The following is a 288,358-nucleotide window of genomic DNA, read 5'->3' as shown; positions in this document are numbered from 1 at the left end:
GGTGGAATAATAGACAATCTGATAGGGTGGAATGATAGTCAGTCTGATAGGGTGGAATAATAGACAATCTGATAGGGTGGAATGATAGACCGTCTGATAGGGTGGAATGATAGAATTCTGATATGGTGGAATGATAGACAGTCTGATCGGGTGGAACGATAGACAGTCTGATAGGGTGGAATGATAGACAGTCTGATAGGGTGGAATGATAGACTGTCTTATAAGGTGGAATGATAGACAGTCTGATCGGGTGGAATGATAGACAGTCTTATATGGTGGCATGATTGACAGTCTGAGATGGTGGAATGATCGACTGTCTTTTCTGGTGGAATGATAGACAGTCTGATACGGTGGGGTGATAGACTGTCCAATTGGGTGGAATGATAGACAGTCTGATAGGGTGGAATGATAGAGAGTCTAATAGGGTGGAATAATAGACAGTCTAATAGGGTGGAATGATAGACAGTCTGATAGGGTGGAATGATAGACAGTCTGATAGGGTGGAATGATAGAGAGTCCAATAGGGAGTAATGATACACCTTCTGATAGTTTGGAATGATAGACAGTCTGATAGGTTGGAATGATAGACAGTCTGATAGGGTGGAATGATAGACATTCTGATAGGGTGGAATGATAGACCGTCTGATAGGGTGGAATGATAGACAGTCTGATAGGGTGGAATGATAGACCGTCTGATAGGGTGGAATGATAGACAGTCTGATAGGGTGGAATGATAGACAGTCTGATAGGGTGGAATGATAGACCGTCTGAGAGGGTGGAATGATAGACTGTCTGATAGGGTGGAATGATAGACAGTCTTATATGGTGGCATGATAGACAGTCTGAGATGGTGGAATGATAGGCCTTCTGGTAGGTTGGAATGATAGACAGTCTGATAGGGTGGAATGATAGACCGTCTGATAGGGTGGAATGATAGACCTTCTGATAGGTTGGAATGATCGACAGTCTGATGGGGTGGAATGATAGACAGTCTGATAGGGTGGAATAATAGACAGTCTGATAGGGTGGAATGATAGACCGTCTGATAGGGTGGAATGATAGACCTTCTGATAGGTTGGAATGATCGACAGTCTGATAGGGTGGAATGATAGAACTTCTGATAGGGTGGAATGATAGAACTTCTGATAGGTTGGAATGATAGACAGTCTGATAGGGTGGTATGATAGACAGTCTGATAGGGTGGAATGAAAGAGCGTCTAATAGGGTGGAATGATAGACAGTCTGATAGGGTGGAATGAAAGAGCGTCTAATAGGGTGGAATGATAGACAGTCTGATAGGGCGGAATGATAGACAGTTTGATTGGTTGGAATGATAGACAGTGTGACTTGGTGGAATCATAGAGAGTCCAATAGGGAGTAATGATAGACCTTCTGATAGGTTGGAATGATAGACAGTCCAATAGGGTGGAATGATAGAACTTCTGATAGGGTGGAATGATCGACAGTCTGATAGGGTGGAATGATAGACAGTCTGATAGGTTGGAATGATAGACAGTTTGATTTGTTGGAATGATAGACAGTGTGACTTGGTGGAATCATAGAGATTCCAATAGGGAGTAATGATAGACCTTCTGATAGGTTGGAATGATAGACAGTCCAATAGGGTGGAATGATAGAACTTCTGATAGGGTGGAATGATCGACAGTCTGATAGGGTGGAATGATAGACCGTCTAATAGGGAGGAATGATCGACAGTCTGATAGGGTGGAATGATAGACAGTCTGATAGGGTGGAATGATAGACCGTCTAATAGGGTGGAATGATAGACAGTCTGATAGGGTGGAATGATAGACAGTCTGATAGGGTGGAATGATAGACCGTCTAATAGGGAGGAATGATAGACAGTCTGATAGGGTGGAATGATAGACAGTCATATAGGGTGGAATGATAGAACTTCTGATAGGGTGGAATAATAGACAGTCTGATAGGGTGGAATGATAGACAATCTGATAGGGTGGAATGATAGACAGTCTTATTTGGTGGCATGATAGACAGTCTGAGATGGTGGAATGATAGACAGTCTGAAACAGTGGAGAGATAGACAGTACAAGAGGATGGAACAATTGACAGTCTGATTGGGTGTAATGATAGACAGTCTGATAGGTTGGAATGATAGAACTTCTGATAGGGTGGAATGATAGACAGTCTGATAGGGTGGAATGATAGACCGTCTGATAGGGTGGAATGATAGACCGTCTGATAGGGTGGAATGATAGACCTTCTGATAGGGTGGAATGATAGACAGTCTTCTAGGGTGGAATGATAGAACTTCTGATAGGCTGGAATGATAGACAGTCTGATAGGGTGGAATGATAGACAGTCTTATCGGGTGGAATGATAGAACTTCTGATAGGGTGGAATGATAGACAGTCTGATAGGGTGGAATGATAGACAGTCTTATCGGGTGGAATGATAGAACTTCTGATAGGGTGGAATGATAGACAGTCTGATAGGGTGGAATGATAGACAGTCTGATAGGGTGGAATGATAGACCGTTTGATTGGTTGGAATGATAGACAGTGTGACTTGGTGGAATCATAGAGAGTCCAATAGGGAGTAATGATAGACCTTCTGATAGGTTGGAATGATAGACAGTCCAATGGGGTGGAATGATAGAACTTCTGATAGGGTGGAATGATCGACAGTCTGATGGGGTGGAATGATAGACAGTCTGATAGGGTGGAATGATAGACCGTCTGATAGGGTGGAATGATAGACCTTCTGATAGGTTGGAATGATAGACAGTCATATCGGGTGGAATGATAGAACTTCTGATAGGGTGGAATAATAGACAGTCTGATAGGGTGGAATGATAGACAATCTGATAGGGTGGAATGATAGTCAGTCTGATAGGGTGGAATAATAGACAATCTGATAGGGTGGAATGATAGACAATCTGATAGGGTGGAATGATAGAATTCTGATAGGGTGGAATGATAGACAGTCTGATCGGGTGGAACGATAGACAGTCTTATAGGGTGGAATGATAGAACTTCTGATAGGGTGGAATAATAGACAGTCTGATAGGGTGGAATGATAGACAATCTGATGGGGTGGAATGATAGACAGTCTGATAGGGTGGAATAATAGACAATCTGATGGGGTGGAATGATAGACAGTCTGATAGGGTGGAATAATAGACAGTCTGATAGGGTGGAATGATAGAGAGTCGAATAGGGTGGAATGATAGACAGTCTAATAGGGTGGAATGATAGAACTTCTGATAGGGTGGAATGATAGACAGTCTGATAGGGTGGAATAATAGACAATCTGATGGGGTGGAATGATAGACAGTCTGATAGGGTGGAATAATAGACAGTCTGATAGGGTGGAATGATAGAGAGTCGAATAGGGTGGAATGATAGACAGTCTAATAGGGTGGAATGATAGAACTTCTGATAGGGTGGAATAATAGACAATCTGATGGGGTGGAATGATAGACAGTCTGATAGGGTGGAATAATAGACAGTCTGATAGGGTGGAATGATAGAGAGTCGAATAGGGTGGAATGATAGACAATCTGATGGGGTGGAATGATAGACAGTCTGATAGGGTGGAATAATAGACAGTCTGATAGGGTGGAATGATAGAGAGTCGAATAGGGTGGAATGATAGACAGTCTGATAGGGTGGAATGATAGACAATCTGATGGGGTGGAATGATAGACAGTCTGATAGGGTGGAATAATTGACAATCTGATAGGGTGGAATGATAGAGAGTCTAATAGGTTGGAATGATAGACAGTGTGACTTGGTGGAATCAGAGAGTCCAATAGGGAGTAATGATACACCTTCTGATAGTTTGGAATGATAGACAGTCTGATCGGGTGGAATGATAGACAGTCTGATAGGGTGGAATGATAGACCGTCTGATAGGGTGGAATGATAGACAGTCTGATAGGGTGGAATGATAGACAGTCTGATAGGGTGGAATGATAGACAGTCTGATAGGGTGGAATGATAGACTGTCTGACAGGGTGGAATGATAGACCGTCTAATAGGGTGGAATGATAGACAGTTTGATTGGTTGGAATGATAGACAGTGTGACTTGGTGGAATCATAGAGAGTCCAATAGGGAGTAATGATAGACCTTCTGATAGGTTGGAATTATAGACAGTCTAATAGGGTGGAATGATAGAATTTCTGATAGGGTGGAAGGATAGACCGTCTGATAGGGTGGAATGATAGACCGTCTGATAGGGTGGAATGATAGAACTGCTGATAGGGTGGAATAATAGACAGTCTGATAGGGTGGAATGGTAGTCAGTCTGATAGGGTGGAATAATAGACAATCTGATCGGGGGGAATGATAGACAGTCTTATTTGTTGGTATGATAGACAGTCTGAGATGGTGGAATGATAGACAGTCTGAAACAGTGGAGAGATAGACAGTACAAGAGGATGGAACAATTGACAGTCTGATTGGGTGTAATGATAGACAGTCTGATAGGGTGGAATGATAGACAGTCTGATAGGGTGGAATGATAGACAGTCTGATAGGGTGGAATGATAGAGAGTCCAATAGGGAGTAATGATACACCTTCTGATAGTTTGGAATGATAGACAGTCTGATAGGTTGGAATGATAGACAGTCTGATAGGGTGGAATAATAGACAATCTGATGGGGTGGAATGATAGACAGTCTGATAGGGAGGAATGATAGTCAGTCTGATAGGGTGGAATAATAGACAATCTGATGGGGTGGAATGATAGACAGTCTGATAGGGTGGAATGATAGTCAGTCTGATAGGGTGGAATAATAGACAATCTGATGGGGTGGAATGATAGACAGTCTGATAGGGTGGAATAATAGACAATCTGATGGGGTGGAATGATAGACAGTCTGATAGGGTGGAATGATAGACTGTCTTATAGGGTGGAATGATAGACAGTCTGATCGGGTGGAATGATAGACAGTCTTATATGGTGGCATGATAGACAGTCTGAGATGGTGGAATGATAGACTGTCTGATCGGGTGGAATGATAGGCCTTCTGGTAGGTTGGAATGATAGACTGTCCAATTGGGTGGAATGATAGACAGTCCGAAACAGTGGAGAGATAGACAGTACAAGAGGATGGAACAATTGACAGTCTGATTGGGTGTAATGATAGACAGTCTGATAGGGTGGAATGATAGACCGTCTGATAGGGTGAAATGATAGACCTTCTGATAGGTTGGAATGATCGACAGTCTGATGGGGTGGAATGATAGACAGTCTGATAGGGTGGAATAATAGACAATCTGATAGGGTGGAATGATAGACAGTCTGATAGGGTGGAATGATAGAATTCTGATAGGGTGGAATGATAGACAGTCTGATCGGGTGGAACGATAGACAGTCTTATAGGGTGGAATGATAGAACTTCTGATAGGGTGGAATAATAGACAGTCTGATAGGGTGGAATGATAGACAGTCTGATAGGGTGGAATGATAGAGAGTCTAATAGGGTGGAATAATAGACAGTCTAATAGGGTGGAATGATAGACAGTCTGATAGGGTGGAATGATAGAGAGTCGAATAGGGTGGAATGATAGACAGTCTAATAGTGTGGAATGATAGACAGTCTGATAGGGTGGAATAATAGACAATCTGATAGGGTGGAATAATAGACAATCTGATAGGGTGGAATGATAGTCAGTCTGATAGGGTGGAATAATAGACAATCTGATAGGGTGGAATGATAGACCGTCTGACAGGGTGGAATGATAGAATTCTGATATGGTGGAATGATAGACAGTCTGATCGGGTGGAACGATAGACAGTCTTATAGGGTGGAATGATAGAGAGTCTAATAGGGTGGAATAATAGACAGTCTAATAGGGTGGAATGATAGACAGTCTGATAGTGTGGAATGATAGACAGTCTGATAGGGTGGAATAATAGACTGTCTTATAGGGTGGAATGATAGACAGTCTGATAGGGTGGAATGATAGAACTTCTGATAGGGTGGAATGATAGACAGTCTGATAGGGTGGAATGATAGACAGTCTTATAGGGTGGAATGATAGAACTTCTGATAGGGTGGAATAATAGACAGTCTGATAGGGTGGAATGATAGACAGTCTGATAGGGTGGAATGATAGACTGTCTTATAGGGTGGAATGATAGACAGTCTGATAGGGTGGAATGATAGAACTTCTGATAGGGTGGAATGATAGACAGTCTGATAGGGTGGAATGATAGACAGTCTTATAGGGTGGAATGATAGAACTTCTGATAGGGTGGAATAATAGACAGTCTGATAGGGTGGAATGATAGACAGTCTGATAGGGTGGAATGATAGACTGTCTTATAGGGTGGAATGATAGACAGTCTGATCGGGTGGAATGATAGACAGTCTTATAGGGTGGAATGATAGAACTTCTGATATGGTGGAATGATAGACAGTCTGATAGGGTGGAATGATAGACAGTCTTATAGGGTGGAATGATAGAACTTCTGATAGGGTGGAATAATAGACAGTCTGATAGGGTGGAATGATAGACAGTCTGATAGGGTGGAATGATAGACTGTCTTATAGGGTGGAATGATAGACAGTCTGATCGGGTGGAATGATAGACAGTCTTATATGGTGGCATGATTGACAGTCTGAGATGGTGGAATGATCGACTGTCTTTTCTGGTGGAATGATAGACAGTCTGATACGGTGGGGTGATAGACTGTCCAATTGGGTGGAATGATAGACAGTCTGATAGGGTGGAATGATAGAGAGTCTAATAGGGTGGAATAATAGACAGTCTAATAGGGTGGAATGATAGACAGTCTGATAGGGTGGAATGATAGACAGTCTGATAGGGTGGAATGATAGAGAGTCCAATAGGGAGTAATGATACACCTTCTGATAGTTTGGAATGATAGACAGTCTGATAGGTTGGAATGATAGACAGTCTGATAGGGTGGAATGATAGACAGTCTGATAGGGTGGAATGATAGACCGTCTGATAGGGTGGAATGATAGACAGTCTGATAGGGTGGAATGATAGACAGTCTGATAGGGTGGAATGATAGACCGTCTGAGAGGGTGGAATGATAGACTGTCTGATAGGGTGGAATGATAGACAGTCTTATATGGTGGCATGATAGACAGTCTGAGATGGTGGAATGATAGGCCTTCTGGTAGGTTGGAATGATAGACAGTCTGATAGGGTGGAATGATAGACCGTCTGATAGGGTGGAATGATAGACCTTCTGATAGGTTGGAATGATCGACAGTCTGATGGGGTGGAATGATAGACAGTCTGATAGGGTGGAATAATAGACAGTCCGATAGGGTGGAATGATAGACCGTCTGATAGGGTGGAATGATAGACCTTCTGATAGGTTGGAATGATCGACAGTCTGATAGGGTGGAATAATAGACAGTCTGAGAGGGTGGAATGATAGACAGTCTGATAGGGTGGAATGATAGAACTTCTGATAGGGTGGAATGATAGAACTTCTGATAGGTTGGAATGATAGACAGTCTGATAGGGTGGTATGATAGACAGTCTGATAGGGTGGAATGAAAGAGCGTCTAATAGGGTGGAATGATAGACAGTCTGATAGGGTGGAATGAAATAGCGTCTAATAGGGTGGAATGATAGACAGTCTGATAGGGCGGAATGATAGACAGTTTGATTGGTTGGAATGATAGACAGTGTGACTTGGTGGAATCATAGAGAGTCCAATAGGGAGTAATGATAGACCTTCTGATAGGTTGGAATGATAGACAGTCCAATAGGGTGGAATGATAGAACTTCTGATAGGGTGGAATGATCGACAGTCTGATAGGGTGGAATGATAGACAGTCTGATAGGGTGGAATGATAGAACTTCTGATAGGGTGGAATGATAGACCGTCTAATAGGGTGGAATGATAGACAGTCTGATAGGGTGGAATGATAGACAGTCTGATAGGGTGGAATGATAGACCGTCTAATAGGGAGGAATGATAGACAGTCTGAAAGGGTGGAATGATAGACAGTCTTATTTGGTGGCATGATAGACAGTCTGAGAGGGTGGAATGATAGACCTTCTGGTAGGTTGGAATGATAGACAGTCTGATAGGGTGGAATAATAGACAGTCTGATACGGTGGGGTGATAGACAGTCTGATAGGGTGGAATGATAGAACTTCTGATAGGGTGGAATGATAGACCGTCTAATAGGGTGGAATGATAGACAGTCTGATAGGGTGGAATGATAGACAGTCTTATTTGGTGGCATGATAGACAGTCTGAGAGGGTGGAATGATAGACCTTCTGGTAGGTTGGAATGATAGACAGTCTGATAGGGTGGAATAATAGACAGTCTGTTACGGTGGGGTGATAGACTGTCCAACTGGGTGGAATGATAGACAGTCCGAAACAGTGGAAAGATAGACAGTACAAGAGGATGGAATAATTGACAGTCTGATTGGGTGTAATGATAGACAGTCTGATCGGATGGAATGATAGACAGTCTGATAGGGCGGAATGATAGACAGTCTGATAGGATGGAATGTTAGACAGTCTGATAGGGTGGAATGATAGACAGTCTGATAGGGTGGAATGATAGAGAGTCTGATAGGGTGGAATGATAGACAGTCTGATAGGGTGGAATGATAGAACTTCTGATAGGGTGGAATGATAGACACTCTGATAGGGTGGAATGATAGAGAGTCTGATAGGGTGGAATGATAGACAGTCTGATAGGATGGAATGATAGACAGTCTGATAGGGTGGAATGATAGAGAGTTTGATTGGTTGGAATGATAGACAGTGTGACTTGGTGGAATCATAGAGAGTCCAATAGGGAGTAATGATACACCTTCTGATAGTTTGGAATGATAGACAGTCTGATCGGGTGGAATGATAGACAGTCTGATAGGGTGGAATGATAGACCGTCTGATAGGGTGGAATGATAGACAGTCTGATAGGGTGGAATGATAGACAGTCTGATAGGGTGGAATGATAGACCGTCTGATAGGGTGGAATGATAGAACTTCTGATAGGGTGGAATAATAGACAGTCTGATAGGGTGGAATAATAGACAATCTGATCGGGTGGAATGATAGACAGTCTTATTTGGTGGCATGATAGACAGTCTGAGATGGTGGAGAGATAGACAGTACAAGAGGATGGAACAATTGACAGTCTGATTGGGTGTAATGATAGACAGTCTTCAAGGGTGGAATGATAGAACTTCTGATAGGGTGGAATGATAGACAGTCTGATAGGGTGGAATGATAGACCGTCTGATAGGGTGGAATGATAGACCGTCTGATAGGGTGGAATGATAGACCTTCTGATAGGGTGGAATGATAGACAGTCTTCTAGGGTGGAATGATAGAACTTCTGATAGGGTGGAATGATAGACAGTCTGATAGGGTGGAATGATAGACCGTCTGATAGGGTGGAATGATAGACCGTCTGATAGGGTGGAATGATAGACCTTCTGATAGGGTGGAATGATAGACAGTCTTCTAGGGTGGAATGATAGAACTTCTGATAGGCTGGAATGATAGACAGTCTGATAGGGTGGAATGATAGACAGTCTTATCGGGTGGAATGATAGAACTTCTGATAGGGTGGAATGATAGACAGTCTGATAGGGTGGAATGATAGACCGTCTGATAGGGTGGAATGATAGACCTTCTGATAGGTTGGAATGATAGACAGTCTTCTAGGGTGGAATGATAGAACTTCTGATAGGGTGGAATGATAGACAGTCTAATCGGGTGGAATGATAGACAGTCTGATAGGGTGGAATGATAGACCGTTTGATTGGTTGGAATGATAGACAGTGTGACTTGGTGGAATCATAGAGAGTCCAATAGGGAGTAATGATAGACCTTCTGATAGGTTGGAATGATAGACAGTCCAATGGGGTGGAATGATAGAACTTCTGATAGGGTGGAATGATCGACAGTCTGATAGGGTGGAATGATAGACAGTCTGATAGGGTGGAATGATAGACCGTCTGATAGGGTGGAATGATAGACAGTCATATCGGGTGGAATGATAGAACTTCTGATAGGGTGGAATAATAGACAATCTGATAGTGTGGAATGATAGTCAGTCTGATAGGGTGGAATGATAGAATTCTGATAGGGTGGAATGATAGACAGTCTAATCGGGTGGAATGATAGACAGTCTGATAGGGTGGAATGATAGACCGTTTGATTGGTTGGAATGATAGACAGTGTGACTTGGTGGAATCATAGAGAGTCCAATAGGGAGTAATGATAGACCTTCTGATAGGTTGGAATGATAGACAGTCCAATGGGGTGGAATGATAGAACTTCTGATAGGGTGGAATGATCGACAGTCTGATAGGGTGGAATGATAGACAGTCTGATAGGGTGGAATGATAGACCTTCTGATAGGTTGGAATGATAGACAGTCATATCGGGTGGAATGATAGAACTTCTGATAGGGTGGAATAATAGACAGTCTGATAGGGTGGAATGATAGACCTTCTGATAGGTTGGAATGATAGACAGTCATATTGGGTGGAATGATAGAACTTCTGATAGGGTGGAATGATAGACAATCTGATAGTGTGGAATGATAGTCAGTCTGATAGGGTGGAATAATAGACAATCTGATAGGGTGGAATGATAGAATTCTGATAGGGTGGAATGATAGAGAGTCGAATAGGGTGGAATGATAGAACTTCTGATAGGGTGGAATAATAGACAGTCTGATAGGGTGGAATGATAGACAATCTGATAGTGTGGAATGATAGACAGTCTGATAGGGTGGAATAATTGACAATCTGATAGGGTGGAATGATAGACAGTGTGACTTGGTGGAATCAGAGAGTCCAATAGGGAGTAATGATACACCTTCTGATAGTTTGGAATGATAGACAGTCTGATCGGGTGGAATGATAGACAGTCTGATAGGGTGGAATGATAGACCGTCTGATAGGGTGGAATGATAGACAGTCTGATAGGGTGGAATGATAGACAGTCTGATAGGGTGGAATGATAGACAGTCTGATAGGGTGGAATGATAGACTGTCTGACAGGGTGGAATGATAGACCGTCTAATAGGGTGGAATGATAGACAGTTTGATTGGTTGGAATGATAGACAGTGTGACTTGGTGGAATCATAGAGAGTCCAACAGGGAATAATGATAGACCTTCTGATAGGTTGGAATTATAGACAGTCTAATAGGGTGGAATGATAGAATTTCTGATAGGGTGGAAGGATAGACCGTCTGATAGGGTGGAATGATAGACCGTCTGATAGGGTGGAATGATAGAACTGCTGATAGGGTGGAATAATAGACAGTCTGATAGGGTGGAATGGTAGTCAGTCTGATAGGGTGGAATGATAGAACTGCTGATAGGGTGGAATAATAGACAATCTGATCGGGTGGAATGATAGACAGTCTTATTTGGTGGCATGATAGACAGTCTGAGATGGTGGAATGATAGACAGTCTGAAACAGTGGAGAGATAGACAGTACAAGAGGATGGAACAATTGACAGTCTGATTGGGTGTAATGATAGACTGTCTGATAGGGTGGAATGATAGACCGTCTGATAGGGTGGAATGAAAGACCGTCTGATAGGGTGGAATGATAGACTGTCATATCGGGTGGAATGATAGAACTTCTGATAGGTTGGAATGATAGACAATCTTCTAGGGTGGAATGATAGAACTTCTGATAGGGTGGAATGATAGACAGTCTGATAGGGTGGAATGATAGACCGTCTGATAGGGTGGAATGATAGACCTTCTGATAGGGTGGAATGATAGACCTTCTGATAGGTTGGAATGATAGACAGTCTTCTAGGGTGGAATGATAGAACTTCTGATAGGGTGGAATGATAGACAGTCTGATAGGGTGGAATGATAGACCGTCTGATAGGGTGGAATGATAGACCGTCTGATAGGGTGGAATGATAGACCTTCTGATAGGTTGGAATGATAGACAGTCTTCTAGGGTGGAACGATAGAACTTCTGATAGGGTGGAATGATAGACAGTCTGATAGGGTGGAATGATAGACCGTCTGATAGGGTGGAATGATAGACCTTCTGATAGGGTGGAATGATAGACCTTCTGATAGGTTGGAATGATAGACAGTCTTCTAGGGTGGAATGATAGAACTTCTGATAGGGTGGAATGATAGACAGTCTGATAGGGTGGAATGATAGACCGTCTGATAGGGTGGAATGATAGACCGTCTGATAGGGTGGAATGATAGACCGTCTGATAGGGTGGAATGATAGACCTTCTGATAGGTTGGAATGATAGACAGTCTTCTAGGGTGGAATGATAGAACTTCTGATAGGGTGGAATGATAGACAGTCTGATAGGGTGGAATGATAGAACTTCTGATAGGGTGGAATGATAGACAGTCTGATAGGGTGGAATGATAGACAGTCTTATCGGGTGGAATGATAGAACTTCTGATAGGGTGGAATGATAGACAGTCTGATAGGGTGGAATGATAGACCGTCTGATAGGGTGGAATGATAGACAGTCTTCTAGGGTGGAATGATAGAACTTCTGATAGGGTGGAATGATAGACAGTCTAATCGGGTGGAGTGATAGACAGGCTGATAGGGTGGAATGATAGACCGTTTGATTGGTTGGAATGATAGACAGTGTGACTTGGTGGAATCATAGAGAGTCCAATAGGGAGTAATGATAGACCTTCTGATAGGTTGGAATGATAGACAGTCCAATGGGGTGGAATGATAGAACTTCTGATAGGGTGGAATGATCGACAGTCTGATAGGGTGGAATGATAGACGGTCTGATTGGGTGGAATGATAGACCTTCTGATAGGTTGGAATGATAGACAGTCATATCGGGTGGAATGATAGACAGTCTTATAGGGTGGAATGATAGAACTTCTGATAGGGTGGAATAATAGAGAGTCTGATAGGGTGGAATGATAGTCAGTCTGATAGGGTGGAATAATAGACAATCTGATAGGGTGGAATGATAGACAATCTGATAGGGTGGAATGATAGACAGTCTGATCGGGTGGAACGATAGACAGTCTTATAGGGTGGAATGATAGAACTTCTGATAGGGTGGAATAATAGACAGTCTGATGGGGTGGAATGATAGTCAGTCTGATAGGGTGGAATAATAGACAATCTGATAGGGTGGAATGATAGACAGTCTGATCGGGTGGAACGATAGACAGTCTTATAGGGTGGAATGATAGTCAGTCTGATAGGGTGGAATAATAGACAATCTGATAGGGTGGAATGATAGACAGTCTGATCGGGTGGAACGATAGACAGTCTTATAGGGTGGAATGATAGAACTTCTGATAGGGTGGAATAATAGACAGTCTGATGGGGTGGAATGATAGACAGTCTGATAGGGTGCAATGATAGACAATCTGATAGGGTGGAATGATAGTCAGTCTGATAGGGTGGAATAATAGACAATCTGATAGGGTGGAATGATAGTCAGTCTGATAGGGTGGAATGATAGACAGTCTGATCGGGTGGAATAATAGACAGTCTTATAGGGTGGAATGATAGAACTTCTGATAGGGTGGAATAATAGAGAGTCTGATAGGGTGGAATGATAGTCAGTCTGATAGGGTGGAATAATAGACAATCTGATAGTGTGGAATGATAGTCAGTCTGATAGGGTGGAATAATAGACAATCTGATAGGGTGGAATGATAGACAGTCTGATAGGGTGGAATAATAGACAGTCTGATAGTGTGGAATGATAGTCAGTCTGATAGGGTGGAATAATAGACAATCTGATGGGGTGGAATGATAGACAGTCTGATAGGGTGGAATGATAGACAGTCTTATATGGTGGCATGATAGACAGTCTGAGATGGTGGAATGATAGACTGTCTTTTCTGGTGGAATGATAGACTGTCTGATCGGGTGTAATGATAGGCCTTCTGGTAGGTTGGAATTATAGACAGTCTAATAGGGTGGAATGATAGACAGTCTGATAGGGTGGAATGATAGACAGTCCGATAGGGTGGAATGATAGACCGTCTTATAGGGTGGAATAATAGACAGTCTGATAGGGTGGAATGATAGACAGTCTTATAGGGTGGAATGATAGACAATCTGATAGTGCGGAATGATAGTCAGTCTGATAGGGTGGAATAATAGACAATCTGATAGGGTGGAATGATAGAATTCTGATAGGGTGGAATGATAGACAGTCTGATCGGGTGGAACGATAGACAGTCTTATAGGGTGGAATGATAGAACTTCTGATAGGGTGGAATAATAGACAGTCTGATAGGGTGGAATGATAGAGAGTCGAATAGGGTGGAATGATAGACAGTCTAATAGTGTGGAATGATCGACAGTCTGATAGGGTGGAATAATAGACAATCTGATAGGGTGGAATAATAGACAATCTGATAGGGTGGAATGATAGTCAGTCTGATAGGGTGGAATAATAGACAATCTGATAGGGTGGAATGATAGACCGTCTGATAGGGTGGAATGATAGAATTCTGATATGGTGGAATGATAGACAGTCTGATCGGGTGGAATGATAGAACGTCTGATAGGGTGGAATGATAGAACGTCTGATAGGGTGGAATAATAGACAGTCTGATAGGGTGGAATGATAGACAGTCTGATAGGGTGGAATGATAGAACGTCTGATAGGGTGGAATAATAGACAGTCTGATAGGGTGGAATGATAGACAGTCTGATAGGGTGGAATGATAGACTGTCTTATAAGGTGGAATGATAGACAGTCTGATAGGATGGAATGATAGACAGTCTTATATGGTGGCATGAGTGACAGTCTGAGATGGTGGAATGATCGACTGTCTTTTCTGGTGGAATGATAGACAGTCTGATAGGGTGGAATGATAGACAGTCTGATAGGGTGGAATGATAGACAGTCTTATAGGGTGGAATGATAGAACTTCTGATAGGGTGGAATAATAGACAGTCTGATAGGGTGGAATGATAGACAGTCTGATAGGGTGGAATGATAGACTGTCTTATAGGGTGGAATGATAGACAGTCTGATCGGGTGGAATGATAGACAGTCTTATATGGTGGCATGATTGACAGTCTGAGATGGTGGAATGATCGACTGTCTTTTCTGGTGGAATGATAGACAGTCTGATACGGTGGGGTGATAGACTGTCCAATTGGGTGGAATGATAGACAGTCTGATAGGGTGGAATGATAGACCGTCTGATAGGGTGGAATGATAGACCGTCTGATAGGGTGGAATGATAGACCGTCTGATAGGGTGGAATGATAGACCTTCTGATAGGTTGGAATGATAGACAGTCTTCTAGGGTGGAATGATAGAACTTCTGATAGGGTGGAATGATAGACAGTCTGATAGGGTGGAATGATAGACCGTCTGATAGGGTGGAATGATAGACCTTCTGATAGGGTGGAATGATAGACCTTCTGATAGGTTGGAATGATAGACAGTCTTCTAGGGTGGAATGATAGAACTTCTGATAGGGTGGAATGATAGACAGTCTGATAGGGTGGAATGATAGACCGTCTGATAGGGTGGAATGATAGACCGTCTGATAGGGTGGAATGATAGACCGTCTGATAGGGTGGAATGATAGACCTTCTGATAGGTTGGAATGATAGACAGTCTTCTAGGGTGGAATGATAGAACTTCTGATAGGGTGGAATGATAGACAGTCTGATAGGGTGGAATGATAGAACTTCTGATAGGGTGGAATGATAGACAGTCTGATAGGGTGGAATGATAGACAGTCTTATCGGGTGGAATGATAGAACTTCTGATAGGGTGGAATGATAGACAGTCTGATAGGGTGGAATGATAGACCGTCTGATAGGGTGGAATGATAGACAGTCTTCTAGGGTGGAATGATAGAACTTCTGATAGGGTGGAATGATCGACAGTCTAATCGGGTGGAATGATAGACAGGCTGATAGGGTGGAATGATAGACCGTTTGATTGGTTGGAATGATAGACAGTGTGACTTGGTGGAATCATAGAGAGTCCAATAGGGAGTAATGATAGACCTTCTGATAGGTTGGAATGATAGACAGTCCAATGGGGTGGAATGATAGAACTTCTGATAGGGTGGAATGATCGACAGTCTGATAGGGTGGAATGATAGACAGTCTGATAGGGTGGAATAATAGACCTTCTGATAGGTTGGAATGATAGACAGTCATATCGGGTGGAATGATAGAACTTCTGATAGGGTGGAATAATAGAGAGTCTGATAGGGTGGAATGATAGTCAGTCTGATAGGGTGGAATAATAGACAATCTGATAGGGTGGAATGATAGACAGTCTGATCGGGTGGAACGATAGACAGTCTTATAGGGTGGAATGATAGAACTTCTGATAGGGTGGAATAATAGACAGTCTGATGGGGTGGAATGATAGACAGTCTGATAGGGTGGAATAATAGACAATCTGATAGGGTGGAATGATAGTCAGTCTGATAGGGTGGAATGATAGACAGTCTGATCGGGTGGAATAATAGACAGTCTTATAGGGTGGAATGATAGAACTTCTGATAGGGTGGAATAATAGAGAGTCTGATAGGGTGGAATGATAGACAATCTGATAGTGTGGAATGATAGACAGTCTGATAGGGTGGAATAATAGACAGTCTGATAGTGTGGAATGATAGACAATCTGATGGGGTGGAATGATAGACAGTCTGATAGGGTGGAATGATAGACAGTCTTATAGGGTGGAATGATAGAACTTCTGATAGGGTGGAATAATAGAGAGTCTGATAGGGTGGAATAATAGACAGTCTGATAGTGTGGAATGATAGTCAGTCTGATAGGGTGGAATAATAGACAATCTGATGGGGTGGAATGATAGACAGTCTGATAGGGTGGAATAATAGACAATCTGATGGGGTGGAATGATAGACAGTCTGATAGGGTGGAATAATAGACAGTCTGATAGGGTGGAATAATAGACAGTCTGATAGTGTGGAATGATAGACAGTCTGATAGGGTGGAATGATAGACAGTCTTATAGGGTGGAATTATAGAACTTCTGATAGGGTGGAATAATAGAGAGTCTGATAGGGTGGAATAATAGACAATCTGATAGTGTGGAATGATAGACAGTCTGATAGGGTGGAATAATAGACAGTCTGATAGTGTGGAATGATAGTCAGTCTGATAGGGTGGAATAATAGACAATCTGATGGGGTGGAATGATAGACAGTCTGATAGGGTGGAATGATAGACAGTCTTATATGGTGGCATGATAGACAGTCTGAGATGGTGGAATGATAGACTGTCTTTTCTGGTGGAATGATAGACTGTCTGATCGGGTGTAATGATAGGCCTTCTGGTAGGTTGGAATTATAGACAGTCTAATAGGGTGGAATGATAGACAGTCTGATAGGGTGGAATGATAGACCGTCTTATAGGGTGGAATAATAGACAGTCTGATAGGGTGGAATGATAGACAGTCTTATAGGGTGGAATGATAGACAATCTGATAGTGCGGAATGATAGTCAGTCTGATAGGGTGGAATAATAGACAATCTGATAGGGTGGAATGATAGAATTCTGATAGGGTGGAATGATAGACAGTCTTATAGGGTGGAATGATAGAACTTCTGATAGGGTGGAATGATAGAGAGTCTGATAGGGTGGAATGATGGACCGTCTGATAGGGTGGAATGATAGAATTCTGATATGGTGGAATGATAGACAGTCTGATCGGGTGGAACGATAGACAGTCTGATATGGTGGAATGATAGAGAGTCGAATAGGGTGGAATGATAGACAGTCTAATAGTGTGGAATGATCGACAGTCTGATAGGGTGGAATAATAGACAGTCTGATAGGGTGGAATGATAGAGAGTCGAATAGGGTGGAATGATAGACAGTCTAATAGTGTGGAATGATCGACAGTCTGATAGGGTGGAATAATAGACAATCTGATAGGGTGGAATAATAGACAATCTGATAGGGTGGAATGATAGTCAGTCTGATAGGGTGGAATAATAGACAATCTGATAGGGTGGAATGATGGACCGTCTGATAGGGTGGAATGAAAGAATTCTGATATGGTGGAATGATAGACAGTCTGATCGGGTGGAATGATAGACAGTCTTATATGGTGGCATGATTGACAGTCTGAGATGGTGGAATGATCGACTGTCTTTTCTGGTGGAATGATAGACAGTCTGATACGGTGGGGTGATAGACTGTCCAATTGGGTGGAATGATAGACAGTCTGATAGGGTGGAATGATAGAGAGTCTAATAGGGTGGAATAATAGACAGTCTAATAGGGTGGAATGATAGACAGTCTGATAGGGTGGAATGATAGACAGTCTGATAGGGTGGAATGATAGAGAGTCCAATAGGGAGTAATGATACACCTTCTGATAGTTTGGAATGATAGACAGTCTGATAGGGTGGATGATAGACAGTCTGATGGGGTGGAATGATAGACCGTCTGATAGGGTGGAATGATAGACAGTCTGATAGGGTCGAATGATAGACAGTCTGATAGGGTGGAATGATAGACCGTCTGAGAGGGTGGAATGATAGACTGTCTGATAGGGTGGAATGATAGACAGTCTGATAGGGTCGAATGATAGACAGTCTGATAGGGTGGAATGATAGACCGTCTGAGAGGGTGGAATGATAGACTGTCTGATAGGGTGGAATGATAGACAGTCTGATAGGGTGGAATGATAGAGAGTTTGATTGGTTGGAATGATAGACAGTGTGACTTGGTGGAATCATAGAGAGTCCAATAGGGAGTAATGATAGACCGTCTGATAGGTTGGAATTTTAGACAGTCTAATAGGGTGGAATGATAGAATTTCTGCTAGGGTGGAATGATCGACAGTCTGATAGGGTGGAATGATAGACAGTCTTATCGGGTGGAATGATAGACCGTCTGATCGGGTGGAATGATGGACAGTCTTATATGGTGGCATGATAGACAGTCTGAGATGGTGGAATGATAGGCCTTCTGGTAGGTTGGAATGATAGACAGTCTGATAGGGTGGAATGATAGACTGTCTTATAGGGTGGAATGATAGACAGTCTGATCGGGTGGAATGATAGACAGTCTTATATGGTGGCATGATAGACAGTCTGAGATGGTGGAATGATAGGCCTTCTGGTAGGTTGGAATGATAGACAGTCTGATAGGGTGGAATAATGGACAGTCTGATACGGTGGGGTGATAGACTGTCCAATTGGGTGGAATGATAGACAGTCCGAAACAGTGGAGAGATAGACAGTACAAGAGGATGGAACAATTGACAGTCTGATTGGGTGTAATGATAGACAGTCTGATTGGGTGGAATGATAGACAGTCTGAGAGGGTGGAATGATAGACTGTCTTATAGGGTGGAATGATAGACAATCTGATAGGGTGGAATGATAGAATTCTGATAGGGTGGAATGATAGAGAGTCGAATAGGGTGGAATGATAGAACTTCTGATAGGGTGGAATGATAGACAGTCTGATAGGGTGGAATAATTGACAATCTGATAGGGTGGAATGATAGAGAGTCTAATAGGTTGGAATGATAGACAGTGTGACTTGGTGGAATCAGAGAGTCCAATAGGGAGTAATGATACACCTTCTGATAGTTTGGAATGATAGACAGTCTGATCGGGTGGAATGATAGACAGTCTGATAGGGTGGAATGATAGACCGTCTGATAGGGTGGAATGATAGACAGTCTGATAGGGTGGAATGATAGACAGTCTGATAGGGTGGAATGATAGACAGTCTGATAGGGTGGAATGATAGACTGTCTGACAGGGTGGAATGATAGACAGTTTGATTGGTTGGAATGATAGACAGTGTGACTTGGTGGAATCATAGAGAGTCCAACAGGGAGTAATGATAGACCTTCTGATAGGTTGGAATTATAGACAGTCTAATAGGGTGGAATGATAGAATTTCTGATAGGGTGGAAGGATAGACCGTCTGATAGGGTGGAATGATAGACCGTCTGATAGGGTGGAATGATAGAACTGCTGATAGGGTGGAATAATAGACAGTCTGATAGGGTGGAATGGTAGTCAGTCTGATAGGGTGGAATGATAGAACTGCTGATAGGGTGGAATAATAGACAATCTGATCGGGTGGAATGATAGACAGTCTTATTTGGTGGCATGATAGACAGTCTGAGATGGTGGAATGATAGACAGTCTGAAACAGTGGAGAGATAGACAGTACAAGAGGATGGAACAATTGACAGTCTGATTGGGTGTAATGATAGACTGTCTGATAGGGTGGAATGATAGACCGTCTGATAGGGTGGAATGAAAGACCGTCTGATAGGGTGGAATGATAGACCGTCTGATAGGGTGGAATGAGAGACCTACTGATAGGTTGGAATGATCGACAGTCTGATGGGGTAGAATGATAGAACTTCTGATAGGGTGGAATGATAGACAGTCTGATAGGGTGGAATAATAGACAGTCTGATAGGGTGGAATGATAGTCAGTCTGATCGGGTGGAATGATAGACCTTCTGATAGGTTGGAATGATAGACAGTCTTCTAGGGTGGAATGATAGAACTTCTGATAGGGTGGAATGATAGACAGTCTGAGAGGGTGGAATGATAGAACTTCTGATAGGGTGGAATGATAGACAATCTGATAGTGTGGAATGGTAGTCAGTCTGATAGGGTGGAATAATAGACAATCTGATCGGGTGGAATGATAGACAGTCTTATTTGGTGGCATGATAGACAGTCTGAGATGGTGGAATGATAGACAGTCTGAAACAGTGGAGAGATAGACAGTACAAGAGGATGGAACAATTGACAGTCTGATACGGTGGAATGATAGACCGTCTGATAGGGTGGAATGAGAGACCTACTGATAGGTTGGAATGATCGACAGTCTGATGGGGTAGAATGATAGACAGTCTGATAGGGTGGAATAATAGACAGTCTGAGAGGGTGGAATGATAGTACTGCTGATAGGGTGGAATGATAGACTGTCTTATAGGGTGGAATGATAGACAGTCTGATAGGGTGCAATGATAGAACTTCTGATAGGGTGGAATGATAGACAGTTTGATTGGTAGGAATGATAGACAGTCTGATAGGGTGGAATGATAGACAGTCTGACAGGGTGGAATGATAGAACTTCTGATAGGGTGGAATGATAGACAGTCAGATAGGGTGGAATGATAGACCGTCTGATAGGGTGGAATGATAGACCTTCTGATAGGTTGGAATGATAGACTGTCATATCGGGTGGAATGATAGAACTTCTGATAGGGTGGAATAATAGACAGTCTGATAGGGTGGAATGATAGACCTTCTGATAGGTTGGAATGATAGACAGTCTTCTAGGGTGGAATGATAGAACTTCTGATAGGGTGGAATGATAGACAGTCTGATAGGGTGGAATGATAGACCGTCTGATAGGGTGGAATGATAGACCTTCTGATAGGGTGGAATGATAGACCTTCTGATAGGTTGGAATGATAGACAGTCTTCTAGGGTGGAATGATAGAACTTCTGATAGGGTGGAATGATAGACAGTCTGATAGGGTGGAATGATAGACCGTCTGATAGGGTGGAATGATAGACCGTCTGATAGGGTGGAATGATAGACCGTCTGATAGGGTGGAATGATAGACCTTCTGATAGGTTGGAATGATAGACAGTCTTCTAGGGTGGAATGATAGAACTTCTGATAGGGTGGAATGATAGACAGTCTGATAGGGTGGAATGATAGACCGTCTGATAGGGGGGAATGATGGACCTTCTGATAGGGTGGAATGATAGACCTTCTGATAGGTTGGAATGATAGACAGTCTTCTAGGGTGGAATGATAGAACTTCTGATAGGGTGGAATGATAGACAGTCTGATAGGGTGGAATGATAGACCGTCTGATAGGGTGGAATGATAGACCGTCTGATAGGGTGGAATGATAGACCGTCTGATAGGGTGGAATGATAGACCTTCTGATAGGTTGGAATGATAGACAGTCTTCTAGGGTGGAATGATAGAACTTCTGATAGGGTGGAATGATAGACAGTCTGATAGGGTGGAATGATAGAACTTCTGATAGGGTGGAATGATAGACAGTCTGATAGGGTGGAATGATAGACCGTCTGATAGGGTGGAATGATAGACAGTCTTCTAGGGTGGAATGATAGAACTTCTGATAGGGTGGAATGATAGACAGTCTAATCGGGTGGAGTGATAGACAGGCTGATAGGGTGGAATGATAGACCGTTTGATTGGTTGGAATGATAGACAGTGTGACTTGGTGGAATCATAGAGAGTCCAATAGGGAGTAATGATAGACCTTCTGATAGGTTGGAATGATAGACAGTCCAATGGGGTGGAATGATAGAACTTCTGATAGGGTGGAATGATCGACAGTCTGATAGGGTGGAATGATAGACGGTCTGATTGGGTGGAATGATAGACCTTCTGATAGGTTGGAATGATAGACAGTCATATCGGGTGGAATGATAGAACTTCTGATAGGGTGGAATAATAGAGAGTCTGATAGGGTGGAATGATAGTCAGTCTGATAGGGTGGAATAATAGACAATCTGATAGGGTGGAATGATAGACAGTCTGATCGGGTGGAACGATAGACAGTCTTATAGGGTGGAATGATAGAACTTCTGATAGGGTGGAATAATAGACAGTCTGATGGGGTGGAATGATAGACAGTCTGATAGGGTGCAATGATAGACAATCTGATAGGGTGGAATGATAGTCAGTCTGATAGGGTGGAATAATAGACAATCTGATAGGGTGGAATGATAGTCAGTCTGATAGGGTGGAATGATAGACAGTCTGATCGGGTGGAATAATAGACAGTCTTATAGGGTGGAATGATAGAACTTCTGATAGGGTGGAATAATAGAGAGTCTGATAGGGTGGAATGATAGTCAGTCTGATAGGGTGGAATAATAGACAATCTGATAGTGTGGAATGATAGTCAGTCTGATAGGGTGGAATAATAGACAATCTGATAGGGTGGAATGATAGACAGTCTGATAGGGTGGAATAATAGACAGTCTGATAGTGTGGAATGATAGTCAGTCTGATAGGGTGGAATAATAGACAATCTGATGGGGTGGAATGATAGACAGTCTGATAGGGTGGAATGATAGACAGTCTTATATGGTGGCATGATAGACAGTCTGAGATGGTGGAATGATAGACTGTCTTTTCTGGTGGAATGATAGACTGTCTGATCGGGTGTAATGATAGGCCTTCTGGTAGGTTGGAATTATAGACAGTCTAATAGGGTGGAATGATAGACAGTCTGATAGGGTGGAATGATAGACAGTCCGATAGGGTGGAATGATAGACCGTCTTATAGGGTGGAATAATAGACAGTCTGATAGGGTGGAATGATAGACAGTCTTATAGGGTGGAATGATAGACAATCTGATAGTGCGGAATGATAGTCAGTCTGATAGGGTGGAATAATAGACAATCTGATAGGGTGGAATGATAGAATTCTGATAGGGTGGAATGATAGACAGTCTGATCGGGTGGAACGATAGACAGTCTTATAGGGTGGAATGATAGAACTTCTGATAGGGTGGAATAATAGACAGTCTGATAGGGTGGAATGATAGACAGTCTGATAGGGTGGAATGATAGAGAGTCGAATAGGGTGGAATGATAGACAGTCTAATAGTGTGGAATGATCGACAGTCTGATAGGGTGGAATAATAGACAATCTGATAGGGTGGAATAATAGACAATCTGATAGGGTGGAATGATAGTCAGTCTGATAGGGTGGAATAATAGACAATCTGATAGGGTGGAATGATAGACAGTCTGATATGGTGGAATGATAGACAGTCTGATAGGGTGGAATGATAGAACTTCTGATAGGGTGGAATAATAGACAATCTGATAGGGTGGAATGATAGACAGTCTGATATGGTGGAATGATAGACAGTCTGATCGGGTGGAACGATAGACAGTCTGATATGGTGGAATGATAGACAGTCTGATAGGGTGGAATGATAGAACTTCTGATAGGGTGGAATAATAGACAGTCTGATAGGGTGGAATGATAGACAGTCTGATAGGGTGGAATGATAGACTGTCTTATATGGTGGCATGATTGACAGTCTGAGATGGTGGAATGATCGACTGTCTTTTCTGGTGGAATGATAGACAGTCTGATACGGTGGGGTGATAGACTGTCCAATTGGGTGGAATGATAGACAGTCTGATAGGGTGGAATGATAGAGAGTCTAATAGGGTGGAATAATAGACAGTCTAATAGGGTGGAATGATAGACAGTCTGATAGGGTGGAATGATAGACAGTCTGATAGGGTGGAATGATAGAGAGTCCAATAGGGAGTAATGATACACCTTCTGATAGTTTGGAATGATAGACAGTCTGATAGGTTGGAATGATAGACAGTCTGATAGGGTGGAATGATAGACAGTCTGATGGGGTGGAATGATAGACCGTCTGATAGGGTGGAATGATAGACAGTCTGATAGGGTGGAATGATAGACAGTCTGATAGGGTGGAATGATAGACCGTCTGAGAGGGTGGAATGATAGACTGTCTGATAGGGTGGAATGATAGACAGTCTGATAGGGTGGAATGATAGAGAGTTTGATTGGTTGGAATGATAGACAGTGTGACTTGGTGGAATCATAGAGAGTCCAATAGGGAGTAATGATAGACCGTCTGATAGGTTGGAATTTTAGACAGTCTAATAGGGTGGAATGATAGAATTTCTGCTAGGGTGGAATGATCGACAGTCTGATAGGGTGGAATGATAGACAGTCTTATCGGGTGGAATGATAGACCGTCTGAACGGGTGGAATGATGGACAGTCTTATATGGTGGCATGATAGACAGTCTGAGATGGTGGAATGATAGGCCTTCTGGTAGGTTGGAATGATAGACAGTCTGATAGGGTGGAATGATAGACTGTCTTATAGGGTGGAATGATAGACAGTCTGATCGGGTGGAATGATAGACAGTCTTATATGGTGGCATGATAGACAGTCTGAGATGGTGGAATGATAGACTGTCTTTTCTGGTGGAATGATAGACAGTCTGATAGGGTGGAATAATAGACAGTCTGATAGTGTGGAATGATAGTCAGTCTGATAGGGTGGAATAATAGACAGTCTGATAGTGTGGAATGATAGTCAGTCTGATAGGGTGGAATAATAGACAATCTGATGGGGTGGAATGATAGACAGTCTGATAGGGTGGAATGATAGACAGTCGTATATGGTGGCATGATAGACAGTCTGAGATGGTGGAATGATAGACTGTCTTTTCTGGTGGAATGATAGACTGTCTGATCGGGTGTAATGATAGGCCTTCTGGTAGGTTGGAATTATAGACAGTCTAATAGGGTGGAATGATAGACAGTCTGATAGGGTGGAATGATAGACAGTCCGATAGGGTGGAATGATAGACCGTCTTATAGGGTGGAATAATAGACAGTCTGATAGGGTGGAATGATAGACAGTCTTATAGGGTGGAATGATAGACAATCTGATAGTGCGGAATGATAGTCAGTCTGATAGGGTGGAATAATAGACAATCTGATAGGGTGGAATGATAGAATTCTGATAGGGTGGAATGATAGAGAGTCGAATAGGGTGGAATGATAGACAGTCTAATAGTGTGGAATGATCGACAGTCTTATAGGGTGGAATGATAGAACTTCTGATAGGGTGGAATAATAGACAGTCTGATAGGGTGGAATGATAGACAGTCTGATAGGGTGGAATGATAGAGAGTCGAATAGGGTGGAATGATAGACAGTCTAATAGTGTGGAATGATCGACAGTCTGATAGGGTGGAATAATAGACAATCTGATAGGGTGGAATAATAGACAATCTGATAGGGTGGAATAATAGACAATCTGATAGGGTGGAATGATAGTCAGTCTGATAGGGTGGAATAATAGACAATCTGATAGGGTGGAATGATAGACAGTCTGATCGGGTGGAATGATAGACAGTCTGATAGGGTGGAATGATAGAACTTCTGATAGGGTGGAATAATAGACAGTCTGATAGGGTGGAATGATAGACAGTCTGACAGGGTGGAATGATAGACTGTCTTATATGGTGGCATGATTGACAGTCTGAGATGGTGGAATGATCGACTGTCTTTTCTGGTGGAATGATAGACAGTCTGATACGGTGGGGTGATAGACTGTCCAATTGGGTGGAATGATAGACAGTCTGATAGGGTGGAATGATAGAGAGTCTAATAGGGTGGAATAATAGACAGTCTAATAGGGTGGAATGATAGACAGTCTGATAGGGTGGAATGATAGACAGTCTGATAGGGTGGAATGATAGAGAGTCCAATAGGGAGTAATGATACACCTTCTGATAGTTTGGAATGATAGACAGTCTGATAGGTTGGAATGATAGACAGTCTGATAGGGTGGAATGATAGACAGTCTGATGGGGTGGAATGATAGACCGTCTGATAGGGTGGAATGATAGACAGTCTGATAGGGTGGAATGATAGACAGTCTGATAGGGTGGAATGATAGACCGTCTGAGAGGGTGGAATGATAGACTGTCTGATAGGGTGGAATGATAGACAGTCTGATAGGGTGGAATGATAGAGAGTTTGATTGGTTGGAATGATAGACAGTGTGACTTGGTGGAATCATAGAGAGTCCAATAGGGAGTAATGATAGACCGTCTGATAGGTTGGAATTTTAGACAGTCTAATAGGGTGGAATGATAGAATTTCTGCTAGGGTGGAATGATCGACAGTCTGATAGGGTGGAATGATAGACAGTCTTATCGGGTGGAATGATAGACCGTCTGATCGGGTGGAATGATGGACAGTCTTATATGGTGGCATGATAGACAGTCTGAGATGGTGGAATGATAGGCCTTCTGGTAGGTTGGAATGATAGACAGTCTGATAGGGTGGAATGATAGACTGTCTTATAGGGTGGAATGATAGACAGTCTGATCGGGTGGAATGATAGACAGTCTTATATGGTGGCATGATAGACAGTCTGAGATGGTGGAATGATAGGCCTTCTGGTAGGTTGGAATGATAGACAGTCTGATAGGGTGGGGTGATAGACTGTCCAATTGGGTGGAATGATAGACAGTCCGAAACAGTGGAGAGATAGACAGTACAAGAGGATGGAACAATTGACAGTCTGATTGGGTGTAATGATAGACAGTCTGATTGGGTGTAATGATAGACAGTCTGATTGGGTGGAATGATAGACAGTCTGAGAGGGTGGAATGATAGACTGTCTTATAGGGTGGAATGATAGACCGTCTGATAGGGTGGAATGATAGACCTTCTGATAGGGTGGAATGATAGAGAGTCGAATAGGGTGGAATGATAGACAGTCTAATCGGGTGGAATGATAGACAGTTTGATTGGTTGGAATGATAGACAGTGTGACTTGGGGGAATCATAGAGAGTCCAATAGGGAGTAATGATAGACCTTCTGATAGGTTGGAATGATAGACAGTCTGATAGGGTGGAATGATAGACCGTCTGATAGGGTGGAATGATAGACAGTCTGATAGGGTGGAATAATAGACAGTCTGATAGGGTGGAATAATAGACAATCTGATAGGGTGCAATGATAGAATTCTGATATGGTGGCATGATAGACAGTTTGAGAGGGTGGAATGATAGACAGTCTGATCGGGTGGAATGATAGACCTTCTGGTAGGTTGGAATGATAGACAGTCTGATAGGGTGGAATAATAGACAGTCTGATACGGTGGGGTGATAGACTGTCCAACTGGGTGGAATGATAGACACTCTCATATGGTGGAAAGATTGACAGTCTGATAGGGTGGAATGATAGAAAGTCTGATAGGGTGGATTGATAGACAGTCTGATAGGGTGGAATGATAGACCGACTGATAGGGTGGAATGATAGACAGTCTGATAGGGTGGATTGATAGACAGTCTGATAGGGTGGAAAGATAGACAGACTGATAGGGTGGAATGATCGACAGACTGATAGGTTGGAATGATAGACAGTCTGATAGGGTGGATTGATAGACAGTCTGATAGGGTGGAATGATAGACAGGCTGATAGGGTGGAATAATAGACAGTCTGTTACGGTGGGGTGATAGACTGTCCAATTGGGGGGAATGATAGACAGTCCGAAACAGTGGAAAGATAGACAGTACAAGAGGATGGAATAATTGACAGTCTGATTGGGTGTAATGATAGACAGTCTGACAGGGTGGAATGATAGACCTTCTGATAGGTTGGAATGATCGACATTCTGATCGGATGGAATGATAGACAGTCTGATAGGGTGGAATGATAGACAGTCTGACAGGGTGGAATGATAGACAGTCTGATAGGGTGGAATGATACACAGTCTGATAGGGTGGAATGATAGACCTTCTGATAGGTTGGAATGATCGACAGTCTGGTGGGGTGGAGTGATAGACATTCTGACAGGGTGGAATGACAGACTGTCTGATCGGATGGAATGATAGACAGTCTGATTGGGTGGAATGATAGACAGTCTGATAGGGTGGAATGATAGACAGTCTGACAGGGTGGAATGATAGACAGTCTGATAGGGTGGAATGATAGACTGTCTGATAGGGTGGAATGATAGATCTTCTGATAGGTTGGAATGATAGACAGTCTGACAGGGTGGAATGATAGACAGTCTGATAGGGTGGAATGATAGACATTCTGACAGGGTGGAATGATCGACAGTCTGATAGGATGGAATGATGGACAGTCTGATAGGATGGAATGTTAGACAGTCTGATAGGATGGAATGATCGAATGTCTGATAGGGTGGAATGATAGACAGTCTGATAGGGTGGAATAATAGACAGTCTGACAGGGTGGAATGATAGACAGTCTGATAGGGTGGAATGATAGACAGTCTGATAGGGTGGAATGATAGACAGTCTGATAGGATGGAGTGTTAGACAGTCTGATAGGATGGAATGATAGACAGTCTGATAGGATGGAATGTTAGACAGTCTGATCGGATGGAATGATAGACAGTCTGATAGGGTGGAATGATAGACAGTCTGATAGGGTGGAATGATAGACAGTCTGATAGGATGGAATGTTAGACAGTCTGATAGGATGGAATGTTAGACAGTCTGATAGGGTGGAATGATAGACAGTCTGATAGGATGGAATGTAGACAGTCTGATAGGGTGGAATGATAGACAGTCCGATAGGGTGGAATGATAGACATTCTGACAGGGTGGATTGACAGACTGTCTGATCGGATGGAATGTTAGACAGTCTGATAGGGTGGAATGATAGACAGTCTGATAGGGTGGAATGATAGACGCTCTGATAGGGTGGAATGATAGACAGTCTGATAGGGTGGAATGATAGAGAGTCTGATAGGATGGAATGATAGACGCTCTGATAGGGTGGAATGATAGACAGTCTGATAGGGTGGAATGATAGACGCTCTGATAGGGTGGAATGATAGACACTCTGATAGGGTGGAATGATAGACACTCTGATAGGGTGGAATGATAGACACTCTGATAGGGTGGAATGTTAGAGAGTCTGATAGGTGGAATGAAAGAGAGTCTGATCGGGTGGAATGAACGACAGACTGATGGGGTGGAATGATAGCTCGTCTGATAGGGTGGAATGATAGACAGTCTGATAGGGTGTAATGATAGACGCTCTGATAGGGTGGAATGATAGACAGTCTGATAGGATGGAATGTTAGCCACTCTGATAGGGTGGAATGATAGACAGTCGAATAGGGTGGAAAGTAAGAACCTCTGATAGGATGGAATGTTAGACAGTCTGATAGGATGGAATGTTAGACAGTCTGATAGGATAGAATGTTAGACAGTCTGATAGGTGGAATGAAAGAGAGTCTGATCGGGTGGAATGAACGACAGACTGATGGGGTGGAATGATAGACAGTCTGATAGGGTGTAATGATAGACAGTCTCAAAGGGTGGAATGATAGACCATCTGATAGGCTGTAATGATAGACAGCCCGAAATAGTGGAAATGTAGACAGTACGATAGCATGGAATGATAGACAGTCTGATAGGGTGGAATGATAGAGAGTCGAATAGGGTGGAATGATAGACAGTCTGATAGGGTGGAATGATAGACCGTCTGATAGGGTGGAATGATAGAAAGTCTGATAGGGTGGAATGATAGACCTTCTGATAGGGTGGAATGATAGACAGTCTGACAGGGTGGAATGATAGACAGTCTGATAGGGTGGAATGATAGACAGTCTGACAGGGTGGAATGATAGACAGTCTGATAGGGTGGAATGATAGACAGTCTTTTCGGGTGGAATGATAGACAGTCTGATCGGGTGGAATGATAGGCCTTCTGGTAGGTTGGAATGATAGACAGTCTGATAGGGTGGAATAATAGACAGTCTGATACGGTGGGGTGATAGACTGTCCAATTGGGTGGAATGATAGACTGTCTGATAGGGTGGAATGATAGACCTTCTGATAGGGTGGAATGATAGACAGTCTGATAGGGTGGAATGATAGACAGTCTGACAGGGTGGAATGATAGACAGTCTGATAGGTTGGAATGATAGACAGTCTGATAGGGTGGAATGATAGACAGTCTGATAGGGTGGAATGATAGACAGTCTTTTCGGGTGGAATGATAGACAGTCTGATCGGGTGGAATGATAGACATTCTGATAGATTGGAATGATAGACAGTCTGATAGGGTGGAATGATAGACCGTCTGATAGGGTGGAATGATAGACCTTCTGATAGGTTGGAATGATAGACAGTCTTCTAGGGTGGAATGATAGAACTTCTGATAGGGTGGAATGATAGACAGTCGAATAGGGTGGAATGATAGACAGTTTGATTGGTTGGAATGATAGACAGTGTGACTTGGTGGAATCATAGAGAGTCCAATATGGAGTAATGATACACCTTCTGATAGGTTGGAATGATAGAAAGTCTGATAGGGTGGAGTGATAGACCGTCTGATAGGGTGGAATGATAGACCTACTGATAGGGTGGAATGATAGACAGTCTGACAGGGTGGAATGATAGACTGTCTGATAGGGTGGAATGATAGACAGTCTGACAGGGTGGAATGATAGACAGTCTGATAGGGTGGAATGATAGACAGTCTGATAGGATGGAATGATCGACTGTCTGATAGGGTGGAATGATAGAACATCTGATAGGTTGGAATGATAGACAGTCTGATAGGGTGGAATGATAGACAGTCTGATAGGGTGGAATGATAGACCGTCTGATATGTTGGAATGATAGACAATCTGGTAGGTTGGAATGATAGACAGTCTGATAGGATGGAATGAACGACAGTCTGAAAGGTTGGAATGATAGACAGTCTGATAGGGTGGAATGATAGACCGTCTGATAGGGTGGAATGATAGACAGTCTGATAGGGTGGAATGATAGACCGTCTGATAGGGTGGAATGATAGACAGTCTGATAGGGTGGAATGATAGAGAGTCTAATTGGGTGGAATGATAGACAGTTTGATTGGTTGGAATGATAGACACTCTGTTAGGGTGGAATGACAGACAGTCTGATACAATGGAATGATAGACAGTCTGATAGGATGGAATGATAGACAGTCCGATACGATGGAATGATAGACAGTCTGATAGGATGGATTGATAGACAGTCTGATCGGGTGGAATGATAGACAGTCTGATAGGATGGATTGATAGACAGTCTGATAGGATGGATTGATAGACAGTCTGATAGGATGGTATGATAGACAGTCTGATAGGGTGGAATGATAGAGAGTCGAATAGGGTGGAATGAAAGACAGTCTGATACGATGGAATGATAGACAGTCTGATAGGGTGGAATGACAGACAGTCTGATACGATGGAATGATAGACAGTCTGATAGGATGGAATGATAGACAGTCTGATACGATGGAATGATAGACAGTCTGATAGGATGGATTGATAGACAGTCTGAAAGGGTGGAATGATAGACAGTCTGATAGGATGGATTGATAGACAGTCTGATAGGATGGATTGATAGACAGTCTGACAGGATGGAATGATAGACAGACTGATAGGATGGAATGATAGACAGTCTGATAGGATGGATGTTAGACAGTCTGATAGGGTGGAATGAACGACAGTCTGAAAGGTTGGAATGATAGCCCGTCTGATAGGGTGGAATGATAGACAGTCGGATAGGATGGGATGATATACAGTCTGAAAGGGTGGAATGATAGACAGACTGATAGGGTGGATTGATAGACAGTCTGATGGGGTGGAATGATAGACCGACTGATAGGGTGGAATGATAGACAGTCTGATAGGATGGATTGATAGACAGTCTGATAGGGTGGAATGATAGACCGACTGATAGGGTGGAATGAGAGACAGTCTGATAGGGTGGAATGATCGACAGTCTGATAGGGTGAAATGATAGACAGACTGATAGGATGGATTGATAGACAGTCTGATCGGGTGGAATGATAGACAGTCTGATAGGGTGGAATGATAGACCCTCTGATAGGCTGTAATGATAGACAGCCCGAAATAGTGGAAATGTAGACAGTACGATAGGTTGGAATGATAGACAGTCTGATAGGGTGGAATGATAGAGAGTCGAATAGGGTGGAATAATAGACAGTCTAATAGGGTGGAATGATAGACAGTCTAATAGGGTGGAATGATAGACAGTCTGATAGGGTGGAATGATAGACAGTCTGATAGGGTGGAATGATAGAGAGTCTAATTGGGTGGAATGATAGACAGTTTGATTGGTTGGAATGATAGACAGTGTGACTTGGTGGAATCATAGAGAGTCCAATATGGAGTAATGATACACCTTCTGATAGGTTGGAATGATAGAATGTCTGATAGGGTGGAGTGATAGACCGTCTGATAGGGTGGAATGATAGACCTACTGATATAGTGGAATGATAGACAGTCTGACAGGGTGGAATGATAGACTGTCTGATAGGGTGGAATGATAGACAGTCTGACAGGGTGGAATGATAGACAGTCTGATAGGGTGGAATGATAGACAGTCTGATAGGGTGGAATGATAGACCGTCTGATAGGGTGGAATGATAGACAGTCTGATAGGGTGGAATGATAGACAGTCTGAAAGGTTGGAATGATAGCCCGTCTGATAGGGTTGAATGATAGACAGTCGGATAGGATGGGATGATATACAGTCTGAAAGGGTGGAATGATAGACAGTCTGATAGGATGGATTGATAGACAGTCTGATAGGGTGGAATGATAGACGCTCTGATAGGGTGGAATGATAGACACTCTGATAGGGTGGAATGATAGACACTCTGATAGGGTGGAATGTTAGAGAGTCTGATAGGTGGAATGAAAGAGAGTCTTATCGGGTGGAATGAACGACAGACTGATGGGGTGGAATGATAGCTCGTCTGATAGGGTGGAATGATAGACAGTCTGATAGGGTGTAATGATAGACGCTCTGATAGGGTGGAATGATAGACAGTCTGATAGGATGGAATGTTAGCCACTCTGATAGGGTGGAATGATAGACAGTCGAATAGGGTGGAAAGTAAGAACCTCTGATAGGATGGAATGTTAGACAGTCTGATAGGATGGAATGTTAGACAGTCTGATAGGATAGAATGTTAGACAGTCTGATAGGTGGAATGAAAGAGAGTCTGATCGGGTGGAATGAACGACAGACTGATGGGGTGGAATGATAGACAGTCTGATAGGGTGTAATGATAGACAGTCTCAAAGGGTGGAATGATAGACCATCTGATAGGCTGTAATGATAGACAGCCCGAAATAGTGGAAATGTAGACAGTACGATAGCATGGAATGATAGACAGTCTGATAGGGTGGAATGATAGAGAGTCGAATAGGGTGGAATGATAGACAGTCTGATAGGGTGGAATGATAGACCGTCTGATAGGGTGGAATGATAGAAAGTCTGATAGGGTGGAATGATAGACCTTCTGATAGGGTGGAATGATAGACAGTCTGACAGGGTGGAATGATAGACAGTCTGATAGGGTGGAATGATAGACAGTCTGACAGGGTGGAATGATAGACAGTCTGATAGGGTGGAATGATAGACAGTCTTTTCGGGTGGAATGATAGACAGTCTGATCGGGTGGAATGATAGGCCTTCTGGTAGGTTGGAATGATAGACAGTCTGATAGGGTGGAATAATAGACAGTCTGATACGGTGGGGTGATAGACTGTCCAATTGGGTGGAATGATAGACTGTCTGATAGGGTGGAATGATAGACCTTCTGATAGGGTGGAATGATAGACAGTCTGATAGGGTGGAATGATGGACAGTCTGACAGGGTGGAATGATAGTCTGATAGGTTGGAATGATAGACAGTCTGATAGGGTGGAATGATAGACAGTCTGATAGGGTGGAATGATAGACAGTCTTTTCGGGTGGAATGATAGACAGTCTGATCGGGTGGAATGATAGACATTCTGATAGATTGGAATGATAGACAGTCTGATAGGGTGGAATGATAGACCGTCTGATAGGGTGGAATGATAGACCTTCTGATAGGTTGGAATGATAGACAGTCTTCTAGGGTGGAATGATAGAACTTCTGATAGGGTGGAATGATAGACAGTCGAATAGGGTGGAATGATAGACAGTTTGATTGGTTGGAATGATAGACAGTGTGACTTGGTGGAATCATAGAGAGTCCAATATGGAGTAATGATACACCTTCTGATAGGTTGGAATGATAGAAAGTCTGATAGGGTGGAGTGATAGACCGTCTGATAGGGTGGAATGATAGACCTACTGATAGGGTGGAATGATAGACAGTCTGACAGGGTGGAATGATAGACTGTCTGATAGGGTGGAATGATAGACAGTCTGACAGGGTGGAATGATAGACAGTCTGATAGGGTGGAATGATAGACAGTCTGATAGGATGGAATGATCGACTGTCTGATAGGGTGGAATGATAGAACATCTGATAGGTTGGAATGATAGACAGTCTGATAGGGTGGAATGATAGACAGTCTGATAGGGTGGAATGATAGACCGTCTGATAGGGTGGAATGATAGACAATCTGGTAGGTTGGAATGATAGACAGTTTGATAGGATGGAATGAACGACAGTCTGAAAGGTTGGAATGATAGACAGTCTGATAGGGTGGAATGATAGACCGTCTGATAGGGTGGAATGATAGACAGTCTGATAGGGTGGAATGATAGACCGTCTGATAGGGTGGAATGATAGACAGTCTGATAGGGTGGAATGATAGAGAGTCTAATTGGGTGGAATGATAGACAGTTTGATTGGTTGGAATGATAGACACTCTGTTAGGGTGGAATGACAGACAGTCTGATACAATGGAATGATAGACAGTCTGATAGGATGGAATGATAGACAGTCCGATACGATGGAATGATAGACAGTCTGATAGGATGGATTGATAGACAGTCTGATCGGGTGGAATGATAGACAGTCTGATAGGATGGATTGATAGACAGTCTGATAGGATGGATTGATAGACAGTCTGATAGGATGGTATGATAGACAGTCTGATAGGGTGGAATGATAGAGAGTCGAATAGGGTGGAATGAAAGACAGTCTGATACGATGGAATGATAGACAGTCTGATAGGGTGGAATGACAGACAGTCTGATACGATGGAATGATAGACAGTCTGATAGGATGGAATGATAGACAGTCTGATACGATGGAATGATAGACAGTCTGATAGGATGGATTGATAGACAGTCTGAAAGGGTGGAATGATAGACAGTCTGATAGGATGGATTGATAGACAGTCTGATAGGATGGATTGATAGACAGTCTGACAGGATGGAATGATAGACAGACTGATAGGATGGAATGATAGACAGTCTGATAGGATGGATGTTAGACAGTCTGATAGGGTGGAATGAACGACAGTCTGAAAGGTTGGAATGATAGCCCGTCTGATAGGGTGGAATGATAGACAGTCGGATAGGATGGGATGATATACAGTCTGAAAGGGTGGAATGATAGACAGACTGATAGGGTGGATTGATAGACAGTCTGATGGGGTGGAATGATAGACCGACTGATAGGGTGGAATGATAGACAGTCTGATAGGATGGATTGATAGACAGTCTGATAGGGTGGAATGATAGACCGACTGATAGGGTGGAATGAGAGACAGTCTGATAGGGTGGAATGATCGACAGTCTGATAGGGTGAAATGATAGACAGACTGATAGGATGGATTGATAGACAATCTGATCGGGTGGAATGATAGACAGTCTGATAGGGTGGAATGATAGACCCTCTGATAGGCTGTAATGATAGACAGCCCGAAATAGTGGAAATGTAGACAGTACGATAGGTTGGAATGATAGACAGTCTGATAGGGTGGAATGATAGAGAGTCGAATAGGGTGGAATAATAGACAGTCTAATAGGGTGGAATGATAGACAGTCTAATAGGGTGGAATGATAGACAGTCTGATAGGGTGGAATGATAGACAGTCTGATAGGGTGGAATGATAGAGAGTCTAATTGGGTGGAATGATAGACAGTTTGATTGGTTGGAATGATAGACAGTGTGACTTGGTGGAATCATAGAGAGTCCAATATGGAGTAATGATACACCTTCTGATAGGTTGGAATGATAGAATGTCTGATAGGGTGGAGTGATAGACCGTCTGATAGGGTGGAATGATAGACCTACTGATATAGTGGAATGATAGACAGTCTGACAGGGTGGAATGATAGACTGTCTGATAGGGTGGAATGATAGACAGTCTGACAGGGTGGAATGATAGACAGTCTGATAGGGTGGAATGATAGACAGTCTGATAGGGTGGAATGATAGACCGTCTGATAGGGTGGAATGATAGACAGTCTGATAGGGTGGAATGATAGACAGTCTGAAAGGTTGGAATGATAGCCCGTCTGATAGGGTTGAATGATAGACAGTCGGATAGGATGGGATGATATACAGTCTGAAAGGGTGGAATGATAGACAGTCTGATAGGATGGATTGATAGACAGTCTGATAGGGTGGAATGATAGACCGTCTGATAGGGTGGAATGATAGACCGTCTGATAGGGTGGAATGATAGACAGTCTGATAGGGTGGAATGATAGACCGTCTGATAGGGTGGAATGATAGACAGTCTGATAGGGTGGAATGATAGACCGTCTGATGGGGTGGAATGATAGACAGTCTGATAGGATGGGATGATATACAGTCTGAAAGGGTGGAATGATAGACAGTCTGATAGGGTGGAATGATAGACCGTCTGATAGGGTGGAATGATAGACAGTCTGATAGGATGGGATGATATACAGTCTGAAAGGGTGGAATGATAGACAGTCTGATAGGATGGATTGATAGACAGTCTGATAGGGTGGAATGATAGACCGTCTGATAGGGTGGAATGATAGACAGTCTGATAGGGTGGAATGATAGACCGTCTGATAGGGTGGAATGATAGACAGTCTGATAGGGTGGAATGATAGACCGTCTGATAGGGTGGAATGATAGACAGTCTGATAGGGTGGAATGATAGACCGTCTGATAGGGTGGATTGATAGACAGTCTGATAGGATGGATTGATAGACAGTCTGATAGGGTGGAATGATAGACCGTCTGATAGGGTGGAATGATAGACAGTCTGATAGGGTGGAATGATAGACCGTCTGATAGGGTGGAATGATAGACAGTCTGATAGGGTGGAATGATAGACCGTCTGATAGGGTGGAATGATAGACAGTCTGATAGGATGGGATGATATACAGTCTGAAAGGGTGGAATGATAGACAGTCTGATAGGATGGATTGATAGACAGTCTGATAGGGTGGAATGATAGACAGACTGATAGGGTGGAATGATAGACAGTCTGATAGGGTGGAATGATAGACAGTCTGATAGGGTGTAATGACAGACACTCTGATAGGTTGGAATGATCGACAGTCTGTTACGGTGGGGTGATAGACTGTCCAATTGGGGGGAATGATAGACAGTCCGAAACAGTGGAAAGATAGACAGTACAAGAGGATGGAATAATTGACAGTCTGATTGGGTGTAATGATAGTCAGTCTGATAGGGTGGAATGATGGACAGTATGTTAGGTTGGAATGATAGACAGTCTGATTGGATGGAAGGATCGACTGTCTGAAAGGATGGAATGATAGACAGTCTGATAGGGTGGAATGATGGAGAGTCTAATTGGGTGGAATGATAGACAGTTTGATTGGTTGGAATGATAGACAGTGTGACTTGGTGGAATCATAGAGAGTCCAATAGGGAGTAATGATAGACCTTCTGATAGGTTGGAATGATAGACAGTCTGATAGGGTGGAATGATAGAACCGCTGATAGGGTGGAATGATAGACAGTCTGACAGGGTGGAATGATAGACAGTCTGATAGGATGGAATGTTAGACAGTCTGATATGGTGGAATGATAGACAGTCTGATAGGTGGAATGATAGACAGTCGGATAGGATGGTATGATATACAGTCTGAAAGGGTGGAATGATAGACAGACTGATAGGGTGGAATGATAGACAGTCTGATAGGGTGGAATGATAGACAGTCTGATAGGTGGAATGATAGACAGTCGGATAGGATGGTATGATATACAGTCTGAAAGGGTGGAATGATAGACAGACTGATAGGGTGGAATGATAGACAGTCTGATAGGTGGAATGATAGACAGTCGGATAGGATGGTATGATATACAGTCTGAAAGGGTGGAATGATAGACAGTCTGATAGGATGGATTGATAGATAGTCTGATAGGGTGGAATGATAGACAGACTGATAGGGTGGAATGATAGACAGTCTGATCGGATGGATTGATAGACAGTCTGATAGGGTGGAATGATAGACAGTCTGATAGGGTGGAATGATAGACCGTCTGATAGGGTGGAATGATAGACATTCTGACAGGGTGGAATGATAGACAGTCTGATAGGGTGGAATGATAGACAGTCTGATAGGGTGGAATGATAGACAGTCTGACAGGTTGGAATGATAGACAGTCTGATAGGGTGGAATGATCGACTGTCTGATGGGGTGGAATGATAGACAGTCTGATAGGGTGGAATGATCGACTGTCTGATGGGGTGGAATGATAGACAGTCTGATAGGGTGGAATGATAGACAGACTGATAGGGTGGAATGATAGACAGTCTGATCGGATGGATTGATAGACAGTCTGATAGGGTGGAATGATAGACAGTCTGATAGGGTGGAATGATAGACAGTCTGATCGGATGGATTGATAGATAGTCTGATAGGGTGGAATGATAGACAGACTGATAGGGTGGAATGATAGACAGTCTGATCGGATGGATTGATAGACAGTCTGATAGGGTGGAATGATAGACAGTCTTTTCGGGTGGAATGATAGACAGTCTGATCGGATGGAATGATAGACATTCTGATCGGGTGGAATGATAGACAGTCTGATCGGGTGGAATAATAGACAGTCTGATACGGTGAGGTGATAGACTGTCCAATTGGGTGGAATGATAGACAGTCCGAAACAGTGGAGAGATAGACAGTACAAGAGGATGGAATAATTGACAGTCTGATTGGGTGTAATGATAGACAGTCTGATAGGGTGGAATGATAGACCGTCTGATAGGGTGGAATGATAGACATTCTGACAGGGTGGAATGATAGACAGTCTGATAGGGTGGAATGATAGACAGTCTGATAGGGTGGAATGATAGACAGTCTGACAGGTTGGAATGATAGACAGTCTGATAGGGTGGAATGATCGACTGTCTGATGGGGTGGAATGATAGACAGTCTGATAGGGTGGAATGATCGACTGTCTGATGGGGTGGAATGATAGACAGTCTGATAGGATGGAATGATCGACTGTCTGATAGGGTGGAATGAAAGACAGTTTGATTGGTAGGAATGATAGACAGTCTGAAAGGTTGGAATGATCGCCAGTCTGATAGGGTGGAATGATAGACAGTCTGAAAGGTTGGAATGATAGCCCGTCTGATAGGGTGGAATGTTAGACAGTCGGATAGGATGGAATGATAGACAGTCTGATAGGGTGTAATGATAGACAGTCTGATAAGGTGGAATGATAGACAGTCTGATAGGGTGGAATGTTAGACAGTCGGATAGGATGGAATGATAGACAGTCTGATATGGTGGAATGATACACAGTTTGATTGGTTGGAATGAAAGTCAATCTGAAAGGTTGGAGTGATGGACAGTCTGAACGGGTGAAATGATAGACAGTCTGAAACATTGGTATTATAGACCAGCCGCAAGGATGGAATGATAGTGTGATCGAGTGGAATGATAGACAGTCTGATAGGATGAAATGATAGGCAGTTTGAAACAGGGGAAAGGTAGACAGTGCAAGAGGATGGAATGATAGACAGTCTGATAGGTTGGATGATAGACAGTCTGAACGGGTGATATGATAGACAGTCTGAAACAATGGTATTATAGACCGTCCGAGAGGATGGAATGATAGACAGTCTGATCGGGTGGAATGAAAGACAGTCTGATAGGGTGGAATGATAGACAGTCTGATAGGGTGGAATGAAAGACAGTCTGTTAGGGTGGAATGACAGACAGTCTGATACGATGGAATGATAGACAGTCTGATAGGGTGGAATGATAGACAGTCTGATAGGGTGGAATGAAAGACAGTCTGTTAGGGTGGAATGACAAACAGTCTGATACAATGGAATGATAGACAGTCTGATAGGATGGAATGATAGACAGTCTGATACGATGGAATGATAGACAGTCTGATAGGATGGATTGATAGACAGTCTGAACGGGTGGAATGATAGACAGTCTGATAGGATGGAATGATAGACAGTCTGATACGATGGAATGATAGACAGTCTAATCGGGTGGAATGATAGACAGTCTGATAGGGTGGAATGATAGACAGTCTGATAGGGTGGAATGAAAGACAGTCTGTTAGGGTGGAATGACAGACAGTCTGATACAATGGAATGATAGACAGTCTGATAGGATGGAATGATAGACAGTCTGATACGATGGAATGATAGACAGTCTGATAGGATGGATTGATAGACAGTCTGAACGGGTGGAATGATAGACAGTCTGATAGGATGGATTGATAGACAGTCTGATAGGATGGATTGATAGACAGTCTGATAGGATGGAATGATAGACAGTCTGATAGGGTGGAATGATAGAGAGTCGAATAGTGTGGAATGAAAGACAGTCTGATACGATGGAATGATAGACAGTCTGATAGGGTGGAATGACAGACAGTCTGATACGATGGAATGATAGACAGTCTGATAGGATGGAATGATAGACAGTCTGATACGATGGAATGATAGACAGTCTGATAGGATGGATTGATAGACAGTCTGAAAGGGTGGAATGATAGACAGTCTGATAGGATGGATTGATAGACAGTCTGATAGGATGGATTGATAGACAGTCTGATAGGATGGAATGATAGACAGACTGATAGGATGGAATGATAGACAGTCTGATAGGGTGGAATGATAGACAGTCTGATAGGGTGGAATGATAGAGAGTCGAATAGGGTGGAATGAAAGACAGTCTGATACGATGGAATGATAGACAGTCTGATAGGTCGGAATGATAGACAGTCTGATAGGGTGGAATGATAGACAGTCTGATAGGGTGGAATGATAGACAGTCTGATAGGGTGGAATGAAAGACAGTCTGATACGATGGAATGATAGACAGTCTGATAGGGTGGAATGATAGACAGTCTGATACGATGGAATGATAGACAGTCTGATAGGATGGAATGATAGACAGTCTGATACGATGGAATGATAGACAGTCTGATAGGATGGATTGATAGACAGTCTGATAGGGTGGAATGATAGACAGTCTGATAGGATGGAATGATAGACAGTCTGATAGGATGGATTGATAGACAGTCTGATAGGGTGGAATGACAGACAGTCTGATAGGGTGGAATGATAGACAGTCTGATAGGATGGAATGATAGACAGTCTGATAGGATGGATTGATAGACAGTCTGATAGGATGGAATGATAGACAGTCTGATAGGATGGAATGATATACAGTCTGATAGGATGGATTGATAGACAGTCTGATAGGATGGAATGATAGACAGACTGATAGGGTGGAATGATAGACAGTCTGATAGGATGGAATGATAGACAGTCTGATAGGATGGATTGATAGACAGTCTGATAGGGTGGAATGATAGACAGACTGATAGGGTGGAATGATAGACAGTCTGATAGGATGGAATGATAGACAGTCTGATAGGATGGATTGATAGACAGTCTGATAGGGTGGAATGATAGACAGTCTGATAGGATGGATTAATAGACAGTCTGATAGGGTGGAATGATAGACAGTCTGATAGGATGGAATGATAGACAGTCTGATAGGATGGAATGATAGACAGACTGATAGGGTGGAATGATAGACAGTCTGATAGGATGGATTAATAGACAGTCTGATAGGGTGGAATGATAGACCTTCTGATAGGTTGGAATGATAGACAGTCTTCTAGGGTGGAATGATAGAACTTCTGATAGGGTGGAATGATAGACAGTCGAATAGGGTGGAATGATAGACAGTTTGATTGGTTGGAATGATAGACAGTGTGACTTGGTGGAATCATAGAGAGTCCAATATGGAGTAATGATACACCTTCTGATAGGTTGGAATGATAGAAAGTCTGATAGGGTGGAGTGATAGACCGTCTGATAGGGTGGAATGATAGACCTACTGATAGGGTGGAATGATAGACAGTCTGACAGGGTGGAATGATAGACTGTCTGATAGGGTGGAATGATAGACAGTCTGACAGGGTGGAATGATAGACAGTCTGATAGGGTGGAATGATAGACAGTCTGATAGGATGGAATGATCGACTGTCTGATAGGGTGGAATGATAGAACATCTGATAGGTTGGAATGATAGACAGTCTGATAGGGTGGAATGATAGACAGTCTGATAGGGTGGAATGATAGACCGTCTGATAGGGTGGAATGATAGACAATCTGGTAGGTTGGAATGATAGACAGTCTGATAGGATGGAATGAACGACAGTCTGAAAGGTTGGAATGATAGACAGTCTGATAGGGTGGAATGATAGACCGTCTGATAGGGTGGAATGATAGACAGTCTGATAGGGTGGAATGATAGACCGTCTGATAGGGTGGAATGATAGACAGTCTGATAGGGTGGAATGATAGAGAGTCTAATTGGGTGGAATGATAGACAGTTTGATTGGTTGGAATGATAGACACTCTGTTAGGGTGGAATGACAGACAGTCTGATACAATGGAATGATAGACAGTCTGATAGGATGGAATGATAGACAGTCCGATACGATGGAATGATAGACAGTCTGATAGGATGGATTGATAGACAGTCTGATCGGGTGGAATGATAGACAGTCTGATAGGATGGATTGATAGACAGTCTGATAGGATGGATTGATAGACAGTCTGATAGGATGGTATGATAGACAGTCTGATAGGGTGGAATGATAGAGAGTCGAATAGGGTGGAATGAAAGACAGTCTGATACGATGGAATGATAGACAGTCTGATAGGGTGGAATGACAGACAGTCTGATACGATGGAATGATAGACAGTCTGATAGGATGGAATGATAGACAGTCTGATACGATGGAATGATAGACAGTCTGATAGGATGGATTGATAGACAGTCTGAAAGGGTGGAATGATAGACAGTCTGATAGGATGGATTGATAGACAGTCTGATAGGATGGATTGATAGACAGTCTGACAGGATGGAATGATAGACAGACTGATAGGATGGAATGATAGACAGTCTGATAGGATGGATGTTAGACAGTCTGATAGGGTGGAATGAACGACAGTCTGAAAGGTTGGAATGATAGCCCGTCTGATAGGGTGGAATGATAGACAGTCGGATAGGATGGGATGATATACAGTCTGAAAGGGTGGAATGATAGACAGACTGATAGGGTGGATTGATAGACAGTCTGATGGGGTGGAATGATAGACCGACTGATAGGGTGGAATGATAGACAGTCTGATAGGATGGATTGATAGACAGTCTGATAGGGTGGAATGATAGACCGACTGATAGGGTGGAATGAGAGACAGTCTGATAGGGTGGAATGATCGACAGTCTGATAGGGTGAAATGATAGACAGACTGATAGGATGGATTGATAGACAGTCTGATCGGGTGGAATGATAGACAGTCTGATAGGGTGGAATGATAGACCCTCTGATAGGCTGTAATGATAGACAGCCCGAAATAGTGGAAATGTAGACAGTACGATAGGTTGGAATGATAGACAGTCTGATAGGGTGGAATGATAGAGAGTCGAATAGGGTGGAATAATAGACAGTCTAATAGGGTGGAATGATAGACAGTCTAATAGGGTGGAATGATAGACAGTCTGATAGGGTGGAATGATAGACAGTCTGATAGGGTGGAATGATAGAGAGTCTAATTGGGTGGAATGATAGACAGTTTGATTGGTTGGAATGATAGACAGTGTGACTTGGTGGAATCATAGAGAGTCCAATATGGAGTAATGATACACCTTCTGATAGGTTGGAATGATAGAATGTCTGATAGGGTGGAGTGATAGACCGTCTGATAGGGTGGAATGATAGACCTACTGATATAGTGGAATGATAGACAGTCTGACAGGGTGGAATGATAGACTGTCTGATAGGGTGGAATGATAGACAGTCTGACAGGGTGGAATGATAGACAGTCTGATAGGGTGGAATGATAGACAGTCTGATAGGGTGGAATGATAGACCGTCTGATAGGGTGGAATGATAGACAGTCTGATAGGGTGGAATGATAGACAGTCTGAAAGGTTGGAATGATAGCCCGTCTGATAGGGTTGAATGATAGACAGTCGGATAGGATGGGATGATATACAGTCTGAAAGGGTGGAATGATAGACAGTCTGATAGGATGGATTGATAGACAGTCTGATAGGGTGGAATGATAGACCGTCTGATAGGGTGGAATGATAGACCGTCTGATAGGGTGGAATGATAGACAGTCTGATAGGGTGGAATGATAGACCGTCTGATAGGGTGGAATGATAGACAGTCTGATAGGGTGGAATGATAGACCGTCTGATGGGGTGGAATGATAGACAGTCTGATAGGATGGGATGATATACAGTCTGAAAGGGTGGAATGATAGACAGTCTGATAGGGTGGAATGATAGACCGTCTGATAGGGTGGAATGATAGACAGTCTGATAGGATGGGATGATATACAGTCTGAAAGGGTGGAATGATAGACAGTCTGATAGGATGGATTGATAGACAGTCTGATAGGGTGGAATGATAGACCGTCTGATAGGGTGGAATGATAGACAGTCTGATAGGGTGGAATGATAGACCGTCTGATAGGGTGGAATGATAGACAGTCTGATAGGGTGGAATGATAGACCGTCTGATAGGGTGGAATGATAGACAGTCTGATAGGGTGGAATGATAGACCGTCTGATAGGGTGGATTGATAGACAGTCTGATAGGATGGATTGATAGACAGTCTGATAGGATGGAATGATAGACCGTCTGATAGGGTGGAATGATAGACAGTCTGATAGGGTGGAATGATAGACCGTCTGATAGGGTGGAATGATAGACAGTCTGATAGGGTGGAATGATAGACCGTCTGATAGGGTGGAATGATAGACAGTCTGATAGGATGGGATGATATACAGTCTGAAAGGGTGGAATGATAGACAGTCTGATAGGATGGATTGATAGACAGTCTGATAGGGTGGAATGATAGACAGACTGATAGGGTGGAATGATAGACAGTCTGATAGGGTGGAATGATAGACAGTCTGATAGGGTGTAATGACAGACACTCTGATAGGTTGGAATGATCGACAGTCTGTTACGGTGGGGTGATAGACTGTCCAATTGGGGGGAATGATAGACAGTCCGAAACAGTGGAAAGATAGACAGTACAAGAGGATGGAATAATTGACAGTCTGATTGGGTGTAATGATAGTCAGTCTGATAGGGTGGAATGATGGACAGTATGTTAGGTTGGAATGATAGACAGTCTGATTGGATGGAAGGATCGACTGTCTGAAAGGATGGAATGATAGACAGTCTGATAGGGTGGAATGATGGAGAGTCTAATTGGGTGGAATGATAGACAGTTTGATTGGTTGGAATGATAGACAGTGTGACTTGGTGGAATCATAGAGAGTCCAATAGGGAGTAATGATAGACCTTCTGATAGGTTGGAATGATAGACAGTCTGATCGGGTGGAATGATAGAACCGCTGATAGGGTGGAATGATAGACAGTCTGACAGGGTGGAATGATAGACAGTCTGATAGGATGGAATGTTAGACAGTCTGATATGGTGGAATGATAGACAGTCTGATAGGTGGAATGATAGACAGTCGGATAGGATGGTATGATATACAGTCTGAAAGGGTGGAATGATAGACAGACTGATAGGGTGGAATGATAGACAGTCTGATAGGGTGGAATGATAGACAGTCTGATAGGTGGAATGATAGACAGTCGGATAGGATGGTATGATATACAGTCTGAAAGGGTGGAATGATAGACAGACTGATAGGGTGGAATGATAGACAGTCTGATAGGTGGAATGATAGACAGTCGGATAGGATGGTATGATATACAGTCTGAAAGGGTGGAATGATAGACAGTCTGATAGGATGGATTGATAGATAGTCTGATAGGGTGGAATGATAGACAGACTGATAGGGTGGAATGATAGACAGTCTGATCGGATGGATTGATAGACAGTCTGATAGGGTGGAATGATAGACAGTCTGATAGGGTGGAATGATAGACCGTCTGATAGGGTGGAATGATAGACATTCTGACAGGGTGGAATGATAGACAGTCTGATAGGGTGGAATGATAGACAGTCTGATAGGGTGGAATGATAGACAGTCTGACAGGTTGGAATGATAGACAGTCTGATAGGGTGGAATGATCGACTGTCTGATGGGGTGGAATGATAGACAGTCTGATAGGGTGGAATGATCGACTGTCTGATGGGGTGGAATGATAGACAGTCTGATAGGGTGGAATGATAGACAGACTGATAGGGTGGAATGATAGACAGTCTGATCGGATGGATTGATAGACAGTCTGATAGGGTGGAATGATAGACAGTCTGATAGGGTGGAATGATAGACAGTCTGATCGGATGGATTGATAGATAGTCTGATAGGGTGGAATGATAGACAGACTGATAGGGTGGAATGATAGACAGTCTGATCGGATGGATTGATAGACAGTCTGATAGGGTGGAATGATAGACAGTCTTTTCGGGTGGAATGATAGACAGTCTGATCGGATGGAATGATAGACATTCTGATCGGGTGGAATGATAGACAGTCTGATCGGGTGGAATAATAGACAGTCTGTTACGGTGAGGTGATAGACTGTCCAATTGGGTGGAATGATAGACAGTCCGAAACAGTGGAGAGATAGACAGTACAAGAGGATGGAATAATTGACAGTCTGATTGGGTGTAATGATAGACAGTCTGATAGGGTGGAATGATAGACCGTCTGATAGGGTGGAATGATAGACATTCTGACAGGGTGGAATGATAGACAGTCTGATAGGGTGGAATGATAGACAGTCTGATAGGGTGGAATGATAGACAGTCTGACAGGTTGGAATGATAGACAGTCTGATAGGGTGGAATGATCGACTGTCTGATGGGGTGGAATGATAGACAGTCTGATAGGGTGGAATGATCGACTGTCTGATGGGGTGGAATGATAGACAGTCTGATAGGATGGAATGATCGACTGTCTGATAGGGTGGAATGAAAGACAGTTTGATTGGTAGGAATGATAGACAGTCTGAAAGGTTGGAATGATCGCCAGTCTGATAGGGTGGAATGATAGACAGTCTGAAAGGTTGGAATGATAGCCCGTCTGATAGGGTGGAATGTTAGACAGTCGGATAGGATGGAATGATAGACAGTCTGATAGGGTGTAATGATAGACAGTCTGATAAGGTGGAATGATAGACAGTCTGATAGGGTGGAATGTTAGACAGTCGGATAGGATGGAATGATAGACAGTCTGATATGGTGGAATGATACACAGTTTGATTGGTTGGAATGAAAGTCAATCTGAAAGGTTGGAGTGATGGACAGTCTGAACGGGTGAAATGATAGACAGTCTGAAACATTGGTATTATAGACCAGCCGCAAGGATGGAATGATAGTGTGATCGAGTGGAATGATAGACAGTCTGATAGGATGAAATGATAGGCAGTTTGAAACAGGGGAAAGGTAGACAGTGCAAGAGGATGGAATGATAGACAGTCTGATAGGTTGGATGATAGACAGTCTGAACGGGTGATATGATAGACAGTCTGAAACAATGGTATTATAGACCGTCCGAGAGGATGGAATGATAGACAGTCTGATCGGGTGGAATGAAAGACAGTCTGATAGGGTGGAATGATAGACAGTCTGATAGGGTGGAATGAAAGACAGTCTGTTAGGGTGGAATGACAGACAGTCTGATACGATGGAATGATAGACAGTCTGATAGGGTGGAATGATAGACAGTCTGATAGGGTGGAATGAAAGACAGTCTGTTAGGGTGGAATGACAAACAGTCTGATACAATGGAATGATAGACAGTCTGATAGGATGGAATGATAGACAGTCTGATACGATGGAATGATAGACAGTCTGATAGGATGGATTGATAGACAGTCTGAACGGGTGGAATGATAGACAGTCTGATAGGATGGAATGATAGACAGTCTGATACGATGGAATGATAGACAGTCTAATCGGGTGGAATGATAGACAGTCTGATAGGGTGGAATGATAGACAGTCTGATAGGGTGGAATGAAAGACAGTCTGTTAGGGTGGAATGACAGACAGTCTGATACAATGGAATGATAGACAGTCTGATAGGATGGAATGATAGACAGTCTGATACGATGGAATGATAGACAGTCTGATAGGATGGATTGATAGACAGTCTGAACGGGTGGAATGATAGACAGTCTGATAGGATGGATTGATAGACAGTCTGATAGGATGGATTGATAGACAGTCTGATAGGATGGAATGATAGACAGTCTGATACGATGGAATGATAGACAGTCTAATCGGGTGGAATGATAGACAGTCTGATAGGGTGGAATGATAGACAGTCTGATAGGGTGGAATGAAAGACAGTCTGTTAGGGTGGAATGACAGACAGTCTGATACAATGGAATGATAGACAGTCTGATAGGATGGAATGATAGACAGTCTGATACGATGGAATGATAGACAGTCTGATAGGATGGATTGATAGACAGTCTGAACGGGTGGAATGATAGACAGTCTGATAGGATGGATTGATAGACAGTCTGATAGGATGGATTGATAGACAGTCTGATAGGATGGAATGATAGACAGTCTGATAGGGTGGAATGATAGAGAGTCGAATAGTGTGGAATGAAAGACAGTCTGATACGATGGAATGATAGACAGTCTGATAGGGTGGAATGACAGACAGTCTGATACGATGGAATGATAGACAGTCTGATAGGATGGAATGATAGACAGTCTGATACGATGGAATGATAGACAGTCTGATAGGATGGATTGATAGACAGTCTGAAAGGGTGGAATGATAGACAGTCTGATAGGATGGATTGATAGACAGTCTGATAGGATGGATTGATAGACAGTCTGATAGGATGGAATGATAGACAGACTGATAGGATGGAATGATAGACAGTCTGATAGGGTGGAATGATAGACAGTCTGATAGGGTGGAATGATAGAGAGTCGAATAGGGTGGAATGAAAGACAGTCTGATACGATGGAATGATAGACAGTCTGATAGGTCGGAATGATAGACAGTCTGATAGGGTGGAATGATAGACAGTCTGATAGGGTGGAATGATAGACAGTCTGATAGGGTGGAATGAAAGACAGTCTGATACGATGGAATGATAGACAGTCTGATAGGGTGGAATGATAGACAGTCTGATACGATGGAATGATAGACAGTCTGATAGGATGGAATGATAGACAGTCTGATACGATGGAATGATAGACAGTCTGATAGGATGGATTGATAGACAGTCTGATAGGGTGGAATGATAGACAGTCTGATAGGATGGAATGATAGACAGTCTGATAGGATGGATTGATAGACAGTCTGATAGGGTGGAATGACAGACAGTCTGATAGGGTGGAATGATAGACAGTCTGATAGGATGGAATGATAGACAGTCTGATAGGATGGATTGATAGACAGTCTGATAGGATGGAATGATAGACAGTCTGATAGGATGGAATGATATACAGTCTGATAGGATGGATTGATAGACAGTCTGATAGGATGGAATGATAGACAGACTGATAGGGTGGAATGATAGACAGTCTGATAGGATGGAATGATAGACAGTCTGATAGGATGGATTGATAGACAGTCTGATAGGGTGGAATGATAGACAGACTGATAGGGTGGAATGATAGACAGTCTGATAGGATGGAATGATAGACAGTCTGATAGGATGGATTGATAGACAGTCTGATAGGGTGGAATGATAGACAGTCTGATAGGATGGATTAATAGACAGTCTGATAGGGTGGAATGATAGACAGTCTGATAGGATGGAATGATAGACAGTCTGATAGGATGGAATGATAGACAGACTGATAGGGTGGAATGATAGACAGTCTGATAGGATGGAATGATAGACAGTCTGATAGGATGGATTGATAGACAGTCTGATAGGGTGGAATGATAGACAGTCTGATAGGATGGATTAATAGACAGTCTGATAGGGTGGAATGATAGACAGTCTGATAGGATGGATTAATAGACAGTCTGATAGGGTGGAATGATAGACAGTCTGATAGGATGGATTGATAGACAGTCTGATAGGGTGGAATGATAGACAGTCTGATAGGGTGGAATGATGTTCAGACTGACAGGGTAGATTGATAGACAGTCTGATAGGGTGGAATGATAGACATTCTGATAGGTTGGAAGGCAGAGACTTCTGATGGCCATGGTATCAGGAATGTCACAGCAAGCTTTGTGCAGTAGGTTCAACTTCCCATTTTCCTCTGTTTGATGGGTTGCTGTGTCATTAAATGATGAAGAAAAGGTGGAAGTGATTGTCCTGGCATCTGGTTGCTGGCGGTTCCATTAGCTGGCGGTACGAGGACTGGGGACAAGATTAAAGGTTTTAGGCAAGAGATGGGGAGAATATGAGGCACATTTTTATGCAACGACTGGTAATAACCTGGAGCTCACTGCCTACGAGGGAGGTGGAAGCAGAGACGATGAATGATTTCAGAAGGAAATTGGATCGGCACTTGAGGGAAATAAACATGCAGGTCTACAGGGATAGAGCAGGGTAATGGGACTGAATAGATGTAGAATGATCTACAGAAGGGACAGCAATGACTCGATGGGCTGGATGGCCTCCTTCTTTGCCATAATGATTCTATGATTGGTTTGCTGTCTTCCCTAATTTTGTATGTATACATAAAATATAATTAATTCCACTTCACAGTGGAAGCACCAAAGTAATCAGAAAGTTTGTGAAGGTAGCTTCAGGCACAAAAACACCATACTAACCAAAATATCACAGACACCGTAGTAATGGTACGGAAAATATAGAATCATAGAAATTTACAGCACAGATGGAGATCAAGCAGGTCTTGCCTGTGCCAACCTATTCCCACTTTCCATCTCCTGTTCCAATGATCCTGTAGGTTATGGTACTTTGAGTGCATATCCAAGTTTTCTTTTGAATGAAATTAAGATTTCTGCCTCTGTCAACCTTTCAGGTAGTGAATTGCAGGCCTATCTACACTCTGGGTGAAAATATTTCTCCTCAACTCCTCTCTAATCCTTCTCCCAATTACTTTAAACCTGATTAATGACCTCTCTACTAAGGGAAACTGGATGCATATGGATTACAAAGGGGTGTGAACCTATTTGCTGCTCCTGGGTTGCACCCAAAAGCCAAACCAGTAAACTGCTGTGTTCGAGTTGTGAGTGGGCCAGGTCTACACTGGATGTCTTTACGTCCCTACATTACCCCAGTTTAGGGAATCTCAGTGAATGTAAGAATGTTTTCCCCTGCGTTGTGACAAAGAACCCCTTTGCAATAATGTTACAACATGATAAAGGACAGAGTACTTAAATTAATACACTCTAACAAAGATCCTGTGTGGTTTCCCAGTAACAGCAGAGCTAATGCACTATTTAATCACGGATTATTGAGGACACTTGTACTTTTACCACACTGTGATAATAGATTGATAGTGATCATGCTACTGTGCGTGAAATGTCCGGATACAAGCAACGTGCAGTGGTAAAATGATTTCCCCATTTCCTTATTTCATGAAGCATTGCCTTTTTTTCTTGATCAATGAAGAGTTTTTGGTGTGCTGATCACTTGTCATAGAACTGTGCGCATTTTTGTTTCAAGATTTTGGCCCAGTTTCTACTAACCTTGCTCACCATTGCCTGATTAAGAGGCCTCTGGCTATTGTCCTTCAGGCCTGAAGTTAAAGTGAGGACCCGCTTGCCTGTTCCAATGGTTCAGTGACATTACAAAGCACTATCCAAGTCTCTCAGTGTCCTGGTCAACATTTCTCCTTCAACCGATAGTGCAATCTTGCTGGTACAGATGTCTACCTTCCTTTGATTCCATAATCCTTAATACTCTTACATTATGATCAAGTGCTTTCTGCTATCACTGTTCAACAGCTGAGCTCTAATTTTAAGGCTATGCCTCTTTGTTCTGGACTCTCCCACCAGAGAAAATTGTTCTTTCTGTCCACTCTATCAATTCCTTTCATCACCACTAACTCTTCCATATTCAATATAAGCCTAGTCTATGCGACCTGTCCTCATAATTTAACCCTTTTAATCCTGCCATCATTCTGGTGAATCTGCACTGCACCCACTCCAATGCAGTGTATCCTTCCTGAGGTATGGGGCCCAGAAACGAATGCCATATTCCAGATGGGGTCTGACCAGAGCACTTGTACAGCTGGAACATAACTTCCATGCATTTGTATTCAAGCCCTTTTGCGATAAAGGCCAACAATCCATTACCTATTTTAATTGTTCAATCACTTTTAGTTGCACTTGGGTCCCTAAACTTCTGTGCTCCTCCACAGTTCCCAGCTTCTTACCATTTAGAAACTACTCTGATCTATCATTCTTAAGTCTAAAGTAGTTCAGTTCACTTTCCTACATTGAGCTCCATCTGCCACAGTGGTCCCCATCCACTCAACCAAATGACAACAGCTATTATTCTAAAGCTGCTGTGTATTTGATGGTAGCTCAGCTATGCGGCCTATATCTTGCTGGAGAAGCACTTGGCATCCATCAAGCACCTTCCCAGAGTGGGTTAGATCAGGAAACTATTGCCCTGAAGCGCAGTGTGTGGCACCAATTGGAAATGTGGAACCTGATACCACATGGAGTAATAGTTGAGGCAAGATTCCTTTAAAGAAAGACTTGCATTTCACGACCACAGGACACCCCAGAGCGCTTTCGAACCAATGAAGTATTTTTGAAGTGTAGTTACTTTTGTAATGTAGGAAACGCAGCAGCTAATTTGTGCACAAGCTCCCACAAACAGCAATATGATGACGACCAAGTAATGTTTTTGTGATGTTACTTGTGGGATAAATATTGACCAGGACACTGAGGAGAACTCCCCGGCTCTTCTTTAGTGCCAGCGGATTACATCCACCCGAGAGGGTGAACGGGGCCTCGATTTAACATATTATCCAAAAGGTGGCACCTCCAACAGTGTAGCACTTCCTTAGTACTGGAGTGTCAGGCCAAATGTTTATGCTCAGGTCCTGGAATAGGACATGAACTTACAACCGCTAACTTAGAGGCAAGAATGCCACCAACTGAGCCATTTACAGAAACTAGCTAAGTACATGAGGGTGAAAGGAATGGAAGGATATGCAGATATAGTGAGATGAAGTAGAGTGGGAGAAGGCTCATGCACAGCATAAACACCAGCACAACACACTTAATGGGTCAAATGGCCTGTTTCTGTGCTGTGAACTCTCTGGCATGTGCCATTCCCACTTCAATGGAAACCATTCAAAACCAAACTCAACCCTTTGGCATAATATCATCCATGATGTTGGAGGCGGTTTACTAGAATTGATACCTGGAATGAGCAGGTTGTCTTATGAGGAATGTTGGGAGAGACTGGGCGTGTTTTCACTGGAGTTTAGAAGAGTGAGGGGAGACTTGTTGGGGTGGTCGGCACAGACTCGGTGGGCCAAAGGGCCTGTTTCAGTGCTGTATCTCTCGATGACTCCATGGAAGTATATAAGATCCTAAACGTTGTGACAAGGTGGATGTGAAGAGGATGTTTCCTCTTGTGGGTGAGTCCAGAACTAGGGGGTACTGTTTTAAAATTAGGGGTTGCCCTTTTAGGTCTGGGAGGAGGAGAAATCTTTTCTCTTAGAGGGTTGTGCGACTTTGGATTCTCTGCTCCAGAAAGTGATGGAGGCGGGGTCATTGAATATTTTGAAGGTCGAGGTAGATAGATTCTTGTTAGACAAGGGAAATCGAGGGGTATCGGGGGTAGATGGGAGTGTGGAATTCGAAACAGAAGATCAGCCATGCTCTCATTGAATGGCGGAGCAGGTTTAATGGGCCAAATGGCCTATTTCTGCTCCTAAGTTCTCTGGTTGTATGTGGGGCAGGAGATGCCTCGTTTTTCATCACCCACTGACCGTGCACAGGTGAAGTGGGTGAATTGGGCCCATTGTGTCATCCTACTTGTTCTACTCTTGCTAGCAACTATGAAGGAACAATTTATAGCCATAGAGTCATTATGGCACAAAAGGCCATTCAGCCCATCGTGTCCATGCTGACTCTCTGTAGAGCAATCCAATCAGTCGCATCACCCCCGTTCAATTTCTGGTGGTCGCAAGATAACAGACAGTCTCTTTCAAATCAAAAGTTAGCTTTATTCATTATAAACATACGAAGGTACAGGGCATCCTGTAAACATACAATACAATTTTGTCCGCCTGGCCATCCATTTGCACTGATGTGATTACGGTTTATGGATTACACTCCATCTTCAGATAGATTCAGATAAAATTAAACGCCATGGCACAAAATAATGGTAAGTGAAGTGAGGATTATTTGCATCAATAAAATCAAGTATATTTCAAAACTTAAAGCAGAGCTTGACAGGAAAGAGCACGCTATGAGTAGGAATGTCCCAATATGGCAATATCGTGGAATAAAGACATCATTAATGGTCAATACAGACTGCTTGTGTAGGTGGGGGGGAACATGCTAATGATTAAAATACAGGGATTTAGTAAAAAAAAACACAAGAAACACACATACTCGCATATCATATATTTGGAGCCACATTATAAACGGGTGCCTTTCAGTTAGGAAACTTCCATTTTTCTTTGGCCAAGTTAAACTCAGTGTTGTTTAATTCTTATTGTGACCCAGCTTTTACTTTTCTAATCACATGATTAATGGAATTTCTAGTTTGCAATAAATGCAGGCCCGAGGCAGAATACCTGCAGAACACCCAAACATTATTCCAGGTTGGGACAGGTACAGCACAGGTTAGATACAAAGTAAAGCTCCCTCTACACTGTCCCCAAAAAAAAAAATATTCCAGGTTGGGACATTATTAGGGGGATCTAAATACAGCCAAGCAGTTACAACAAAGTCTTCTGACTTTGTTACCATTGCAAGCAGCCACCAAGCTGCCAATCTCAGCATTTGTAAAATGCTCCTCGGCGCTCTTTTTGGTTCAAATGTTAGCAGGGTGTTGTGTCCTGGTAACAGTATCCTCGTGCAAGACCCCTCTGACCTAGTACGGCATGGCTCAGTGACACGAGATCATAAATCATCTGTGCCTTTCCGTCGATGACAGCAACTGTTAAAACTCAAGACAGGCAATCTTTCTTTTAAATCTCTCAAAGTATTGACACTGCACTGTTGGCAAATATCAACAACGTAGCAGAATTTTCAGAAACTAGCAGAGCAGTTCTAGCCTGTTTTAAAAGTCTTAAACAAAGCCCCTCAAGTTTCGTATTTGGAAAATAACTGTTGAACCATACAATTAACTGCTGCGATCAGCAGATAAGATGTGTTGTTCATTAATAGAGCCTGGCTTTCCCCAGCAATCGTCAGTGGATTTACAACCTTCCTTCAGGATTAGAAGCTCCGTTCACACACACACACACACACAGCCTCCACTCTTTGACAGGGCAGTAACACACGATGGAATAGCTCTAGAGGAAAGGCTAACCACGGCAATGTACAACAGTTACACTTCTTGTCCACAGTCCCGATGTAATTATTCCAAGCACATGATTACTGCATCCACTTCTTTTTAAACATAAGACACAAAGAGTTGCTGACAAAATAAAAAGTCTCCTTGCTAAATTCAAAGAAACAGATTTTTTTTTTAAACTGTATGTACACAAAGTTTCCGAAGAATTTAAAAGGAAAAACAAAACCCAGTCCGCGTTTGCATGTAGTGATCGAATCACTTCTTGGCTTTTTTTCCTTTCGGTTTCATGGGGCTACCTTTCTTCATCACCTTGGCCTTGGCTTTGGTTTTGGCTGGTTTTGTCACCTTCTTGGACTTTTTGGGCACGACTGCTTTCTTCTTCGGTGGCTTGGCTTTCTTTTTCTCCCCTTTTGTCTTCTTAGGCTTGGCTGATGACTTGGCCGTCTTTCTCGCCACTTGCGCCTTTTTGGGCGCCGCGCTCTTCTTGGGCGCCCTGGCCACCTTCTTCAGCGCCTTCTTCGGCTCGTCGCCCTTGTTCATCCGGAAGGACCCGGAGACGCCGAAACCCTTGGTCTGCTTGATGACGTTGGCGTCCATCAGTTTCTTCAGCGACAGCTTGATCTGGTAGTTGGCGTTATCGCCGACGTTGTACTCCTGCTTGATGTACTTTTGGATGGCCTGCCGCGAGGTGCTTCCGTGGACGTTCATCGCTTTGATGGCGGCGATGATCATGTCAGTGTACTTGGGGTGGTCCAGGGTCTTCCTGGCCGCCTTGGCGCGCTTCGCTTTGGGAGCCACCGGTGTTGAGTTCTCGGTCATGGTTCCCACTCTTTATCCTTGAACTTTTATCCTCGGGTGGGAAATGCACAAGAAGGAGGAGGAGGAAGAGGAAAGGGCTTTGTCAGCACTTGCTCGCCTGCTAGCTGTACCTCTCCACCCTGGATGCTCCTGATCTCAGCACCTCTCAGCCGAGCCTGGGAATTTGTAGCCTAGGCGCGGACCTGACTGAGAACACCAACTGCTGGCAGTTCCGAGGAGGCAGAAATGGCGGAACTCCGCTCCCATCTGTGTTTCTTCCCCGGCAAAAAGGGCCGATCCCGGCCCCTTCCCGCCGCCCGCCGGCCCCCTAGCCCGGCCCCCGGCCAAGCCACGTCCCTGCCCCCGGCCCCGCGGGGGGAAGGGGCGGCGGGAGCGGCTCGCCCGCCGCGCAATCGCTGCAAAACGGCACCGGGACGCTGCGAGCGGCCGCAGAAATCGGGCTTTCCGCTGGAAAATCCGCAAAACGCCGCCGCCCCGGGCCCGGGTCGCCCGTGCACCGCAGAATATAAGGCTTGGCCGAGCTGCAGGGCCCAGAGCAGCGGCTGTAGCATCGCCCACCTTGCAACAATAAAGCGATACATTTAGGCAACTAACACAGGAAAAGTCCCTGATCCGCCATTGAGTTGGTGACGTCCTCTCGGTATTTTATTTACAATTAATTTTAAACGAGTTCCTAACGGGTGCAAGGTGCAGAATAATCCCTGCTCGGGGCTGCTTTCAACTTTAAAGGACACATTTTGGGGTTTGTTCAGTTTCTGTGCAACTTTGTAGCAGAGTTTTTCACAACCCTCTCTTTCTCCTATCGAGGTGGCAAAGCCTGTTTTTTGCAACAGGAGCAATTCAGAGCAGTAAAGTTTTTTTTTGGAGGGGGTGTTCTGTTTTGTTTTTCTACTTTTGCATCTGATCTGGGGTGTTTCATCCCATTTCCAGGCAGGGATCCCCGGGTTGGACCATTGCAAAGCCATCTGTGGTTTAATAATTACTTGAGTGCAAGTTCTGAATCCAACGCATTTTCCCAAAGCTGCTGAGAGTTTTGTGTGCTGCTTCTCTCTGAAAAGTTGGTTTTAAGACAGTGTTAATGCACACCAAGACAAATGTCTGGTGTTACCCCGTCCTGTCCTTTCACTGTGACTGTCTCCTTACATTTAACATTGTGGGGGGAGGGGGGGGATTATAATAAACCCAGGAAAGGTTTGCAATGAAGAATTGGGGAATGATAAAACGTGTTTACGCGAATTGGCAGGACTTGTGCACTCACAAGCCCAGAAGAATCATTTGCAAATTAAGACAAGTTTATTTTGAGAAGCTCAACTTGTTAAATGCAGAGTTGCCTTGCATTTGAGGCAGATTCATTTACATCTTTGTTTTGTGCAAAGCAAGTGAACAGTTGTGAAATGGTAAGGCAACCTCTCCTTGAATCGCCATCTTGGATTGTGTTCTTTCAAACAAGGATAATATTGGGTCTTAAATGAAGGAACAATGGCACCGTTCTCAGCAGCCTAACATTACTTTGCTCGTTTGAAACGTGTATTTGCAAAGATTGGTTGCTTATTTGGAACGTTTACTGTGTTCCCGGTCTTTTAAAAGATCATTCCACAGGTGAATGATCAGTTTGCAGATTGTGAAATTGTATCCAGTGTGTTTGCAATAAGTTGTTGGATGAAGGAACTCCTGCACATCACACACTCAAAAGCCACGTTCAGAAGTGTAAACTTTCCTTTATATTACTGATTAAAGTCGGAATGCCTGCTGTCCACGTTTGAAATTACACAGATTATTCAATTTCTTTCTTATCTCTCTGTGCCATCTCACCCCTTATCTCCTTTCACACTGTCCCTCCTTTATAAATAGGCTTTTTTACTGCCTTTATCTAATTTTCATCTGGATCCCATGCCTCTCTCTCCTCGTCTCTACCTCCTGTCGTTCTATCTTTGTTTGTCACTGTATTTCATTCCCTCTCTATCTCTTTACAATCTTACCTTCCTTCTGTTTCTCTTACTCTATCTATAGCTCCTTGTTTTCAACCACTCATTCTCTTTTTTTTTGCTCTCTCTCTCTCGCCTACATCCTATCTTGTTTCTTTTAAATAGTCACACCCTTTAGCTGAATGAACTGTAACTCTTCGTACATCCAATGTCTAAAGAGAGCCGGCGCATTTTTATTGGTCCATCCAAACTTTGTGTCTAATGGCATTGAGAAAGGGCTGGCTACACTTTGGGGACTGTTGCTGTTGGAGAATTTTTCTGAGCTTTGCTAATTATTACTTAACTTTGTAGAAGCAGAAAAACAGGACACAGCTTGTAGCTAATCTAACCAACGGTCATAAATTGTAGACAGAGCAGCTAACCACAATCAGACGTTAAGGCCAAATATGGTGTCTGGAGTGGGCATTGAATTAAAGAACTAGCTTGTTATTGTTGAAACTGATGTTTTGCTGACCTCGGACTCTGCATGGTGCACAGTCAAGTAGGCAGTCTTGTGACCATCTTATGGGTGCTTATATAATTGTGAAACTGTTAGCTCTGCCTCCTTTATACTATATAAGTCCACAGCGATCTGTAGCTCTTGGGAGTAGCACTGGACCGCCTTTAGGTAAGGTGTGCTTTCCCATGATATCATGCAATAAAGTGTTTGATTCTCAACGTCTGAGTCCGGAGAATTTGTTCAACAATTGGGCACAATCTGGATTTTCTCCAACAGTTGCTTAAAGTTGTGCAACATCTTAGGGCTTGACTTCAGCTGTGTTTTATCTCAAAGGTAACGTCAGAGTAAATATTCGGGGGGGTGGGGGGTTAAAACTGTTGAGCAAAAGGAGATAACTTCAGTGTCAGTAATTGGATAATGACTTGAAGGGGAAAACATTTGCAGGGCTGTGAGGGGGGCGGAGAGCAAAGGGGAGTGGGACTGCAGTGGAACGCTCTGTCAAAGAGCTAGCACAGAGAGGATGGGCCGAAGGGCCTCCGACGCTGTCAGATTCCGAGGGAGGTTGGATTTTGCAATTATGCAATGTCCCCGAATCACTCGGGCAGTTTCAAATCAAGAGTTAAAATGTGTTGCAACGGAATGAATTGGGGATATGTATGGAAACAGCTTTGTGTAACTGACGTTGCATATACTGTTGCCAAAAGGGTATCTGCGCCTTTAAAAGGAGGGAATCACATTCCACTTTGTCGAAGGTATGAGTGAGTTACGGTAGAGTTATGACACATGCAAAGTGGCTTGGGATCTGTAGGACTTCCCGTTAAAAGCTCCACCGATCTGGAGCCTGAACTACAAGTCCCAGCGCAGTTTGCGCCTTCCTGCCCTCTTAGGCGCCCTTGTCCTCAAAACTGGCTGCTAGCTGGCACCAGTCTGGAGGTGCCAGGAGTTCCCAGTGCCAAGGAATGTTCCAGCACATACACGGAATCCCACTCTCCTGCTGCTTCTTCAACATTTTTATTTCAAAGGAATTGCCTTTGAGATGATTTCATGAGCTCTGCATCAACAAGGGTTATTGGAGAAATTCCCATTCCTACCACTCTCTGTGGAAAGGTTATTTTCAAAATCTCCCCTTTAATTCTTCTTGGGAATAGTTTAAGCTTGTGCCCTGGAGTTTAGAAGAGTAAGAGGCAACTTGATTGAAACATAGAAGATCCTGAGGGGGTCCCGACAGGGTGGATGTGGAAAGGATGTTTCCCCTTGTGGGAGAATCTAGAACTAGGGGTCACTGTTTAAAAATAAGGGGTCGCCCATTTCAGACAGAGATGAGGAGAAATTTTTTCTCAGAGGGTCGTGAGTCTTTGGAATTCTCTTCCTCAAAAGGCGGTGGAAGCAGAGTCTTTGAATATTTTTAAGGCAGAGGTAGATAGATTCTTGGTAAGCAAGGGGGGTGAAAGGTTATTGGGTGTAGATGGGAATGTGGATTTGAGGTTACAATCAGATCAGTCACGATCATGTTGAATGACGGAGCAGGCTCGAGGGGCCTACCCCTGCTCACAATTCGTATGGGCGTCAGCCCTGGCACTCCCACCTCTGAATCAGAAGGTCGCAGGTTCAAGAGCAAACGCTGGGGCATAAAATCCAGGCTGACACTCTTAGTGTGGTACTAAAGGAGTGCTGCACTGTCAGAGGTACCTTTCAGATGTTACGTTAAACTTAGGCCCCCCTCCCGCCTTCTCAGAGTGTAGTATGTGATCCCGTGGTTCTATTTAAATTTGAGGTCATCCAAAACTCTGCTGCCCATGTCTTAACTGGCACCAAGTCACGTTCCTCTATCACCCCTGTGCTCACTGACCTACACTGGCGCCCGGTCAAGCGACATCTTGATTTTAAAATTCTCATCCTTGTTTTCAAATCACTCGCCCCGCCCTGTCTCTGTAATCTCCTCAGCCCTTCAAGATATCTGCATTCCTCGCATTCTGGCCTCTTGAACATCCCTGATTTTAATCGCTGCACTGTTGGTGGCTGTGCCTTCAGTTGCCTAGGCCCTGAGCTCTGGAATATCCTCCCTACACCTCTCTGCCTCACTTGAAGGAGCCCTGCTAATATTTATCCCTCAACCAACATCACAAAAAAAAATTATCTGATCATTATTATGTTGCTGTTTACAGGAGCTTGCAGTGCCATCGACTGCCACTTTCCCTACCTTACAACAGAGACTACGCTTTCAAAGTACTTCATTGTGGCAAAGTACTTTGGGACCTCCTGAGGTTGTGAAAGGTGCTATAGAAATGCAAGTCTTTCTATACAATTGTCAACAGTGACAGTTTCATCAATGATCTATCTTTTATTGTGCATGGTTTGTTGGGGATGGGAAGGAGGCGCTGAAGGTTCACTTCATTAGGGAAGTTGGTGGTGTCGTGGTAACGTCACTGGACTGGCAATCCAGTGGTCCAGGCTAATGCCGTGGGGACACAGGTTTAAATCCCACCATGGGAGCCGGTGGAATTTAAATTCAATTCATAAATCTGGAATTAGAAAAGCTAGTCTCAGTAATGGTGACCATGAAAGCATTATTGATTTTCGTAAAAATCCATCTGGTTCACTAATGTCCTTTAGGGAAGGAAATCTTCTGTCCTTACCTGGTCTGGCCTACATGTGACTCCAGACCCATAGCAATGTGGTTGACTCTTAAATGGCATCGCAAGCAACACAGTTGTACCAAACCACTAGAGAAAAGTCTAAAAGGATTGAAACCAGACAGATTACCCGGTATTGAACCTAGGCACCAGAAACTATATCTCCGTCCCTTCACTGTCACTGGGTCAAAATCCTGGAACTCCCTTCTTAACAGCACTGTGGGTGTACCTACCCCACATGGACTTTAAGGGTTCAAGAAGGCAGCTCACCACCACCTTCTCCAGGGCAGTTAGGGATGGGCAATAAATGGTGACCTAGACAATGACGCTCACATTCCGTGAAAGTGTAAAAAAAGTAGTGGGTGTGCTGTTCCACTGGGGTTTGGATGGGGACGTTTAGGGCTGGGAGCACTTGGGATGACACTTGACTCAGCGTATATGTAGCTTAGCCTAAGAAATTAAACAAACAAATTCGAAGCAGAAATCCAGATTGCAGGGTATGATGTAGTGGCCATCACTGAGACCTGACTACTAGCTGGGCATGACTAAGTGATAAATATTCCAGGTTACAAGGTCCTTGGAAAGGACAGGCAAATTGGAATAGGAGGTAGAGCAGCAATAATGATAAAGGGCACTAATACAGCTTTAGGAAGGGGAAGTCGGCAAGGGTGTAGAAACTCTCTAGATAGAATTGAGGAATAGTAAAATACACAAGAGTTTGGTGGGAGTTGGCTATAGACCTGATAGCTGTGATAATGTAGGGGGATGTATTAATACAGAGATCAGTGAAACCTGTTACAAAAACAAAGCGCATGTAATCAGAGACTTTAACTTTCTCAGAGACTGAAGGAGGCAGAATCAGTTTTCTTGAGTGTTTTCTGGAACAATGTGTTCTTCAACCAACAAGAGAACACACCATCTTAGGTTAATGAGCAGTGAGACAGAATTAGTCAATAATCTCTCGGTAATGAGCCACCTAGCTGACAGTGTCAATTATATGATAGAATCCGATATTAGGCTTGAGAGGGAGAAGGATGAGTCATAAACTAAGGCTTTAAATGTAGGTAAAGATGGCTTTGAAGGGATGAGGCAGGAATTGACCACAATGGACTGGACAGAGCTATTAATGGGTAAAATTATTGATGAACAATGGAATGCGTTCAAAGACCTATTTGGTACGACATAACACTAGGACATACTGTCACAAAAACCTGCTCGGTCAAATGATGATTTTTTAAATTCATTGGCTGGAAACCTAAATATTAAACTGGTGGAGATGAACCACTGAAACCCTGCAAGCTTCAAACTCTGCCTGTTGACCATGAGCACTGAAGCATATACCCTGCTGCAGACTGTAGTATTCAGTGGTTTAATTGATCTGTGTTAGTCTGTTCACTGATCGATGCTCACTGTGCTTAATGACTTAAGCCTGATGGGGGAGCTACTCAGAGTAGAGAACTTTCTGGAAAGAACAGACAGAGACCCCCTCGCGAAGAAGATCAGCCGCATTGCTATCTCCTGGAGAACCATCGAATCAGCGTCCACATCTTCAAACTGGAAGCCTCAGGACCACCAAAACAAAAGTCACAGGAATTCAGCCTGAAGCCAGGCGAGTCACCAACCTCCACAGACTGTATACTCCTTTTATTTCTCTAGACTCTAATTCAACTAAGCTATCCTTCCCCATTCTGTAATCTATTTGTGTGTGTGAAAGTTGGTGCGTATTTTATTATTTTACTTAGATCAGTTTGCGTACCATAAAGTTAACCTCTTTATTTGTTAAACTTGAGAAAACCTGTCTTTTTTTTAAAGATCACGCACGTAAACAGTTAAACACTCACTGAATTGGTAAGAATATCCACTTCAAAAAGAAATAAATCTATTGTGGTCGGACAAGCAGAGGGAAAGGATGGGAGCCATTTGACCCCTTCTCACCTGATCGCAACAGAAATTTGGGGGCTCTACGTCCAAGATCAAACTCAAAGACAAACAAGAAATTGGAAGCGGGAAACCAAATTGATCCCTAGCAATAATTTTTTTTTTAAACTTCAATACAGGTTTTCTTGCAGTTCAGTTCAAGAGTACTAAAATGTGCACATTCAAGGGTAGTATCTTCCTGGAACAGAGTGAAGTAACTTGGGACAGTTTAAAAGTTGAAGAGTTAAGGAATGTAGTTAGGCATTGATAGTTCCTCATTGCCTTCCTAATTTTTTTTAGAAGAGTCATTTACAACATAAAATGAGTCCATTCAGCCCATTGAGTCCATGTTGGCTCTCCATGGAGCAAAAGATAGCCCATCCAACAGTGCAGCACTCCCTCAGTACTGCATTAGAGTGGTAATGCTGATTATTGTGTTCAAGTCCTGGAGTGGGACTTGAACCCACAACCTTCTGACTCAGATGAGTATGTTACCCACTGAGCCCCAGTTGACACTGATATTGCTCAGAGACAGCATTTGGTAAGAAATAGGAGGACACCAGGAATCTCTGAGGGACACCAGAGGTACATAGAGTCATTTACGGCACAGAGGGAGGCCATTCGTCACATCGAGTCTATGCCATTCTCCGCAGAGAAATCTAGTCAGTCCCACTCCTCTGCTCGATCCCCGTAGCCCTGCAAGTTTATTTCCTTCAAGTGCCCGTCCAATTTCCTTTTGAAATCATTGATGGTCCCCGCTTCCCCGCCCATGGGCAGCGAGTTCCAGATCATTACCACTCACTGCATAAACATGTTCTTCTTTATATTCACCCTACATCTCTTGCCCAAAACCTCCAATCTGTGTCCCTTAGTCCTTGTACCATCAGTCAATGGGAACAGTTTTCCATTGTCGAACTTATCTAAGCCTGTCGTAATATTGTACACCTCTATCAAATCTTCCCTTAATCTCCTTTGCTCAAAGGAGAGCAACCCCAGCTTTTCTATCTTCCCTGCTTTTGTATTCAATGCCACTATTTATGAAGCCTAAGATCCCATATGATTTGCTAACCACTCTCTCAATATGTCCTGCCACCTTTTAAGATCGATGCACATCCACCCCCAGGTCCCTCTGTTCCTGCACACTCTTTAGAACTGCACTATCAAGTCTATATTATCTCACCCTATCCCTTCTGCCAAAATGCAGCACATCACCTTTGTGTTAAATCTCCCACGTGTCTGCCCTTTCTGCTATCCCAGGGTTGTCCAACATATGACCCGCAGGCCGGGATCCGGCCCGCCAAAGATATTCATCCGACCCATGGATGTAAACTGTATCCGGGCCATTCCTCATCCGCACCAGGTCCAGGACTGATAATCTCACAGATGATCGACTTCTTCTTCCAGACCAGCTTTTTTGAAACATTGCATTGAGTTTCACTGCTGACAGGTGCTGAGATCAGGAACAGCAGTTTCCCAACATCAGACAGATTCGGGGTTTTCCGGCAGGCTTTTAAAAAAAAAGTCAGAACCCACCAAAAAAACCCCAAATCTGTCTGAAGTTGGGAAGCCACTGTTCCCGATGTCAGCAGCTGTCAGCTGGGAAACTCAGCCTGATTTTTTTTTTAACAGACCAACCACAAAGCTAAGCATATCTGCTGTCTGCAACTGTCAGAGAGATAGAGAGAGAGAGAGAGAGAGAGAGAGAGAAAGGGGGACAGAGAGAGAGAGAGAGTGGGAGGCAGAGAGGGAGAGAGATAAAGGGACAGAGAGAGAGAGCAAGGGGGGGAAGAGAGAGAAAGCGGGCACAGAGAGAAAGAGGGCAGAGAAAGATAAAGGGAGGCAGAGAGAGAGAGAAAGGGGGCAGAGAACAAGGGAAAGGAGGACACAGAGAGAAAGAGGAAACAGAGAGAGAGAAAGGGGGAACAGAGAGAGGGAGAAAGGGGACAGAGAGCGAGGGGGGACAGAGAGAAAGAGTGAGGGAAGGAGAGAGAGAGCACGAGGGAGGTCAGAGAGAGACCGAGGAGGAACAGAGAGAGCAAGGGGGGGGACAGAGAGCGAGGACAACGCAGAGAGGGGGAAACACAGAGAGGTGGGAACACAGGGGGACAGAGAGAGAGAGAAAGAGGGAGGGAGAGTTATCAAGATCACTCTTGACAGATGGACATCGACCTGGAATACTCCATATCGCTCCAAATATGCGGGCAAACAGTGACTATTTGTGCAAGTAAAAAATGCCAGGTAGCTCATTAAATCAGTGTCCAACATAGTGTCGAGAAAGTAACTCAATAAATTAATCGTCTCATTTAAAGCTTCTTCACAAAAATGAACACTTGTTCTTATTTTGATTAACAGTAAGATAAACTTTTAGTGCCTTTATCTTTCTGAAATTGTCTCACTGGCCCCCTATTTAAGCCGAAAATTGTAATGTGGCCCCCCACACGAAAAGGTTGGGCACCTGCACTAGCTTATTTATGTCCTATGTTATATTCTCTATCATGCAGTCCTCTGCTGTTAATGTACTTAATACATGCCTCTTTCTTAATCTTTACTTGTTCCCTTATGTTTTTAATCACCCACGGAGTTTCACTTGTGTTTAGTTTGTTCTTTCCTTTTCGCAGAATATATTCTCCTGCACTCTGTTGAACACCATTTTAAATGTTTTTCATTGATGTCCTACATTGTTGTTTGCCAATATTGTTGCCCATTTTAATTTCCCAAGTTCTATTCTCAACTCCTCAAAATCAGTTTTTCTCCAAACTATTAACTTGATTTTCATTGTACTTAGCAATGAATATCCATCCAAATGCTAGGAATCCTGAAATCCTAAACCTTGTGGCCAACCATTTTGAAATTGAAACTGAAGAATTGGAAACAGGCATAGAATCTGTAACAGACAGAATGGCATTACCCAAGGGGAGAGGGGTAGACGGTGGCATAGTGGTAATGGACTAGTAATCCAGAGGACCAGGCTAATGCCCTGGGGGCACTGTGGCAGCTGGTGGAATTTAAATTCAATTAATAAAAATCTGGAATTTAAAGCTAATCTCAGTAATGGTGCCATGAAACTATCATCGATTGTTGTAAAACCCCATCTGGTTCACTAATGTCCTTTAGGGAAGGAAATCTTCCATCTTTTCCTGGTCTGGCCGACATGTGTCTCCAGACCCACAGCAATGTGGTTGATTCTTAATTGCTCTCTGAAATGGTCTCGCAAGCCACTCAGTGTAAGGGCAATTAGGGATGGGCAACAAGTGTTGGCCTTGCCAGTGATGCCCACATCCCATGAAAGAATCAAATAAGATACAGCTGGAATTGCAGAGACTTGAGCTAGAATTTAAAGAAAGAGAATTTCAGGAAAGGGAGAACAAAAGAGATTTAGGACAGCTCGAACTGAATAGGGGTAGACCCAATGTATCCAGTGAAGGCACATCTAGTGACGGAACTACCGTTAACTCAGGACTGAGTTCTGATCTCTTAAAGTTCTTCCAATTGATACCAAAGTTCAATGAGGAGGACATGGAAACATTTTTCATCTCATTTCAAAAGCTTGCAAAACAGTTGAAGTGGCCAGCAGAGGGCTGGACCCAACTACTGCAAAGCAAATTAACAGGAAAAGCCCATGAGGTTTATTCCCTACTCTCTGACAAGAGTTCATCAAACTATGAGATGACCAAAAATGCTATCCTGAGAGCATACGAGCTGGGACAGGAGGTGTACCGCAAAAAATTCTGAACTTTCCGAAAACGGCCTGAACAAACTTACATCGAGTTTGAAAGGGCTAAGCAACATGCTTTTGACCAATGGATGAGGGAACTAAAGATAGAACCTACCTATGAAAACCTCAGAGAGATGATCCTCTTCGATGAGTTCAAAAATTCGCTTCCCCTTTCCATAAAAACCCACATGGAGGAACAAAAGGTTCCAAAAACCAGGCAGGCAGCAATCCTGGCTGATGATTATGAGCTTGTCCACAAGCCCTTGTGCCAAGGGAAACACTCCTGTAGTCACCTCCAAAAACCTGAAAAGGATAGAAGGTGGGAGGGTGATTGGAGGCTGAACAGCCGTGGGCAAGAAAAGAAAGCTGGAAACACAGGGGGCCCTCCTCAGGCCAAAAAAGAAGGTGCTGAGAACAGGAGTGATCCTCCGAAAGTCTGTATGTTTCCATTGTAACAAGGCAGGTCACCTTTGAGCTGACTGCTGGAAGGTTATGGGGTAAACTCATAGGATTAGTCAGGGTACATCAGACCAGTGCAGGGAAAGAGGTCCTGATGGAAAGCACAGCAGACCAGGCTGTGGCCCTAACTGTGACAGTACGTCCCTGTAAACACACTGCTGTGAGTGTGTGAGTGCAAGAGAACTTAACAAAATTCCTGAGAGTTACCAGGATTTTGAGTCCAAAGGAAAAGTGACCCTCTACCTCTCGAGTGGGGCAGGTAAGCCCATAGTCCTACGTAGGGATACAGGGGCCACCCAATCCCTTCTGCTGGGAAAAGGAATGACCTATCCCCTAGAGAGTGCATTGAATGCCAAAGTATTAGTGAATGGTATTGAGGGAAGGTATATGCCCATACCTTTCTATTGGGCGCACCTGGAATGGGACCTAATTTCAGGACCGGTAACTGTGGGGATTGTCCCTTATTTACCTGTTGGACGGGATTGACCTGCTCCTTGGTAGTGACTTAGCAGGGCGAAGGTGGTAGCTTCCCCAGTGGTCTTAGAGAGACTGAATGAGATCCGGGAGACAGAGTAGTTACAGGAGAAGGTCCCTTGCATTTTCCCTAACTGTGTGGTGACCCGGTCCATGGCCAAACAAGCTCCATCAGAGGAGGCTGAACTAGCACTGCAGACAGATGACCCTGCTGTATGATTATCCGAAACCTTCTTCAGGTATTTACAGGAACCAAAGGAAGTGTTCAGCAGGTCTTCCTTGGTCGAGGCTCAGCAAGCCAGTGTTAAAAAAGTTAGCACAGACTGCCCAAACCGAAGCTGAAGCAGAGGGAGTTCCAGAGTGCTACTATTTACAGAATGAGATGCTGATGAGGAAAAGGAGACCTCCTCACAGACCTGCAGATGAAGAGTGGACTGTGGTTCACCAGGTCGTGGTGCTGCTGAGGTACTGTAGGGAAATATTGAGAATAGTCCACAAAATTCCAATGGCTGGACATGTCGGTATCCGAAAGTCCCAAGCCCGCATCAGACAGCATTTTCTCCGGCCACAACTTCACAAGGATGTGGTGGAGTTCTGTGAAACTTGGCACACGTGCCAGGTTGTGGGGAAGCCCCAATTTGCAATAAAACCTGTGCCCCTAATTCCCATACCGGCTTTTGGGGAGCTATTCAGCAGAGTGCTGGCAGATTGTGTGGGGTCCTGCCAAAAACAAAAGGGGGCTCCCAGTATCTTCTCCCCATTATGGATGTAGCTACCCAATTTCCAGAGGCCATTCCCCTAAGGCCTGTCTCTGCCAAGGTAGTGGTGGAGGTGATAACCCAATTATTCACCCGTTATGGGCTGCCTGCCGAGATCCAGGCACATGTTTTATGTCCAGTATGTTTCAAAAGGTCATGGGTAATCTGGACATAACCCAGCTGAAATCCTCAGTCTACCACCCACAGTCACAAGGGTCTTTGGAGTGGTACCACCAGACCCCAAAGACAATGATCAGGGCATACTGCTCTGAGTATCCCCAAGTCTGGGACATTTCTCCTGTTTGCTACCAGGGACTCACCCAATGAGTCCACTGGCTTCAGTCCCTTTGAATTAGTTTATGGACCCAAGGTGAGAGGTCCTCTAAACCTAATCAAGGAGAAGTTTTTAGGAGACAGGGATGAACCTTCCCTGTTAGACTACATTTCCATGTTCCGGGAGCAGCTCACGAGAGCCTGTGCGGTGGCTCAGGAACACCTAAAAACCTCTCGGACAGCTATGAAAAGGCAGGTGGATAAACATGGCAAGGCCAGAACCTTTCAGCCCGGAGACCATGTATTAGTGCTACTACCAATACATTGAAAGCCCAGTTCAGTAGCTTGTACCGAGTAGTAAAGAGGATTATAGAGGGGAATTATGTAATCGATACCCAGATTGTAGGAAAAAGCAAAGGCTATGCCACATTGATATGTTAAAACGGTATCACAGCCGGGAAGGGGACAAACAAGCTCAAGTCTGTCAGGCAGTCAGGAAAGAGGAGGGTGAAAGGGACAGTGGGGATGAGTTAGAGGGAGGCCTGGAGGATTCCCAAATCGAATCCCCTACCGTTCGCTTAGCTAACAATGAAATGTTTGGGAAGTTAGACACAGTACTCTCTTATTTAAATATAGAACCGAGAGGAGAACGAACAAGGCTGCTCACAGCGTTTAAAGAGAACTGCAGGGACAAACCAGCATGCACAATCCTAGCCCTACACGATGTGGATATAGGAGAGACCCTTCCAATAAAGCAAAATCCCTATTGCCTAGGTCCCGGGAAACTGACCCGGGTTTGGGAGGAAATTCAGTATATACTGGAACACAAGCTGATTGAGTCCATCCGGAGCAGTTGGAGTTCCCCAGTTGAGCTTTCATCCAAGCTCGATGGTTCAACAAGGCTCTGTATTGATTACAGGGAGGTTAATGCAGTGACCAGAGTTGACTCCTACCCAATTCCTCACCTGGAAGATTGTATCATTAGAGTAGCAAATGCCACCTACATAACAAAGATAGACTTGTTAAAAGGATACTGGCAGGTTCCCTCAACTATCTGAGCTAAAGAGATCTCGGCTTTTGTCATTCCACGTGGCTTATTCGAGTGCTGGGTGATGCCCGGATGAATGTGTGTATACTTTTTTTTTATTACAACCTTATAATGAGGTGCTCCTGTCATCTCATTTTATTTCGCGTGGTGTGGATGTGTCACGAAAACGTGTTATGTTGAAGGATGATTTTTTTTTAATCCATCGGCTGGAAACCTGAATATTAAACTAGTGGAGATGAACCACTCAAACCCTACAAGCTTTGAACTCTGCCTGTTGACCATGAGCACCGAGGCATGTAGACTATAGTGTTCAGTGGTTTAATTGATCTGTGTTTGATTGTGCTAGTCTGTTCACTGATTGATGCTCACTGTGCTTAATGACTTAAGCCTGATGGGGGAGCAACTGAGAGTAGAGAACGTTCTGGAAAAAACAGACAGAGACCCCCTCTCGAGGAAAATCAGATGCATTGCTGTCTCCCGGAGAACGACCAAATCAGCATCCACATCTTCAAACTGGAAGCCTCAAGACCACCAAAAGAAAGTCGCAAGACCATCGAATTCAGCCTGAAGCCAGCCGAGTCACCAACCTTCACAGACTGTGTATACTCCTTTTATTTCTCTAGACTCTAATTCAACCAATCTATCCTTCCCCACTCTGTAACCTATCTATGTGTATGTGTGTGTGTGTTTGAAAGTTGGAGTGCATTTTATTATTTTATTTAGATCGGTTTATGTACAATAAAGTTAACCTCTTCCTTTATTAAATTCAAGAAAGCCTGTCCAATTGGTTGTTTTTATGATCACAGCGCTTAAACAGTTAAACACTCACTGTGTTTGGCAAGTTTATCCACTTCAAAAAGAAATAAATCTGTTGAGGTCAAACAAGGAGATCCCTTCGACCTCTCTTCATCTGATCATAACAATACCATTAAAGGGCAAGAGCTCTACTTGTGTAAATAAGCAACATTGGTCAACAAAAGCAGTGGGCGATAGCACAAAACTGAAAGAAGAGCTCACACAAATGTAAAGAAGATGGAGATCTCACAGTCTGGGGAAGATTTGAAAAACAGCAAAGGGATACAAAGAACATAGTAAGAGTTGCAAAGTAGGAAATACAAGAAAACAATTATGAGGAATATTAAGGACACACTAAAAGCATTTATTAGAGAAAAAGTGTGGCTAGGAATAATATGGGGCTCTTAAAGAACTGACGCAGATGATGTTGTAATTGAAAATCAGGAAATAGTAGTCTTGCTAAATATCTTCTTTGTATCAGTTTAAGGTCTGATGTGGGCAAGTTATTCAAGACAGTGATTGAGCAGTTGGACAAATATCAGAGAGCCAGCATGGGTTTGTAAAGGGTCAGTATTGCCCTTTGAGGAGGTGAATGTCTATGGATGGTATTTATATGGACTTCCAGAAGGCATTCAATAAAGTTCCACATAGGAAACTGTCAGGAAAAATGGAAGTGCATGGAATTGGAGCACATGGGAAGGGAATTGGTTAGTGGAAGTCGGAGAGTAGGGATAACAGTGATGTACTTCAGTTGTCAGAATGTGACCAGTGGTATGCCCCAGGGATCTGTACTGGGCCTTGGCTCTTCAATATGTTTCTCAATCACTTGGTGATTTGTGCAGAGTAAGTCCTAATGTTCAAAGATCCTAAAAAGATTTCCCTTTTCTGACACTAATACCCTCACATGTGCAGAACAGTAAGATACCAGTGACTTGCAGGAAATTCATTACTGTTTTCTCACCACAGGAGCTGAAAAAAGAAACAGAGAGGGAAACAGACCCAAACCTTGGACCCCGAACAAGACAACGGCAGAAAATTGGCTGTATCATCATCAACCCTCTCGCTCACGTTCACCAACTCAGGTGGAGTCATTCGGGGGAGATTTTTCTAAAAAGGCTAGTCTAATGGTGACCATGTCGGTCGTTGTAGAAACCCATCTGGGATGGGCAATAAATGCTGGCCTGGCCAGCGACGCCCATGATAACTGAAATCAGGTGTGGACACTAAGGGGGTGTAATTCATTGGCGTAATGTCACTTGTAGTGGCACAATGCTGATTTGCCTTGATTCCCCGGAGCGCTGCAGGCTGTTACCCTCACGGCCCGCGGGGCAGCAGCACTGATATGGGCACGCACAGCTGTGTCCCCTCCATCTGCCCAACACATGGTAATGGCACCAAACTGTCGTCAAACAGTGCACCAGCTGCTGGCACACCAGAATACCAACGTTGGGCAACACAGGGTCTGGCAACACCTCAGCTGTCCAGAAATGAAAAAAGAAGTGTGAAGTAGCAAGATGGACCCTGCAGCGGTGTTAATTAAAGGGACAGGCACTCTGTTTGCAAGGAAGTAAAATGTACAGAACTTTTTTCCACCGGAAAGTGGCGCAGGCTGACAGCGATGCCAGAGAGGACCTGTCCACACAAAGGCTGCAGCAGGTATGAAGCAGCAGTGACAGTACCTCTGGGTCTGCAGCGCAGCAAGGAGATGGAGCAGAGGCTGTGGAGAGGACAAGCTTCGTGCCATACCCTCTGCCAAATTGGAACCAGACTCTTCCATGCTGCCTCAACAGTGAAGGAGGCTGTCTGGCCGGTCAGCCAATGCAGCCAGCCTCTCGGTGTGCATGCCCATCAGTGCTGTCCTGCATGTCACCCCACTGAGGTCCTCATCTGAGTCCTCTGCAGCAGAACCCGTCTGCCAGCTGGCTGCGTGTCTTTCATGACCGGATTCACGACTCATCAGGTGCTGATCCCAACTCAAAATTAATCACCAACGATTGCGCAATGCCAGTATCTGAGCTGGTGACTGCAATTGTCGGATCAAGTGATGGGGACTTTTCATCAGTGCTGTGCTATTGATCTTTCTCTTCCTCATTGAGCTGCTGTGGCTGGGCAAATGGCAGTTCCTGGGTATCTGAAAGCAGAAACCCGGCAGTGGAAGGTTGGTGTGAGGGAGGGGGGGGCAGGTGAGATGCAAGAGATCCATGGTCTCACCAACAGCACTTTGATCATCATACCAGATGGCAGTCGCGAATGGGCATAAGGCAGGAAGCTGCCATCAAACCCAACGTTCTCAGCGATGTCAAATGCTTTGGGCCCTGCTGCAGCCGGCACCAAGCTGCTCAGAGCCATCCCTTCCCGAGGGCTCAGGAGATGCAGGCGTCATTTCTGCATCTTGCTGCTGGTGAAGCGACCCGGCCTCGTCATCCATCACCCATCACCCACATCACCCACATCACCCACCCCCATCACCCATCACCCAACCCCATCACCCACCCCCATCACCCACATCACCCACCCCCATCAGCGATCACCCACCCCCATCACCCATCACCCAACCCCATCACCCACCCCCATCACCCATCACCCACCCCCATCACCGATCACCCACCCCCATCACCCATCACCCACCCCCGTCATCCATCACCATCACCCATCACCCACCCCATCACCCACATCACCCACCCCCATCACCCATCACCCATCACCCACCCCCATCACCCATCACCCACCCCCGTCATCCATCACCATCACCCATCACCCACCCCATCACCCATCACCCACCCCCATCACCCATCACCCATCACCCATCACCCACCCCATCACCCATCACCCAACCCCATCACCCATCACCCACCCCCGTCATCCATCACCATCACCCATCACCCACCCACGTCACCCACCCCATCACCCATCACCCACCCCCATCACCCACCCCCATCACCCATCACCCACCCCATCACCCACCCCCATCACCCATCACCCACCCCCATCACCCACCCCCATCACCCATCACCCACCCCCATCACCCACCCCCATCACCCATCACCCACCCCCATCACCCACCCCCATCACCCATCACCCAACCCCATCACCCACCCCCATCACCCATCACCCACCCCATCACCCACCCCCATCACCCATCACCCACCCCATCACCCATCACCCATTCCCATCACCCACCCCCATCACCCATCACCCACCCCCATCACCCACCCCCATCACCCATCACACACCCCCATCACCCACCCCCATCACCCACCCCATCACCCATCACCCACCCCCATCACCCACCCCCATCACCCATCACCCACCCCCATCACCCACCCCCATCACCTATCACCCACCCCCATCACCCACCCCCATCATCCACCCCCATCACCCATCACCCACCCCATCACCCACCCCCATCACCCACCCCCATCACCCATCACCCACCCCCATCACCCACCCCCATCACCCACCCCCATCACCCATCACCCAACCCCATCACCCACCCCCATCACACACCCCCATCACCCACCCCCATCACCAATCACCCATCACCAATCACCCATCACCATCACCCACCCCCATCACCAATCACCCATCATCCACCCCCATCACCACCCCCCCATCACCCACCCCATCATCCACCCCCATCACCCACCCCATCACCCACCCCCCCATCACCCACCACATCATCCACCCCTATCACCCACCCCATCACCCACCCCCATCACCCACCCCCCCATCACCCACCCCATCACCCACCCCCATCACCCACCCCCCCATTACCCACCCCCATCACCCACCCCCATAACCCACCCCCCCATCACCCACCCCCATCACCCACCCCATCACCCACCCCCATCACCCACCCCCCCATCACCCACCCCCATCACCCATCACCCACCCCCATCACCCACCCCCATCACCGACCCCCATCATCCACCCCCATCACCCATCACCCACCCCCATCACCCACCCCCATCACCCACCCCCATCACCGACCCCCATCACACACCCCCATCACCGACCCCCATCACCCACCCCCATCACCCACCCCCATCACCCACCCCCATCACCGACCCCCATCACCCACCCCATCACCCACCCCCATCACCAACCCCCATCACCCACCCCCATCACCCCCCCCATCACCCATCACACACCCCCATCACCCACCCCCATCACCCACCCCCATCACCGACCCCCATCACCCACCCCCATCACCCACCCCCATCACCAATCACCCATCACCCACCCCATCACTCACCCCCATCACCCATCACCCACCCCCATCACCCACCCCCCCATCACCCATCACCCACCCCATCATCCACCCCATCACCCACCCCCCATCACCCAACCACATCACCCACCCCCCCATCGCCCACCCCCGTCACCCGCCCCCGTCACGTGGAGGCCGCCAGCTCAATGGAGCAAGAACATTTCAGCTCGTCCCACTCCCCTGCCTTTCTCTGTCTCCCTGCAAATTTTCCTCTTCAGATACTTATCCAGTTCGCTTTTGAAAGCCACAATTGAACCTGCCTCCACCACACTCTCTCACAGTGCGTTCCAGATCCTAACCACTCACTGAACCTGTCTCCACCACACTCTCAGACAGTGCATTCCAGATCCTAAACACTCACTGAACCTGCCTCCACCACACTCTCAGACAGTGCATTCCAGATCCTAAACACTCACTGAACCTGCCTCCACCACACTCTCAGACAGTGCATTCCAGATCCTAACCACTCACTGAACCTGCCTCCACCACACTCTCAGACAGTGCATTCCAGCTCCTAACCACTCACTGAACCTGCCTCCACCACACTCTCAGACAGTGCATTCCAGCTCCTAACCACTCACTGTGTAAAAAGTTTTCCTCATGTCGCCTTTGAGTGTTTTGCCATTGATCTTTAATCGGTGCCCTCTGATTCTCGAGCCTTTTGCTAATGAGAACAGTATCTCCCTGTCTACTCTGTCCAGACCCTTCATGACTTCCCCTCAAATCTCCCCTCAACCTTCTCTTCTCTAAGCAAAACAACCCCCAGCTTCCCCAGTCTATCCACATAACTGAAGTCCCTCATCCCTGGAACCATTCTGGTAAATCGTCTCTCCACCATCTCTAAAACTTTGGCATCCTTCCTAAAGTGCAGTGCCCAGAATTGGACACAGTACTCCAGTTGAGACCGAACCAGTGTTTGATAAAGGTTCATCACAACTTCCTTACTTTTGTACTCTGTGCTTCTATTTCTAAAGCCTTATTCACTACTTTCTCAACCTCTCCTGCTATCTTCAATGATCTGTGCACATATACCGCCAGGTCCCTTTGCTCCTGCACCCCTTTAGAATTGTATCATTTATTTTGTATTGCCTCTCCTCGTTCTTCCTACCAAAATGTATCACTTCACACTTCTCTGCATTAAATTTCATCTGCCACGTGTCCGCCCATTCCACCAGCCTGTCTATGTCCTCTTGAAGTCCATCACAATCCTCCTCACAGTTCGCAATACTTCCACGTTTTGTGTCATCTGCAAATTTTGAAATTGTGCCCTGTACAACCAAGTCTCAGTCATTAACATAGCTCAAGAAAAGCAGTGGTCCTAGTACTGACCTCTTGGAAACCCTCCTTCCTCCAGTCCGAAAAACAACCATTCACCACTATAATAAAAGCAAAATACCGCAGATGCTGGAAATCTGAAATAAAAACAAAAAGTGCCGGAAATACTCAGCAGGTCTGGCAGCCAACCATTCACCATTACTCTGTGTTTCAGTCACACAGCCAACTTCGTATCCATTCTGCCACTGTCCCTTTTATTCCATGGTCTTCAATTTTACTGGCAGGACTATCGTGTGGCACTTTATTAAAAGCCTTTTGGAAGTTCATGTACACCACATCAACCACATTACCCTTACTGACCTTCTGGTACATGTACACAGGGCCTCATTTAAATGGAGGGGGTGGAGCATTTTCATATTCTAATGAAGGCCCTGCCACCAAGCAGCGGGGGAAGGGGGGGGCACCGAGGCCTTGCCGCCACCACTTACTTCCGGCGGGGCCTTCTCGGCATCGTGGGTCCTGGCGGGCCGCTCCTGCTAGCATTTTATGGTCCCCCCTGTCAAGACCCACGGCATCGAGGGGCTGGTAAAATTCAGCCCAATGTTTCCGTTTGTGGTGAAGACCAAAATTAGGGGTCATAAATATAAGATAGTCACTAATAAATCCAATAGGGAATTCAGGAGAAACGTCTTTACCGAGAGAAGTGGTGAGAATGTGGAACTCGCTACCAAAGGGGATAGTTGATGTGAATAGTATCGATGCATTTACGGGGAGCTAGATAAACACATGAGGACGAAAGGAATAGAAGAATATGAGGATGGGGTGAGATGAAGCGAGGTGGAAGGAGGCTCACATTGAGCATAAATGCTAGCACAGACCAGTTGGGCCAAATGGCCTGCTTCTGTGCTGTAAAACGCTGAGATGCTATGATTTGCTAAAATACTTTGGTTCACAGACTGCAACGTAACTTTCATTTTAATCTGGTATCTGTCCAGCTCCCTTTGATAGCAATACTTTGGCCTCTAGGATTATTCCTTTTGTCGATAATTATTAATGCGTTTACCTACCCACTAGTTCATCCATGTTTTTTAGTCCTCTATCTCCTCCCAGCTTCGTTTTTACTTTTTCTCTAATTACAAATGATACCATTCTATATATATCGAGGAAATTATTTATGAATTATGAGCTAGTAGACAGGAAGGACCTGTTTCCCCTAGCGGAGAGGTCAATTAGCGGGGAGCACAGATTTAAGGTGATTGGTAGAAGGATTAGAGGGGACATGAGGAAAAACCTTTCCACCCAGAGGGTGGTGGGTGTCTGGAATTCACTGCCAGGATTGGTGGTGGAGGCAGAAACCCGCAACTCATTTAAAAGGTACCTGGACATGCTGTAACTGGCAAGGCTATGGACCAGGTGCTGGAAGGTGGGATTAGACTGGACGGCTAGTTTTTCAGCTGGCACAACACGATGGGCTGAATGGCCTCCTCCTGTGCCGTAACTATTCTGTGGTTCTGAGCTAATGTTTCACAGATAGTGGGTTCGATCTCAGCTCATTATCCAGAATGACTCTAAAGTCCCATCACTATAACATCGACTGGCCCTGTGAACAAATAATGATGATCTGTACAATCTGAAGGCATCACTTGTAGCATGTGAAGTTAGAGGTACCACAGCTACACTATGAAGAGCAATTGGAAAGCCATTGAGAAAGATGATGAGGATATTCAAAGCCCACATCAGGATCTGACTAGAAGATACATAATATCAACACTGAGACAGAAAGATATGGGCTTCTTCACTATTGGTAAGCAATCGTAGCAGAGTGATTGTAAATCAATCAAGATTACTGTTCAGATATTCAGAAATATCCAAATTGTACAGAAGAGTTCAGAGTAATAGAGGAAAATAATCTGCAAGAGGAGTAACACTGAAAAGCTGAAAACTTTCTGCAAAGAAATTCTGCTTAAAGATTCATTGCCCCACAGAAATGTAAACTACAAAAGGTCATGCATTGGCTCCGAATCCAATTAGGACATTTCAGGTACAACTCAAACGACAGAGCTAATTAACAAGCCGAACCAGTGCAATCTCTCTCAAGATCACATCAACTACATCATGAAATAGAATCATATAGCACAAAAGGAGGCCATTCGGCCCATCGTGCCTGTACTGACTCTCTGAACGAGCTACAGAATCGCAGAATTGCTACAATACAGAAGGAGGCCATTCGGCCCATCGTGTCCGCACCGTCTCTCAGAAAGAGCAACTCCCTCAGTCCCATTCCCCTGCCTTCTCCCCGTAACCCTGCACATTCTTCCTTTTCATCTAACCGTCTAATTCCCTTTTGAATGCTTCAATTGAACCTGCCTCCACCACACTTTCAGGCCCATTACTCCCAATCCCCTTCTCTTTCCCCATAGCTCTGCAAGTTTTTCCTTTTTAAGTATTTATCCAAATCCCTTTTGAAAGTGACTATTGAATCTGCTTCCACCATCCTTTCAGGCAGTGTATTCCGATCTTGGCAACTCTTTATGGAAACAATTCTTCTTATTCCCCTTTGGCTTTTTTGCTGAATATTTTAGGCCTGTGTCCTCTGTTTACTGACTCTCCTGCCGGTGGAAACAGTTTCTTTCTTTCTTTCTTTCTTTCTTTCTTTCTTTCTTTCTTTCTTTCTTTCTTTCTTTCTTTCTTTCTTTCTTTCTTTCTATCTATCTATCTAAAAGCAGATATTGTTTTGTTAATGCAGTGAAGGACCACTTGATCATTATTGACTGCTATTACAACGAGACATGTGCAGAGCGCGCAATACAAGTCAAGAAAAATTGCATGAAGGCTGTTCTCTGCAGATATTGAACCTCATCAAGTCTTCATAGAATCTTACAGCACTGAAGGAGGCCATTTGGCCCTTAGTCCCTGTGGTGGCTCTTTGAAAGAGCAGTTGTGCTGAGACCCATATCCCCACTTTTCGTCCGTACCCCTGTTAGTTCCTCATTCTCAAGCCCCTGTCCAACTCCCTTTCAAATTATCTATGGAATCAGCTCCCGCCATCTTTTCAGTTCGAGTGTTCCAGATCCCGACAACTCTCAGAGTGGAAAAAATTCTCCTCATCGTCCCTCTAAGAGCTTTCGTCAATGATTTGTGAATCTATGACCTCTGGTTATTGACCCACTCACCAGAAAGAGTAGATAGAGAAAAATTACCCAATCAAAACCTCTCATCATCTTGAAAATCTCCATTAGATCACTTCTTAACCTTCTCTGCTCCAAGGAGAACAGTCCTAATATTTCCAGCCTCTCCTCAGAGCTGAAGTCACTCATCTCTGGTAACATTCCGGTAAACTTCTTTTCTAAGGCTTTCAGATCTTTATTAAAGTGTGGTGCCCAGAATTGTCCACAAAACTCCAGGTGAGGTCTCAACAGTAATTCAGAAAGTTCTAGTGTAATCCCTCTTTACATTTATATTCATTTCCTCTATTTATAAACCAAAGTTAGCCGTGTGTTTTTTGAAACCACCTTATCATATTTCCTTGTTACTTTAAGGATTTGTGTATACGGACACCAAGGCTTACTTATGCTTTTCAAAACCATGCTATTTACAGTATCCTGTCATTCCATGTTAGGCCTCCTAACTTCTCTGTATTGAACACCATCTACCATGCTTAGTCATAGAGTCATAGAGTTTTACAGCACAGAAACAGGCCCTTCAGCCCACCGTGTCCATGCCGGCCATCAAGCCTATCTATTCAATTCCATTTTCCAGCACTTGGCCCATAGCCTTGTATGCTATGGTGTTTCAAGTGCTCATCTAAATACTTCTTATATGTTGTGAGGGTTCCTGCCTCTACCAGCCCTTCAGGCAGTGTATTCCAGATTCCAACCACCCTCTGGGTGAAAAAATTTTTTCCTCAAATCCCCTCTAAACCTCCTGCCCCTTACCTTAAATCTATGCCCCCTGGTTATTGACACCTCCACTAAGGGAAAAAGTTTCTTTCTATCTATCCTATCTATGCCCCTCATAATTTTGTATACCTCAATCATGTCCCCCCTCATCCTTTTATGCTCTAAGGAAAACAGCCCTAGCATTTTCAGTCTCTCTTCATAGCTGAAATGCTCCAGCCCAGGCAACATCCTGGTGAATCTCCTCTGCAGTGCAATCACATCCTTGCTATAATGAGCTTCTGCCCATTTCCCTCATCATCCCTTCTGCTCATCATCCTGGAGCTTATAGTTTTCCTCAGCACTATCTACGACTTTGCCAAGTTTGGTTTCATCCGCAAACTTTATAATTGCTGCTCCCTACACCTGAGTCTAGTACGTTTGTAAACATTAAAAAGAGTAATGGCGCAAAACTGACACTTGGGAAAACATCAGTGCAAGCCACCTCTTGGTCTGAAAAACATGCAACCGCCACTATCCTTTGCTTCCTGTCACTGAACCAATTTTGTGTCCACTTTTCTCTTCATTCCAGGTCTTTAGTGATAATAAGCCACAGTTTCCAAGTTCTCAGTTCATTTAAATATCAAAAATGGTGGTGCATTCACACAATTTAAAGTTTGAAATACCTTTCTTACAGTGATGAGAATGTGGAACATGGAGTGGTTGAGGTGAATAGCATAGATGCATTTAAGGGGAAGCTAGATAAACGCATGTGGAAGAAAGAATTAGGATATGTTCATGAGATGAGATGAAGAAGGTGGGAGAAGGTTCATGTGAAGCATAAACACCAGTATAGCCCGGTTGGGGCAGAATGGCCTGTTTGTGTTCTGTAAATTCTATGGGAAAAAGTTTGAATGACCTGAAATGAGACAGAAAGCGTGAAGTCAGTGCGAGCTGTAAAGAACCTGATGAAGTCTTGAGACAATGGGAATGATGTCCATGTTTTCCGATGATAAATATCAATCACTAGCGTGATTACATATCGGAAGAAGAGTGAACAATTAAACTACGCTCATGGACTATTGCTGCATTATTCAGAGATGCTAAGATCAACAGGTGCTCAAGAACAAGTTTTATTTTGGAAGTAATCAGCAATTCAGGCAGCATCTATGGAGAGGACACAGGACTAGGCCTCAAGCCTGCTCAGCCATTCAGTTAGTTCATGGTTAATCTGAATCTTAACTCCAGCCCCCACTTAGGTTCTGTAATCCAGAATTCCCTTGCCTAACAAATGTAGGGTTAATGTTACAGGTTGATCAACAGAACTGAAAGATCTAACAGATAATTGGCGTCGAAGTAGAGTTGGGGAAAAGGGGGCAAGAAAAGAATAAAAGAAGTCTGCAATTGGTTCTGACAAAAGGTCATCGACCTGAAACATTAACCCGATGATTCCAACTCCACAGATGCTGCCTGACCTGCTGAGTGTTTCCAGAATTCAGAGTTGCAACATCTGCAGTCATTTTAGGAACATAGGAACAGGGGAGTAGGCCATTCAGCCCGTCAAGCCTGCTCTGCCGTTCAATTAGACCATGGCTGATCATCTACCTCAATGCCACTTTCCCACACTATCCCCATATTCCTTGATGTCATTAGTATCCAGATATCTGGACTTCTGTCTTGAACATGCTCAAAGACTGAGCATCCACAGTCCTCTGGGATAGGGAATTCCAAAGATTCAGCACCCTCTGAGTGAAAAAATTCCTCCTCATCTCAATTTGAAATGGCCTGCCCCTTATTCAGAGATTATGTCCCCTGGTTCTAGACACACCAGCCAGTGGGAAACAACCTATCCACATCCACCCTGTCATGCCCTGTGAGAATTTTGTAAGTTTCAATGAGATCACCTCTCATTCTTCAAAACTCTAGAGAATACAGGCCCAGTTTCCCCAATCTGTCCTCATAAGACAATTCCACCATCCCAGGGGTTAGTCTGGTGAACCTTCGTTGCACTCCCTCGATGGCAAGTATATCCCTCCTTAGATGAGGGGACCAAAACCGTACACAATATTCCAGTGCAGTCTCACCAAGACTCTATACAATTGCAGCAAGACTTCTTTACTCCTGTACTTAAATCCCCTTGCGAGAAAGGCCAACATACCATTTGTCTTCCTAATTGCTTGCTGCACCTGCTAGCTTTTAGTGACTCATGTACCAGGACACCCAGGTCCCTTTAGAGATCAACACTTCCCAACCTCTCTGTTTAAGAAATACTCAGTCTTTCTGTTTTTTCTACCAATGTGGATAAGTTTTTTTTAATGTTTTATTTTAATAAGAGAAAATGTGAGATTCCAGTACTAAAATCTGATGATAAATTGTGTGTTAGAAATTCCACCACAAATGAAGCTGCAAATTCATCCAAGATAATATTTCTGGTTGCCATTTTATAAAAAGGAATATGGAGACACTGACGAAGGTCCAGCAACAATTCCTGAACCATTGGTCCCTGAACGGAACAGTGACATCTACTTCGGTTCATTCGTCTTTGTTCTCCTCTAGGGTTGCCACCTCCAGTTGGACCTATTCCTGGAGGTTTCATCACATGACCACCTGACTCCAACCAGCCCGCCCTACACTCTCATCATTGGCCACCCAACATGCTCATCCTCGAGGCACCTGTCTTCCCACGGCCAATCGGAAAGCAAAATGGGCTCATCATTTATCCAATTGGATGCCAATCAGACAGCCTTTCTTTCCATGTTCAATATTTTTATAACTAATAAAAGTGTTCATGGAAATTGCTTTTCAAAATATGGTTTTTAAGGCCCCTATGATTTTTCTCCAGGATTGCTTGTAGCAACTTTATTAGTGTGGTTGGGACACTTAAAGTAAATTGGCAGGGGGGTGGACACCAGCATATAGAAGTAGAAAAGAGCAATAAGGTGCATAAAGGAGTGAGAGTGTTAATTAGTACGAGAGAAGGAAGTAGTACCATATTAGATAGGAGAAGACTAAGAAGGACTATGAGGAATACAAAGACAGATTTACGATGCATGTTATAAACACACAAAGTGTGGTGAATAAGGTTGGTGAGCTACAAGCACATATAGCCCAGCAGGAATATGATGACATGGCAATAATGGAAACTTAGCTTAAAAATGGTGAGGACTGGGCGTTTAATATTTAAGGATACAAAGTGTTCAGAAAAGATAGGGAAGGCAAAAAGGGACAAAAACAAAAAGTGCTGGAAATACTCAGCAGGTCTGGCAGCATCTGTGGAGAGAGAAGCAGAGTTAACGTTTCAGGTCAGTGACCTTTCATCAGAACAGGCAAAGGTTAGAAAATAATTAAGTTTTAAACAAGTGAAGGGGAGGCGGGGGGTGGGGTGGGGTGGTGGTGTGGGGGAGGGGGAGAACAAAGGGGAAGGTGTTTGATGGGGCAGGAGAGATTAAATAACAAAGCTGTTCTGGGGGCAAAGGCAAAGAGTGTGTTAATGATAATGATGAAAGGCAAAGCATTAGTCCAGAAAGATGGTTAATAGCAGAATAATGAGCAGCTCTGTCTACATGAAAACAGGCACATGGTTAAAAAATAAAATATTTTAAAAATTATATATTAAAAAAAAGGTTAGTATTCCTTTGAGTGTAGATGTTTAAGGGGTGATTGAATTGAGTTGTTTAAGATGATTAAAGGCTTTGACAGAAACGGCAGAGAATTATCGAACAACAAGAAGGGACAAGACAGAGAGACCGACCAAAACACTTGAAGACCAGAAGCTGCAAGAGAAAAGATCCTGTGCTCTGCCAGCCAGTCTCTAATATGGGTAGTATCTGTGTTAGACTGTTTATCACTGCCTGAGTAGGTGACTGTGATTTATCTGAAAACTTAATAAACTTGTCCTTACCTTTATCTCATTAAAGTCCATTCACAACAAGCTTTGTGTTGCCAAGTCTGTTCCCACCTTAGAAGGGGGCATAAAACACCCATATCATATCTAATCTTACAGGAAGGTCTGTGATCGAGTGGAAAACAGGAAAGATTAAATAACAAAAGGGGGATGGTAATGGGACAAGAAAAGAAACAAAAGATTGATCCAGAAGAGGTGGAAATGGGAAAATGCTGAATCAATGCCAACAGTTTCCGAAAACAAAATAGGGAGGAGAGGTTCTGATCTAAAATTGTTGAGCTCAATCTTGAGTCCGGAAAGCTATAAAGTTGCCGAATTGAAAGATGAGATACTGTTCCTCGGACTTCCGCTGAGCTTCATTGTAATGCTGTGGGAGATTGAGAATTCTTGTGGCACTGGGAAGCAAGAAGTTTCGGGGGTCATTGTGTAACCCCCCCCTTACCCCATTCAACACAAATATGCTGTCAAATACATGAAGGAATCACTCTGTAGAACACACTGCATTAATAATAAGGTAAAAATCACATCACAATAAGCTATGCCTGACTGAAATGTATTCACACTTTTAGTTAGGGTCCTGGAGCACAGGACCAGTGTTGTCACCCTCCAGAATTATCCCTCATTCTTCAGGAGTTCAAGCTGAATCTCCAGACTACTCACTACAAGAAAAGCACAGGAGAAAAAAATCACAGGGGCATTGAACAAAATTGAGGCTTCTTTTCATTTTCTTTGAACATTCCCGTGCATTGGTTATGAAAATGTTGGTGATGGGAACAGGGGCTGATTGATTGACAGTCAAGAATCATCCAATCGTGTAACAAGGAGCCTGTTTGTGTGACGGTGAAAAGGATGGATGTGCCAGGCAACCAATAGCAGGAGTGTAGGGGCGGGGTGGGAGGAGGTGATGAATTCTCCAGGAACATGTCCAACCAGAGTTGGCAACCCGAAGACAGGCCCAAATGGTAACCTGCTCCTAGTTGAAAATAGCACAGGTCAGGCAGCTGTGGCTCAGAGGGCTGCACTCTCTGAGGTTCAAGACCCACTCTCAGATCTTGAGTGCAAAAATCTAGGTGCAAGTCTGGCTCAAGACTGCACTGTCAGCGATGCCACCTTTCAGGTGAGATGCTAAGCTGAGGCCCTGTCTGACCTCTCAAGGTGGACATGAAAGATCCCATGGCACTATTCTGAAAAAGAGCAGGGGGAGTTCGCCCCAGTGTCCTGGGCAATATTTATTCTGAAACCACCTTCACTAAAAACTGATTTTCTGGTCATTATCACATTGCTATTTGTGGGATCCTGCTCTGCACAAATTGGCTTCTGTATTCCCTACATTACGACAGTGACTACACTTCAAAAAGTACTTCACTGCCTGTGGCATGCTTTGAGAGGTCCTGAGGTTGTGCAAGGCGCTATATAAATGCAAGCCTTTTCATTGTCAAAATTTGATTTGCTGTGGGGGGTTACCAGTGTCCGTGCAAGTGCACTATCAGGCAATGGCAAAGAGGAAACCTGGACCAAGATTTCCCCTGTGACTGTTTTAGTAAAAGTTCTTTATTATTGCCCGTGGCTATGCATTGCTGTTGAGTGGATTGGGGAACTGCTCGGGCGGCCTCAGCAGCTGGCTTAATGAGGCTTTATTCCTGAATCTACGGAAAATGACAACCATTTATGGCTGGATGCATGAAAGCAACATTCAGCTGCCCAGATAAAGCGTTACTGTTCAGTCTGAACATCGGGGGAACTGATTTTCCCTGAATTCCATATCCTGAATATATTCAGCTCCAGAGATCACATCCATGAGGATCCTTATCCGTGTGCAGAATTCCAATCTCCAAACCAGATCCAATTTACTCTCCCATGTGGAGAAGAGTGATATTTAAACACAAGATCACAGATCAACAATGCCCTAATTATACAGCTCTCTCAATGCTCAGCACATGAGCCAGTCCACTGAGAATTGGCAGCACATTTCGAAGTTTGTGGTAATGGCTGTAAATTATAATTTCGGGGGCTTTTTTCTCTTTGGAAAATTTTGTTGGATAGCAGAACAGTTTTTTATCTGGAGTAACCCAATCCCAGGATGATACCTCCAGCCTTACAACCCTCTGGAATCCCTGCACTCCTCCAATTCTGGCCTCTTGCGCATCCCTGATTTTCATCGCTCCACCATTGGCGGTCGTGCCTTCCACTGCCCGGCTCCTAAACTCTGGAATTCCCTCCCTAAACCTCTCCGCCTCTCCACCTCCTTTAAGACGCTCCTTAAAACCAAGCTTTTGGTCACCTGCCCTAATATCTCCTTGCGTGGCTCGGTGTCTAATTTTGTTCGATGACGCTCCTGTGAAACACCTTGTGACGTTCTACTACCTACAAGGCGCTAGATAAATGCAGTTTTTTATTTAAGTGGAGTACTTGGAGAGTTAATTCTGCATCTTTCAGAATTTAGAGAGGTTGTGTTACAGCAAATAGGCAAAAAAACTGTTCCCACTGGCAGGAGAATAGGTAACCAGAGGACACAGAGTTAAAGTAATTGATAAAAGAATCAGAGGCAAGATGAGGAGTTTATTTCCACAGCGAGTTGTTATTACCTGGAATACACCACGTGACAGGACGATGGAAGCAGTTTCATTTGTAACTTTATAAAGGGAATTGGATAAATGTTTGGAGGTTAAAAAAAGTTACAGGAATTATGGGGGAAAGACCGGGGATAGGTGGGACTAATTGGCTAGTTCTTTCAAAGAGCCAACACCTGCATGATGGGCTGAGTGGCCTCATGTGTGCTGTGCAGCTCTATAATTCGATGATTCTGATCTTCACTGGGGTGGGACTTTGAAGCTGTGGGAGGGGTGGAGGTGGCACAGGAATTTTGGTCGGATCCCTGAATAGAGGGCATGCGTGTTTTCTTTTTGAACAGATTCCCCGCCCGGATGGCAGGCTGATTGGCAGGCTTGGCTCCCCGTCAGTCAGGGAATGCTCCAAAAGATGCTTCAGCCCAGGAACAAGTAGGTTTCCTGTTGCTGGGGTAGAGATCACCGGAGGAGAGGGAAGGGGGTAGGTACAGCATGGCAAATAGGGGTAGAAAGTGATCACGGGGTTGGGGGGGGGGGAACAGATACAGATAGGAGTCGGGGGTGGAGTTGGTGATATTATGGGGGAGCAAGTCTATCATGTGGAGTGGAAAACAGGTTAGTCTGATGGGCCGAGAAGGGGCGAAGTATTTCTGCTTCACTTGGCCCACAAGCAGTGCTGAAAAGGCACTTACTGTTCCATGCAGCAGCCCTCGCCTCCTTTTAGCTGTCAGTTTTCCCAAGGCAAGAGATAAACCTGGAGGAGAGATAAAAATATTAGGCACGCAGCCTCATTAGAATATTTAAATCAGCAACCCATTCCTGGCAGTTGATTGGTTGCCCAACCCCGACCCGCCTGTTAAAACTGGGAATGGATAACTCAGGATGGTACGTGGCTTGGAGGGGAACTTGCGGGTGGTGGTGTTCCCATGTATTTGCTGCCCTTGTCCTTCTAGATGGTAGAGGTCACGGGTTTGGAAGGTGCTGTTGAAGGAGCCTTGGTGAATTGCTGCAGTGCATTTGTAGATGTTACACACTGCTGCCACTGTCTGTCAGTGGTGGAGGGAGTGAATGTTTGTGGATGAAGTGGAAATCAAGCGGCTGCTTTGTCGTGGATGCTGTCAAGCTTCTTCAGTGTTATTGGAGCTGCACCCTGGATGGCAAGTACAGTTTTGCCCTGTGAGTTACTGGAAATGCAAGCTAATAACAGCATAGCGAGGGCATGTGGGACCTTGGTGAATGATGGAACCAACAGTGTATCTCCTGAACTAAGGAGATTAAAGGATTGAGAAATAAACAGAGGAAGGACAGAGAAGGATGGTGAATTAGAGTAAAATAGGGTACAGAAAGAGAAATAAAGAGTAGGAAAGAAAGATTAGATTAAAAGAGAGGGAAAAGAGACAGAAAGAGAAAATTAGGAATGTTTTTAAAAAGTTCATATTTTTTAAATCTCCTACAACAATTCACAACCTGACGGAATGAGACTAGATACTTACAATTGTTTACTTTCTGGGCCAGAGAGGTTGACTGGCAGTCATTAACAAACTATCACATTGTCAAAAGGGTACTTATATTGTTAATTACTGGACAAAGTTCTGTCGCGGGTTTAACAGGTAGTTAATGTGCAAATGCAGCAACTTCATGAAAATCACAGGAGGTTAAGCGTGAGATGTCGTTTATGTGAAACTAAGAGGAGTGGCGCAAATTGGGCAGCAACTTGTGGCCATTAGCAATTTTCAGTGGGAATCTTTTCCTAGCTGCAAGTTGCTGGCAGATTTAATATTGGCAAGAGTCATTGACCTGCTGTTACTTCTTCAACAAATGTTGGGCCTTTAAGATGTCACTGGGAGAGGTATTTGCTCTTCATAGTCGCCTTTGCGGAAGGATTGGCATCAGACAAAGCAGCTTCCCGATCCAAAAAGTAAAGCTCGACAACAGAATTAGATTTATGATGTAGCGAATTCCCCAGGAATGTCTGTCCACAAAAAGCAGGACCATCCAATCCGGCCAATTACCACCCTATCAGTCGACTCTCAATCATCAGCAAAGTGATGGAAGGGGTTGTTGACAGTGTGATCAAGCAGCACTTGCTGAGCAATAACCTGCTCACTGACGCTCAGTTTGTGTTCCGCCAGGGCCACTCAGCTCCTGACCTCATTACAGCCTTGGTCCAAACATGGACAAAAAAGCTGAATTCCAGCGGTGAGGTGAGAGTGACTGCCTTTGACATCAAGGCAGCATTTGACCGAGTATGGCATCAAGGAGCCCTAGCAAAACTGGAGTCAATGGGAATCAGGATGAAAACTCTCCACTGGTTGGAGCCATACCTAGCACAAAGGAAGATGTATGTGGTTGTTGGAGGCCAATCATCTCAGTCCCAGGACATCACTGCAGGAGTTCTTCAGGGTAGTGTCTTAGGCTCAACCATCTTCAGCTGCTTCATCAATAACCTTCTCTCCATCATAAAGTCAGAAATGGGAATTTTTGCTGATGATTGCAGTGCTCAGTACCATTTGCAACTCCTCAGGTACTGAAGCAGTCCATGCCCACATGCAGCAAGACATGGACAACATTCAAGCTTGGGCTGATAAATGACAAGTAATAGTTATGCCAGGTAATGACCATCTCCAACAAGAGAGAATCTAATCTTCCCTTGACATTCAATGGCATTACCATCACTGAGTCCCCCACCATCAACATCCTGGCAGTTACCATTGACCAGAAAACTTACCTGAACAAGTCAGATAAATACTGTGGCTACAAGAGCAGGTCAGAGGCTGGAAATTCTGTGGCAAGTAACCCACCTCCTGTCTCCCCAAAGCCTCCATCTACAAGGCACCGGTCAGGAGTGTGATGGAATACTCTCCACTAGCCTGGATGGGTGCAGCTCCAACAACACTCAAGAAGCTCAACACCATCCAAGACACAGCAGCCCGCTTGATTGGCAACCCATTCACCACCTTCAACATTCACTTCCTTCACCACCGGTGCACAGTGGTAGCCGTGTGTACCATCTACAAGATGCACTGCAGCAACTCACCAAGGCTCCTTTCAACAGCATCTTCCAAACCTGCGACCTCTACCACCTAGAAGGACAAGGGCAGCAGGCGCATGGGAACACCACCACCTGCAAGTTCCCCTCCAAGCCACATTTCCTGGCTTGGAAATAAATCGCCGTTCCTTCGCTGTCGCTGGGTCAAAAACTGACTGTAAAAGTTTCTCTAGGTATGTGAAGAGAAAAAGATTGGTGAAGACAAATGTAGGTCCCTTACAGTCAGAAACAGGGGAATTTATTATGGGGAATAAAGAAATGGCTGACCATCTAAATGCATACTTTGGTTCTGTCTTCACAAAGGAGGACACAAATATCATACCAGAAATGTTGGGGAACCCAGGGTTTAGTGAAAGGGAGGAACTGAAAGAAATCAGTATTAGTAGAGAAATGGTGTTGGGGAAATTGATGGGATCAAAGGCCGATAAATCCCAAGGGCCTGATGGAATGCATCCCAGAGTACTTAAGGAAGTGGCCCTAGAAATAGTGGATGCATTGGTGGCCATCTTCCAAGATTCTACAGACTCTGGAACAGTTCCTACAGATTGGAGGGTAGCTAATGTAACCCCATTATTTAAAAAGGGAGGTAGAGAGAAAGCAGGGAATTATAAATCAGTCAGCCTGATGTCGGTAGTGGGGAAAATTCTAGAGTCCATTATCAAAGATTTTATAGCAGAGCACTTGGAGAACAGTGGTAGAATCGGACAGAGTCAGCATGGATTTACGAAAGGGAAATCATGCTTGACAAATCTACGAGAATTCTTCGAGGATGTAACTAGTAGAGTTCATGAGGGGGAGCCAGTGGATGTGGTTTATTTGGACTTTCAGAAGGCTTTCAACAAAGTTCCACATAAGAAATTAGCGTGTAAAATTAAAGCGCATGGGATTGGGGGTAGTGTATTGCGATGGATAGAAAATTCGTTGGCGGACAGGGAACTTATATATTCGGGCAGTGGCTAAACCTGAAACACTACACGTGTAGTGTCTCCCACCCATCATCCTCCTCTAACCAAAAAAAAAGGAGTCTTGTGTGGAGGGTTTGGTAAGGTAAGGTTTTCCTTTATTTGTTTTTATTCACTGTTGTCAATTTAGAGCGGAGGGGATGGAAGCTAGGGCAGTTGCATGCTCCTCTTGCAGGATGTGGGAGGTAAGGGTCACCACTTGTGTCCCTGCTGACTTCACCTGTGAGAAGTGCACCCAACTCCAGCTCCTCACAGACCGCGTTAGGGAACTGGAGCTGGAGCTGGATGAACTTCGGATCATTCAGGAGGCTGAGGGGGTGATAGAGAGCAGTTATAGGGAAGTAGTGACACCTAAGTTACAGGATAAAGGTAGCTGGGTGACCGTCAGGGGAGGGAAAGGGAACAGGCGCACAGTGCACGGATCCCCTGTGGCCGTTCCCCTCAATAATAAGTATACCATTTTGGATACTGTTGGGAGGGGGGACCTACCAGGGGAAAGCGACAGCGGCCAGGTCTCTGGCACTGAGCCTGGCTCTGTGGCTCAGAAGGGAAGGGGGGAGAATAGGAGAGCGATAGTGATAGGAGATTAAATGGTTAGAGGAACAGACAGGAGATTCTGTGGTCGCGAACGAGACTCCCGGATGGTATGTTGCCTCCCGGGTGCCAGGGTCAGGCATGTCTCGGATCGAGTCTACAGGATTCTTAAGGGGGAGGGGGAGCAGCCAGAGGTCGTGGTACACATCGGTACCAATGACATAGCTAGGAAAAGGGATGAGGACCTGAAAAGCGAATATAGGGAGTTAGGTTGGAAGCTAAAAGGCAGGACGAGCAGAGTAGTAATCTCAGGATTGTGAGTGAGGCGAGAAACAGAGAGCGAGTGCAGCTGAACACGTGGCTACAGAGCTGGTGTAGGAGGGAGGGCTTCAGATATGTGGATCATTGGGATACCTTCGGGGGAAGGTGGGACCTGTACAAGAAGGACGGGTTGCATCTGAACTGGAGGGGCACCAATATCCTGGGCGGGAGGTTTGCTAGAGCTCTTCGGGAGGGTTTAAACTAGTTTGGCAGGGGGATGGGAACCGGAGCTACGGATCAGTGGATGGGGTAGCTGTTGAACAGGCAGATACAGAGTGCAGAGAGTCTGTGAGGAAGGTTAGACAGTTGACAGGGCAAAGTTGCAGCCAGTATGATGGGTTGAGGTGTGACTTGGATGAGGAAGTGGAAGGCTGGGTTAGTAAGTTTGCCAATGACACAAAGGTTGCTGGAGTTGTGGATAGTGTGGAGGGCTGTTGTAGGTTGCAACGGGACATTGACAGGATGCAGAGCTGGGCTGAGAAGTGGCAGATGGAGTTCAACCTGGAAAAGTGTGAAGTGATTCATTTTGGAAGGTCGAATTTGAATGCAGAATACAGGCTTAAAGACAGGATTCTTGGCAGTGTGGAGGAACAGAGGGATCTTGGGGTCCACGTCCATAGATCCCTCAAAGTTGCCACCCAAGTTGATAGGGTTGTTAAGAAGGCGTATGGGGTGTTGGCTTTCATTAACAGGAGGATTGAGTTTAAGAGCCGCGAGGTTTTGCTGCAGCTCTATAAAGCCCTGGTTAGACCACACTTGGAATATTGTATTCAGTTCTGGTCGCCTCATTATAGGAAGGATGTGGAAGCTTTAGAGAGGGTGCAGAGGAGATTCACCAGGATGCTGCCTGGACTGGAGGGCATGTCATATGATGAAAGGTTGAGGGAGCTAGGGCTTGTCTCATTGGAAAGAAGAAGGATGAGAGGTGACTTGATAGGGGTGTACAAGATGATGAGAGGCATAGATAGAGTGGATAGCCAGAGACTTTTTCCCAGGGCGGAAAGGGCTATCACCAGGGGGCATAATTTTAAGGTGATTGGAGGAAGGTTTAGGGGAGATGTCAGAGGTAGTTTCTTTACACAGAGAGTGGTGGGTGTGTGGAATGCACTGCCAGCGGTGGTAGTAGAAGCAGATACATTAGGGACATTTAAGCGACTCTTGGATAGGTACATGGATGATAGTAGAATGAAGGGTATGTAGGTAGTTTGATCTTAGAGTAGGTTAAAGGGTCGGCACAACATCGTGGGCCAAAGGGCCTGTACTATGCTGTACTGTTCTATGTTCTATGAGACAAAGAGTAGGGATAAATGGGTCTTTTTCTGAATGGCAGGCAGTGACTAGTGGGGTACCGCTGGGATCGGTGCTAGGACCCCAGCTATTCACAATGTACATTAATGATTTAGATGAGGGAACTAAATGTACTATCTCCAAATTTGCAGGTGACACAAAACTGGGTGGGAGGGTGAGTTGTGAGGAGGATGCAGAGAGACTTCAGGGTGATTTAGACAAGTTGAGTAAGTGGGCTAATGCATGGCAGATACAGATATATATATATATACAGATGCAGTATAATGTGGATAAATGTGAAGTTATCCACTTTGGTAGCAAAAACAGGAAGGCCGATTATTATCTGAACGGCTATAAACTGAGAGAGGGGAATATGCAGCGAGACCTGGGTGTCCTCATACACCAGTCGCTGAAGGTAAGCATGCAGGTGCAACAGGCGGAAAAAAAGGCAAATGACATGTTGGCCTTCATAGCGAGAGGATTCGAGTACAGGAGCAGGGATGTCTTGCTGCAATTATACAGGGCCTTGGTGAGGCCACACCTGGAATATTGTGTGCAATTTTGGTCTCCTTGTCTGAGGAAGGATGTTCTTGCTATAGAGGGAGTGCAGCGAAGGTTTACCAGACTGATTCCTGGGATGGCGGAACTGACATATGAAGAGAGATTGAGTTGGTTAAGATTATATTCGCTGGAGTTCAGAAGAGTGAGGGGGGATCGCATAGAAACCTATAAAATTCTAACAGGACTTGAAAGGGTCGATGCAGGAAGGATGTTCCCGATGGTGGGGGAGTCCTGAACCAGGGGTCATAGTCTAAGGATACGGGGTAAACCTTTCAGGACTGAGATGACGAGAAATTTCTTCAACCAGAGAGTGGTGAGCCTGTGGAATTCGCTACCACAGAAAGCAGTTGAGGCCAAAACATTGTATGTTTTCAAGAAGGAGTTAGATATAGCTCTTGGGTCTAAAGGGATCAAAGGATATGGGGCGAAAGCGGGAACAGGTTACTGAGTTGGATGATCAGCCATGATCATAATGAATGGTGGAGCAGGCTTGAAGGGCCAAATGGCCTACTCCTGCTCCTATTTTCTATGTTTCTATGTTAAGATCCAGTAAGGTGGAAGGAGGCTCATGTGGAACATAAACTCTGGTACAGACCAGTTGGGCCTAATGGCCTGTTTCTGTGCTGCAGATTCTATGTGTTCCCTCCGATTACTAACTCATTCCAAACTGCATTGCCAATCCTGCCCCCTGGCCCCCATGCTTCTTTACTGCCATTAGAATTCATGTAGTAGGCCTCTCTGGAGCCTTCCCAACAAGAGGCCACTGCTTCCAACTTGTTGAAGAGGATAATTTACTCTTGACGTTTCTGTTCTAACCTGTCCTTCCCTATTAATCAGGCCTCAAACTTCTGTTTTATATCATTTTCCTGCTCCAAGCTCCGTATCCCTTGGTGTTGAATTGGAAACTGAGTAAGTTATGAACTCTTCAAAGGAGTCAGTGTTCATGGCACTTGGTGGCAGCCTATTTTACAAGGCCAATTCATTCCATGCCTTTGCAATCAAAAAAGTGCCTTGATTTTACTTTCTTAACTCACAAAGTGATCAGTAGTGTGGTTTGAGCCTGATATAATTGAAGGACTGTTACATTCTCAGATTAATACAAGATCTTCTGACTACTTCTGTCCAGAAATATAATTGTCATGGACACTAAGTTATAAAGAAAGAACTGCATTTATGTAATATCTTTCGCAACCTCAGGACAACCCAAAGTGCTTTACCATCAATTAAGTACTTTTGAAGTATAATCAGTGTTGGAAATTTGCGCACAGCAAGCTCCCACGAACAGCAACGTGAGAACGACCGGGTAATATGTCTCTGTGATGATGATTGAGGGATAAATATTGGCCAGGACACCAGGGAGAACCCCTCTGTTCTTCTTCAAAATAGTGCCACCTAAGAGGGCAGACAGGACCTCAGTCTAACACCTCATCCGAAAGACAGCATCGGACAGTGCAGCACTTCCCTCAGTGCTGCATGGGGAATGTCATCCGAGAGTGCATGCTCACTGAAACAGATCATCTGGTCATTGTCACCTTGTTGCCTGTGGGATCTTGCTGTGCACCACTTGACTGTTGCATTTCCTATATCACAACAGTGATGACACTTCAGAAGGACTTCACTGGCTGTCAAGCACTCTGGGATGTCCTGAGTTTGTGTTGGGCGCTATATAAATGCAAGTCTTTTTTTTCATGTTCCTGGGGTGAAATTTGAACCCACGACATCTGGCTCAGAGGTGAGAGGCCTGCCAAGTGAGGCATGACTCACAACTATGGTTGGGAAGTAGGGTTTGCACAAATTTCAGTACTGTTACAACCCGGTGAGAAATTTGTCTAGGGGTTTTTTACCGTCTTCACCTGATCTTTTTAATTTTAAACACACTGTGTTTTGAGCTCCCCCTTTGTGAATCCTTGTTCACAGCTTTCCAATTACAAGACAAAGAAATGAATCTGGTTTTCTTAGGTTTAAAGAAGAAAAGTGAAATTTATTAAACTTACTTAAACTCTAATTCAGTTAACGCCTACGGATACATGCCGCGCTCCACGCTAGCATGCATATGCGATATACACATGCAAATAGAGACAGAAAATAGCAGAAGAAAAATAAAATGGAGAGGTTTGAGGCAATCTCTGAAGAGGGTTTTTTTTTTACTGCACTTCGAGCTCGCTGTAGGGCTCTTGATTGTAGGTAGTCTTGCTTTTCGTTGGAGCCCAGTATTCTTCTTAAACCTTGTTCACTGTCGGAGACTTTTCTCTCTTGGGGTTCATATATCTTCAATGGTTTCCAAAGCTGGTGAGAGATGAGAGCAGGCAGGAGAGAGATGTTCTCAGATCAGGAGCAAAGAGCTTTTCTGAGTTCAAATTCAAAAAAACCAACAGCCAGCTAGTCATGTGACTAAACTGGTCTGACCACTTCTTCTGTGCAATGGGGAAGCAAGGACTGGGTCACTTGTTCCAACACTGTCTGTTACTATGCAAATGTCTTTCCAGTCAGGGGCTTTGCAAATCCTTGTGATAGGCCCTTTTTACTTCCCAGAAACAATTTTTAATGTTTCAATGTTCATGTGGTGAAATATGTGTCCCATTCTTGGCAGGTTGGGGGCTTGCCTGACTGTACACAAGGGTGCAGTTGTAGTGGACGTCATGGATACAGGTCAATTTCCTTACAGGAAACCTACAAGGAGCAAATCGATGCAAAACAAGGGATCCAGTGTAATCACCTCAGGATTTGTCCCAGTTGCAATTGGATTACCTGGGAAAAGCAGCAGAATCATCATATCAACATATGAATCTGCCATTTCCACCCCTCCAGGATGATGCTATCATTAAACACATATTCCCTCCATTCGCCTCCCCTTTGGAGGGACTGCTCCCTCTGTGACACTTTGGTCCACTCTTTCACCACCCCCAACAGCCCCTCCTTTTCCCATGGCACCTTCCCATGCAAGACATGACCTTGCACCTCATCACTTCTCACCATCCAGGGGTCCAAACATGTCTCTTGTGTCATACGTCGGTCTCTCTTGGCATCCAGAGAGCTCCTGGCCTTTTGGCAGCAGTTTAAGCAGGGTTGGCAATGCTTTAAATATGGTGCCAGCACCTGCGTTTATCTGCGCTGATGATGCCATTGGCATCTCGCCCGCCCGTCCTTCAATTGGGACGGGCCCTGCACCTCCTACATTCAGATGGGCTGACCGCCACCCGAACACAGCTGGCCGGCTGCATATGTGACAAATGTCAATGGCACCCACTTGCGGGTCTGCCTCTGGGAGCTGCGACGAGCTCAGTAAATTCAGCCCTAAGGGTGGAAATTGCAGACGCACTGACTATAATGGTCCAGTCCTCCTTCAGCACAGGGGTGATGCCAGAAGACTGTAGAATTGCAAATGTTCCACCGTTGTTCAAAAAAAGGATACAAGGATAAACCCAGCAACTGCAGTCAAGGCAGTTTAACCTCGATGGTGGGAAAGCTTTTAGAAATAATAATGCAGATTAAAATTAACAGTCACTTGGACTAATGTAGATTTATTCAGGAAAGTTAGAATGGATTTGTTGAAGGCAAATCATGTTTACCTACCCTGATTGAGTTTTGTGATGAAGTAACAGAGAGAGTTGATGAGGGTAATGCAGTTGATGTGGTGTACTTGGACTTCTAAAAGGTCATGTGCCACGGAACAGCTTTGTCAGCAAAATTAAAGCCCGTGGAATAAAAGGACAGTGGCAGCCTGGGTATGAAGTTGGCTGAGAGACAGGAAACAGAGTAGTAGTGAACGACTGGTTTTCAGACATTGGGTAAATAAGATCAGAGAGTTGAATGCGTGGCTGAGTGATTGGTGTGGGAGAAAGGGGTTTCGATTCATGGGGCACTGGCACCAGTACTGGGGAAAGGTGGAGCTGTACCACTCTGACGGGCTTCAGCTGAACCGTACTGGGACAGGTGTCCTGGCAAATCATATAACTAGGGCTGTAGAGAAGGCTTTAAACTAAATAGTAGTGGGGGAGGGTTCAGGTGAGGGGGAATTTAGAAAGTTAACGAAAAAGGACAAGGCAATAGCGCAGGGAAGTGATATCGATAATCATAACCAGATGTGACAGGAAGGGACAAACATACAAACATAAGAATGCAGCAGCAAAATAGGTCAGAAGTGGGAAAAATGGTAAAAAGACAAAATTAAAGGCTCTTTATCTGAAAACATGCAGCATTTGTAACAAAATGGATGGATTGATAGCACAAATAGAAATAAATGGGTATGATATTATAGCCATTACAGAGATGTGGTTGCAAGGTGACCAAGGCTGGGAACTAAATATTCAGGGGTATTTGACATTTCAGAAGGATAGGAAGAAAGGAAAAGGAGGTGGGTTCAGTCTGTTCATGAAGGATGAGATCAGTACAGTGAGAAATAACCTTGGCTCAGAAGATTAAGATGTAGAATCAGTTTGGGTGGAGATAAGAAATAACACGGGAAAGAAGTCACTGGTGGGAGCAGTTTATAGGCCCCCTAACAGTAGCTACACTGTAGGACAGAATATAAATCAAGAAATAATGGGGGCCTGGAGGAAAGGTACTGCAATAATCATGGTTGATTGTAATCTTCATGTCGATTGGATGAATCAAATTGTCCAGGTTAGCTTGGAGGATGAGTTCATAGTGTGTGATTAGGACAGTTTCTTAGAACAATACATTTTGGAACCAACCAGGGAGCTGGCTATTTTAGACCTGATAATCTGTAATGAGACAGGATTAATTAATGACCGCACTATCAAAATTCCTCTAGGCAAGAGTAATCATAACATGATAGAATTTCACATTCAGTTTGAGGGTGAGAAATCTGGGTCTGAAACTAGTGTCTTAAACTTAAATAAAGGCAATTACAAAAGGTATGAAGACAGAGTTGGCTAAAGTGGACTGGAAAAATAAGTTAAAAGGTAAGACAGTAGAGGAACAGTGGCAGACATTTAAGGAGATATTTCATTACTCTCAGCAAAGATATGTTCTATTGAGAACGAAAGACTCTGAAAAGGAAGCACCATCCATGGCTAACTAAGGAGGTTAAGGATGGTATCAAATTGAAAGATAATGTACACAATGCTGCGAAGATTAGTGGTAGGCCAGAAGATTGGGAAAATTTTAGAAACCAGAAAAGGATGGCTAAAAAAAGAGGAAGAAATGAGAGTCTGAGAATAAACTAGCAAGAAATATAAAAACAGACAGTAAAAACTTCTACAACTACATAAAAAGGAAGAGAGTAGCTAAAGTAAGGATTGGCCCCTTGGAGGATGAGACTGGAGAATTAATAATGGGAAGCAAGGAAATGGCAGAAACTTTGAACAAGTATTCAATCAAATCATGCCTGATAGGTATCTTAACTCCATCTACGCACCGTGACTCTGTAACCCTTAATACCCTTGCCTAACAAAATCTATCAATCTCAAATTTGGAATTTTCAATTGACCCCCCTATCCTCAACAGTTTTTGGGGGGAGGGAGTTCCAGATTTCACCCTCCCTTTGTGTGAAGAAATGCTTCCTGACATCATCCCTGAATGGTCTAACTCTAACTTTAAGGTTATGCCCCCTTGTTCTAGACTCACCCACTAGGAGAAATAGTTTCTATCTACCCTACCAACTCCATTATCATCTTAAGCACCTCAACTGGATCATCTCTTAACCTTCTATACCCAAAGGAATACAAGCCTAGTCCCTGCAATCTGTCCTCATAATTTAACCCTTGATTTATTCTGGTGAATCTCCTCCAAGGCCAATATATCCTTCTTGACAAAGACAATGAGATATTTCTTTCTGTGTTAGTGAACTCCTTGGAAAGGAAGTGGAAGATTCATTACATAGGAATTGGGTTGAAGGTTAATTACAGAGGTTACAAAATACTCATTGGCTGCAGTCTTGGTGATGTCATGCAAATGGCACCTGTGGAATCCAGTTTGCTAGGATTCAGCAATGTCAACGGTAACATTCAAATGGATAGCTCTAGGATTCAGACAGGGAGCTCTATGTTTCAGGGATAAAGCTGTCAAGTTGTCTCCTCCGGGAGAGTTACTCAGCTTCCTCAGGTGTGAGCGTGTAAACTGATCATGGTCGGAATTTTACACCCCTCAAAAGAGTGGACTGGTGGTGGGGGGTGGTGGTGGGGCATAAAATGGAGTGGGAGGCTGGTGGGCCCTTCCCGACCCACTCCCACCTCCGCTGCCAATTTATGTGGGGCGGGGGGTGGCAAGAAATGGCCCACCCGCCCCAGGCCAATCAAGGCCCTTAAGTGGCCAATTAACTGTCACTTAAGGGCCTCCGCCCACCGCCATGGGGATTTTGTGTTTCGCTGGCGGGCGACTGAGGCCTCAGAAAAACTGCCTGGTAAAACTAGGTGACCTTCTGGTGAGCTGCGGGGGCTGATGCCATCCTGATTGGGCACCAACTGCCTCCAACGCACAACGCGCCCCCGCCCCTCCCAACCAACCACCCTTGCCTTGCTGGGGCCTGATCGATTGCCCCCGGCGAGGTCCCAAAAAACGTACCTCTTTTCTGGGGCCGTCTTTCATCTTGCTTCCGATGGCTGGGTGTAGTCCCAGCAGTGGCCACTGCTCCCAGTGGCGCTGCTGGGACTAAGAGCTGCCAGCCCGCTGATACGCCAGCAGCTCCATTAGGAGGGACTTCCTGCCTCAATGAGGTGGAGGTCCCACCAAGACCAATTAAAGGCCTGGGGATCGTAAAATCCAGTCTGAATCCCCAGACCTGCGGAGGCGGGATCTCCTTTTTTTTATTCATTCATGGGATGTGGGCTTCACTAGCCAGGACAGCATTTATTGCCCATCCCCAATTGCCCTTCAGAAGGTGGCGGTGAGCCAAATTCTTGAACCGCTGCAGTCCATTTGGGGTAGGTATACCCACAGTGCTGTTAGGAAGGGAGTTCCAGGATTTTTACCCAGTGACAGTGAAGGAACGGCGATATAGTTCCAAGTCAGGATGGTGTGTGACTTGGAGGGGAACTTGCAGGTGGTGGTGTTCCCATGTATTTGCAGCCCTTGTCCTTCTAATTGGTAGAGGCCGCGGGTTTGTAAGGTGTTGTCTAAGGAGCCTTGGTGCATTGCTGCAGTGTATCTTGTAGATGGTACACACTGCTGTCACTGTGCGTTGGTGGTGGAGGGAGTGAATGTTTGTAGATGGGTGCCAATCAAGCGGGCTGCTTTGTCCTGGATGGTGTCGAGCTTCTTGAGTGTTGTTGGAGCTGCACCAATCCAGGCAAGTGGAGAGTATTCCATCACACTCCTGACTTGTGCCTTGTAGATGGTGGACAGACTTTGGGGAGTCAGGAGGTGAGTTACTCGCCTCAGGATTCCTAGCCTCTGACCTGCTCTTGTAGCCACGGTATTTATATGGCTACTCCAATTCAGTTTCTGGTCAATGGTAGCCCCTAGGATGTTGATAGTGGGGGATTCAGCAATGGTAATGCCGTTGAATGCCAAGGGGAGATGGTTAGATTCTCTCTTGTTGGAGATGATCATTGCCTGGCACTTATGTGGCACAAATGTTACTTACCACTTATCAGCCCAAGCCTGGATATTGTCCAGGTCTTGCTGCATTTCTATGCGACTACTTCAGTATCTGAGGAGTCACGATTGGTGCTGAACATTGTGCAATCATCAGCGAACATCCCCACTTCTGACCTTATGATTGAAGGAAGGTCATTGATGAAGCAGCTGAAGATGGTTGGGCCTAGGACACTACCCTGAGGAACTCCTGCAGTGATGTCCTGGAGCTCAGATGATTGACCTCCAACAACCACGACCATTTTCCTTTGCGCTAGGTATGACTCCAGCCAGCGGAGGGTTTTCCCCCTGATACCCATTGACCTCCGCTTTACTAGGGCTCCTTGATGCCATACTTGGTCAAATGCTGCCTTGATGTCAAGGGCAGTCACTCTCACCTCACCTCTTGAGTTCAGCTCTTTTGTCCATGTTTGAACCAAGGCTGTAATGAAGTCAGGAGCTGAGTGGCCCTGGCGGAACCCAAACTGAGCGTCACTGAGCGGGTTATTGCTAAGCAAGTGCCACTTGATGGCACTGTTGATGACACCTTCCATCACTTTACTGATGATTGAGAGTAGGCTGATGGGGCGGTAATTGGCCGGGTTGAATTTGTCCTGCTTTTTGTGCATAGGACATACCTGGGCAACTTTCCACATTGCAGGGTAGATGCCAGTGTTGTAGCTGTACTGGAACAGCTTGGCTAGGGGCGCGGCAAGTTCTGGAGCACAGGTCTTCAGTACTATTGCCAGAATATTGTCAGGGCCCATAGCTTTTGCAGTATCCAGTGCCTTCAGTCGTTTCTTGATATCACGCGAAGTGAATCGAATTGGCTGAAGTCTGGCATCTGTGATGCTGGGGACTTCAGGAGGAGGCCGAGATGGATCATCAACTTGGCACTTCTGGCTGAAGATTGTTGCAAATGCTTCGGCCTTATCTTTCGCACTGATGTGCTGGGCCCCCCCATCATTGAGGATGGGGATATTTGTGGAGCCACCTCCTCCAGTTAGTTGTTTAATTGTCCACCACCATTCACGGCTGGATGTGGCAGGACTGCAGAGCTTAGATCTGATCCGTTGGTTATGGGATCGCTTAGCTCTGTCTATCGCATGCTGCTTACGCAGTTTGGAAAGCAGATAGTCCTGTGTTGTAGCTTCACCAGGTTGACACCTCATTTTGAGGTATGCCTGGTGCTGCTCCTGTCATGCCCTCCTGCATTCTTCATTGAACCAGGGTTGGTCTCCTGGCTTGATGGTAATGGTAGAGTGGCGGATATGCCGGGCCATGAGGTTACAGACTGTGGTTGAGTACAATTCTGCTGCTGCTGATGGCCCACAGCGCCTCATGGATGCCCAGTTTTGCATTGCTAGATCTGTTTGAAATCTATCCCATTTAGCACGGTGATAGTGCCACACAACACGGGGCGGCACAATGGGGCAGTGGTTAGCACCGCAGCCTCACAGCTCCAGGGACCCGGGTTCAATTCTGGGTACTGCCTGTGTGGAGTTTGCAAGTTCTCCCTCTGACTGCGTGGGTTTTCACCGGGTGCTCCGGTTTCCTCCCACAGCCAAAGACTTGCAGGTTGATAGGTAAATTGGCCGTTGTAAATTGCCCCTAGTGTAGGTAGGTGGTAGGGAATATGGGATTACTGTAGGGTTAGTATAAATGGGTGGTTGTTGGTCGGCACAGACTCAGTGGGCCGAAGGGTCTGTTTCAGTGCTGTATCTCTAAATAAATAAATAAATAAAACACGATGGACGGTATCCTCAATGTGAAGGTGGGACTTCATCTCCACAAGGACTGTGCGGTGGTCACTCCTCCCAATACAGTCATGGACAGAAGCATCTGCGGCAGGCAGATTGGTGAGGACGAAGTCAAGTATGTTTTTCCCTCGTGTTGGTTCCTTCACCACCTGCTGCAGACCCAGTCCAGCAGCTATGTCCTTTAGCACTCGGCCAGCTCGGTCAGTAGTGGTGCTACCGAGCCACTCTTGGTGATGGACATTGAAGTCCCCCACCTAGAGTACATTTTGTGCCCTTGCCACCCTCAGTGCTTCCTCCAAGTGGTGTTCAACATGGAGGAGTACTGAGTCATCAGCTGAGGGAGGGCGGTAGGTGGTAATCAGTTGGAGGTTACCTTGCCCATGTTTGACCTGATGCCATGAGACTTCATGGGGTCCGGAGTCGATGTTGAGGACTCCCAGGGCAACTCCCTCCCTACTGTATACCACTGTGCCACCACCTCTGGTGGGTCTGTCCTGCCGGTGGGACAGGACATACCCGAAGATAGTGATGGCAGTGTCTGGGACATTGTATGTAAGGTATGATTCCGTGAGTATGACTATGTCAGGCTGTTGCTTGACTAGTCTGTGGGACAGCTCTCCCAAATTTGGCACAAGCCCCCAGATGTTAGTAAGGAGGACTTTGCAGGGTCGACAGGGCTGGGTTTGCCATTGTCGTTTCCGGTGCCTAGGTCGATGCCGGATGGTCCGTCCAGTTTCATTCCTTTTTATTGACTTCATAACGGTTAGGTGCTTGCTAGGCCATTTCAGAGGGCATGTAAGAGTTGACCACATTGCTGTGGGTCTGGAGTCACATGTAGGCCAGACCAGGTAAGGACAGCAGATTTCCTTCCCTAAAGGACATTAGTGAACCAGATGGGTTTTTACAACAATCGACAATAGTTTCATAGTCATCATTAGACTAGCTTTTAATTCCAAATTTATTAATTAAATTCAAATTCCACCTTCAGAGAAATACCCTGGGTCTCTGGGTTACTAGTCCAGTGATAATACCACTACGCCACCGCCTACCCTTTACGGCCGGTGGACGGATACCCCCCGCCCATGGTAAAATCCAGCCCCTTGTGTTTTTTTACGTTTGAAAGTCCCTCTCTTATTTTGTACTCCGCAGAATAAACATTACAAAGGTAGGGGTGGAGGTGCAGCCTTGGAGTACAGCCAGTATCATCATTGCAATTGTATCATATAGCAATAGTCATCCAATAGAGCTCAGAAATTCCCAATCTTTGCAATTTACATTCCACAATTGGACTGCAGGCCAATAAATGAAGATAGTATGAGTTACCATTGACATCATGCTCTGTGCATTAATCTCACACATGTAAAGGTCTGCTACCTGACCCAAACTGGATGAGACCCGACAACATGAGTCGGGTCAGGTCACTCTTCTGGGTCCGGCTTTCGGGTTGGGGTCGGGCTCGGGTCGGACACACAAAGTAAGTATTGCATTTTGCTCTGCTGGTAAGTGTTAAAAGTAAAATACCTACCTGAGCTGGGAGTCCGGGACGTCAAGGAGGGAGACTCTGAGTCTGCGCAGTGAGCGAGTGACGTCATCACGCTCGTGCTGCAGCTTCCTGCAGATTCGGAATCGAGAGGTAGGTAAAGGGAACATTCCGGTGGTCGGATCCGGCTCGGCTCGGGTCGGGCACGGGATAAAATGGAGGGAGTCGGGCCGGGTCCCATGTGGTTCTGTCAGGTTCGGATCGGGTTTGTTTTCCCCTGACCTGAACAGGCCTCTACACACATGTAGGTGCTTGAGTTATAATCTTGACTCCGTGCCTTGGTCCCAATCCTACAGTGAATGGTGAAAGCATTGATGAACAAGGCGTAACCTTAAAATTAGTGCCAGGCCATTCAGGGGTGATATGAGGAAGCACTTCTTCATAAAAAAGGGGAGTGGAAATCTGCAACTCTCTCTCTCCCAAAAAACTGTTGAGGCTGGGGGGAGTCGATTGAAAATTTCAAATCTGAGATTGATAGATTTTTGTTCGGCAAGGGTATTAAGAGTTACGAAAGCAATGCTGGTAGAGTTAAGATACTAATCAGCCGTGATCTGATTGAATGATGGAACAGGCTTGAGGGGCTGAATGGCCTCCTGCTGTTCCTACGCATGTCCTATGCAGGCTAGGAGCCTGTCCAGTAGTGGGTCAAATTGGTGACGTCGGAATTCCGTTTGTCAGCAAGCTGGAGGCCTTGTTAGGGAAACACCACTCACCCAGCACCGAGACTGGGTGAGGAAAGATGTCCTAACTCATTCCCTTTCTCAATGAAACCTGAGGTCAGCAAATAATTTACCCTCGATGGCAAAACTAATCATCGTCACAACACGAGCGACATTGGACAGTGTGGGCTGCCCTGAGACTGAAAAGAAAACCATTCGTGAAAATTCAACTCACGTTTTGCAAGAAAATTAAATTTTAAGTCATTCGTCAATTGAAACTCGAGCAATAACTTGCAGCTGCCAGAGGAGTGAGTGGTGCAGTGTGTTAAGATAGTGGCCTGCACTTCTGCGACTTGGCTCTGGTCTCTTTTGGCTTCTTGAAGTCAAGGTGAAATTCATTGAGGCAGTTTGTTCATCCTACTATGGGTCCTTTAGCACAAAGCTGTCTGAATTAGCAAGCTGATAGAGCAGAGTCTCAAGATAACGGGCATGGAAAATGTCACACTAGTTCAGTGATGGTTTGGTGTAGTTGCAGCTAAGCCGAAAGTTCGGCTTTACATCTAACCGTATTGTGAGTGTCTGACGCTAACATTTTGTTTTGAAAAATGGAACATAAGTGATTTCCCCAACACTAATATCCCTCTCTTTAATAAACAGTCACCAAGCAAATAGTGGTGTTCCCCAAGGGTCACTGCTTTTTTTGATATATATAAATGACTTGGATATTGGAATACAGAGTAGAATTTCAAAATTTGCCGATGACACCAAACCTGAGGGATTGGCAAACCTGAGGATGATATGGGCGGCACAGTGGCGCAGTGGTTAGCACCGCAGCCTCACAGCTCCAGCGACCCGGGTTCAATTCTGGGTACTGCCTGTGCGGAGTTTGCAAGTTCTCCCTGTGTCTCCCTGGGTTTCCTCCGGGTGCTCCAGTTTCCTCCCACATGCCAAAGACTTGCAGGTTGATAGGTAAATTGGCCATTAGCAATTGCCCCTAGTATAGGTAGGTGGTAGGGAAATATAGGGACAGGTGGGGATGTGGTAGGAATATGGAATTAGTGTAGGATTAGTATAAATGGGTGGTTGATGGTCGGCACAGACTCGGTGGGCCGAAGGGCCTGTTTCAGTGCTGTATCTTTAAACTAAACTAAACTAAACCGCCTGCAACATGACATAGATAGACTGGCAGAATGGGAAGACAGGTGGCAGATGGAATTAAATACTGACAAGTGTGAGGTGATGCATTTTAACAGTAGGGATAGGGAGAGGCAACGTAGACTTAATAGCACAGCTCTAAAGAGTGTTCAGGAACAGAGGGTCCCTGGGGGTGCATGTGTATCAAACTTGAAGGTGGCAGGTCATATTCCCCTAGAGAGTGGTTAGCAAAGCATGTGGAACCTTGGGCTTCATAAATAGAGGCATTGAGTACAAAAGCAGGCAAGCTATGCTGAACCTTTATAAAGCTCTGGTTAGGCCACAACTAGAGTGTTGCTTCCAGTTCTGGTCACTAAACTTTAGGAAGGGTATCAGGGTCCTTGAGAGGGTGCAAAGGAGATTTACCAGAATGAGGGACTTTAGTTACAAGGTTAGGCTGGCAAAGTTTATTTATTTATTAAGAGAAACAGCACTGAAACAGGCCCTTCGTCCCACCGAGTCTGTGCTGACCATCAACCACCCATTTATACTAATCCTACATTAATCCCATATTCCTACCACATCCCCACAATTACCCTACCACCCACCTACACTAGGGGCAATTTATAAAGGCCAATTTATCCATCCCCTGCAAGTCTTTGGTTGTGGGAGGAAACTGTAGCACCCGGTGAAAACCCACGCGGTCACAGGGAGAACTTGCAAACTCCGCACAGGCAGCACCCAGAATTGAACCTAGGTTGCTGGAGTTGTGAGGCTGCGGTGCTAACCACTGCGCCACTGTGCTGCCCCTGGGGTAGCTTTCCTCAGAGCAAAGAAGATTGAGGGGGAGATTTGACAGAGGTGTACAAGATTATGACAGGTTTAGATGTGTCAGGAAAAGCCCTATATGCCAAATGGGAAATTTTAATGTTATCAGTTGGAAACTTACCTTCGACTTTTCTTGGGAAAAAAACCTACAGGTAACTTTTAAAATACTAGCAGCCAAGATGGCCACTGCCATTTACATTTGAAACACCAGGAGATTCAACTGGAGACAAAAAGTCTAAGAAGCCCAGCCAGGACAATGGCTTGCTCCAAGAGAGTGAATTACTGAGAATGGCTTCATTAGCACGGCCATCAAGGTCATCCCCACCCATTGATTTTGAAAGAGCCAACCGTCTCCAAGTGTGAATGGACATCCTGGAGCATGTAGGACCTTGAATTTCATTGGAAGATTCCAGAAAAACCTCATTAGAAACAAAGGGGATTGAAAAGAACCATGTGACCGCCTATTCATCTCTGAAGAAACAAGTTTTGTTACACAGACAAGCAGACAGGCAGTAATTGAGTGTACAGCAGCACAGAAGGCTGCTGCTCCCCTGTCTCTCTTCTCTCTCTCTCTCTGTAGAAAAACGTCTGTGACTGGGGGCCCTCCAAGCCTACAGACTGCTACAGCCAGCAACCAGGAGAAGAGAACCAACTACAAATTCTGCCATCAGGAAAGCCTTGAGCACAGCAAACCAGCCAAAATACACTTCAACCAAGGCCTTCAAGAATATAGCTTCAGCTGAAGACTATTCGATCACCCACTTTACAGACTGTATTGAAGTTCCACTTATTCTGGACTTTAATCCAACCACCAAATCGGTTTCCCTCCTGTAATCTACTTGTGTGTGTGAGATTCTTGTGTGAATGTGTAACGTAGTTTTAGTACTTGTAAATCGGGTTAGGGTGTTGAGTATAATAAACTTAACTCTTTCTTGTTTAAACTCAAGAACACCTGCCCAATTGGTTCTTTCATGATCACAGTAAAGGAAAAAGGTAAAACGCTCACAGTGGTGGTAAGCACAACCCCTGTTTAAAAGGAATAAACCCTGTTGCAGTCAATAAGAGGAAGGGGCAAGAGGGGCGACTGTGACCCCCCACCTCACCTGGCTGTAATAATAAGTTAGACACTGATAAACTGCTCCCATTAACTAATGGTACAAGGACTAGGGGACACAGATTGAATGTTTTAGGCAAGAGATGCAGGGGGAATACGAGGAACAACTTTTTTTACGCAGCGAGTGGTAATGACCTGGAACTCGCTGCCCACGAGAGAGTGGTGGAAGCAGAGACAATCGATGATTTCAAAAGGAAATTGGATGGGCACTTGAAGGAAATAAACTTGCAGGGTTTATGGAGATTGAGCAGGGGAGTGGGACTGACCTGATTGTTCTGCGGAGCGCCAGTATGGACTTGATGGGCTGAATGGCCTCCTTCTATGCGACAAATGACTCTATCATCAAGAAGCAAAAAATGATTGGAAAATTCCATGCTCCATAATCACCGATGAACACATTGCCCGACCCAAGCAGAAAATTCCATTGTGTCGAGTCACTTCCCATTCATTCAGGTGATGCAATTCCTGAGACAGTCAGCAGTCACACTTGAATGTACAATGCCGACCCAAGACTGATGCCGATATCCCACACATTCATTTATACAATGAGTGATCCCTACTGGCTAATACAGGAATGATGGAGCCAGTAATGTGTCATGTCTAGTCTGTTGAGCATGTTTTAATAGCGTAGGCAGTTCTCCCACGGCACCGCTTACAGTGAATCAGGAAATATGCCGATGCTATGCCTTGTGCCAAAGGCTGTGTTATAACATAGAACATAGAAAATCCTCTCTCTCTTATCACACCATGTTCTTTGCTGCTAATTTACCTGTGTCATTCTCTATAACAATGACAACATGCATTTATATAGTGTCTTTAAAGTAGGAAAACCTGCTGAAACACTTCACAGGAGTGATATTGGACAAAATTTGACTCTGAGCCACATAAAGAGATATTGGAACAAATGACCAAAAGCTTAGTCAAGAGGTGATGGGTGAACGGGACTTGGGCAAGAGAGTTTTTTTTTAATGAGTTCCAATTTACAGAGGGTGCAAGGAGAACAGTGAAATAATCTAGTCCAGAGGGTAACAAAGGCATTGGATGGCACTGGAATCTAGTGGGTTCAAACCCCACTCCAGAGACCCGAGCACGGTATCTAGGCTGACATTTCAGTGCAGTATTGAGGGAGTGCTGCACTGTTGGAGGTGCTGAGACGTGAAACCAAGGTTGACGTAAAGGATTCCGGGGCACTATTCAGAGTAGAGCTGGGGGTGGGCGTTCTCCCCGGTGTCACAAAAACATGATCAGGTCATTATCACTGCTGTTTGTGGGAGCTTGCTGTGCACAAATTGGCTATCAGATCTCCTACATTATAACAGAAACTACACTTGGCAAGTATTTCATTGACTGCAAAGCGTTTCAAGATGTCCTGAGGATGTGAAAGATGCTATGTAAAAGCAAGTCCTTTCATTCTCACTAGGACTGCTGAAACCTGTAGAAACACACAGAATTATCATGGAATAACACAGCACTGAAGGAGACTATTCACCCCATCGCATCTACAACCCGCTACCTTCAGCGAAATAAGATCAAAATACAGAAAGGGCGTTTGCAAAAGATCTGCGCCAAGGTTACAGAGGATAAGCAAGTGATGAGTCTGAGGTGCATTTACTGTGAAGTGCTCAGGCCATGGGGAGAAAACCTAACATTAGGAGAGAAACTACTGGAAATGCACAGCAGGGCAATAAGCATCTGAAAGAAGAATGTTGAGTTCATGTTCAAGTGAGACTCTTCATTAGAATCGCACATGGCAGAGAGAGAGATTATTTAATGCAGGCCAGATGAGTGCTGGATGTGACAGGCAGTGATCAGGAGCAAACCTCAAAGGTGGAAGGAGCAAAATACCAGTCAGATTCTGTGTGGAATGAGTCGGAGCCACAGCGGCAAGAGCTGAGAAAACAGGTTTTGGTAAATAGTAACAAGGAGGGAAGGGAGATGGTCGGCGAGCAGAGCAATGGAGCTGAGGCACAACGGACGAGAGGAATGTCTTCAGGCTGCCAACACTTGGAATGGAAACAGCAACGAATCAACCAGCAGCGATAAAAAGGAAAGCCACGGATGGGATTTTATTAGCTGTCCACTGCAGCACATCAATAAAACTGTGCATTCATATAACCTGCAGTACGCTAAAATACCTATCAAATTTTGTCTGATAACACTTCTGTGAAGCACCTTGGTATGTTTTTTTCTATGTTAAAGGTGCTATATAAATGCACATTGTTGTTGTTATAATCATCGACAAATTAATGGCCGCCGGACTGTAATACCTGGGAAAGCGATCAGCACTGGAAGGGAAGCAATGAAGTTGGCAGTGCTTCAAATTGCAACAATTCAGCCTCCTCTGGGAACAAACCCATTCACGTCTGGAGGAATGAAAATAGCTTCTCTTCCTTGCATGGTTAAAGCCCTGAAGTAAATTGAATCTGAGGCACTGGAGCCCAGGCGGAGTCTACAACAGAAAAGCAGCAACTGGTAAGAAATTCGTGACCCCATTCACTGATGTGGAGAATGGAGATGGCGCTGGAGTGTGGTAGGGAACTCTCTGCTCAGGCTTGGGGCTCATGTTCATGGTTGGGGAAGGTAGAGGGAGCTTTGCCCTACATCTGTGTATATACCTGACCTGCACTGGTTACACAGATGATGGAATATTTTCCATAACTGATGTTACATAGAATGTACAGCACAGAAACAGGACACCTGGTCCAAATTTGGCTGTGACACAAAAATAGCCATCATTGTATACAGTGTAGATGGAAGCATAAAATGACAAAGAGATCGTAATAGATTAATTAAATGAGCAAAACTGTGGCAAGTGGATTTCAATGTAGGCAAATGTGAGGTCATTCACTTTGGACCTAAAAAAGGACAGAACAGGACACTTTCTAAATAGCGAAAAGCTAGAAGCAGTCGAGAACCAAAGAGACTTGGGGGCCCAGATACACAGATCATTAAAATGCCATGAACAGGAACAGAAAATAATGAAAAGGTTTCATGGAATGCTGACCTTTATATCTACAGGACTAGAATACAATGGGGTAGAAGCCATGCTTCAGCTGTGTAAAACCTTGGGAACATTTTGAAGATGTTTACCTGGACTTCAAAATTCAGAACGCAAATTGTTTTTTAAAGGCAATAGCTTGCGTGTGTGAATGTTACCATTTAGTGCAAGTTGGGTCTGAACTATGAATAGGGCAAGTGATTTGTTGCAGCTCGTGATTGTTACCACTCAAGCTAGCTATTTGTTGGGCTTTGTCATGGGAAACCATTTGCCTCGACTCTGATTAGCTTTAATATGTGAAACACTGTGGATGCTGGAAATCTGAAACAGAAACAGAAAATGTGAAGATGGAAACAGAGTTAGCGTTTCTGGTCGATGACCTTTCATCAGAACTGGATAAAGTTGGAGGTGTAACAGGTTGTAAGCAAATCCAGAGGCAGGGAAAGGGGGGCTGATGGTAGGCAGGAGAGATTAAATGACAAAAGGGATGATAGTGCAAGGCAAAAGAGAGAGAGAGAGAGTGCTAATGAGCCAAAAAAGAACAAAAGATGGATCTGGAGGAGGTGTAAATGGCAACAGCACAACCATTATCAGCATCTGCTGTCTGAAAAAATAGGGTGCAGTGATTAGCTTCAAACTGTGGCTTCAACCCACTAGAAACTGGGGTGAGACGATTGTCCTATGAGAAGTTGAGTAGAATATGGGCCTATAATTCTCCAGAGTTTAGAAGAATGAGAAGTAATCTCATTGAAATCTATAAAATCCTTACATTCTTTGAGGGTTTGACCGAGTAGATGTTGAGAAGGTTTTCCCCCCGGTTGGAGAGTTTAAAACTAGAGGTCACAGTCTCAGAATAAGGGGTCGGCCAGTTAGGACTGACTTGAGCAGAAATTTCTGCACTCAGAGAGTTGTGAATCTTTGGAATTCCCTACCTGCGAGAGCTGTGGACACTCACTAGTTCAGTATATTCGAGATGGCCGTATTTATTAATAACTTAGATGATGGAACAGAAAGCTACATATTCAAATTTGGCTGTGCCACAAAAATAGACACCATTGTATACAGTGTAGATGGAAGCATAAAATTACAAAGAGATCTTAATAGATTAAGTAAATGAGCAAAACTGCGGGCAAGTGGATTTCAATGTATGCAAATATGAGGTCTTCCAGTCTGGACCTAAAAAAGGACAGAACAGTGTTCTTTAAAGGGATAGAATTCATGCTTCAGCTGTACAAAAGCCCTGGTTAGACCACACCTGGAGTTACTGTGAGCAGTTCTGGGCACCACACCTTCGGAAGGATATATTGGCCTTGGAGGGAGTGCAGTGTAGATTTACCAGAATGATACCTGAACTCCAAGTGTTAAATTACAAGGAGAACTTACACAAAGTAGGGTCGTATTCCCTTCAATTTAGGAGGTGAAGGGGACAATTGATTGACGCTTTCAAGATATAAAGGGGACCTGACAGGATAGATAGAGAGAAACTATTTCCACTAAAATAAAAGCAAAATACTTGTGGATGCTGGAAATCTGAAATAAAAACAGAAAATGCTGGAAATGCTCAACAGGTCTGGCAGCATCTGTGGAGAGAGAAGCAGAGTTAACGTTTCAGGTCAGTGACCTTTCATCAGAACACATCAGTTTTCCACTGGTTGGGGAGTTTAGGACCCGGGGGAAGAGTCTAAAAATTAGAGCCAAATCTTTCAGGAGTGAAATTAGGAAACACTTCTACACACAAAGGGTGGTAGAAGTTTGGAACTTTCTTCCACAACTGGCAATTGATGCTCGATGAATTGTTCATTTTAATCTGAGATGAATAAGATTTTTGTTAACCAAAGGTATTAAGGGATATGGGCCAAAGGACGGAGTGGGGGTGGGAGGGGGAGGTTGGTGGTATATGGAGTTAGGTCAGAGATCAGAAATGATTGTATTGAATGGTGGAGATGAGTGGAGGGATCGTATGGCTGACTCCTGCTCGGATGTTCTCAGTAACCTGGATTGTGACTGTGCCACCAGCTCCTCTTCGCTAAAGAGCCTGGAGAACTGGCAGTGAGAAAGCATTCCTGGCAAAGAGCGGGCTTTGACTCCTCTGAAATACACAAGCATTGCTTCTGGTTCTGTTTCACAGTCGGACGTTACTGACTCACTAACTGCTCAACGCGCTGGAGTTTTCACTCGTATTTAACAAATTTATTTTATATTCTATTCTACAATCAAAAAACTCTTTAGAATATTGCAATAACTTCATAATCACACAGTAGCTTCCTCAAGACATAACAGCTGCCTGCAATGCTTCACACTTCGACCCACATTACTGTAAATTTGTAAAGCATTTTTGCTGATTTAGGAGTCAATTTGTGGTATGAATAGGGTGCACAGCAGGGAACAACAGGGTTATTGTCCTACGCTGTAGGCATTCAACTGGTGTCGAAAATACTGACTTAGCTGAAGCACATTGATAAATGAAAGAGGCAGGTTGCTCTGTGGAGGTTCTGTGACCCATGACACATGGTGGCACATTTGTGTGAGATTCTCTCGCTCCAACACTGCCACTCCACCATGGCATGGCAGAGAATGGAGACTGGGCCCTTCCGCTCAGGGAGAGCGGGACGAAGGAGTCAGCCCCAGGCCACTCAGGCAGCAGCTGCTCAAAGAATCGCCAAAACAACTCGTATTTATATCACGTTTTTAACGTAGTGAAACGTTTCAAGGCACTTCACGGGGATGTTATCAAACCAAATTTGACACCGAGATACGTAAGGAGGTATCAGGGCAGGTGATGAAAAGTTTGGTCAAAGAGGTTGGTTTTAAGGAGCGTCTTAAAGGAGGAGTGAGACTTAGAGAGCAACGTTCCCTCTGACTGTATTTCATAGTGCATGGCCTATTCATTTAAGTGTGCAGGCCCTTAAAAATTTTTTTGCGTGGTCACGCACGCACAGTTACTTAAAGTGACCGACTTCTGCACAGGAAGTTCTGGGTTGCTGGGCTTAAAGGTAACATTGGTAGAGTGGTGGAGAGGTTTAGGGAAGGAATTCCAAAGCTTGGGGCCTAGGCAGCTAAAGCCTGGTCACCAATTATGCAGCGATTAATATTGGGGATGTGCAAGACGTCAGAATTGGAGGAGTGCAGATACCTGGGAGGGTTGTGGAGCTGGAGGAGGTTACAGAGATAGAGGGTGCGAGGCCATGGAGTCACTAGAAAACATGGATGAGAATGATAAAATCGAGGCCCTGTCAGACCGGGAGCCAATGCACATCAGGGAGCAGAGGGACGATGGGTGGACAGGACTTGGTGTGAATTAGGGCACAGGCAGCAGGGTTTTGGATGAGCTCAAGTTTATGGAGGTTGCAAGATGGAAGAACGGCCAGGAGAACAATGGAATCGTCAAGTCTGGATGGAACAAAGGCACGTATGAAGGTTACAGCAGCAGACGAGCTGAGGTGGGGTGGAGACATGGGATATTTTGGAGATGGAAGTAGAGGCTCTTGCTGATTGACGTCAGCAGCTCACACTTCAGGGTCAAATAGCACAACAAGGTCGTGAACTGTTTGGTTTCACCTCAGCCAGCGGTCAGGGAGGTGGACGGAGTAAGTGGTTGGGGAATGGAGTTTTTGGCCGGGACAAAAGACATTGTCTTTGGTCTTCCCAATGTTCAACTGGTGGGAAATTTCTGCTCATCCAGGATTGGATGACGGTCAAACAGAATGATAAATCAGAGGCAGCGGAGGGATCGGTTTTGCTTCCCAGCAATGTTGTTGAGTTGTGTCAGATGTGGAGGAGAGGAGCCAGGAAGACTGACAATGAGCCAGGGCACTGCTGTTGATGGACCCGACTGTCTGATGCATTAATGGTTGAGGGGGAGACCTATCACAGGAGGCCATGATTCTCCCCAGGTAAGCCAATGTGTGAAGGAGGGTCATAGCTGGACAAGCAGTGCTAACGTGACCCATTGTGCGGTTTTAGCTGATTTAACCTCCACAGTTGAAGATTCCTTAGCCTTGCCTTGGGCCTAAATGCAGCTATGCTCTCCGAACCTGTGTTAAAGGGGGTGCATCCATACAAGGAGACTGTGTGCACTCCATATTAAGTAGCAGACATGACGCATGGATTTTGCTGCAGCTTTGGCTAGGAGACACTTAATCATAGTGCTGGGAGTCTGCACATGTTAGACATCCGGCTTACAAATAAATAACTCAATAGGCCCATCTCTTGTCTCCTTGCGACCTTGTGACACATGGATTATGAAGTCTTCCCCTGCTGCCATCCTCTACTTACAAGGCTAAAGATATTTCTAAAAGAAGATCCTCCATAGCACCTATAACCTCCTGGTATTCTGTTAGTATCTATTGGAGACTTTCAGCAGTCGGAGGAGATTCAACAGCGGGAAATGCCTGGGTGTGGTCATCAGGGAGGAAAGGATTGAGTTTGGCTGCAATGACCCCCATGGCAATTAACCAGCCCACACATTAAATCTGGTCACTTGGATAAGGTAGCAGGAGATAGAGGGTGCCTGTGGAGCTCAGCCTGGTCAGAGACAACGCTCTCTGAAAAGGACTGAAGGGAACAACCAGGAGAGCAAAGCTAAAAGAGATTTCTCACTGTCCTTCCTGTCATGTGACTAGCAACAGCCATCTTCTGAAACCACCATGGCTGACACTGCACACTGCTAGGTGACCTCGCTAACATTTCCTGTTGGGTAGGGCTATTAAGGGTTGTGAAACCAAGGCAGGCAGATGGAGTTAAGCTACTGATCTGCCATGATCAAACTGAATGGCGGAACAGGGTCGAGGGGCTGAATGGCCTTCTCCTGTTCCTGTGCGCAGCCTAACTGCTGGGTTTGAGGGAGCTTCTAGGCTGCGACATACCGTGATGAGGCAAATACATAAAAAAAACACATAAGCAATTATCAAAAACCCCTCCGTTGTGTCACAGCCTTGCAACATGTTGCCTCCAACGAGTGTTTATATAACGTTCAACAGTAATAATAAACTTCTGCAAAAAAACTTTTAAAAATGTTTCGCTTCTTCTTAAACACAATGTTTACAGAAAGTGGGTGAAGGGACTGCTGAATGTCCTGTTAGATCGAGCTGATCCCCAGTGAGGGTTGCCTAGTCTCCAGGAATTGGAAGATTAATCTCCATGACACTCGCCACAGGCAAGTCTCGGGAGAAAGATCACTGGGGCAGTAGTTTTTTTTTACAAAAAAGTTGTTTCAACACTTTTGTGTATTATTTATAAAAGTGTTGGGAGTCAGGAAAAGAAAAGGATGTTTGACTGACAGTCAAGAGTCATCCAATCGGGTAATGAAAAGACTGCTCGCTTTCCCAATTGGCCGGATAGAGGTGCCGGGTTGACCAATGGGAGAGTGCAAGGGCGGGGCAGCTGACAGGAGGAGGCGATGAAAGCTCCAGGGATACGTCCAGCTGGAGTTGTTGGGGGGGGGGGGGCGGGGACCGGCCTTACTACAAGTAGCTATTGCTGTAGAATACAGTCAGCAACTCGCATGCATCAGAAGGTTAAAGCCCAGCAGCAGCACTTCGTTACTATGGCAACGTCTAGGCCGAGGTGCTCTGATGGGAGATGGGGGTGGGGGGGGGGGGTGGCATTTGAAGGCAGCAAGGTATTAAAATTGATAACCTGTGTGTATACATTTATATATATATATATTCAGTTTTAATTTCACAGCAGTGATCCACATTGGGAGAAAATATCAAAAAAAAATGAAGGAAAAAGGCACGGAGCAAGTCTTCCTCGCATGTCCTCATTCACAGGGAATTCCACCACCTTGGATTGTTACTGAAGGCTTGAACATTGGATGTAACTTCTCTTGCCCTGTGGCGGTGCCAGGAGAGGTGTCTGTGAGGCAAGACAGGAGGAAATAAAAGACGGATGAGTGACTTTCCTTTACCAAATTCTCCATTCTTTCTCTCTCCGAGCTCAGCAATGTAACACTGCTGGGGTACATCTTCCCATTTAAACTCAGTGGCAGCATCAAGTACTCTTTGCTCATTTACTTCAGGGGTTGGCCAAACTATTGGTCATAGCCTAAACATGGCTCCCAAGGCCTGAAGAGCCTGCACACCCTCAGACTTACTTATGCCCCAAAGCTCCAAGGGTTAAATTATGAGCAATTACATAAACTAGGCTGCTCTGCCCTGAAATGCAGAAGTTTAAAGGATGGTTTGATTGAAGCTTTTTAGGATTTTGAAAGGAATTGATCGGGTAGGTCAAGAGAAATGTTCTCCTGCTGGTCGGGGGAGTCCAGGACAAGTGGAGGAAACCTTAAAATCAGAGCCAGGCCATTCAGGGGAGAAATTAGGAAACACTTCCTCACATGCAGTGTGAAACTCTCCCCCACAAAAAGCAGCAGATGCCGGGGCTCAATTAATAATGTTAAATCTGAGTTTTGATTTTCGCTGGACAAAGGTAGAAAGGGATATGGAGTTAAGGCAGGTGGATGGAGTTAGGATGCAGGTCAGCCATGATCTCATTGAATGGCGGAACAGGCCCGAGGGGCTGAATGGCCTAGCCTGTTCCTATTTACATTTACACTTCCTGACTTTGAAATGTTACTACAGCCGTTTTCGAAAAGGGTACAAGCTGTCTCGGCATTCTCACAGGGTCCCAGCATGAGGTGGCAAAGCTTTTAGGTGACAGGCCTGAAGAATGAAGGAGGGTGTGTGGGAGGAGGGTATGTGGGAGGTGGGGGTGGGGGCTGGGAGAGGGGGGCAGGGAGAACTTACGAAAACACCTCAGAAAAAGAAATGTAGGAAAATCTTTTTCCCTTTTACGTCTCCTGAACACTTTTAGTAATCGAGGCACTCAGCAATCTTTCATCCGCAAATGAAAAGCTCAAGACACTGGAAAGGAGCTACTCCCAGTTTAGTTTTGGACTTTGGCAAAGGGGCCTACCAGACGCCAGTTGGATAAACCGGCACTATTACCAAAAACATTTTTTTTATAAGTACTCTGCTGTAACCTCAGGCTAAAATCATGATGGCAGGCCCCGACTGGCAGCTTCTAAACAGTTCAGGGGTCCTTGCTGCTTGGCCAAGACTCCACAGGGCCCTTCATCCCTCACTAATTCTTCCACTCTGGCCTCAAACAGCATGGCTGAGAAAATCTAACTGGGCCAGATTCTAGCAGCTACACCAGCAGTGCACCTGCCACAGAGCTCCATCAGGGACTCGCCTGCCATGGAGCTCCATCAGGGTCTCGCCTGCCACGGAGCTCCACCAGGGGCACGTTTTCACGGAGCTCCACTTCTACTACGGAGCTCTGCCACCAGATCCAGTTGCAGTTTGCAGGATCGGAGAGGAGCCTCCACAAGTGGGCACCCAGCTATCTGGGGAGCGTTGCGGGTCCCCTGTATTGAAGACAGTGGAGTTGCTATGGTAGCTGGACGGCCGAGTGGGCATTATGGTGACAAGGACAACTGTTTTGCGCCTTGATCTATGAAGATCCAGGTCTCCAGTCTGAACCTGCTCCCAACTCCCCCCAGGTGGGCCCCAGTTAAGCTGACATTGGGCTGGTACATATCAGTGGACTAGGCGCTATCCAAATCCTGGTCAAATTCGACCTATCCTTTCAGCCTGTTCCTGCCCCACTGAACTGATTTCTTCCTATCCCGAGTCTATTTTTTCTCCCCTTGTCCAGTCTCTTCTCACCTACATCCGTGACTCTTTCGATGCCCTCTGTCACTTCAACAGTTTCCGGTTTCCTGGCCCTAACCGCCTCCTCTTCACTGTGGACGTCCAATCTCTCTACACCTCCATCCCCCACCAGGATGGTTTGAGGGCTCTCCGCTTCTTCCCTGAATGGCGGCCCAACCAGACACCATCCACCACCACCCTCCTCCGCCTGGCTGAACTTGTTCTCACATTGAACAACTTCTCCTTCAACTCCAATCACTTCCTCTAAAGAAAAGGCGTTGCCGCGTGTGTCCGAGCCATGCCTACCTTTTTGTGCTACATATAGAACATTCTTTATTCCAGTCCTAATCAGGTCCCCTCTTTCACCTCTTTCTCTGGTACATCGGTGTCGGTGACTGTATCGGTGCCGCTTCCTGCTCTCGCCCTGAACTGGAAAATTTCTTTGACTTGGCTTTCAATTTCCACCCTCCTCTCACCTTCACATGGTCCATCTCTGACACTTCCCTTCCCTTCCTCGACTTCTCTGTCTCCATTTCTAGGGACAGGCTTTCAACCAATACTCACTATAAGCCCACCGACTTCCACAGTTACCTTGACTACACTTTCTCACACCTCACTTCCTGCAAGGACTCAATTCCATTCTCTTAGTTTCTTTGTCTCCATCACATCTGTTTGAGCGATGCAACCTTTCATACTAGCGCTTCCCATGTCTTCCTTTTTCATCATTCAAGGATTCCCCACGATGCGGGGGGCCTTGACCGTGTCCGATCTATTTCACGCATTTCTGCTCCCACCCCTACCCCTCCCTCCCAGAACCATGATCGGGTTCCCCTTGTCTTCACCTTCCACCCCACCAACGGATCATCCTCCATCATTTCCACCACCTCCACCACCAAATACATCTTCCCCTTCCCTCCCCTTTCATCATTCTGAAAGGACAGTTCCCTCCGTGACACCCTGGTCCACTCCTCAGTCACCCCCAACACGCTCTCCCTTTCCTACAGCACCTTTCCATGCAAGCACAGGAGATGCAATACCTGCCCTTTTACCTCCTCTCTCCTCACCATCAAAGGTCCCAAACACTCCTTCCAGGTGGAGCAGCGATTTACTTGTACTTCTTTCAATTTAGTACCCTGTATTCGCTGCTCACAATGTGTTCTCCTCTCAACTAGGAAGACCAAATGCAGACTTGGTGACCTCCGTTCAGTCCCCAAGCATGACCCTGAGTTTCCTGTCGCTTGTCATTTCAATTCTCTACCTTGCTCCCATTCTGACCTCTCTGTCCTTGTCCTGCTGCAGTGTTCCAATGAAGATCAACACCAGCTTGAGGTGCAGTACCTCATCGTTCAACTGGGCTCTTTACAGCCTTCTGGATTCAATATTGAGTTCAAGAATTTTAAATCATAACCCCTGTCCCATTTTTTTTGTTCCTTTTTGCTGATTTGGTTTTTTTCTCTCTTGTGTCTTTTACTTTATGTTCAGGCAGCTGCTATCTTGTCATTCACATCTTTTTTTGTTTCTTTACCACTCCCTTTGGCTTTGCACCCTGAAACCTTTTGTCATTTAATTCCTCCTGTCCTCCGCCCTGTCACAGACTTTCCCTTTTGTTTTTCTTCCCACCCTCCCTCCCCTTTCACTTGTTTAAAACCTATTACATTTCTAATTTTTCTCAGTCCCGGTGAAAGGTCACTGACCTGAAGCGTTAACTCTGCTTCTCTCGGCACAGATGGTGCCAGACCTGCTGAATATTTACAGTATTTTCTGTTTTATTTCCAATTCGAGGCTGTTGCAGTGGACTTGCACCAGATTCTCGATGCGAGTCTGTCGGAAAAGTTATGCAAATTCACACCCCAATCTTCCTTTTAAGTGGAAGATTTGACACTAGAGGGGGTTGCATACTAAGACGTTTCACCTGTCTCTCACACACATTCCCCGTAACTCTCTAATTCTCTGTATCTCTCACACACATTCCCCGTAACTCTCTAATTCTCTGTGTCTCTCACACACATTCCCCATAATTCTCTGTGTCTCTCGCACACGTTCCCCGTAACTCTCTAATTCTGTGTCTCTCACACACATTCCCCATAATTCTCTGTGTCTCTCGCACACATTCCCCGTAACTCTCTAATTCTCTGTGTCTCTCACACACGTTCCCCGTAACTCTCTAATTCTCTGTATCTCTCACACACGTTCCCCGTAACTCTCTAATTCTCTGTCTCTCACACACGTTCCCCGTAACTCTCTAATTCTGTGTCTCTCACACACATTCCCCATAATTCTCTGTGTCTCTCGCACACATTCCCCGTAACTCTCTAATTCTCTGTGTCTCTCAGACACGTTCCCCGTAACTCTCTAATTCTCTGTATCTCTCACACACATTCCCCATAACTCTCTAATTCTCTGTGTCTCTCGCACACATTCCCCATAACTCTCTAATTCTCTGTGTCTCTCACACACGTTCCCCGTAACTCTCTAATTCTGTGTCTCTCACACACATTCCCCATAACTCTCTAATTCTCTGTGTCTCTCACACACGTTCCCCGTAACTCTCTAATTCTGTGTCTCTCACACACATTCCCCGTAACTCTCTAATTCTCTGTGTCTCTCGCACACATTCCCCGTAACTCTCTAATTCTCTGTGTCTCTCAGACACGTTCCCCGTAACTCTCTAATTCTGTATCTCTCACACACATTCCCCGTAACTCTCTAATTCTCTGTGTCTCTCAGACACGTTCCCCGTAACTCTCTAATTCTCTGTATCTTTCACACACATTCCCCGTAACTCTCTAATTCTCTGTGTCTCTCACACACGTTCCCCGTAACTCTCTAATTCTCTGTGTCTCTCGCACACATTCCCCGTAACTCTCTAATTCTCTGTGTCTCTCACACACGTTCCCCGTAACTCTCTAATTCTCTGTGTCTCTCACACACGTTCCCCGTAACTCTCTAATTCTGTGTCTCGCACACACATTCCCCATAATTCTCTGTCTCTCGCACACATTCCCCGTAACTCTCTAATTCTCTGTGTCTCTCAGACACGTTCCCCGTAACTCTCTAATTCTGTGTCTCTCACACACATTCCCCATAATTCTCTGTGTCTCTCGCACACATTCCCCGTAACTCTCTAATTCTCTGTGTCTCTCACACACGTTCCCCGTAACTCTCTAATTCTCTGTGTCTCTCACACACGTTCCCCGTAACTCTCTAATTCTGTATCTCTCACACACGTTCCCCGTAACTCTCTAATTCTCTGTGTCTCTCAGACACGTTCCCCGTAACTCTCTAATTCTCTGTATCTCTCACACACATTCCCCGTAACTCTCTAATTCTCTGTGTCTCTCAGACACGTTCCCCGTAACTCTCTAATTCTCTGTATCTCTCACACACGCTCCCCGTAACTCTCTAATTCTCTGTGTCTCTCACACACGTTCCCCGTAACTCTCTAATTCTCTGTATCTCTCACACACGTTCCCCATAACTCTCTAATTCTCTGTGTCTCTCACACACATTCCCCGTAACTCTCTAATTCTCGGTGTCTCTCACACACATTCCCCGTAACTCTCTAATTCTCTGTATCTCTCACACACATTCCCCGTAACTCTCTAATTCTCTGTATCTCTCACACACGTTCCCCGTAACTCTCTAATTCTCTGTATCTCTCACACACGTTCCCCGTAACTCTCTAATTCTCTGTGTCTCTCGCACACGTTCCCCGTAACTCTCTAATTCTCTGTGTCTCTCACAATTGCCATGTTCTCAAAAGTAAGGCAAGGGTATTAAGTGTTACAGATCCAGGGCAGATAGATGGAGTTAAGGTACTGATTAGCCACAATCTAACTGAATAGCAGAACAGGCTAGAGGGGCTGAATGGCCTGCCACAAAGAGATAGGGCAGATGGTGACTTCGCATTCGGCTAAACAGCTTTGGCTTCTGATCACATTTAACTGAGTCACAACAATGAATCTATTAACAGGCATCACTCTCATTTCACTTTTGACTCTCATTGTTAATTGCATTGCCAACTGTGGGCACAACAACAACCTGCATTTATATAGTAACTTTAACGTCGTAAAACATCCCAAGGTGCTTTACAGGAGTGATTATCAAACAAAATTTGACATCGAGCCACATAAGGATATGCTAGGACAGGTGACCAAAAGCTTGGTCAAAGAGGTTTTTTAGCAGTGTCTTAAAGAGAGAGAGGTACAGAGACGGAGAGGTTTAGAGAGGGAATTCCATAGCTGAAGGCCTAGGCAGCTGGAAGCATGGCCACCAGTGGTGCAGTGAAAGTCTGGGATGCTCACGAGGCCAGAATTGGAGCAGTGCAGAGATCGTGGAGGATTGTGAGGCTGGAGGAGGTTACAGAGACAGTGAGGGGCGAGGACATTGGCAAACAAGGAGTAGAATTTTAAAATCGTGGCCTTGCCAGACAGAGCATCGGTGGCATTGCTTACCATTGTAATCACGAGGGAGTACAACCCACCTTCACTTTGCAATGCTGTTTTGCAAAGACTCTTTCTCTTTCAGTGCGGCCATTGCCAGCTTCAACTGCTCCTTAACTTGGTTCAGTTCACGCTCCGTCCTGACCTTCATGACACTTAACTCCATGTAAATTTCATTGTACCTGTCCATCGCATACTTCTTATCCTGGAAAAATTAATTCATTAACAAAATCTTTCTCGTTATGGATGCTGGAAAACCGCAGAAGCAAGCCATTGGTGCAGTCCCGAGTCCTCTCCGCAAAGTGGTCAGAAAGGATGTAACTAGCTCAGTGTGAGCTGCACTCACCCATTGCACGGACTGAAGCTCGTCTCGCAGGCACATTGTCTCCTTCCTGAGGTTCTGCACTTCATTCTCCTTGATCCGCAGCAATACCTGAGGACATGCACAGAGCTGCCTGAGTTCACAGCCACAAAGACCCAGCATGGAGCCATTCCCTTAACATACGATGGTGGCGCAGTGGTAATGTCACTGAGCTAGTAAGCCAGTGACCTAGGCTAATGCCCTGGGGCCATGGGTTCAAATCCCACCCTGGCAGCTGGTGGAATTTAAATTCAATTAATTGATAAAAATCTGGAATTGAAAACTAGTAACAGTACCATGAAACGATCACCAATTGTCATAAAAACTGATCTGGTCACTAAGGGAAGGAAATCTGCCATCCTTACCTGGTCTGGCCTACATGTGACTCCAGACCCGCAGCCATGTGGTTGACTCTTAACTGCCCTCTGAAACGGCCTAGCAAAGCCACTCAGTTGAAGGGCAAATAGGGATGGGGAACAAATGCTGGCCTGGCCAGTGATGCCCACATCTCAGGAAAGAATTAAAATAAATATTAGAACTGCATTGTACAGGATGCCCAGAAATGAGTTATTGACCGGAACCTAATCAAGGGGTTCAGGGTGGTTTATATAGAGAAGAACTGATACCGAAAGTGAGATACAGTTTAGACTTTAATAAAAGGGTTCGGGTGGTTTATATACAAAATAACAGATACTCGGGTGTAAGGCTGGAATTTAGTTGAGATTTATACAGTAATACAATGAATACTTAGATCAAAACAGAAAATGCTGGAAATACTCTGCAGGTTTGGTCGTATCTGTGGAGAGAGAAACAGAGTTAGCGTTTCAGGACGATGGCCTGTCTTCAGAATGGAGGACTATCAATTCAGTCCACGTCACGTAACATCAAGAAATTGATGAGCCCACTGGAGACAGCAAAGGTTATTGGCCCTGTCATGCTAGGCCCCCACCTGCCGAGAATGAGGCACAGTAATTTTGTCATGAACATTGATTTTAAACTGTTACTGGAGAGAAGAAAGGACTTGTTAAGGAAGATGGTTGTGGTTGTTAGAGGTCAATCATCTCAGCCCCAGGACACTAGGCCTAACCAGGTGCTTCATCAATGACCTTCCCTCCATCATAAGATCAGAAGTGGGGACGTTCGCTGATGATTGCACAGTGTTCAGCACCAATGGTGACTCCTCAAACACTGAAGCTACATGCCCGCATGCAGCAAGACCTGGACAACATCCAGGCTTGGGCTGATAAGTAGCAAGTAACATTCGCGCCACACAAGGAAATGAATCGGTACAGAAAATAATCAAAAAGGCTAATGGAATGCTGGCCTTTATATCTGGAGGACCAGAATACAGTGGGGTAGAAGTCATACTTCAGCTATACAAAGCCCTGGTTCGATCACACCTGGAGTTACAGCGAGAAATTCTGGGCACCACATCTTAGGAAGGATATATTGGACTTGAGGGTGTGCAGTGTAGATTTACCAGAATGATACCTGGCTCCAAGGATTAAATTAGGAGGTGAGATAACACAAACTAGGGTTGTATTCATTGGAATTTAGGAGGTTTAGGGCTTTTTGGATCAAAGTTTTCAAGCTATTAAGGGGAACAGACAGGGCGGATAGAGAGAAATCATTTCCACTGTTTGGGGTATCTAGGACCTGGGGGCGTAGTCTAAGAATTAGAGCCAGACCTTTCAGGAGTGAAATTGGGAAGGTGGGACCTCTCATGTGTGTGTCAGCTATGGCTCAGCTGGTAGCATTCTTGCTGCTAAATTAAGGTCGTGGGTTCAAGTCCTACTTTAGGACATGAGTGCAGGACTGTGGTAGTTTCTGTCTTTTGGGTAAGACGTTAAACCAGTGCCCAGTCTGCCCTCTCAGGTGGACGTTAAAGATCCCATGGCAATATTTCGAAGAAGAGCAGGGGAGTTCTCCCCAGTCCTGGTCAATATTTATCCTTCAATCAATACCACTTAATAAAAAAACATTATCTGGTCATTAACACACTGCTGTTTGTGGGATCTTGCTGTGCGCAAACTGGCAGCTGTGTTTTCTACATTACAACAGTGACTACACTTCAAAAAGTACTTAATTGGCTGTAAAGCGCTTTGGGAACTCGAATGGTTGTAACAGGCGCTATATAAATGCCAGTCTTTCTTTCCACAAGTAGCAACTGATGCTAAATCAATTGTAAATTTTAATTCTTAGATTGATAGTTTACCAGGATGTTACCTGGTCTGGAGGGCATTAGCTACGAGGAGAGGTTGGAAAAACTTGGATTGTTTTCACTGGAACGATGGAGGTGGAGGGGTGACATGATAGAGGTTTACAAAGTTATGAGCGGCATGGACAGAGTGGATAGTCAGAAGCTTTTTCCCAGGGTGGAAGAGTCAGTTACTAGGGGCATAGGTTTAAGGTGCGAGGGGCAAAGTTTAGAGGGGATGTGCGAGGTAAGTTTTTTTACACAGAGGGTGGTGAGTGCCTGGAACTTGCTGCCAGGGGAGGTGGTGGAAGCAGATACGATAGCGACGTTTAAGAGACATCTTGACAAATATATGAATAGGAAGAAAATAGAGGGATATGGGCCCCGGAAGTGCAGAAGGTTTTAGTTTAGGCAGGCATCAAGATCAGCGCAGGCTTGGAGGGCCGAATGGCCTGTTCCTGTGCTGTACTGTTCTTTGTTCGTTGATAGATTTTTCTTATCCAACTGTATTAAGGGATATTGAGAAAAGGCAGGTATATGGAGTTAGATTGCAGACCAATCACGATCTTATTGAATGGCCGAGCAGGTTCAAGGGCTAAATGACCACAGCTGCTCCTACCTTCCCCAAAGCCTGGCCACCATCTACAAGGCACAAGTCAGGAGTGTGATGGAATACTCTCCATTTGCCTGGATGAGTGTGGCTCCAACAACACTCAAGAAGCTCAACACCATCCAGGATAGCATTACCCCATCCACCACCTTCAACATTCACTCCCTCCACCACCGGCGCACAGTGACAGCAGTGTATACCATATACAAGATGCACTGCAGCAATGCACCAAGGCTCCTTCGACAGCACCTTGCAAACCAGCGACCCCTACCACCTAGAAGGACAAGGGCAGCAGATGCATGGGAACACCACCTCCTGCAAGTTCCCCTCCAAGTCACACACCATCCTGACTTGGAACTTTTTCGCCGTTCCTTCACTGTCACGGGGTCAAAATCCTGGAACTCCCTCCCTAACGGCACTGTGGGTGTACCAACACCATAGGGACTGCACTGGAGCAAGATGGAAGCTCACCACCACCTTCTCAAAGGCAATTAGGGATGGGCAATAAAATGCTGGCCTGGCCAGCGATGCCCACATCCCATGAATAAAAAAAAGAATTTTGGCCATGAGTTCAGTTTGCTGTAATTTGTAGAAAGTCTTTTGAAATAAACTGTGTTTGTTGAGTTAATAGACGGTTTGCTGCCAGTCCTACCGTAAATCCTGCCCTGCCTCCACTTGTTAGCTGACCCAATAGAGTTCATAAACTAATCATTTGAATACAGTGACCAGGCAGAATAAAGAGAGATTGGGCAGCTCCAAGTGAAGAGCTGGCACCAGCAATGGGCATTTATTCTGTAATTTCTCTGACTTTTGGTCAGATTAATGAGATTCCACAGTATAGATGTAACTGTTGGAGTCTAATCCTGGGATTCAACTGCTTTATACTTAAAATAGCTCATATCCAGGAGTGTGTTACGGACTGGAATCTAATCGAGAGGTTCGGTGGGGGGTTTATATATTGAATAACAGATAACCAGAGTGAGTTACTAGCTGGAATCTAACCAAGGGATTCAACTGGTTTATAAAATAACATACCTGTGAGTGAGTTACACTGAAATTTAATTCAACTTGATTATATATAGAATAACAGATACCAGAGAGTGAGGTAAAGATTGGAATTTAATCGAGGGGCTCGAGTGATTTATGTATAGAATGACCGAAACCTGGGATTGAGTCACAGCAGGGATCTAACAAGCTGACTGAGAAAATCTTGAAGAGTTTGCGAATGTCTGAATCCCGAGGCTTATTTCCAGCCAGGATCTCATTCCGCTCTGCATTCCATTTCTCAGCTGTGCCAGGGCGGGTGAGCGCGGCGCACAAGCTCGGATACTTCCCACAGGGAGGGTGCGAGGGTCGCACTGGGAAGGAGTCACAAGAGTGGCAGCATGAAAGAGCTACCCCCTCAGCGGAGGCCCAGTCATTAACGCAAGACGCTGGTTGTGGAAACGTCAGGAGCCTGACAGTGGGAGCAGCTGGTTTAACACCACTGAATAATCATTGAAGGGATTGCCTCCGATCTGCCCTTGCATTTCTAGCACTCCTGCTGAACTTGATCACTGCTGCATTTATAACGTCATCCGCAAGTCAGCACTTGTGGCTCTTGTTCTAGGTTGTGGGTTTAATGGCCAACAAGGGAAACTAGACACGAATAAATCTAATAGCGAATTCAGGAGCAACCAGTAAGTACATGACAGACAAAGGAACAGAAGGTTATGTTACAGGAACAGGAGGAGGCCATTCAGCCCCTCAAGCTTGTTCTGCCATTCAATTAGTCACAGCTGATCTGTATCTTAACTCTATCTACCCATCTTGGTTCCATAATACCCTTAATACCGTTGCCTAACATAAAATGTAACAGTCTGTTTTGACATTTTCGATTGACCTCAATTGAGTTCAATGAAGTCGGGTTGCTGGAGGTTTCTGTGAAGCATAAATACCAGCAAAGACCTTTTAGGCCAAAAGATCCATTTCTCCGCTGTATAATTCTGTGTAAGTACCAGTGCAGACTTGAAGTACTACAGTGTCGCCAGTGTTTTCTGTCTGTGGATGAGACAGCTTGGACCATGTCCCATTAGCATGATAAATAATTTTTCCCCTTTTAAGTACTTATTCAATTCCCTTTGACTCCTGAGGGACAAGATACAAGGCGATATAAATATGTCTATTTGCAATGCTTTTGCGAAGGAAAAATTTTGCAGGGCTAAGGCGAAAAAGCAGGGGACTAATTGGATAACTCGTTCAAAGAGCCAGCACAGACACGATGGGCCAAATGGCCTCCTTCTGCACTGTATGTTTCAATTCGTGAAACACCTTCTTGCCAAATGGTCTATAGTTCAATGAAAAGCCTACCCATCCTCCTATCTTACCTCCAATTCACAGGTATCTCGGTCACCTGTGACTGATAAACTCCCAATGTTGTCGTGGCTCTTTCCTGTAACAAGTGCTCGTATTCGGGCAATCTCCTCCGACAATTGGCCATTCAACTCCTGCAGAAGACAGAGAGAAATATCATAATAGGACTCGAGTCAAACTCTCAGTGATGGGTGGCCAGCTCACTACGTCTATCCATGTGTAATTGGGCAGTTCTGATTGAGCTCCCACACCAAGGTATTCAGCGATACAATCCAGGAGGGAAAAATAAGACATTAGAGGCGAGACAGACTCTACATGAAGACAAACCTGTGTAAGAACAGTTACTGCTCGCCTACATAATTCACTGTGAGTTTTGTCCTCTGGTTCTCGAACCTTCCGCCAATGGGAAGGGTTTCTCCCTATCTACTCTCTCCTGGCCCCTTGTGATTTTAGGCACCTCTATCAAATCTCTCAACCTTTGATATGATAAAATTATTACATAAGTACAAGGAATATAATTACTATTAGTTAAACCATTCATTTTATACAATTCCAATGGACTAAATTTCTTCCCGTTCAATCCCATCATTTACAATTCCAATGGAGCAAACTCCTTTCCATTCATTCCCGGTGTACAGAATTCCGTATTAACACTTCAAAGGGGAAGTTTTCCTGGGTTGAAGGAGGAATGAACTTAGAACATAGAACATAGAACATTACAGCGCAGTACAGGCCCTTCGGCCCTCGATGTTGCGCCGACCTGTGAAACCATCTGACCTACACCATTCCATTTTCATCCATATGTCTATCCAATGACCACTTGAATGTCAATGGCCCCTTTCACGACCGCAGGACATCCCAAACTGCTTTACAGCCAATTAAATACTTTTCAAATGTAGTAATGTAGCAAACATGGCAGCCAATTTGCAGACAGCAAGTTCCCACAAACTGATAATGACCAGTTATTTGTACTTTTCAGTACTTTTGGTTGAGGGATAAATATTAGCCAGAGGACTGGGCTGAACTCCCCTGCTCTTCTTTGAAATAGTGCCATGGGATCTTTTACTGCTACCTAAGAGGGTAGACGGGACCTTGGTTTAAAGCCTCATGCAAAAGACAGTTAATGTCCTGCTGCGTTGGGTCATCTCGGCGAAGCAAGTATCAGAGAATTGGACACATTCCATTCCAGCCGTGTGATTCGACTGCCCAATCTTCTGATATGCACTGTGCCCAGGAAATCCAGTATGCCTGGACTCTGAGCCTGGAAAATCTCCCCTTTCCTGTTACCCAGAAGTTAATCGCTTGCCTCACAAATTCCTAGCTGATCACCGTACCCATTATTTAATAAGAGGAACAGAGATAAACTCGGAAATTGTAGGCCTATTAGTCTAACGTCTGTCGTGGGGAAGTTACTAGAATTGGTAATAAAGGACAGAGACTGAGCATCTAGACAAACATGAGCTGATGAGGGAAAGTAGCATGGATTTGTAACGGGTAAGCTACATCTAACTACATTTTTTGAAAAGGTAACTCGTGTGGTAGATAAAGAAGTCATAGAGAGATACAGCACCGAAACAGGCCCTTCGGCCCACCGAGTCCGCACCGACCATCAACCACCCATTTATACTAATCCTACATTAATCCCATTTTCCCTCTCACATCCCCACCTTCCCTCAATTCTCCTACCACCTACCTACACTAGGGGCAATTGTTACAATGGCCAATTTACCTATCAACCCGCAAGTCTTTGGCATGTGGGAGGAAACCGGAGCACCCGGAGGAAACCCACGCGGTCACAGGGAGAACTTGCAAACTCCACACAGGCAGTACCCGGAACTGAACCCGGGTTGCTGGAGCTGTGAGGCTGCGGTGCTAACCACTGCGCCACTGTGCCACCCTGTGTCTATGGATGGTATTTATATGTCTTCTGGAAGTCCATTCAAAAAGGTTCCACATGATAGACTTAAAAAATGACAGCATATGGAATTGGAGGCAACCTATTGACAAGGGTAGGGAATTGATAAGGAGGTAGGAGACAGAGAGGAGGGATAATGGGTATGTACTTCAATTACAGGGCACGTCTAGTGATGACCCCCAGGAATCTGTACTGGGGCCTCAGCTTTTTACTGTATTTATCAATGATGTGGATGAAGGAATGGAGAGCTGTATATCCAAGTTTGCTGATGACAGTAAGTTAGGTGGCAGAGTAAATACTGTCGACGGGTACAGAAAGTTTGCAAAGTGGGCAAAACTGTATGACAGATGGAGTTCAACATGGGGAAGTGTGAGGTCATCCACTTAGCTCTGAAAATAAGACACCTAAATCCTTTAGCTCCTAGTCCCTCACCATTAAGAAAATATTTCAATTTCTGTTTTTCACATCCAAAGTGGATGATCTCAATTCCCTATAGTGAACTCCATCTGTCATAGTTTGATACCCACTCACTTTATTTCAATGTCCCTTTCTAACTTTCTGCTCCCATCTATAACAACTTACTGTTTTTTTTTATTTAGAGATACAGCATTGAAACAGGCCCTTCGGCCCACCGAGTCTGTGCCGACCATCAACCACCCATTTATACTAATCCTCCATTAATCCCATATTCCTACCACATCCCCACAATTCCCCTACCTATACTAGGGGCAATTTATAATGGCCAATTTACCTATCAACCTGCAAGTCTTTGGCTGTGGGAGGAAACCGGAGCAGCCGGAGAAAACCCACGCAGTCACAGGGAGAACTTGCAAACTCCGCACAGGCAGTACCCAGAATTGAACCCGGGTCGCTGGAGCTGTGAGGCTGCGGTGCTAACCACTGCGCCACTGTGCTGCCTAACTTAATACCATCTGCAAACTTGGATATACAGCTCTATATCCAAATCAGTAATATATACGGTGAAAAGTTGAGACCCCAGTACAGATCCCTGGGGAACACCACTTGTCACATCCGCCAGTCACAGGACATTCCCTCAGACCTCCCACGTCACAAGGTTCTGTGTGATCTCATTACTGCCAATAACCTCTCATGTGGAACCTTATGACATGCCTTCTGGAAGTCCATTAGCCAACATTCATAGACACTCCCCTCTCCAGCCTGTTTGTGACCTCCTCGAAATACGCAGACATATATACAAAATATCTGTTGTTAACTTTAATAGCCCTTGCAAGCCTTTTTCCCCTCGTATTCCCTTGCTGCACCTCATTGCTTTCTTTGTAAGCCTTTGTTGCTTTTGACAGCTCTCCTTCCAACCTGCCCACGTTCGATCCCTGCTCCATGCTGCCTTAGTGGATTCAAACCTGGGCAGCAACTGTAGGACTGCAGTGTGCCTCAACACTGCTGGGTAGGGAAAGTCAGCCTTGGTTCCCTGGTGTGACTGCTGTCTATTGGACCCTGCTGGAACGTGTCGCTATCAGTTGCGTGTCTCCCAAATGTTACAAGGATTTTGTTTTTGTATTAAAAACTTAGGATTCTGTGTTTTTAAAAACTGAAAAAGAATTTTCAGTGGACATTGAGATACCTGCAAAATAATTGAGCTTTGTGGATGTTTTGAAAGGAAGTTCAACAGAGGAGCTGAACTTGTCCAAGGATAGAAAAGCCGGTAATTTCAAGGAAACCAGCAAGGGGTTTGACCTCCTCAAAGCTACTCTTTGAGTGACAAGATAGACTTTATGTCTGGACATGTGACCTGTTTCAGGTGGCTATTTACTTTCACTTTGGACCTTTTAAAAAGCCAGTGAGTTGGACAAAGAGTAGGCATTTGAAATTTGGTTTTTGACCTGCCTGGAGACCAGAGAGGAAGACCCAGAGAAAGTGTTACCTCTCTCTGTAAAGGAAGCCTGCATCTCCTGAGAAGAAACCTTGTATTTCAAAGATGGCAGATTCCTATTGCCTCCTGTCTCTGAAGAATTCCTGCCTCAAGTGTGGTTCCTGTTGCCTCCTGTGTGTTAAGAAATCCTGAAATCTGAACAATTGAACATACGAATTAGGAGCAGAGGTAGGCCATTCGGCCGCTCTAGCCTGCTCCATCATTCTATAAGATCATGGCTGATCTGTTTGTGTCTTGAATTCCACACTCCCATCTACCCCCGATAACCTTTGATTCCCTTGCCTAACAAGAATCTATCTACATCTGCCTTAAAGACTGGTGGAGAAGTGGGACTGAATTAACAGTGTACTCCTCCTGCTTCAGTCGTAACACAAAGTCTCAGTGCTAGAAGGGCTCAATACAAAGACAGCAGAGGCTCTGACTACAATTCTCAATGCACCTTAAATGTGCAGCCCATGCCGCAGGACTGGAAAATGGCCAATGGAGTTTATGATCAAGACAGGTAAACGTGCAACTGCAGACTAGGTCAGCCTGACTTCAATTGAGGGAAGACTCTGAAATTCAGAGTCCCGTGATCTGCCCCAGGGAGGCCCGGAAAATAAGAGGGGGAATGGGGGAGCATGGCGGAGGTGGGAAGGGGTGTTGAGGGTATTTCAGAGCGTGAAGCTGTAGGGCTTAAAGCTCCAAAAGCAGAGAGCAAGGAAAAAGACAGCCTCAATCAAACTTCTGGGCAAGTGTATATCTTAGGCACTGCAATAGCGGGTGTAGGAAGCAGGAAACTGGCCAATTTATTAGCTAGAACCATGTGGAATGGCGTGGCGCAGGTAGCAAGTAGCAACCTCCGAACCCCAGTGCAAAAAAAAACCTTTCATTTCTTTCGCACCTTTCACAACCACTGGACATCCCAAAGCATTTTTACAGCCAATGAAGTACTTTTGAAGTCTAGTCACTGTTGTAGGAAATGTGGCAGCCAATTATCACACAGCAAAGTCCTACCAATGGCAGGTTAATGGATAAATAATGTTGGATAATGCATAAATATTGGTCAGGACAATGCAGCACAAGGTTTCATGACCTCACAAGGTCAGTAAAGGTCAGTGTCTTGGATGTAAGCGAACGTGAATGTCCAATTTGTACAATTCATTGCTACACCTATATTTACCCTAGAAGTACATTCCCAAATCTAAGACATGTACGGAATGATCTGCAGCAACACATTCACAAGGAAGACTTCAGTTAAAGGGGGGGTGGTGGGGAACGTTTCTGTAATGCATGCTTTCCCAGTGAAATAAATTCTGTTGGAATTCCACAGAATTCATATTTGGCCCAATAGGTCTGTGCCAGTATTTATGCCCCACACGAGCCTTCCTCCCACCCTCTTTATCAAACCCCATCAACAAATCCTCTATTCCTTTCTCCCTCATGTGCTGATCTAGCTTGCCTGTAATTGCTTGTGTGCTATTCACATCTTTACACCTACCGTATCAAACCCTTAATAATTTTAAAGACCTCTATCAGATCAAACCCCCTCAGCCTTCTCCTCTTTCCTAGAGAGAAGAGCTCCAAGCTGTTCAGCCTTTTCTAATAGTGTCACCTTTCAGTTCTGGTACCATCCTTGTGAATCCTTTTTACACTTTCTCCAGTGCCTTTAGCTCCTTTTTATAACATGGAGACCAGAGCTCTGAAAAGTCCTCCACGTGCGGTCTCCCAATCTCTGATACCAGGTCAACATAACGTCGGGACAAGAGATGAGGATTCGCAAATATTTTACCATTTAAACAGTAGGTAACTGACAAATTACACATCCTTGTGTCACGCTGGGAAAGACTGGACCCAATTCCTGAGAAGGGGGAGGAGCAGCAGAAAGAGGAGGTTCGGTAAATCCTGGAGACATGTTCTGTTAATAAGGAGCTTTTTCTAAAAAATTCGTTCATGGGATGTGGGCGTCGCTGGCAAGGCCAGCATTTGCTGCCCATCCCTAATTGTCCTTGAACTGAATGGCTTGCTAGGCCATTTCAGAGGACATTTTAAGAGTCAACCACGTTGCTGTGGGTCTGGAGTCACATGTAGGCCAGACCAGGTAAGGATGGCAGATTTCCTTCCCTAAAGGACATGTGTGAACCAATCAACAATGGCCGCCTTTAGACTAGCTTTTTTTAATTCCAGATTTATTAATTGAATTCAAATTGCGCCATCTGCCGTGGTGGGATTCCCATGTCCCCAGAGCACTAGCCTGGGAGTCTGGATTACTAGCCCAGTGACATTACCACGACATGGAGAAGTGGGAGGGCCTCACCCTTAGAAGCCTTGTACTTGACAGCTTGTGGTCAATGTTTTATTGACTCTGAGGGGATCCTTACACAGGCCTCGGAGCAAGGGAAGTGGACGGCAGGAAACTCATTTGTTCTGTCAGCTGAAGGCTTGAGATAAGATTCCAGCTTCACTGCTGCACTTCCAGATGTCTGTTATTCCATATTTATACCGTGGCGGAAACAACACAGGCCACAGCTGCGATGTTTTGCACTTGTGCAAGAAGCTTTAGCGTCTGGTGGCAGTTGACACCATTTTAAAAGCCATCTGAAGAATCATTGAACCTTCCACCCAGTCCCGAGCACCCGGAGTAAACCAGGAGTGGCAATCATGGAGTGTCTCTTCCATTTCCTATTTATTTTGCAGCCTTGGGACCTACCTGAGACGCCAGGATTTGACACCGCTGCAGACAGGCTGACCTCTCGGCCCCTCCCCCGTGCAGCTTAACACTGGAGGTCTGAATGGACTGGCCCCGACAGTGGGGAAGCTGCAGGAACATCTGTCTAGGGTGCTCTATATTCTTGGGAGTGGAGTCAGGGACAAGAAAGACAGAGAAGTGAAGAAAAACGTGCATTTATATAGCGCCTTTCACCACCTCGGGATGTCCCGAAGCTCCTTACAGCCAATGAAGTACTTCTGAAGTGTGGTCAGACTGTAGTAATGTAGGAAACGCAGCAGCCCATTTGCGAACAGCAAGATCCCACAAACAGCAATGTGACCACAACCAGAAAACCTGTTTTAGTGATACTGATTGAAGGATAAATTCTTTTACGTCCGCCTGAGACAAGGCCTCAGTTTAACGTCTTATCCGAAAGACGGGGCCCTCTTGACATGCAGCACTCCCTCAGTACCACGCAGCCTGGATTATGGGTTAAACTCTCTGGAGAGCAACTGAGAAAACCTCATGCTTGTGCAGCGGTTTTCTTGTTGCTACTGGTAGTCGGGATTCAGCCTGCAGCATAAACAGGACAAATTCCAAGCTCACCCTATGACACTGAGAAACAAGGCGGCAGGATGTATTTCCCTCATCTGATTTACTGTCGGGAGACAACTCGCAGTGATCTTAAACAAGCCGGTATTATAACCACCAAAAACACACCCAGTTTTCCTCAGCCGATCTCATTATAGATTCATAGTGAGCTCCAGCAACCAGTTATCGGCTGGATAGGGTCAAGGCAGCCATTTTGTATCAGTGACCATGTTGATCACTGCTCTGCCTGAAGCTGATGGATGTAAACACACTTCGGTTGAGATGCATTCTGGTTTTTACGTCCAAAGGGAAGGAGAATCATGAAGGCACGACACAGCCCAATGGAAAAGTTTAACTCAGACAGTAAGTAAGGTTGCCAACCCTTCAGGATCGACGAGTCTCCAGGAAGGTCTATAACACATCCGGATTCCTAACAATGGCCTTTGCTCGTCTCATATTATCTTAAGTATCCCCTCGCTCAGCGTAGGGAGCCACCTAACCCCGATGAACTACCACTCTCCCACACGCGGCTTCCTCACTGCGGGATCGCCATCCTTCTTACCCCCAATTACCTGGTTTTGTCGCAGCAGCTCCTCGTTCTCCCGCTGGCTCCGTGACAGGTCCCTCTCCCGCAACTGCGTCTCCTTCATCTGGTAGTTGATCTGCAAGCATTTGTTGGAATATTGTTCCGACAGCACCTGCAGCTCCCGCTGAAGCGACTCCAGTTCCTCCCTACGGAGGAAGCAGCAAAAGACTCCAAATAAGTTAACAGCCAGTGACTGACAGTCACATAAAGCAACACAAACACCCAAAGTATAATCGCTCCTCTCGGACAAACACTCATTAACAGGCTGCATACAGCGACACCATTATTCCCAGTCAGGATGGGAATGACGGGGTATTTCTCTGTCAATCGCTGCTGTAAGTGACTCTTGAACCGCTGCAGTCCATCTGGTGCGGGCATTCCCACAGGGCCGTTAGGAAGGGAGTTCCACGATTTTGACCCGGCGACAGTGAAGGAACGGCGATATAGTTGCAAGTTAGGATGGTGTGTGGCTCGGAGGGGAACTTGCAGGTGCTGGTGTTTCTATGCATTTACTGCCCTCGTCTTTCTAGGTGGAAGAGGTCGCGGGTTTGGCAAGTGCTGTCGAAGGAGGCACGGTGAGTTGCTGCCATGCTACATAATTTGTATCATATAACTATCCTCCACTCACTGCATTTTGCTGGAGAAATAATCCTGCTTTTATCGGGAGACGTTATTGCAGTTTCAGTCATGAGTTCTGCTTTCTGTAGTTCGTACAGACTTTTATTAAGTAGACTCTGTAGACTGTTTGCTGTAGTGCGCTGTTTAAATAGACTCTAATTGCTGAGTAAAGAGATAGACTGCTTGCTGTGAGTCTGGCTGTAAATCCCGCCCCATCTCCAACTCATTGGCTAACACAGTGGTGCCAATAGACACTCTGCTTTTCTGTATTATACCAGAAAAAAAGATTAAACTCTAGCTTAAGATACACAGCTCCCTGTGCTAGCTAGTGCCCCTTTTTGATGGGTCCCACGCACACTGATTTTCAATGGATGACTAGGGTAAACTTTCCAAGGGATAAGCTGTACTCACTGGTGCTGCTTGCGAAGTCTCTCCAAGTCACTATTGTTTGCAATGTGCTGTGTGTTCCTCAATCTCTCCAGCTCCTCACGATGGGCTTTCTTCACGGCTTCAATGGCTACGACATAGAACACAGACCGTTCACAACTGAAATTAATTTTTTTCTTTTAGACAACTGTTGACAACAGGTTTTCAATGGAGACCTCCATGGGTTTGTGTCCCTTTGTATCAGTCTGCAGCTAATTACCATCTGTCAAGTCCCGTTCACCCACCACCCCTGTGCTCATTAACCTACGCTGGCTCCCAGTCCCAGCAACATCACCATTTTAAAATTCTCACCCTTGTTTTCAAATGCCTCCCTGGCCTCAACCCCCACTATCTCTTTAATCTCCTCCAGCCTTACAAACCTTTTGAGATCACTGCGCTCCTCAAATTCTGGCCCCCTTGTGCTTTCATGATTTTCATCACTTCACCATTGTTGGCCTTGCCTTCAGCTGCCTAGGCCCCAAGCTCTGGAATTCCCTCCCTAAACCTCTCCACCTCTCTGTACTCCTTTAAGACACTCCTGAAAACTTAATGCTTTGGCCAAGCATTTGGTCACCTAGTATCTCCTTATGTGGCGTGATCAAACAAAAGCTAACGCTCCTATGAAGCCACTTGGGATGTTTTACGATGTTAAGGGCAGTAACAGGATATTTCATACAGGTGACTGGCCTGGCTTCAAAAGAGTGCGTCTGGAACCACAAAGGGCATCTTTCAATTAAACCTATGAGGGAGAGTCTTCATATTATGGAAGAGCTGAGAATTTACACCCACTTGTACAAACCGCAAGGATTATATAACGAAGGAATGAAATATGAGGTAAGGTTCTGAGGTGGATTTGAAATTGGCTAAACCAGAAAGAGCAAATAGGAGTTGTGAAGGGAGGTTATGTTGACGTTGTCAGGGGTCATTGGGATCAATGCTGGGGTCACTTGTTACAGCAGAGATCAATGGCTTACTAGAATTTCACAGCACAGAAACAGGCCATTCGGCCCAACCGGTCTATGCTGGTGTTTATGCTCCACACAAGGCTCCTCCCACCCTACCTCATCTCAGGCTATTTGCATATTCTTCAATTCCTGTCTTTCTCATGTGTTTATCTGGCTTCCTCGTAAATGCAGCTATACCATTCACCTTAACCTCTCCCTGTGGCAGCGAGTTCCACATTCTCACCATTCTCTGGATAAAAAAGTTTCTCCTGAATTTCTTATTGGATTTATTCGTGATTATCTTCTATTTATGGCCCCCAGTTTTAGTCTTCCCAGCAAGTGGAAATATCTTCTCTATACTATCAAACCGTTTCATAATTTTAAAGCCCTCTATCAAGTCACCCCTCAGCCTTCTCTTTTCTGGAGACAGGAGTCTCCAAAGAACTGTTGGATCAAGCCTGGCTCCTGGTTAACCCTCCACTCCTTCCGATTCCACAGGACAACCTCCATTAGGCCTCCACAGTGTCGTTTTTCCTCAAACACCTCCCATTCCTTCTCCTTAACTGACTCCAAACATATATATTGATTCATAGACACTACAAGCTGAATCTACAAGTCCACCTAATCCCACCACAGGAGCCCAAACCTTGGATTGTTTTATTTTGTCACCTCCATGTCCTCTGTTTGCAGCTTAAACATGTCATACTTAGTCTCTGCCACTCTGTGTAACTCCATTTTCATCTGCTACCCTCACCACTGCCTCTTATTTATCCCTTTCCTTGTGTTTTGCCCCATACCCCAGTTCACTCACTCTCTCTCATTTCCCTCCTGAAGGGTGACTCCGAACGTGCCATTGGCTCCCCAGTTCCTCACCCAAGTCGTTTTTTGGGAAGTGAGAGACTGGAGACCGAGTGTCAGCAGCTATTTGACTGTGGCAAGCATCACAGCAGAACCCAATGTAATCCCGAAGAAGGGTCACTGACCCGAAACGTTAACTCTGCTTCTCTTTCCACAGATGCTGCCAGACCTGCTGAGTGAATCCAGCATTTCTTGTTTTTGTAATCCTGACTGGAGTGGGAACCCAACCTCATTTTCCCTTCCCTTGACCAGAAGTGGTTTGGTCAACTGCAGCTCTCCTGGGATACCTTAAATAGCCATGCAGCGTCAGCAAAGATGAGGAATTGGATCTGGGGCATCCCAGATGTATATGGCTTGGTATCACACCAAGTGGGTGCACATACCTGTTCAGTAAACAAAGCAACTTTTATCTAGCATTTGACACTTTAAAACAGTGCCTGAGGAAGCCGGAGAGTAGAAACACTGAGAACAGAGTTCCCATTCCCCCTTGTAGTGACATCAAATAGACCCTGTTCCGATACTGTCAAGAATATGGTCAACCGCCCAATCATGAGGTCATGTGCCCATTCACTGATGCCTCGCTTTATCTTTCCTTTGTTTTGTCTCTGCTCAAATGTTTCTCTTTTCCCTTCACCAATTCACGAGGATAAATGCCAATTTATGAAGTCAGTTGTCAATTCATAAGGTTATAGTCTCTTTCATGAGGTAACTGGAACAGTCTCAAATAGGGAAATTCCACACAGATGGAATCGTCACAGACTATCCTTGAACCCACAGCATAAAATAACATAAGAATTAGGAGCAGGAATAGGCCCCTTGAACCTGCTCTGCCATTCAATACGATCACAGCTGAACTTATCCCCACACTCTTTGATTCCCTAATGCCCAAAGATCTGTTGATCTCAGCCTTGAATATACTCAACAACTCAGCATCCACAACCCTCTATGATAAAGAATTCCAAAGATTCACAACCATCTGAAGAAATTTCTCACGATCTCAGTCCTAAATGGTTGACCTGTGCCTCTGACCCCTCGTTCTAGACCTTCCAGCCAGGGGGGGAAACAGCCCTCTTAACATTTTATATATTTCAATGAGATCACCTCACATTCTTCTGCACTCCAGACAAAATCAGCTTATTCTACTCTACCTCTCCTCATAGGCCTCTCATCCCAGCAGTCAACCTAGTGAATCTCATTTCTTTCCTGTTAAGGCAAGTATATCCTTCGTTGTGTAAGGAGGCCAGAACTGTACACAGTATTCCAGGTCCCACCAAAGTCCTGTATAATTACAGCAAGACTTTCTTACTCTTATACTCCAACCCCTTGCAATAAAGGTTAATTTACCATTCGCCTTCCTAATTGCTTGCTGTATCTGCATGTTAACTTTGTGATTCATGTATTCCCAAATCCCTCTGAATACCAAATAAAAACAGAAAGTGCTGGAAATACTCAGCAGGACTGGCAGCATCTGTGGAGAGAGAAACAGAGTTAACGTTTCAGGTCGGTGACCTTTCATCAGAACTGGCAAAGGTTAGAAATGTAATAGGCTTTGAGCAAGTGAAAATGGGGAGGGTGGGAAGAAGAACAAAAGGGAAGGTGTGTGATTGGGCAGAGGGCAGGAGAGATTAAATGACAAAGATGTCACGGAACAAAGGCAAAGGGAGTGGTAATAGTCGTATTAAAAGACAAGGCATTCGCCCAGAGAGAGAGTGTTAACGGCAGAATAATCAACAGCTCTGTTCAAAAGCAAAAACCTGAAAAACAAGTTTAAGACAGGCACATGGTTAAAAAATAATTAAATCAAATGAAAAAGGCAGCCATGCTCTGAAATTATTGAACTCAATGTTGAGTCCAGAAGGCAGTAGAGTGCCTAATTGGACAATGGGGTGCTGTTCCTTGAGCTTGTGTTGAGGTTCACTGGAACACTGCAACAGGCCAAGGACAGAAATGTTGGCATGACAGCAGGATGGTGAATTAAAATGGCCAGCAACTGGAAGCTCGGGGTCATGCTTTCAGACTGAGCGGGGGTGTTCCGCAAAGCGGTCGCCCAATCTGTGTTTGGTCTCCCAATGTAGAGGCGGCTGCATTGGGAGCAGCGAATATACTGTACTAAATTGAAGGAAGTACGAGTAAATCACTGCATCACCTAGAAGGAGTATTTGGGGCCTTGGATGGTGAGGAGAGAGGAGGTAGAAGGGCAGGATTACATGGGAAGGTTCCGTGGAAAGGGGATGAGTGATGGAGAAGTGGACCAGGGTGTCATGGAGGGAACAATCTCTTCAGAATGCTGACAGGGGATGGGAGGGGAAGATGTGTTTAGTGGTGGCAGAAATGGTGGAGGATGATCCTTTGGATGTGGAGGCTGGTGGGGTGGAAAGTGAGGACAAGGGGAACCCTGTCACGGTTCTGGGAGGAAGTGGAAGCGGTGAGGGCAAAAGTGCGGGAAATGGGTCGGACATGGTTGAGGGCACTGACAATCACAATGGGGGAGGGGGGGGAGGAATCCTCAGTTGAGGAGAAAGGAAGACATATCAGAAGTGCTCTGAAGCATCAAAGGTAACATCATCAGAACAGATGCGTTGGAGATGGAGAAACTCTGAATACCAACATTTACCAGTCCCTCATATTTTAAAAAATGTTCTGCTTTTCTATTTTTCCTGCGAAAGTAGATAATTTCACACTTCCCGAAATTACACTCCATCTGCCACCTCCTTACCCAGTCTATATCCCCTTTTGTAGCCTCTTTGCGTTCACCTCATAACTTACTTTCCCACCTGGCTTTAAACCATCAGTAAACTTGGATGCATTATTCTCGGTCCCCTCATCTAAGTCATTGATATAGATTGTAAATAGCTGAGGCCCAGGCACTGATCCTTCTTTAATCCTACTCCATGTTTTCTGTCCATTAACCACTCCTCAATCCATGCTAATATATTACGCCCAATCCCATGAGCCCTAATCTTTTTCTGTGGCACCGTATCAAATTTCTTCTGAAAATCCAAATATACCACATCCACTGGTTCCCCCTTATCTACCCTGCTAGTTACATCCTCAAAACACTAAGAAATTTGTTAAACAACATTTCTCTTTCGCAAAATAATGAAATGAAACATTAAATGGCAACTAAGAATAACGTGTAAGATTTATTTATTTAGAGATACAGCACTGAAACAGGCCCTTCGGCCCATCAAGTCTGTGCCGACCATCAACCACCCATATATATTAACCCTACATTAATCCCATATTCCTACCACATCCCCACACCACTTACCTATACTAGGGGCAATTTATAATGGCCAATTTACCTATCAATCTGCAAGTCTTTGGCTGTGGGAGGAAACCAAAGCAGCCGGCGAAAACCCACACGGTCACAGGGAGAACTTGCAAACTCCGCACAGGCAGTACCCAGAATTGAACCCGGGTCGCTGGAGCTGTGAGGCTGCGGTGCTAACCACTGCACCACTGTGCCGCCCCAAATGATGAGCAATCAGATGAATTTATTTTTCCCTGAGGTGTAGCACACCTGGGCAAAACGGGACTGGTCAGACACTCAGGAGGTTTCTCCTCAGAAACGTCACTGACATCAGAAAGCCCACAGAATTCTCATTTCTGTTCACTGAGGTTCCTGTACATAGACATTTCATTCATCTCCAGTCATCAAACCCAACATGAATGAGGTCAACAGGCAGCAATGCCATTCAGAAGGTGGCTGAAATCAACCATGGCTTAGTGTCAGATGGCTGTGGGTTCAAGGCCCACTCCAAGGATTTGAGGCTAAAATCTAGGCTGACACTCCACAGCACTACTAAGGGAGCTTTGCACTGTCAGACAGGCCGTCTTAGGGGATGAGTCATTAAACCTAGGCCCCGGCAACTCTCAGGTGGACGTACCATATCCCATGGCACCATTTCAAAGAAGAGCAAGGGGAGTTCCTGGCTATATTTATCACTCAATCAACAATCACTAAAACAGATTATGTGGCCATTATCACATTGCTGTTTGTGGGATCTTGCTGTGCATAAATTGGCTTCCTTGTTTCCTACATTACAACAGTGACTACATAAAGAATTTCATTAGCTGCAAAGCATTTTGGGACGTCATAAGGCCATAAAGGCAAGTTTTTCTTTCACGGAGACCCCTAAAATTATCCCCATCTGGGGAGCTCATCACAGACGTGTCTCCAGGCAGATTATTTAAAACCACAGCATATAGTACAAGATCAACATCATACCAGAGATGGTGGCCTCCGTTTCCTCGGACAATAGTCGGTCTTTGTCATGTTGGACTTTCTCTAACTCCCGTTTATGTTGTCGCTGAAGCTCCTCCATTGCCTTCCGATGGGACTCCTCCATCTCCAAGAAGCTACGCTCACAGGTTTCCTGAAATGTTGAAAGAATGAAGGTTGAGGACCAAACATCTCATGGGGCGAGGGTTGATGGTGGCAAAATTATCTCAGTGCTCATTGGCAAGGGAGAGGATAAAGAACAGCCAGGATTCCACGCAGGACTAAAGGGGTTATATTAAGAGGCCAGGTTTTCATTCTCTTGAGTATAGAAGATTAAAGTGTTTAAGATGATTAAAAAAGTTGATGGGATAGATAGTGCGAAACTACTTTCTCTGGTGGGGGGAGTCCAGAACAAGCTGGGGTGGGCGGGTGGGCGGCGGAATAATCATAAAATTAGAGCTTGGCCAATCAGGGATGATGTCAGAAAGCACTTCTTCACACAAGGGGCAGAGGAAGTCTGGAACTCTCTCCCCAAGAGGCTGGGAATCAATTGAAAAGTTCAAAACTGAGATTGATAGGTTTTTGATGGGCAAGGGGATTAATGGTTATGAAACCAAGGTGGGTAGATGGAATTAAGATAAAGAGGAGCTATGATCTAACTGAATGGCAGAACAGGCACCAGCAGCTGAATGGTCTCTTCCTGTTCCTATGACTGATTCCCAATGATCCCACTGGTAAGGACAACATTAGGGTTGTTTGTGATGTTCTCCATGATTAATAAACCTGCTGATGTGTTTAATGAACTGTCACTTGGGTGAGATACTAGAGGCCAGGGTGTGCTCATGGAAATGTTCTCCACCGAGACAGCACGGTGAGGGGGTGATAGATTTGTAGAATGAAACAACAACTTCGGTTTATATTTTAACATAATAAAATGTCCTAAGGAGCATTATAAAACAAAATATGACACAGAGATACATAAGGATATATTAAGGTCAAAGAGGTAGAGTCTTAAAAGGAGGAAAGTGAGGAGGAGAGGTGTCGGGAGGGAATTCCTAAGCTTGGGGACTCGGTAGCTGAAGGCACGACCACAAACGGTGGAGTGATTAAAATCGGGGAAGCACATGAGGCCAGAATTAGATGAGTGCAGATATCTCAGAGGGTTGTGGGGCTGGAGGAGATTACAGAGATAGGGAGAGGCGGGGCCATAGAGGGATTTGAAAACAAGGATGAGAATTTTTAAATCAAGACATTGCTTGACCGGAAGCCAATGTAGGTCAGTGAGTACAGGGGTGATAGATGAACAGGACTTGGTGCAAAGTTAAGACATGGGCAACAGAGCTTTGGATGACCTCAAGTTGACAGAGGGTAGAATATTGGGAGGCCAACCAGGATTGCACTGGAGTACAGCACAGCACAGATGGATGCCATTGGGCCCATTGCTCTTGTGCTGGCTCTTTCCAATTAGTCCCACTCCCCTGCTCTGCTCTCATAGCCCTGCAAATGTTTCCTTTTCAAGTATGTACCTAATTACCTTTGGAAAGTTACTATTAAATCTGGTTTCCACCACACTTTCAGACAGTGCATTCCAGATCACAACAACTCACTGCGCAAAATCTTTTCTTTATGTCACTTCTGGGTCTTATGCCAATCACCTTCAATGTGTGTCCTCTGGTTACTGATTCTTCTGCCACTGCAAACAGTTTCTCCTTATTTACTCTACGAAAACCCTTCGTGACTTTGAAAAACTCTATAAAATCTTTCCTTAACCTTCTCTGCTCTAAGAAGAACAACCTCAGCTTCTTTAGTCTCCTCATCCCTGCTACCATTCTAGTAAATCTCCTCTGCATCCTCTTAACATCCTTCCTCAAAGTATGGTACCCAGACTTGACCAAAAGACTCTAGTTGGGACATAACCAGTCATTTATGAAGGTTTACCACAACTTCCTTGCTTTTGTACTCTATTCCTCTATTTATAAAGCCCAGGATCCCATATGCATTTTTAACAACCTACTCAATTTGTCCTCCCCGGTGCCAGGATTTGGGACAGCTGCTCAGGGCTGAAGAGGAACTTAGAGTGGGAGTATGAGAAGCTAGACACCATATTAAGAAGCAGAATCTCAAAGGTAATAAATCTCTGGATTATTACCCGAGCCATGTGCAAATTGGCATACGGAAAACAAGATTAGAGAAATAAATGCGTGACTCAAAGACTGGTGTGGTAGAAGTGGGTTCTGGTTCGTGGGGCACTAGCACCAGTACTGGGGAAAGTGGGGGCTGCACTGTTTGGACGGTTTACACCTGAATCGTGCTGGGGCTGGGTGTTGTAGCGAGCTGCATAACTAGGGAAGTAGAGAAGGTTTTAAACTAAATAGCGGGGGCAAGGGATCAGATTTGGGAAGGTGTGGTAAATCAAGGAGTAGAGACAAGGTAAGGGAGAAAGGTATTAATATGGGAAATGATAAACAGACTATGACAGGAAGGGATAGAGAGTACAAACCTAAGAGTAAAGCAGCAGTCAAGGCTAGACGCTACAAAAATAATAAAAGGACAAAACTAAAGGCTCTGTATCTGAATGCACGTAGCATTCGAAACAAAACAGATGAATTGATAACGCAAATAGAAATAAATAAGTACAATCTGATAGCCATTACAGAGACATGGCTGCAGGATGACATAGATTGGGACCTGAATATTGAAGGGTACATGACGTTTAGGAAGGACAGGAAGCTAGGAAAAGGTGGAGGGGTGGCGCTGTTAATTAATGATGATATTAGCGCAATAGAGAGGGATAACCTAAGTTCAAGAAATGGGTATGTAGAAGCAGTTTGGGTAGAGATAAGAAGTGATAAAGGTAGTGGTGTACAGGCCCCCCAACAGTAATGTTACGACCAGGTGAGAAAGGTGTCTAGGGTTCCCTCTCAGTCTTCACCTGGTCTTACTGTTACAGGGTTTTATTTTTAAACACACTGTTTTTAGCTCTTCCTTGGTGAATCTTTGTTCACCATTTTCCAATTATAAGGAAAAGAAACCAGTACAAACAGGCTTTCTTAGTTTTAAAGGACAAAAGTTGATATTTATTAAACTTAAACTCTAATCCGGTTGACGCCTACGGATACACAACGCGCCCACTCTAGCATGTATACGCGATACACACATGCAAATAGAGACAGAAAAGAACAGAAGAAAAAATGAAGTGGAAACGTTTGAGGCAATATCTGGAGAGTTTTTGTTACGGTTCTTTGAGCTCACTGTAAAGTCCTTGATTGCAGGTCGATCTTGCTTTTCATTGGGGCCCAGTATTCTTCTTAAACCTTGTTTGCTATAGGAGACTTTTCTCTCTTGGGCTTTATGTGTCTTCAGTGGGTTCAGGGGCTTGTGAGAAAGAGATGGGAGCAGCAGACAGGAGAGATCTTCTCAGTCCAGGAGGAAACAGTCTTTCTCAGTTCAAATGTTTTGTACAATTCAGAAGAAACAGGTTGCCAAGCAGGCTAGTCATGTGACCAGCTGGTCTGACCACATCTGTTTGTGGATTCGGCTATCCTAGCAGTCATTCTAAAATTTGAGCTCCCTCACCATCAATGTCTGGCGCTCAAAGTCCATTGTAGGTTAAATTGGATAAGGGAAGTAACCTCTCTTGTCCCTATTGGTATGCAAATGTCCTCCATCCAAGTCTGGCAGCCCTTGTAACAGGCCTTCTCTTCTTCCCAGCAACAATTTGAAATTTAATGTCCATATAGCGAAATTAATATACCTCATTCTTGGCAGGTGGGGGCCCAGCATGACACTTCCACACCCAGCGGAATGAAATGCAATTGGAGAAAAGGCACATTTCATTAAAAGGGCCAAGAGAAAATATAAGATACAGAAAAAAACATGCATTTCTCTCATTCATTCCCATTCATTCATAAATCTTAAAACTTAATACAGCCTGTCTTTTCTTGGTGCCAGTGCTGCTTTAATTGCCCCTTTTTTGTCATCCCAATAAATATGTGGTCCTTTGGGGAAGTTTTTCTTCAGTTTGCCCATTTCCACGGCTGCCTAGGGTCTTTGAGATGGTGAGGTTTAATAGCCCTGAATTGGAATTTGTTTTTCAGGAGAGTCAGTAGTGGACGGGGCTATCCTGAACTCACTTTCAGTGCTTTGCTGAGTCATGCAAAGGCTTCTGACTTCAGGGGATGGGTAGTTTTCTTTGGTACTGACTGCGGGGGAGGATTCTTTGCTAATCTCCCCTTTGTCCTCTGGGACACTCCTGCCTGCAGGTATTTGTGCAGACTCTATTGCACTCCCCTGTGACACTTCAACTAGGTGAGGCATCACCCTCACGGTTTCTCTGCCCCCTAGAGGTCATTCTTTGTATCTGCAGGTTCTTGTACATGCTGTTAGAAACTCTGGTGGGGTGCTTCTGGAGTCCGCATTTACTTAGGAGGATGTGGGGTCTAACTTTTCACATTTTTCGGGGCTGGCTGACTGAACAGCAGGGATTTTCATCCAGGATTCCTCCCGGACCTCCTTTAACCTGCCCTCTTGGTCACTTTTCTCCCTTCCCTTTCTAAATTTTTGCCAGACTTGTGCCTGCCTGTCCCCTTTTGTTCTCGGCGGGGATCCCTGACGGTTCACCAGCCCTCTACTGGAGGGTTCTCCTAACATCAGTACAGGACTTAGGGGCGCAGGTTTCACTGTAGGTTGGGGTTTCCCCTCAACCTGGCACATGTGGCAACTCCTGCAGTACTCCACCACATCTTTGTGGAGTTTTGGCCAGTCAAACTGCTGTCTTACGCGGGCTTTGGTCTTTCGTATACTGGCATGTGCTGTAGTCTCGTGGGCCCTTCTTAATATTTCTCCCCAGTGCCTCTGCGGCACCACTAACTGGTGAACCACTGTCCACTCCTTGCCCTCAGGTCTGTGAGGAGAACTCCATTTCCTCATTAGTACCTCATTCTTTAAATAGTAGCAATCAGGGACTCCCTCTGCTTCACTTTCAGTCTGGGCAGCCTGTGCTAACTCTCGCAATACTGGGTCGGCTCGCTGAGCCTCAGCTAGGGAAAATCCATTTAATTCATTCCCTGGGTCTCCTAACTTTCCAAAGAAAGTCTGACAGACAGACAGACCTGGTCATCTGCCTGCCGTGCCAATGCAGTTTCCTCTGGGGGAGCTGGTTTGACCATGGCCTGATCCACTACACATTCAGGGAAATTGCAGGGGTCCGTCTCCTGCCACGGCCCTGACTCTGACCTCCTGTGGTCTTTATTTCACCACTTGTGGGTGGGGGCTACCATCTTCACCCCCGCCAGATCATCACCTAGGAGGTCAACCCCGTCCACAGGCAAACTAGGGACAATCCCTACGGTCACTGGTCCCGAAACTAGGTCACACTCCTGGTGTACAGGTACATATACACTGCCGTCCAATACCATTCACCACCATTCTGGTGTTTACTGCCCTCTCTGGGGGAAAGGTCAGGCCTTTTCCCAGTAAAAGGGATCTAGTGGCCCTTGTGTCCCTGAGAATCACTATGGGCTTGCTTGCCCCACTCCAGGGGTATGGAGTTACTTTCCCTTCAAACACAAAACCCTGATAGCCTTCAGGAATCCTATTAACTTTTCCTGCACTTGCAGTAGTAAGCATCCTGGGTCTCACTCTTACAGCAGTTAAAGCCACAGCTTGTTCTGCTGTGCTTTCCATCAGTGTCTCTTCTTCACTGAGCAGATGTGCCCTGATTAACCCTACAGGTTTTCCCTTTAGTTTCCAGCAGCCAGCTTTTAAATGTCCTGCTTTATTACAATGGAAGCACACAGGTCTCTGGGTCTCACTCTTGCTCACAGCACCTTCCCTTTTGGCTAGAGGAGGGTCCCCTGTGTTTCCTGCTTTCCTTTCTCTCCCTGGACTGCTTGGACCCCTATTACCTTCCCACCCTTTGTCCTTTTCGGATTTGTGGGGGTGATTAGGAAAGGTTTTGGCCTGGGAAACTGACTCACAAATTAAAGGAAATTCATCAGCCGGAACGGCCGCTTGCCGGGCTCCCTGAACCCACTGTTCCTCTACATGTGTCTTTATGGAGAGTGGGAGAGAGTGTTTAAATTCCTCTAACAGAATTACTTCTCTGGGAGTCTCATAGCTGAGCTGTACTTTAACCGTCCTCAGCCACTGGTCAAAAGCCAGCTGCTTACTTCTCTCAAATTCCAGATAAGTTTGATGAGCTTGCTTCTTGAGGGTTCTAAACTTTTGGCGATAGGCATCGGGTACTCATTTATGTGCCCTGAGGATAGCATTTTTGGTCAGTTCATAATTTGATGAACTCTCATCTGGTAACAGGGAATAAACCTCATGGGCTTTTCCGGTTAGCTTGCTTTGTAATAAGAGAGACCAGGTCTCAGCTGGCCATTTTAGTTGCCTTGCCAGTTTCTCAAAGGACACAAAAAATCCTTCTACGTCTTCCTCATTAAATTTTGGGATTAGTTGAGCTAGTTTTAACAATTCTGTACCCAGCCCTGAATTACGCTCCTCCATATTGGCCATGCTTTCACTGGGGTTACTCTGTCACCCACTAGTTGACTCAAGCCGCCTCAGCTCTCTTTCTTCGCATTCTTTCTGGAAGGTTCTTTCTCTCTCTCTCTCTCTCTCTCCTGTCTCTCTTTGTCTTCACACTCCTTCTAGACAGTTCTTTCTTTCTCCCTATCCTGTCTCTCTCCTCTAATTCAAGACTTGTCTGTTCCAATTGTATCTTTGCTAAGAATACCCTGTCGGAGTCTGCTTCTAACCCTGTTTCTGCTTGTTCAGATTCAAGGGAAAAATTGTTAGCCACTAGTCTTTGGAATTCAGACTTTCTAGCCTTGTCATGGACAGTGATCCCACACTGCTCAGCCATTTTCCTCAACTCTTCTTTATCCCAAGTTACTTCACCCTGGCTAGGGGAGCTCTAGTTTCAGTTGCAGACATGTTAGTATTCAAGCACACACAACCAGAAGAAAACCTGCATTGAAATCTCACTCTTTTTTGCTCGGGAACAACTTGGCTTCCCATTTCCAATTTTTCTCGAGTGTCTGTAGGTACAATCCAGGACGGCAGCCCCTACATTACAATCAGGTGAGAAAGGTGTCTAGGGGACCCTCTCAGCCTTTGCCTAGTCTTACCCTAACAGGGTTTTATTTTTAAACACATTGTGTTTTTAGCTCCTCCTTGGTGAATCCTTGTTCACCGCTTTCCAATTATCCTCATTGGCTACAGGGGAGGTCCCAGAGGACTGGAGAATAGCCAATGTTGCTCCTTTGTTTAAGAAGGGTGGCAAGGATAATCCAGGAAATTACAGGCTGGTGAGCCTTACGTCAGTAGTAGGGAAATTATTGGAGAGGATTCTTCGTGACAGGATTTACTCCCATTTGGAAACAAATGGACTTATTAGCGAGAGGCAGCATGGTTTTGTGAAGGGGAGGTCGCCCCTCCACTCTCGAGTTTTTTGAGGAAGTGACGAAGATGATTGGATGAAGGAAAGGCAGTGGATGTTGTCTACATGGACTTCAGTAAAACCTATGACAAGGGCTCTCATGGCAGACTGGTACAGAAGTCACACGGGATCAGAGGTGAGCTGGCAAGATGGATACAGAACTGGCTCGGTCATAGAAGACTGAGGGTAGCGGTGGAAGGATGCTTTTCTGAATGGAGGGCTGTGACTAGTGGTGTTCCGCAGGGATCAGCGCTGGGCCCTTTGCTTTTTGTAGTATATATAAACGATTTGGAGGAAAATGTAGCTGGTCTGATTAGTAAGTTTGCGGACGACACAAAGGTTGGTGGAGTTGCGGACAGTGTTGAGGATTGTCAGAGGATACAGCAAGATATAGATCGGTTGGAGACTTGGGCGGAGAAATGGCAGATGGAGTTTAATCCGGACAAATGTGAGGTAATGCATTTTGGAAGGTCTAATATAGGTGGGAAGTATACAGTAAATGGAAGAACCCTTAGGAGTATTGACAGGCAGAGAGATCTGGGTGTACAGGTCCACAGGTCATTGACAGTGGCAACGCAGGTGGATAAGATAGTCAAGAAAGCGTACGGCATGCTTGCCTTCATCGGTCGGGGCATAGAGTATAAAAATTGGCAAGTCATGCTGCAGCTGTACAGACCTTAGTTAGGCCACACGTAGAATATTGCGTGCAATTCTGGTCGCCACACTACCAGAAGGACGTGGAGGCTTTGGAGAGGGTACAGAAGAGGTTTACCAGGATGTTGCCTGGTCTGGAGGGCATTAGCTATGAGGAGAGGTTGGATAAACTCGGATTGTTTTCACTGGAACGACGGAGGTGGAGGGGTGACATGATAGAGGTTTACAAAGTTATGAGCGGCATGGACAGAGTGGATAGTCAGAAGCTTTTTCCCAGGGTGGAAGAGTCAGTTACTAGGGGACATAGGTTTAAGGTGCAAGGGGCAAAGTTTAGAGGGGATGTGCGAGGCAAGTTTTTTTTACACAGAGGGTGGTGAGTGCCTGGAACTTGCTGCCGGGGGAAGTGGTGGAAGCAGGTACGATAGCGACGTTTAAGAGGCATCTTGACAAATACATGAATAGGATGATCCTTTGGATCCTCAGCCTCCACATCTAAAGGATCATCCTCCGCCATTTCTGCCACCTCCAGCGTGATGCCACTACCAGTCGCATCTTCCCCTCCCTTCCCCTGTCAGCATTCCGAAGGGATCATTCCCTCCGCGACACCCTGGTTCACTCCTCCACCACCTCGTCCCCGTTCCATGGCACCTTCCCCTGCAATCGCAGGAGGTGTAATACCTGCCCATTTACCTCCTCTCTCCTCACTATCCCAGGCCCCAAACACTCCTTTCAGGTGAACCAGCGATTTACTTGTACTTCTTTCAATGTAGTATACTGTATTCGCTGCTCACAGTGTGGTCTCCTCTACATTGGGGAGACCAAGCGCAGACTGGGTGACCGCTTTGCGGAACATCTCCGCTCAGTCCGCAAGCAGGACCCTGAGCTTCCGGTTGCTTGCCATTTCAACACTCCCCCCTGCTCTCATGCTCACATCTCTGTCCTGGGATTGCTGCAGTGTTCCAATGAGCATCAACGCAAGCGCGAGGAACAGCACCTCATTTACTGATTAGGCACACTACAGCCTGCCGGACTGAACATTGAGTTCAATAATTTCAGAGCATGACAGCCCCCCATTTTACTTTCATTTTTAGTTACTTTTTCTTTTTTTCTTTTTTACAATCTTTTTTTTTGCATTTATTTCATTTCATCTTAGTTTGTTCAGTTTGCTTACGCACTGTTTTTTTTCAGGTTTGCACTTGCTGCTGTTCAATATTCAGTCCGTTAACACCTAATCTGCACTAATGCTTTGTCTTTCAACACACCATTAACATATTGTTTGCCTTTGCTCCATGACCACTTGGTCAGCTATGTGGCCTTGTCCAATCGACACCTTCTCCTTTGTTATCTCTTGCCCCACCCCCACCTCACTTGCTTACAACCTGTGACATTTTTAATATTTGTCAGTTCCGAAGAAGGGTCACTGACCCGAAATGTTAACTCTGCTTCTCTTTTCACAGATGCTGCCAGACCTGCTGAGTGGTTCCAGCATTTCTTGTTTTTATATGCCATACTGAAAGGTTTGTTTACATACACCCCTATGTCACTCTGTTCCTGCACCCCTTTACAACGGCACGATTTACTTTATATTGCCTCTTCCCGTTCTCCCAACCGTAATGAATAACTTCACACTGCTCTGTTAAATTTCATCTGCCATGTGTCTACCTGTGGGAAGATGGGGAAAAGAACACTGGCAACAGTGCTTAGTGGGTTCTGAGTGCGAGTGCTCACAGGGAGAACCTGCCAGGCTTTGCCCCTCCTCCTCTCATACAGCAGGAATCCAGGCAAACGACCTTTACTTGTTTCGAACGATCTCCCTACCTGAGAGATGAAGCCTTTTGGAATCTGCATTCTTAGCTCCTCGGAGGAGTTCAGTTGTCCATGCAGCCGGTTGCTTTGTTCCCGGAAAGATTCCAGCTCTCTCCTGGCTTGATCCAACTGTGCATTCAGGGAGGAGATCTGAAATTTGAGGAAGAGAAAACTCTTGAAATCCTTGAAAAGGGCTTGTAAATTTTCCAGTCAATTATCCAGGATCCCCAGTGGGATGATGGGAGTGTTGGGAATCAAATTCCAAAAACCCAGAATCATAGACTTTTACAAAAGCAAAATGCTCCCTTTTTTCGCTGATATTACTATTCCCAATTACACCTCATTTAGACCCATCTTCTGTTTTTTTACTTGTCCCATTGCCATCCCCTTTTGCCTTGCGCCATAGAAAACACAGGAACATAGGAGCAGGAGTAGGCCATTCAGCCCTTCGAGCCTGCTCTGCCACTCTAGATCACAGCTGATCATCTACCTCAACACCATATTCCCGCACTATCCCCATATCCCTTGTCGTCATTAGCAACTAGAAATCTATTGATCTCTGTCTTGAACTTATTCAGTGACTGAGCCTCCACCACCCTCTGGGGCAAAGAATTCCAAACATTCACCACTCTCTGAGTGAAAAGTTCCTCCTCATCTCAGTCCTAAATGGCTTTCCACGCAAGGTGCGTGGAAAACCCCTGAGTGACAGGCAGATCTGTGACTTAAATATGCAAAAATGCAATTGTCTGAAGATTTATCCCTGCAAATCTGGCTTTCACTCCCAACAGCACAGGTTTCCTGAGCTGACTGAAACTCGCCAGGGTCAACAAGGCCAGTTCCAGACAGTGCGGATTGATGAGGCTGTTAAATCGACAGGCTGGAAAACCTCTACATACTGAAGTGTAACAGCTGCTTCTTAGTCCGAGTCAAAGGCTCTTGCTCACAGGACATGTTCCGAGAGTGTGCTTTCACTGTTTTGGAGGTGATTTCCAAGACTTTCCTGCCGCCTTGGATATTTTTCGATGCATTCCCCGGCTGTTACAGCCTTCACAGCAGCAAGGGAGCAGTTAATGCAGCTCTAACTTGGATCTCTGATGAGGAACAAGCAGCACCAACACCAACGGCACCAGCAGCAGTCGCTGCCTTTTCCTCAGCCGCTTGCTGCTCCACAGGACGGAGGGGCTGGACACAAAGCTCCAGCTCGCAGGAAACCAAAACCTTAATACGGCATATACAGAGAGGATCAGCTTTCCGGACATTACTCAGGAGGCTCAGGCTTTCCCGGCAGGTCATGGCTGATACCTGCCGCCTTTTGGAAGAAGACTTCCTGCCCTGTGGTCATCAAGGTCATCACAGCCCTGAACACCTTTGCCTCTAGGTCCTTCCACCGATCTGCTCGTGGCACCGGCAAGATTTCACGAATGCGTTTCCCAGGTGCCATGTTTGCCCGGGCTGCCACCTACGTCCACTTTGCAACCGATGAGGCCAGTCAGAATGAGAGGGCCTTCAGATTTGCTGCAATGGATGGATTCCCACAAGATCAGGGAGCCAAAGATTGCACCAGGCGGCAATGAAGGCAGTCAAGTCTTCCATAGATCTTCCAAGCTCAAAGTAAGGGCACGTTAGCATAGTGGTAATGTTATGGGACTAGTATTCCAGAGGACTGGACTAATGCTCTGGAAACAAGAGTTCAAATCCCACCACAGCAATTAACAAATCTGGAATTAAAATGCCTGTCTAGTTAATAATGACCATGAAACTACAGATTGTCATAAAAACCCATCTGGGAGGAAATACCTGGTCTGAGTCCAGACCTACAGCAATGCGGTTGACTCTGAAATGGCCTAGCAAGCCACTCAGTTGTACCAAAACCGCTACAAAAGAGTAAGTAAGAAAAAAACTGGATGAGGCACCAGAAGCAACAAAGGCACATCACCGGCCCAGTCAACCCATCTCACTTATATCTGGGGGAACTTGTGCCAAAATTGGGAGAGTTGTCCCACAAACTCGTCAAGCAACAGCCTGACATGGTCATACTCATCATACCCTGCAGCCAATGTCCCAGACACCGCCATCACCATCCGGGGAGGTGGCAGCACAGTGGTATGCAGGCAGGAAGGAGTGGCCCTGGAAATCCTCAACATTGACTCTGGATTCCATGAAATCTCATGACATCAGGCCAAATATTGGCAAGGAAAACCTCCTGCTGATTACCACCTACTGCCCTCCCTCAGCTGACGAATCAGTGCATCTCCATCTTGAACACCACTTGGCAGAAGCACTGAGGGGAGCAAGGGCACAGACTGCACTCTGATTGGGGGACTTCAATGTCCATCAAGAATGGCTCAGTAGCACCACTACTGGCTGAGTCCTGAAGGGCCTATCTCCTAGAAAGGGCCTGCTGCAGGTGAGGAGAGAACGAACATGAGGGGGAAAAAAACCACCTGACCTCATGCATACCAACCTCCAGATGGTCCTAGAATCACAGATGCCAATCTTCAGACAATTCGATTCACTCCATGATATCAAGAAACGGCTGAAGGCACAGTATAGGCTAAGACCTGAATTCAAGAGGTAAGGTGAGAGTGACTGCCCTTGATATCAAGGCAGCATTTGACTGAGTATGGCATCAAGGAGCCCTAGCAAAACTGGAGTCAATGGGAATCAGGGGGAAAAGTCTCCACTGGTTGGAGTCATGTGTAGTACAAAGGAAGATGGTTGTTGTTGTTGGAGGCCAATCATCTCAGCTCCAGGACAACGCTGCAGGAGTTCCTCAGAATAGTGCCCTAGGCCCAACCATCTTCAGCTGCTTCATCAATGACCTTCCCTCCATCATAAGGTCAAAAGTGGGGATGTTCACTGATAATTGCACATTATCAAATATTCAGCACCATTCAGTCACTGAAGCAGTGTGCCTGCGTGCAGCAGGACCTGGACAACATTCAGGCCTGGGCTAAGATGTGGCAAGTAACATTTGTGCCAGGCAATGACCATCTCCAGCAAGAGAGAATCCAACAATTTCCCCTTGACATTCAACAGCATTACCATCTCTGAATTCCACCACTATAAACATCCTGGGGGTTACCATTGACCATAAACACAACTGGACCAGCCACATAAACACTGTGGCTACAGAGCAGGTCACAGGCTGGGAATTCTGCAGCGAGTAACTCACCTCTTGTCTCCCCAAAGCCTGTCCACCATTTTCAAGGTATAAGTCAGGAGGGTGATGGAATACTCTCCATTTGCCTGGATGGGTGTGGCTCCAACAACACTCAAGAAGCTCGACAACATTCAGGACAAAACAGCCCGCATGACTGGTACACGTCCACCACCTTGAGAATTCACTCCCTCCACCACCGACGCACAGTGGCAGCAGTGTGTACCATCTACAAGATGGCACTGCAGCAACTCACCAAGGCTCCTTCGACAGCACCTTCCAAACCTGCGACCTCTACCACCTAGAAGGACAATGGCAGCAGATGCATGGGAAAATCACCACCTTTTTTTTAATTCATTCATGGGATGTAGGCATCACTGGCCAGGCCAGCATTTATTGCCCATCCCTAATTGCCTTTTAGAAGGTGGTGGTGAGCTGCCTTCTTAAACCACTGCAGTCCATGTGGGGTAGGTCCATCCACAGTGCTGTTAGGAAGGGACTTCCTGCGAGTTCCCCTCCAAGCCACACACCATCCTGACTTGGAACTATATCACCGTTCCTTCACTGTCGCTGGGTCAAAATCCCGGAACTCCCTTCAAAGTGGCATCCACCAACAACAACTTGCATTTATATAGTGCCTTTATTGTCATAAAACATCCCAAAGTGCTTCAAAGGAGCATTACCAAACAAAATTTGACACCGAGCCATATAAGGAGATATCAGGACAGATGAGCAAAAGCTAAGTTAAAGAGGTAAGTAAGCTGGAAGGGTATGTGGTAAAGAAGTACAGAGGAGGAGAGGTGAAGAGGAGGAGAGGTGAAGAGGAGGAGAGGTGGAGAGGAGGTGGAGAGGAGGAGAGGAGGAGAGGTGGAGAGGTGGAGAGGAGGAGAGGAGGAGAGGAGGAGAGGTAGAGAGGAGGAGAGGTGAAGAGGTGAAGAGGTGGAGTGGAGGAGAGGAAGCGAGGAGGAGGAGGAGAGGTGAAGAGGTGGAGAGGAGGAGAGGAGGAGGAGGTGAAGAGATGGAGAGGAGGAGGTGAAGAGATGGAGAGGAGAAGGTGAAGAGATGGAGAGGAGGAGGTGAAGAGATGGAGAGGAGGAGGTGAAGAGATGGAGAGGAGGAGGTGAAGAGATGGAGAGGAGGAGGTGAAGAGATGGAGAGGAGGAGAGGAGGAGGAGGTCAAGAGATGGAGAGGAGGAGGTGAAGAGATGGAGAGGTGGAGAGATGGAGAGGTGGAGAGATGGAGAGGAGGAGAGGTGAAGAGATGGAGAGGAGGAGAGGAGGAGAGGTGGAGAGATGGAGAGGTGAAGAGATGGAGAGGAGGAGAGGAGGAGAGGTGAAAAGATGGAGAGGAGGAGAGGTGAAGAGATGGAGAGGAGGAGAGGTGAAGAAATGGAGAGGAGGAGAGGTGAAGAGATGGAGAGGAGGAGGTGAAGAGATGGAGAGGTGAAGAGGAGAGGTGAAGAGATGGAGAGGAGGAGAGGTGAAGAGGGTTAGGGAGAGAATTCTGGAGCTTTGGGTCATCCAGTCACAGCCTGGCAGCTGTCCCCTCCGACACATCACCTGTATAAAGGTGAGACTGCCAGGTGCTACGAGAGTAAAGGGGCGAAAATATCTGATCAACCACGGCATCAGGATTTGAACAGCATGCTGGGATCTTTGGTCAACCCAATTTCTCAATGAACGCAGTTAGCGGTCAGAATGTGGAACTTGTTACCACGTGGACAGGTTGAGGTGACAAGCATCGATGCATTTAAGGGGAAGTTAGATAAACACATGAGAGAGAAGGAAACGCTGAAAGGGTGAGATGATAAAGGGTGGGAGGAGGCTCATAGAGTCATTTATGGCACAGGAGGCCATTCGGCCCATCAAGTTGATGCCAGCTTTCCATGGAGCAATCCTGTCAGTCCCACTCCCTCACTCAATCCCTGCAGCCCTGCAATCTTTTTCTCTCAAGTGGCCATCCAACTTCCTCTTGAAGCCATTGATTCCCTCCACTTTCACCACCCTTGAAGGCAGCGGGTTCCAGGTCATTACCACCCACTGTGGTATAATGTGATGTAGGTTGTTGCTAGGTAGATATGTAATAGACTGTAAGCATCATTACAGATGGGATGTCACGGTTTGTACAGAGCCTTGTGTGAGAATGATTGTTGTGGCAGCCAGAGTTCATAGACATTTTGTTAATAAACTCCAGTTACCTTAACCCACAGACCTTTACTCGGTACAAAGAGTATAGTAATCCAGGCAATTCTATAGATTCTGGAAGGGTTCCTGCAGACTGGAAAGTAGCAAATGTAACCCCACTATTTCAGAAGGGAACGAGAGAGAAAACGGAGAACTACAGACCTGTTAGTTTGACGTCAGTAGTAGGGAAAATGTTGAAATCCATTTTAAAGATGAGATAACCGCACACTTGAAAATAATGATATGATGGGGCAGAGTCAACATGGATTTATGAAAGAGAAATCATGTTTGACCAACTTTGGAGTTTTTTGAGGATGTTACTTGTAACATAGATAAAGGAGAACTAGTGGATGTGGTGTATTTGGATTTTCAGAAGTCTTTTGATAAAGGTCCCACACAGGAGGTTAGTAAACAAAATTAGAGCACATGGGATTGGGGGGTAATATACTGCAATGGATTGAGAATTGGTTAACAGAGAAAACAGAGGAATAAATGGGTCATTCTCAGGATGACAGGCTGTTACTAGCGGGCTACCGCAAGGATCAGTGATGGGGCCACAGCTGTTCACAATCTATATAAATGATTCGATATGGGGACCAAATGTAATATTTCCAAATTTGCTGATGACACAAAACTAGGAGGGAATGTAAGTTGTGAGGAGGATGCAAGGGGACTTGGACAGGCTAAGTGAATGGGCAAGAACATGGCAGATGGAATATAATGTGAATAAGTGTGAAGTTCTCCACTTTGGTAGAAAAAAAATTGAGTATTTCTTAAATGGTGAGAGATTGCGAAATGTTGATGTCCAAAACTTCCGGGGTGTCTTTGTTCATGAGTCACTAACAGCTAGTATGCAGGTGCAGCAAGCAATTAGGAAGGCAAATGGTATGTTGGCCTTCATCTCAAGGGGATTTGAGTACAGGAGTAAAGATGTCTTACTCCAATTGTATAGACCGCACCTGGAGTATTGTGTACAGTTTTGGTCTCCTTATCTAAGGAAGGATATACTTGCCATTGAGACCGTGCAATGTAGGTTCACCAGACTAATCCCTGGGATGGCAGGATTGTCTTATGAGGAGAAATTGCAGAAACTGGGCCTGTCTTCCCTCGAGTTTTGAAGAATGAGAGGTGATCTCATTGACACTTACAAATCTCTAACAGGGTGTGACAGGGTGGATGTGGATAGGATGTTTCCTCTGGCTGGTGAGTCTAGAACCAGGGGATACAGTCTCAGAATAAGGGGTAAGACTGAGATGAGGAGGAATTTCTTTACTCAGAAGGTGGTGAATCTTTGGCATTCTCTACCCCAGAAGGCTGTGGAAGCTCAATCATTGAGCATGTTCAAGACAGAAATTGATAGATTTCTGGATACTAATGACATCAAGGGATATGGGGATAGTGGGGAAAAATGGCGTAGAGGTAGATGATAAACCATGATCTGTTTGAACAGTGGAGCAGGCTCAATGGGCCGAATGGCCTACTCCTGTTCCTATGTTCCTATTACACTGGCTGCACAAAAAAGTGCTTGCTCATATTCCCCCTGCATCCTTTGCCCAAAACCTTCAATCTGTGTCCCCTCGTCCTTGTACCATTTGTTAACAAGAACAGTTTTGCCTTTTCTAACTTATCTAAGCCGGTCATAACCCTGTACACCACTATTAAATCTCCCCTCAATCTCCTTTGCTCCAGGGAGGACAACCCCAACTTTTCCATCCTAACCATGTAACTAAAATCCCCCATCCCCGAAACAATTCTGGTAAATCTCCTCTGCATCTTCTCAAGGACCCTCACATCCTTTCTGAGGTGTGGTGACCAGAACTGGGTGCAATACCCTAGCTGGGGCCTAAACAGAGCTTTATAAAAGGTGTGGAGCACAAATGCCAATGTGGACTAGATGGGCCGAATGGCCTGTGTCTGTGCTATTAATTCTGCATTGGCCCAAGCCCAAAATTCCAAACGTCACACCACAAGCCTACCTCTTTCTTCAGTCGCTCCGTGGTCCCGGACGTGCCGCTATCGCTCAGGCTGGGATTGGAAGATCGCAAGCACGTGATCGGGACCTGCTTATGATCACGCAGTGGAATCCGTTCCAGCTCCAGCCATTTCACCTCGATGTCCTTGCTGAGGGGGTCAGGAATTTGGAGGAGCAGGGAGCTCCGCTCCCCTCCCTTCCTCGAGCTGTCGTTCAGGCTCGTGGACTCGAACCACCTGCTGCGCTCGGCTATCCGCTGAGCCTGCTCCCGCTGCAACTCCTCCACCTTGGTGGAATCCTGCACCCGCGGCTGCTGGACGGGCTCCAGCTCCACGCAGTCGAATGGTGGCAGACGCTGCTCGTGCCCATCTGCCCTGCGGCTGCTCCGCTGAACGTCTGGCCGCGTCCTGTCTGCTGCCGCTGCTTCTTGTCTCGATGAGTTCCTTCTTGCAAGCGTCTCACGGAAAGTGTTTTCTTTGTTATTGTCGGTTAAACTAGAAGGTAAACAGAATTGGGATTTGTGAAACCAATCGCCACTAAATCAGCAGAATGCAGCAACAATTTGCATTTGTATAATTCCTTTAATATAGTCATGCAGGCCCCCACCTGCCGAAAATGAGGCATATTAATTTTGTCATATGAGCATTGATTTTAAACTTGCTGGGAAGAAGAGAAGGCCTGTTAAAAGGGCTGCCAGACACTTAGCTGTAAAACATTTGCATACTAACAGACTGTGCTTATGGAGACAAAAGGACTATTCCCTGACACATTCAACCCACAATGTATTTTGATCACCAGACATTGAAGGTGTAAGGAAGAGCATTTGAGAGACTGCTATGGTGATATAATCCACAAAAGCCAGGACTGGTTAAACCAGCAGGTCACATGACTAACTGGCTGGCCCAGGGCTTTTTGAACTAGCCACAGAGTTTTTGAACTCAGAAAGACTGTTTGCTCCTGGAGTGAGAAGACCTCTCCTGTCTGCTCCCATCACTTTCTCACAAGCCTCTGGACCCACTGAGGACACACGAAACTTTAAGAGAGAAAAGTCTTCTACAACGAACAAGGTTTAAGAAGACCTGAAGAAGGATCTGAAATATTAACTCTGCTTCTCTCTCCACAGATGCTGCCAGACCTTTCTGGTATTTCCAACATTTCTTGTTTTTATTTCAGATTTCCAGCATCTGCAGTATTTTGTTTTTATTTTAAGGTTTAAGAAGAATACTGGGCCCCAACGAAAAGCAAGATCTACCAACAGTCAAGGACTTTACAGCGAGCTTAAAGAACAGTAACCAAAACCATCTTCAGATATTGCCTCAATCTTTTCCACTTTATTTCTTCTGCTCTTTTCTGTCTCTATCTGCATGTAACGCGTATGCATACTAGCGTGGGCGCGTTGCGTATCCGTAAGCATTAACCAAATTAGAGTTTAAGTTTAATAAAGTTCAACCTTTTTTCTTTAAACCTAAGAAAACCTGTTTGGCTAGTTTCTTTGCCTTATAATGGAAGTTAGTGAACAAGGATTCACCAAGGGGAAGCTAAAAAAAAAGGTATGTGTAAAATTAAACCATGTTACGGTAAGACCAGGTGAAGGCTGAGAGGGAGCCCTAGACACCTTTCTTACCTGGTCGTAACAATGAAATAAAATGTCCTTAGGTGCGTCACAGGATTGTAGATCAGGCAAAATCTGACATTAAGCCATATAAAGAGATATTGGGACAGTGACCAAAAGCTTGGTGAAAGAGATAAGTTCCAAAGGGCACCTTAAGGGAGGCTCGGAGGTTTAGGGAGGGAATTCCAGAGCTGACTGCCTAGGCAGCTGAAGGCACAGCCACCAATGGTGGAGTGATTAAAATTGGGGATACTCCAGAGACCAGAATTAGAGGGTTGCAGGGCTGGAGAAGGTTAGACAGATAGGGAGGGGCAAGGCCATGGAGGATTTGAACACAAGAATGAGAATTTTCCATTTGAGAGATCCACAACAATGCATGAGAACATCAACATTTTTTAACGATGGCCCTCCAGTCCTTCGTCTCAGGAACGTGCCGAGTTTGAACACCACGACTTCTAGTGGCCATGACCCTGATAGTTTCTCCTCTTTCTCGTCTGCGCCTGAAGATGCTGATTCTTTCCAGGTTACGGTTCCGTGATGCCAGATACACTCCAGGACACAATTCAGGCATTGAATGTCAGTCAGCTGTGATAGGCTCCATGACCGTTTTAGACAAGTGATGTGCACTAGTCGTGGGTATTAGACAGTGAACAGGATTAGGAACAGTGATTGATTTTTTCCCTTTCTAGCCCAGGCATCTCTTCTTAACTGCTAGGGTGTCCGTCAATCTCCTCCAATCACATCTACCAACTCAGCCAACAATCTAAACTGGGACCTACCTGGCCCTGTAGGCCTCAGTGACAATGAGAGGCAATGGGACAGCTCTTCCGCACTCTCAACTAAAACCTGTCCCACTTCCAAAAGAATCTTTCCACCTTCATTCTAGTGACTTGCGGACAGGTTAGCAGCAGCCCTGGTCTTTGGTACGTAGGAAGGAACACAGGAACAGGAGGAGGCCATTCAGCCCCTCCAGCCTTTTCTGCTATTCAATGAGATGAAAGCTGATCTGTATCTTAAGTCCATCTATCTGCCTTGATTCCATAATCCTTAAATCCCCGAGCCCAACAAAAATCTACCAATCTCAGTTCAATCGACCCCCAGACTCAACAGCTAATTTTGGAAGACAGTTGAGATTTCCTCTACCCTTTGTGTGAAGAAGTGTTTCCTGACATCACCCCTGAATGCCCTGGCTCTAATTTTAAGGTTATGCCACCTGGATACTAATGGCATCAAGGGATATAGGGATAGCATGGGAAAGTGGTGTTGAGGCAGATATCAGCCATGATCTCATTGAACGACAGAGCAGTCTCAACAGGCCGAATGGCCTACTCCTGTTCCTATGTTCTGGACTTCCCCACCAGAGGAAATAGTTTCACTCTATCTACCCTATCAAATCCTTCGATCATCTTAACCACCCCTTAATCTTCCACACTCAAGGGAATACAAGCCTAGTCTATTCACCATGTCCTCATAATTTAACTCTTAGCCCACGTATCATTCTGGTAAATCTGTGCTGCGTTCACTCCAAGTCCAAAATACCTTTCCTGATGTTCTAGAATTGAACACAGTTCTCCAGGTGGGATCTAACCAGAGCCTGATGTGACTGTAACATAACCTTCACCCCTGGAAGTGCCCGTATGAACAGGGGGTGAAATGTGCCTTTGTCACTGTGACAAATGTATAAAATATTTTAAATGTAACAGAACAGAGGGGTTTATAAAGAGAGCATACTAGTGCATATCTGCAATAGCCACATCTCTGCTACAGGAGTGTGCTGTGTATGTAAACAGATGAAGTCCATCCTCTGTACTAGTGCACTTGCTCTGCAATGACACATCATCCAACCATTCAGAGGAATGGCTTCAAGTTGTTGGCTAAGTTGGCATCGACTGGATTTTACAATAACTGATAGCGCCAATGCTAAGTGAAAGGTTTTGCCCAATGTGGTGCACTGGATTGGCACAAAGGGACGAGAAATAGCCATATCACCTCATGGGCTTTCATGTGCACACACAAGAATGCAAAGTATTCAGGACGGCAGCAGGTAAAGGTGACATGAAGTAAGATTTGGTGCCCACATCAAAGTCAAGCATCCACTAACCCTCTTGGTGAGATGTTGTAGTTTCAACACTGGGAAAAGCAAAAGCTTTCTGCCAATGTACTTTGCAATAAACAGGCCCATTGTCTGGTCGAATGTCCAGAGCATACGGAGGTGGAATCTGTGGCTGCAAAGCTTTTGTTCCTGTCCATAATTGAAACAAAAATTGATAAACTGAAACAGAAACAAGGACTGAAACAGAAATGAAGACTGAAACAGAAACAAGGACTGAAACAGAAATGAAGACTGAAACAGAAACGGAAACCAAAACTGAAACAGAAACTGGAGAAACAACTTCAGATTTCCGGGGAAACTGACACTGGTTAGAACCAGATAAAAGGAGACAGAGTCCTCCCCAGATCAGGCAGATCAGTGAAAGAATGGAGCGCCGGCAAGCAGAAGAAAGTGAAGACTGAAACCAGGAGCTGTTTCTGTTACTTAAAGTAGCCAACCAACCAGACCCGGCCATACAGTGCAGAGATTATCACTGGAGGACTAAGATAAAGGGAAGACTGGTAAATCCATGCCATCAAGTCTGTTGTGAGCAGAGCTGAGGAGGTTCTGGAGAAGTGTGCCTTGTGGTGAAGACCGCACTCGTGGCGTTTGGATTGAGAGGGAACTGCTGTCGGAAGAAGAACAGCGGCTAAATCCTTGAAGAAAGGAGCTGAAAATCTACCTGAGCAACTTCAGAGTTGTGAAGAACTGTGTGACTGTAATTGTTGTCGGATATGTTTAGTTTAGTTTAGTTTAGTTTAGAGATACAGCACTGAAACAGGCCCTTCGGCCCACAGAGTCTGTGCCGACCATCAACCACCCATTTATACTAATCCTACACTAATCCCATATTCCTACCAAACATCCCCACCTGTCCCTATATTTCCCTACCAGCTACCTATACTAGGGGCAATTTATAATGGCCAATTTACCTACCAACCTGCAAGTCTTTTGGCTTGTGGGAGGAAACCGGAGCACCCAGAGGAAATCCACGCAGACACAGGGAGAACTTGCAAACTCCACACAGGCAGTACCCAGAATTGAACCAGTGAAGACGTGAGACCCAACTCTGTTGTATCTGACCATTAAGGTGTAATTTGTAATACATCACAGAATTGTTACAGCACAGAAGTAGGCCTTTTAGCCCATCATGTCTGCACTGGCACTCCTAATGAACATTTCAACTAATGCCATTCCCGCCTTCTCCCTGTAATCCTGCACATTCTTCCTTTTCATATAACAGTCTAATTCCCTTTTGAATGCCTCAATTGAACTTCCTGCACCACACTCCCAGGCAGTGCATTCCAGACCTTAACTACTCGCTGCGTGAAAAAGTTTTTCCTCATGTCACTTTTGCTTCTTTTACCAATTACTTTAAATCTGTGCCCTCTCGTTCTCAATTCTTTCACGAGTGGGAACAGTTTCTCTCTATCTACTCTGTCTAGATCCCTCATGATTTTGAATACCTCTATCAAATCACCTCTCAGTCTTCTCTTCTCCAAGGAAAACACTCCCAACTTCTCCAATCTATCTTCATAACTGAAGTTCCTCATCCCTGGAACCATTCTCGTGAATCTTCTTTGCAGCCTCTCTAACTTCACATCCTTCCTAAACTGCGGCACCCAGAACTGGATGCAATGCTCCAGCTGAGGCCGAACTAGTGTCTTATACAAGTTCAACCTAACTTCCTTGCTCTTGTACTCTATGCCCCTATTAATAAAGCCCAGGATACTGTATACTTTATTAACCGTGCTCTCAACCTGTCCTTCCACCTCCAATGACTTATGCACAGATACACCCTTTAGAATTGTACCCTTTATTTTCTATTGTCTCTCCATGTTCTTCCGACCAAAATGAATCACTTCACATTTCTCTGCATTGAACTTTATCTGCCACCTGTCCACACATTCCACCAACTTGTCTATGTCTTTTTGAAGTTCCACACTATCCTCCTCACAGTTCACAATGCTTCCAAGTTTCGCATCATCCGCAAACTTTGATATTGTGCCCTGTACACCAATGTCTAGGTCATTAAACTATATCAGGAACAGCAAGAGTCCCAACACTGATCCCTGGGGAACTGCACTACAAACCTTCCTCCAGCCCGAAAAACATCCATTAACCACTACTCTCTGTTTCCTGTCACTCAGCCAATTACATATCCATGTTGCTACTGTCCCATTTAGTCCTACAGCTTCATGTTTAATTTTTGTTGGCTTTGGTTTGAGTGTTGAAATAAAATTTATAAAAGTGAAATCTTGTCCATTTGGTTTCCTAAATAGGGGTCAATCAGTGGATTCAATTCTTTTTATTCTTTGGTGGTCGCCACGGGGATCATAACAATATAAGTGCAAGCATCAGAGTCAAAGAGTTAAAAACTAAGGGCTGGTTTAGATTAGCCAGGCCGGAATGGAAGAGGGAATCGACAGTCAGATTAGAGAGCGGACTAGGAATAATAGAATTCCTAAAACAAGCAGGCCAACAAGGACAGAGACACTACTAGATCTGGTTATGAGTAACTGAATATATCAGGTGAACGAGCAGGTTGGAAATAGTGACTTTAGTTTTAAGATGCATCTGGAAAGTGAAAGAATCAGTACTGAAACTATGGGCTGAATTTTGCCACCTACTGGCAAGTCCCATTGCCAGGGCCAAAAGTAGGAGGTGCTTTCGGCGGGCGGTGGGACCCAGAGCTGCATATTGCCAGTGGCGGCCATTAACAGGCTGCTGCCGGGGCCACCGTCCAGTTGAGGACAGCAGACCGCCTCCAAGAGCTGCCGGCCCAATCGGAGGGCCAGCAGCCTCAGCAGCACCACTGCTAGCGATGTCCATTGCTGAGGCTGCAGCTCCAGGGACAGGGTGCCTCAATGACGGGGCGCCCTCGAAGTATGTTGAGGTATATTGGGAGTAGCCGAGGCAGGCCCCGGTGTTTATTGGGGGAGGGGAGGAACGGACGACACGTGGAGTGCCATCAGCACCATTTCCGCAAGAGCGTATCCTCCAGGGGCCAGGATGTGTCCATAAAGGAAGCCTCCCCCCCCGGCTCCCCCACCACTGCCCAGAGCCCGCCGGGAGGCCATCAGGTTTTACTGCGTGGTCTCCCCACGTGGCAGCGGGCACTCCCGACATGGGCAAAGTGGCCCCAAAGAGACAGGAAGTGGTCCTTAATTGGCCACTTAAATGGCTCAGTTAGCCACCCGGTGGGTGACCGAGCTGCCAACTTTCCCCCCGCTGGCAATGTGGCATGGTGACAGGAAAACGTTGGGCTCCTCTCCCAGCACCATCGCCCGCTATCTTGCCAGCCCTCCCGCCTCCCAGACCGTCGCCAATGGGCCGAGCAAATTCAGCCCTCTAACATCAGATTGGGTTCAGACAGATTGTTAGAACAAGAAAGATTGGGCTGGCTGAGGTGAGATGCAAGGAGAAAATGATCACCCAGAGCTTTTTAAAAAAAATAGATGGAAAAGGTTACAGTAAAAGTATATTCCATTAAAAATAAGGAGACTATCATAGATGTTCAGGGTACCATGGACAAAAGGTTAGAAACAAACTGAAACTGAAGAGAGCACCTGTACGAAAAATAATGAAGAAAAAAACCAAAGGCGAATATGAGGAAGTTAAGAAAAGAGATTACGAATGAGGTAAGGGAAGTTACGAGGGAGTAAAATATTAAGAGGGAAAAATATTAAAAGGAACAGTGAAGTATTTTAAAGTGTATTAGTGAAAAGAGAATCATTAACAGTGAGGTGGGACCCCTGGAAGGAGAGGATTTTCAATTTGTAAATTCTTAGTGTCAATTTTTATGAAAGAATTATTGGACAGGAAGTGAATCTTGAAATGGTTGAGAATGAGATGATCGATATTATGCAAAAAAAGGCCATTTTAGAGCTCATTCGTCTAAACAAAATGAGTATTTATATAGGGCCTTTAGTGTGGCAGAACATCCCAAGGCGTTTTATAGAAGCAATTCTGAATCAAAAGTTGCATAAGGAGATATTAGAGCAGGTGACCGAAAGCTTGGTCAAAGAGGTAGATTTTAAGGAGCATCTTAAAAGAGGAGAGAGAGAGAGGTGGAGAGGCAGAGAGATTTAGGGAGGGAAATCCAAAGCTTAGGGCCCAGGCAGCTGAAGACACAGCTGCCAATGTTGGAGCCTTAACAAGGAAGAGAAAATGCTAGATGGGATACATCCACCAATCACGAGAGCCATGAGGGAGAAAATTGGCGAGGCCCTAGAAATACTTCAGGGCTGTTGTCTGCGGGGTCTGGAGAGTGGCCAAAGTACAACCCATTTTTATAAAGGAGACAGAGATAATCCGGGTAATTACAGGACAGTTAGTTCAACGTCTGTGGCAGGGAAAAGCTTGACTCTTTAATTAAGTATGAAATGACTATGTATTTACATAAAGAGAAAATAGAAATAGCCAGCACGGATTTCGAAAGGAACAACTGTACTTGACAAACATGCTAGAATTCTTTGAGGAGGCAGCAGGTACAGTAGATAAAGGAATTGCTGCAGTTTTATAGAGCACATGAAACTTCAGCAAAGCCTTTGACAAGGGGCATGAAATTAGGCGGGGTGGGGGGTGGGGGGGGGGGGGGGGGGGAAGCTAGAAAATTGGTTTGAAAACTGGTAAGAAGGAAGAATACAGAGAGAGTGAGAGTTAAGGGCAGATTTTCCGAGTGGTTGAAATGGGTGGTGGCGTCCCAGAGAGTTCTGTTCTGAGACATCTGTACATCAATGATTCGGGTAGAGGTCAAGTGGGAGTGGTGTTGAAATTTGCAGATGAGACCAAAATAGCAGATATGGTTAATTCTTCATAAACAAAACAAGCTGCGAGGAGATGCTGATAAGATAATCGTTTAAAAGGCAGCGGGTGGAATTCAATGTGAGTGCGAGGTGTGAGTGCATTGGTTAAAAGGAAAACAGTAACTATACTCAGAATGGAAGGCTGGTGCTGTGGAAGAGCAGGAGGGATTGTGGGGGAGACGGGGTCAAAGGTGGAACCTCAGGATGATAAGCTCAGAAGAAAATTAATGGAAGTACTTCAAGTGGTATAAAATATAAAAACTTAAGAGCCTATGTAAAACTTTAATCATTGAGATCGCAGTTAAAGAGCTGTGCACAGTATTGGGCTCCACACTATTGGAAGGATAGTAAGGCTATTAGACAGGGTACAAAGCAGATTGACGAGACTGCTGCCTAGTAAGAGGAAACACAAAGACAGACTTGAAAAATTGTTTTTTTTTTTAAAGATCATGGACAATACAATAGAAGCAGATAGTTTCCAGTAGCTCAGGGGTCTAGAATGAGGGGTCATAGATACTCAATCAAATGTGAGATTTAAAACAGAGGGCAGGAGAAGCAGAGATTGTGAGTACTATTTGCTCGAGTGGCGAGTACTCGGCAGAGACAGGTTGAGGGGGGTTCATGATGAACCCTTCATCGGAAGGGTCACTGACCCGAAACGTTAACTCTGCTTCTCTTTCCACAGATGCTGCCAGACCTGCTGAGTGATTCCAGCATTTCTTGTTTTTATACCAGTCTAGTGAACCTTGGTTGCACTCCTTTTAGGGCAACTCTCTCAAACTGTTATAAGTACTCCAGGTGTGGCCTCACCATCGCCCTGTACAACTGCAACAAGACTTCTTTACTCTTGTATACCAATCTCTTTGTACTTTGTGCCGGGTGGCACAGTGGCGCAGTGGTTAGCACCGCAGCCTCACAGCTCCAGCGACCCGGGTTCAATTCTGGGTACTGCCTGTGTGGAGTTTGCAAGTTCTCCCTGTGTCTGCGTGGGTTTTCTCCGGGTGCTCCGGTTTCCTCCCACATGCCCAAAGACTTGCAGGTTGGTAGGTAAATTGGTCATTATAAATTGCCCCTAGTATGGGTAGGTGGTAGGGTAATATAGGGACAGGTGGGGACGTGGTAGGAATATGGGATTAGTGTAGGATTAGCATAAATGGGTGGTTGATGGTCGGCACAGACTCGGTGGGCCGAAGGGCCTGTTTCAGTGCTGTATCTCTAAACTAAACTAAACTAAATTGATTAGGGAGAGTAGAGGTGAACAGGATTAGGAGAGACAGGGGAATGGGATTAAGTCGTGTTTGGAGCTGGCACAGCCAAATGTTGCTTTAATCCCAAGATTCTATAAACTGAGGCCTGTCTCATACTGGTGGCTCTTAGCAGGAGATGAAAAATCCTGAAAATCCAGCTTCAGTTTCTGGAAGGGGAAAGATCCTTGGTCAATAGTTTTAGTGAAAATGCTGATGAGTAAAACAGCAGGAAGTCCCTTCTTGCTCTCTTATTTTTCACACAATTATTGACTCCACCCAGTGACAGGAAACTGCAGGATTCACCCACAAATACACAAATACTCCAACGACACAAAGTGAATCAACCGTACGTCACCTACCCGGAAATGGCCAGGCACTTGATTTCTGTCAACTGAGCAAACTCAATCTACATCAGGCTTCGGCGATTGTGACCATTGCACATCAACAGGATGGTAAAGTCTCTCGTCACCACCCTGCTCCAAGGAGGAAGTATGTATTCTCTTATTCCCTCCCTGTTCAGGAACTTGCCGATTTCCTGCCCAAGAGATCTCTCCAGAGTCAGCGACCCTTTACTCTGTCACTCTTTGCCTTTGGGTCAGAATTCGTCCCATGGTTCTCCCGAATCGTGTGGCTTCATTAACTCTGGTTCAGTACAAAGAACTGGGTCCGCCAGCAGTTCCCCACTCCTCATAGGGATACGCCAGCGTGAGGCCTACTACAACACGAAGCTTGTGCGTCCAAATTGAAAATGACAACACATCTTTTAAAATAAAAGTAAGATATAATCTAGACACGGCCGAGGGGATTAGAAAAGATGCCAATATGGCGGGATCTGCACTCTATCAACATGCTCCATACATTTATTGAATTCACAGTCGTACGACAGCCCCATCACAAGTAATGTTTTGTTCAAATCTGACCGGCATCTTTACAGCCAATCAGCTGTGGCTCAGTGGGGAGCAGGTTCAAATCCTACTCCGAAAGTCTTCAGCACAAAATCTAGGCTGACCCTCCCAGCGCAGGGCGAAGGGAGTGCTGCACTGTCGGAGGTGCCATTTTTTGGATGAGACATTAAACCTAGGCCTCGTCTGCTCTCTCAGGTGGATATAAAAGATCCCAGTGCACTATTCAATGAAGAGCAGGGGAGTTCTGCCCTTTGTCCAATATTTATCCCTCAGCCAACATCACTAAAAGCAAATTATTTCATCGCTGTTTGTGGGATCTTGCAAATTTGCTGCCAGGTTTCCTACATTAAAGCAGTGATAACACTTCAAAACGGGCATCACTGGCTGTCAAGTGCCTCGGGATAGCCTGAGGTTGTTAAAGGGATGATATAAATGTAAGCCTTTCTATCCATTATCCCTACCGACAGGCCCGCCCTCCCCGTCCCTGCCTGCAGGCCCGCCCTCCCCGTCCCCGCACTCCCCGTCCCCGCCCTCCCCGCACCTGCCTGCAGTCCCGCCCTCCCCCTCCCTGTCTGCAGGCCAGCCCTCCCCCTCCCTGTCTGCAGGCCCGCCCTCCCCGCCCTCGCCCTCCCTCTCTGCAGGCCCACCCTCCCCATCCCTGTCTGCAGACCCGCCCTCCCCGGCCCTGTCTACAGACCCGCCCGCCCCGCCCATCTGCAGACCCGCCCTCCCCGCCCTCCCCGTCCTTGTCTGCAGACCCACCCTCCCCGCCCCTGTCAGCAGGCCCGTCCTCCCCGCAGACTGACTTATTCTGGTTTTGTTTTCATTCTTCACGATGGAAATAATTTTTGATTTAAAAAGGGAAAGGCCTTGAACATTGAAGACATTTCCGGGGGAATTCCCGGAACTCCCGCCATCACCTGCACGGAAATGCCAGGGAAAGGGGCCTTTACATTGTGTCTCTGAGTTTCCGGAATTAGGAGACCCATTTGGAAGAATCCTCAAGGTATTCCCAGGTGAAAGGCACTAACACCATTGTTAAGTTACAATTTACCCAATACTTCACTGCTTTGTCTCAATTTCCGACATCTGAGAGGGTTTATCCAGGGAAGGAGGAGAGAGAAAGACTTCATTAAAATAAACTACTTCCTGCTACATATGCTAACCTGGCTTTTGAAGGTGTGGTTTTCATCCAAGTGTTCCTCCTGAACAGCAGCAGGCAGAAAAGGGAAAGAAAAGAGCAGACATTAGAAAACTTGTTCATAAAACAAAAAAGCAAAACCCATTCCCACATCCCATCAATGGTCATTCAATTCAGGATTGAAATCTGTGTTTCTGAGGAACGACAACTCATCTTCGTCAACCGAGACCCAAACTTCAAGAATTCTACCCCACCCATTCACCCCCGTTACCCCCAAACCCCATTCCCTCCCCTTACCGGCCCCATTCACTCCCATCCCCCACTCCATTCATTCTCGTTAGCAACCTGAAGCTTTCGACGAATTTTTAACCTTCCTCACAGAAATACACGTAAACTTGTTTTAGACCAAATCTGGGGGTCATAAATATAAAATAGTCACTTATGAATCCAATGAGGAATTCAGAAGAAAATTCTTTACTCAGAGAGTGGTGAGAATGTGGACCTTGTTACCGGAGGGAGTAGTTGAGTGAACAGCATAAATGAATTTGAGAGGAAGCTGGATAACACATGAGGAAGAAAGGAATAGAAGGATATGTTGACGGGGTGAGATGAAGTAGGGGAGGGAGGAGGCTGCGGGGGAGCGTAAATACCGGCATGGACCTGTTGGGCGGAATGGCCTGTTGCTGTGATGTCGTCTCATGGTTGCTTACTTTGTCACATCTGGTGCAGCGGTCGGACGGACGTTCTTTCGAAGCACCTCAATCCAGTTCCTCCGAATCCCAGAAGTCATTGCTGACAAGGTATAAACGGACTCTTTCGTCTGGAAAACAGAAGCGGGTGATGTTAAAGGGACAGTGGCAACTTGGGTATGGAATTGGCTCGGGATAGGGGGCACAGAGCAGCAGTTAATGGATGTTTTCCTGACTGGAGGGAAGTATCAATGGGGTCCCTCAGGGGTCGGTATTAGGACCACTGCTTTTCTTGGTAAATATAAATGACCGAGACTCGGGTATAGGGAATACAATTTTGAAGTTTGTAGATGCAAAATTTGACAATGTAGTAAGTTGTTGAAAATAGAGACATGTTGTCGAAGCTTCTCGTCTTGCACTCATCAGGACAATCCGCAAGAATAACCAATGTAAGGGAAAACAACAACTTTATACTGTATGAGAAGAGAGTTCACTTGCCAACCAATCAGCACTCTCTTCTCATGCAGTATATAGTTGTTGTTTTCCCTTACATTGGTATTCTTGCGGATTGTCCTGATGAGTGCAAGACGAGAAGCTTCGACAACATGGCTCTATTTTCAGCAATACTCAAGTTCTGTTCTACCAAATGACTAAACGTAGTAAATGGTGAGGAGGATAGCTGCAGGCTTCAGAAGGATAGACTGGTGAAATGGGCAGACACAGGGCAAGTGCAGTTTAATGCAGGTAATTGTGAAGTGAGACACTTTGGGAGAAACAACTCGGAAAGACAGTGTAATCTAAATGCTACTATTTTGAGGTGGGTGCAAGAGCAATTGGGGCCAGGTGTACACATTCACAGATCTTTGAAGGTGACAGGGCCAAGTCGATAAGGCAGTTAAGAAAGCGGATGGAATGCTATGCTTTGAAAATGGGGACACTGATTATAAAAACAAGGCAGTCAGGTTAAATCTTTACAAATCACTGGTTGGGCCTCAGCGAGAGCATGGTGTACAATTACGGGCACCGCACCTTTGGAAGGAGGTCAAGACCGTGGAGAGAGTACAGAGGAGGTTTACGAGGATGAAGACAGGGATGAGGGAGTTCAGATATGTGGAAAGATTGGAGAAGCGGGGATTATTCTCCCAAGAGCTAAGAAGGTAAAGAGGAGACCTATTAGAGGGATTCAAAACCATGAGGGGTTTAAATAGAGCAAGTACGTAAGTGGGTCAGTAACCAGAGTTCATAGATTTAAAATAATTGACAAAAGAACTAGAGGGGAAATGAGCAGCAGTGTCTTCACACAGAGGGTTGTTAACATCTGGGTGGTGGAATCAGGTGTCCTTAAAGCCTCCCTGAAAAAAAAATAACATTTACACTGATTCGTGGGAATCTCTTGCACGAGACCGCCCAAAATGGAGAAGAAACATCCGCGAAGGTGTCAGCCGGTTCGAACACGTCGACATGCCCAGGTAGCGACCAAGTGCAAACAGCACTCAGAATTTCGAGCATCCCATCCACTCGCCATCACCTGCCCCTCCTGTGGCAGAGTGTGTGGATCCAGAACTGGACTATTCAGTTACCTAAGGACCCACAACCCTGCAGTGGAAGAAAGTCATCGTCATTCCCGAGGGACTGCCTAAGGAGAAGGTGGGATCAGGTTCCATTAGAAACTTTAAAAGTCAACTAGACATGTACTTTCTTAGGATTAATTTGCAGGATTACGGAGAAAAAGCTGGGGTGTGGGACTAATTGGATCGTTCTTTCAAAGAGCCAGCATAAACACGAGGGGTGGAATGGCCTCCTTCTGTGATGCCTCTCACACAGTGACTGCCCACTCCCTTTTCTGCCTAGCTTTTGAATGGTCAGTGAGTGCAGGCCCAATGATTCAACTGGTTGTCTGAGTGAGTGGTTCAGCCATAATAAATGCAGAAAAGTCCCAGGCTCCACGGCCTGTCTGCTTGGAGTTAGCTGACCTGCCTGAAGGTTCTCCAAGAGGCCTCGGCACCAGGTGGGGAGGGCGAAGTCTTAAAAAAAAAAAATCCACACATCACCCAGGACTGCCAATGCTATCCTGTGACTCCTGCTGGCTCTGCTATTGGCTGAGAGGAGGCCTGTGCGGCACTGTGGGATCTTGCTGTACACAGATGAGCTGATGCGTTTCCTACATTACCACAATGACTACACATCAAAAGTATTTCACAGGCTGTAAAGCAGTCTGGGAAATGTTTTGGAATATCCTGAGGTCATGGGAGGTGCTTTGAAAATGAATTTAAAAAAGAAATCTTTGACAAAGCTGTCAGCTGTCCCAATAGCTCCCTTTTTGGCTCAGTGTCAATTCTTGACCAATTACTCTCCTGTGAAACACCTTGGGACGGTTTTCAACATTAAAAGGTGCTATATAAATGCAAGATGATGATGTTGTTAGTTGCTTTCCACCTTCAAGCAGCTCCTGGCTACATTCCCATTCAAGTATTTATCCAACTCCCTTTTGAAAGTTACTATTGAACCTGCTTCCACCTCCCTTTCAGGCAGCGCATTCCAGATCATAACTTGCTGTGTGGAATTATTTTGCCTTATTTTCTTTTGATAATTATCTTAAATCTGTGTCCTCTGGTTACTGATCCTCCTGCCGGTGGAAACTGTTTCTCTTTATTTACTCTGTCAAAATCCCTCATAATTTTGAACATCTACAAACCTGCCCTTAATCTTCTCTACTCTAAGGAGAACAATTCCAGCTTTTGCAGCCCCTCCACGTAACTGAAGTCACTCCTCCCTGGTGCTGGTAAATCTCCTCTTCACCCTCTCCAAGGCCTCCCCTTTATCTTTTGCCTGGTTCGCCACAGGGCTTGAAGGCATTAAGAAGGGAAGGTTGGAGCTGAGAGAGTAACTGGGGAGACAGCAAAGGAGAACGAAACCGAAAGAGTTAGAGACGCAGCGGAATAAAAAGGTTTAAAACATTTGTTTCCAAACCCTGGATCTAAACTCTAACAATGCCATTTGTTTTTATAATTTCTTTGGTGATCCTCACTTGTGTTTTGACAATGAGCAAGAACAAGGCAGGAAAATGGAACGACCATGAAAATCGAGTCATGAAGTGGGTATGGAAATGAGATTCACTGCATGCGAATCAATTGGTGCTTTCACTAAGGTAACTTGCACAGTTATTAAAACAAGACGGGCCTCGAATCTCCTTGGACCAGCCGCCAAAATTGTGCTGGAAGTGCGGAGGAAACCACTCCGTTCCGAGGAAATTCCAGGTCAGGATCTTTGGCCGCAGGTCAATGAACTCATTGCAATGTGGAAAACCCCCAAGCACGCACTGAGAAGCAGCGAAGAGCCTACTCACAAGGATCTGGAATCCATAGTTCCGTTGAACCTGGTGCTCGAGGACATCATTACAGTTTCTCAAGTCGATCTCTCCATCTAGGTCATCAGCCTGAGCGGACAGGAGGTAAAATTTGATTACAGTTGGGTAGAACACAGTTGAAAGCCAATTCTGTTTAACCTATATTCTCTGGAGTTTAGAAGAATGAGAGGCAATCTAATTGAGACATACAAGATTCAGAAAAGGCTTGATTGGGGAGAAGCTGAGAGATTGTTCCCACTGGTCAGGGGATCTAAAGCACGGGGACACAGTCTCAGGATAAGGGGCCAATCATTCAGGACTGAGATGAGGAGAAATTACTTCACTCAAAGGGTTGTGAATCTTTGGAATTCTCTACCCCAGAGGGTTGTGGATGCTCCAACATTGAATACATTTAAAGCTGGGATAGACAGATCTTTGGTCTCGCAGGGAATCAAGGGGTATGGGGAGCGGGCAGGAAAGTGGCATTGAAGCCCAAGATCAGCCATGATTGTATTGAATGGCGGAGCAGGCTCGATGGGCCGTATGGTCTACTCCTGCTCCTATTTCACGTGACCTCAGCCATTTGGCTACAAGCCCAACACAAGACAAAGGAAACACATGCATTTTTCCTTTGCTCCACAAGATGCAGATTCAAAACCCCAGCGGGAACTGGAAAACGCAATATCGATGAACACAATTAAATTGAAGGTGCGGCACAGAAAAAGACCGTTCGGCCCAGCTGGTCTGTGCCAGTGTTTATGCTTTACAAGAGCTTCCTCCCATCCCATCAGTCTAGCCTTCTATTCCTTTCTCCCTCGTGGTCGCGGGTTTCACATTCTAACCACACTCTTCTCCAACCTGAGCACTGTAACTCTTCCTAGCAAATTGGACACAAAAACTGGACCTGGACTCTTCCCCAACAAAATGCCTTTCCCTTAACCTCACTGCCACTGAAGCATGACCTTTGGCCTCGTGACCTCTGAGTGGTAATGGTCAGTTGCTAAGTAATTCACTGGTGTTTGGTGTCCACGAGAAAATGGCCAAAGCTGCTTTGGTTTATTATGAACATTCGTAGTCAGCAGAGAGAAGATTTTTATTCCACCCATCTGGATTTGAATCTTTGTCTAGAGGTGAAAAGACAATGGGGGCGATTTTCCCTTGATACTTTAGGCGCCAAAGAGCCTCAGAGGTGGCTTAAGCTGAAATGCAGTTTAGCCCGCGTTTAATGCGAGACACCATCTTGGTAAAGAGGTTGAAGCCAGCGTTAGGAACAGCAGGCCGAAGGATGGTTGAGTAGCTGACTGGCGTTTAAATTGCCTGCTAGCCCTCACTAAAGAGGGTGCACGGCATTTTGATGGCGAACGTCTGTCCTAACACCCACTCCTTGCGGCAACCAGAGAGAAAATTAGTCATTGCAGAGGATTTGAGCGCCACTTAAAGGTATAAAGGTATGGAAGTTTGCGGAGGCCTTTTTGAAACACATCAGGTGACTTTCTGGGACACTTTATCAAGACTTCCTCAGTGCGATCAACGTTTACTCTGGAGATTCTCTGAGGACTTCATCTAAGAAGAAGGAGTGATGTGCTACTCTACCTGATCGGACACCTTACAGGAGTCACCAGGAGAGAGAAAGAGAGCTGGGTCATGGGCATCTCGCTAGGGGTCCCCCTTGGTCTGCAGGAGGAGTGGGAAGAAGGCATGAGGTCAGGCAGAGGAGCACCAGTTGCTGCAGGAGAAAGGGGTAGGAGGGTGAGGTAAACTCCTTTCCTCCCTGAGTATACAGGGCATCCACCCTCCTCTGGACCTTCTCCACCAGGATCTCCCAGTCTGAAAATCTGTGCACCCTCTCAATCAGTCCCTGAGCCATCCTGAAACATACTGCTGTGTGTCAGCTGGTGCACTCCACACCTTCAGTGAAAGTGAATAAAGCCCACATATACTGCACTGAGACAGAAGTGCCTAAAACATCACTTGAGCGCTAAACATACAGATCATTAGGACCAAAATTACATGCTAAAACCAGGGGTGTCTTAATTTACACATCACCTGTTTAGTGCCTGTTTTTTATCCTCATACCAATATAACCCCCAATGTATTTAACCTACTACACTGCCAATCTGCCAATCCATTGTCAATTCCTACCCAATCGGCTTTTCCTTATAACCTTCTCTCTTTGACATGTATGAGTTGGCACCATGTTCAGGGACTTGGGGGGCGGGGGGGGTGGTGGGGGCGAAGTTCATGGCTTGTCAAAGCCCTTACCTCTTCTGCTGTGGAGTCTCTGTAATATCTCAGACTGGAGTCCGTCAGAACGAACCAATGTTTCTTCCACTGAATGAAAAAGGAGAATGATTACATCATTCCACACCTGAGGAGGACAGATCAGTAAGAAGACACCTGTTCCTCGAGTTTATCTGGTCAATGGCAGAGTCACACACATACACACCCACCCTGGAAGGGCCCAGACTGCGTTAAGTGATCATGGCCTCAGTACGACAACCGGCCTCAGTGCCCCTGGTTTAAGGAAGGGGGGGAAAAAAAAATCATCCAGTAATCTTGCTATTCAACAATCCCCATTGGAATTGTGCAGTTGAAGACTGGATAGGGTTTGGCTGTGATGCTCTTTGTAATCAAACTGGCATTGAATACTTCAGGACTTGGTGGAGATGGACGATGGAGTGAAAAGCAAAGTGGCCTGAGGGAGACCCTGTGACAGTAGCAGGAGCTCTGATCACTTTTTTTTTTAAAGACAGTTCACGCCTTTGGGCAAGACTCCATCTCAGCAAGGATTGAATCATAGAATGATATAGTAAAGGAGGCCATTCAACCCATCATGCCTGTGCTGGCTCTTTTAAGATCCAATTATAACGAGTCCCCCCACCCTTTCCCCATAGCCCTGCAAAATTTTCCCTTTCAAGGATTTATCCAATTTTTTTTGAAAACATTACGATTAAATCCTCCACTCACCCAGCCAGTTCATTCCAGATCATAACTCACTCTGCAACAGATTGTTTCCTTGTGTCGCCTTGGGTTCTTTTGCCAATTACCTTAAATCAGTCTCCCCTGGCCTACCGCCCCTTCTGCCACTGGAAACAGTTTCCCCTCATTTACTCCATCAGAACCATTCATGATTTTGAACGTCTCTATCAAATCTTCCCTCAACCTACTCTGTTCCAAGGAGAACATCGCTGGCTTCTCCAGTAACTGAACATAACTGAAGACCCTCGTCCCCTGGTACCATACTTGTAAATCTCTTCTACGCCCTCTCCAGGGTCTTGACACCCTCCCTAAAGTGTGGTGCCCAGAACTGGATGCAATACTCCGGATAAGGCTTAACCAATGATTTATTAAGCTTCAGCAGAACTTCCTTGCTTTTGTACTCTATTAAAAAAGCCAAGGGACTCATATACATCCTTCTCAGCTTATCCCACCACCTTCAAAGATTTGTGTACAACATCCCAGTCAAAGCCAACGCAACATCAATATTTAAGCCAGATTCAGGTCAATGGCCACGTTCGAACTGAATCTGCTCCGTTTCACAATCTGAGCAAATTCCTCAGCAATGTTGATATTTGAGCCAAACTCGAGTCCATGGTAATATCTGAGCCAGCTCTATGTTAAACAATGGAGACAAAATGACGTCACGGTCATAAAAAGAAGATTGGAGTTGCTGCCAACAGATTGGCAGGACTAAGTGACAAAAGGTTCGGGACAAATATCCTTATGTGGAAAATTCTAGGAAACGATTTTCCAGCCAGTGCGACTTTGTTGATGGACACCCACCTCACCACGGTCATCGAGGATAGACATCCAGCCCTTCTTGAAATTCAGGAGATCCGGCTGAAAGGGAAAAAACAAAAAGATGATGATCAATGCAGTACTCAATTATCTTCATAAATAATCCCACAAGCTCTGTAACATTGTTCAGATTTGTTTCTCTAAAGCGGTAACTGAAGACTGACCTTAATAGTTATTCATTGCTATACAACACAGAAGGAGGCCATTCTGCCCATCATACCTGTGCCAGCTCTTTGAAAGAGACTGACCCCATAGCGCTGTTCTCTTTTATAACATATCTAATTCCCTTTTAAAAGTTTATTATTGAATCTGTTCCCACTGCCCCTTCAGGCAGCACAACACAACAACAACAAAAAAATTCTCTCCATTTCCCCCTGGCTTTTTTACCAATTACCTTAAATCTGTGTCTCCTGGTTACAGGTCCTCCTGCCAGCAGAAGCAGTTTGTCCTTAGTTCCTCTACCAAAACCCCTCATAGCTTTTTATGCTTCTATTCAATGTCTCCTTAGCCTTGTGGTACGTGGTGCTTTTGGCACTGAAGTTCAATTCCAGGAGGAGAAAAGAGTGGGCAGATGGCAAAATCTGGAGTGGAACCCGGATCTGGCCCAGGCACAAACTGTCGTCATTTCCGATTGGGAGGGAGCAAGAGATCCTCCGCCTCCCCTCATCTGGGGGGGTCCATGACCAGGCGATATTGGAAACTTTACATAATATTTCCCTTCTACAGCCTCAACACCAATTGAAAGCTGCTGCACGTTCCAGTGAGGCCCTTGGGAAAGGATGTCGAACTTGCCAGGCCAAAGGTAATTGATCCCAGAGTCGTCTGATTCATTGCTTTATTTCCTGAGTGCAAGCGGCTGGGCCACTTCACTCTGCACCTGGTCGACCCCTGGGGTTTGGGACGGGGTCTGTCCCCTTCTGAATTCTGGACAAGGGAATTCAAGGGCCCACGTTAGTTACCAGTCAAGGTGCTTGAACCATCTTCCCACTAATCAGACATTACTCAGATGTTTCTGGTAGGTGAAGGTTCAGTAATGACCTCAAAGAACCTGTCTGTATGTCACCCAAGTCCTGGCTTTTGAATCCTAGTAAGTGTTACACTGCTGTAACATCACAAAGCACATACTGGCAAGAGATCGAGGAGGACAATGAGGAAGAACTTTCTTTTAACGCAGCGAGTGGTAATGACCTGGAACTCGCTGCCCGCGAGGGTGGTGGAAGCGGAGAAATTAACGATTTCAAAATGGAAATTGGATGGGCACTTGAAGGAAGGAAACTTGCAGGGCTAAAAGGATCGAGCGGAGAGTGGGACTGATTGAATTGTTCCACGGAGAGCTGGCATGGACTCGATGGGCCGAATGGCCTCCTTCTGTGCCGTAAATGAATCTATGGCTCTAGAACTGTCTGTGTTTTTGTCCAGGCTTTCAGTGGAACACAAAGATGCAAATGTGAAATTTTCACCCTGTGGTAAAAGTCTCCACCTCAGTGACAAGCTATCTCACCATCAACATGCAGAAGAATATGTCAAGCATATTATTGACGGCGGATAGATACCAGCAATGGGTATATCATCAATTGCACCTTTCAGGCATCTCATAGTGCGAGAAACACCCAGCAATTCAATTAGATTACAGGTTCTGTCCATTGAAACTTTGGATTGTGCTTGTGCTGAGACCGTCATCCAAGCTTTGTTACCTCTAGACTTGACCATTCCAATGCACTCCTGGTCGACCTCCCACTTTCCACCATCAGCAAACTTAAAGTCATCCAAAACTCTGCTGCTCATGTCCTGATTCACACCAAGTCCCATTCACCCATCATCCCCTGTGCTGGCGGACCTCCACTGGCTCCCAGTTAAGCAATGCCTCAATTTTAAAATTCTCATCCTTGCTTTCAAATGGACTCTCACCAGCCCTCAGTTTATCTCTGTAATCCCCTCCAGCTCCACAACCTTCTGAGGGATCTGCTCTCCTTTAATTCTGGCCTCTTGAGCATCCCTGATTTTAATTGCTCCACCACTAGTGGCCAAGCCTCCAGGTGCCTGGGCCCTAAGCTCTGGAATTCCCTCCTTTTTTTGTATTTGTTCATGGAATGGGGTTGCCGCTGGTTAAGCTAGCATTTATTGCCCATTCCTAATTGCCCACTGAAGGCACTTAAGAATCAACCACATTGCTGTGGGTCTGGAGTCACATGTAGGCCAGACCAGGTAAGGACGGCAGATTTCCTTCTCCAAAGGACATTAGTGAACCAATGGTTTTATAGTCACTGTCAGGCTAGCTTTTTTTTTTAAATTCCAGATTTATGAATTGAATTCAAATTCCACCATCTGCTGTGGTGGGATTCAAACCCATGCCCCCAGAACAAAAGCCCAAGCATCTGGATTATTGGTCCAGTAACATAACCACTACGTCACCACCAGCACCTCTGCCTTAAACCTCTCTGTCTATCTCTCCTCCTTTAAGACACTCCCTGAAACCGACCTCTTTGAGCAAGTTTTTAGTCAGCTGTCCTAATATCTCTATGTGCCTTGGTGTCAATTGTTTTTTGATACTGCTCCAATTCAGCATCTTGGAACATTTTATTACATTAAAGGTGCTTTATAAATGCAAGTTGTTGGTGTATAAAGTACTTTTTTTTAATGCTTACAGATGCAGATCTGTCACTGGTTGTGCTAGAGATGGAATCAATCTGAGAAGATAAACTACAAGTACTGGCACAACATTAAAGGCTGCATGTACAATCTTTCCTTTGCCAGTACGCTGACCAGGCCTAACAGAATAGTCAAACTCGCCAAAGCTGCTTCAGCGGCACCTTCCAAACTCGTGACCTCCGCCACCTAGAAGGGCGAGGGCAGCAAGTGGATGGGAACAACATCACCAACAGGTTCCCCTCCAAGTCACACACCATCCTGAATTGGAACTATATCGCCCGCCATTCCTTCATCCAGAGATCCCAGAGAGATGTTAATGACATATTGTTTCACTTTGCTATCAGCAACAATTTCTGTAAAAGGGTCAATGGCCAGAATTTTACCACCCCCCCCCCCCCCCACCCCACCCACAGGAGCAAGTTGGGTCATAAAATTGAGTGGGAGGCGGGGGGCGTTCACTGCTGCAATTTTATTGGGCTGGCGGTGGAGAGAAAGGGCCCGTCCGCCCCAAGCCAATCAAGGCCCTTCAGTGGCCAATTAACTGTCACTTAAGGGCCTCCTCCCACTGCCGCTGGTATTTTGTGGAGGCCTTGGGGCCCCCAGAGGCGGGCTGGAGGGGGGCCCTCCTGATCGGGCACCCTGTGCCCCATGGAGGGCCCCCCCCCCCCCCACAAAGCCCCGACCGACCACACTGAAATAAAATCCACCCCCCCCCCTGCCTTGCCAGGGCCCGGCCAATTGTCCCCGGTGAGGCCCCAAAATGTACCTCTCACCTGGGGCTGACGTCCACGACCCTGCTGTTGGCTGGGTGCCCACTGATTGGCCGGCAGTTCTTGGAGGCAGGACTTCCTGCCTCAGAGAGGTGGAATTCCCACCCGTCCAATTATGGGCCTGGGCCAGGGCCGGCGGAAGCAATCTTGCCCCCGAGTTTTTAGCCAGTGGGCAGGGCCTCCTGCCCAATGTAAAAATCCGGCCAACGTTTCCTTATCCTTTGTCTCCCCCACCCACCACTCTCTTACCCCCAGTTGTTCTCTGCCTGGGGGTAAAACTCACTTTACACAGATTCACAAAGCACAAAAAACAGCGATGCAGACTAATAAAACCATGAAAAAAGGGGAAAGATAAGCACCAGAGCTCATTCTTAGAGGGATAGAATTGAAAAACACAGAAGTTGTGTTAAAGTTGTATCGAGCTTTGGTTAGACCAACTTGCAGCACTGCAGATAGTTCTGCTCCCCATATTCTAGAGGCACCGGAGAGCTTTCTTTTTATCCTTCCATGGGATGTGGGCATCACTGATACTGCCAGCATTTGTTGCCCATCCCTAATTGCCTTTGACAACTGAGTGTCTTGCTGGGTCATTTCCGAGGGCAGTTAAGAGTCAACCACATTACTGTGGGTCTGGAGTCACATGTAGGCCAGACCGGGTGAGGACAGCAGATTCCCTTCCCTCAAGAGCATCAGTGAACCAGATGGGTTTTTCCAACAATCAGTGATAGTTTCACGGCACCATTACTGAGACTAGCTTTCAATTCCAGATTTTTAAAAATTAACTAATTGAATTTAAGTTCCACCAGCTGTTATGGTGGGATTTGAACCCATGTCCCCAGGGCATTAGCCTGGGCCTCTGCATATCTAATTCAGCGACATTACTACTACGCTGCCTTGTCCACAGTGACCAGGTAGGCCAAATGGCCTATTTCAATGCTCTATGTTCGAGATAATTCTTCAAGTTGCTTTCTATTCTCTTCCCAATGGGCTTCCCTCATATTCTTCAAAGCCAGCCGGCCAAGCACCCAATCTCCTCCCCCTCCGTTACCACGGTCACTCTGAGACCAGCCAGCCGGAGGTGTGCAGGCTGAGCATGAACTTCAGATCTGCTCCTCAACGATCATTTTTTTGGTAGCCGCAGAAACAGTTGGAGGACGCGGTAACGCTGGCAAGCGTGTGGCTCAAATCGCCAATTGATTCTCATGCTGGTAGAGTACGGGATATATACCACAAAACACATGACAACAACCTGACCAGAGCTACTTTTCCACGAGCTGTCACCAGTTTAAAAATAAACAGAAAGAGCTGCTCGCGGTTAGCATCCACTGTCACCATGGCAACACTCACAGCAAGCGTGTGACCACCTTCCTGAAGCATCCACAGAACAAAACAACAACTTGCATTTATGTAGCGCCCTTGATATAGTTAAACGCACCCCCCCAAGCCACTTCGCAGGAATGTCAGCAAACAAAATCTGACACTCAGCTGCACCAGGAGACATTGGGACAGGTGACCAAATGCTCGGCCTAAAAAGTTGGTTTTAAGGAGTGCCTTAAAGGAACAGTAACCCGCAGCCGGGCAAAAGCTTCCCATGACACGGTTACAGACCCAAAATTTGCATGCACAATGTTTTTCTGTAACATTGTGCCCTTATCTCAGTCCCACCACTGGCGAGACCATTGTCTGCGTTTTTACTGGATACAAAGGTGACTTTTCCAAAGCTCGCTTCCCCGGCCTTCCAAGATCTATTGTGCCGTGGCTCAATGGGAACGCTCTCACTAGAATTGCCAAATATGGCTGATCAAGTATGGGCACAGACCCACTGCCAGTCTCCACCCCACCTCCCCATCCCCCAGAATAAGCCGGCTGCAATGACAGCACCTATTTCCATGTTAGAACTGGGTGACGCCCTGCTCTTATTCACCAGTGAAAATATTCCCCACGTACTGGACAGATTTACATATTATCTCCAACGTTTGGCAGCCGCCCACAGTGCAGGTGGAGGATCCGGAGGGCCTTTTTTTTTTGTGCTTGTCTTTTCGTTTACTTCCAGTTCACACTCAGCTGGGGAAGGACTGTTGAGGTCCTACACCTCCAGGTCAATAACTGGGGCAGCAATGAGATCACTTCCATTCTCCAAGGAAACAGTCCAACAGACTGTGTTCAGAAGAGGGTCAGTGAGCCGAGTTAACTGGTGTAACAGGAAGGGTGCTGTAGCTGTCAGCCTCCGTGGCTCAGTGGGTATCACTCCCGCCTCAGAGGCAGAAGGTTGTGAGTTCAAGTCCTCGCTCCAGAGGCTTAAGCACAAAACCTAGGCCGACGCTCCCAATGCAGTTCACGACACTGTTGGAGGTACCGTCTTTAGGATGACCCATTAAATCAAAGCTCCGTGTGTGTGAAAGGTCCCCTATTCCTGTTGTGAAGAGGAGCAGGGGCGTTCTCCCCAGTGTCCCACTCAATCAACATCACAAACAGATCAACCGGTCATTATTGCAATGCTGTTTGTGGGAGCTTGCTGTGCATAAAATGGCTGCTGCGTGTCCGACATTACAGCAATTAAAAAGCTAGTCTAGTGTGACCATGAAACCATTGTCGATTGTTGTAAAAAGCCATCTGGTTCACTAATGCCCTTTAGGGAAGGAAATCTGCTGTCCTTACCTGGTCTGGCCTACATGTGACTACAAATCCACAGCAATGTGGTTGACTCTTAAAATGCTCTCTGAAATGGCCACTCAGTTCGGGGACAATTAGGATGGGCAATAAATGCTGGCTTAGCCAGCGACGCCCACATCCCAGGAACGAAAAGAAAGGAAAGTCCTGATGTTGTGAGAGGCACTGTAGAATTACAAGTCTTTCTTTTCACTTCAGAGCCCTTGCCCTAAGGACATGATCGGCCATAATTGTTGTTTCTCATCAATATCCCATCGTAAGATAGAATAGAAATTTACAGCACCGAAGGAGGCCATTCAGCCCATCGTGTGTGCGTGCTCACAGAAGAAGAGCCATCAGGCCGAATCCCACTTTCCAACTCTTGTCGGTTTTGGCACTACAAGTCCACATGCAAGTACTTTTTAAATGCGATGAGAATTTCAGGCAGTGAGTTCCAGACCCCCACCACCCTCTGGGTGGGAACATTTCTCCCCAATTCCCCATGACTGATGCTGGAACACAATGTGTAATATTTATGGGGCACCTCATCACCTCCCAAAATATTTTCACAGCCAACTGATTACATCTGAAGTATAGTCAGTGTTGTTGCATAAGTAAATAGAACAACCAAACAGCACGGTCCCCTAAAACAGTAAATGAGGCCAATAATCAGTCAGCTTTGGCCACCTCTACTGTGTATAGTGCTACAGGATGGTTTACAACTATCTGAACTGGCAGATGTGACCTCGGTTTAACAGCCTTGTTCTTAATTCCCAATCATAAAAAATTGTTTCTCTGTATCTACCCAATCGAAACCCTTCTTCATTTTAAACACCTCAATTTAATCGTCCCGTAAGCATCTAAACTCAAGGGGGCACAAGCAAAGTTTCTGCAACTTATAATGTAACCCTTCAAGCCTCGGTATCGCTCTGAACGATCTGCTCAGCGTCCTCTCCAAGAGCAATATCTCCTCCCTGAGGTTCAGGGCCCAGAATTGATGGCGGTGCTCCAGGTGGGAACTGACTGAGACTTCATGCAACTGAAGCAGAACCTCCTCCCCTTTCTATTCCAACCCTATTGAAATAAAGACCAACATTCCATTAGCCTTTTTGATTATGTTTTTTGTACCTGTACCTAGAGGGAGTACAAGAAAGGTTCACTAGACTGGGACCTGGGATGAGGGGATTGTCCTGCGAGGAGAGATTCAGTAGACGAGGCCGATATTCCCCGAAGCTTAGAAGAAAGAGAGGTGATCTCACTGAAACGTGTTAAATTCTTAAGGGGCTTGACAGGGTAGGTGCTGAGAAAACGTTTCCCCTGGCTGGGGATTCTAGAACACACGGTCACAGTCTCAGAGTAAAGGGTCGGCCATTTAGGACTTAGATGAGGAGATATTTCCCCACTCAAGGGGTTGTGAATCTTTGGAATTCTCTGTTCCAGATAGTGTGGATGCTCAATCACCGAGGATATTCAAAACAGATTTTTGGGTACTAAGGGGAATTAGGGAATATGGGGATAATGTGGGAAGCTGGAGTTGAGGTAGATGATCACCAATGATCTATTGAATGGGGGAGCAGGCTGGAAGGGCCAAATGGCCTACTCCAGTTCCTATTTCTTATCTTCATTTGTGATTTATGTGCATGAATACCCAAATCTTTGCTCCGCTACAGTTCTTAATCTCTTGCTATTTAGAAAATATTCCCATTTGTCTTTCTTGGATTGAAAGTGGATGACCTCACACATCGAACTCCATCTGCCAAATTTCCGACTCACTTAATCTTTGTCTCTTTGTAACTTCCTGCTCTCCTCTGCACAACTCACTGTGTCTCCAAAATGAGTGTCTTCTGGAAACTTTGATACAGGACTCTATCTTCCTTCATCCAAGTCATCGGTGAAAAGCTGAGGGGCCAGTAAAGATCCCAGGGGAACACTGTCACATTCTGTCAATCAGGGTTCATTCCCTTTATCCCTACCCTGCCTCAGACCTCCAAACCAATTACAGACCCTTGTGGCAAGGCTACACCCAATCCCGGCAGGACCACGCAGCTTCAGACCTTATAACAGCCTTGGTACAAGCATGGACAAAAGGGAGTGACTGCCCTTGACATCAAGGTATCAAGAAGCCCAAGTAAAACTAAAGTTAAGGGAATCGGAGGGAAAATTCTCCACCAGCACAAAGGAAGACGGTTGTGATTGTTGGAGGTCAAACATCTGAGCCCCAGGACATCACTGCAGGAGTTCCTCAGGGTAGTGTCCTAGGTCCAACCATCTTCAGCTGCTTCATCAATGACCTTCCCTCCGCCATAACGTCAGAATCGCGGATGTTCACTGATAATTGCACAGTGTTTAGTTCCATTTATAACTCATCAGATACTGAAGCAGTCTGTGCCTGCATGCAGCAAGACCTGGACAACACTCAGGCTTGAGCTGTGAAGTGGCAAGTAACATTTGTGCCACACAAGTGCCATCCAATGACCATCTCCAACAAGAGAGAATCCAACCATCTCCCCTTGACATTCAAGGCATTACCATCGCTGAATCCCCCACTATCAACATCCTTCTGCAGCGAGTAACTCACTTCCTGACTCCCCAAAGCCTGTCCACCATCTACAAGGCACAAGTCAGGAGTGTGATGGAATACTCTCCACTTGCCTGGATGGGTGCAGCTCCAACAACACTCAAGAAGCTCGACATCATCCAGGACTAAGCAGTGCACTCGATCGGCACCCCATCCACCAACTTAGATGTTCACTCCCTTCACCACTGGCGCACAGTGGCAGCAGTGTGTACCATCTACATGATGCACTGCAGAAACCCGCCAAGGCTCCTTCAACAGCACCTTCCAAACCCGTGACCTCTACCACCTAGAAAGACACAGGTGCATGGGAACACCACCATTGAAAAGTTCCCCTCCAGGCCACACACAACCTTGATTTAGAAACATATCGCTGTTCCTTCACTGTCACTGGATCAAAATCCTGGAACTCCTTCCTACAACACTGTGGGTGCACCTCCACCATACAAACTGTAACAGTTCAACAAGGCGGCTCACCACCACCTTCCCAAGTACAATTGCCTAGCCAGCAATGCCCACCTCCCATGAATGAGTAAAAAGCACACGCAAGATCTTATTCAAGCAACAGATAGATTTTTGTTAGGTAAGGGTATTAAGGGTTAGGGAACCAAGGCGGGTAGATGGCATTAAGACACAGGTCAGCCATGGAAAGGGCAAGGAGGCTTGAGAGGGCCGAATGCCCTCCTCCTGTTTCTTGAGCTCCTATGCAACAGCTAGGTGTGTTGACTTGCAGAGGAACAAATTCCCCTGTGGTTCTTAAAAGGTTAATGTGCCTTTCCCCTCTCACACACCAGCACCATGTGGATGAGGCAGGATTACACACTCAGTGGGTGGACGTGCTTGTTATAAGCAAAGGTTACTCCCGTGTGCTTGTCAGATGTTATGTGTGGGCATAAGAGATGAAAACACATGATGTTCAATCCCACTCAGAGATATTTCTGTTGAAAATTTACCAACATTGAGAACTCTTGCCTCAGGCAGATAAAAGGCCGCCCTCTGAGTGACTCACACTTTGGCAGAGGTGGGGGAGGGGAAGGACTGAAAAACAAGAACAGGTAGAAAACGTCAAGCCAGAGGCGGGACCGTGCATTAGACCAACAGCAGCGAGTGTAGCCAATCCTCCAGGGCTATCCTCAAGTCACCAAGAATTCAAGATTAATCTCCTGGACACTGCTGTAAGCAACACCCAAGAAAAAAACATCAAAGGGATTTTTTAAAAAAAATCAAATTTATTCTTTGTTTTTATTACTTTCAATTTTAGTTAAAAGTGTTGGTAATGGGGGCGAAAAAAGTTGAGCAGGTGGGAGGGTTGGAGGTCACAGGTCACAATGAAACCTCCAGAAACACAACATAGTAAGGTTTGAGATAAAGACTGGGAAGAACATAAATAAGATAAAGACAAAGTAATAAATTGGGGAAAAAATTGATTTTTAAGGGGATGACAAATGGGAGTCGGGGGAGAATAAACTGGAAAAATGCACTAAGGAACAGAACAGGAGGGGGAAACATTTAAAACAGTGATCAAAATAATCCAAAAGAAATATATCCCAGTAAAAAGCAAGAATAAATTAGCCAGTAATGACACACCATGTCTGAATAAAGAAATAAGGGCAATACTGAAACTAAAGAAAAATGCATACACTAAGTAGATAGAAAACAAAGGAGAGGAAGACAAAAGGTTAGGAAGGAAGTCAATAAAAATTAGAAAGACAAAGAGAAACTAAGAAATTAAAGTATTAAGGGATATAAAGAGAATTAATAACAAAATTCAATAACAAAAAATCGGAATAGGGATAGGCTCATGGAGGGTTTACACATGATAAACTCACAGGTAATAACAGCAGAATGGCAGAGATTTTAATTACTTTGCCTTGGTATTTACTCCAGGGACTAACATGGTGGGCATGACAAGTTCAAAACTGATATAAAGATATTTAAGATAGAACGGGGAGAAATAATTGATAAACTAATCAAACTTGGAGAAGATAAAATCCCTGGTCGGGTTAGAGTGCATTTGCATGGCAAGAGATAGCAATAGATCTATTATAGAAAAAATCATTAGAATAGGACTGGCAGACAGCTAACACGATTCTTCTCTTTAAAATGAGAGATGGAACAAGCCAAGGGAACTATAGACCAGTTATTTAATGTCAGTGGTAGGGAAGATAATGGAATCTTTACTCAAAAGATGTTATAGAAAATCATCTAGAAACTTAAAGTATAATAAAGTTTAGTCAGCACGGATTTCAAAAGGGAAGGTCATGCGTGAATAGCCTTATTGAATCCTTTGAAGAAGTGAGAGAGAGTTGATAAGGACAATGTAAAAAATGTAACATATTTGTACTTCAAAAGGCCTTCGTAAATTCAGAAATTCATATTAAAGGTCAGAACATGTGCAGTCAGGGGAGAAGTTGCAGAATGTATAACATGCTGACTACAAAACAGGGAACAGGGAGTAGGGGTTAAAGTTAGTTATTCAGACAGATAAAAGGTGTTCCACAGGGCTCGGTGCTGGGACCACTGTTGTTCATCACTGACGTAAAGAATTTGGACTCAGGAATCAGAAGTACAATTTCAAAATTTGCGAATGACATCAAATTTGTGGGTGTGGTTAATATTGAGGGAGATTTGACAACATGCAAGATGACATTAATAAACTTGCAGAATGGCCGGGTAATCGGAAAATCAACTTCAAATATAGACAATGTGAACTGGTGCCTTTTGGTAGGAAGAATAAGGAAGCCACATACTCTTTGGAAAACACCCGTCTTAAACGGATAGAGGGATCTGGGGATATAGATTCACATATAAAAAGTAGCAACATGGGTTACCAAGACACAGACAAAACACTAGGGTTCAATTCTAGAGGAATAGAGTTGAAAAGCAGAGACGATATGTTAAACGTTTTGGTGCCTGCTGTTTTACTACAGGAATTTTGGAAAAACCATAAAAAGACTTGCATTTCCATAGCGCCTGTCACCAATTCAGGACATCCCAAAGCGCTTTACAGCCAATGAAGCACTTTTGAAGTGTAGTCAAAGTTGGAATGTAGGAAACACAACAGCCAATTTGTGCACAGCAAGCTCCCACAAAAAAAACCACGTGATACTGTGTTGTTGTGATGTTGATTGAGAGATAAATATTTGGCCGGGACACCAGGGAGAACTCGCCTGACCACACGGAGGGTTGTGAACAGTTCTGGTCTTCATATTATAAAACTGAAAGAGGCACTGGAGATTTACTAGGATGATACCAAAACGGAGAGGTTAAACCTATCAGGAAAGATTAAAAGGGCTGGGGCTTTTCTCTGGAAAAGAGAAGGCTGAGGGGTGACCTGATAGAGGGCTTATAAGATTATGAAACGGTTTGATAGGGTAGACGTAGAGAGGATATTTCCACTTGCGGGAGAGACCAGAAATAGGGGCCATAAATATATGATAGTAATGAATAAATCCAATAGGGAATTTGGGAAAAACCTCTTTACTCAGAGAGTGGTTAGAATGTGGAACTTGCTTCCAAAAGATGCATTTAATGGGAAGATGAACATGAGAGAGAAAAGATTATATTGATAGAGTTAGATGAAGTAGATGGGAGGAGGCTTGTGTGGAGCATAAACATTGGTAAGGATATGATGGGCTGAATGGCCCATTTCTACACAGTAGACTCTATGTAACTGAATACCTCCACTCAAAGTTTGAAAACATAAAGGCCCCACTGCTAGGATGATGCTCATGTGACAGACTAGACTGAGCTTCCGAGTTCAGTCATGTGGTTGTGGAGAGAGGAGGAGCAGGTTATTGATGGGACAATGTTGTACATCACCTGCAGTTAGCAGTGACATTAGTGGAGGCCCGACTACCCTCACAGACAGTCAGACAACCGGCCTGGTGAGAACAGGAGAACAAACAAGAAGGGGGTTAATGCGGGTTAACGGGGGTTAACTTTCCCACCACCAACTCTCCTCACATTCTGTAATCTTCAGATTCAAAGTTCTGAAACATTTTAAAGGCTGTAATGTTGCAACAACACAAAATGACGACAGCAAGTGAGAGCAACTGAGAGAGAGAACAAGAGAGTAAAGGCAAAGGAGAGAGGAAGTGGGAGGAGAGTGTGAGAGTGCAAGAATGAGAAACAGTGAGACAGAACAAGAGTTTGAAAGAGTGCAGGGGAGAAAGAGAGAGCAAGATTGTATGAGAAAGGGAACAAAAATGAAAGGGTGAGAGCAACTGAGAGAGAGAGAGAGTGAAAAAGAGCGATACTGTATATAAACACCCACCACACACACCAGAGGGAGAAACAACAATTGCCCAATTTGCTTCAGGATTTAAGTAACCGTTTTCTAACAAGCTACAACACAGAGATCAGGAAAACATTCCCTTTAACCAAATCTCCACAGCTCCTGCAAGATCCTCGACTCTCAGTGAAGTTTAAAACAGCGAACACATTCTCTCACTTCCAAAACAACTTTTTAAAACTTCTGGACTCACCATCGTGGGAGATTGGGAGCTGGGCTGAGCTATGTGACTCCTGCCCGAGCTGCTATCCTCACCACTTGTACACAACACGGTTACATGTTTCCTCCTTACTAGGCCCAGCAGCCAGCCCCACAACAAAGAGTTTCCTCTGGCTCACAGATGGTATTCCTCATTCCAGATTTCCAAAAGAGCAAGACAGCAGCTTCACTGTGCACTCTGCCCCACCCCCTTTTTTGAGTGGAATAGGTCAGAGTTCACACTTATCTCTGGAAAGGCTGGACTTCAGCTGCAGACCTCTGGATCAGCAGAGCAGCGGTTGCAGTGTTGTTTGCCTCTGTAGAGCGAGAGGCTGTGCACACTGTCAGACAAAGCCTGAACCTTCTTGCAACACAGCGGCTGCCTTTTCCCTCCCTTCCCTGTCTCTTCTCCTTCCCTCCTCTCCCATCCTCCCTCCATTCGCTATGCTCTCGCTCCTTCTGTCCCTCCCCGCATTGCCTCTCCCTCTCCCCCCGCACTGCCTCTCCCTCTCCCCCCGCACTGCCTCTCCCTCACTCCTCTCCCCTCCGCGCGCTCTCCCTCTCCCTCCCATTTTCCTTCCCTGCTCGCTCCCTGATCTTTTGCCCAACACCCCCCCACCCATCGTACAATCCACCCCTTCCCCCAATCACTGGATGTTGAAAGCACAAAGGAAACACAAACATTATATTTACATCTTAAGCAAATGAAAGCATCTTGACCCACTGAGTGCCATTGTTTGGTGTTCCCACTAGGCGCCATTGTTCACAGCAGGAAGTCCAGCCTCACGCGAAAGCCCTGAAGGCTGCCTTGTCAAATTGGGTGTCACATGAGTTTGGCATTTTCTCCCCCTCCTCACAACATTGGGGTTGAAATTGCACTAGGCAAAGTTAGTACCTGGGCAAGACAGCACATCCTCTGCCCAGCCCCCATACTTGAAGATTGCTGTTAACCTGTTCACTTTGAGCTCGGTAAAATTCCTGCAGTAAAACAGCAGGCACCAACAACAACTTGCATATATATAGTATCTTAATGTGGTAAAACGTCCCAAGATGTTTCACAGGCCGAAGCATGTAAGGAGATATTACGACCAAAAGCTTGGTCAAAGAGTAAGGTTGTAAGGAGGGTAGAAGGGGGAAAAGAGGGGAGGAAACGATTAGGAGTGACAGATCAATCGTGGAATGGTTACAGCACAGAAAGAGGCCATTCGGCCCATTGCATCCGTGCCAGCGCTCTGCAAAAGCAATTCAGCTCGTCCCACTCCCCCACCCTTTTCCCGTAGCCCTGCAAATTTCTTTTGAAAGCCACAATTGAATCTGCCTCCACCACACTCTCAGGCAGTGCATTCCAGATCCTAATCAACTGCTGGGTAAAAAAGCCATCCCATGGTGCTCAATCCTTCCGCCAATGGGAACAGTTTCTCTTTATCTACTCTGTCCAGACCCCTCATGATCTTAAACAGCTCGATCAACTCTCCTCTTAATCTTCCCTTCTCTAAGAAGTACAGCCCCAGCTTCTCTAATCTATCCTCGAGACTAAAGTCCCTCATCCCTGCAACCATTCTGGTAAATCTTTTCCTCACCCTCTCTGAAGGTTTCATTTCATTCCTAAAGTGTGGTGCCCAGAATTGGACACAATATTCCAGTTGAAGTCGAATTAGTGTTTTATAAAAACTCACCATAACTTCCTAGCTTTTGTACTCCCTGCCTCTATTTATAAAGCCCAGGATCCAATGTCTTCTTAACCACTTTCTTAACCTGCCCTACCACCTTCAACAATTCGTGCACATATACCTTCAGGTCTCTCTCTGCTCTTGCATGCCCTTTTATTTTGTATTGTCTCTCCTCGTTCGTCCAACCAAAATGTATCACTTCACACTTCTCTGCACTAAATTTCATCTTTCACATGCCCGCCCATTCCACCAGCCCGTCTATGTCCTTTTGAAGTCCATCACTATATTGAGATGGGTAGAAGAAGTGAGAGACCTTGGAGTGCATGTCCACAGGTCCCTAAAGGTGGCAGGACAGGCAGATCAAATGGTGAAAAAGGCATATGCTTTCCTTTATTGGCCAAGGTATAGAATACAAAAGCAGGGATGTAATGCTGGAACTGTATAAAACGCTGGTTAGGCCACAACTGGAGTATTGCGTACAGTTCTGGTCGCCACATTACAGAAAGGACATAGTTGCTCTGGAGAGAGTACAGAGGGGATTTACAAGAATGTTGCCAGGGCTCAAAGGTTGCAGCTATGAGGAATGATTGGATCGGCTGGGGTTGTTTTCCTTAGAACAGAGAAGGCTGAGGAATGACTTAATTGAGGTGTACAAAATTATGAGGGGCCTAGATAGAGTGGACAGGAAAGACCTGTTTCCCCTAGCAGAGAGGTCAATTACTGGGGGCACAGATTTAACAGGATTGGTAGAAGGATTAGAGGGGACAAGAGGAAAAACCTTTTCACCCAGAGGGTGGTGGGTGTCTGGAATTCACTGCCCGGATCGGTGGTGGAGGCAGAAACCTCAACTCATTTAAAAAGGTACCTGGACATGCACCTGAAGTGCTGTAACTGGCAAGGCTATGGACCAGGTGCTGGAAAGTGGGATTAGATTGGGCGGCTAGTTTTTTCAGCTGGCACGGACACGATGGACTGAATGGCCTCCTTCTGTGCTGTAATTTTTCTATGGTTCTATGGTTCAAAGAAAAGCAGTGGTCTGAATTCCGACCTTTGGAGAATCTCACTATATACCTTCCTCCAATCCAAGAAAACAACCGTTCACCACTACTTTCTTGTTTTCTGTCACTCAGCCAACTTCATCTCCATGCTGCGACTGTCCCATTTATTCCAATGGGCTTCAACTTTGCTGACAAGTCTACTATGTGGCACTTTATCAAACACCTTTTGGAAGTCCATGTACACCACATCAATCGCATTACTCATCACTATTGACATGGTTAGGAAGTTGGTTGAGTGGTAGGGGACAGAGAGTGGGGATAATGGGTAAGTACTCTGATTAGCAGGATGTGACTAGTGGTGTCCTGCAGGGATCTGTGTTGGGGCCTCAATTATTCACATTATTCATTAACAACTTGGATGATAGCATAGTAAGTCATATATCCAAATTTGCTGATGATACAAAGTTAGGCAGCATTGTAGACAGTCTAGATGATAGCATAAAATTGCAAGGAGATACTGACAGACTAGGTGACTGGGCAAAACTGTGGCAGATGGATTTCAATGTGGGCGAGTGTGAGGTTATCCATTTTGGGCCAAAAAAGGATAGAGCAGGGTACTTTTTAAATGGGAAGAGGTTAAGTACAGTGGATGTCCAAAGAGACTTGGGGGTTCAGGTGCATAGATCTTTAAAAAGTCACGAGCTAGTGCAGAAAATAATCAAAAAGGCTAATGGAATGCTAGCCTTTATATCCAGAGGATTGGAGTATAAAGACACAGAGGTTATGCTGCAGCTGTGCAAAACCCTGGTTAGACCCCACTTGGAGTACAGTGAGCAGTTCTGGGCACCACACCTTAGGAAGGATATATTGGTCTTGGAGGGAGTGCAACGTAGGTTTACAAGAATTACCTGGACGACAGGGGTTAAGTTACAAGGAGAGATTACACAAATTAGGCCTGTTTTCGCTAGAATTTAAAAGGTTAAGGGGTGATCTGATTGAAGTCTTCAAGTTATTAACAGGAAAAGACAGGCTAGATAAAGATAAACTATTTCCACTGGTTGGAGATTCTAAAACTAGGGGGCATAGTCTAAAAATTAGGACCAGACCGTTCAGGAGAGATGTTAGGAAGCACTTCTTCACACAAAGGGTGGTAGAGGTTTGGAACTCTCTCCCACAAACAGCAGTTGAAGCTAGAACAGTTAATTTTAAATATGAGATAGATAGCTTTTTGTTAAGCAAAGACATTAAGGGATATGGGCCAAAGGCAGGTATATGGAGTTAGGCCGTGGATCAGCCATGATTTTATTGAATGGTGGGACAAGCTTGAGGGGCTGAAAGGCCTACTCCTGTTCCTATCTTCCTATATTCGTCCATGGGATGTGGGCATCATTGGTCAGGACAGCGTTTATTGCCCATCCCTAATTGTCCTTGAGAAGGTGGTGATGAACCGCATTGTGGAACTGCTGCAGTCCATGTGGGGTAGGTGCACCCACAGTGCTGTTAGGAAGGGAGTTCCAGGATTTTGACCCAGCAACAGTGAAGGAACGGCAATATAGTTCCAAGTCAGGATGGTGTGTGACTTGGAGGGGAACTTGCAGGTGGTAGTGTTCCCATGCGTCTGCTGCCCTTGTCCTTCTAGGTGGTAGGGGTTGTGGGTTTGGAAGGTGCTGTCGAAGGAGCCTTGCGGAGTTACTGCAGTGCATCTTGTAGATGGTACACACTGCTGTCACTGTGCGTCGGTGGTGAAGGGAGTAAGTGCTGAAGGTGGTGGATGGGGTGCCAATCAAGTGGGTTGCTTTGTCCTGGATGGAGTTGAGCTTCTTGAGTGTTGTTGGAGCTGCACCCATCCAGGCAAGTGGAGAGTATTCCATCACACTCCTGACTTGTGCCTTGTAGATGGTGGACAGGCTTTGGGGAGTCAGGAGGTGAGTTACTTGCCACAGAATCCCAGCCTCTGACCTGCTCTTGTAGCTACAGTATTTATATGGCTACTCCAGTTCAGTTTCTGGTCAATGGTAGCCCCCAGGATGTTGATAGTGGGGGATTCAGCGATGGTAATGCCATTGAACATAAAGGGGCGATGGCTTGCTTCTCTATTGTTGGAGATGGCCATTGTCTGGCACTTGTGTGGCACAACTGTTACTTGCCACTTATCAGCCCAACCCTGGATGTTGTCCAGGTTTTGGTCCATCTGGACACGGGCTGCTTCAGTATCTGAGGAGTTGCGAATGGTGAACATTGTGCAATCATCAGCGAACATCCCCACTTCTGACCTGATATTGGAAAGAACATCATTGATCAAGCAGCTGAAGATGGTTAGACCTAGAACACTACCGTGAGGAACCCCTGCAACGAAATCCTGGGACTGAGATGATTGGCCTCCAACAACCACAACCATCTTCCTTTGTGCTAGGTATGACTCCAACCTTGAAGAGTTTTCCCCCAATTCCCATTGACTTCAATTTTGCATTGTCAAATGCTGACTTGATGTCGAGGCAGTCACTCTCAGCTCTGGAATTTAGCTCTTTTGTCCATGTTTGGACCAAGGCTTTAATGAGGTTTGAAGCCAAGTCGCTCTGGTAGAACCCAAACTGAGTGTCAGTGAGCAGGTTATTGGTGAGTAAGTGCCGCTTGATAGCACTGTCAACAACACCTTCCATTACTTTGCTCATGATCGAGAATAGACAGATGGGGTAGTAATTGGTCGTAATGTATTTGTCCTGCTTTTTGTGGTCAGGACATACCTGAGCAATTTTCCACTTTGTCGGCTCAGTGTTGCAGTTCTACTGGAACAGTTTGGCTCGGGGCACAGCTAGTTCTGGAGCACATCTTCATGTTGTTGAGGTTCATAGCCTTTGCTACATCCAGTGCGCCCAGCTGGTCCTTGATATGACGTGGAGTGAATTGAATTGGCTGAAGACTGGCTTCTATGATGGTGGTGACCTCGGTGTTGGGGGGTGGGGGGGGGGGGCCGGGGGGAGTTGAGGGAGGCCAAGATGGATCATTCACTCAGCACTTCTGGCTGTAGATGGTTACAGATGCTTCAACCTTGTCTTTTGCACTCATGCTGGGCACTGCCAACACTGAGGATGGGGATGTTCATGGAGCATCCTTCTCCCATTAACTGTTTAACTGTCCATCAACATTCAAGGCTGGCAGGACTGCAGAGCTTTGATCGATCCATTGGTGTGGGATGGCTTTGCTCTATCTATAGTATGCTGCTTCTGCAGTTCAGCATTCATGTGGTTTTAGGTATGCCTGGTGCTGCTCCTGACGTGCTCTCCTACACTCCTCATTGAACCAGTGTTCATCCCACTGGGGTGTTTACAATCTGGTCCTTAAAGGGGCAGGCCTCTTGAATAATTGCCTCCAAATTCATTAATTAGTCAGCTGCATGTTCAAAAGGGGAGCAGACCACATCGTAAAGCAACTCGCAAAAGACAGAGGAAATTTTTGCATTTATATAGCGCCTTTCACAACCACAGGACGTCCCACCCTCTTTACAGGCAATGGAGTACTTTTGAAGGGTAGTAATAACTGCAGCCAATTTGTGCACAGCAAGCTCCCATTAACAGTAATATGATAATGACCAGGTAATCTGCTTTTGTGATTTTTGATCAGGGGATAAATATTGACCCCGACACTGGGTGTAACTCCTCTGCTGCTCTTCGAAATAGTGCTGTGGGATCTTTCCGGCCACCTGAGAGGACAGATAGGGTCCTGTTCTAAAGTCTACATGTAAACACACAGCCAGATGCTCAGGTTCCTCAGAAGAATTTGACAGCAGCATGTTGGAATATTTGTTCTGCCCCGCCGCCCAGCTGCTGGAATGTGGAATTCATCCTCCGAGGGTGAGGAGGGGAGGGGCTTGTTAAGATGGTCAACCCAGTGACCTTATAAGATGGAATTAACAGCTGGCACGTGGCCTTCTTATTTTCCCTGATCCGAGGTGAGCCCAGTTTACGATGCAGTCTGTTCCCCTTTGAAAGATACGGCCGGGTAATGAGTGAACTTGGAGGCAGTTATTCAAGAGGCTTGTCCCTTTAATGACCGCAATGTAAAACATTCCAATGTACGGTGAGAGATTCCATGGTCCAGGCGATGGTTATTGATTAAAGATTATTTTGTCTCGTCATGCACATTGTTAGTTATGTTCAACCCCACACACTGGACCAGGAGAGTCTGGGAATATAAACAAACTGATGGACTGGTGGACCAGTCACTGATCTTGTCACTCAGATTTCAGTAAAGGTACATGAAATTATACTGGCGGTTATTTTAACCTACCTTGCTGAGTGGGAACCCCATGGGATCGGCTGGAGACTGAGTTTACACCCACCCCAATAATCTTCTCTGCTGACTTCAATGGAGACTAAAAGTGGACAGGCTGTAAAACCAGCATTATATCAATCCCATTAGTTTCCCAGCAGACGGGTTGGTTAAAATTGCAGCCGTAGAATATACAGCACAGAAACTTGAGCACATAATAGGAACTATAGAAATTTACAGCACATCCAGGACAAAGAAGTCCGCTTGATCAGCTCCCCCCAATCCATCACCTTAAACAAACATTCCCTCTCTCCACCACCGGTGCACAGTGGTAGCAGTGCGAACCATCTACAAGATACACTGCAGCAACTCACCAAGGCTCCTTTAACAGCACCCTCCAAACCCGCCACCTGAAACGGCTGGAAGAACAAGGGCAGCAGATGCATGGGAACACCACCACCAGCAAGTTCCCCTCCAAGCCACACACCATCCTGACTTGGAACTTTTTGGCCGTTCCTTCACTGTCGCTGGATCAAAATCCTGGAACTCCCCTCCCTAACTGCACTGTGGGTGTACCTACCCCACATGGACTGCAGTGGTTCAAGAAGGCAGCTCACCGCCACCTTCTCAAGGGCAATTAGGGATGGGCAATAAATGCTGGCCTGGCCAGCGACGCCCACATCCTGTGACTGAACAAAAAAAGGCAGCTAGCCTAAAAAAAGAAGACGGAGACGGGAAATTGTGGTGCAAGTGATAGTTAAAGAGATGTGGCCACTTAGGCTCAATGGGACCATTAATTCTCACAATTTGCATTTTCATCTTTAACATTGAAAGAATCTACCAGTGTGTTTCAGAAATAGAGACACGGAAATGGAGCCCAACAGGAAAGGACAACAAAGGAAAGAGAAGTAGGCCATTCAGCTCCACAACCTTGTCCGGCCATTCAGTTAAATCATGGCTGATCTCTATCTACCTGCCTTGGCTCCACATTCCATAATATTAACAAATATCCATTAATCTCAGCTTTGAAATTTTCAACTGGCCCCCAGCCTTTTTGGGGGTCAGTGCTCCAGATTTCTACTAACCTTTGTTGAAGTGTTTCCTGACATCATCCCTGAACGTCCTGGCTCTAATGTTAAGATTATGTTCCCCTTGCTCTGGACTCTCACACCAGAGGAAATAGAAACATATTCGGCCCTTCGAGCCTGCTCCGCCATTTATTATGATCATGGCTGATCATCCAGCTCAGTAACCTGTTCCCGCTTTTCCCCCATATCCTTTGATCCCTTTAGACCCAAGAGCTATATCTAACTCCTTCTTGAAAACATTCAATGTTTTGGCCTCAACTGCTTTCTGTGCTAGCGAATTCCACAAGCTCACCACTCTCTGGGTGAAGAAATTTCTCCTCATCTCAGTCCTGAAAGGTTTACCCCGTATCCTTAGACTATGACCCCTGGTTCTGATCTCCCTCACCATCGGGAACATCCGTCCTGCATCTACCCTGTCAAGTCCTGTTAGAATTTTATAGGTTTCTATGAGATTCCCCCCTCACTCTTCTGAACTCCAGCGAATATAATCCTAACCGACCCAATCTCTCCTCATACGTCAGTCCCGCCATCCCAGGAATCAGTCTGGTAAACCTTCGCTGCACTCCCTCTATAGCAAGAACATCCTTCCTCAGATAAGGAGACCAAAACTGCACACAATATTCCAGGTGTGGCCTCATCAAGACCCTGTATAATTGCAGCAAGACATCCCTGCTTCTGTACGCGAATCCTCACGCTATGAAGGCCAACATACCATTTGCCTTTTTTACCGCCTGCTGCACCTTCAGCGACTGGTGTACCAGAACACCCAGGTCTCGCTGCATATTCCCCTCTCAGTTTATAGCCATTCAGAAAGCCTTCCTGTTTTTGCTACCAAACCTCGCATTTATCCACATTATACTGCATCTGCCGTGCATTTGCCCACTCACTCAACTTGTCCACATCACCCTGATGCCTCTCTGCATCCTCCTCACAACTCACCCTCTCATCCAGTTTTGTGTCATCTGCAAATTTGGAGATATTACATTTAGTTCCCTCATCTAAATCATTAATGTATATTGTGAATAGCTGGGGTCCTAGCACCGATCCCTGCGGTACCCCACTAGCCACTGTCTGCCATTCGGAAAAAGATCCATTTATCCCTACTCTTTGTTTCCTGTCCGCCAACCAATTTTCTATCCATCGCAATACACTACCCCCAATCCCATGCACTTTAATTTTACACGCTAATCTCTTATGTGGGACTTTGTCAAAAGCCTTCTGAAAGTCCAAATAAACCACATCCACTGGCTCCCCTTCATCAACTCTAACTAGTTACATCCTCGAAGAATTCTCGTAGATTTGTCAAGCATGATTTCCCTTTTGTAAATCCATGCTGACTCTGTCCGATTCTACCACTGTTCTCCAAGTGCTCTGCTATAAAATCTTTGATAATGGACTCTAGAATTTTCCCCACTATCGATGTCAGGCTGACTGGTCTGTAATTCCCTGCTTTCTCTCTACCTCCCTTTTTAAATAGTGGGATTACATTAGCTACCCTCCAATCTGTAGGAATAGTTTCTCTGTATCCACCCTATCAGCTCCTTTAATTATCTTAAACACCTCAAGTTGATCATCCCTTAATCTTCTATGCTCAAGGGAATACAAGCCTAGTGTGACGGAAACCCCACATGCCAAATGGAAGATATTAATTTTGTCGTATGGAACTCTGCCTGAGTCCTTTTACTGGACATTATTACAAATAACTTTTAAAAAGCAGAACAAAGCAGCTAAAGATGGCCACGCACAATTTGTATATCAGAAGCCAAATGCAGGCTGGGAGACAGAGGTGTTTACCCAGTCTAGCCAGAACAATGGGGGTGCTCCCTGATTCAATTAACTAGAATGGTTTTGTGGTTTTGTCAATACTGGTGATCAAAAGCCATCGACACCCATTGACTTTGAAAGAGGCAACCACGCCCCCTACCAAGTAGGTCTGAAGAACTTTAAATTTCAAACAACAATCCAGAAACATCAGCTTTCAAACAAAGAGGTGGTCACATGACATACGTGCTGGTATATCACTGAATGTGTGAATTGTCCCTCAGTAAGAAAAGAAAGGCACTGTAACTGAACTCCAAAAAGAAAGCACCTCTTTCTCTGTCTCTCTCTCCAGCAAAGTCCCGGGGAACCTCGGCTGCAGCTCTGAAGCCTCCAGACTGCACAATCTTGCAGACAACAGCCAAGAAGATGGATAAAGCCTCTCTTGGGCCTTCCAGAACCAGAGAAGCAAGCCCGAATTGTGTACGTGACCCCAGCGAGGCCTTCAAGACTTTAACTTCAACAAAGAACATTGAAATTCAGTATTTGAATTCCATTTATTATGGATCTTAGTCCAAACTCCCAACTCAACTTCCCCTCTGTATCTATTTGTGTGCGCGTGCCTCTCGTGTGAATGTGGGCATGGATGTGTTGCATATTTTACTAACTTTAACCGGTTTAGAGTGATAAGGTTAATAAACTTACATCTTTCTTGTTTAAACACAAGAAAACCTGTCTGATTGGTTCATTTGCAATTGTAATTAGAGTAACAGGAACAAGTGCTCATTGAGTTGGTAAATTAATCACTGTGTTTAAAAGATAACTCTTGTTGCGGTCAAACCAGAGAAGGGGCGAAAAGGGAGCCGGAGACCGCCCCCCCCACCTTCACCTGATCGTAACACTAGTCTATGCAACCTATCCTCACATTAGCCCAGGGTTTGGGTTGTGGTTGGGGCGGGGGGGGTGGAGGGGGGCGATGTTGATATCTACTTTGGTTTGCCTGCATCGATACCCGTTCCTGGCGTAAAATGGCTCAGGAGGTGGCGGCGGGTGGAATTGCTGCCCAGCCCCAGGGGGCAAAATGCCGGCAGTAGCAAAGGAAAAGAATTCCGTAATATAAAGCAGAGGCATCCCATTACCCGTCCAGCACACTGAGGTTATCCACAGGAAGCTCCCTGGCTTCGATCCCCGGTCACTGCTACATCAGCTGACGTCAGCCAGCGTGGCAGTAAAAAAGGCTCTGGAGTCAGACACTGTCACCGCTCCCACCCCTCCGCTATCCCGACCTCTGGGATGAGGAAGGGGAACCACAGCCAGGGTGTACATTGGAGGTCAAGGCTCTGCTTCCCTCCCTCCCACAGTTAAATAGCCGGCTGACACCAGCTGTCCTGGCTGACTAGCAAAAAGCAGCCCGCGACTGTGTAACCGCAGGAGGCTGGGAGGGAGTGGGTAAGGAGAGGGGGGGAAATGGGTTAATAGGGTCTCTAATTTGGATCCGGCTTCTCTTTGTCTAACATCTAGAAGCTGATTCTGGCTGGATCATTGATATATTTACAGGACATTAACAAACTTGCTGCAGGATTGTGACTGTAGAATCAGGTTCGTTCACTGGGAGAAAGAAAGAGTTGTATTTCTAGTAGTTGCCGTAATATAAATACATTACAACAGTGACTACACTTCAAAACCACTTCACTGGCGTTTTCGAACATGCAGAGGTTAATCAATCTTTTTTTCCTTCCTTCCACCCATGTGTGTGCGTGTGTCTATCTGTCTATTTAGGTGTCTGTATTTCTATTTGTGTACATCCTTTAACCCCATCTTTTCACCCAGTCCCTGAATCTCTTCACCCTACATTAACCTAGCCAACTGCCTGTTAACTCACTCAATGCTCGAAGACCTTCCCTCACCCGACACATTCCCTGTTTTCATGCAGTGAAAATGCAAAGCTGTCCAAAACTGCAGAGCTCCCAGTGGCCAATAAAAGCCACAAGTCTATTTCTTCCAAACTCTGACCGAACACAGATAGACACAAGCGCCAGGCACTCACTGACCCTGCTGTCCCAAGACACTGATTTTCCTCAGTGCGTTGCACTTCTTGCCGGCAGATCTCCCGTGGCATTGCTCATAGCAAGTCAAGAGAATCCCCAGTTTCATCGCAAAAGGGGTGTCATTCAAAGAGGATGGTGGGAAACATGTGACAGGAAACGTGATACAGGGTTTTCTACGCGTATACACGAGCTGTTTTATAACGCTGTCTCGTGCTCCGGTATTTAAATCTGGAACTCCTTCTTGTTTATCCATTATTCTTTATACAAACTGCCTGCACCCCTCAATTAGATTCCAGCCTGTAACTCTCCCGGGTATCTGTTATTCTATGTAATTCTGTAGCTTCCTCCAAGTCGCTGAGATCTCTGCACATCTCCATCTTGTGCATCCCCGATATTAAATTGCTCCAATCGCATGTTAAGATCAGGAGAGGGCGTTTTCCTGTTGGGAGCGGGGTTGGAGGATCAACAGACACTGCATCCCCCCCAAATGGAAAGACGAGGATGGGGCAATCCTTACTCAAGGACCCACTAATGCAACCACATCTCCTGAAATCATACCTGCTTCCCCCTAATTACAGAGAAAACGCAAGGTATCTCCAATTTACCCTCCTCCTCCTACCTCCCTCGGGGTTCCGTTTCCCTCTGCGCACTGCGATTACTGCCCTGCCTAAAACGCCTTCATTTCAATTCCAGTCCACACTATTTCAATGTGTCATTAATCGGTTTAAAATAAATAACTCGAGGAACTTTACGTCAACACATTATCAACTGTGCTAAAAATAGCACCGAGAGTTAACTACAGCTCCTCTGGGAAGTCATTCTTCAATGAAGACACTGCTCTCCTCCTTTGTTGCCATTCCCCTTTCCCTATATCCCTGATCCACACACCATTCCCAGGCTGAGAGCCATTGGAACTGGCAAAGATTAGGAGCAATAAATATAAGATAGTCACTAATAAATCCACTAGAGAATTCAGGAGAAACCTGCCCAGAGAGTGATTAGAATGTGGAACTGACTGCCACATGTTGTGATGGAGTCAGTGGTCTGGTGGTAACATCACTGAACTATTAATCCAGCTTACTCATGCCCTGGGGACATGGGTTCAAATCCCACCATGACAGCTGGTGGAATTTAAATTCAATTAATTCATAAAAAGCTAGTCTCAGTAATGGTGCCACGAAATTATCATCAATTGTTGTAAAAACCCATCTGGTTCACTAATGCCTTTTCGGGAAGGAAATCTATTATCTTTACCTGGTCTGGCCTACATGTGATAGCAATGTGGCTGACTCTTAACTGTCCTCTGAAATAGCCTAGCATAGAGTCACACAGCACAGAAACAGGCCCTTCAGCCCATCGTGTCTGTGCTGGCCATTAAGCACCTACCTCTTCTAATCCCATTTTCCAGCACTTGGCCCGTAGCCTTGCATGCTATGGCATTTCAAGTGCTCATCTAAATACTTCTTAAATATTGTGAGGGTTTCTGCCTCTACCACCTCTTCAGCCAGTGTGTTCCAGATTCCAACCACCCTCTGGGTGAAATTTTTTTTCCTCAAATCCCCTCTAAACCTCCTGTCCCTTATCTTAAATCTATGCCCCCTGGTTTTTGACCCCTCCGCTAAGGGAAAAAGTCTCTTCCTATCTAACTTATCAATGCCCCTCATAATTTTGTATACCTCAATCATGTCCCCCCTCAGCCTACTCTGCCCAAAGGAAAACAACCCCAGCCTATCCAGTCTCCCTTCATAGCTGAAATGCTCCAGCCCAGGCAACATCCTGGTGAATCTCCTCTGCACCCTCTCCAGGGCAATCACATCCTCCCTATAGTGTGGTGACCAGAACTGTACACAGTACTCCAGTGTGGCCTAACTAGCATTTTATACAGCTCCATCATAACCTCCCTACTCTTATATTCTATGCCTCAGCTAGCAAGCCCCTCAGTTGTCAAGGGATGGGCAATAAATGCTGGCCTTGCCAGCAACACCCACATCCCATGGAAGAATAAAAAAAAGCTGAGGCAAATAGTATAGCTGCATTTACAGGGAAACTGGATAAACAGATGAGGGAGAAAGGAATAGAAGGATATGTTAGATTGTGAGGGGTGCTTCCTGTGTAGCATAAACACCGGCAGAGAGCTGTTGTGCTGAATGGCCTGTTTCTGTGCTGTAAATTCTATGTAAGCTGATCATCAGGAGGAGAATGAGAGCTGGGGATAATCCACCATCAGTCAGCCCTCTTCCCTGAGGAGAGACTGCCTGGCCCTTAATGTTTAAAAAAGTGTTGCTTCCTTCAGATTTGAGTGCTGTATCTCCACGCAGTGAGCGAGAACTCACGCACGCGCTCAGTGAGCGAGAACTCACGCACGCGCTCAGTGAGCGAGAACTCATGCACACATTAAGTCAAAATGTGTAATGAGAGGAAATGTATAGAGACAGAAATGTCTTAAAGCTAAAGAGAAAGGACACACAAAACCACAACACACACATAGCGGGTCAATGCGACACAACACCGACAGCACCATAAAACTGCAAAAGCATACGACAACATCCAGATTGCAGTGGAAAACGCACAAACACAACATGACAACTCACACACACAGGGGTGTGACAATGCGTACAGCACCACAACATGCACCGTGGGGCTAAATACAATGCAATTCAAAATACACAGCAACACACATTGTACAAAAACCTGGTCTAATTTATGAGCTCGGACACAAGCAACTGGACCAGGATCATGCTGGGATTGTGGGCGTGGGGTGTTGGGGAGGTAACGTGGGTGTTGGGGGGGTCACGGGGGTGTTGGGGGGGCTCACGGGGGTGTTGGGAGGGGGTCACGGGGGTGTTGGGAGGGGGTCACGGGGGTGTTGGGAGGGGGTCACGGGGGTGTTGGGGGGGTCACGGGGGTGTTGGGGGGGGTCACGGGGGTGTTGGGGGGGTCACGGGGGTGTTGGGGGGTCACGGGGGTGTTGGTGGGGGGGGTCACTGGGGTGTTGGGGGGGGTCACTGGGGAGTTGGGGGGAGGTCACGGGGGTGTTGGTGGGGGGGGGGTCACGGGGGTGTTGGGGGGGGGTCACGGTGGTGTTGGGGGGGGGGGTCACGGTGGTGTTGGGGGGGGGGGGGGTGGTCACGAGGGTGGCAGCTCTGGTAAAGGTTCTATCCTGACCTGCTGAGCACTTCGTCCAAACCGGGATCTGTGATACTGGGAGGCAAAAGAAAGTTGAAACTCCCTCCTCCCGAGGTTAAACACTTTAAACAGTCCAGGACAAACAGCAACTGTACTCCCTAATCTTCAAAACAATTTGCCTGAGAAAGGCTGTGAGGCAGAAGCAGGTTCTCCCTCTCGCTCCCTCATACACACACACGCTCGCTCTCTCCCTCCCTCATACACACACACGCTCGCTCTCTCCCTCCCTCATACACACACACGCTCGCTCTCTCCCTCCCTCATACACACACACGCTCGCTCTCTCCCTCCCTCATACACACACACGCTCGCTCTCTCCCTCCCTCATACACACACACACTCTTTCATACACACACTCGCTCTCTCTCTCTCACACACACGCTCTCACACACACACACTTGCTCTCACACACGCTCGCTCGCTCTCTCTCACACACGCTCGCTCGCTCTCTCTCACACACCCTCGCTCGCTCTCTCTCACACACCCTCGCTCGCTCTCTCTCACACACCCTCGCTCTCACACACGCACGCTCGCTCTCACACACGCACGCTCGCTCTCTCTCACGCACGCTCCCTCGCTCTCTCTCACGCACGCTCCCTCGCTCTCTCTCACGCACGCTCCCTCGCTCTCTCTCACGCACGCTCGCTCATCTCACACACGCACGCTCGCTCTCTCTCTCTCACACACGCACGCTCGCTCTCTCTCACACACGCACGCTCGCTCTCTCTCACACACGCACGCTCGCTCTCTCTCACACACGCACGCTCGCTCTCTCTCACACACACTCGCTCGCTCTCTCTCACACACACTCGCTCGCTCTCTCTCACACACACTCGCTCGCTCTCTCTCACACACACTCGCTCTCTCTCACACACACTCGCTCTCTCTCACACACACACTCGCTCTCTCTCACACACACACTCGCTCTCTCTCACACACACACTCGCTCTCTCTCACACACACACTCGCTCTCTCTCACACACACACTCGCTCTCTCTCACACACACACTCGCTCTCTCTCACACACACTCGCTCTCTCTCACACACACTCGCTCTCTCTTTCTCTCCCCATCTTCCTCTCACACACACACTCATTATCTCAATCTATCTCACTTTCTCTCTCTCATACATACACTCACTATCTCGATCTCTCTCTCTTTCTCTCACAGACTCTCTCTTTCTCTTACTCACTCTCACACACTCTCTCTCTCAGACAAACATTCACCCTCTCTCTCTCACACACACTCGCTCTCTCTCACACATACACACTCGCTCTCTCTCACACATACACGCTCGTTCTCTCTCACACAAACACGCTCGCTCTCTCTCACACATACACGCTCGCTCTCTCTCACACACGCTCGCTCGCTCTCTCACACACGCTCGCTCGCTCTCTCACACACGCTCGCTCGCTCTCTCACACACGCTCGCTCGCTCTCTCTCACACACGCTCGCTCGCTCTCTCTCACACATGCTCGCTCTCTCTCTCTCACACACGCTCGCTCGCTCTCACACACGCTCGCTCGCTCTCTCTCACACACGCTCGCTCGCTCTCTCTCACACAAGCACGCTCGCTCTCTCTCACACACGCACGCTCGCTCTCTCTCACACACGCACGCTCGCTCTCTCTCACACACGCACGCTCGCTCCCTCTCACACACGCTCGCTCGCTCCCTCTCACACACGCTCGCTCGCTCTCTCTCACACACGCTCGCTCTCACACACACACGCTCGCTCTCACACACACGCTCGCTCTCACACACGCACGCTCGCTCGCTCTCACACACGCACGCTCGCTCTCACACACGCACGCTCGCTCTCTCTCACGCACGCACGCTCGCTCTCTCTCACGCACGCTCGCTCTCTCTCACGCACGCACGCTCGCTCTCTCTCACACACGCTCGCTCGCTCTCTCTCACACACGCTCGCTCGCTCTCTCTCACACACGCTCGCTCGCTCTTTCTCTCCCCATCTTCCTCTCACACACTCTCTCTCACACACACACTCATTATCTCTATCTATCTCATTTTCTCTCTCTCATACACACACTCACTATCTTGATCTCTCTCTCTTTCTCTCAGACTCTCTCTTTCTCTTACTCACTCTCACACACTCTCTCTCTCAGACAAACACTCACCCTCTCTCTCTCACACACACTCGCTCTCTCTCACACATACACGCTCGCTGTCTCTCACACACACACGCTCGCTCTCTCTCACACACACGCACGCTCGCTCTCTCTCACACACGCACGCTCGCTCTCTCTCACACACGCTCGCTCGCTCTCTCTCACGCACGCTCGCTCGCTCTCACACACGCACGCTCGCTCGCTCTCACACACGCACGCTCGCTCTCACACACGCACGCTCGCTCTCACACACGCTCGCTCGCTCTCACACACGCTCGCTCGCTCTCACACACGCACGCTCGCTCTCACACACGCACGCTCGCTCTTACACACGCACGCTCGCTCTCTCTCACACACGCTCGCTCTCTCTCACACATACACGCTCGCTCTCTCTCACACATACACGCTCGCTCTCTCTCACACACGCTCGCTCGCTCTCACACACACACGCTCGCTCTCACACACACGCTCGCTCTCTCTCACACACACACGCTCGCTCTCTCTCACACACACACGCTCGCTCTCTCTCACACACACACGCTCGCTCTCTCTCACACACACACGCTCGCTCTCTCTCACACACACTCGCTCGCTCTCTCTCACACACACTCGCTCGCTCTCTCTCACACACACTCGCTCGCTCTCACACACACTCGCTCGCTCTCTCTCACACACTCGCTCGCTCTCTCTCACACACACTCGCTCTCTCTTTCTCTCCCCATCTTCCTCTCACACACTCTCTCTCACACACACACTCATTATCTCTATCTATCTCACTTTCTCTCTCTCATACACACACTCACTATCTCGATCTCTCTCTCTTTCTCTCACAGACTCTCTCTTTCTCTTACTCACTCTCACACACTCTCTCTCAGACAAACACTCACCCTCTCTCTCTCATACGCACTCGCTATCTGTATATCTCTCTTTCTTTCTCTCTCTCTCTCCCACTCACACTCTCTATCTTTCTCTCTCTTTCTCTCTCACACACACAAAGCCACATCTGCCTGAACTTCACAGTTGAAACAGCTAAACAAAGACCAATCCTGTGCACAGAGAATGGAGTTACACTTTACCGTCATGCTGAGTCCGGCCAGCCTGGGGTCCTGCAGGAAATCCCGGCCAAGTTTGTTTTTACAAGTAAACTCAGCAACAGATGGAGCAACTTCCACTTCCTGGATCCTGCCACCCAATCAGATTCCAAATATGAGCTCACCCAATCCGAGGGCCTTGTGCCGGACACCCGAGTGCAAACCAGTCGTGCAGCTCCGAGTGTTTGACCCCTTTGCCCTGCGCTCGCCTGACACACACAGCTTGGCAACTGCTGCCTCCTGGAGCCTCGCCCGGCTGTCAGTCCCACTCCACTCATGGGGTGTGAGGCTTAAAGCGACAGGCTGTTCTGATCCTTAGCTGCACAGCCACTCCCTGCAGCAAGAGGCAGAGCGGGCCTGGCTTTGATCAAACTGGCTTCTGCCCAAGGCTACACTTGATTCATTCGCCAAATTAGGAAAATCAGGGAATAGGGGAAAAAGAAAGACTTGCATTTAAATATCGCCTTTCATGGCCACCGGACATCTCAAAGCGCTTTACAGCCAATGAAGTCCTTTTTTTGAAGTGTAGTCACTGTTGTCATGCAGGAAAAGCCAATAGGAGTTGATCCCTGAGCCAAGCTAGGCCCGAAGCCCCGGCGGAAAGGAGTGGTAAACAGGATAATAAATGGGAGGCTGTGGTGGTGGAGGGGAGGAGAGCACAGCCAGAAACAATAGTAAAAATGGTTAGTTAAAAGAGTTTTAAGAAAGGGATAGGAACAGAGTTCAGATTACAAGCACTGATATAGATACTCCAGTAAAGGGATTACTTCAAATAATTAACTAGTTACAGCAGAAGTGACCATTATGGAATTAGAAAAGGAGCAACAAGCCAGAAGGTCAGGTTAGGGCCTGTTGTCCGAATAAGACTTTTATATACATGGAGTACAAGAAACAAACAGTAAGTTACAAGCTCCCATTACACCTTATACAGAGACCACTATACAGACATGCTGGTCCTAACTGGGAGTTAAATATTCTTCAGAAAGGATAGGGAAACTGGGCAAGGGAGAGGGGTAGGGTTATTAATCAGCGATGGTATTAAAACATGGGCAAGCAAGGGTATGGGTATGGGGAAAAGCAATCAGCAGAGACTGAATGCTTAGAACTGAGGAATGAGAGGGGATATAAAATTCTAATGGGAGCTGTCGCCCAATAACAGCAATTATTGGTGGGATTTATTAACTCAGAGATTAGAGAGGCTTGTAGCAAACGTAGGATTGTTCGAATGCAAAACTTTAGATTTAGATTTAGAGATACAGCACTGAAACAGGCCCTTCGGCCCACCGGGTCTGTGCCGACCATTAACCACCCATTTATACTAATCCTACACGAATCCCATGTTCCTACCACGTCCTCACCTGTCCCTATATTCCCCTACCACCTACCTATACTAGTGACAATTTATAATGGCCAATTCACCTATCAACCTGCAAGTCTTTTGGCGTGTGGGAGAAAGCCGGAGCACCCGGAGGAAACCCACGCAGACACAGGGAGAACTTGCAAACTCCACACAGGCAGTACCCAGAATTGAACCCGGGTCGCTGGAGCTGTGAGGCTGCGGTGCTAACCACTGCGCCACTGTGCCGCCCCTGTCATATATTTTGGGAAGAGCACAGCAGTTCAGTCAGAAAGGTGGTGAATTTATGAAGTGCATTCAAAATATTTTCTGGAGCAGCGTGTATATTCTAGGAACGCAGTGTATCCCATATAACTACACATTACCCGGAATATCCCATATCCCACCTGTGAAATAACCACGCATAGCCTGGAATATCACATATCCCACCTGTGATATAACCACACATAACCCAGAATATCCCATATCCCACCTGCGATATAACCACACATAACCTGGAATTATCCCATATCCCACCTGTGATATAACCACACATAACCTGGAATTATCCCATATCCCACCTGTCATATAACCACACATAACCTGGAATTATCCCATATCCCACCTGTGATATAACCACACATAACCCAGAACATCCCATATCCCACCTGTGATATAACCACACATAACCCAGAATATCCCATATCCCACCTGTGATATAACCACACATAGCCCATAATATCCCATATCCCACCTGTGATATAACCACACATAGCCCATAATATCCCATATCCCACCTGTGATATAACCACACATAACCTGGAATTATCCCATATCCCACCTGTGATATAACCACACATAACCTGGAATTATCCCATATCCCACCTGTGATATAACCACACATAACCTGGAATTATCCCATATCCCACCTGTGATATAACCACACATAACGCGTGGCGGCACAGTGGCGCAGTGGTTAGCACCGCAGCCTCACAGCTCCAGCGACCCAGGTTCAATTCTGGGTACTGCCTGTGTGGAGTTTGCAAGTTCTCCCTGTGTCTGCGTGGGTTTCCTCCGGGTGCTCCGGTTTCCTCCCACATGCCAAAGACTTGCGGGTTGATAGGTAAATTGGCTATTATAAATTGCCCCTAGTATAGGTTGGTGAAAGGGATAGGTGGGGATGTGGTAGGAATATGGAATTAGTGTAGGATTAGTATGTAAATGGATGGTTGATGGTCGGCACAGACTCGGTGGGCCGAAGGGCCTGTTTCAGTGCTGTATCTCTAAACTAAACTAAACTAAATAACCTGGAAAATCCCAGATCCCACCTGTCATATAACCACACATAACCTGGAATTAACCCATATCCAACCTGTCACATAACCCAGAACATCCCATATCCCACCTGTGATATAACCACACATAACCCAGAACATCCCATATCCCACCTGTGATACAACCACACATAACCCAGTATATCCCATATCCCACCTGTCATATAACCACACATAACCCAGTATATCCCATATCCCACCTGTCATATAACCACACATAACCTGGAATATCCCAGATCCCACCTGTCATATAATCGCGCATAACCCAGAACATCCCATAATCCCACCTGTCATATAACCACACATAACCCAGTATATCCCATATCCCACCTGTGATATAACCACACAAAACCCAGTATATCCCATATCCCACCTGTCATATAACCACACATAACCCAGTATATCCCATATCCCACCTGTCATATAACCACACATAACCCAGTATATCCCATATCCCACCTGTCATATAACCACACATAACCCAGTATATCCCATATCCCACCTGTCATATAACCACACATAACCCAGTATATCCCATATCCCACCTGTCATATAACCACACATAACCCAGTATATCCCATATCCCACCTGTCATATAACCACACATAACCCAGTATATCCCATATCCCACCTGTCATATAACCACACATAACCCAGTATATCCCATATCCCACCTGTCATATAACCACACATAACCCAGTATATCCCATATCCCACCTGTCATATAACCACACATAACCTGGAATATCCCAGATCCCACCTGTCATATAATCGCGCATAACCCAGAACATCCCATAATCCCACCTGTCATATAACCACACATAACCCAGTATATCCCATATCCCACCTGTGATATAACCACACATAACCCAGTATACCCCATATCCCACCTGTCATATAACCACACATAACCCAGTATATCCCATATCCCACCTGTGATATAACCACACATAACCCAGTATACCCCATATCCCACCTGTCATATAACCACACATAACCTGGAATAACCCAGATCCCACCTGTGATATAACCACACATAATCCAGAATATCCCATATCCCACCTGTGATATAACCACACATAACCTGGAATTATCCCATATCCCACCTGTGATATAACCACACATAACCTGGAATTATCACATATCCCACCTGTGATATAACCACACATAACCCAGAACATCCCATATCCCACCTGTGATACAACCACACATAACCCAGTATATCCCATATCCCACCTGTCATATAACCACACATAACCCAGTATATCCCATATCCCACCTGTCATATAACCACACATAACCTGGAATATCCCAGATCCCACCTGTCATATAATCGCGCATAACCCAGAACATCCCATAATCCCACCTGTCATATAACCACACATAACCCAGTATATCCCATATCCCACCTGTGATATAACCACACATAACCCAGTATACCCCATATCCCACCTGTCATATAACCACACATAACCTGGAATAACCCAGATCCCACCTGTGATATAACCACACATAATCCAGAATATCCCATATCCCACCTGTGATATAACCACACATAACCTGGAATTATCCCATATCCCACCTGTGATATAACCACACATAACCTGGAATTATCACATATCCCACCTGTGATATAACCACACATAACCCAGAACATCCCATATCCCACCTGTCATATAACCACACATAACCCAGTATATCCCATATCCCACCTGTGATATAACCACACATAACCTGGAATTATCCCATATCCCACCTGTGATATAACCACACATAACCTGGAATTATCACATATCCCACCTGTGATATAACCACACATAACCCAGAACATCCCATATCCCACCTGTGATATCACCACACATAACCCAGTATATCCCATATCCCACCTGTCATATGACCACACATAACCTGGAATATCCCAGATCCCACCTGTCATATAATCGCGCATAACCCAGAACATCCCATATCCCACCTGTGATATAACCACACATAACCCAGTATATCCCATATCCCACCTGTCATATAACCACACATTACCTGGAATATCCCATATCCCACCTATGATATAACCACACATAACCTGGAATTATCCCATATCCCACCTGTGATAAAACCACACATAACCCAGAACATCCCATATCCCACCTGTGATATAACCACACATTACCTGGAATATCCCAGATCCCACCTGTGATATCGCCACACATAACCCAGTAAAGAAAGAGAGAAGTTGCATTTATTTAGCACCTTTCGTGATTATAGAGCGTCCGAAAGTATTTTACAGCCAATATCAACAACAACAACTTCAATTTTATGGTAATAAAACGGCCCAAAGTGCTTCACAGCAGCATTATGAAGCAAAATGGGACACCGAGCCACATAAGAGACATTAGGTCAGGTTACAGCTTGGTCAAAGGGGTAGGTTTTAAGGAGTGTCTTAAAGGAGGAAAGCGAGGTGGCAAGGCAGAGAGGTGTAGGGAGGGTATTGCAGAGCTTAGGGCCTGGGCAACTGGAACGCGGCCATCAATGGTGGAACGATTAAAATCAGGGATGCACAAGAGGCCAGAATTAGAGGAGTGCAGAGATCTCAGAGGGATCTCAGAGGTTGGAGGAGATTACAGAGATCGGGAGTGGTGAAGACATGTTAAAAGGAAAGGGTGACAGAAGTGCAAAGGGAAGACGAAATGCCTGGAGAAGCATAAATCCAGTGGAATGGGAGAGCTACAGAAAGGAGCAAAGAAATGCAAAGAAAGTAATGAAAGGTGCAGAGAGGAATATGGAGGGGAAAAAAGCTTGTAATGAATATCAAAGCTAAGAGCAAAGGCTTTTATGAACAGAAAGGGGGATTTCAGCCAATTAAAGGAGATGCCGGTACCGACTGTACAAAAGAGCCTAAAAATGAATCAGGGGAAGGAAGTTAGTGGATATAACTTAAATAAAAGAATGGTAATGGAGAAAATTATAGGATTTAAAGTAGACAAATCTCCAGGACCTGATTGCTTCTGCCCCAAGGTACTAAAAGAAATAGGTGGGGAAATTACAGATGTATTAGTCATAGCTTTTCAAAGAATATGTCAGCTGTGGCTCAGTAGGTAGCAGTTCTCACTGTTGAGTCTGAAGGTTGTGGGTTCAAGTCCTGCTCCAGGACTTGAGTACAAGGGTAAGGCTGACACTCCTTTGCAGTACTGAGGGAGTGCTGCACTGTTGGAAGTCTATCATTTGGAGGAGATCTTAAACCAAGGCTCCATCTGCTCTCACAGATGCAGACAAAAGATCTCACAGCACTATATCATAGGGGAGTTCTCCCTGGCGTCCAGGCCAATATTTATGCCTCAATCAACGTCACAAAAACAGATTATCTTGCCATTATCACGTTGATGTTTGCGGCAGCTTACCGGGTGCAAACTGGCTTCTGCTTTTCCTACATTGCAACAGTGACGGCACTTCGAAAAGTATTTCATTGGCTGTAAAATTCTTTGGGACATCCGGTGGTCATGAAAGGCGCTACAGAAATGCAAGTCTGTCTTTTTTTTTCTTTCAAAGCTTGAGAATTGGGCCTTTGGATCGGAAAATTGTAACCGTCCCAAAAAATCCACAGACCTGTCAGTTTAACATCAGTTGTGGGAAAGTTACTGGAATCTGCAATGAAGGTCAGAGTGACTGAGCATTTGGCAAGTATGGGCTGATCAGAGAGAGTCAGTCATGTCGTGTCTGACTAATCGAGCTGAATATTTCGAGGCGGGCACTATCGTGGTGGATAAGGAAGTGTCTGTGGATATTCTTTATATGGACTTCCTGAAGGTTCTGCACAGCAGCTTACTAAAAGAAAGAAATTTCAATCTATACAGCACCTTTCGTGGTTGGTAATTGGGAGGTTCGAGGAATAAAGGGAGCGTTATATGACTGGCGGGATGTGGCAAGTAGTGATCCCCAGAGATCTGTTCTGGGGCCTCAGCCCTTTCACTATATGTATATTAATGACTTAAATAAAGGGATAGGATGGTGAATAATCCATGACACTAAGTCACCAGCTGCACAGATGGAAGCAGTAAATTGCAGAGGGACGTATACAGATGCAGTGAGTGGGCAAAACTAGGGGAGATGGATTTCAATGTGGAGAAGTGTGTGGGGCCGAGAGAGAGAAATTGGAATTTTTGCAAATGCCAAGAGATTAGGGACCGTGAAAGGTCTTCATGTGCACCAATCACAAATGCTCGTGCACCGGCAAAAGGAAAGAACTTGCATTTCTGTAGCGCCTTTCATGACCTTATGATGCCCCAAAGCACTTTACAACAGATGAAGTTAGATTAGATTAGATGAGATTAGAGATACAGCACTGAAACAGGCCCTTCGGCCCACCGAGTCTGTGCCGACCATCAACCACCCATTTATACTAATCCTACACTAATCCCATATTCCTACCAAACATCCCCACCTGTCCCTATATTTCCCTACCACCTACCTATACTAGTGACAATTTATAATGGCCAATTTACCTACCAACCTGCAAGTCTTTTGGCTTGTGGGAGGAAACCGGAGCACCCGGAGAAAACCCACGCAGACACAGGGAGAACTTGCAAACTCCACACAGGCAGTACCCAGAATTGAACCCGGGTCCCTGCAGCTGTGAGGCTGCAGTGCTAACCACTGCACCACTGTGCCGCCCTAAAGTTCTTTTGAAGTCCAGTCTCTGGTGCGATGTAGGAAATGCACAAACAATAATGCGAGATCGTTCGGCTGGAAACCTTGTTGATGTTGAAACTTTGCCAGAGTTGAATGTCAACATTTTAATTGTATTTTAACACCTTTCTTTCTTGTAGTTTCACACTAAAACCTTTATGCTTCGGAACAAAAACACCTTCCAGCCTATTTGTTAAGCGATCAAACCTCAAACAAGTTACTTTAATGGTGCCACAAACCAAGTGCAGGAGGTGTAATTTTGCAGAAAGTATTCTGTAAGTTTTAGATGTTTGGGCTGGCTTTTACCCGCCCCTCGATGCCGTGGGTCGTGGCGGGGAGGCCTATATCGTACCTGCTTCCACCACCTCCCCCGGCAGCAAGTTCCAGGCACTCACCACCCTCTGTGTAAAAAACGTGCCTCGCACATCCCCTCTAAACTTTGCCCCTCGCACCTTAAACCTATGTCCCCTAGTAACTGACTCTTCCACCCTGGGAAAAAGCTTCTGACTATCCACTCTGTCCATGCCACTCATAACTTTGTAAACCTCTATCATGTCGCCCCTCCACCTCCGTCGTTCCAGTGAAAACAATCAGAGTTTATCCAACCTTTCCTCATAGCTAATATCCTCAAGACCAGGCAACATCCTGGTAAACCTCCTCTGTACCCTCTCCAAAGCCTCCACATCCTTCTGGTACTGTGGCGAACAGAATTGTACGCAATATTCCAAGTGTGGCCTCACTAAGGTTCTGTACAGCTGCAGCATGACTTGCTAATTTTTATACTCCATGCCCCGACCGATGAAGGCAAGCATGCCGTTAAAGATAAAAGCAATGGGAGCAGCTTGCACAGGAGCACTTACAGAAAGGAATTTTAACCTCCAAAAATCAGTGGCTTTAGGTTGGGGTGGGGGGGTGGGTGGGGAATGGGGTGTTAAAATGTTAAAAATCTCAAATCCGAACCCAACCCACGAACCTGTCCGCTTTTAATGCAGTATAAGGCTGTAAAGGTTTAATACCGAACACAGTGAGAGACCCCTCCCACTGTACGGGCGATGATGTAACAGTCAGGTGAGATAGGCTTGAGGTATAGCAGCACGAAGGATGTGAGCTTAGGTGGCTTGTGGAGAGTGTATATCGTAACTGTAAATAATAAAAAGTTTACTTTTACCGGAGTCTTCTTTCTCTAGAACGCCCTAACACGACTGATACAACTACAGCTAAATCCAACATGGTGGCAGCGGTGAAAGCGACCAGGAGAATTTGAAAATCTCCTTACCTTTGGAAGAAACACCAAGTGAATAACAGAGAAATCTAAAGATAAATACTGGCCCGGTACAGTGAGAAAACTACTTACCTACAGAAGAGTTGTGAAGAGCTCTGCAGCTATGGTGAGTCAGAGTACAGAAATACAGGCTGCACCACTGAACAGAAGTGCGATGGCCTGCAAGTAGAATCCAGCGATCGGGTGAGTCACGATACCGACGGTCAGGGTTTGCGTTTAAAGCCTTTGAAAAGCTTTCAGTAATTTTCTTAAGGCATCGTGCTTGGGAAAATAACAATGGGGAAACCCCAATCCTTCACAAGGGCTGAACACAAGGGCAAAGAGCGGGAAACCCCGGAAAAGCGTGGGACCTCCTGAAAAGTGCGGGAAATCCCTAAAAACAGCAGGGACACCTCCATTAAGGCAAGTAAGCCTGAAAAAAACAGTGAATTCTCAAACAAAGGGGAAACCCTGAAAAAGCCTATTAAAACAGCGGGGAATTCTCAAAAACAACTGGGACACCTGCATTAAGACAGCCAAGCCTGAAAAAAACAAACAAGGTGAATTTCTTAAAGAAAGGGTAACACCCTAAAAAGTCAATTAATAAAGCAATATGGATCCAAAATTGGGAATGCTGGAGACCTTCCAGAATCAAGAAGGACCCAATCAGATTCAAAACTGGCTATCATTTGGAGAAAAAGGTTCCTAAGGTTTAGAATCACTGCACAACTCCATACAAAATCTGAAGTGAACAAGTGAACACCTTTCTACACTCAGCCGGGGCAGATGTGGACGACGTAATTGTCCGACAAAGGATCAACGAGGCTAGCGATAAATTCGAAGAGGTTCTCCAGCCTTTGATAAATATTTTAATCTCCGTACCAATAAATCTTGGAAAGAGTCAAATTTAACAAGCAGGCACAGATGATTGGTGAAACTGAAGACTCCTATATTAAAGACCTTTACAGATTGGCAGAAGATGGCGAATTAAATACAGAACTAATCTGAAACAGGATAGTCATCTGCATAGCGGATGAATCCATGTCAGACCTGTTGCAATCCAAGGAAGACCTTACACTGGAAAAGACCATTCAAATTTTAAGGCAGGCTGAAGTTGACAAACAGAATAGGGACATCCTACGAGCTGAAAACAAGCCGTGGATGAGAAGGAGTCCAATGCCCATACAGCTGGTTAAGCCAAAGCCAGGAAAACACTGTGAGGAACAGGAAAAACATACAGGTGGGAAGGCGCATGAAGTAGGTAAACCTTACCAACATTGTGGAGCCAAGACCCACAGACGAGAGCAGTGCCCAGCAAGTAAAGCTGAGTGCTTTAATTGTGGAAAAACTGGACACTATGGGAAGATGTGCCACAGCAAAATTTCTTCGCTTAAAGGGACAAAGCACAAGACCTTCACGCAAAGAACAGTGAATCAAGTACAGCAATGTCCACAAGAGATAGAACCAGGAGCATTGTTGGGAGAAATCAGTAATCCAGACCAAGACGTCTGGACAGCAGACATCTCCATGAATAGACACCTCATGAATTTTAAGCTTGACACAGGGGCTAGCGTCACTGTATTGTCTGACAAGAGCCTTGGGTGAAGAGACATTACCTGCAACTGGCAGATATACAGTTTTATGGTCCAGGCAGGATTCAACTGGGAGTAAAAGGCAAACTCCAAGCAACTCTTCAGCATAAAGGAAGACAACTGGTAGAGACCTTCTACATCTTACACAATCAGGAATTTTCTTTATTGAGCAGGAATGCATGCTTACAACTGCAGTTGATTGAAAAGATAGTCGAAGTCAAGCAAACAATGGTCAACAATTCCTTTCAAACAGAATTCGCAAAGCTGTTCACAGGGCTCGGAAAACTAAAAACGGAAACATGCATGATCCAGAACAACTGCTGTTGACCACCCTGACCCCAATTTCTGACCCCTCCCTCCCCTCGTTGCTGTCTTCCTACAGTCTCAAACCCCTCCCTCCCCGCTTCCTACGGTCTCCGACCCCTTCCTCCCCTCCCTCCCCTCGCTCCCAGCTTCCTACGGTCTCCGATCCCTCCCTCCCATTGCTCCCCGCTTCCTACGATCTCCGATCCCTCCCTCCCCTTGCTCCCCGCTTCCTACGGTCTCCGATCCCTCCCTCCCCTCACTCCCAGTTTCCTACGGTCTCCGATCCCTCCCTCCCCTCCCTCCCGACTTCCTGCAGTCTCTGACTCCTCCCTCCTCTCTGCTCCCTGGCTGAAGCTGGCACTGAAGGCCTACCCACCCAGCAGCCAGCCTCTCAACCTGGGAGGCTGGAGCTGCCAAACGGAGACAGTAATGTTTAAAAAGACCCTGTCATTAAATTCGGCAGGGCCTTGGGGGAAACCCATTCTTCCAAGTTTCCCAACCGTAAAAGCGTTTGCCCCCCCCATCCTCCCTCCCCACCTCTGAGCTGCCATCCGGGCCGTAGTTTTTGTAGGAAAGGATCATCTCAATAATGAAGCGAAAATCTCAAATGTGAGCGTTGTAAATGTGGTCTAAAGGGATGTGGAATGATGAAAGCAGCAGTGAGAGGCAGTCATCACAGTTGCAGAGGATACGCCGAGAAAGGGGTGGGGTCTCTTGACTGGATCCTCAGCGTTCCCTCCTCCCTTTACTCTACATGACTACACCCCTCCCATACACCAACAAAGAGGAGAGCAAAGAATTGTGCAGGAGGTGGGAGGTTTGAGCGAGGACACAGGCTGTGAGTTTGTGACTTTGAATTGGTATAGAATGGGACTAAGTAGCCAACATCCAAAACGGAAAACCGGTTGGCAAGAAAAAGGATAAATTAGTCTATGATGGAAGATAGAAGGAGAAAAGGGAAAGATTCTGTCCCTTTTCTACTGGAACAAGCTGCAGGAGTCTCTTTATAAAAAAGATTGTATGAGTGCTTTCTCTCTGCGCTGGCTGACTATCATCCCTTTCAATGCTTGTGTGTTTGTTCCCTTTGTGTAACATTACAAAGATTTTGCTTCGCTCAGCAGACTCACTTTTCCCTTAATTACGTTCAGTATATTTATTTTTACAGTCATTTGGAAAGGCGCCTGAAGAAAGATCAAAAAGAAAGATGACGTAATTTACCGGGTTTTTAATAAGCATGTGCTAATTTTGATAAATTTATCAGTTCTGTATTTTAAGATACTGGTCTCAATTCAATTCGGGTTTTACTGAGATTATCTAACCAACAACAACAACTTATATGGCGCCTTTAAAGTAATAAAACGTCCCAAGGCATTTCACAGGAGCATTATAAAGGGAGCCGAGAGAAGTGGTGGTGAGGTACAGCTGGGTGTCGTCAGAGTACATGTGAAAACTAATGCTGTGCTTTCGGATGATCTCGCCAAGGGGCAACAGGTGGACAAGAAATCGGAGGGGCTAAGGATAGATCCTTAGGGGAACCCAGAGGTAACAGTGCGGGAGCCGGAAGAGAAGCCATTGCAAGTGAATCTCTGGCTATGAATAGATTGATAAGAATGGAACCAGGTGAGAGCAACAAGTCCAGGGAACCCTGGATGTCAGGGGATAGAAGGATTGTATGAGGAAAAAAAAGGAGGCTTATGGCAGATTCAGAGGGCTCAAAACAGTGGAGGCCCTAGAGGAGTATAGAAAGTGTAGGGGGGTACTTAAAGAAGTAATTAGGAGAACGAAAAGGGGGCATGAAAAAACACTGGCGGGCAATATAAAGGAAAATCCCAAGGCGTTTTATAAGTAAATTAGAACAAAGAACAGTACAGCACAGGAACAGGCCATTCGGCCCTCCAAGCCTGCGCCGATCTTGATGCCTGCCTAAACTAAAACCTTCTGCACTTCCGGGGTCCGTATCCCTCTATTCCCATCCTATTCATGTATTTGTCAAGATGCCTCTTAGATGTCTCTATGGTACCTGCTTCCACCACCTCCCCCGGCAACAAGTTCCAGGCACTCACCACCCTCTGTGTAAAGAACTTGCCTCGCACATCCCCTCTAAACTTTGCCCCTCTCACCTTAAACCTATGTCCCCGAGTAACTGACTCTTCCACCCTGGGAAAAAGCTTCTGACTATCCACTCTGTCCATGCCGCTTATAACTTTGTAAACCTCTATCATGTCGCCCCTCCACCTCCGTCGTTCCAGTGAAAGGAATCCAAGTTTATCCAACCTCTCCTCATAGCTAATGCCCCCCAGACCAGGCAACATCCTGGTAAACCTCTTCTGTACCCTCTCCAAAGCCTCCACGTCCTTCTGGTAGTGAGGCGACCAGAATTGCACGCAATATTGTAAGTGTGGCCTAACTAAAGTTCTGTACAGCTGCAGCATGACTTGCCAATTTTTATACTCTATGCCCCAACCGATGAAGGCAAGCATGCCGTACGCCTTCTTGACTACCTTATCCACCTGCGTTGCCACTTTCAGTGACCTGTGGACCTGGACGCCCAGATCTCTCTGCCTGTCAATACTCCTAAGGGTTCTGCCATTTACTGTATACCTCCCACCTGCATTAGACCTTCCAAAATGCATTACCTCACATTTGTCCGAATTAAACTCCATCTCTCCCATTCTGCCATTTCTCCGCCCAAGTCTCCAACCGATCTATATCCTGCTGTATCCTCTGACAATCCTCATCACTGTCCGCAACTCCACCAACCTTTGTGTCGTCCGCAAACTTACTAATCAGACCAGCTACATTTTCCTCCAAATCTTTTATATATACTACAAACAGCAAAGGGCCCAGCGCTGATCCCTGCGGAACACCACTAGTCACATCCCTCCATTCAGAAAAGCACCCTTCCACTGTTACCCTCTGTCTTCTATGACTGAGCCAGTTCTGTATCCATCTTGCCAGCTCCCCTCTGATCCCATGTGACTTCACCTTTTGTACCAGTCTGCCATGAGGGACCTTGTCAAAGGCTTTACTGAAGTCCATATAGATAACATCCACTGCCCTTCCCTCATCAATCATCTTCGTCACTTCCTCAAAAAACTCAATCAAATTAGTGAGACACGACCTCCCCTTTACAAAACCATGCTGCCTCTCGCTAATAAGTCCATTTGTTTCCAAATGAGAGTAAATCCTGTCCCGAAGAATCCTCTCTAATAATTTCCCTACCACTGACGTAAGGCTCACCGGCCTATAATTTCCTGGATTATCCTTGCTACCCTTCTTAAACAAAGGAACAACATTGGCTATTCTCCAGTCCTCTGGGACCTCACCTGTAGCCAATGAGGATGCAAAGATTTCTGTCAAGGCCCCAGCAATTTCTTCCCTTGCCTCCCTCAGTATTCTGGGGTAGATCCCATCAGGCCCTGGGGACTTATCTACTTTAATGCTTTGCAAGACACCCAAGACCTTCTCCTTTTTGATAATGAGATGACAGACTATCTACACTCCCTTCCCTAGGCTCATCATCCACCAAGTCCTTCTCCTTGGTGAATACGGATGCAAAGTACTCATTTAGCACCTCGCCCATTTCCTCTGGCTCCACACATAGATTCCCATCTCTGTCCTTGAGTGGGCCAACCCTTTCCCTGGTTACCTTCTTGCTCTTTATATACATATAAAAAGCCTTGGGATTCTCCTTAATCCTGTTTGCCAATGAATTCTCATAACCCCTTTTAGCCCTCCTGGCTCCTTGCTTAAGTTCCTTCCTACTGTCTTTATATTCCTCAAGGCATTCGTCTGTTCCTTACCTTCCAGCCCTTACGATAGCTTCCTTTTTCTTTTTGACGAGGCTCACAATATCCCGCGTTATCCAAGCTTCCCGAAACTTGCCAAACTTATCCTTCTTCCTCACAGGAACATGCTGGTCCTGGATTCTAATCAACTGACATTTGAAAGACTCCCACATGTCAGATGTTGATTTACCCTCAAGACAGCCACCCCCAATCTAAATTCTTCAGTTCCTGCCTAATATTGTTATAATTAGCCTTCCCCCAATGACTACTCTTATCCTTATCCACAATTACCATAAAACTTATGGAATTATGGTCACTGTTCCCGAAATGCTCCCCCACTGAAACTTCGACCACCTGGCCGGGCTCATTCCCCAATACCAGGTCCAGTATGGCCCCATCCCTAGTTGGACTATCTACGGATTGTTTCAAGAAGCCCTCCTGGATGCTCCTTACAAATTCTGCCCCATCCAAGTCCCTAGCACTAAGTGAGTCCCAGTCAATATAGGGGAAGTTAGGGCCAAGAGGATAACCAGGGAAAGTGTCGGGCCCATTAGGGACCAAAGTGGCAATCTGTGTGTGGAGCCGGAGGACATAGGTGAGGTTTTAAATGATTACTTTTCATCTGTGTTCACTATAGAGAAGGATGATGTAGGTGTAGAGATCAGGGAGGGGGATTGTGATATACTTGAACATATTAGCATTGAAAGGGAGGAGGCATTAGTGGTTTTAGCGGGCTTAAAGGTGGATAAATCCCCAGGCCCAGATGAGATGTATCCCAGGCAGTTATGTGAGGCAAAGGAGGAGACAGCAGGGGCTCTGATACAAATTTTCAAATCCTCTCTGGACACAGGAGAGGTTCCAGAGGATTGGAGGACAGCAAATGTGGTACCATTGTGTGGTAGCAGGGATAGACCAGGTAATTACAGGCCGGTGATTCTCACATCAGTGGTAGGGAAACTATTGGAAAATATTCTGAGGGACAGGATTAATCTCCACTTGGAGAGGCAGGGATTAATCAGGGATAGTCAGTATGGCTTTGTCAGGGGGAGATCATGTCTAACAAACTTGATTGAATTTTTCGAGGCGGTAACTAGATGTGTAGATGAGGGTAAAGCAGTTGATGTAGTCTACATGGACTTCAGTAAGGCTTTTGATAAGGTCCTGCATGGGAGATTGGTCAAGAAAGTAAGAGCCCATGGGATCCAGGGCAATTTGGCAAATTGGACATAAAATTGGCTTAGTGGCAGGAAGCAGAGGGTGATGGTCAAGGGTTGTTTTTGCGAGTGGAAGCCTGTGACCAGTGGTGTACCGCAGGGATCGGTGCTGGGACCCTTGCTGTTTGTAGTGTACATTAATGATTTAGACGTGAATATAGGAGGTATGATCAGTAAGTTTGCAGATGACACGAAAATTGGTGGCGTCATAAATAGTGAGGAGGAAAGCCTTAGATTGCAGGATGATATAGATTGGCTGGTAAGATGGGCAGAGCAGTGGAAAATGGAATTTAATCCTGAGAAGTGTGATGTGATGCATTTTGGGAGGACAAACAAGGCAAGGGAATATACAATGGATGGTAGGACCCTAGGGAGTACAGAAGGTCAGAGGGACCTTGGTGTACTTGTCCATAGATCACTGAAGGCAGCAGCACAGGTAGATAAGGTGGTTAGGAAGGCATATGGGATACTTGCCTTTATTAGTCGAGGCACAGAATATAAGAGCAGGGAGGTTATGATGGAGCTGTATAAAATGCTAGTTAAGCCACAGCTGGAGTACTGTGTACAGTTCTGGTCACCACACTGTAGGAGGGATGTGATTTCACTGGAGAGGGTGCAGAGGACATTCACCAGGATGTTGCCTGGGCTGGAGCATTCAGCTATGAAGAGAGACTGAAAAGGCTAGAGTTGTTTTCCTTAGAGCAGAGAAGGCTGAGGGGGGACCTGATTTGAGGTATACAAAATTATGAGGGGCATAGATAGGGTAGATAGGAAGAAACTTTTTCCCTTAGCAGAGGTGTCAATAACCAGGGGGCATAGATTTAAGGTAAGGGGCAGGAGGTTTACAGGGGATTAGAGGAAAAAAATTTCACCCAGAGGGTGGTTGGAATCTGGAACACACTGCCTGAAGGGGCGGTAGAGGCAGGAACCCTCACAACATTTAAGAAGTATTTAGATGAGCACTTGAAATGCCATAGCATACAAAGCTACAGGCCAAGTGCTGGAAAATGGGATTAGAATAGATAGGTTTGATGGCAGGCGTGGACACGATGGGCCGAAGGGCCTGTTTCTGTGCTGTATAACTCTGTGACTCTATGAGAATTGTCCCACCCAGCTGGACAACAGTGGAAAGGCATTGGAGGAGCATGACTGGCCCTTTATTATTATTTTATTTTATTTTGTTTTATCACTTTTTTTAACCAGGTGCCTGCCTTAAACTGGGTTTTTCATGTTTGTGCTCTTGGCTAGGGCTGTTCATTATTCTGTCATCAACACCCTCTCTGCACTAATGCTTTGTCTTTCACCACACCATTAGCACACTTTCTTTGCCTTTGCCCCATGACTTCTTTGTCAGTTAATCTCTCCGGCCCTCTGTCCTATCACACACTTTCCCTTGTGTTCTTGTTCCCCCCCACCCCCACTTTACTTGTTTAAAACCTATTACATTTCTAATATTTGCCAGTTCTGATGAAAGGTCACTGATCTGAAATGTTAACTCTGCTTCTATCTCCACAGATGCTGCCAGACCTGCTGAGTATTTCCAGCACTTTGTTTTTATTTCAGATTTCCAGCATCCACAGTATTTTGCTTTTATACCAGGAGGGGAAGTTGGGTGATCAGCAGTTTAGTGAGAATAAGGTGGAGGGAGCAGGAGGTGGGTTTCATGGATAAGATGAGGTCAGAGAGGGCATGAGTGGGGGTTGGAGAGAAACTAGAGAACGATACGAGATCAGGGCGAGGGCGGGGGAGTACGGGGGAGCATTAGAGGAAGTTTGGGCTCGTGGATGGGAGGGACGTGGGATAGGCAGCAGATCAGAGGGTCTCGATCTCATTGATAAAGAAGTCTATGAGCTCCTCACACTTATTGTTGGAGGTATGGTGGAGGGGACTGGGGAGTGGGGTTTAAGTAGGTGGTTCACAGGAGAGAAAAGGATTATTGTAGCATAACGGGATCAAAGGGTCAATCATGAGAGACAGTAAAGATTACCACCCACCATGATGATGTAAGAGATCATGTGGGAGAATCTCAAGAACAGACACTGTGTGGCTTTTGAAGAGACACACAAGCTGGTGTGGAGTGTACATAGCTGTTATGAAATAAATATTAATGTTAAATTCTACAGTTTAAGAACCTCTCTGGTAGACACAATAAGGTGGCAGCATTCAGAATCCAAACGTATAACGTTGTGAAGAGCCGTGGGATCGTACACCCTGAAGAAAAGGTTTGAAACAACTAACATCCGTCAGCCAGAAAAAAAATTAAAACAAGTAGCTAGAAAAAAAAAGAGAATAAAAAACTACAGACCTTAGAAAGTGGAGAGAAGCCCCACAGAACAGAAGTGTGGCTGCCTGTAAATCAATCGATCAGGTGAGTCATAATGCCATAACAGTCGAGGAATCCCGGTTAAAAAAAAGTATTTGAAGCGCTTTAAATTAATTTTCTAAAGGCAGCAGTGAAAAATAAGATGGGGGAAACCCAATCCCTCACTTTGGCTGAACGCGAGGGTGAAGAGCGGGAAAGCCCCCGAACACAGCATAGAGTCTCCATTAACGCAGCCAAGCTTGAAAAAAAATAAGCTGCAGCTCAAAAAGAGGGGAAAATCCTTGAATTGTCTATCAAACAGCTGTGTCGATTCCACTAGGCAGCTGAGTAAACAAATAAAGTGAAGTGCTTAAACAAAGGGAAAACCCCTAGAATAAATTTTTTTAAAACAGCAGGGGACGTTGTCAGCAGTAGCGGCATGATGGCAGACCCGCAAAAAGACGAGAGCCATTAGCGAATTTCCACTTCCTAGTTCGACTCATGATCTTCAACAGCTTCTTGGCGTGGTCAATCAGTTGGCAAAATTCCTACCTAACTTAGCCCAAGTTACCGAATCTCAGTGACAACTGCTGAGGAAAGCTCAGGCATGGTGCAGGGATGCACACCAGGAACTAGCATTCCAATGGTTCAAGAACGTGCTGATTTCGAAGGATGTTTTAGCCCATTATAACCCTTCACTCCCAATTATAATCGCACTGGATGCCTCGCCCACAGGGATAGGGGCTGTCCTTTTCCAAGAACAGCCCAATGGAAGTCGAAGCCTGTTTATTACACGTCACGAGCACTATGTGACATAGAGATGAGATACGCCATGATAGAGAAGGAAGCTCTCGCAGTCACTTGGGCTTGTGAGTAATTTTCAAAACTACATTATTGGCTTAAAGGTCATCATTGAGACAGACCACAAACCCCTAGTTTCCTTACTCGATGAAAAGGAACTCGCTAGAATGCCACCGCGGATCCAAAGATTCCGGTTGAGGCTCACGAGGTTCACCCAGGAAACAGTAAACGTGCAGGGCAAGCAACAAACAGCAGCAGATGCATTAGAATTAGAATTAGAATTAGAATATTACAGCGCAGTACAGGCCCTTCGGCCCTCGATGTTGCGCCGATCATCTGACCTACACTATTCCATTTTCATCCATATGTCTATCCAATGACCACTTAAATGCCCTTAAAGTTGGCGAGTCTACTACTGTTGCAGGCAGGGCGTTCCACGCCCCTACTACTCTCTGCGTAAAGAAACTACCTCTGACATCTGTCCTATATCTTTCACCCCTCAACTTAAAGCTATGTCCCCTCGTGTTTGCCATCCTCATCCGAGGAAAAAGACTCTCACTATCCATCCTATCTAACCCTCTGATTATCTTGTATGTCTCTATTAAGTCACCTCTCCTCCTCCTTCTCTCTAACGAAAACAACCCCAAGTCCCTCAGCCTTTCCTCGTAAGACCTTCCTTCCATACCAGGCAACATCCTAGTAAATCTCCTCTGCACCCTTTCCAAAGCTTCGACATCCTTCCTATAATGCGGTGACCAGAACTGCACGCAATACTCCAGGTGCGGCCTCACCAGAGTTTTGTACAGCTGCATCATGACCCCGTGGCTCTGAAACTCGATCCCCCTACTAATAAAGGCTAACACACCATATGCCTTCTTAACAGCCCTATTAACCTGGGTAGCAACTTTCAGGGATTTATGTACCTGGATACCAAGATCTCTCTGCTCATCTACACTACCAAGAATCTTCCCATTAGCCCAGTACTCTGCATTGCTGTTACTCCTTCCAAAGTGAATCACCTCACACTTCTCCGCATTAAACTCCATTTGCCATCTCTCAGCCCAGCTCTGCAGCCTATCTATGTCCCTCTGTACCCTACAACACCCTTCGACACTATCCACAACTCCACCGACCTTCGTGTCATCCGCAAATTTACTAACCCACCCTTCTACACCCTCATCCAGGTCGTTTATAAAAATGACAAACAGCAGTGGCCCCAAAACAGAACCTTGCGGTACACCACTAGTAACTAAACTCCAGGATGAACATTTGCCATCAACCACCACCCTCTGTCTTCTTTCAGCTAGCCAATTTCTGATCCAAAGCTCTAAATCACCTTCAACCCCATACTTCCGTATTTTCTGCAATAGCCTACCGTGGGGAACCTTATCAAACGCCTTACTGAAATCCATATACACCACATCCACGGCTTTACCCTCATCCACCTGTTTGGTCACCTTCTCGAAAAACTCAATAAGGTTTGTGAGGCACGACCTACCTTTCACAAAACCGTGCTGACTATCGCAAATGAACTTATTCTTTTCAAGATGATTATAAATCCTGTCTCTTATAACCTTTTCCAACATTTTACCCACAACCGAAGTAAGGCTCACAGGTCTATAATTACCAGGGCTGTCTCTACTCCCCTTCTTGAACAAGGGGACAACATTTGCTATCCTCCAGTCCTCCGGCACTACTCCTGTCGACAATGACGACTTAAAGATCAACAACAACGGCTCTGCAATCTCCTCCCTGGCTTCCCAGAGAATCCTAGGATAAATCCCATCTGGCCCAGGGGACTTATCTATTTTCACTCTTTCCAAAATTGCTAACACCTCCTCCTTGTGAACCTCAATCCCATCTAGCCTAGTAGTCTGTATCTCAGTATTCTCCTCGACAACATTTTCTTTCTCTACTGTAAATACTGACGAAAAATATTCATTTAACGCTTCCCCTATCTCCTCTGATTCCGCACACAACTTTCCACTACTATCCTTGATTGGCCCTGTTCTAACTCTTATCATTCGTTTATTCCTGATATACCTATAGAAAGCCTTAGGGTTTTCTTTGATCCTATCCGCCAATGACTTCTCGTGTCCTCTCCTTGCTCTTCTTAGCCCTCCCTTTAGATCCTTCCTGGCTAGCTTGTAACTCTCAAGCGCCCTAACTGAGCCTTCACGTCTCATCCTAACATAAGCCGCCCTCTTCCTCTTGACAAGCGCTTCAACTTCTTGAGTAAACCACGGCTCCCTCGCTCGACAACTTCCTCCCTGCCTGACAGGTACATACTTATCAAGGACACGCATTAGCTGCTCCTTGAATAAGCTCCACATTTCGTTTGTGCCCATCCCCTGCAGTTTCCTTCCCCATCCTACACATCCTAAATCTTGCCTAATCGCGTCATAATTTCCTTTCCCCCAGCTATAATTCTTGCCCTGCGGTATATACCTGTCCCTGCCCATCACTAAGGTAAACCTAACCGAATTGTGATCACTATCGCCAAAGTGCTCACCTACATCTAAATCGAACACCTGGCCGGGTTCATTACCCAGTACCAAATCCAATGTGGCATCGCCCCTGGTTGGCCTGTCCACATACTGTGTCAGAAAACCCTCCTGCACACACTGGACAAAAACAGACCCATCTAAAGTACTCGAACTATAGTATTTCCAGTCAATATTTGGAAAGTTAAAGTCCCCCATAACCACTACCCTGTTACTCTCGCTCCTGTCGAGAATCATCTTCGCTATCCTTTCCTCTACATCTCTGGAACTATTCGGAGGTCTATAGAAAACTCCCAACAGGGTGACCTCTCCTCTCCTGTTTCTAACCTCGGCCCATACTACCTCAGTAGACGAGTCCTCAAACGTCCTTTCTGCCGCTGTAATACTTTCCTTGATTAACAATGCCACACCCCCCCCTCTTTTACCCTCTTCTCTGTTCTTTCTGAAACATCTAAATCCCGGAACCTGCAACATCCATTCCTGCCCCTGCTCTACCCATGTCTCCGAGATGGCCACAACATCAGGATCCCAGGTACCAACCCATGCTGCAAGCTCACCCACCTTATTCCGGATGCTCCTGGCGTTGAAGTAGACACACTTTAAACCAAGTTCTTGCTTGCCAGTGCCCTCTTGCATCCCTGTAACCTTATCCCCTACCTCACTACTCTCAACAGCCTGTACACTGGAACTACAATTTAGGTTCCCATTCCCCTGCTGATTTAGTTTAAACCCCCCCGAAGAGCACTAACAAATCTCCCCCCAAGGATATTGGTACCCCTCTGGTTCAGGTGAAGACCATCCTGTTTGTAGAGGTCCCACCTACCCCAGAAAGAGCCCCAATTATCCAGGAAGCCAAAACCCTCCCTCCTACACCATCCCTGCAGCCACGTGTTCAACTCCTCTCTCTCCCTATTCCTCTCTTCGCTAGCACGTGGCACAGGCAACAACCCAGAGATAACAACTCTGATTGTCTTGAGCGACGGCCAACCATCCTACTCAACGGGATTTAACTCTATTCACGAGATTGAGTCACATTCGCAGGTCACTGCTTCACAATGGCCGGCCAGTTCAAATAGACTCCAACAAATCTGTCAGGCACAGAGGCAAGATGAGGAATGCACCTTTGTCCGCCAAAATTGCAAGCAAGGTTAGTCACAATACAGTCCGAAGGATAAAAGGATGAGAGGATGAAAATCTTTTTCGAACACAGAAGACACTTTACCATAGTGGATGATTTGCTGGTCTATGACGAGAGATTGGTGACTCCAGAGTCACTCAGTAGACATCTTGGACAAAATATACCAGGGTTATTTGGGCATAACTAAATGTTGAGCACAGGCTCAAGCATCTGTTGGGTGGCCAAGAATCCTGAAGGATATCGAAGAACTGATTTTGAATTGTGACGTATGTGCAGTTCACAGATAAGATCAAAGACAGCCTCTATTTTCGGCCCAATTCCCAACTAGACTGTCGGAATAGTTGGCAATGGATTTATTCTTCTTTGAGGGGAGATCCTATCTAATCATAATTGATTACTTTAAATGGATGCACATAACAACAAATGAAGCAGTCATCCGAGTTTTGCAGGATGTTTTTGGTAACACATTGTATACCTCACTAGATAGTATCTGTTAATGGACCACAAGATGCAAACAATTACTTCACGCAATTTGCGGCAAAATGGGGATTTGTTCATTCGACAACTTCTCCTAAATATCCACAATCAAATGGAGACGCTGAGCAAGCAGTCAGAACCATTAAAACTATATTGAAGAAAAATCAAGATTTCCAATTAGCACTGCTGACATATAGAATTACTCCATTATTAGCTCCATCAGAACATTTAGATTAGAGATGCAGCACTGAAACAGGCCCTTCGGCCCACCGAGTCTGTGCCGAACATCAACCACCCATTTATACTAATCCTACACTAATCCCATATTCCTACCAAACATCCCCACCTGTCCCTATATTTCCCTACCACCTACCTATACTAGTGACAATTTATAATGGCCAATTTACCTATCAATCTGCAAGTCTTTTGGCTTGTGGGAGGAAACCGGAGCACCCGGAGAAAACCCACGCAGACACAGGGAGAACTTGCAAACTCCACACAGGCAGTACCCGGAATCGAACCCGGGTCGCTGGAGCTGTGAGGCTGCGGTGCTAACCACTGCGCCACTGTGCCGCTCAATGGGAAGAAAACTTCGAACACAACTTCCAATTCTACCCAAGAAATTACTTCCAGGATTACAAAGCAAGGATTATCAGGGAGTACAAGACAAAGAAAAGTCGTATCGAAACAAAAAGACCCATAATTATAACAGAAGATACCGTACAAGAAAAAGGTATGGCTAAGAGACCAAAATAGAGATGGGGTAATTCTCCAGATAGACGAGAATCAACAACAGACCTTTATACAATGAACTCAAGAAGGTACACTATGGAGAAACAGAAGGAATCTTATTCCTTTACAGCAAAGATGTCAATCAGTCATATATTTAGACAACTCAGATGTTGAACTGGAGATTCAAAAAGCACCAAATACTACAAACCTCAATGAAGGCCGTCCAAGTCTAGACACAGGAGATCAGGCAAAGACTACCAAACGTCCACATCTGACAACAACAAGATAGGGGAGAGTTGTGAAGCCTCCCAATAGGCTGAATCTATGAAGTCAGTGACTTGGGGGGAGATGGGGCAGTATGCAAATAAAAACGTGAATGTATGTAAATATATATTGTGATAAAGACTTGGGAGGGGAGATGTAGTATAATAGTATCAAAGGGTTAATCTTGAGAGACTGCAAAGATAACCGCCCACCATGACGATGACGTGGGAGAGACTCGAGAACAGATGCAGTGTGGCTTTTGAAGAAGACACACAGGCTCGTGTGGGGCGTTTATAGTTGTTATGAAATAAATATTAATGTTAAATTCTACAGTCTAAGGCCTGTCTGACTCAATAGGTGGCAGCATTCAGAACCCAAACATATAAGCTATCTTTGTATTCTAGGATGACTCTGGAATAGAGCACGTTTAGCAGACGAGAGCAGGACCCGATAGTGTTTTAAGTGGTGCCGCCAGATCTGGCGGTGGATGGCTAAATCAATTGTCTGCCATATCCTGTCAAGTCTGTGTCCCGTGGACCTAAGGGAGCGGAGATGAGGGATGTACTGAGGGGAATTGTCAGGGTGGGAAAGACTGATCTGTTTATTGGGGACTAAGGTATCAAAGTGGAGGTGAGGGTATGGTTGAGCAAATCAGTAGCTGCAAAAATGTTGTGGTGAATAGAGGGCCAAAGGCTGGATAGTTGAGATTTTGAAAGTGCAGTTTTAAGTGATTTGGGAGATAGTTTTGCCAGGGACAAATACAGAATGAGGTGGGGTTGGGGTGTGGAAGGGGGATGTGGGTGAAGAATGATACAAGGGAGTGATCAGAGATGGCATTGTGTGTAATTGATACGATGGGAAGAGCAAGACCATGTGAGATGGCAAGGTCGAGGGGGTGGCCGTGAATATGGGTTGGGGAGTTTACATGCAGGGAGTGATTTAGGGAGGATAAGAGTGCAGTGAACTCAGAAGAAGAGAGGACACGATGAGTTGAGGTGGAGGTTGAAATCTCTGAGGATCATTTGGTGAAGAGGCTGAGGGAGGAAAGCAGTGAAGATATCTTGGTGAGAAAATTTTTATCGTACTTTATCACATTGTGAAAATGAAACTTTTGTTGAGGCCATGGTGAAATTCTGATTATTTAGATTATGTGGGAGGCTCTAATTCCAAAATGGAATTATCACGAAAAAAAATGGCATTTTTTGAATTTCTCAGGTACTTATATATTTGAAGTGCCTAAGGAATTATGATGAGTGTAATTGGTGTGTTTAGTTGTGTTGCGTATCGGAGAGGGTGAATACTGTCAAACCTTTGTAACATCAGAGCGAGTTTCTTGTTTAATCAATCTCAGTTGCACATGAATAGAATGATAGAATCATACATACAGCACAGAAGGAGGCCATTCAGCCCATTGTGCCTGTGCTGGCTCTTTGAAAGGGCTATGCAATTATTACCGCTCCCCAGCTCTTGCCCCATAGTCCTGCGAATTCTTCCTTTTCAGGTATTTATCCAATTCCCTTTTGAAAATTAATATTGAATCTGCTGTGTAGTCTGTTGTTGCAATTGTAGACTCTTGGGGGAGGGATTTTAACCCCGATGGGGCTGGGCATGGAGGTGGGCAGGCGTGAAAATCTGTGCCGCCGGCCAGGGTGCCGATTCCCGGGTTCCATCCCACCCTCGGCAGGTAGCTGATTCAACTAATAAATGGCCGATGAAGGCCTATTGTCAGAGGCCGCCTGGAATTTTCCAGTAGGCCTCCGGGGGTCTCAGAGGCAGCAGAAAATGGAGCAGCTGCCTGGATGAGGCCCTCCATGACTGCAGGCCGCCCTTTGGAAGGGACTCCCCCAACCCCCACCTCCCCCACCAGAATTACTGCCCAGCTGCAGAGGACATTTACATAGAACACAGAACATTACAGCGCAGTACAGGCCCTTCGGCCCTCATTTCTGTTTATTTTAAATTTTAAATGCTGGAGAGAGGGCGCTTCCCTATTGGGGCATCCTGCAGCTGCTCCCGAGCTAGAGGGCCTCCTCTTGGACAGCGAGCCTGCCCTCCGGCCATTAATTGGCCAACTTGGAGACAATCACAGTTGAGTGACGGTTTCCCACCAAGTGCGGCCTTCCGACTCCCGTTTAAGCCTGACAACGGGGTCAAGTAGCACAGAAGGATAATCCTGACTGATCAAAATACAAACTCACCTGCGCCAGGATCAAGTTGGAGTAGTGAAAATCAGAAGGGAAATTTTCAAATGAGAACAGAAAGTGCCGGAAATACTCAGCAGGTCAGGCAGCGTCTGCGTAGAGAGAAACAGAGTTAACGTTTCAGGTCTGTGACCCTTCGTCAGAGCTGGCAAAAGTTAGAAATGTAACAGTCTTTGAGCAAGTGAAAGGGGGGACGGGGGGAAGAAGAACAAGATGGAAGGAATGTGATAGGATGGAGGGGGAAGAGATTAAATGACTGATGTCATGGAACAGAATGCAAATGGAGAGCATTAGTCCAGAGAGAGTACTAATGGCAGATTAATGAGCACCTCTGTACGAAAGCAAAGACATGAAAAACAAGTTTAAGACTAGCACATGGTTAAAAAGTAATTCAAAAAGAAGAAAATATATATACATATATAAATAAACAAAAAGTAATGGGGCCCATGGTCTGAAATTATTCAACTCAATACTGAGTCCAGAAGGCTGTAGTGTGCCCAATCGGTAAATGAGATGCTGTTCCTTGAGCTTGCGTTGATGTTCACTGGAACGCTGCAGCAATCCCAGGACAGAGCTGTGGGCATGAGAGCGGTGGGGGGCGGGGGGGTGGGTGGTGTTGAAATGGCCGGCACCCGGAAGCTCTCAGGGTCGTGCTTACGGACTGAGCGGAGGTGTTCTGCAAAGCGGTCACCCAGTCTGCGTTTGGTCTTCCCAGTGTAGAGGAGACCACATTATGAGCAGTGAATACAGTATACTACATTGAAAGAAGTTCAAGTAAATCGCTGCTTCACCTGAAAGGAATGTTTGGAGCCTGGAATAGTGAGGAGAGAGGAGGTAAATGGGCAGGTATTACACCTCCTGCAATTGCAGGAGAAGGTACTGTGGGAAGGGGACAGGTGTTGGGGGCAATGGAGGAATGGACCAGGGTGTTGCAGAGGGAATGATCCCTTCGGAATGCTGACAGGGGAGGGGAGGAGAAGATGTGTTTGGTGGTGGCATCACGCTGGAGGTGGCAGAAATGGAGGATGATCCTTAGGATGTGGAGGCTGGGGGGTGGGGGTGGGGTGGAAAGTGAAGACAAGAGGAACCCTGTTGTGGTTCTGGGAGGGAGGGGAAGGGGTGAGGGCAGAAATGCGGGAAATGGGTCGGACACGGTCGAGGGCCCTGTCAACCACAGTGCGAGGGAATCCTCGGTTTAGGAAAAAGGAAGACATGTCAGAGGTGCTGTTGTGGAAGGTCGCACCATCAGAGCAGGTGCGTCGGAGATGGAGAAACTGGGAGAATGGAATGGAGTCCTTACAGGAGGAAGTGTAGTCGAGGTAGCTGTGGGAGTCGGTGGGCTGATAATAAATACTGGTGGACAGCCTATCCCCAGAGATTGGAAGCTTCCAATTTCCACCCTTCTCTCACCTTCACATGGTCCATCTCTGACTGTTCCCTTCCCGTCCTCGACTTCTCTATCTCTATCACTGGGGATAGGCCGTTCTCATGCCCACATTTCGTCCTCGGCCTACTGCAGCGTTCCAGTGAACATCAACGTATGCTCGAGGAACAGTGACTCACCTTCCGATTAGGCACGCTTCAGCTTTCTATTTATCACTGAAGGCAGCAGCACAGGTAGATAAGGTGGTTAGGAAGGCATATGGGATACTTGCCTTTATTAGCCGAGGCATAGAATATAAGAGCAGGGAGGTTATGATGGAGCTGTATAAAACGCTAGTTAGGCCACAACTGGAGTACTGTGTACAGTTCTGGTCACCACACTATAGGAAGGATGTGATTGCACTGGAGAGGGTACAGAGGAGATTCACCAGGATGTTGCCTGGGCTGGAGCATTTCAGCTATGAAGAGAGACTGAAAAGGTTAGGGTTGTTTTCCTTGGAGCAGAGATGGCTGAGGGGGGGATATGACTGAGGCATACAAATTTATGAGGGGCATTGATAGGTTAGATAGGAAGAAACTTTTTCCCTTAGTGGAGGTGTCACTAACCAGAGGGCATAGATTTAAGGTAAGGGGCAGGAGGTTTAGAGGGGATTTGAGGAAAAAATATTTCACCCAGAAGGTGGTTGGAATCTGGAACACACTGCCTGAAGGGATGGTAGAGGCAGGAACCCTCACAACATTTAAGAAGCATTGAGCACTTGAAACGCCATAGCATACAAGGCTACAGGCCAAGTGCTGGAAAATGGGATTAGAATGGTTAGGTGCTTGATGGCCGACACAGACACGATGGGCCAAAGGGCCTGATTGTGTGCTGTATAACTCTATGACTCTATACATATATATTCTTTTTTAATTATTTATTTTTTAACCATGTGCCTGTCTTAAGCTTGTTTTTCATGTCTTTGCTTTTGTACAGAACTGTTCATTATTCTGCCATCAGTACTCTCTCTGGACTAATACTTTGACTTTAGCTACAACTATTTAGCACTCCATTCGCATTCTGTTCCGTGACATCTCTGTCATTAATCTCTTCCTCCTCTGTCCTATCACAGACCTTCCTTCTTGCTCTTCTTTGCCCCCTTCCCCCCTTTCATTTGCTCAAAGACTGTTACATTTCTAACGTTTGCCAATTTGGATGAAAGGTCACAGACCTCTGTTTCTCGCTACACCGATGCTGCCAGACCTGCTGATTATTTCCGGCACTTTCCGTTCTCATGTCAGCATCCGCATTACCTTGCTCCTATTTTAAGGGAAATTTTAACCCTGCTCACCTGGCAGAAACTGGGTGGGGGGTTGAAATCCCCCGTGTAACTCACCCGCCAATATCCCACACCGATCCTGGGGGGTCACAACTCTAACCCACTCTTCTGAACAGGCGAGAAACATACCTGCTGTGATAGCTGTTAGCAAACTGACAACACCATTGATCTTGTGATTGAATGTGGTCAGAAAAAAGTGACCGACAAAAAAGAGGGATTAAAGCAGCTCCTGCTATCTCTATGAGAACAATCTAGAAAAATCTTGTAGTTGGATTAATTATCAGAGTGAATAAAATGTTGCGCATCTCTTGAACAAATGCTAAATGCTTTAATAGAGTTAGTAATGGCACAGAAGGAGGCCATTTGGCCTATCTAATCCATGCACGCTCTCTGTACAATCCAGTCCCATTCCCCCGCTCGATCCCCATAGCCCTGAAAGTTTTTTTCCCTCAAGTGCCCATCCAATTTCCTTTTGAAATCATTAATCGTCTCCACTTCCGCCACCCTCATGGGCAGTGAGTTCCAGGTCATTACCACTCGCTGCGTAAAAAAGCTCTTCCTCACATCTCCCCCTGTATCTCTTGCCAAAAACTTTCAATCTGTGTCCCTTAGTTCGTGGACCATAGCTAATGGGAACAGCTTTGGAGTTTAAGCTGAAACATTTATGGATAAAAAGGCCGCCCACTAGTTTTAACGTCACATTTTTTTTCAAAGTAGAGTTTGATTCCTTTTCATATGACGACATTTTTCAAATGTCTGGCTCCTTCTTCGTTACTGTGAAGACGTTACCCCCTCCCTTCTGTAAGCCACTCTTTTTAATTCACCAAGCAACAACCTTTACATTGCTGAATGTATATTGGGCATTATTAAATTATTTAAGTTTCTAAATTTGAGTGCATAATTTCCCCAAGGTGACAGGAGAAATCATGAATTGATAAATTAACCACTTGGGTTGTCAAGAAAAGCCACAATGGATTTTTTGTTTCCTTTTTCCTTCAAAACAGGGGACCCCGGCTTTCAGGACCATGTGAATGGTGATGGTGCAGGATGAACGAGTCGTTTTTTGATATTAAACATGCTTCACAGAGTTATGGAGCAACATTTCTTGGAAAAGTGTAGGTTCAGACAAAGGTCCAGTGGCGTGAAGAATTTAGGACCCTATCAAACATCACAGCGTGGTGATGATTTGAACGAATACTTTGCCTTTCAAAGGCTCGTCTTTAACCCATTCAGGGTCATTCGTTATCTTCTGAGAAAGAGTTCTTGAGGAGGGAGGGAAAGATATAGGAGTTACTTCCAAACGTAATTGTAAGCACCCCTGTCTGGACTGTAAAACCACCAAGCCTGGGCATCTCTGTTTCTCAAATTTGAACTGATTAGATAAATTCTTCATCAGCACAACATTCCAAATGATCTCAGCACCACATGCAGCCACAATGTAATTCCCCTTTAAGAGGTGCAGGCGAGCGTTAAGTAGTGCTAGGCACTCATGATATTGGGTCTCCTGCCGATGTGTGCAGACAATGAAGAGCGTGGGGACAGCTGACTGCGTATAGCAGTCATGGAAATGAATGGGCAGCATAAAGTTAGCATCCTGTCTGCATTGCAATCAACAGACACTGTGTTATTCGCCGATTGCAATCCCTGTGACTGTTTTTGGGGCTTATCCAATTTAACCTCCTTATATTTTGGAACAAAACTACTGTTTAGACTCATGGTTTATCCACCAATCCTTAAACAAATTACTTACAGCGATAGTGGCGGGATCATCTGTTTTAGTGATGTTGGTTGAAGACTAAATACTGGACACGGGTAACCCCCTGCTTTTCAATGAATACTGTTTTAGTTTCTCAGCTGAAAGACAGCACATCCAACAGTGCAGCACTCCCTCAGTACTTCACTGAGGTGGCAGCCTAGATCTTGCATAATAAAAGCAAAATACTGCAGACGCTGGAAATCTGAAATCAAAACAAGAAATGCTGGAAATACTCAGCAGGTCTGTCAGCATCTGTGGAGAGAGAAGCAGAGTTAACGTTTCAGGTCAGTGACCCTTCATCAGAACTGGCAAAGGTTAGAAATGTAATAGGTTTTAAGCAAATAAAGCAGGGGCGGGTCAAGAGATAACAAAAGAGAAGTTGTTGACAGGACAAGGTCAAAGAGAATAACTGGCCAGAAGGTCATGGAACAAAGGCAAACGGTATGTTAATGGTGTGCTGAAAGACAAAGCATTAGTGCAGAGAGGGTGTTAATGGACAGAAGAATGAACAGCCCTGGCCCAAAGCATAAACATGAAAAAAACAGTGGGTAGGCACATAGTAAAAAAAATGAATGAAACAAACTAAAATAAAATACATTTAAAAAAAGAAGAAAACACCAAAAATAAAAAGGGGAGCCTAGATATTGTTCTGAAGAAGGGTCACTGACTTGAAATGTTAACTCTGCTTCTCTCTCCACAGATGCTGTCAGACCTGCTGAGTATTTCCAGCATTTCTTATCTTTATTTCAGATTTCCAGCAACTGCACTAATTTGCTTTTGTTATATTAGACTAAATATTGTGTTGCTGTGTCTAAAGTGGGGTTTGAACCCACAATCTTCAGATTTAGAAATGAGCATGCTACCCACTAAGCCAAAGCTGACAACAAGGTGCACACAGTAGTCAAAATGGAATGTTGGCCTTTATCTCAAAGGGGGCTGGAATACTCAGGGGAGGAAATTCGGCTTCAGTTGAAGAAAGCCTTGGTTAAACCCCATCTGGAGTACTGTGTCTGTTCTGCACACTGTACCACAGGAAAGGTATATTGACCTTGGAGGGGAAGCAGCATAGATTCACCAGAATTCTCAGGGGTTTGAAGGGTTAAGTTAGAAGGACCGGTTGTAGAAACATGGCTTGTTTGCCTTGCATTTAGAACATTGAGGGGTGATCTAATTGAGGTGTTTACAATGGTAAAAGGATTCAATTGGATAGATGCAGATAGGTTCTTTCCTCTGGTAGAGGAATCTTAAAATTAGAGCAGAGCGGTTTGGGGGTGAAATCAGGAAGCACTTCTTCAAACGAAGGCTGGTAGAAATCAGGAACCTAAAAGTTGCGAATGCTGCGGCAATCGAAATTTTCAAGGTTGCGGCCAATGGATTTTTGTCAGGTTTGGATAGCGGGAGATAGGGAGCAAAGATGGGTAACTGGAGTTGAGGCATTGATCAGCATGATAATGACTGAATGGTGGAAGAGGCTCAAGGAACTGAATGCCTCTTCCTGTTCTTGTATTCCAATAGAGGTTTACAGCATGAAGGAGACCCTTCGGTCCATTGTGTCCATCCTAGCTTTTTGCTAGAGCAATCCAAAATGCATCCCACTGCTTAAATCTCTCCCCAGCTCAGTGTCTTCAAAAAAGCATAGAAATGGGGAAGGGAAATGGATAGAGAAAGAAAAGACAGCAGAACAAAGGGAAAGAAGTGAAAGAACCAGTGTGATTACTCAGACATGAACATTATAAACTGTGAACTGAAATTACAGGCCTGGCCACTTTCTCAAAGTCTATTTTCAGGACTACAGAGCAGCTATTCATCTCCATCAACAACAAAGACACTCCCAAATTCCCGAAGAAGAGCAGCAATGTCATTAACTGGCGTTTCCAGCAACAGCCCTTTCTCACAGACTTGCCCAAACAGCCACTACAATACCAAATGACTGCCAACTTACTCCAAACACTGTAAATCCTAATGACTGCACGCAGTCAGGCAAGAAAGGAAAGGACTGCCACTCCTTTTCATCTTTTTCATCGACCAGAAACGTTAACTCTGTTTCTCTCTCCACAGATGCTGTCAGACCGGCGAAGCATTTCCAGCACTTTCTGTTTTTATTTCAGATTTCCAGTAGCCGCAGTATTTTTTTTTTCCCGAGAATCCACTGGTGACAGGACATGGACTAACCAACCCTACTAGAGAATGTCCAGTAAAAAGTCTGGTCAATAACATACCAACACAGAGTACAAAATATACAGCCCATCATTTGTATCACACAAATCCAGAAGGCCAGTCCAAAATCTTAGCACAGTGGAATGATGGAGTGACGTCTGTTGACTATTCCAATGTTCTCCTGGTCTGCTGCCTTGCACACTTGTATCCTCACTTGCACCAAGTCTAGTTCACCCATCACCCCTGTCTGTGCTCTCTGACCTACTATGGGACCCGGTCTGGTAACTCCTTGAATTTAAAATTCTCATCCTTGCATTCAAATCCCTCCAAAGCCTCGCCCCTCCCTATCTCTGTAACATCCTCCAGCCATATATCCCTCCGAGCTATCTGTGCTCCTCCAATTCTGGCCTCCTGCACATTCCTGACTTCCTTCAGCCCACCATCGGTAGCCTTGCCTTCAGCTGCCTGGACCCTAAACTCTGGAATTCCCTCCCTCCATTCCACCTCTCTACCTTTCTCTCTCTTCCTTTTAGGCACTCCTTCGGCCTACTTCTTAGACCAAGCTTTAGGTCACCTGCCCTGATATAACTCTCCATATGTGGCTCAGTGTCAAAACACCTATTGGAATGTCTTACCACGTTAAAAATGCCACAGAATGCAAGTTGAACTGTGAAGGCTAATGGCGATTCTGGAGTTGTGTTCTCTGACCTATGCAGACGTGGAAATATTTCTCCACAATTTAACCTCGGCAGATTAAATAGGGGAAATTCGGGGCGTCGTCACAGAATGCAGGGTATTTGGTCTTTGAAATGAGTGGGCTCAACGCCCTGATTGGTTGCTTCTCAATCGTTTTGCTTTTGTATCCATATTACTAAGAGGTGATCGGTGGTTAATTTCTACCCCTCGATTATCACCAAGTGGTTCTTTAAGAATTGCTTTTCAAACATTAATGCCCCATGGCACCAAGTGTTTACAGTTGCCAAAGTTTGCACCTCTGCTTTCCCCCCTATAACGCAACTAATGGAATACTGATTATAGCAGCAGTGTAATATCTTAACATCCTCCCCCCCCACTCACATTGCAATGGCTTCTTTTCGTAGGATCATACAACACGGAAGGAGGCCATTCAGCCCGTTGTGCCTGTGCCAGCTCTTTTCAAGAGCCATCCAATTAGTCCCACTCCCCTGCTTTTTTCCCCCCATAGCCCTGCAAATCTTTCTTTGTTAAGTATATATCCAATTCCCTTTTGAAATGTAATCTTGAATCCGCCGCCACCACCCTTTCAGGCAACACATCCCAGATCATAGCAACTCGCTGAGTAAAAACAATTCTCTCATTTCTCCCGCTGGCTTTTTTTGCCGATTATTTTCAACTGTGTCCTCTGGTTAATGACCATCCTGCGATGTACTCGATCAAAATCGATCGTGATTCTGAACCTCTCGAGTAAATCTCCCCTTAACCTTCTCTGCTCGAAGTAGAACAATCCCAGCTTTTCTGGTCTCTCCACGTCACTGAAGTCCCACATCCCTGGTGCCATTCTGGTAAATCTCCTCTGCACCCTCTCCAACGCCTTGACATCCTTCCAAAGTGTGGTGCCCAGAATACACCAGGCTACTTGATTTCAGATTTCACTGACAAATAAAACTCACAAAAATCCTGAAATCTAATGCAATGAAAAGGAATTTAACCAATTCAGTTTACGTAGTTACATAGAATCGCATAGTATCTACAGCACAGAAACAGGTCATTCCTCCTAACATGTCCATGCCAGTGTTTTTGCTCCACATCAGCCTCCTTCCACCCTTCTTTGTCCAACTCTATATATATATAAACATACGAGCGTATGAATTAGGAGCAGGAGAAGGCCACTTGGCCCCTCGAGCCTGCTTTGCCATACAATAAGATAACATTATGTTATGTGAATTGAAAGGGAGCTTGCGGATGGTGATGTTCCCATGCATCTGCTGCCCTTGTCCTTCTAGATGGTAGAGGTCATCGGTTTGAAAGGTGCTGTCGAAGGAGGCTTGGCGAGTTGCTGCAGTACATCTTGTAGATGGTACACACTGCTGCCACTGTGCGTCAGTGGTGGAGGGAGTGAATGTTTGTAGATGGGGTGCCAATCAAGCGGGCTACTTTGTCCTGGATGGTGTCGAGCTTCTTGAGTGTTGTTGGAGCTGCACCCATCCAGGCAAGTGGAGATTATTCCATCACACTCCTGACTTGTGCCTTGTAGATGGTGGACAGGCACTGGGGAGTCAGGAGATGAGTTACTCATCGCAGAATTCCCAGCCTCTGATCTGCTCTTGTCGCCACAGTATTTATATGTCCGGTCCAGGTCAGTTTCTGCTCAATGGTAACACACAGGATATTGATGGTGGGGGATTCCACGATGTAACTGAATGTCAAAGGGAGATGGTTAGATTCTCTCTTGTTGGAGATGGTCTTTGCCTGGCATTTGTGTGGCGTGAATGTTACTTGCCACTTATCAGCCCGCTGGAAATATTGTCCAGGTCTTACTGGATGCAGGCACAGAGTTTACTATCTGGGGAGTTATGAATGGGACTGAACGCTGTGCAATCATCAGTGAACATTCCCACTTCTGACCTCACGATGAAGGGAAGAGCACTGATGAAGCAGCTAAGCTGGTTGGGGCTACAGTGAGGAACTCCTGCAGTGATATCCTGGGGCTGAGTTGATTGGACTCCAGCAACCACAACCATCTTCCTTTGTGTTAGGTATGAATGACTCCAACCAGTGGAGATACTGTGTCCAAAGAGACCAGGAATACTGCAGGTTCAAACCCCAGTCTGTGCTGAGTTACGATGTGCTGGTGGTGACAGTATAACTGGTTTTGACACCCTTGGGCTAAAGATTGACAATGATTTAACCAGTGCTCCTCCTGCTCCTGATATTAAAGGCTGGCATCGCCATTAGGAGAAAGAATTGCTTGATCGTCAGGGATAACCTCGACAGTGGCACGACGGATTTCATGATAAAGGGAGGACTAGGTACCAATATCTTCACTACCATGAAGGCCATGGTGCTTGTGATGGGCATGAAAAGGATCTGTGGCTAGAATGTTGAGTGTGTTTGAGAGTGAGCTCTGCCTACATCTAGGGGACTATAGCTCAGCATAAGTCAGTGCCTTCAGGAGCGGAAGGGAAGGGAGGACAGAACGTGGAACGGAGGGATTCTGCCTTTCAACAGGATATTCAATAAACAATAAATCTTCAGATGTTGCAATCATTGCCAAATTACAGAGAGATACAAACAAGACATGAACTCATAAAAGAGTGATGTCACCCTGAAGTGATGGCACTGACGTGTCATGCATGACGTGATGTCACTCACTGACCTCACAATACCACAGGACTGTTTAGTCCTCTCACATTCATGATCTGTTGTCAGTGCGACAAGACTAAGGCTAGTCTGTGCTTGAAACCAATCTTGGATCAAGGAGAGGATGTCAGACTGGAAGAATTACATCAACAGTATACTGAAGGATAAGAATGTGGAAGATGCCGCCATTGTAGGCCACGCTGACAACAAGTCCGTCTGGGCTTCGAAGCCTGGTGGTGTGTTGGCCGCCATCTCCCCACAGGAGGTCAGCATGTTAATAGGACAGGACCGCAAAGCTTTCTTACAAACGGGCATCACAATCGGGGGAAAGAAATGTTCCGTCATCCGGGACAACCTCATGGTCAACAATGACGGAGTGATGGACGTGAGGATGAAAGGAGGTCAAGGAAAGAGCATCTGCATCGGCAAAACCATCAAGACCATGGTGTTTGTCATTGGCAAAAAGGGAGTTCATGGCGGAGCACTCAACAAGAAGGTCCATGAGGTGGCCAACTACCTGAAACAAAAAGGCATCTAAAGGGAGGGATGGGATTGACAGAGAATTTTCAAATCTGGATTAAAATACATTGTTAAATATTATCAACTGATTCTGTAGATTTATTTTTTTTTTGAAAAGCACTGCACACAGGTTTCTGTTATAGGAAGGTGTAAAGTGGTAGATAAATATACTGCAAATACATTACAGTACCCTGGCAATCATGCTCGGCCTCAGCGTAACTTGTACTCCGGCTACAGCTCTGAGATCCTATTGGCTGAGAGCAGCAACATTATTACACAATAAAACCTCTTAGAACAATCTCAACCGTCACAGTTCAACAGCGAATGTCAGCCGTTAGGAATGAAGCTGTACAGGGCTTAGGACAGGCCACACCTGGGGTACTGTATAGTGCTATGGCTAACATCACCAGAGGACATCAGCAAGGACAAATTCCTTGTGTTAAAGGGCTGAACTATGAGGTATGACCAGATAGGCTCATGTTCATGAACAATATACTGGTGGGGCCATTACAAAAGCTAGATGAAATACCTAACCGGTTTCGAGGAAGTACACAACCTTGCGAACACGTTATCTCAAGGCAGCAGGTTTATAGAACCATAGAATCATAAAGAGACAATTCGGCCCATCGTGACTGTGTCAGCTCTTTGACAGCTATGCAATTAGTCCCACTACCCTGACCTTTCCCCATAGTCCTGCAAATTTCTCCCCTTCAAGAAATTATCCAGTTCCCTTTTGAAAGTTATCATGTGCTTCCTCCAGCCTTTCAGGAAGTGCATTCCAGATCGCAACAACTCACGATGTACATAAGAACATAAAAGAAAGGAGCAGGGGTAGGCCATTTGTCCCTTTGACCCTGCTCCGCCATTCAACAAAATCATGGCTGATCTTCTACCTCAACTTCACCTTCCCGTACTATCCCCATATTCCCTAATTCCCCTTAGTACCCAAAAACCTATCGACCTCTGTCTTGAGTACACTCAATGACTGAGCACCCACACTCTCTGGAATAGAGAATTCCAAGGATTCACAACCCTCTGAGCAAAGAAATTTCTCCTCATCTCAGTCCTAAATCGCTCATCCCTTATTCTGATATCGTGACCCTGTGTTCACGATTGCCCAGCTAGAGAAAACGTTTTCTCAGAATCTCCCTGTTAAGCCCCTTAAGAACTTTATGTTTCGATTAGATCACCTTTCATTCTTCTAAACTTCTGGGAATATAAGCCTAGTCTACTCAATGTCTCCTCTTAGGACAATCCGCTCATCCCAAGAACCAGGTAGTAAACCTTTGTTGCACTCCCTCCTTCCTGAGATAAGGAGGCCAAACTGTGCACAGTGCTCCAGGTGAGGCCTCACCAACGCCCTGTATAATTGTAGTAAGATTTCTTTACTCTTATAATTCAATCCCTTTGTAACGAAAGCTAACATACCATTTGCCTTCCTGATTGCTTGGTGTATCTGCACGTTAACATTCTGTGATTCTTGTACCAAGACACCCAGGTCCCTCTGAAAGCAAACATTTCCCTGTCTCTCACCATTCAAAAATACTCTGTTTTTTTATTTTTCCTATCAAAGAAGATAACTTCACATTGTATTCCACCTGCCATGTTCTTGTCCACTTACCCAACCTGTCTCTATCTCTCTGCAGCTTCTTTGCATCTTCCTCACTGCTTACTCTCCCACCAAACTTTGTATCATCAGCAAACTTGGATACATTGCACACAGCCCCCTCATTATTAATATAGATTGCAAATAGCTGAGGCCCAAGTCCTGATCCTTGTGGTGCCCTGCTCGTTATAGCCTGCCAACCTGAAAATGTCCCATTTACTCCTACACTCTGCTTTCTGTCCATTAACTAATCCTCAATCTCTGCTCATATATTACCTCCAATTCCATAAATCCTAATTTGGTATAATAATCTCTCATGTGACACCTTATCAAAAACATTTTGAAAATCCCATGCATTGGTTCCCTTTTATCCATCCTACTAGTTACATCCTCAAGAAGCACTAATAGAATTGTTAAATATGATTTCCCTTTCATGAGTTGGTGTTGACTCTGCTTATATTGTATTATGATTTTCTAAATGCCCTTATCATGCTAGGCCCCAACCTACCAAGAATGAGGCACATTAATTTTGTCATGAACATTGATTTTAAACTGTTACTGGCGTGAAGAAAGGACTTGTTAAACAGATCAGCCATGGCTGGAAAAGATATTTGCTTATTAACAGACAGTGCTTGGAAGGACAAAGGACCATTCCCTGACACATTCAACCCACAATGGACCTTGATCACCAGGTATTGTGTGTAAGAGGAGCATTCCAGAGACTGATAAGCTGATAACAATCCAAAACGTGGTTAGACCAGTTGGTCACATGACAAACTTGCTTGGCAACCTGGGTTTTGCAGAACTGTACAAATAGTTTGAACTCAGGGTGGCTGTGTACTCCTGGACTGAGAAGATCTCTCCTGTCTGCTCCCATCTCTTTCTCACAAGCCTCTGAATCCACTGAGGACACATGAACTTCAAGAGAGAAAAGTCGCCTACATCGAACAAGGTTTAAGAACAATACTGGGCCCCAACAAGAATCAAGATCTACCTACAATCAAGGACTCTACAGCTCAAAGAACTACAACAAAATCTCTTCAGATATTGCCTCAAACTTTTCCACTTTATTTTTCTTCTGCTCTTTCCTGTCTCTATTTGCATGTTTGTATCGCATATGCATGCTAGAGTGGGCATGTCATGTATCCATAGGCATCAGCTGAATTAGAGTTTAAGTTCAAGCTTAAAAAATTTCAACTTTTCTTCTTCAAACCTATGAAAACCTGCTTGTGCTGGTTTCTTTGCCTCAGAATTGGAAAGTGGTGAACAAGGATTCACCAAGGGGGAGATAAAAACACGGTGTGTTTAAAATTAAACCCTGTTACGGTAAACCCAGGTGAAGGCTGAAAGGGAACCCTAGACCCCTTTCTCACATGGTCGTAACACCCTGTTACCACGTCCCTAATAATTAATTCCAGCATTTTGCCTACTGCTGATGTTAGACTAACTGGTATAGTTCCAGCTTTCTCTCTTCCTCCTTTCTTAAATAACAGGGTTATGTTTGCTACCTTCCAATCCTTGGGAACTAATCTAAGGAATTCTGGAAGATCAAAACCAATGTATCCACTATCTCTGCAGCTAATTCTTTTAAAACCTGAGGATCCAAGTCGTCAGGTCCAGGGGATTTATCGCCACTTAGTCCCATTAATTTCTCCAGTACTATTTACTTATACTGATTTTTTTTAATTCCTCATTCTCACTTGGCCCTTGGTTCCCCATTATTTCCAGAATGTTTTTCGCATCTACTATTGTGAAGACAGTGAAGGTAATTGTTTAATGCCTTTGCCATTTCCTTATTCCCCATTATAATTTCACCTGGCTCTGCCTCTAATGGGCCTATGTTTACTTTCACTAAGCTCTTGCTATTTACTTGCCTATAGAAACATATAGTGGGGAAAGTCTTCGCTCGAGTCGCTTTAAACATGCTCCAGAAGCTGGCTGAGCGTGTCTACCCTGAGGCACAGTGTGGCTTTCGAGCAGAGAGATCGACCATTGACATGCTGTTCTCCCTTCATCAGCTACAGGAGAAATGCCGCGAACAACAGATGCCCCTCTACGTTGCTTTCATCGATCTCACCAAAGCCTTTGACCTCGTCAGCAGACGTGGTCTCTTCAGACTACTAGCAAAGATCGGATGTCCACCAAAGCTACTAAGTATCATCACCTCATTCCATGACAATATGAAAGGCACAATTCGGCATAGCGGCACCTCATCAGACCCCTTTCCTATCCTGGGTGGCTGTGTTCTCGCACCGACACTGTTTGGGATCTTCTTCTCACTGCTGCTCTCACATGCGTTCAAGTCTTCAGAAGAAGGAATTTTCCTCCACACAAGATCAGGTGGCAGGTTGTTCAACCTTGCCCGTCTTAGAGCGAAGACCAAAGTACGGAAAGTCCTCATCAGGGAACTCCTCTTTGCTGACGATGCTGCATTAACATCTCACACTGAAGAGTGTCTGCAGAGACTCATCGACAGGATTGCGGCTGCCTGAAATGAATTTGACCTAACCATCAGCCTCAAGAAAACGAACATCATGGGACAGGATGTCAGAAATGCTCCATCCATCAATATCGGAGACCACGCTCCGGAAGTGGTTCAAGAATTCACCTACATGGGCTCAACTATCAGCAGTAACCTGTCTCTCGATGCAGAAATCAACAAGCGCATGGGAAAGGCTTCCTCTGCTATGTCCAAACTGGCCAAGAGAGTGTGGGAAAATGGCGCACTGACACGGAACACAAAAGTCCAAGTGTATCAAGCCTGTGTCCTCAGTACCTTGCTCTATGACAGCAAGGCCTGGACAACATATGTCAGCCAAGAGCGACGTCTCAATTCATTCTATCTTCGCTGCCTCCGGAGAATCCTTGGCATCAGGTGGCAGGACTGTATCTCCAACACAGAAGTCTCGAGGCGGCCAATATCCCCAGCATATACAATCTACTGAGCCAGCGGCGCTTGAGATGGCTTGGCCATGTGAGCCGCATGGAAGATGGCAGGATCCCCAAGGACACATTGTGCAGCGAGCTCGTCACTGGTATCAGACCCACCGGCCGTCCATGTCTCCACTTTAAAGACGTCTGCAAACGTGGCATGAAGTCCTGTGACATTGATCACAAGTCATGGGAGTCAATTTCCAGTGATCGCCAGAGCTGGCGGGCAGCCATAAAGGCGGGGCTAAAGTGTGATAAGTCGAAGAGACTTAGCAGTTGGCAGGAAAAAAGACAGAAGCGCAGGGAGAGAGCCAACTGTGTAACAGCCCCGACAACCAATTTTATCTGCAGCACCTGTGGAAGAGTCTGTCACTTTAGAATTTGCCTTTATAGCCACTCCAAACCACTTCACAAACCACTGACCACTTCCAGGCGCTTACCCATTGTCTCTCGAGACAAGGAGGCCAAAGAAGAAGAGAAGAAGATAGAAACATTTACAAGCTGTTTTTATGTCTCTTGCTAGTCTACTCTCATATTCTCTTTTCTCTTTCCTTATTCATTTCTTGATCCTCTTTTGCTGAATTCTAAGTTCCTCTCAATCCTCAGGCTGACTGCTCTTTTTGGCAACATAATAAGTCTCTTCCTTTGATCTAATACTATCTTTAATTCCACTCATTAGTCATGGGAGGACCACTTTTTCTGTGGGGTTTTTGTGCCTCAAAAGAATGAATATTTGTTGCAAGTTATATATTAATTCTTTCAATCCTAGCCATCGCTTGTCTACTGTAACACCTTTTAATGTAATTTCCCAATTTATCTTAGAAAAAGTTCTCCTCCTCTTGCCTCTGGTTCTTTTGCCAATTGCCTTAAATCTGTGTTCATTGGTTACCAACCTTTCAGCCAGTAGAAATAGTTTCTCCTTATTTACTCTGTCAAAACCCTTCATGATTTTGAACACCTCTATTAAATCTCCCCTTAACCTTTTGTGCTCTAAGGAGAGCAATCCCAGCTTCTCCAATTTCTCTGTATAATGAAGTCCCTCATCCCTGGTGCCACTCTGGGAAATTTTCTCTGAACTCTCTCCAAGGCCTTGACATGTGTGTGGACTTTGGACGGATTGGACCCAGCTGAGAATCAATGCGTGAATAATGCATTGGCAATCAATGTCTGCCAAATGTGAGGAGTGACCAATGGCTGAGGCGCTGGCAGTGGGATCGCACCTGTGTAAAGAGGCAACCCTGTCGAGAGAAGAGCTAAGAGGAGGTCTGAAACACATCACTCTTCACCAACAATCACAATGGATGTTCCAGTAGGCGATAGGTTGTGATCAAACTAACTGAGGAATGAAAGGGGTCAGCTCACATTAAATATCAAGGACAACGCTAAAGACTTATACAAGAATATCAAGAGAAAGAGGGTGACGAAGAGTAATATGGGCCTTTTAAAGCCAGATGCAGATGATAGAAAATCAGGAGATGGCAGACTTGCTAAATACTTCCTTTCCATGGGTCTTTATGGTAGAGGATGAGGATAAAGTACCACAAATATGAGAAAAAATAAAAATAAATCTAGAGAGGAACCTACTGGATTCAATTTAAGTAAAACAATGGGAATGGAGAAAATAATGAGACTGAAGATTGACACATTTCCAGGACCTGACGAGTTCCATCCAAGGATATTAAAAGAAATAGATGAGGAAATCACAGATGCTTCAGTCGCAATCTTCCAAAACTCTGGTTATTCAGGAGTGGATTGAAAAACTGCTAATGTCACACCATTATTTAAGAAGGGTCAGAGAGAGATGAACTCAGAAATTATAGGCCTATTAGCCCAGCATCAGTTTTGGGGAAGTTACCAGAATCTGTTATTAGAGACAGAGTGACTGAGCTCTTAAATAAATATGAGCTGATCACTTGAATCACAATGAGCCACCCAGCAGTGCGAGCTGAACACACACTGAGTGGTCAGTGCAGCTTTCACAGTGTCTGTTCATCAACATGAGATACATCAGTGCTCGGCCCAACTGTAGCAGAAATTGACTGAACAGGTGGGAGGGGGGCAGTTGAAGATCAGCCACAGTTAACGTTATTATTCACTACTCCCTGGCGCTGTGTGTGTGTGTGTGTGTGTGTGTGGACACTGAGCAAGGATGGACAGGCTCAGCTCTGATACTTCCAGGGTGGAATAATCTGCCAGCTAGTGTGAGAGGGCCAGAGTGGAGAGAGAGCTCAGCATTGAGGTGCAATTGGAGAGGAATTTCTTTTTTTATAGTTGATGCTTCAGCAAAGTGAGTAAGAGGAATTTGATTTGTGCGAGGGTTTGATGCTAGAGGGAGTTAAACACCAAGGCTGTCAGTGGGCGTCTGGGGGTGTGTGGAGTGTGCTACGTGGGCCATCGCAGATCCTCGGTGTAACCAGGGAGCAGAAAATTGACATGAATAATCAGGAAAATGAAGTTTCTCTCAAGTAAAGGGTCTCTGCGCTTAAGGAGCATCAGACAGGATGAGGGATTTCTGCATTGTACCGCCCAGAATATCATTACCTAAAGGTCAATACTTTGACAGCTCAGGGCACCGGGGCAGAGGAGAAAGAGAGAAGTGGTGACCCGTCTGCAGGGGCAGCAGAGAGAGATGTCCCAGGACTCCTGCGCAGGGAACCCCTGGGTTATTGGCACTGTCCAACAGACTCTTGGGGCTGGCCATTAACAGCAACACAGAGAAGGCTGGTCCTCAGCAAGACTGAGGGATTACCCAAGGGTTGGGAGGGGTTAAGTGGCAAGTAAACTCCAAGAATAAATGAGCAATAGTGGGAGATTCTTAGACAGCCATCTATACTGTCACTGAATGGGCTGTTGGTGCAAGGGTGAATGACATCGCAAAATGGGTGGGGAAAGCTTCTGGAAAGAAAAAAGGGAGGGCATTCCAAAAGTCATGCTCCATGTGGTGACCAACAGCATGGACAGAAGTAGGTTTGAGATGGAGTTGAAGCTGTAAGATTGAGAGCTCAAGGGGTGGTCATCCCTGGATGGCCTCCTGTGTCACACGATGGGCTGGTTAGGGTGAAGTCAATAGGGAGGTCAGCATGGGGCAGCAGAACTTCTGCAGGAGGGAAGGTTCACTTTTGTGGGACAAGACAAGGCGCCAGGGGATCACAGAACGGATGCGGAGTATTCTGCAGTGGGGTGGGTGTGGGGGCAGTGGGGTGGGTGCGTACGGGGTAGATAGAGAACAGCCAGAAGTCATGGTCAGTGCTGGAACCAATGGCACAGGAAAGAAAAGGGCTGAGGTCTTACAGACAGAATTTCAGGAGCAAGGGAGGTAACTAAAGAGTGGGACCTCCAAAGCAGCAGTTTCTGGATTACTTCCAGTGCCACATGCTAGTGAGTATAGGAACAGCAAAATGAAGCAGGTTGATGGTGGTTGGAAAAATGATGCAGGAGGGAGAACTGGGACAGGAGGACCTGCACCAGGTGGATGTGTTACACCTGAATGTGGTTGGGACCAATGTCCTCATGGGGAGGTTAACTAATGCTGTGAGGATGGGTTTGTACAAATTTATCGAAGGGAGGGGAACCCGGATGAAGCATCAGCGGGGAGAAATAAGTTGCACAGTGGACTGGTAGAGACAAACAGCATTACAATAAAGAGTAGTTCAGAAACAGGAGGGATCAGAAAGGGGAGTTATGTATGTGGATGTGTGTTAAAACACAGAGAGTGATCAATAATGATGGTGAGCTAAATGCATAAGTTGTCATAGAGAGATGCAGCACTGAAACAGGCCCTTCGGCCCACCGTGTTGTGCTGACCAACAACCACCTATTTATACTAATCCTACATTAATCCCATATTCCCTACCACATCCCCACCTTCCCTCAATTCTCCTACCACCTACCTACACTCGGGGCAATTTACCTATCAACCTGCAAGTCTTTGGCTGTGGGAGGAAACCAGAGCACCCGGCGGAAACCCACGCAGTCACAGGGACAACTTGCAAACTCCGCACAGGCAGTATCTAGAACTGAACCCGGGTTACTGGAGTTGTGAGGCTGCAGTGCTGACCACTGCGCCACTGTGCTGCCCCATCTCTCTTCCTTTGGCCTCCTTGTCTCGAGAGACAATGGGTAAGTGCCTGGAGGTGGTCAGTGGTTTGTGAAGCAGCGCCTGGAGTGGCTATAAAGGCCAATTCTAGAGTGACAGATTCCGTGTTGATTTGGTCGCTGTGAGGCGACTATGGAGTGACCTCTCCATGGCGCATGCCTGGGCAGAATGGGATTATGATATGATGGCAATAAATGGTGATCTGACTCAAACAAGGGAAGGAATGGGTTCCGAACATTTCTGGTTCCAATTTTTGCACCACTGTACCTTGTGGTATTTCTTTCCCTTTCTCATGATATTTCAGCTAAGCTCCTGCTTCTGTTCCAATAGTTTTACTTTTGGAGTTTTCTATCGCGACTCAAACTTAAGCTTTCCCACCAGCCTCCCTGCTCCATTTACCCCCTCCACAAGGACATGGAATCATTTAGCACAGAAGGAGGCCATTTGGCCCATTGTGCCTGTGCTGGCTCTTTGAAATTAGTCCCACTCCCCTGCTTTTTCCCCATAGCTCTACAAATATTTCCTTTTCAAGTGTATACCTAATTCCGATTATAAAGTATAATGAATCTTCCTCCACCAGACAGTGCATTCTAGATCATAACAACTCACTGTGTTTAAAAAAAATCCTCCCCATCTTCTCCTCCGGTTCGTTTGCAAATTATCTTAAATCTCCATCCTCTGTTTATCAATCCTCCTGCCAGTGGAAATAGGTTTTCCTTATTTACTCTACTGAAACCCTCGTAACTTTGAACAACTCTATTAAATCTCCCCTTAACCTTCTCTGCTCTAAGGAGAAAAATCCCAGCTTCTCCAGTCACTCCACAGAACCGAAGCCCCTCATCCCTGACACCATTTGTTACGATCGAGGTTGGAGGAGTGCAGTGTCTCCCTCTAGTCCCACTATTCCACTGGTCACAACATCTATTTTAAAATATTTAACTAGTTATGGATATGGCCGATTAGATACATTTATCTATCTGTTTCAGAACACAAATCCACCAATCAGGTTTCTTCAATAAACAACAAAACTATTAATTTATTATAAAACAAGACTTATTCAATAAAGATGCAAAGCTTATTAACACACAAGTTGAAATATGAAAGTATAAATATATTTCTTTCTAAATAACCCAACATACACACGCATGCACACATTGGTTAAAGAAAAAATAAAGATTTCACTGCAGAGATCAACTTTACAAAAACAAAAATACTTTGGCCAAATACTTGTTAATTCTTGAATAAAAAAAGGATAGCTGTCCCTTTGGCATCCGGGTACATGTAGATAGCTGTCACTGGGATCTTTCTGGAGCAGTTCTGTCCAAGAGAAATTGAGGAGTAGTCTTTTCGGCTTTTCAGGAGAATTACTACATCTATGGGTTCAGCTATCACACTGGATTCTCAGAAGATTTTTCAACACAAGTGGCAAAGGATGAGTTGGGTGGCTTCTCTCTTAGTAGGATACACACCAACTGCCCATTCAAACAGTTCAAAAACAAAACCAACTCCTGACCACCATAAATCTAGACATGTGACTTCTCTGTAAACAACTCCAAATAGTTCCATAATCCATAAGGCTCTGGCTGTTTACTTAGCTTAAGACATGTGACTTCCAGTAAGTGTTTGTTTTTAAATAAAGTCCCAAGTGTCCTTCCAGTGACCCTTTCTAAAGAAAAACAAGTCCAGCATCTCCTTCGGTATTTTCCACAGTATTTGAAACACAAGACATCAAAAAATATTTAAAATGGAAGCACGTTCATGACATGTTCTAATCTGCACCCGCGCTAAAGCCATGCTATCCTTCCTAAAATGTGGTGCCCAGAATTGGACACAATACTCCAGCTATTCAGTAATTCATAAAGATTTAGCATGATTTTCTTGCTTTTGAACTCTATGTTAATTGTACATAAATTATGTTTAATTGTATGCAGGTAGTAGGCATTAACTAAGGATTCACTTGAGCCCCTATAAGTATAGACAGACTAAAACCGTAGTTGTTGGGTTAGGAGATGTATGCTTGTAATGTGTAAATAAATATAAAAATGTGTAAAGATTGGTTTCAGTTCTATCCTTCACTAACTGGCTTTCTGGAGTAGAACACTCTATGCCTCTATTTATACAGCTCATCACTGATATCATATACAAAATGCACTACAGCAACTTGTACAGCTTACTTCAACACACACCTTCCAGCCATGCAACCTCTGTCTTCCAATATCATGAGAAAAACACTAATTCCAAGTTCCTCACCAAGTCACACACCATCCTGACTTGGATATATATCGTGCAGTTCTGGCATCGTCACTGGAATTCCCCTCCAAAAATCAGTCAGAGCACCGTCACACAGACTGCAATGGTTCAAGGAGGAGGCCCAGCATCACCTTCTCAAGGTAGCTAGGAATGGACAATCAATACATTCTTGCCAGTGTCACACCATCCCAGGAACAAGTACACAAATACCCTTACCTTAACGGGCTTGTCAGTTAGCGACAAATAGTTATCTCTGTTCAATGAGTTTGAGAAGGTTCTATTTGAGAATCCTCTATCTGTCTGTAATGGGACAGAAAACAAACAAGTGATTTAAAGGTTTGGAGAACAGTCTCTTTACTTAGCTTTTCACTTAGCTTTCTCCAGCAGCCAATAACGAGCAGGTACAACAGGGCAAAGGTCAAACATCATCCAAATATGCTCTGATTGGAGAGCGGACGGGTCTCAAGGGGCATGTAGACAATCTCAGCAATCACTCTGATGAAGTCTAGACACAAACCCAGGAGCTGTTCAAGACTTTGGCGAAAGAGGAAACACTGCAAATGCTTCACACTGAATGGTGGGAGATGTTAGCTAAGTTAATAAACACGTGAGGAACATGTTCCTGGATTGTGTCAAAGATGTTTTCTACAAAAATTAGTTCCTGTGGATAAAGGTGACACTGTCGCCACACCTACTATCTACAGGAAACACTTCAGCAACGCAGTAAACTCACTTGAGCTGTACCTTCCAGCCCTGCAACCTCTATCACTCAGTATTATGGGAACACCATCGCCTTCAAATCCCTCTCCAAGTCACACACCATCCTGACTTGGACATATATCGCGCAGTTCCTTCATCATCACTGGGTTCCCCTCCAGACACCACAGTTGAAGCACTGTCACACGGACAGCAGCAGTTCAAGGAGGAGGCCCAGCATCACCTGCTCAGGGTGACTCGGGATGGGCAATAAATCTATTTCTGCTGGTTGGGGAAACCAGGACGAGGGGGCAGAGTCTAAAAATTAGAGCCAGAGCTTTCGTGTGAAATTAGGAAATATTTCTACATAAAAAGGGTGGTAGAAGTTTGGAACTCTCTTCCACAAACAGTGATTGATGCCAGATCAATTGTTAATTTTAAATCTGAGATTGATAGGTTAAGTTAATCAAAGCTTTTAAAGGTTATGGGGCAAAGGCCCATATGGAGTTAGGGCACAGATCAACCATGATCTAATTGAACTGTGGAACAGGCTCGAAGGGCTGAATGGCCTCCTCCAGTTCTATGTTGCTATTGCAGCTACGTCAATATCACCTGCATCGCAAGGACTGATGCGAAAATGCCCTTACCTTATCGTAGTTGTCACTTGTCGGCAGATAGGCATCTCTGTTCAATGAGTTTGAGGAGATTCTAGTTGAGAATCCTCTATCAGTCTGTAATGGGACCGGAAGCCAATGAGTATTTTAAAGGTTTGGAGAATAGCCCATTCATTTATGTTTTCACTTCTTAACTTCCTCCAGTGGCCACACATATTTCTGATCAGATAGTGATTAGTGATAGACACTGTCTCTTAATGAATAAAAGACATCATTGTGCGGAATGTGATCGCAATATTCATATTCACACAATGAACCTCGCCCTTTTTTGTGCATTTGTTGCTTTGACAAAAAGCAGAGAGAATGTGAGTTGTTTTTTGATTGTTGGGTGTGATTTATTTCTTTGGGCACCGAGTGTTGGTTATTGGTTAAAATGGTGAGTAGTACAGGTGAAATCACCAGACTTCAACATCAAGATTGTACAGAGGGAGCTGGCGTCACTATCAGATTGACCAACTGAAATAACTGCTCCCGGCCAGCAGTAGAAACCCAATGAATAACGAGCAGCAAAGGGCAAAACAGCTTCCAATCAGGGTCTGGACAGTCCCGTTGTATGAGTCAACATTCTCAGCAATCACTTGATGGAGTTTAGAGACAAACTGGACTAAGATTTGGCGTCTGTGAAATTCAGGCATGAATTCCAACATTTGGCGAACATGAAAGGGGTGAAATTGATCCACAAAACCAGCTTGTAGCCAATTTCCAGCTGATTTTTCACCGCACTTGATGTTCTTTCCACAGAAGCTGACAGAATGACAGGTCAAACTCTTTTTGGAGACTCGTTTCCGAGTCTCGGTGTCACTTTTGGTTGATCTGAAATTCAAAACCTTGGCAATATTTTCAAAGTCACAGCTAACTAGCTTTTAAAAGAGAGAATAGAGGGTTTTTTCTTAGATCACGGATGGACCTGTTGCTTGCAATTCCTGTGCCGTGTGGGAACTTCAGGATGCTTCATACGTCTTGGGGAGCTACCTGAGTAGGAAGTGTCTCGAGCTGCTTCAGTTATCAGCTGGAGTCACTGAGGAGCATCAGGGCGGATGAGAGTTTCCTGGATCAAACATTCCAGGAGGTGGCCACTCCACAGGCAGTGAGAGTTCAGGATTGTAGATGGGTGGTCATCCAGATCAGTAGAGTCATGAAGACATTTATGGCACAGTGGAAGGCCTTTTGGCCCATCGAGTCCATGCCGGCTCTCCACGGAGCCCTGCAAGACTATTTCTCTCAGGTGGCCATCCAACTTCCTCTTGAAATTATTGATCGTCTCCGCTTCCACCACCCTTGTGGGCAGTGTAGGAAGAGGCAGGAAGTGCAGGAGTCTTCGGCGTGTGTGCCACTCTCAAATAGGTGCTGAGCGTTGGAGACTGCTGGGAGTGAGGACATCTTGAAGGAGTCTAGACCATGGCACCAATGGTCAAGGGAGTGCACAGGAGGGAACAGCAAAGAGTAGGAATGCAGTCGATATTGGAGATTCCATAGTCAAGGGACAGACAGGCACTTCTGTAGCCTTCATCATGAGTCCCATATGATGTGTTGATTCCCTGGTGCCAGGGGAAAGGACATTACGGAGAGGGTGCAGAATATTCTGCAGGGGGGGAGTGAGCCAGAAGTTGTGGTACACGTCAGCACCAATTACATAGACATGGCAGGTACTGAGGTCCCGTGGTCAGATTTACTGCAGCTAGGGAGGAATTTAAAAAGTAGGACCTCAAAGACGGTAATCTCTGGATTATTCCCAATGCCCCACGCTGGCAAGAATAAAAATAGGAAGATAGGGAGGATCAATGCATGACTTGAGGAAGGGGGCAGGAGGGAGGGCTTTAGATTCCTGGGACATTGGGGCCAGTTCTGCGGCAGGAGGCACTTATTCAAAAGGGACAGGCTGCACCACAACAGGACTGGGACCAATGTCCTCATGGGGAGGTTCACTAGTATGGTTGGGGATGGTTTAAACTAAATTAACAGGGGGGATGGTAACCAGCATATAGAAAAGAGGAATAAGGTGCATAAAGTGAGAGTGTTAGACAGTTGGAGGGAAAGGAGTAATACCAAAATAGGAGCAGACTAAGAAAGACTAAGAGGAATACAAAGACAGGTTTAGAATGCATGTATGTAAATGCACAAAGTGTGGTGAGTAAGGCTGGTGAGCTACAAGCACAAACAGCCATGTGAGAATATGATGCAGTGGCAAAAACGGAAATGTGGCTTTAAAATAGTGAGGACTGGGTGCTTAATACTCAAGAACATAAACTGTTCCGAAAAGATAGGGAAGGAAAAAAGGGAGGTGAGCACTGTCACACAGACAGCAGCAGTTTCAAGGAGGAGGCCCAGCATCACCTTCTCAGGGTGATCCGGGATGGGCAATAAATCTATTTCCGCTGGCTCTGCTGGTTGGGGAGTCCAGGACTGGGGGCATAGTCTGAAAATTAGAGCCAGAGCAGCCAGCGTGAAATTAGGAAACACTTCTACATAAAGAGGGTGGTAGAAATTTGCAACTCTCTTCTACGAGTGGCTATTAATGCTACATCAATTTAAATCTGAGATTGAAAGACTTTTGTTAACCAAAGCAATTAAGGGTTATGGGGCAAAGGCAGGTAGATGGAGTTAGGTCGCAGATCAGGCATGATATAATTGAATGGCAGAACAGGCTCGAGGGGCTGAATGGCCTCCTTCTGTTCTATGTTCCGAATGCAGCCTTACCAATGTCATCAACATCCCAAGGTCAAATACAGAAATGGCCTTACCTTATCATAATTATCACTTGTGGGCAGATAGGTATCTCTGTTCAGTGAGTTTGAGGAGGATCGATTTGAGAATCCTCTTTCAGTCTGTAATGGGACAGGAAGCAAACAAGTGTTTTAAAGGTTTGGAGGATAAACCATATATATAACCATATATAGCTAATTGTATTTTTGATTAGTGATGGACATCGTCTATTAATAAATGAATAACAGATTGTGGGGCATGTGATCTCATATTCATATTCACACAGTGAACTTTATCCTTGCTGAGTGTTTGTTACTTTGATAAAAAGTAGAGAGTGTGAGTGTTTTTTGATTGTTGGGTGCGATGTATTTCTTAAGTCACTGCTTTTCGATTAAATTCTTTTCTACTCTTCACAACGGTTCGGTAGTTTTATGGCCACCATTACTGGGACTAGCTTTTTATTCTAGATTTGTTCATGAATTTAAAATTTCCACCAGCTGTCGCAGTGGGATTTGAACTCATGTCTCCGGAGCATTAGTCTATGTCTCTGGATTCCTAGTCCAGTAACATTACCACGATGGATGACGAAGAAGGAAGACATAGTATGCATAGTATGAAGTGCTAGTATGGAAGGTTGCATCGTCCGAACAGATGTTAAGGAGAGAGGAAAACTGGGAGAATGGAATAGAGTCCTTCCAGGGTGCGGGGGGTGAGGAAGTAGTCAGGATAGTTGTAGGAGTCTGTGGGTTTATAGTAAACATTGGTTGATAGCCTATCCCCAGAAATGAAGACAGAGAAGTCGAGGAAGGGAAGGGAAGAGTTGGAGATGGACCATGTGAAGGTGAGAGAAGGGTGGAAATTGGAAGCAAAGTTAATGAAATTTTCCATTTCAGAGTGACAGCAGGAAACAGCACCGATACAGTCATCGATGTATCGGAAAAAGAGGCCCCCTCCCCCTCAGCTCTTTGAAGCCTTTTGTCATTTAACCTCTCCTGCCCTCCACCCTATCATGGACCTTCCCTCTTGCTCTTCTTCCCACCCTCGCTCCTTTCACTTGCTCAAAACCTATCACATTTGTAACGTCCCCCCCAGTTCTGATGAAAGATCAGGGACCCGAAACGTTAACTCTGTTTCTCTCTCCACAGATGCTGCCTGACCTGCTGAGTATTTCCAGCATTTTCTGTTTGTATTCTCAGCAATCATTCTGATGAAGCCTAGACACAAAGCTGGAAGCTGTTCGAAGATTCGGTGCCTGGGAAATTCATGCCTGAATTCCAAAATTTGATGAAAGAGGAAAACTGCAGATATTTCACACTGAATGGTGAGAGTTGTTGGTTAAATTAATATACACATGAAGTACATTTTCCTGGCAACAGTCTGAGATTAAACCAGTCTGTTCGCAACCTTGGTGTCACACGTGACGCTGGGATGATCTAAAGCTCTGCTGCCCATGTCTTAACTCATATGAAATCCCGTTCTCCTATCACCCTTGTGCTCGCTGACCTATATTGGCTCCTGGTCAAGCAACATCTTGATTTTAAAATTCTCATCCTTGTTTTCAAATCCCTCCATGGCTTCGCCCCTCCCTATCTCTTTAATCTCCTCCAACCCCACAACCTGCCAAGATATCTCTGCTCCTCTAAATCTGGTCTCTTGTGCATGCCTGATTTTAATCGTTCCACCATTGGTGGCCATGCCCTCAGTTGCCTCGGTCCCAAGCTCTGGAATACCCTCCCTACACCTCTTTCCTCCTTTAAAACCCTCCTTAAAACCTACCTCTTTGACCAAGCTTTTGGTCATCTGACCCAATATCTCCTTTTGTGGCTCAGTGTCATACTTTGTTTTATAATGCTCCTGTGAAGCACCTTGGGACGTTTTATTACATTAAAGGTGCTATATAAATGTAAGTTGTTGTTTGCGTGAAAGGTGTTTCATAATAAAATTAGTGCCTGGGGGTAAAGATGTCACAGGAGACACTGCAGCAACTCAGCAAACCTACTCCCACTGCACCTCCCAGCTCTGCAACATCTACCCCCGGTTTCATAGGAACACTACTGCCTTCCAATTCCTCTTAAACTCACACACCATCCTAACTTGGACATACATCAGGCCATTTCTTCATCATCGTTGGGTCAGAAACCTAGAATTCCCCTCCAGACACTACAGAGCACTGTTACACAGACTGCAGCGGTTTAAGGAGGAGGCCCAGCATCACTTTCTCAGGGTAAATCGGGACGGACAATCAATGCAGCCTTACCAATGTTACCCAAATCCCAGGGACAATTACAAAAACGGCCTTACCTTATCATAATTATCACTTGTGGGCAGATAGGCATCTCTGTTCAGTGAGTTTGAGGAGGGCCGATTTGAAAATCCTCTGTCAGTCTGTAATGGGACAGGAAGCAAACAAGTGTTTTAAAAGTTTGGAGAATAGACCATTTATTTAGGTTTTCACTTCTCAGCTTCCTCCAGCAGCACATATATGCCTAATTGTATTTTTGATTAGTGTTCTCTTTAGAACAAAGGAAATTGAGGGGAGATTTAATAGAGGTGTACAAGATTATGACAGGCTTAGATAAGATAGAGAAGGAAAAACTGTTCCCATTAACTGATGGTACCAGGACTACAGGACACAGATTGAAGGTTTTGGCCAAGAGCTGTGGGGGGGGGGGGGGGGGGGGGCGGTGGGGATGTGAGGAAGAACATTTTTACGCAGCTAAGTAATGGAAGGGCAGCTCAGCCGAGTGGAATGTGCCTCTTGTGGTATGTGGGAAGTTGTGGATGCTCCATGTGTCCTTGACGAACGCATGTGCAGGAAGTGTCACCGGCTGCAGAAGCTACAGTTCCGAGTTTCGGAACTCGAGTGGCGGCTGGAGTCACTGAGGCGCATCTGCGAGGCAGAGAACTACATGGATAGCACGTTTCAGGAGGTAATCACCCCAAAGCTTAAGAGAGCACAGGTAGAGAGGGACTGGGTGGCTGCCGGAGGTCAGGAAGGTCAAGGCAGGTAGTGCAGGTGTCCCCAGAGGGAATCCCACTTTCTAACCGGTATTCAGTCCTGAGTACCGATGGGACAGAGGGTTCCTCTAGACAGCGCAGCGAGAGTCATGACCAGAGCACCATGGGTGGCTCAGCTGCACAGGGAGGGAGGAGAAAGGACAAGACTCAGCAAACACTTGAAGAAGTCGAGAACACAAACCTAGAAACTGCTCTCAGAACAATAGTTGCAACTCTTTTTGGAGACTCGTTTCCTTGTCTCAGCGTCACTTTTGCTTGATCTGAAATTAAAAACTTGGCCAATAGTTTCCAAGTCAATGGAAAATAAAAACTGGCGTGGTGATAAATTTGCTGTTGATTCACTCCCAGCCTGTTATGCACTGCTGGAGTAAACCAATTTCACGCCCCACCCCTCCACCAAAAACTGCAAAATTTCACATTGAATGGCGGGAGTTGTTGGCTAAATCAACCTGCAGAAGGTACATTTCCTGGATTGTGTGAAAGTCATTTTTATTCTACTAAAATTAGTGCCTATGGCCACCAAGCTGTTGCTTTAGCTACATATGTACCACCGACCGGAGACACTGCAGCAACTCACAAAGCCTATACTCCCACTCTACCTCCCAGCCCTGCAACCTCTATCACCCGATATCATGGCAACACCATCACCTTTCCGTTTCTCTCAAGTCTTACACCATCCTGATGTGGATATACAGGGCTGGATTTTAAAGCCTCCCCGACACCGGGAACGGTGGCAGGGGCAATTAAGACTGCAACGGAGGAGGCCCACACTGACCCTGACGCCAACAGACCAGTACCGACCTCGGCGGCAAGGCCTCGCTTTAAAACATGTAAATGGCTACTTACCGTGCATTAATAGGCCGTCCGCAGCAATTCTGCCAGGGGGTTGGTATCTTCATTCGGGCAGCCGACAATGTCTCGCCTTCGAATCCCTGTTCGGGGAAATGAGGCACGACCCCTGCGGGAAAGGGTCGGGGGTGGGGGGGGTGGGGAAGAGGAACTTTTCTCAGTGTGGGGGTGGGGGGGGGGAATGGGGTCAAACTCCTCTGATTGGTTGGGGGGGGTGATGGGAAGGGGTAACGGACAGAGTCTGAACTTTGTTGGGGGGTGCGGGGGAAGGTCTTTTAATGACAGTAGGCATTCCAGGGTGGGGGCAGGGGAAGGGCTGAAATGAAGTTTGATGACATGGGGTGGGGGAGAGGAGGGCGGGTGGGAGAAGGGGGTGGGTGGGAGAGGGCACGGGAGGACTTTTCCATTCATTTTTTAATCTTTGCAATAATTGGTCCTTTAACAATGTAAATGCTCAGTTAGGGCTCTAAGCCATTTAAAAATGGCGCTGGCACCTCCACATTGGCACCGAACGCCATTGCCGGCAACGGCTCTCCTGCCCCCTCCACGTCATCGGCGGGGGGCACCCGCACTAGCCATGCTAATGAACCACTGCGTTTGGAATCAATCTGAGATGTGGGTGCCCTGCGTGCGGGTCGCACATTCTTGTGCCTGACGCCTCTGAAAATGCAGCCCATATTCCTTTCTCGTCTCTGGGTTGGAAACCTGGAATTCCCCTCCAAACACGACAGCCGGAGCACCGACCCAGGGACTGCGGCGGTCCCAGGAGAAGGTTCAGCATCAGCTTATCGGAAGTAACTCGGGCTAGACAATTACTGCAGCCTCGCCCGCGCCACCCACATCACAAGGACTGATACAAAAATGCCCTCACCATATTGTGCTTGTCAGTTGTTTGTAGATAGACGTCTCTGTTCTGTGAGTTTGTGTAGGTTCTATTTGAGACTCCTCTAGCAATCTGTAATGGGACAGGAAGCAAACGAGAAAAGGAATAGAAACAGAAAATGGTGGAAATACTCAGCAGGTCTGGAGAGAGGCAAACAGCGTTAATGTTCCAGGTCAATGACGTTTCCTCAAAGCAATAGGCAAAGGGTAAGCAGTATTCAAACACACTCTGGAAAGACAGCAATGCAGTTCCGAATGCAGAGTGGGGGTGGGGACGTGGTAGGGGTCTGCATAGGGAGTAGGGGGTAGGTCTGGATAGAGAACAGGCGAGGGGCAGGAGATCTCCACTCCCTTCACTGCTGGCGCACCAGGGCAGTAGTCTGTACTGTCAAAGTGAGAAACGGGAACACCATCTCCTCCAAGATCCTCTCCGAGTCACACACCATGCTGATTTGGACACATATCGTCACTGAGTCAGAAACCTGTAACGGTCACACAGACTGCAGCAGTTCAAGGAAGAGGCCCAGAACTACCTTACTACTCAATATAGCCGTGTCAATGTCAATGTGAAAGCAGATTTTAAGAATTTAAGAAGGAAATTAAAAAGCAAGTCCTCCAAAGCAGTAATCTCCAGATTACTCCCACATGCTAGTGAGCACAGGAATAGGAGAATTGATCTCATGATCATGTGGCTGGAGAACTGGTGTGGGAGGGAGGGCATTAGCTTTCGGAGGCATTGGGACCGGTTCTGGGGCAGGTGGGACCAGTACAAAATGGACGGGCTACACCTTAACAGGACCGGAACTAATCTCCTCGCGGGGAGATTTGCGAGTGCTGTTGGGGAGGGTTTAAACTAGCTTGTCAGGGGGATGGGAACCTGAGGGGTAGCTCAAATTGGAAGGAAGTAAAGCTGGTAACAGGAGGTAGAAAAGTAGTAACTGACATTAGAAGGCAGGCGAAACAAGGCAGCATCAACTTGGCTTAGAATGCAGAATGTCAAGAAGACAAGGTTAAGGACACTCTACCTGAATGCACACAGCATTCGCAACAAGGTAGATGATTTAAAGGCCCAAATAGAAGTAAATGGGTATGATCTAATTGCCATAACGGAAACGTGGCTACAGGGTGACCAAGACTGGGAATTGAATATTCAAGAATATTCGACATTTAGGAAGGACAGGCAACAAGGAAAAGGAAGTGGTGTTGCACTGATTTTAAGGGATGGGATCAGTACTTTAGTAAGGGAGGATCTCAGATCGGAAGAACGAAATGTGGAATCTGCTTGGGTGGAGCTAAGAAACAGCAAGGGGCAGCAACAATTGGTAGGAATTGTTTATAGGCCACCAAACAGTAGTGGTAGTGTGGGGCATGGCATTAATCAGGAAATTAGAGAAGCATGTAGCATGGGTAATACAGTAATCATGGGTGACTTCAATCTGCATATAGACTGGATAAACCTAATGAGCACTAATGCTGTGGAGGATGTGTTTCTGGAGTGTGTTAGGGATGGTTTTCTAGAGCAGTATGTTGAGGAACCGACTAAAGAACAGGCTATTTTAGATCTAGTTTTATGTAATGAGAAAGGGCTAATTAATAATCTTGTTGTAAAAGAACCTTTAGGGATGAGTGACCATAAATTGATAGAATTTTACATTAGGTTTGAAAGTGAGGTAGTTCAAGCTGAAGCCAGAGTGTTAAATTTGAATAAAGGAAGGTATGAGGGGCAATTTGGCTGAGGTGGATTGGGAAAATACATTAAAAGGTATGACAGTACATAGGCAATGGATAGTCTTTAAAGAAATATTACATAGTTTACAGCAACTGTACATTCCTTCAAGGCACAAAAAACCCAAAAGTAAAGGCAGTCAACCGTGGATAACAAAGGAAGTTAAGGATTGTGTAAGGTTAAAAGAAAAGGCCTATGAAGTTGCCAGAAATAGTAGTAAACCTGAGGATTGGGAGGATTTTAGAATACAGCAAAGAACAAAGAACAGTACAGCACAGGAACAGGCCATTCGGCCCTCCAAGCCTGCGCCGATCTTGATGCCTGCCTAAACTAACACCTTCTGCACTTCCGGGGCCCATATCCCTCTATTCCCTTCCTATTCATATATTTGTCAAGATGTCTCTTAAACGTCGCTATCGTATCTGCTTCCACCACCTCCCCTGGCAGCAAGTTCCAGGCACTCACCACCCTCTGTGTAAAAAACTTGCCTCGCACATCCCCTCTAAACTTTGCCCCTCGCACCTTAAACCTATGTCCCCTAGTAACTGACTCTTCCACCCTGGGAAAAAGCTTCTGACTACCCACTCTGTCCATGCCACTCATAACTTTGTAAACCTCTATCATGTCGCCCCTCCACCTCCGTCGTTCCAGTGAAAACAATCCGAGTTTTTCCAACCTCTCCTCATAGCTAATGCCCTCCAGACCAGGCAACATCCTGGTAAACCTCCTCTGTACCCTCTCCAAAGCCTCCACGTCCTTCTGGTAGTGTGGCGACCAGAATTGCACGCAATATTCTAAGTGTGGCCTAACTAAGGTTCTGTACAGCTGCAACATGACTTGCCAATTTTTATACTCTATGCCCCGACCGACGCAGGCAAGCATGCCGAATGCCTTCTTGACTACCTTATCCACCTGCGTTGCCACTTTCAGTGACCTGTGGACCTGTACGCCCAGATCTCTCTGCCTGTCAATACTCCTAAGGGTTCTGCCATTTACTGTATACCTCCCACCTGCATTAGACCTTCCAAAATGCATTACCTCACATTTGTCCGGATTAAACTCCATCTGCCATTTCTCCGCCCAAGTCTCCAACCGATCTATATCCTGCTGTATCCTCTGACAATCCTCATCATTATCCACAACTCCACCAACCTTTGTGTCGTCCGCAAACTTACTAATCAGACCAGCTACATTTTCCTCCAAATCATTTATATATACTACAAACAGCAAAGGTCCCAGCACTGATCCCTGCGGAACACCACTAGTCACATCCCTCCATTCAGAAAAACACCCATCCACTGTTACCCTCTGTCTTCTGTGACTGAGCCAGTTCTGTATCCATCTTGCCAGCTCACCTCTGATCCCGTGTGACTTCACCTTTTGCACCAGTCTGCCATGCGGGACCTTGTCAAAGGCTTTACTAAAGTCCATATAGACAACATCCACCACCGCCCTTCCCTCATCAATCATCTTTGTCACTTCCTCAAAAAACTTAATCAAATTAGTAAGGCACGACCTCCCCTTCACAAAACCATGCTGTCTCTCGCTAATAAGTTCGTTTGTTTCCAAATGGGAGTAAATCCTGTTCCGAAGAATCCTCTCTAATAGTTTCCCTACCACTGATGTAAGGCTCACCGGCCTATAATTTCCTGGATTATCCTTGCTACCCTTCTTAAACAAAGGAACAACATTGGCTATTCTCCAGTCCTCTGGGACCTCACCTGTAGCCAATGAGGATGCAAAGATTTCTGTCAAGGCCCCAGCAATTTCCTCCCTTGCCTCCCTCAGTATTCTAGGGTAGATCCCATCAGGCCCTGGGGACTTATCTACCTTAATGCTTTGCAAGACACAAAGGAGGATGAAAAAACTGATAAAGAAAGGGAGACTAGAATATGAATGTAAGCTAGCAAAAAATATAAAAACGGACTGTAAAAGCTTCTACAGGTATGTAAAAAGGAAATGTTTGGCTAAGACAAATGTGGGTCAAAGTCAGGAGAATTTATAATGGGGAATAGAGAAATGGCAGAAAAGCTAAATGAGTACTTTGTGTCTGTCTTCACTGAGAAAGATACAAGAAATCTCCCAGAATTAGAGATCCAAGGGATTCGGGGGAATGAGGAATTGAAGGAAATTAGTATTAGTAAGAAGGTTGTATTGGAGAAATTAAAGGGGCTGAAGGTTGATAAGTCCCCAGGACCAGATATTCTACATCCCCGAGTGTTGAAAGAGGTAGCTATGGAGATGGTGGATGCATTGGTGATCATCTTCCAAAATTCTATAGATTCTGGAGCGGTTCCTGCAGATTGGAAGGTTGCAAATGTCACCCCACTATGACTGATGTAAAGCTAACAGGTCTGTAATGTTTTCTCTCTCCTTCCCTTCTTAGTCATTGGGAAAATACTAGAATCTATTCTAAAGGATGTTATATATGGACACTTGGATAATAATTGTCTGATTGGGCATCGTCAACATGGATTTATGAATGGGAAATCATGTTTGATGAACCTGTTGGAGTTTTTTGAGGATGTTGCTAACAGAATTGATAAAGGGGAGTCAGTGGACATAGTATACTTGGATTTTCAGAAGGCTTTTGATAAAGTCTCCCACAGGAGATTGGTTAGCAAAATTAAAGCACATGGGATAGGAGGTAATGGACTGACATGGATTAAGGATTGGTTAGCAGGTGGAAAGCAGAAAGTAGGAATAAACGGGTCATTCTCATGTTGGCAGGCTGTGACTAGTGGGATACCGCAGGGATCAGTGCTTGGGCCCCAATATATATCAATGATTTGGATGTGGGGACCAAATGTAATATTTCCAAGTTCATGGATGACACAAAACTAGGTGGGAATGTGTGTTGTGAGGAAGATGCAAAGTGGCTTCAAGGGGATTTGGACAGACTTAGTGAGTGGGCAAGAATGTGGCAAATGGAATATAATGTGGAAAAATGTGAGGTTATCCACTTTGGTAGGAGGAACAGATGTGCAGAGTATTTCTTAAATGGTAAGGGATTAGAAAGTTTAGATGTACAAAGGGGGCCTGGGTGTCCTTGTCAATAAGTCACTGAAAGCTAACATGCAGGTGCAGCAAGCAGTTAGGAAGGCTAATGGTATGTTAGCCTTTATCGCAAGAGGATTTGAGTACAGGAGTAATGAAGTCTTGCTTCAATTGTATAGAACCTTGGTTAGACCGCACCTGGAGTACTGTGTGCAGTTTTGGTCCCCTTACCTTCGGAAGGATATTATTGTATAGAGGGAGTGCAATGAAGGTTCACCAGACTTGTTCCTGGGATGGCGGGACTGTCCTATGAAGAGAGATTGGGGAAACTGGGCCTGTATTCTCTAGAGTTTCAAAGATTGAGAGGTGATTTTGAATGTTTGAATGTTTTCAAAAAGGAGTTAGATGTAGCTCTTGGGTCTAAAGGGATCAAAGGATATGGGGAGAAAGCGGGAACAGGTTACTGGGTTGGATGATCATAATGAATGGCGGAGCAGACTCGAAGGGCCGAATGGCCTACTCCTGCTCTTATTTTCGATGTTTCTATTTGATTGAAACCTACAGAATACTGAAAGGGATAGACAGGGTAGATGCTGGTAAGATGTTTCCCCTGGGGAGTCTCGAACCAGGGGACAATTTCAAAATAAGGGGGAAGTCACTTAGGACAGGGATGAGGAGAAATTTCTTTCCGGAAAAGGTTTGTGAATCTTTGGAATTCTCTACCCCAGAGGGCTGTGGAAGCTCAGTCACTGAGTATGTTTAAAGCAGAGATTGACAGATTTCTAAATACAAGTGACATAAGGGGATATGAGGATAGTGCGGGGAAAAAGACATTGAAGTGGATGATCAGCCATGATCATACTGAATGGCAGGGCAGGCTCGAGCTCGATGGGCTGAATGGCCTGCTCCTATGTTCCTATGTTCCCGTATCCCAGGGTCAATACACAAATGCCCTACTTTATCATAGTTATCACTTGTCTGTAGATAGAGATCCTTGTTCAGTGAGTTTGAGGAGGTTCTATTTGAAAACCCTCTATCAGTCTGTAACGAAACAAGGAGCAAACAAGTGTTTTAAAGGCTTGCAGGATAACCTGTGAAGCTACGGTTTCACTTCTTAACTTCTTCGCATGGCCACACAAACCAATTCAGTCAGGAGCATGGGGTGGGACAATCAGATGGAGCAGGTGAGTGCAGGGGGGGAACGTGCTGGATGAGTGCCTCTGATAATCAGCTCTGATGTGGGATCTGCTGGCGGGATATTTCCTGCTTTGGGAGAAATGTGGATTCTGCCAGTCTTACCCCTCCCCTTGCCACTCTCACATGGAACAGATCAGCAGGTGCCAGGAACACTGACTATTCTCCATAATGGCCAGGAATTCCAATGACTCATTTTTTGTTCTATCGTCCCCAACTTTCCCCCCAAATTTCTGTCCCTTTTACTCCACTCGACTTCTGGAGGCACCAACTCCTATTTGGGGTGTGGTTCCATAGACACCAGCCACATTCTGGTACCTGATCCCTGTGGCCATTCTTTGGGTGAGCCTGGACAGTGAGGTAATGGGCTATTCAACCATGGAGTACATCACAGTTGACCTGTAGGCTGCCCTCACTCAATGTCTATACACACAGACGCACACAATTCTCCTTATTCTCACCTCTCAGTTCCAAGGGTGTAAAGGTAAATTTTAATCCTCCCAGCACAGCGCAGGCCTAGGCCGAGACATGGAGTCTTCCAATTTATTAAAGAGAGCATTCACCTGCTGAGCCAGTTTAATGCTACATGTCTCCCCATTCCTCGGAGGAATTTTGAGTGATTTGGGGATATTAATGGTTACTTTCTGAATGGAGTTACTGTATCATGAAAATATCACAGAATCACAGAATTGTTACAGCGCAGAAGGAGGCCATTCGGCCATTGTGTCTGGACCAGCCCTCCGAATGAGCAATTCACTTAATGCCACTTCCCGCCTTCTCCCCATAACCCTGCACATTCTTCCTCTCTCACTGAACTCTCACTCTCACTCTATCCTGCCTTCTTTATGCCCTGCTCCGCTCTCGCTGTTTCCCGCTGCTCTCACAGTGTTGGGAAATTATAGCAATAGAATAACAGATCAGAATGACATCTTCATGTAAACGGAACTCGTGTGATTCCTGCACAGGAAATCCTGGACTGAGATTCTCCGATACACTGGCACAGTGCAGTGAGGAACACTGGCATATTGCAGTGAGGCACACTGGCATAGTGCAGTGCGGCACACTAGCATAGTGCAGTGAAGTACACTGGTATATCGCAGTGAGATACACTGGCACAGCGCAGTGAGGTACACTGGCACAGTACAGTGAGGTACACTGGCACAGTACAGTGAGGTACACAGGCACAGCACAGTGAAGTACACTGGCACAGCGCAGTGAGGTACACTGGCACAGTACAGTGAGGTACACTGGCACAGTACAGTGAGGTACACAGGCACAGCACAGTGAAGTACACTGGCACAGCACAGTGAGGTACACTGGCACATCGCAGTGAGGTACACAGGCACAGCACAGTGAGGTACACTGGCACATCGCAGTGAGGTACACAAGCACAGCGCAGTGAGGTACACAAGCACAGCGCAGTGAGGTACACTGGCACATCACAGTGAGGTACACTGGCACATCGCAGTGAGGTATACAAGCACAGCGCAGTGAGGTACACTGGCACAGCACAGTGAGGTACATTGGCACATCGCAGTGAGGTACACTGGCACATCGCAGTGAGGTACACAAGCACAGCGCAGTGAGGTACACTGGCACAGCGCAGTGAGGTACACTGGCACAGTACAGTGAGGTACACTGGCACATCGTAGTGAGGTACACAGGCACAGCACAGTGAGGTACACTGGCACATCGCAGTGAGGTACACAAGCACAGCGCAGTGAGGTACACTGGCACATCGCAGTGAGGTACACTGGCACATCGCAGTGAGGTACACAAGCACTGCGCAGTGAGGTACACTGGCACATCGCAGTGAGGTACACTGGCACATCGCAGTGAGGTACAGAAGCACTGCGCAGTGAGGTACAGAAGCACAGCGCAGTGAGGTACACTGGCACAGCACAGTGAGGTACATTGGCACATCGCAGTGAGGTACACTGGCACAGTACAGTGAGGCACACTGGCACAGTACAGTGAGGCACACTGGCACAGCACACAGGCACACTGGCACATCGCAGTGAGGTACACAAGCATGGCGCAGTGAGGTGCATAAACACAGCACAGTGAGGTACACTGGCATAGCGCAGTGAGGTACACAAGCACAGCACAGTGAGGTACATTGGTACAGGGCGGTGAGGTACACTGGCACAGGGTGGTGAGGGTCACTGGCACAGGGTGGTGAGGGTCACTGGCACAACACAGTGAGGTACACTAGTACAGCACAGTGAGGTACACAGGCACATCGCTGTGAGGTACACAAGTACTGCGCAGTGAGGTACACTGGCACATCGCAGTGAGGTACACTGGCACATCGCAGTGAGGTACACAAGCACAGTGCAGTGAGGTACACTGGCATAGTGCAGTGAGGTACACTGGCACATCGCAGTGAGGTACACAAGCACAGCACAGTGAGGTACACTGGCATAGTGCAGTGGGGTACACTGGCACATCGCAGTGAGGTACACAAGCACCGCACAATGACGTACACAGGCACAGGGCAGTGAGGTACACTGGCACAGCGCAGTGAGGTACACTGGCACAGCGCAGTGGGGTACAATGGCACAGCGCAATGAGGTACAATGGCACAGCGCAATGAGGTACAATGGCACAGCACAGTGCGGTACAATGGCACAGCGCAGTGCGGTACACTGGCACAACACATTGAGGTACACTGGCACAACACAGTGAGGTACAATGGCACAGCACAGTGAGGTACAATGGCACAACACAGTGATGTACACTGGCACAACACAGTGAGGTACAATGGCACAGCACAGTGAGGTACAATGGCACAACACAGTGAGGTACACTGGCACAACACAGTGAGGTACACTGGCACAGCACAGTGAGGTACAATGGCACAGCACAGTGAGGTACAATGGCACATCACAGTGAGGTACAATGGCACAGTGAGGTACACTGGCACAGCACAGTGAGGTACAATGGCACAACACAGTGAGGTACACTGGCACAGCGCAGTGAGGTACAATGGCACAGTGAGGTACACTGGCACAGCACAGTGAGGTACAATGGCACAGCGCAGTGACGTACAATGGCACAGCGCAGTGAAGTACAATGGCACAACACAGTGAGGTACAATGGCACAGCACAGTGAGGTACACTGGCACAGCACAGTGAGGTACACTGGCATAGCACAGAGAGGTAAAATGGCACAACACAGTGAGGTACACTGGCACATTGCAGTGAGGTACACTGGCACATCGCAGTGAGGTACACTGGCACATCGCAGTGAGGTACAGAAGCACAGCGCAGTGAGGTACACTGGCACATCGCAGTGAGGTACACTGGCACATCGCAGTGAGGTACACTGGCACATCGCAGTGAGGTATACAAGCACAGCGCAGTGAGGTACACTGGCACAGCACAGTGAGGTACATTGGCACATCGTAGTGAGGTACACTGGCACAGTACAGTGAGGCACACTGGCACAGCACACAGGCACACTGGCACATCGCAGTGAGGTACACAAGCATGGCGCAGTGAGGTGCATAAACACAGCACAGTGAGGTACACTGGCATAGCGCAGTGAGGTACACAAGCACAGCACAGTGAGGTACACTGGTACAGGGCGGTGAGGTACACTGGCACAGGGTGGTGAGGTACACTGGCACAGGGTGGTGAGGGTCACTGGCACAACACAGTGAGGTACACTAGTACAGCACAGTGAGGTACACTGGCATAGCGCTGTGAGGTACACAAGTACTGCGCAGTGAGGTACACTGGCACATCGCAGTGAGGTACAATGGCACAGCAAAGTGAGGTACACAGGCACATCGCAGTGAGGTACACAAGCACTGCGCAGTGAGGTACACTGGCACATCGCAGTGAGGTACACTGGCACATCGCAGTGAGGTACACTGGCACATCGCAGTGAGGTACACAAGCACAGTGCAGTGAGGTACACTGGCATAGTGCAGTGAGGTACACTGGCACATCGCAGTGAGGTACACAAGCACAGCACAGTGAGGTACACTGGCATAGTGCAGTGGGGTACACTGGCACATCGCAGTGAGGTACACAAGCACCGCACAATGACGTACACAGGCACAGGGCAGTGAGGTACACTGGCACAGCGCAGTGAGGTACACTGGCACAGCGCAATGAGGTACAATGGCACAGCACAGTGCGGTACAATGGCACAGCACAGTGCGGTACAATGGCACAGCGCAGTGAGGTACACTGGCACAACGCATTGAGGTACACTGGCACAACGCAGTGAGGTACAATGGCACAGCACAGTGAGGTACACTGGCACAACACAGTGAGGTACACTGGCAGAACACAGTGAGGTACACTGGCACAGCGCAGTGAGGCACAATGGCACAGCGCAGTGAGGTACACTGGCACAGCACAGTGAGGTACAATGGCACAACACAGTGAGGTACAATGGCACAGTGAGGTACACTGGCACAGCACAGTGAGGTACAATGGCACAACACAGTGAGGTACACTGGCACAACACAGTGAGGTACACTGGCACAGTGAGGTACACTGGCACAGCACAGTGAGGTACAATGGCACAGCACAGTGACATACAATGGCACAGCGCAGTGAAGTACAATGGCACAACACAGTGAGGTACAATGGCACAGCACAGTGAGGTACACTGGCACAGCACAGTGAGGTACACTGGCATTGCACAGAGAGGTAAAATGGCACAACACAGTGAGGTACACTGGCACAGCACAGTGAGGTACAATGGCACAGCACAGTGGGGTACAATGGCACAGTGAGGTACACTGGCACAGCACAGTGAGGTCCAATGGCACAACACAGTGAGGTACACTGGCACAGCACAGTGAGGTACACTGGCACAGTACAGTGAGGTACACTGGCACAGCGCAGTGAGGTACACTGGCATAGCACAGTGAGGTACAATGGCACAACACAGTGAGGTCCAATGGCACAACACAGTGAGGTACACTGGCACAGTACAGTGAGGTACACTGGCACAGCGCAGTGAGGTACACTGGCACAGCACAGTGAGGTACAATGGCACAGCACAGTGCGGTACACTGGCACAGCACAGTGAAGTACAATGGCACAACAGTGAGGTACAATGGCACAGCACAGTGAAGTACAATGGCACAGCACAGTGGGGTACAATGGCACAGCACAGTGGGGTACAATGGCACAGCACAGTGAGGTACAATGGCACAACACAGTGAGGTACACTGGCACAACACAGTGAGGTACAATGGCACAGCACAGTGAGGTACACTGGCACAGCACAATGAGGTACAATGGCACAGTGAGGTACACTGGCACAGCACAGTGAGGTACAATGGCACAACACAGTGAGGGTACACTGGCACAGCGCAGTGAGGTACACTGGCACAATGAGGTACAATGGCACAGCACAGTGAGGTACAATGGCACAACACAGTGAGGTACAATGGCACAACACAGTGAGGTACACTGGCACAGCACAGTGAGGTACAATGGCACAGCGCAGTGAGGTACAATGGCACAGCGCAGTGAGGTACAATGGCACAGTGAGGTACACTGGCACAGCACAGTGAGGTACAATGGCACAGCGCAGTGAGGTACAATGGCACAGCGCAGTGAGGTACACTGGCACAGCGCAGTGAGGTACAATGGCACAACACAGTGAGGTACACTGGCACAGCGCAGTGAGGTACACTGGCACAGCGAGGTACACTGGCACAGCACAGTGAGGTACAATGGCACAGCGCAGTGAGGTACAATGGCACAGCACAGTGAGGTACAATGGCACAACACAGTGAGGTACACTGGCACAGCACAGTGAGGTACACTGGCACAACACAGTGAGGTACACTGGCACAGCGCAGTGAGGTACACTGGCACAGCGCAGTGAGGTACACTGGCACAGTGAGGTACACTGGCACAGCACAGTGAGGTACAATGGCACAGCACAGTGAGGTACACTGGCATAGCACAGAGAGGTAAAATGGCACAACACAGTGAGGTACACTGGCACAGCACAGTGAGGTCCAATGGCACAGCACAGTGAGGTACACTGGCACAGTACAGTGAGGTACACTGGCACAACGCAGTGAGGTACACTGGCACAGCGCAGTGAGGTACACTGGCACAGCACAGTGAGGTACACTGGCACAGCGCAGTGAGGTACAATGGCACAACACAGTGAGTTATACTGGCACAGCGCAGTGAGGTACAATGGCACAGCACAGTGAGGTACACTGGCACAGCACAGTGAGGTACAATGGCACAGCACAGTGCGGTACAATGGCACAGCACAGTGAGGTACACTGGCACAGCACAGTGAGGTACACTGGCACAACACAGTGAGGTACACTGGCACAACACAGTGAAGTACAATGGCACAGCACAGTGGGGTACAATGGCACAGCACAGTGAGGTACACTGGCACAGCACAGTGAGGTACAATGGCACAGCACAGTGAGGTACAATGGCACAACACAGTGAGGTACACTGGCACAACACAGTGAGGTACAATGGCACAACACAGTGAGGTACACTGGCACAGCGCAGTGAGGTACAATGGCACAGTGAGGTACACTGGCACAGCACAGTGAGGTACAATGGCACAACACAGTGAGGTACACTGGCACAGCGCAGTGAGGTACACTGGCACAATGAGGTACACTGACACAGCACAGTGAGGTACAATGGCACAACACAGTGAGGTACAATGGCACAGTGAGGTACACTGGCACAGCACAGTGAGGTACAATGGCACAGCGCAGTGAGGTACAATGGCACAGTGAGGTACACTGGCACAGCACAGTGAGGTACAATGGCACAGCACAGTGAGGTACAATGGCACAGCGCAGTGAGGTACACTGGCACAGCACAGTGAGGTACAATGGCACAACACAGTGAGGTACACTGGCACAGCGCAGTGAGGTACACTGGCACAGCGAGGTACACTGGCACAGCACAGTGAGGTACAATGGCACAGCACAGTGAGGTACACTGGCACAGCGCAGTGAGGTACACTGGCACAGTGAGGTACACTGGCACAGCACAGTGAGGTACAATGGCACAACACAGTGAGGTACAATGGCACAGTGAGGTACAATGGCACAGCGCAGTGAGGTACAATGGCACAGCGCAGTGAGGTACACTGGCACAGTGCAGTGAGGTACAATGGCACAGCACAGTGAGGTACAATGGCACAGTGAGGTACACTGGCACAGCGCAGTGAGGTTTGGAAGCACAGCACAGTGAGATACACTGGCACAGTGCAGTGAGATACTCTAGCACTCTGCAGTGAGATACAGTGGCACAACGTGTGAGATACACTGGTACAGTGTGATGTGGTACACTGGCACTAGTGTGATGAGGTACACTGGCACAGTGTGATGAGGTACACTGCTGGGAAATCCCCACATCACCAAGACATGAATGATCTGTGACAATGCAATACTGAACTTTCTCAGGGAACCCACGTGAGGGCAGTCTCTCAATTCACTGTTTGCCCGTTAGAAAAAAAGCTCTGGTTTACATACTAACGCAGATCATGTGAAATACGAAAAACACAATCCAAAGTTACTCTTAGCAGTGTCTCCCCCACGAGCAAATACTTGTTGTGTTCTGAGCTACACAAACCTGGAGAATCCCATACTCTGGGCTGAGTTAACTGGTGTTAGTCAGGGCAACATTGGCATCATTACAATGAGGCTTAATGTTTTCCTGGGCTTGGGAAGGGGGCATTCACCCAGGACCCTTTCTCTCCAGGGGGGAATTCACACAGGGCCCTCTCTCTCCAGGGGGGAGTTCACCCCGGGCCCTCTCTCTCTCCAGGAGGGAATTCACACAGGGCCCTCTCTCTCCAGGGGGGAGTTCACCCCGGGCCCTCTCTCTCTCCAGGAGGGAGTTCACCCAGGACCCTTTCTCCAGGGGGAATTCACACAGGGCCCTCTCTCTCCAGGGGGGAGTTCACCCAGGACCCTTTCTCCAGGGGGAATTCACACAGGGCCCTCTCTCTCCAGGGGGAAGTTCACCCAGGGCCCTCTCTCTCTCCAGGGGGGAGTTCACCCAGGACCTTCTCTCTCTCCAGGGGGGAGTTCACCCAGGGCCCTCTCTCTCTCCAGGGGGGTTCACCCAGGACCCTCTCTCTCTCCAGGGGGGAGTTCACCCAGGACGCTCTCTCTCTCCAGGGGGGGAGTTCACCCAGGACCCTCTCTGTCTCCAGGGAGGAGTTCACCCAGGACCCTCTCTCTCTCCAGGGGGGAGTTCACCCAGGGCCCTCTCTCTCTCCAGGGGGAATTCACACAGGGCCCTCTCTCTCTCTCCAGGGGGGAGTTCACCCAGGACCATCTCTCTCTCCATGGGGTGTTCACCCAGGGCTCTCTATCCTGAATGGTATTAAGTGACCCACACAGGAAAGTGACCATGTGCAGATGTTGGGTGAGGATATTGGTTGCCAACCCTCCAGGATTGCCCTGAACTCTCCAGGAATTGAAGATTAATCTCTAAGTTACTGCTGCAAGGCAGGAGACACAGAGTAAGGGGGTGGGGTGGGCACCAGAAATAATCGCTTACTTTCAGCACTTTTGTTAGTTGTAAAAATGTTGGAGTTGGGAAAGAAAAGGATGTTAGACTGAAAGTCATGAATCATCCAATCGGGTAATGAAGAGTATGCTTGCTTTCCAATTGGCTGGGATGGTGACAATGGACATGTTGGGCGACCAATGCAGGGAGTGTGGGGGTTGGGGAGATTAGAGGGAGGAGGTCATGTTTTGAATCCTCCAGGAATAGATCCAGTCAGAGTTGGCAACCGGATCAGGCTTGGGGTGATGCCCCTGCTAATCCCTGTTGCTGGAATATGGGAATATGGCTGATGATCATGTGACTCCTACACTCCCAGTTGCAGGACAGAAGGAGAGAATGGATGGAAGAAAGGAGAAAAAAACGTATTACTCACTACCTACTTCCTTGTGTGTGAGAATCTAAGAAAGTGTAAGTGTTGTTTCAGTTTTCCTCCCTAATACTTCCCCTGCTCCGCACACCATATCTGACTGTGACTGTCCATAAAGATAAAGCTCCCTCCAAGGTAAATAATTCCACAGCTACAACACATCGCTTCTGTGCTCTTGAGTGGATTTTATAAATTAGCGCTCCCAGTACAAAACTTCAAGGGCTAGAGGCCACTCTGCCTCAATTTCCTGCATGTTCTTGTCACACAATGTTCTGCACTGGGAGTGCTGACTCTCTCCCTATAGTTACGGGCTGGAACTTGCTGAAGTGGTGCGTCAAGTGACGTGGCCCCTTAGATACTCTCCTGCAGCCTTCAGGTTGAAATTTCTTTGCACCGTAACTCTGGCAAAGGCACAGTCAGGGCAACGGATCATCTGCGTCCTTAGTGAGTGATGGGACCAACAATACATCTCCATAACCGACGAGAGTTAAGGATTGAGAAATAAACAGAAAAAATAGGGTGAATTAAAGTCAAATCAGGTACAGAACGAGAAATGGAGAGAGGGGAAAAAAGATTGGATTGAGAGAAAATAAAAGGAAAGGAAAAATGAGAAAAGTTTTCACATGTTAAAAATCTCTAACAACGATTAACTTCCTGAAGGAATGAGATTGGACAGTTTAAATTATTCGCTTTCAGGGCCAGAGAGGCTGATCAGCAGTCATTAACAATTATCATACCATTAAAAGGTACTTGTGCTATTGATTATCAGACTTAGCTTTGTGCGGTGAGTTTAATGGGCAATTAATCCAGTGAGTTCTTCAAAATAACAGGGAGGCTAAGGGCAAGATGCTGTTGGTGTGAAGTTAATGGTAAAGCAGCAAGTTCTGGAGATTCGGAACTCACACGTGTCTCTTAATTCTCTGAACTTGCTGGTCGATTTGTGCATTAATAAGATGTATCATTAACATGTGGTTACTTTATCATTGAAATCTGACCAATTATGATGACGTTGTTCCCTCCCAATCACTAGATCTATACAGAGCTTCCCCCCTTTCCCGGGCAATCCTGCTTCTGCTGCTGTTTTACTGGTTACTGCAAAAACACCCCCTCTAAATTGAAAATCCTGACCTTATCACTTGTGAGAGAAGACCGGCGATATCCTGTGTAAGATTCTTCTGGTGAGTTGAGTCTTGCATCCACCTGAAGGATAGACAGCGATGGGATTGAGTTATCAAGTGTGGCTTCATGCACGTTTCTGAAGATTCAGAGGAAACAATTCTGCAAGATTAAGCCTCATCCGCTCTACGTTTCTGGCACAGCTCAGTGCCGTGTAGCTCACACCCCGACTGTGCAATTTTAGCTCCAGTCTCCACAAGCTGCCCCTGATGCAACCACCTTGGGGCAATAATCTAGTTCAGTTAGTTAGTGCCACTCTCCCTGACGGCTCAAATCCTAACAACAGCATTTATATAGTGCCTTTAATGTAGTAAAAGGTCCCAAGGTTTCACAAGAGTGTTATTAAACAAATTTGACATAAGGAGATACGAGGACAGGTGACCAATAGCTAGGTCAGAGGTCGGCTTTAAGGAGTGAGGAGAGATTTAGGGAGGGAGCTCCAGAGCTAAGGGCCTAGACTGCTGAGGGCACGGCCACCGGTGATGGAGCACTGAAAATTGGGAATGTGCAAGAGGCGAGAACTGGAGGAGTGCAGCTATCTTGGAGGGTTGTAGGGCTGGAGGAGGCTACAGAGATAAGGAGGGGTGAGGCCATGGAGGGGGTGAAAACAAGGATGAGAATTTTAAGATCTGAAGCATTGCCGGAATGAGAGCCAAAGCACAAGGGTGATGGGTAAAGGAGACGGTGCCAGTTAGGACACTGGCTGCAGAGCTTTAGATGAGCTTAGTGTTATGGAGAGTGGAAGATAGGAAACCTTGCAGGACAGCGTGGGGTAAGTCAAATCTAGGAGGTAACCAAGGCATGGACGAGGGTTTCAACAGCAGATGAGCTGAGGCAGGGACAGAAATGGGCAATGTTCCAATGCAAGTCGTCTGGCTGTATGAAACTGATGCATTCGGAACCAAATGATCCCAGGTTCACTCCCTGGTGTGTGATGGGTTAGTTGAGGCACAACAACTAGTCCAAAAATCTGGAATCTCGCCCCTGATCACTATCCCGCTAGATGCCTGTTAAGGACAAGATCAGGCTTGGCCGTGATGCCCTGTGCAGTCAAATAGCTTTAAGGTACTTCTAACCAATCCTCCAACAGCTAGATAATTGAGGAACAAAATCCATTCCTAATAGACAGACAAATCAGCACCATCCGATTGTACAGGCCGGGATTGAAGAGGCTGACACTCCCCTCCACCACTCAGCTCCACAATCAGCGGCACAGTGGCGCAGTGGTTAGCACCGCAGCCTCACAGCTCCAGCGACCCGGGTTCAATTCTGGGTACTGCCTGTGTGGAATTTGCAAGTTCTCCCTGTGTCTGCGTGGGTTTCCTCCCACAAGCCAAAAGACTTGCAGGTTGATAGGTAAATTGGCCGTTATAAATTGCCCCTAGTATAGGTAGGTGGTCGGGACAGGTGGGGATGTGTTAGGAATATGAAATTAGTGTAGGATTAGTATAAATGGGTGGTTGATGGTCGGCACAGACTCGGTGGGCCGAAGGGCCTGTTTCAGTGCTGTATCTCTAAATCTAAAAAAATCTAAACCATTAATAATGGATTCAGCTCCCATTGCTTTTGTACATCCACGTATCCATTAATTAGCATCAGTCGTGACTCAGTGAGTAGCACTGTCTTGCCTCTAAATCAGAGACTTGAGCACATAATCCAGGCTGACACTTCAGTGCAGTACCGAGGTAGTGCTGCACTGTCGAAGGTGCTGTCTTTCAGATGAGGCATGAGGCCCTGTCTGCCCTCTCAGGTTTGGAAGTTGAAGAAGAGTAGGGGAGTTCTCCCCGATGTCCTGACCAATATTTATCCCTCAACCAACATCACCAAAACAGGTTATCGGGTCATTATTACGATGCTGTTTATGGGACTTGGCTCTGTGCAAACTGACTGCCACATTTCCTACCACAGTGGTTACACTTCAAATGTATTTTACTGGCCGGAAAGTGCTTTGGGATGAGCTGAGGATGTTAAAGGCACTATATAAATGCAAGTCTTTTCCTTCTTGCAACGGAAGACACATTCAAAGAGTGAGACAACGTGCAAGTACTGACCCTATCAGTTCCGCAGAAAGCCCGAACATATCCTGTGTATGCGTTCTGTTCTCCTAGTGAGGAGAAATTTGAATCTGCCTGAATGACAGACAGAGACAAGTTAAATTACAGTGTATCGACTTTGGGGGTTTCAAACATTTCTGCAGCTGAAATTATACACTAGTGGAAAATGGGACAGCTTTCTGCTTTATGAATTTTGTTTTATGCAAGGTAGACATTCATTGCCCATTCCTGGTTGCCCTTGAGTAGGTGGAGGTGGGCCTTCTTGCTGTTAGGTAGGGAGTTGCAGGATTTTGACCCAGCGACAATGAAGGAGGGAAACCTGCAGGTGGTGGGGTTCCCATTCGCCTGCTGCCCTTATCCTTCTATATGGTGGAGGTCATGGGTCTGGAAGGTGCTGTCGAAAGAGCCTTGGTGAGTTGCTGCAGTGCATCATGTGTATGGTACACACTGCTGCCACTGTACTTCGGTGGTGGAGGGAGTGAATGCTTAAGGTCGTGGGATAGAGTGCTGATCGAGTGGGCTACTTTGTCCTGGATGGTGTCGAGCTTCTTAAGTGTTACCGCTGCACTCATCCTGGCACAAAGAGAGTATTCCATTACACTCCCGACTTGTGCCTTGCAGATGGTGGAATGGGGAGTCAGGAGGTGAGTCACTCGCTGCAGAATTCCCAGCCTCTGACCTGCTCTTGTAGCCACAGTATTTATATGGCTAGTCCAGTTCAGTTTCTGGTCAATGGTAAGCCCCAGGATGTTGATGGTGGGCATTCAGCAATTTAGCAATGGTAATGCCATTGAATGTCAAGTGGAGGTGGCTAAACTCTCCCTTGTTGGTGTTGGTCATTGCCTGGCACTTATGTAGCATGAATGTTATTTGCTACGTATCAGCCCAAGCCTGGATGTTGTCCAGATCTTGCAGCATGCGGGCACGAACTGTATCATTATCTGAGGAGCTGTGAATGGAACTGAACTCTGTGCAATCATCAGCGACCTTATGATGGAGGGAAGGTCATTGATGAAGCAGCCAAAGATAACTGGGCCTAGGACAATGCAACGTCCTGCAGCTCAGACGATTGGTCTCCAACAACCACAACCATCTTCCTCTGTATGATTCTAGCAACTGGCTTCCCTCTGATCCCCACTGAATTCAATTTTACTAGGGGTCCATGGTCAAATGCTGGCTTGATATCAAAGGCTGTTACTCCCCCCTCACCTCTGCGATTCAGCACTTTGTCTATGTTTAGACCAAGGCTATACTGAGGTCTGGAGCTGAATGGTCCCGGCGGGGGAGTGGGACTAGCTGAGTTGCTCTTGCAAAGACATGATTGGCCAAATGGCCTCCTTCAGTGCCGTAACCCTTCTATGAATCCAAACTGAGCATTGGTGAGCAAGCTATTTGTGATTAATGCTGTTGATGTCTCTTCAAATCACTTTGAGAATACTCTCGGAAGGACAGTATTTGGCCGGTTTGGGTTTGTCCTGCTTTTTTCTGAACAGGACATACCTGGGTAATTTTCTGCATTGTTGGGTGGATGCCAGTGTTGTAGCTGCACTGAAATAGCTTAGCTAGAGGCACGGTTAATTCTGGGGCACAAATCTTCAGCACTACAGCCAGGATATTATGGGGGCCCACAGCCTTTGCTGTGTCCAGTGCACTCAGTTGTTTTATATAGTTGTTTTATATTGGCTGAAGACTGGCATCTGTGACACTGGGGACCTCAGGAGGAGGCCGAGATGGATCATCCACTTGGCACTTTTGGCTGAAGGTGGTTGCAAACCCTCCTCATTGAACCAGGATTGGTCCCCCGGCTTGATGGTAAAGATAGAGTGAGGGATACACCATGAGGTTACAGAATGTGGTTGACTACAATTCTGCTGCTGATGGCCCACAATGCCTCACCGCTGTCCAGTTCT

General features: G+C 45.7%; 3 protein-coding genes across 7 annotated transcripts; 1 reads left to right on the top strand and 2 right to left on the bottom strand.

Moving 5' to 3' along the window:
- Positions 1-54,864: 54,864 nt before the first annotated feature.
- On the bottom strand, positions 54,865-57,167 carry LOC137353288 (histone H1.0-like). Its single transcript, XM_068019399.1, has one exon. The coding sequence runs from the start codon at positions 57,003-57,005 to the stop codon at positions 56,442-56,444; it is 564 nt and encodes a 187-aa protein (XP_067875500.1). The 5' UTR covers positions 57,006-57,167; the 3' UTR covers positions 54,865-56,441.
- A 56,676-nt stretch (positions 57,168-113,843) lies between these two features.
- triobpb (TRIO and F-actin binding protein b) lies at positions 113,844-268,451 on the bottom strand. Of its 5 annotated transcripts, none has more exons than XM_068019395.1 (19): positions 268,380-268,451; positions 265,943-266,026; positions 263,680-263,763; positions 260,912-260,995; positions 259,785-259,868; positions 180,897-180,953; positions 179,376-179,444; positions 177,114-177,203; positions 173,789-173,898; positions 173,104-173,142; positions 161,278-161,767; positions 153,970-154,107; positions 144,060-144,207; positions 138,012-138,117; positions 136,969-137,128; positions 129,304-129,423; positions 124,116-124,202; positions 123,782-123,974; positions 113,844-117,531 (listed from the first exon to the last, which is right to left on the bottom strand). In XM_068019395.1, the coding sequence occupies exons 1-18, from the start codon at positions 268,380-268,382 to the stop codon at positions 123,813-123,815; spliced, it is 2,115 nt and encodes a 704-aa protein (XP_067875496.1). In that variant the 5' UTR covers positions 268,383-268,451; the 3' UTR covers positions 113,844-117,531; positions 123,782-123,812. The 5 variants fall into 5 exon arrangements, with proteins under 5 accessions (XP_067875496.1, XP_067875495.1, XP_067875497.1 ...); XM_068019394.1 differs by having other exon boundaries at positions 123,811-123,974; XM_068019396.1 differs by lacking the exons at positions 259,785-259,868; positions 260,912-260,995; positions 263,680-263,763; positions 265,943-266,026; positions 268,380-268,451 and adding an exon at positions 212,408-212,565 and having other exon boundaries at positions 123,811-123,974.
- LOC137353709 (profilin-3-like) lies at positions 248,291-248,704 on the top strand. The gene has a single exon (XM_068020071.1). It carries the CDS (start codon positions 248,291-248,293, stop codon positions 248,702-248,704), a length of 414 nt encoding a protein of 137 aa, XP_067876172.1.
- Positions 268,452-288,358: the final 19,907 nt, after the last annotated feature.

Source organism: Heterodontus francisci, chromosome 41 (assembly GCF_036365525.1).
Source record: "Heterodontus francisci isolate sHetFra1 chromosome 41, sHetFra1.hap1, whole genome shotgun sequence".
NCBI classification, from domain to species: domain Eukaryota; kingdom Metazoa; phylum Chordata; class Chondrichthyes; order Heterodontiformes; family Heterodontidae; genus Heterodontus; species Heterodontus francisci.
Note: the sequence above shows the minus strand (reverse complement) of the source record. Positions and strands in the feature narration are given on the sequence as shown.

Coding starts and splice junctions, on each gene's coding strand:
- LOC137353288 (XM_068019399.1), bottom strand. CDS start 57,005: ATGACCGAGAACTCAACACCGGTGGCTCCCAAAGCGAAGCGCGCCAAG.
- triobpb (XM_068019395.1), bottom strand. Junction 180,954..259,784: donor TAACTGACAAGCCCGTTAAG/GTAAGGGTATTT, acceptor TTTCCCTTTCAG/CCGGATCTCCTGAATTTCAA. Junction 138,118..144,059: donor AACGGAGGCCACCATCTCTG/GTATGATGTTGA, acceptor TCTATGTCGTAG/CCATTGAAGCCGTGAAGAAA.
- LOC137353709 (XM_068020071.1), top strand. CDS start 248,291: ATGTCAGACTGGAAGAATTACATCAACAGTATACTGAAGGATAAGAAT.